The sequence below is a fragment of the Vigna unguiculata genome, chromosome 9 (assembly GCF_037176805.1).
Source record: "Vigna unguiculata cultivar grain cowpea cultivar isolate G323 ecotype 2 chromosome 9, ASM3717680v1, whole genome shotgun sequence".
Classification (NCBI taxonomy): domain Eukaryota; kingdom Viridiplantae; phylum Streptophyta; class Magnoliopsida; order Fabales; family Fabaceae; genus Vigna; species Vigna unguiculata.
This window is the reverse complement of record NC_140800.1, coordinates 45,036,202-45,264,166: the sequence shown is the minus strand read 5'-3', so window position 1 is coordinate 45,264,166 and position 227,965 is coordinate 45,036,202. Positions and strand designations below refer to the sequence as shown.

At 29.7% G+C, this 227,965-nt stretch overlaps 30 protein-coding genes, 1 long non-coding RNA gene and 1 other non-coding gene across 34 annotated transcripts; 15 read left to right on the top strand and 17 right to left on the bottom strand.

The window, feature by feature from the left end:
- Nucleotides 1-15,678: 15,678 nt before the first annotated feature.
- On the bottom strand, nucleotides 15,679-16,496 carry LOC114162738 (RING/U-box superfamily protein). Its single transcript, XM_028046701.2, has one exon. It carries the CDS (start codon nucleotides 16,133-16,135, stop codon nucleotides 15,746-15,748), a length of 390 nt encoding a protein of 129 aa, XP_027902502.1. The 5' UTR covers nucleotides 16,136-16,496; the 3' UTR covers nucleotides 15,679-15,745.
- Nucleotides 16,497-26,548: 10,052 nt separating this feature from the next.
- LOC114162222 (Thioredoxin superfamily protein) lies at nucleotides 26,549-28,874 on the top strand. Its single transcript, XM_028046038.2, has 4 exons — nucleotides 26,549-26,887; nucleotides 27,169-27,271; nucleotides 28,066-28,227; nucleotides 28,565-28,874. The coding sequence occupies exons 1-4, from the start codon at nucleotides 26,625-26,627 to the stop codon at nucleotides 28,733-28,735; spliced, it is 699 nt and encodes a 232-aa protein (XP_027901839.1). The 5' UTR covers nucleotides 26,549-26,624; the 3' UTR covers nucleotides 28,736-28,874.
- An 813-nt stretch (nucleotides 28,875-29,687) lies between these two features.
- LOC114163168 (putative 26S proteasome non-ATPase regulatory subunit 3) lies at nucleotides 29,688-32,917 on the top strand. The gene is made up of 8 exons (XM_028047304.2): nucleotides 29,688-29,909; nucleotides 30,010-30,200; nucleotides 30,489-30,626; nucleotides 30,705-30,841; nucleotides 30,934-30,988; nucleotides 31,162-31,272; nucleotides 31,493-31,732; nucleotides 32,070-32,917. Exons 1-8 carry the CDS (start codon nucleotides 29,831-29,833, stop codon nucleotides 32,580-32,582), a joined length of 1,464 nt encoding a protein of 487 aa, XP_027903105.1. The 5' UTR covers nucleotides 29,688-29,830; the 3' UTR covers nucleotides 32,583-32,917.
- Nucleotides 32,918-37,663: 4,746 nt separating this feature from the next.
- On the top strand, nucleotides 37,664-39,675 carry LOC114163169 (expansin-A11-like). Its single transcript, XM_028047305.2, has 3 exons — nucleotides 37,664-37,945; nucleotides 38,615-38,936; nucleotides 39,023-39,675. The coding sequence occupies exons 1-3, from the start codon at nucleotides 37,807-37,809 to the stop codon at nucleotides 39,327-39,329; spliced, it is 768 nt and encodes a 255-aa protein (XP_027903106.1). The 5' UTR covers nucleotides 37,664-37,806; the 3' UTR covers nucleotides 39,330-39,675.
- An 872-nt stretch (nucleotides 39,676-40,547) lies between these two features.
- On the top strand, nucleotides 40,548-42,706 carry LOC114162453 (Single hybrid motif superfamily protein). Its single transcript, XM_028046355.2, has 6 exons — nucleotides 40,548-40,880; nucleotides 40,964-41,012; nucleotides 41,112-41,238; nucleotides 41,415-41,485; nucleotides 41,618-41,690; nucleotides 42,246-42,706. The coding sequence occupies exons 1-6, from the start codon at nucleotides 40,694-40,696 to the stop codon at nucleotides 42,357-42,359; spliced, it is 621 nt and encodes a 206-aa protein (XP_027902156.1). The 5' UTR covers nucleotides 40,548-40,693; the 3' UTR covers nucleotides 42,360-42,706.
- A 2,155-nt stretch (nucleotides 42,707-44,861) lies between these two features.
- LOC114163286 (la-related protein 1C-like) lies at nucleotides 44,862-49,156 on the top strand. The gene is made up of 6 exons (XM_028047506.2): nucleotides 44,862-45,504; nucleotides 45,710-46,283; nucleotides 46,359-46,503; nucleotides 46,595-46,685; nucleotides 48,204-48,275; nucleotides 48,516-49,156. Exons 1-6 carry the CDS (start codon nucleotides 45,130-45,132, stop codon nucleotides 48,552-48,554), a joined length of 1,296 nt encoding a protein of 431 aa, XP_027903307.1. The 5' UTR covers nucleotides 44,862-45,129; the 3' UTR covers nucleotides 48,555-49,156.
- A 3,111-nt stretch (nucleotides 49,157-52,267) lies between these two features.
- On the top strand, nucleotides 52,268-54,149 carry LOC114196131 (uncharacterized). Its single transcript, XM_028086666.2, has 3 exons — nucleotides 52,268-52,712; nucleotides 52,794-52,871; nucleotides 53,840-54,149. Exons 1-3 carry the CDS (start codon nucleotides 52,362-52,364, stop codon nucleotides 53,918-53,920), a joined length of 510 nt encoding a protein of 169 aa, XP_027942467.1. The 5' UTR covers nucleotides 52,268-52,361; the 3' UTR covers nucleotides 53,921-54,149.
- Nucleotides 54,150-58,707: 4,558 nt separating this feature from the next.
- LOC114196132 (protein FD-like) lies at nucleotides 58,708-60,619 on the top strand. Its single transcript, XM_085666454.1, has 3 exons — nucleotides 58,708-59,054; nucleotides 59,144-59,220; nucleotides 60,175-60,619. Exons 1-3 carry the CDS (start codon nucleotides 58,763-58,765, stop codon nucleotides 60,250-60,252), a joined length of 447 nt encoding a protein of 148 aa, XP_085522580.1. The 5' UTR covers nucleotides 58,708-58,762; the 3' UTR covers nucleotides 60,253-60,619.
- Nucleotides 60,620-63,900: 3,281 nt separating this feature from the next.
- On the top strand, nucleotides 63,901-67,324 carry LOC114163966 (CO(2)-response secreted protease-like). Of its 2 annotated transcripts, XM_028048385.2 has the most exons (9): nucleotides 63,901-64,168; nucleotides 64,293-64,549; nucleotides 64,641-64,752; nucleotides 64,846-65,359; nucleotides 65,574-65,674; nucleotides 65,847-66,092; nucleotides 66,189-66,303; nucleotides 66,390-66,600; nucleotides 66,696-67,324. In XM_028048385.2, the coding sequence occupies exons 1-9, from the start codon at nucleotides 63,963-63,965 to the stop codon at nucleotides 67,256-67,258; spliced, it is 2,325 nt and encodes a 774-aa protein (XP_027904186.1). In that variant the 5' UTR covers nucleotides 63,901-63,962; the 3' UTR covers nucleotides 67,259-67,324. The 2 variants fall into 2 exon arrangements, with proteins under 2 accessions (XP_027904186.1, XP_085523205.1); XM_085667079.1 differs by lacking the exon at nucleotides 66,696-67,324 and having other exon boundaries at nucleotides 66,372-66,595.
- Nucleotides 64,211-65,011, bottom strand: LOC146883998 (uncharacterized). The gene is made up of 2 exons (XR_014984679.1): nucleotides 64,871-65,011; nucleotides 64,211-64,743 (listed from the first exon to the last, which is right to left on the bottom strand). It is a non-coding gene; the product is annotated as an uncharacterized LOC146883998 (long non-coding RNA).
- A 3,306-nt stretch (nucleotides 67,325-70,630) lies between the features above and the next one.
- On the top strand, nucleotides 70,631-73,984 carry ATSBT5.2 (Subtilisin-like serine endopeptidase family protein). The gene is made up of 9 exons (XM_028048652.1): nucleotides 70,631-70,871; nucleotides 70,974-71,230; nucleotides 71,407-71,518; nucleotides 71,602-72,115; nucleotides 72,283-72,383; nucleotides 72,533-72,775; nucleotides 72,875-72,989; nucleotides 73,068-73,278; nucleotides 73,375-73,984. The coding sequence occupies exons 1-9, from the start codon at nucleotides 70,687-70,689 to the stop codon at nucleotides 73,929-73,931; spliced, it is 2,295 nt and encodes a 764-aa protein (XP_027904453.1). The 5' UTR covers nucleotides 70,631-70,686; the 3' UTR covers nucleotides 73,932-73,984.
- Nucleotides 73,985-77,360: 3,376 nt separating this feature from the next.
- On the top strand, nucleotides 77,361-81,406 carry LOC114163236 (CO(2)-response secreted protease-like). Its single transcript, XM_028047416.2, has 9 exons — nucleotides 77,361-77,623; nucleotides 77,706-77,962; nucleotides 78,068-78,179; nucleotides 78,456-78,969; nucleotides 79,419-79,519; nucleotides 79,914-80,138; nucleotides 80,227-80,341; nucleotides 80,426-80,636; nucleotides 80,806-81,406. The coding sequence occupies exons 1-9, from the start codon at nucleotides 77,424-77,426 to the stop codon at nucleotides 81,357-81,359; spliced, it is 2,289 nt and encodes a 762-aa protein (XP_027903217.1). The 5' UTR covers nucleotides 77,361-77,423; the 3' UTR covers nucleotides 81,360-81,406.
- A 428-nt stretch (nucleotides 81,407-81,834) lies between these two features.
- Nucleotides 81,835-83,860, bottom strand: LOC114163237 (GDSL esterase/lipase). Of its 2 annotated transcripts, none has more exons than XM_028047419.2 (3): nucleotides 83,648-83,860; nucleotides 83,117-83,551; nucleotides 81,835-82,552 (listed from the first exon to the last, which is right to left on the bottom strand). In XM_028047419.2, the coding sequence occupies exons 1-3, from the start codon at nucleotides 83,729-83,731 to the stop codon at nucleotides 81,884-81,886; spliced, it is 1,188 nt and encodes a 395-aa protein (XP_027903220.1). In that variant the 5' UTR covers nucleotides 83,732-83,860; the 3' UTR covers nucleotides 81,835-81,883. The 2 variants fall into 2 exon arrangements, with proteins under 2 accessions (XP_027903220.1, XP_027903218.1); XM_028047417.2 differs by having other exon boundaries at nucleotides 83,117-83,575; nucleotides 83,648-83,852.
- A 1,973-nt stretch (nucleotides 83,861-85,833) lies between these two features.
- Nucleotides 85,834-87,560, bottom strand: LOC114164599 (GDSL esterase/lipase At3g14820-like). Its single transcript, XM_028049324.2, has 5 exons — nucleotides 87,271-87,560; nucleotides 86,978-87,108; nucleotides 86,620-86,853; nucleotides 86,220-86,478; nucleotides 85,834-86,147 (listed from the first exon to the last, which is right to left on the bottom strand). Exons 1-5 carry the CDS (start codon nucleotides 87,524-87,526, stop codon nucleotides 85,954-85,956), a joined length of 1,074 nt encoding a protein of 357 aa, XP_027905125.1. The 5' UTR covers nucleotides 87,527-87,560; the 3' UTR covers nucleotides 85,834-85,953.
- A 7,017-nt stretch (nucleotides 87,561-94,577) lies between these two features.
- LOC114163113 (GDSL esterase/lipase EXL3-like) lies at nucleotides 94,578-97,963 on the bottom strand. Its single transcript, XM_028047202.2, has 5 exons — nucleotides 97,601-97,963; nucleotides 95,744-95,874; nucleotides 95,431-95,664; nucleotides 95,102-95,354; nucleotides 94,578-95,019 (listed from the first exon to the last, which is right to left on the bottom strand). The coding sequence occupies exons 1-5, from the start codon at nucleotides 97,881-97,883 to the stop codon at nucleotides 94,829-94,831; spliced, it is 1,092 nt and encodes a 363-aa protein (XP_027903003.1). The 5' UTR covers nucleotides 97,884-97,963; the 3' UTR covers nucleotides 94,578-94,828.
- An 8,296-nt stretch (nucleotides 97,964-106,259) lies between these two features.
- Nucleotides 106,260-110,600, bottom strand: LOC114163115 (GDSL esterase/lipase EXL3-like). The gene is made up of 5 exons (XM_028047203.2): nucleotides 110,231-110,600; nucleotides 107,521-107,651; nucleotides 107,102-107,335; nucleotides 106,751-107,006; nucleotides 106,260-106,578 (listed from the first exon to the last, which is right to left on the bottom strand). The coding sequence occupies exons 1-5, from the start codon at nucleotides 110,484-110,486 to the stop codon at nucleotides 106,388-106,390; spliced, it is 1,068 nt and encodes a 355-aa protein (XP_027903004.1). The 5' UTR covers nucleotides 110,487-110,600; the 3' UTR covers nucleotides 106,260-106,387.
- Nucleotides 110,601-115,792: 5,192 nt separating this feature from the next.
- On the bottom strand, nucleotides 115,793-121,652 carry LOC114163112 (RING/FYVE/PHD zinc finger superfamily protein). Its single transcript, XM_028047201.2, has 10 exons — nucleotides 120,556-121,652; nucleotides 119,313-119,399; nucleotides 119,084-119,215; nucleotides 118,256-118,387; nucleotides 117,830-117,895; nucleotides 117,632-117,742; nucleotides 117,283-117,372; nucleotides 117,148-117,178; nucleotides 116,274-116,344; nucleotides 115,793-116,182 (listed from the first exon to the last, which is right to left on the bottom strand). The coding sequence occupies exons 1-10, from the start codon at nucleotides 121,435-121,437 to the stop codon at nucleotides 116,105-116,107; spliced, it is 1,680 nt and encodes a 559-aa protein (XP_027903002.1). The 5' UTR covers nucleotides 121,438-121,652; the 3' UTR covers nucleotides 115,793-116,104.
- Nucleotides 121,653-123,938: 2,286 nt separating this feature from the next.
- Nucleotides 123,939-126,827, bottom strand: LOC114162112 (uncharacterized). Its single transcript, XM_028045890.2, has 6 exons — nucleotides 126,460-126,827; nucleotides 126,043-126,177; nucleotides 125,647-125,722; nucleotides 125,296-125,390; nucleotides 124,369-124,536; nucleotides 123,939-124,278 (listed from the first exon to the last, which is right to left on the bottom strand). Exons 1-6 carry the CDS (start codon nucleotides 126,722-126,724, stop codon nucleotides 124,112-124,114), a joined length of 906 nt encoding a protein of 301 aa, XP_027901691.1. The 5' UTR covers nucleotides 126,725-126,827; the 3' UTR covers nucleotides 123,939-124,111.
- Nucleotides 126,828-127,761: 934 nt separating this feature from the next.
- On the bottom strand, nucleotides 127,762-130,020 carry LOC114163248 (rac-like GTP-binding protein RAC1). Its single transcript, XM_028047432.2, has 7 exons — nucleotides 129,652-130,020; nucleotides 129,284-129,371; nucleotides 129,082-129,191; nucleotides 128,898-128,961; nucleotides 128,334-128,398; nucleotides 128,160-128,225; nucleotides 127,762-128,069 (listed from the first exon to the last, which is right to left on the bottom strand). The coding sequence occupies exons 1-7, from the start codon at nucleotides 129,748-129,750 to the stop codon at nucleotides 127,968-127,970; spliced, it is 594 nt and encodes a 197-aa protein (XP_027903233.1). The 5' UTR covers nucleotides 129,751-130,020; the 3' UTR covers nucleotides 127,762-127,967.
- Nucleotides 130,021-132,281: 2,261 nt separating this feature from the next.
- Nucleotides 132,282-134,791, bottom strand: LOC114163247 (rac-like GTP-binding protein RAC1). Its single transcript, XM_028047431.2, has 7 exons — nucleotides 134,529-134,791; nucleotides 134,090-134,177; nucleotides 133,880-133,989; nucleotides 133,697-133,760; nucleotides 132,926-132,990; nucleotides 132,736-132,801; nucleotides 132,282-132,650 (listed from the first exon to the last, which is right to left on the bottom strand). The coding sequence occupies exons 1-7, from the start codon at nucleotides 134,625-134,627 to the stop codon at nucleotides 132,549-132,551; spliced, it is 594 nt and encodes a 197-aa protein (XP_027903232.1). The 5' UTR covers nucleotides 134,628-134,791; the 3' UTR covers nucleotides 132,282-132,548.
- Nucleotides 134,792-137,174: 2,383 nt separating this feature from the next.
- LOC114196004 (uncharacterized) lies at nucleotides 137,175-138,466 on the bottom strand. The gene has a single exon (XM_028086475.2). The coding sequence runs from the start codon at nucleotides 138,184-138,186 to the stop codon at nucleotides 137,572-137,574; it is 615 nt and encodes a 204-aa protein (XP_027942276.1). The 5' UTR covers nucleotides 138,187-138,466; the 3' UTR covers nucleotides 137,175-137,571.
- A 4,918-nt stretch (nucleotides 138,467-143,384) lies between these two features.
- LOC114162424 (ATP binding microtubule motor family protein) lies at nucleotides 143,385-152,953 on the top strand. The gene is made up of 22 exons (XM_028046305.2): nucleotides 143,385-143,896; nucleotides 143,991-144,190; nucleotides 144,880-145,003; nucleotides 145,093-145,187; nucleotides 145,992-146,127; nucleotides 146,694-146,759; nucleotides 146,870-146,932; nucleotides 147,116-147,166; nucleotides 147,313-147,395; nucleotides 147,486-147,624; nucleotides 148,443-148,485; nucleotides 148,776-148,930; nucleotides 149,059-149,247; nucleotides 149,908-150,017; nucleotides 150,134-150,206; nucleotides 150,723-150,829; nucleotides 150,924-151,002; nucleotides 151,115-151,221; nucleotides 151,313-151,388; nucleotides 152,031-152,179; nucleotides 152,298-152,376; nucleotides 152,536-152,953. Exons 1-22 carry the CDS (start codon nucleotides 143,429-143,431, stop codon nucleotides 152,641-152,643), a joined length of 2,700 nt encoding a protein of 899 aa, XP_027902106.1. The 5' UTR covers nucleotides 143,385-143,428; the 3' UTR covers nucleotides 152,644-152,953.
- A 10,777-nt stretch (nucleotides 152,954-163,730) lies between these two features.
- On the top strand, nucleotides 163,731-168,857 carry LOC114163023 (Transcription elongation factor (TFIIS) family protein). The gene is made up of 3 exons (XM_028047067.2): nucleotides 163,731-164,127; nucleotides 164,542-164,633; nucleotides 165,510-168,857. The coding sequence occupies exon 3, from the start codon at nucleotides 165,627-165,629 to the stop codon at nucleotides 168,528-168,530; it is 2,904 nt and encodes a 967-aa protein (XP_027902868.1). The 5' UTR covers nucleotides 163,731-164,127; nucleotides 164,542-164,633; nucleotides 165,510-165,626; the 3' UTR covers nucleotides 168,531-168,857.
- A 3,448-nt stretch (nucleotides 168,858-172,305) lies between these two features.
- On the bottom strand, nucleotides 172,306-173,341 carry LOC114163739 (uncharacterized). Its single transcript, XM_085666845.1, has one exon. It carries the CDS (start codon nucleotides 173,043-173,045, stop codon nucleotides 172,716-172,718), a length of 330 nt encoding a protein of 109 aa, XP_085522971.1. The 5' UTR covers nucleotides 173,046-173,341; the 3' UTR covers nucleotides 172,306-172,715.
- Nucleotides 173,342-177,398: 4,057 nt separating this feature from the next.
- TRNAL-CAA (transfer RNA leucine (anticodon CAA)) lies at nucleotides 177,399-177,482 on the top strand. Its single transcript has one exon. It is a non-coding gene; the product is annotated as a tRNA-Leu (tRNA).
- Nucleotides 177,483-179,390: 1,908 nt separating this feature from the next.
- LOC114164053 (Pathogenesis-related thaumatin superfamily protein) lies at nucleotides 179,391-181,946 on the bottom strand. Its single transcript, XM_028048528.2, has 3 exons — nucleotides 181,753-181,946; nucleotides 180,962-181,667; nucleotides 179,391-180,100 (listed from the first exon to the last, which is right to left on the bottom strand). Exons 1-3 carry the CDS (start codon nucleotides 181,808-181,810, stop codon nucleotides 179,887-179,889), a joined length of 978 nt encoding a protein of 325 aa, XP_027904329.2. The 5' UTR covers nucleotides 181,811-181,946; the 3' UTR covers nucleotides 179,391-179,886.
- Nucleotides 181,947-191,456: 9,510 nt separating this feature from the next.
- On the bottom strand, nucleotides 191,457-192,143 carry LOC114163738 (uncharacterized). The gene has a single exon (XM_028048033.1). The coding sequence runs from the start codon at nucleotides 192,141-192,143 to the stop codon at nucleotides 191,457-191,459; it is 687 nt and encodes a 228-aa protein (XP_027903834.1).
- Nucleotides 192,144-195,564: 3,421 nt separating this feature from the next.
- On the bottom strand, nucleotides 195,565-200,334 carry LOC114164234 (protein PSK SIMULATOR 2-like). The gene is made up of 13 exons (XM_028048822.2): nucleotides 200,090-200,334; nucleotides 199,710-200,003; nucleotides 199,097-199,410; nucleotides 198,911-199,003; nucleotides 198,702-198,792; nucleotides 198,300-198,393; nucleotides 197,963-198,060; nucleotides 197,741-197,810; nucleotides 196,931-197,028; nucleotides 196,735-196,851; nucleotides 196,510-196,586; nucleotides 196,353-196,397; nucleotides 195,565-196,247 (listed from the first exon to the last, which is right to left on the bottom strand). The coding sequence occupies exons 2-13, from the start codon at nucleotides 199,935-199,937 to the stop codon at nucleotides 195,755-195,757; spliced, it is 1,818 nt and encodes a 605-aa protein (XP_027904623.1). The 5' UTR covers nucleotides 199,938-200,003; nucleotides 200,090-200,334; the 3' UTR covers nucleotides 195,565-195,754.
- A 7,416-nt stretch (nucleotides 200,335-207,750) lies between these two features.
- On the top strand, nucleotides 207,751-211,109 carry TUB5 (tubulin beta-5 chain). The gene is made up of 3 exons (XM_028086905.2): nucleotides 207,751-208,291; nucleotides 209,825-210,094; nucleotides 210,189-211,109. Exons 1-3 carry the CDS (start codon nucleotides 207,892-207,894, stop codon nucleotides 210,866-210,868), a joined length of 1,350 nt encoding a protein of 449 aa, XP_027942706.1. The 5' UTR covers nucleotides 207,751-207,891; the 3' UTR covers nucleotides 210,869-211,109.
- A 6,084-nt stretch (nucleotides 211,110-217,193) lies between these two features.
- Nucleotides 217,194-218,933, bottom strand: LOC114162501 (uncharacterized). Its single transcript, XM_028046416.2, has 4 exons — nucleotides 218,486-218,933; nucleotides 218,305-218,367; nucleotides 218,030-218,104; nucleotides 217,194-217,806 (listed from the first exon to the last, which is right to left on the bottom strand). The coding sequence occupies exons 1-4, from the start codon at nucleotides 218,759-218,761 to the stop codon at nucleotides 217,453-217,455; spliced, it is 768 nt and encodes a 255-aa protein (XP_027902217.1). The 5' UTR covers nucleotides 218,762-218,933; the 3' UTR covers nucleotides 217,194-217,452.
- A 3,181-nt stretch (nucleotides 218,934-222,114) lies between these two features.
- On the bottom strand, nucleotides 222,115-224,600 carry LOC114196299 (nucleolin). The gene is made up of 4 exons (XM_028086899.2): nucleotides 224,334-224,600; nucleotides 224,097-224,204; nucleotides 223,933-224,003; nucleotides 222,115-222,723 (listed from the first exon to the last, which is right to left on the bottom strand). The coding sequence occupies exons 1-4, from the start codon at nucleotides 224,544-224,546 to the stop codon at nucleotides 222,399-222,401; spliced, it is 717 nt and encodes a 238-aa protein (XP_027942700.1). The 5' UTR covers nucleotides 224,547-224,600; the 3' UTR covers nucleotides 222,115-222,398.
- Nucleotides 224,601-226,485: 1,885 nt separating this feature from the next.
- On the top strand, nucleotides 226,486-227,336 carry LOC114163737 (uncharacterized). The gene is made up of 2 exons (XM_028048032.2): nucleotides 226,486-226,969; nucleotides 227,138-227,336. Exon 1 carries the CDS (start codon nucleotides 226,516-226,518, stop codon nucleotides 226,939-226,941), a length of 426 nt encoding a protein of 141 aa, XP_027903833.1. The 5' UTR covers nucleotides 226,486-226,515; the 3' UTR covers nucleotides 226,942-226,969; nucleotides 227,138-227,336.
- The last annotated feature ends 629 nt before the right edge of the window (nucleotides 227,337-227,965 follow it).

The window sequence follows — 227,965 nt, the reverse complement described above, 5'->3', positions numbered from 1 at the left end:
TAAAACGTGTATTTAAAAAAAGAAAGAATTTTTAAAATAAACTTTTTATAATGATAGCTGAAATGTCACAGATATTATATCAGGCTCCCATTTTTTTTTATATTTTGTACATGTAAATTGGCATATAAATAAAAGTTTACTTTCTAATTTTAATATATTTCATATACTTAACACTCCAACACTTTTTATACTTGCACTTCAAAAAAATTTGGAAGATCCGCACTGAATGTAACACTCCTAGACGCAAATATATCAGATTAATATTTTTACTAATCATCTCAGAAAAGTATATAGTGATTTATATATAATATATTTACATTTTTTTATAATATAAAACTTTAATTTATCAAGATAAATGCAATTATAAAAATACACATATAGCATATATCCACACAATTTATAATTTTCAGTTTATCTCACCGGTGACAATCCATTTACATGCATCAAATCAACACACAATTACAATCGTAACGTAAAAAGTGGCTAAGTTAACATATTTTGAGAATATATATATATATATATATATATATATATATATATATATATATATATATATATATATATATTTGTCCTGTGTAATAATGAATCCTAATCCTCTAAATTAATTAAAACAGTTTGACCTCTCTGAATTTTTAAAATTTCATTTTCGTAACAAGCTTGAATGACTAAAAAACCTCAGCAAAAAGTATTTGTTACTCAAATTAGTTATGTATAAATAAGTTCAATGCTTTCTAAGTCAAAAAATGATAAATTGAAAGTAAAAAAAAAAAAAAAAAAAAAAAAAACTTTTCATTAAATCAATTAAAAATAAGTCAGTCATTAGTTATTATAACTTGTCATAAATTACATACATATAACCATTTCAGTCATAACTGGAAAACAATTAAATAACAGATTTTCAATATCTATACACGAGCATCTTTACACGAGAATTTTTGATCTATTTAACATACAGTACAAGAAAATCATCAAATTATAATTGAATTTAACAAATAAAATAAATAATTACAATATAAACTAAATTAGATACTATTTTATAAACTACAAATTATTAATATTTAAAATTATTTTTATTATTAATAAAAAATTAATTGATTTACAAATTATAACCTAAATTAATCTTAAATATTACCTTTTTTTTAACAACTTACTACTATTAATTTTAAATTTTAATTTTGGTCTTCAAAACCAATAGTACACTTGTTATTTTATAAAATTCCTTAAAATAATTACTCTAAACCACTCAAATGATGGTTTTATTAATTTTAAATTTTAATTTTCATCTTCAAAACCAATAGTATACTTGTTATTTTATAAAATTTCTTAAAATAATATACTCTAAACCACTCAAATGATGGTTTTGTTGTAATGCAAATGTTAAAATGTTAAGTCGAACACACAAAATATAAGTCTATTTTATATGGGTATGGTGACTTTTTGGGGAGACTTAAGTCCAACCTTAAAACATCCGTCATTGACATTTTCCACTTCGTTCTACATTCTGCAACTTATTCTTATCCTTCTTTCTTCATCACTGCTGCGACTTGTGCCTTATCGATTCTTAGATTCAAAGGGAAGAAAAAAATGACAATGCAACGCGTGTCTCTTTCATGTTACAAACGTGTAAGAGAATGACCCGAGCAATGAGTTTTTCTTAATTTAACATAGAAAAAATCAGAAAAAAAAAAGTGGACAATGCACCTATGTTTAATCAACATAACGACATTGGAAATTTTTCATATAGTTATAAACTAAAGGCAAATGTCGTGTTACAAAAAAATGCTGAAACGTGGATCTGTGAAAAGGCGGTTGCACATAATTTCTTTATGAATAAACTTAGTAAATTTTTAAAGGATTCTAAATTTATCCTACATACTCGTATCATATTATTCTCATTTCATATTTATTCTTTCTAAAACGAGGTACATTATATTTAGGGTTAAATATATTTTTATCCTTAAGTGAATTTTAAAATTAGTCCATTTCAAAATTTTGAATCAATTTAATCATTTATCTTTTAAAATATGTGGATTTAGTCATTTTAATCAAATTTTGTTACGTTTATTTGATGTTTCGTACGCATTTCAATATTGTATTTGAGTTATTTATAATGTTTGACATATTTTTATTTTAATATTAAGTCGAATACTATTATGAAACGCGCTTAAAATGTCAAATAAACTTAACAAAATTTATTTAAAAAAATTAAATTCACATATTCTAAAAGATAAAAGATTAAATTGGTCCAAAATTTCAAAATAAACTAATTCTAAAATTCACTTAAAGTTACGAGAGAAAAACATATTTAACCCTATTTATATATCATCTTAATATCTAATAGGATTAGTATCTCAAATTAACTATTGAAATCCTGAAAATTAAAATGTATATTAATAATAATAATTTACTGAGGTTATTACAACATTTGGAAGTAAAACATTTTGTTTAGTTGAGCTGTCATTAACAAAACAGTTCGCATCTTGAAATCATTAGTAGGAACTTAATACATTACATATTCCAAGACCCAGCTGGTGGGAACTCATTCTCCAATCTCCAAGAACGATTTCGCGTGTCAAACTTTGCCTGTTCATGTTTAAAATTTCAAAATAATAGTATTGTAAGATTGTAATACAAAAGGAAAATTATGTTTTGAAAAAGTTTTATTAATATATTTTATTACAAATTTTTGATAAAATACCCGTAATAGTGTAATAATATTTTAATGAATGAAATAAAAATTTGATATAATTTAAAAAAAGAAAAAATGTTTGATGTGTGTTAAAAAGTAAATTTTTTAAAATAATTTGTCAAAAGATTATGATCCAATACAAAATTATGAAATAGTATATGATTAAGATGTATATGTTTCTTAAATGTATGCTGATGTACATGGTGTACGTTTAGATGTGAATGTGAGTTTAAAATTTAATAGAATATTTCTTGCAAGTGTTGTCACTTAAGAGTAATAAACACTCAAATGGTAGGTGCTTAAACAATACAGTAACCATTGAAACTGGAAAATCTTAAGAGCAAATAGTAGTGCTCTCGTGTTAGATTTTGCTCAAGTGAAAAAGGTGTGTTTAGATATATAGTTTTACTTATAAAGAGATAGCTTAAAGGATAGTATATTGACTAGTCATAATTTTACTTTTATAGATGTATTTAATGTTATATTAACACTAAAAAAATCTGTAAATAATGATAAACTTTAATAATAAAAAATGATTATTCAAATTTAGATAGTAATTAATAAATTAAAAATTATTAATAATTAAAATAATTTCAAAAAATTATAATTAGTTTATAAATTAATTACTAATATTAACTATAAAAATTTTGACTATCACAGAAATTGATCTAAAATAATATTTAAACATATCTTTTATTAATAAAATTAGTCATTATTTATAAATATGTAAAATTGTATGATTAATTCATATATATATATATATATATATATATCATTATTTTCTTTTAAATGAGTGCTAACATTAATGATATGAGAATATTCTTTTATAAAAATGAGTTTATTAAGAATTTAATTTTTAAAAATTAAACTATAGAATATTCTAGTTAATTTAAAGGTAATTGAGTACCAACCAAGTCAACTTTAGTTATTTCTTAACAACCCTAAATTTAATGAACAATATAAGGACAAGAGTGAAAGATATATACGCAGAGGCCATTTTTTCCATGCATGCAAAGTAGGGGTGATTCCCGCGATTTTGTCAATGAAATTCTGGAGAATACCGGAGGAATTAGGTGTAACGAAAAGGGCTCATTGATTTTATACAGTGATTTATATATAAAGAAACATGTTTAGCAAAAAAAAATAACATATTCCAAAGTTACATCATAAATTTATTGCTCAATTATTACTTCATCATGTTTTCATTCTTTATAAATAAGTTTGACACATAACGAGATATCGTATTAAATGTAAAACAGTATTGTTTCATTATTTATGAAATGACATATTGTTGCAATTACAAAATACATAATTGAAGAAAGTGTTAAACAATAAATATATCATATAATAAAATATATAACTTAGAAACTAAAATCAAACTTTTCGAAAAAAAGAATAAAAACATAATTTTAATGGAAAAAAGACGTTAGGGCGAGTTGGGAGCGTGATTATGATTGCGACTGTGAATGTATAGTGTGGAATTAATGAGAGGGATGGGAGAGAAGGGTGTATGCGTAGGATAATGACACGTATAAAAGTAATGGGACAAGTGTCACGTGTTGGGGTATGGAAGTTGTTGTCTTCCCTCGTAATTCGTAAATAATTGCAGTGGTTGGACCCAGGCCATAATAGTTGAAGGTCACGTGTCCTTGGAAAGGTCAAAAAGGCAAACCCGTGTTTCTTCCTTTTCCTCTTCTTCTTAGTCCTAAACTAGGTAGAGATAGATTAGGTAAATAAATGTCCGTGAACTGCAATTCCGAAGAGGGAGACTCGTGTCACACCTCATAGTAAAAGCGTCATCAGATGAGAGATCATGGTTTCTTCTGCACGCATTCTCTCTTTTCTACCTTCTCCTCTGTTTCACTTTCTTCAAGCTTCTTTCTTCTCATGGCTATCTATCATTGGCCCAGAAAACCCTTTCCAACGTTGGTTCAGCTGTCACGCATTTTCTGCTCTCTTTTCCTTTCAACTACACCAAAAGAGAAATTACTAGAACAACCATGCAATTACTCAATGAAGTTTAGTAAAAAGATTTTTATTTTTTTAATTAAGTGAATTAAAGAATTCATTTATTTATTATTATATAATTAAATATGTTTTTATTTTAAAATTTTAGATAAGTTTAGTTTTTCATTTTAGTTTAGTTTTTAATCTTTTATTATTAAATTTGAATTTATATTATTTTATATATTTTTACTTTAATGTTATGTCAAGTACTATTATGAAACGTGCTTGAAATGTTAAATAAACTTAACAAAATTTGATTAAAATGATTAAATTCACATATAATAAAAGATTAAATTGATTCAAAGTTTTAAAATAACTAATTTTAAAATTTACTAAAAATTAAAGAAAAAAACATATTTAAGTCATTATTATATTATTTCCTAATTTAAAATAAAATATATTTACTTGTTATTTATAAAATCTAATATCAGTTATTCTATTATACGAGTTCGTTCAAATAAATATATATATATATATATATATATATATATATATATATATATATATATATATATATAAAAGATGATGTGTATGAACTAGTCATTAATATACATTATCGGAGAAAGTTTGACAAGAGAGTTACAAAGGATTAAAGTGTGCCTTTAGTTTCCAAAATTAATTAAGGGTACAAAATTTATGTTGTTGTGTATGCCTTAGAGACTCTGATCGAACTTAAATCAATTCTTCAACTCATAATCTAATATATTAATAGTAGGTTTTTGTCTTTTAATTTCTTTTACATACAAATTAATACATAAATAAATGTGCTTTTTGAATTTTAGTTACGATTTGGCATTTTTAAAATTTTTGTACTTCTAACTTGAAATTCCAAAATAATGTATGTGACTGATTACTTAATGTGTGTATGTATGTATTGATTAAATGAGTATTTCTATATGCAAATTAAACAATAACATTGTCTTCAAAACTTTTAGTATTAACAACATACACAAAGTTGCAATGTTTTATAATTTTTATGTGATCTGTCATTTATATTTTATATTACTTAACATTTACATTTTTTTTTAATCGTTTAACATATGTATTTCCACGTAGCCCACTAATTACATTTTATTGTATGGTTTATTCTTTATATTTTTATATCGTCTATTTTTTTATTTATTTTTTCATAATATAATCTTTGTATTTTCATAAAGTTGACTCAACATTTTTTTAAATTATTTATTATTTGTGTCTTTATGGAGTCAATTTCTTTGTAAGTTTTAGAATTAAATATTTTTTTTCTCAAATTTCAGTCAAAATTGAAATTAATCAATTCTCAGAATTTTTGTCTAATTTAGTCTTCAAACTTTATTCATTTTAATCAATTTTTTTTAAGTTTATTTAAGAGTTTCAAACACATTTTATGATAGCATTTGAGTTATTTATACCGTTTGACACATTTTTGTTTCGATGTTAGCTAAGAAACTATCATGAACCATATATGAAACGTTGAATCAACTTAACAAAATTTGTTAAAATGACTAAATTCATGCAATTCTAAAGTTAAGAACTAAATTAGGCTAGAGTTTTGAAAAGAAACTAATTTCAATATTCAGCGAAAGTTGAGAGACAAAAACACATTTAACTATAAGTTTTATCTATATCTTTGTCTGTATTATTTGTACTTTGTAATTTTAGATAGCCTATTATTTATATTTTTGGGTATTGTTTTACATTTATACTTTTATATCATCTACTCTTTATATTTTACTAGAATTGTCTAACATTTGTATCGTAGGCCCTGTTCTCATGCGATGAAAGACTGTAGAAGCAGAATGGAGAGCGATGAATAGGAGGAAAAAGAGATATTCTTTTTTGCAGAAAGGCAACTATGGAAAAACGAATGTTAGCGGGATTAGTAGATAAATGAATCTCTCCTTTTTGAAGAAATTTGAGAGATAAGTGTGGCAAATTACCACAATGTCCTTATGAAAAAAAAAACATTTTTCAATGAAAAAATAGTTGTATCTGAATTCATTTTTGCACTTACCATTTTGTATCTGGTTACATGGTTCAGTATCCGGATACATGTTATTTTGTATCCAATTACAAATGGTTTAGTATCCGAATACATGTTATTTCTGATTACACATCACATTTGTAATATTTTAATTTATTATAATAATATATGAAAAAATAATTACAATTTATCTAAATATCATTTAATTATACTTTTTTAGCACCAAGGACAAATAGGTCATTATATATTTTCATCTATTAAATTAAATTTCTTTTACTCACGTCAGTCAAATATTTCACAAACTTTCACAAAAATCACTCTTAAATCCACTCTATTATCACTCACAAATTCATAAAAAAAAAGCAACATAAATATCACCTTCTAATCAACCCAAATCAATCCTTTCCTCCCTCTCAGTTCATCACCCCATAAGAGCACACCCTTAGGTCATTTACTCCTTACATTTTTCTATATCATTTAATGGAAAAAAAAGAATATCAATTAAAGAGATTTAATTATTGTAATTATTTATTTATGTATAAAAGATATAACTATTATTAAAAACAAAAACTCTTAACGTACATACAAATATCTATATTTATATTTTTTCAATTCACTACTAAATCTATTTTAAGTCCGTAAAACTTGTTTTATTTTTATATATAAAAATAGAATATTTAACTAATTATTTTCAAAACACGTGAAACTATTATTTATTATTTGATTTATATTTAAATTCTTTATTTTCATTGGTTCAGTGATCACATATCATTTTTGAAACAATTCTATAATAAAGTACATTATATTAAGAAAATATATAAATAACTTAGATGTATTTTTACAATAAAATAATAAAATATTTACATTAAATTTTATTATATTCATAAATTTGGATTTGTATAGCAAATACATTTAATTATTTTCAAAAGGTCCCGTCAAGCCTTTGCACGGTAAAAATATTAATATATCTACAAGAGATAGAAGAACGATAAAACTAAGACAAGAATAAATTTTATTATAATACAAATATTTATTATATTTATTTCGTTCACGTAAAAAAGAAAATAGAAGGAATAATACATATTTAGATAAGAAAAAGTTAACTGACCACACTCTTTTAACAGTCATAAATTTTAACGTATTATAATTAGTTACAGTCATACAATATATTATTCCTGCATAAAATGTAATTATTATAGCTAAATCACAAACAAACATTCATATACTCTATAATAGAGTTCTATATAAAATTGAACTAACTTCCTTATGTGATAACAAACTATTTCAGATAAACTTTAATAAATTCTGATTAACACAATAATAATAAATACCTATTTATTAAATTTTAATATTCTATGTAAAATTAAAACAACAGTTTGAGATCAACCAAACTTCAAAATTATTTTAACAAATTAAGTATGCGTATTTTATGTATTTAAACGTCCATGTAATACTACTATTCCTCTTTAATGAACTTGCTATTTTTTTTTTCTGAGTTTAAAGTTTGTGTTTATATTCATCCTTGATTGTTGGTCCTACATATTTAATTGTGTTGGAAAACTCAGATTGAACCGTGAACAAGAAAAGATAGTCAATAACTAGTCTTACGTCAACAACTAATATACACTATGTTTAGGCATTGGAAAAAAATTAAACACGTTGTTTTACACTTTAATTAAATTAAAGTGTGGTAGTACTTAACCAAGTTGAAATATTCGTATAACGCGATGAGAAATTTAAAAGTTATTTATATAATTTCCAGTTTCCTGCAATTCTTTATGAGCAAGAAAACATAGCTAGGTACAACTTCGCAAGGAAGAGAAAATAAAAAAACACAGATGTCAAACTAGTTTCCAAAAATGGAGCATAGTAGATGTATAAAATACCTACAGCTGTCAATGAAGTCAAAAACAAAATAGTGGTAGGTCCACAAACATTACTTTCTGTTACATAATAACTGAAAATGGCAACTTTAGACGTAATCTATGTTATAATTTATTAACCCTTCTATAAAATAACATTCTGGAATTTCCATTTTTGGAACTCGATGATTTTTAGAGTAATTAAAAGTAAAATGAGTTTTTGACAAAAAAAAATTAACTTTGACAAATTTTCTATAAATAAAATTAAAATAGATTAAATTTTTATTTTTTAATAAATAAAGTAATAAAGTAATATTCTTTTTACCTAAATGAAATATTTTTCAAATTTTGTTAAAATGTTATTTTCCTAATTAAAATTCCCTTGTTGAAATGTTGGTAAATCGGAGTTGAATCTTGGATTTAATGATTTTTAGAGTAATTAAAATTCCCTAGTTGAAATGCTGGTAAATTGGAGTTGAATCTTGGTTTTAACGTTGTGATGTGATGAATGTTGAAACTGTCTTGTTGTTGTTGAAATGTTTCCTACCGAATATCGAAACTATTTTCAGCTTAAAAATTTAAGAAAATAAATTTATTACTAACATTCTAAAACATGTCATTTTTAAATGAAAAAAGGTCAAGTAAATGATCTACATCATAATCAGTTATTAAAATTTATAGATTTATAAATATTTAAATAAAAAGTAATTGATTTTCAAGTATAATAACATATTTTAACAACGAAATTATTTGAAATTATAAAATTAACTTTCTTTCTAATAATCATATACCTCTTTATGAGTAACTCTTTTTAAGTGGTTTCTTATGTTTGTAATCACGAAAGCAAGGATATATAATTTGTGAATCAAATGTATAATTTCTAATTGAAAACTCCACTTATATATTCTCAAAAAAGTTACTCACTCTTTTAAACTTTAAGTAGAACTAAGTTAATTTTTCTTAAAAAGTTTTGGATATATGCTTTTTATTTACTAAAAATGTGATTGAAAGATAATATTTCATTAGCTATGATTCCATGAATATTAGTATTTTGTTACACATCTGCAAAAATGGACGTGAAATAGAAATTTAAATATCTTACACAAAAATTGTTCTTCTACAGTTAATGAATATATTTAAAATATTTGTTTAGATTAACTTTGATTATAGATTTTACGTTTTTCTATTACTCTTATTTAACATAAAAAGAGTAGTTTATTAAAAAAAAATTAAATATTTCACAAGTTTGTTTGAATTATAAGATGAGGTGTCAAGAACTAAAACATTAGTTCTTTTAGAGTTGTTGTATATAATTTTTGTGCTGTTCCAAACTACTTTTAATTTTTATTAACCTCACTGCGCTAAAATAATACATGTAAATAAATTCACCCTCATCCTTCAATGATCTATACAAGAGTCCATCATACTGAACATTTATATTAGAAGTGGATTTTAAGTTTATTTTAACCTACAAAATCGGTTTTTAATATATATCATAGTCATATTAGAGTTTATCCAAGTAAGACTTTTTGGACATTCTGTTCCACTCGCTAATGGACAAGGAGTGTGTTGGATGTCCTATATCGACTAGAAATAAGGTCAATTCACAATATATAAGTGAGATACAAACCTCACCTTACAAGTTAGTTTTGTAAGATTAAATTAGACTTAAATTTCAATTCTAACCACTTATCAGTTTAATAACCAGTTCTCAGCATTTTGCAAATTCAAACACAAAAATTATGCGGCTAAAATCTTTTGATGGAATAACCTTTGGACTGAACCTCATGAAGATCACAAGATGAAAAACATTATTATGCTCTCTGTCCAAATTGAGTATAGTTCATGAAAAATCATGTTCTTCTGCATAAAAGTTACTGATATCAGTGTCCTTCAACCCATCAACGATCCTAGAATATATATTACGGAAATAATTCTCTTACACCTGGAAGAATACGTGAACAACAACAACAATATAACAATAAAAAAAAATACATCAATATTTTTAATGTGAAAATATTCTCTAAGTCCTAAACTATGGTTAAATAACAATGAACTCATCCAAATGTGTATACAGAAATGCTCACATATATAGTTGAGCTTCTCGTTCAAATCAGAAGGGTCCTTTCCGTCGAGAACTATTCAATTGCCGCTTCATCAATGTGGTGAATCCATTCACATGTTTTACACGCAAAAGAATTTGCAAGAAAACTCTTTAAAGAAACCCCAAAAGACTTGCGATACCAAACAAGAATATTCTGCATTAAAAAATAACCATGTTATAGAAGAAAAGACGAAAAGAAAAAGGAAGAAAAGGGAACCGTTACTGCATCGTTGGTATCCGCGTGTTTAAAATAAAAAAGAGTAACCGATCGACTATAGCTTTAACTGTCACATGTCTTTTAGCATTCTTGAAATTACTCGTGATTGTGTGATTGTTTTTCCTGGTAGATTTTAGTTGAAACAAAGCCATTGTGCAAAAAAGGCGAATGATATTTGACAAATTTTAATAAACAATTACTTTTCATAAAATCCGAGAAATACGACGTAAAGAATACTGCTCATTAGATATTTTTGGAAACTATTGAATAATATCATATAACGAATCACATGAACAAATATAACTTGATTTCAATTATAGGTTTTATATATAGGTGTTGGTACCAGTGAATTAGATATTTGTACTCATCCCATGAAAATCACAAGTATCCAAGATGAAATCGATATTTACCTAAAAAATCTAAATAGAATTATGATCCATGCCTCCGTGGGAAACAAGACAATCTTGTTCATGCATATCATTTCAAAATGTTTAAATATAAGATTAAGTTTCACATTTCGTAAAATTAAAAAAATTGAAACATCATATAACGATGAAGACTAATAAATTTATTATCTTAAGATTTTTGGTTGAGAGAAATATCAACATTTTATAAAATTAAACTCAAATTTCATTGGTGTTGTATTTTTCTAATGAACATCTCTCCTTCATAGACCCGACAAAAAGGTCAAAATTCTTTGTTTAAAGAAACTAACGTATGTGCATATATAAGATTCAACCTTATAACTTCTGATGAGCAGTTGATTAATTTTTGCTTAATGTTACATACGAAAATCATTTAATTTCTTAATAAGTATATTTAAAAACTAGTACAATATCCGGTAAGAATATAATATTTAGAATTTGCTTCCCTAAAGTAACACATTTACAATAAAATATTTTTAGAACATATTATTTACAATAATCATTTAAATATATTTACTGTTTATGGTAAAAATTTGGTGATTTTTTTGAAGTCACTCATAAAAAATTTTATTTAAATACTATTCAAAATATTTATCTAAATAATATTAATCACTATTTCTGACCAAAATTCACTTCGGAATTAAATTCTGACATTCATTTTGACATATCACTAAAAAAATACAATTTTAACTTAGTTTTTATTTTTTTTAAGAACATAAAATTATGGAATTCTTTTAAGTTATTAGATTTTATAAATTTTATGCAAGTTACTAAAAATTAATATTTTTTCCTATTACCAAATTCAACAATTTATTTATCTATTTTGTAGATATTATTAATTTGTTTTTTCTAAATTAAATTTATGAATTTTCTTATCATTTTAATAAATGATATTTCTAATGTTTTAAATCATTTTGAAACAAAATTTGTCAAATAAATATAAATTTATAATATTAAATTAAGTAATTAATTTAAGTTTTCTATTTGTGCTATCAAATAATTTAAAATATTATTAATTTTAAATCACAAAAGTTTATTACACACAATAAATAATATTTTTCAGAAGTAATATACTACTTAAAATAAAATAATTACTATAAGAAAATCATTAAATATTAACTCATTTTAGAAATCAAAATAATTAGTTATTATATTAATTAGGTTAATATGAACTAAAACTTATAAGTATCTAAAATAGTCTGAATAGAAAATTGTAATTAATTTGTGAATTAAAATCTAAATTGATTTATAATATTAATTATCAATATTTGTTAACTACTTAATATTATTGATTTTAAACTAATCTATAATTTTAATTTAGAGATTAGTTTAGACACCACTAATTTCTTGATAACTAATACGTGATAGCTAATATTAAAGACTACTTTAGATTCTAATTCACAAATTAAATATAAACTTCTATTTATAATTGAGATAATTTTAGATATCAATAAAATTTTAAATTATAAAATGGTATATATATTATTTAATAGTGATTCATTATCTTTTTGTCTCAAAACGAATTACTATTTAATAATTTTCTTATACTAATGTTATTTTGTTAATATCATAACTTAATTTAATATATAATTTTACATGTTAGATAATTAATTAAATAAATTTATTAAAATCATTATAAAATTTAATAGATTTACAAAGTCTTATTGAAATTTTTGTTGCTTTTAAAAAAACATTATATTTTCATCATGAAATGTAATCATATTATTTAAATAAATGTTATGGATTATCAAAAATCCGTTATTATTTAAAAGAAATTCTATAAAAAAAAAAATGTCTTAGTTGTTAACGTTTTACATTCCTCGTATGAATCATGGCAAACCATACATGGCTGGATGAGGTCATGTTCTCGTTAAGTATTGTGTTGATGGATTTTAAAATTTAAAGAAGGATATTTTTTTCTATTTATATTTTCCAATTATCCGAAATATATGGACGAGAAGGACTGAAAATAAAATATAGGAAAGCAACATGGTTAAATTTTAATAATAGAAACCAGAAAGCAACGTTAAATAACAAAGTGAGATATTTACCAAGAGTTGCATCAAATCTTAAATGCATGGGATATTTTTTTCTATCATTTTGTCCAACGCAAATCCATATCTACTTGTTTGAAGAGTGTTGAATATTTATATTTATTTTTAAAATAGAAAATAATAAGGTTTTAATTTTTTTTTTAATTTCTATATTAGATCTCATAGATGCATTAAAAAAATGTTTCTATTGCACGAGAAGAATAGTTCTCTTAGCCCTCACATTTTTAAATACCAACTTAAAATCCAAACTCGAAATACTCAACTATAATTTTTATTTTAGTCACTATATATATATATATATATATATATATATATATATATATGAGTAAAATATTATTGTATTTCAATCCTATAAATAAAATATTTTTCTTATTTTAGTTTCTGGTATGTTATATATTCACGTAACACTTTTTCATAGTTGATGTAATAGCGATGTTATAATAATATAATCATAATTAAGTTTAATAGAAAAAGTTAATAAAAACAAAAATTAAAACTAAAATGTATATTACGATATTTAAAATATTTTAAAATATAATTTAACATAGGAAGATACTTTTGACTGAAAGAAAAAATATCTTAGAAACGTCTGGGACTACATGTTGTTTTGCACTGCATTAAGACAAGTTCTCACCCATGAATGACTAAACCACTAAACCATACACGTACGTATAATTTTTTTTATTATTATTATCATTATAGACTTCGTAATTACTTGCATCAATAAAAAATTTGAGTTAATCAATTTATCAAATATAATTTTATTAACAATATTTCTGTTTTTATATAAAACAATATTTAATAAATGAAAAGAAAAATCATGAATTCACAGCTGTTGAGACCTTTCTTTCTTTCGTTCCCAACCTCAATGTCAAAAGGTTATGAACAAACCACAACAGTAGCCACAATGCAGCTTCGGGTGGGACCCATTCCACCATTTCTTTCGCAACCCATAAACTCATGAAACTTCTCACAATCATTAATTACTCTCATTAATTCTTCTTGTTGGGAAGCGTAGCATGCAAATTATGCAAAACATTAACACTAGGAATATATTCTTTCCAATTTCCATCTAGGTAAAAAAATAATTAATATTTATACATTTTTTAAAGAATAAAGTATTATTTCTAGGCAAGTTGTATCAGTAGAAATATAAAACATTTTAGAAAATGATCGTACAAAGCTTGGAAGGCGACTTACACAAGGACAGGAATAAATATATTTTCTTTTAAAGTGTTACCGTTTACTAAAAGTTAGGACAAATTTTCATGTCTTACATTTTATTGAACGGATTATTTATGATTTTAAAGAAATTTAACTAATAAAAATATGTGTATTGAAAGAATAGGACAAAAAGTGTGTTATCATTACTTTTCTAGCTCATGAATAACCAATGACGTAGGCTAATTATGAGGTAAAATTACCTCATAAAATAAAACTTCACAAATTAGTAGAGTAAATGAAAGATATTTCTGGTGTTTATTTTTGTTTTAATATATTTGAAATCATTTATCATGTTAAAATTATGATAATAAGTTTTTGATTTCTTATGTTGAGTATAATTAATTTCTTTGAAATCAGCCGCTACACCTTAACAAAAAACTTTACTAAACTTGTTTAAAGGGACATGTTAACTGAAAAATATTGTGAAATACAATTTTAATGGTCTATCTATCTCCATTACCCGCAATAATTACACTCTTGCTTTTATTTGGAATGGTTCTTCTTTCTTACGCACTCTTTAATTATTAGCAGTTTGAAAACTCAAAACCAAGCTGAGAGCGATTGACAAAGAAATGGTTCAAATCAAATTGGATGCAAGTGCAGTTTTATTTTTAATTCAAATTGTAACATAATGTGGATAGATTATAAAACAAAACTCCAGATATTCAATTAGAAAAAAAAAATTAATAATTGAATTATATTCAAGTTTTATGAAATTGAAATGAAGCTTTCCAAGCTGGCATCAAACTGTATAGTAGTATTTTGCCGTGATAGGATCAAAATCAAAATAAAAAAAATCTACACACTCTGTGACTCCAACGGAAAAAGCAAACGAAACCGTTCAGTTCACGACCCATTCATTCATGCTTTTAACGAATCCTCACCCACCGGTCTGGGATTTACGTGATGGCGTCAATTCACCGATTTTTTTTCCGTTCCAATATTCATGACACATTTAAATTTTTTAAAACATTTTCACAAACACATTATTGTTTATCTTTTCCAAATCCAAAGGAAACATCATAAAAAAAATGAAATTATAAATTAACATGTTAACTAAAACTAAATTCACGAAAAAACCAACAAAATACGCGCATTATGAAATGAAGAAAGAAGCACCATCAACAAAGAAATTAATAATAATAATAATAATAATTCCCTTATTTATTTTGGTTGAAAGATAACAGAGGATTGAAATGTTCAACAGGGATTATGGGAAGTAAAAATCTGGGGATCGAGTTTAGTCCTACAAACAGGACAGAGAGGGTGGTTGGAGAGCCAAGTATCAGCACATTGGACATGGAAGCCATGGTTGCAACCGGGGACCAGTCTAGCCGGTTGCTCGCCCTCGATCTCGTCCAGGCAAACGGCGCATTCGGTACCCAAAACTAGTTCTTTGCCGGTGATTTTGGGGAGTTTCTCCAACTCCAGAGGAGAAAGACCCTTGTTAGCGACCTGCTTCACCGGTAGCCCATTACCGGAGGGATGGTGGCGGGTGGTGGCGTACCAAAGAAGGCACATGTAGACGATAAAAACCGCAGTCATGCCGAGGCATGGCAAGAAAAGAGCGAGAAGAACCGAATCAATCATTTTGCTTTCTCTGGCTTTGCTTTGGCGCTTTGGCCCTTTGAGTCGCTCACTCGAACCTTTGTCCGATTCCAACACCGAATTTAACTAATGCGGTGGTGGAGTTGGTAGAAGCACCCAAGGGATCGGGTGTTCACGCCAATTATCATGCATATCGCACTCTCTTCACACAGGCTTATACCCTGTTTGGAAAACAAGAAAAAAACAAGAAGACAAGAAAACAAAGATCCAATCAAAGGTTGAAGGTTGAGGTATGGCGAAGTGATGAAACCGCGAATGGTGACGGAAGAAACAAAGGAAGGAGTTATGAATGCTTTTTGTGGGTTTCTTTTGTGTGTGTGTGTGAACGATGGTGTGAGTGAATGAGTCGTGTTTATATATACCCGAGAAGAGTGGTCAGCAAGATTTTTCTTTATGGACTCTGCACAGCTGTATTTGAGTTAATATCTGCATCACCCACGTCAAATATTTAACTCACATCTCTGTTACTTTCTTTCACCCTATTTATTGTTCATATATCAAATATTCTCTTCTACATTTATTATCTCATTATTTTTATTTATTTAAATTCAAACTTATGCTAAAAACAATACATTTCAATCAATACTGCTAACATGTTTCTCATGTGTTCTACCATGACATTAAATCATAGGTCGAATTATATTTGATCTTTTTCTATTGTAATTAATATCATTCCATATGTTTAATGTTTTAACTGGCACACGTTTTCTTATATATTTATAATTTTGTTGTTAACGAATAATTTGATAGTTTACTAGTTTACGGAATCAATTTAACTAAATATGTAATGTAAATTCAATACTTCTTTGTATGCCGCATGGGATACATATTTCGTGTTATATAATTGAAATTTATAATTAATACATATTTTAAGTATGAAAATAATTATGATTGAAAAATACATTCTCTGGATATAAATAGAATATGTTAGAGACCACAACAAACTTGGTTATTGTTTCCGAACAGATTTGAAGTTTTCTTTTATGTACAGATCTCTCGGAGGTTTTTTCTTACTGTTATTTTAGATACTTATATTTCTAACTACATTTTAATGTAAAAAAAAAAAAACAATACTTTATGACAACATAAGTTGATTCATAAAAGAAAAATATAACCTACGTATTAAAAATTATAAATGTTGGACTGATAGTTTATCATTATATGACAAATTATAATTAAGCATTTATGTATTAAAGAATTAATAAAAACTTGTGTAAAATCTTTATGGTGGATCCATAATTTATCATTAAATGAAAAATTTTAACTATTGCATTGGGTGATTATGTATTGAAAATATTAAACACTTGTGTAATAGAATAGAAATGAATAACTATCACGCCACGCATAAGTAAACTATTCTTTTAAATAATTATAACTCTCAAAATATTTTTGTTACCAACGTACATACATAAACGTGTGTGTAATTTACATTACTATACATTCTTAATATTGATAATAATGTAATTACGGGTATTTTCAATATAAAGAATCATATCAATAATAACCTTTGATATATATACTATGGTAGTGAAGTAACTTGTTTTAAAATGTGTCTGAATAGGTTTAGTTAAAAAATATTAGTAAAATCTTAGCTTCTTATTATTAGGGTGTTTTTTTACATCAGTTATCTTACAAAGACTGTAAAAACTCTTTTTTTTTATAATTTTTTTGTCACATTATAACTTTATCTAGTGGAGTTAAGTTAACATTGAAGTTAGAATATATTATTTTACATTATCGTTGATAATAATTGGCCACAATACTATCATATATAGGTATCATCCATACACAACATCATGTACATTTGTTGATTATATCTTATATCATCACGTATATAAATTATAATATGTATTAAATCATTTTACATATACATACATATATCCCAAATATATATATATATATATATATATATATATATATATATATATATAAAGAAAATTAAAAACAAGTCATAACAAAAGACTTATGTTGCTTGATATATAATACTTTGTCTGAGTAACTTGTTCTTTCTCACTAAATAGGGAAAGATTTATCGCTGAACTGTAAATCATAAAAAGGGAGAAAATAGATGTAATATAATTAATTGTAAAATGAATAAAAATTACCTGATAAAGTTTTGATATTAATATACTTATTTATATCTCATGGTTAGAGTAATTTGATTATAAAACTAAATGAATACGAAAAAAACAAATTACGTTAAATCAATTATAAAAACTTTTGAAAATATACTTTCTTTATATTAATTCTATCTTATATTTTTTAACCTAAATAAATTGGGTGTTACAGCTTACCATTAAAACTAAACTAAATGTTATTACATTCGCCTTTCATAGTTTTACTTTTACAATTTAGTTGTAACTCAGTCATAAATTTGTATCATACACGGGTGTTTGATGTAGAATGAATAAGTTTTGAATAAACTAAATTAATTGAATAAATCAAAATAAATATGTCTAGTGTAGTTTTATTTGTTTTAAATTAATCATACGCTTTCAATTAAGTCATGTAAAATGTTTGTGGTTTGCATTGATACAGATTTTTGTAATTTTAAGACATGTTTTTTTACTTAAATAATCATATGGTTTACAAATCTTAACATAAACAAATTTAACACGAAGTATTTTGTAACCCAATACATAATTACAATCATAAATTCACAATAAAACAGATACATTGAAAAATCAGTTAACTCTACTACATTAATTAAAAAACACTATAAACGTAAAAATTAACTTCAAAACGATAATCCTCAAGATTTTCAACAACCCATAATTGTTTCAAATCACAAATTTTAATATTCACTTCATAAAAATAATATTAATAAAATTTATATAATTTGGTCATAATTTTTTAAAAATTGATACAATTTATATAATCAATTTTTTTTATTTCTTAAATAATTAGTTTTGATAAAGTAATTGAAATATTTTAAATTTTAGTTTTATTGTTTCGATAAAACAATTTAGTTTATATTTTAAAGTGAATTCAACTATATCTTTTAGTTTATTTTAACTTAATTCGACTTCTAATTCAATACGACTCGTCTTGACTTTTGGTTCAAGTCAGTCAACCTTCACCCCCTTGATCTTTGGTCCGACCTAACCCAACTCGACATTCAGCTTATTTCAAGTCAGTCCGACTCAACCTTTTACCGGTCTGGTCTGGTTCAACCTTTCAGTCTGGGTTGGGTCGACTCAACCTTGTATATTTGGATCGATTTTAAATTTTTTACCTATAAACTCTTTTTGTCCTAAACAATAAACAATTATATAACTTAAGAAATTTTAATTTCCTTCATTTTGTTAGTAAAGTTCAAATTTTACTAGTTTAATTATTTGAAATATCTTCTTAAAATTTATAAATTTCAATCTTTTTTAATTGTCTCATCCAAATTTATTATTTTTTAGAACACAAATTAAATTATCTAAATAAATAAATTACTCTTAAACTATATCAACGTGATAAAGTTAAATCATAAAGTTAATAACATGGTTAATAATATCTCAACCAACTTGAAATAATAATAAATTAGGATAAAATATACGTAAGAAGAAAACGACGATTGACCGTACGTGTGCGTACCTGTGGGCGAGGATGGATTTGTGGAGTAGCAACGGAAACAAAGGGAAAATAAAGATTTGCATATGATATTATTAATCTGATATATTGAGATTGAAATGAGGAGACAATCTTAAAGTGGGACCAATTTGGTTCCTCTTCAAAAAGAAACCATTTTTGTTTGGTCATCCACACCATATTGGGTCCCACTTTCTTCAATTCAATTCCTCTTCCAAACAACACACGTCGTTAATGCCTAAACCCATTCACCACCAAACACATAACACAAGGATCCCACCCTTCACACCACCCGAGGTTGCGTGTTTCGACTTTGGACTTTTCTTCCTTTCATTTTTTCACGCTACAATTCATCTACATATATTATATCTTCCAAATAATTGAGTCATTAAAATATCTTCTAAGCTTTTTTCTTAAAAAAAAACAAATTATAGGGATAACACTACAAAATTTACTAAAGATTATTTTTAAATGCATAAAAAAATAAGTAATGTATAAATTAAAGGGTTATAAACTCTTTTTTTTCTTTATTTCATCACAACTCCTTAAATTTTCTTTTAGATTATAGTCTAATTAAGAAGATGGTGAGATAATAAAATACAATATCATGTGACATCAATAAGTACAAAATATTAAGTAAGAATTTAATGTTTATCTTCTTTTCATTATGAGATTACAATAAAGGAAAGATGTTGTCAGTGTAGAGATTTAACTTTCATGAATCACACTTTGGTGTCAAAAGTATACAATGGAAGTTTTGCAAATATATGCATATATTACCACTAGAAAAGGACAGTTAGTTTTAGTATTTAATTAATTTGATAACTATTTAAATATGTGAAAAATGTGATTGCGAAAATTACATGTATGTTAGAATTAGATCTATATACTTACATGTAATTATTGAAGTGATGTAAAGTTGCGTATGTACATGTATTATTGATATTGTCGTATGTGTATCCTTGTATGATACACATGCTTATCGGTTTTCAAGAATATGTTATAGAAATGACAAATAAACTTGTTTTTGTGAATGTTGTTTGAATCCATCACTGTGAAAATGTACATATCCCCGCCATAATACTCGTCTCCGCCATATCTCCGTTCATGTTTAAATTATTACCAATAATTAAGTAACCATATATATATATATAATATTTTTTATCTTATTATAACATTTATGTAATTATATTAAAAGGATGTATGTCAATTAAAAAAAATATGTTTCACATTTGAATATTTATATCATTTTTTAATATTTTTATTTATTGTATATTTTCCTTTCACATGAAAATGTTTAATACTATCAGTTTAAATATTTAATAGCATGAACTTTTCACTTACTAGATAATATAAAAAAAATTATTTATTATTATTAATTTTTGTTTCATTTGAAGAACTTTTTATTTCGTTAAAACAATTTTCATTATTTATCAACTATTGAGTATATAAGTTGATATTAGAAAAGTTTTATTAGATCTCTAAGGTATTTTTCATCTTATCATACCCTTAATTATACATTTTTTCCTTTGTGCGATTTTTTTTAATAATCTCTCAAATTGTTTTAAAGACACACATTTGTTAATTTTTTAATATTTTTATTTGTTGTTTATTTTCATCATGTAGAATACTATTTCGATATATTTTATCTAATTATTTCTTATTTTTTAACTTATTATCAATCATACTGTAATTTTTTCACTATAATTATATAAATAAATTTTATTTATTACAATATAAAAATTTAATGTAATTGTCATGAATATTTTTTTTATCACCATCTAACATACAATAGAGTTTAAAAGATACAAGATTTATGTCAAACTTGTATTATTATGTTTATTATTTATTCTTTGCGTTATTTTGATCAAGTGATGTATTAACATTTGTATTAGTATATCAAAAAAAGATTCATTACAATTTTAAAAAATTGAAGTAAACAAATATTTAAAATATATTTTAATTTGAATATTTATTTTCTTTTTTTATTGGTATTCTAATCTGAAATGTAAACAATTATAATTTATTTCAAAGTATTCGATATCAAAAATAAATATTTGATAATATTATGTTTCTTTATCGTATTTTTTTATTATTTTATAAAAATTAATTAAAATTAATATTGAAGTAGTAAGAAAACGGGTACGAGTATGAGTACGAGATTATACTTGTTACCTGGTGGGGATGGAGATAGGATAAAAGTTTGATACCCGTTGGATTTAGGTATGAGAATGGGGATGAATTTTTTTTACAAAAATAGATATGAGATAGCGAGACACCACCATGTTGCCATCCCTACTAACCAGCACTTGACGCCATGGGTAGCTAGAGTTCTTTGACTTCAAATTTCAGTGTTATGTCAAATATTACTTAATTAACATCCGACATTATATAATAAATCAAAGAAAAAATAAGCACACCTGCTACTTAAATTGACTCTAATTGGGGTAATAGCCATTAGAAGCCAATTGTTCATACTAATACGCTCATTCACAATTATTCCACAAATCAAACATAATTTTAACATAATACATGCCATCTCCTATAACAACTTCTCATTACAAAAATCACTTAGCAACGTTCTTCACAAATTTAAATCCAATCAAGTAAAATCATGCTACTTAAATACCAAATTTTTTAAAATTTACTAATTAATATTTTTTTTTTATAATTCAACCGGTATGTAACTCTTATGTAGCATGAATTTGATTATAAGTTACAAAAATCAACCCTTATTGCTTTAGTGACTTGTAATCAAATATAGGTCAAACTATATATGCAAATAAGTGGATACAATGAACAAATATGTGGGAGCTGCTTGTTACTTTTCGTACAATTTTTAAAAAATTTACTAATCAATCTTTTTTTATCATCTAAATGATATTTCTTATGTACCACTAGAGCTGTCAAATTGGGTTGGAACCCACGAGCCAACCCGGCTCATCACAGGTTCGGACCGGGTTGGGTTAAATTTTTTTTTTAAATTTCAATACGGGTTAATTTTTGACCCGGCTCACGATGGTTGAACCTGTGGTGAGCCGGGTTGGTTCACCAACCCGCAGATAAAAGGGTTACACAAGTGTTTTTTATTAAGTTGGGCTTTACATTTAGAACATGTTAGGTTTTTTTTAGCCAACGCATAAATAACTTGTATTTTTTTATTTTTTTGTATTTGGATTGTATTAAAGTTTATTTAAATTTTAATTAAAAATATAATTTAGTTTTGACTGAAAAAATAATAAAAAATTGTATTTTTTTTAATTAAGTGAACCCATGAGACAACCCATTTTACTCACCAACCCGCGGTGGGCCGGGCCGGATTCAAATTTTTTTGGCTCGTTAAAAAGTGATCCGGGTTGGGTTGGCTCACTAAATCATCAACTCATGGTGGGTCAGGTTGGGTTACCCGTTTTAACAGCTTGATGTACCACAAATTTGATTAAAAGTCTCTAAAATCCACCCTTATTTCTTGAAGAAATAAATAAGACAAACAAACAAGATAGACAAATATTTGGGACATAATAAATAAATAAGTACCGAACAGCGACATATTAGCTTTCGTACAATTTTTTAAAATTTACTAATTAATTTTTTTTATCATTCAACTGACATGTACCTCTTATGTACCACATATTTAATTAGGCTTAAATATACATTTGGTCCCTATTTTTGGTTATTTTATTCAATTTGGTCTCTATTTTCGTTTTATGTTCAATTATGTCCTCATTTTCGTCAAATTGTGGTCAATTTGGTCATTTTCACTATCGGTGTTTAAATTGTTAACGTTTTTGAACAGTACATGCCACGTGTTAGCTCCTAATTTTTTTAAATTTTTTTTTAAATTTTTTTAAATTTTTTTAATTTTTTTTTAATTTCAAAAAAAGTGTCCACGTGTTAAGTCACAATTGTGCCACGTGTCAGTTTGTGATAATATTACTTTTTTTGTTCAATTTAGTCCCTATATTCGTTATTTTTGTTCAATTCAGTTCCTATATTCGTTATTTTTGTTTAATTTTGTCCCAAATTTTGTTAAAATAAAACCATTTAATTTTTAAAATTGACATCATTATTACTTATTTTTTAAATTTAATTATAAATTATAATATTTAATTATTAATTGAATATAATTTTTAGATTTAATTGTTAAATAGAACATAATTATTTAAATATAATTAAAATATAATTATTAAAATTTTAAAAATATATATTAACATTTGTAAAATTTACATTTAAATTTAAAATATTTAATATTTTTATTGCATTTTAGATATTAAAATCTAAAATATTTTATATGTAAATGTTAATTTTACAAATATTAGTTTATTTTTCTAAAATATTTTGAATATTTAAAATATTTTTATATATGAATTTTAAAAATATTTTAGAATATAAATATTAGAAAAAAAATTAATAATTATATTCTCATAATATTTTAAATTATTATATTGTATTTAGAAATTAAATATAAGAATTTATTCAATTTATAATTAAATTTAATAATTAATAATTGAATTTAAAAAATAATAAATTTAAAGGTCAATTTTAGAAAAGATATTAATATAATTTGTATAAAAGATATTACATTTAGTGTCAATTTGAAAAGGACAAAATTGATTTATTTTAATAAAAATTGGGACTAAATTGAATAAAAATAACGAATATAGGGACTAAATTGAACAAAAAAAATAATACTACAGAAACTGACACGTGGCACAATTGTGACTTGACACGTGGATCATTTTTTTGAAATTAAAAAAATAAAAAAAAATCAAAAAAACCAGGAGCTGTGGCATGTATTATTAAAAAACGTTAACTATTTAAACACCGTTAGTGAAAAGGACCAAATTGACCACAATTTGACGAAAATGATGACCTAATTGAACATAAAACGAAAATAGGGACCAAATTGAATAAAATCAACAAAAATAGGGACCAAATGTATATTTAAGCCATTTAATTATAAATTACAAAAATCAACCATTATTGCTTTGTAATCAAATATAGGCCAAACTAGATATGTAAATAAGTGGGGCAGGATGTATATCTTATATACCACAAATTTGATTACAAGTTTCTAAAATTAACCTTTATTTCTTACACTAGGTGGTTGCCATGAAGAAATAAATAGGAAAAATCAGATAGGCAAATACATACTCAGCTGTAAAAATACATCTATAATTTGTCATATTATAAAATACTCTTTTTATTTTAAATTACAATAAATTTTAGGTTTAACAAATTTAAATATTTTTAAATTTTTCTATGTTTTTTCTTTATTCAAATTTTTAAATTTTATTATTTAACATTTATTTTTATGTTAATTAAGTGACATAATTATTATCTTACTCTATTGTTTTATTTTATCGTCTTTACATGAAGATGTTTTTTCAAAGTAATAAAAATCATTTATGATTATATAATTTGAAATTTTTTTATATTAATGACAAACATTTATATTTTTCAACAACACGTGAAAAAAATAGAAAAATTTATTTAATATGACTTTTTTGAAAATTTTAAACTTGAAACTTAATTAAATTAAAAATTTAATTGTTATTACTAATGGTATTTTTAAAAATAATTTAATTTTAATTACATTATCATTACAATAAATATATTTTATTTTATAACAAATATTATTTCAAATAAATATTGAAAAAACAGTAATTTTTAATCACTTAAGTTCTTTTCTTGGCATTAAATATTTGTACACACACGAGAAAGGAGTACATTGACTTGACCACTCTTCCAATTATGGTTTCATTTGATTTCTGCCACTCATTCTCTTTAATTAATCACCCTTTCCGAAACGCTTCTTATTTGATTGGTTTGGTAGTGCCGCTCCCAGTCCAATACTTCTCACAAACCATACCATAAACCGGCCACATTCAATGTACCTCCTTCACAGAAGGTGTGTTTGGACTATTGTTGGACCACATATCATAAGTGATTGTATCTAGAGCAGTAATATTTTTCATAAAATACCTTATATTTAAAGTCTTGTTAAATAATTAATATATTTTAAATTTTAGAAAAGTACTTAACTGTAATATTAAATTAATTTTGACAAAATTATCATACATAAAATTTCATTTTATTTAAAAGACAATACAATTTTAATTAATAATTTTTTAATACACATATAAAATGTAAAAAATAATTAAATAATAAAATAAATATATTTTAATATTATTAAAAATTAAAATATAATTAAACATAAAAATAAAAAATAAAGTTGAAGAAGTGACAAAAAAAATATCTTTATAATTCTTGAAGAGTCTTTTAATAAAAGTTTGAGAGATACAATCTTTAATTTTTGAAAAGAAAAATTTAGAAATTTTCTTAAATTCTTCTGTGACAAAAATATTACATTTTCAAATGGAATTTTTTCCCTTTCTTTATAATATTTTTTTGTTAGTTTTTCAAATTAATTTTCTTTTTTAAAATTTTATTTTATTTTAATTTTTAACAATATTATAATACAATTATTTTATTATTTAATTATATTTTAACTGTTTATAAATATGTATTAAATAAATTATTAATTAGAAATGTATTTATTTTTTGGTATTTTAAAATAAAATTATATTTATAATAATTAAGTTAAGATTTATTTAATATTATAACTAAGTATGTATTCTTATAAAATTCAAAACATATTAATTATTTGTTGATGACTCGAGTTCTTTTAACTTTAATTAATATCTGACTTTAGGTTAAACAATTACTATATTTTCACAAGAATGACATCTTAGAAATAATATTAAGAAATTAATAAAATTTAATATAAATTAATATCTTATCCTTGTACTTGGGAGTGGAATAGTAGACATAACATAGCAACAGGGCTTGGTTTGGTTGGTTCATTGACTTGCGAAGAGCGAGAGTGAAAATGGTGCGGACTACAACACTGCTACTGGTTGCTTTTCAGGTTTTGGTTACTCTGTCGAGTGCCGGTGCCGATTACATACCGCCGTCAAGATTTGACGGCTTCGTCTACGGACAAGGGTCGTTGAATTTATTGGATACGGTTTTGATCGAAGCGTTTTATGATCCAGTGTGCCCAGACAGCAGGGATTCATGGCCCGGCCTCAAACAAGCTCTTCATCACTACGGTTCTCGGGTTTCACTTCTTCTTCACCTATTGCCTCTGCCGTAAGTCACACCCAATACTTTCTTTCGCGTGCTCTTTTTATTTTTAATATTTTCCTCCTTTGAGGAATTGACTTTTCTGCAATTGCTTACTCACTTGGAAACTGTGGTGGCTACTCGTCTTTAGATTTTACTATGAAATTGGGTTCAATTTCAGCAAAGATAAAAAAAGAACGTGATAGGTTGCTTTTTTCAACATTGTTTGTGCGGTGACCTAAACTATCTTTTCTTCTGCGTGGAATATTGATTTGGAAATTTGGTTTTTTATATTCTCCAAATCACAGATATCACGACAATGCTTTTGTTGCATCTCGTGCTTTGCACATAGCGAGTAATTTGAACGCGTCCTCGACTTTCCCCTTGCTGGAGTGGTTCTTCAAGCATCAGGTTCGTATTCAAGTTTCAAAATCAATTTGTGTCTGATGCATGCATTTGTTGAAGATGTTATCCTAGCTTTGGCCATTGTGAATTGGAATTCCAGTTTTCGTTGTGCTTTCGATTTGCTAGTTCCTTTCACGGTTTAGTGAACTTTGGGACTTTATTCTTTCCGGTCCTTGTAATTTTTTATTTTCCACACAGGTAGTTTTCTTCTGAGACAATCCTGTTCGAGAAACTTTAGAATAACATATCTGTTTTACATTCAAATGTAGTTGGGTCATATACTGCACTATTAGTGGCATTCATATTCGTTTTATGTATTAGGAATGAACTGTTCCGAGACAGTGGAAAATTTATACTCGTGTTTTTGTTTTATCCATTCAGTAGGATTGACAATTAATTTCTTTGTATTGAATTTCCCTTTTCTTTCTGTATGTTCTGTTCTAATTTCCCTTCTCTTTCTGCTTGTTCTGTTTTAATTTTCAAATATAGCCTTACGTATTGATCATATGATGATTGAGTGTTACATCTGATTCATGGAGAGATTGTAGTGGATTCGCACAATGAAAGTTAATTGTTGAGTTAGTAAATGTGACAATAATGTCATAATTGTTTAAGAAACAGTAATATGACTATTTGTAAAATCATAGTTATCTGGCTTAAAATTGTTTACATTGATGCCTCTGTGCTTTGTATTTTACGTGCTATTCTTGAGATATTAAGTGCATTTTGCATCTCGGATAATATTTCTATAAAGTTATTCAATTTTTTATTCACCAAAACTGATGCATACGCTTTAACAGGAGAGATTCTATGGGCCTAACACACGGAACTTGTCTAGGGCTTCTATTGTGGAGGAGATAGTGAAGTCTGCAACACTAGTACTTGGGAGCTCTTATTATAATGCTATAAAGAATGGCTTCAATGACACAAATACTGATTATCAGACCAGAGTTTCTTTTAAGGTACGACAAACTCTTTTATCTTTTAGGTTTCTTTCAGATTAGTTGTACTTATTAGAAGATATTTGGATTTGAAATTTTGAGTTTAAAACTAATATTGTCATCTTTTGACTCTTTAAGACTTGGAAAAACACATAAATATAGCGCACCTTTCAATCAAATTCATTTGATGTTAGTTTTACTCACCTTCCACTTACTTGTAGATATTTGCGTTTCAGATTAGAAATTCAAAACTGATATTCATATCTTAATTCTTTTGTTAATACCTGAAAAAACACGTGAATATAGATCCCATTCAATCAAATACGTATCTCATGTTTATGTTTCTTTGAAAATGCAGTATGCTACTTCGAGAGGGGTGTATGGAACACCTTTTTTCTATGTCAATGGATTCTTGTTGCCTGATACTGGAGATGCCATTGACTACAAGGCTTGGAGGAAGGTCATTGACCCATTGGTTGGTACCAAGAAGAGTATCCAGAATACAGATTCTCTTCATTTCTTCTTGTAAAAATTATATGTACATAAAGTTCAGTTGCGTGAGCACTGTATAAGTGAAGGAATCCAAAGAATGTGTATGTTAACTTATTATTACAGGTGCTAGTACCAAGAATGCAATAATGAAATAAAATGTTACAAAACATTCCTCAGTCCTGATGTATATTAAAAGATTATGTGTTAATGTATTAATCCTTATCATGTCCTAATGTATTAAAAGATATAGAATTAAAGGGGATATATTAAAACGTAATAAAACAATAAATTTTAATTTTAACGCAGTAAGGAATGTAAATAAATGAATAAATCGTGTATTAAATTATCTTCCTTTTTATGCTACCGATAATAATGACAAATGTGAAGGTGGAATCTTTTTTTTTTAGGAATTTTATTGAGTAGTTTACGAAGAAACTAAGTTCATCCATCTTTTAAAACAGGAAATGTTTCTTTTATGAATTATTATGAAACAAGCAATTTTTTTTATATGAAATCTTTAAAAATATTTTTTTTTAAAAAAATAAACGAATAAATCTATAATTTTTAGAAAAGCAACAGTTAAATATTTAACTTTTTTTGTTGTGTACTTAAATAGAAATAATTTTGTTCATATATGAAAATGTAAATACAATTTACCGCAAAATTGTAAACAAACAATTTGCAACACAGTATTTACATGGCAATATCGTTATATACCTGGGCGAAATCATAGAGGTGTTGTTGTCATGTGATTTGATAGCTTAGTTCCATCTGTAATAATGAATATTATTAACCTATTTATGCTGTTTTGGACGATTAATTCATAAAAAATAATAGAATTTGTTAGAAGAAAACAAATTATCCATTGAGAGAGAATATTGGGCTTATTACCTTGTTTTTGGAGGATCCAAAGCTTGGCAGGTATGTGTCTTTGATCGGCCCATTCACCAAGGCCCATTTTATGTCAACGAGTTTGAGTAACAGGTGAAGTGAGGTGACTGTAAGGGACATTTCCCAACTGTGCCACCAAATTGCTTCTTCTTGGGTCTTCTTCACCTTCCCTTTTCACTAGGGTTTGCATCAGATTCCCCCAATTTTTTCTTGTGTGTGCTTTCACTAGATTTTGTTCAATATGACTCAAGATCTAGAGATGAAGGATCGCTCAACGCCTTCCAACTCCGTTTCTTCACCTGCTCCGTCTACTCTGCAGCGTAAGCAATTTTTCTCTAACAACTTCCTCTGTTTCGATTTCGCAGTTCTATAAAGCCATTTCGGTTTTTTCATTTTTCTGCTTTGTGGTTTGGCTCGCAGATTTGAGGGAGATAGCTTCGCTTATCGAGACCGGTTCGTACTCGAAGGAAGTCCGTAGAATTGCTCGTGCGGTTCGCCTTACAATTGCGTTGAGGCGTAAATTAACATCGTCGATTATCTCGTCTTTTCTTGATCATGTCCTCACTCCTGGTTCTGAAGCTCATGCCAAATTGTCTGCGTATCTTCCGAAGGTGAACTTCATGATAGATTTAGTGGTTGTTCCTGTTAAAAAGGACTTGCATGTTTGTTCTTGTTAACCTAATTTGAATTATGAAGTGGGTGGGTTGTGAGTAGTCTTTTTTGGTCCATTTAATTCAAAATCTAAATTATGATGCCGACGAAGTTGATGATTCCTCTATGAAGGCATATGTTGATTTAATTTTTGCGTAATTTAATTTCTGTTTAACTGGATAGTGGATGTGGGTCAATGATGTATTTCAATGATTTTTGGAGTCATAATGTCGGCAATGATTGTGTAGGAGGATGATCACGAGATGGAAGTGGATGCCGCAACATCTGCAATTCAAACCCCAGCTAAACACTTGTTGCCCGAGCTAGAAATCTATTGTTACCTGCTTGTACTACTTTTTCTGATTGATAAAAAAAAATACAATGAGGTCAGTCCCCCCCTCTTTCAACTTTGCGAATTGACAAGTGAAACTGATTATATATTGTTGTTTCTTCTTCCTCTTTAGGCCAAAGCTTGTTCCTCAGCTAGCATTGTTTGGCTGAAGAACACTAACAGGAGAACTGTTGATGTTATTGCATCCAGACTGTATTTTTACTATTCATATAGCTATGAGCTTACGGGAGATCTTGCTGAAATCCGTGGGTGAGTTAGGTGCTATTTTATGTAATTCTCTAGAGAGGTTGAAGACTGAATTATACTTTTAAGTAATTTTAAATTTTGAAATTTGTTTACAGCAACCTCCTTGCATTGCACCGAATTGCCACCCTGCGCCATGACGAGTTGGGCCAGGTTTGTTTTCACTTTAGCTGTTTTACGTAAGGGCTTATGATCCTTACTAGAGTTCAGTAGTTGTTGTGACAATAAACTCAACCAAGCACATATTTGATAGTTATTATAGATTCTCAATTAATATGCAAAGTGTTTTATTTTAAACTTATCTGTTTACTGTTGATTCATTGCAGGAAACACTTCTTAATTTGTTACTCCGTAACTACCTTCACTACAATCTATATGATCAGGCAGAAAAGTTGAGGTCTAAGGCTCCTCGATTTGAAGCGCACTCAAACCAACAGGTAGGGTGGTTCTGTTATCCTGAGCATCTAAGTTTTGATTATTTTTTTTATTTCTTTTTAAATTTGAGTAGACAAACCTATCTATTATACAGTGCTCATCAATGTTGTGATTGTTGTTGTTATTGTTGTTTATGTAGTCTAATTTATTGTTGTCAATTTTTTTTTATCCTTTATTATTCCTTTTCCTTCACTTATCCACATTTGTGGTACACCCTTTCAGTTCTGTCGTTACCTCTTCTACCTTGGGAAAATTCGGACTATTCAATTGGAGTATACAGATGCAAAAGAGTCTCTCCTGCAGGCTGCCCGGAAAGCTCCAGTTGCTGCACGGGGGTTTCGAATTCAATGTAACAAGTGGGCTGTGATAGTTAGGTTACTGTTGGGAGAAATACCAGAGCGCACTGTTTTTATGCAGAAAGGAATGGAAAAAGCTTTAAGGCCTTACTTTGAGCTTACAAATGTAAGTCTAGATTATTATCCTAAGTTTATCATGATAATATCACTGTAGGCTGGTTCTGATATCATTATGATTTGTTGATTCGTTTTCCCTCTCTTTTTTTTTAATCATGACAAGTAAATTCTGTTAGTTGAATTATAAATTCACTCCACAAGAACTGGTTCAGTTTTACATATTCTGAACTCTATTGGTATCTCAAAACTTTATTATTTTCATATCACAATAATATTACTATATGTGTGTGTGTGTGTATATATATATATATATATATATATATATATATATTTATATTTATATTTATCTTTTCTGATATTGTGAGCTTATGTTGTAAAAATTTCAGGCTGTACGGATTGGAGACTTGGAACTGTTTAGGAATATTGCAGACAAGTTTGCCACTACTTTTAATGCAGATAGAACCCATAATTTGATTGTTCGATTGCGGCATAATGTTATCAGGACTGGTCTACGTAACATCAGCATCTCCTATTCCCGCATCTCCCTAGCTGATGTTGCTAAAAAACTGAGGTTGAACTCTCCGAATCCTATTGCTGATGCTGAGAGCATTGTATCAAAGGCTATTCGTGATGGTGCAATTGATGCTACATTGGATCATGCCAACGGGTGGATGGTGTCCAAGGAAACCGGAGATATTTACTCCACAAATGAGCCTCAGTTGGCCTTTAATTCTCGAATTGCATTCTGTCTTAACATGCACAATGAGGCAGTACGAGCACTTCGTTTTCCACCAAACACACACAAAGAGAAGGAGAGTGCTGAAAAGAGAAGAGAGAGACAACAACAGGAGCAGGAGCTGGCCAAGCATATTGCAGAGGAAGATGACGACGATTTCTGAGAAATATCTTTTTTCACCCTACCAAATGCTATCAGGGCACCTTCATGTCCAACCCTTGCTGATGTTTTTCTTTTGGAGAACCTCCATTATCCTTTCCTTCTCTAGAGGTGATTTTTTTTAATTTTCATTGTGGAAGATATCTGAAAGTCAGTTTAACACATTAAAATATGTTCTGTTTGTATTCACATCCATTAGGACTGCTTTGTTTTGTTCCTTATCCGGAGAATTATGTTTTAGGACCTGAAGAAAAAATCAATTGTTAGTTATCATATCAATTCTGTTAAGAAGTTCGGAAAACTGTTGCTCTGAAGGATGTATTAATCATATCTTTACAACCTAGTTTTCTATCATTAGCATTTTATTTTCTAGGGTCCTTGAGATGAAATCCCTCCAGTTGCGAGTAGATGGGTATTGGATTTGAACGCATTAGAGCTTTTGTTAAAACATGAGGAATTGCAAGAAAGGGAAGGAGGGGTGGCGTATAACTTTTTTCTTTGGTTGGGTATAATTTTTTCCTTTGGGTGTTACAAAGGAGATCTAAAACCTGGTGTGGAAGAGTCCGAGGGGTAGTAGACTAAGGTGTTGCGCATTAGGTAAACATTCCTTTAAAGAGCTAAGTCAAAGGTTCCCTAATCATGTGCAAATTTTAAGCCACTGCAGATTGGATTGGATGAAATTGTGAAAGGAACGCTCCATTTAATCCATGTCTTAGTCACTTCACCTTAAGTAGAAGGCCATATGTGTTTTTGCCACTTTCGCTGATCAACTTGTTTATCTATACGAACATCGTGGTTTATATTATATCATATGTGATGCTACAGTGCATAACAAAATCAAATGATTCATGTTGATCATGTGATTGAAACCTGCTGTAAAAATTGGATTGGGTCCTTTTCTCTTTTTAAATCAGTTTATTTTATTTTATTTTCTCTATCCTGTTCTGAACTTTCAGTTCGGGTAAGGACCTCCTGTTCCTTTCTCAGACATGCAAATCTTCACTACTTATCCAAAGCTATTTTCTTCTTCCTTTTCAATCTTTTAATCTTTTGTACATAACCGCAGTACAAAGTAAGATAAAAAAAAAATTGAGTAAGATTAAAAAGAATCTGGTTGTGGGGCAGAGTGGCCTTTTATTTATTTTTTACTATTTACATTTGAATTTACATCACATTTATTTTCAAGAGTAAAATGATAATTCTATAATTTTATTCTTTAAAATATACTTTTTTTTTAATTTATTATATTTTTTGCATTATACGTAACTTTCATAAATTTTTATCTCAAATATATCTTTGTGGGGCTATATTTTTTTATTTACTAGAATGTATCTTTCTGTATATTTTTTTCATAAGCCAATTCGCTTGAGTAGCCACTTTAACATACGATAGTAAATAAAGGAGACGAAGAATAGAAAAAAAATACTCGTTTAAAGAAAAAAGTGATTTAAAATAATATGGAATGTTGTTATTTTTTCATTATTTGAATGTTAAATAAATAAAGGAGAAAAGAATAGGAAAAATACTCGTTTAAAGAAAAAAGTGATTTAAAATAATACAACGGATTTTTCTCCACTTTTAAGATACACAGTTGTTATCTTCTAATTTTTATTTGTCAATATTTTTTTATATCAAACAAACAAAAGTTAAATGAAAATATGTTTTAAATAATTTTTTTTGTTATCCCTTTAATTGTAATGTTTTAATAAATTTTCAATATTTTTTATATCAAACAAATAAAAAAAGTTAAATTGAAATATATTTTAAATATTTTTTTTAGTTGTAATATTTTAATGATGAATTCTTTAAAATATATGAACTCAAACTAATTAAATATTTCAGATTATGGTAAAATATTTACCAACAAGGACTAATTAAAATATTTCAGATTTGTAATGATATTAGACCTCATTATCATTGAGGTTGAAGACATCCTATCAAAAATTCCAATCCATCAAATTTTAAAATATTCATAAATATTAACAATTTTAGTTAAGTTTTTATTAAGGAATTATTTTATTTAATAGTTGAAGTTCTTAACTTAGTTTCGGTTATTTGAATTTGTTATTAATTGGAGTAGTGCATCTTCATTATTTTTTATGTCTCTGTCTCTACATGTAAAATAATGAAATGTTTACTTAATTTCAATTTTTTCATAAACTTGAGTAATTAAAATATTTTTTTCTACAAAATATTTTTAAAAAATTATATCTTTTAATTTAATCTATGTCATTAAATAGGATAATGTAAAAGTTTAATTTTTCAGTGGGCATCAGGGTCCAACAATAGAAATGAGTTTGATTTGAGAATAAAACATAAAAAATGTTTATCTCTATGTTGTATTGTATAAGATGTAAATGTATTATACAGGACCTCCTAGATATCCTTTTTATCAATTATGTTACGATTAGATTAGAAATTTAATATATATTAATTGCATTTTTTATTGTTATATATATATATATATATATATATATATATATATATATATCATAATTTTAATTCTATTAATTAAGATATCATATATTATAATGATATATTAAATTTTATTTTTTTCTTATACTATGGAATACAAAATTCTATATATTGAACAAGAACAAGTTTCCAATAAATTAATATGAAAATTATATTTTAAATGTTTTTCATCAAACATTTATTATACATAATTTTTTCTTTGCATAATTTATACATATCTAACCGTTATTGTGTCAAGTATTTTTTATTTTATTTTTAAAAAACATGTGATAAACAATGAAGCAAACTAACATGCACATTGTTATAATTAATAATAAAATTAAATAAAAATTAAATTGAAAAATATATAAATTTTAAATACTTAATGTAATAATTTTTTAATAAAATTTTAATTTAAAATATCCAAAATTATGAAATATTTAAAACTTATTTAACTCAATTTTAAAATAAATAATAACTATTACATAAATTTTACATAACTCATCGTGATACTTTAATATTATAACAATAAATCTAATGATTTACATTAATTGGTCCACTTTAGTATGAAATGTTTACATGTGCACCCAAGAAAAAATGAAGTTGGAGGGCGTGTTTCCATCATTTGCATGGTCTTTTACAAAATCACATCTATAAGAAGATTATTATCACATTTAGAACATAATATAATAGAGTTAATTTAATGCAACCTATCATAATTTTAAGGTAATACTCTGTCCTTGTTTTATTTTAAGATTCCGACAAACAAATTTAAAAAATATAATTAATATTTTAAATTTTATAACAATTATTATGTACATTTTTTTCCCATTGTACAAATATTTATGGATATAATAGAAAATACTAATATTCCATTGACATAGTAAAATGACAATTAAAATAAAAATAATATTTATTAATTCATATATGAAAAAGTGTGTGAAAAAGATATATAGGAGTAACATTATTCTAAAATTAGTCATGGAATTGAAAGAGTTTGGTTAATAAGAATTTGTCAATTGGCCCACCATGAACTTCATGAACTTCAACGTGGCTGGCTTTGCTTGACTGTGCCACCGACCTATAAATATATATATCAAAACTAAAACTAAATCAGACCAAGTAATGATCAGCCATAGGTTTTCAATAATTCACTAAGAAAAATAATATTGGTCCGAGTTTTCTTACTTTTACATGTCGAAGTTTTATTATTATTTATTACAAACTATTTTTAAATTAATTATTTCAATTTTATTAGTTAATATACATAATTTATACTCACACGTTGTATCTGATAAAACTACAAGTTTTTAAATTGTATCTGATACTCAATTTTAAATTAGCTGGAAATTACAAGTTATAAATTAGAGACTGAAATATTTAAAACTTAAAACTGTGTGCTGGTATTAACCAATAGTTTTTCCAGTATTTGTAGGTGGTAAATGTCAATGCATATAAATCTCAAGAAATACTTTACAGGACTAAAATATTAGTTTATTTGGACTAAAATGTGCTTATCATTTTTTTTTTACTTTCACAGCTAGAATGAATAAAATAAAGGTGAATAAATTTTATAGTTCCAATATATATATATATATATATATATATATATATATATATATATTATTTGAAGATAAATATTAAGTGACATAAAACAATATATTGAGTTATATATATATTCTACAATAATTTTAAATCTATATTATAAAATGTTTTATGATTTTGTTTAATCATGCTAAAATATAACAATATAAAATGAAAAAAAAAAGTTTCTGAAAAATAATGGAAAAAAATGAATTTATGAGAATGAAAATTTAGAAAACAGTTAAAAGCAGGTTATTGGAATAACTCATTAGATATTATTTTCATCAAGCTACTTTATAGATTATCAGATTAACTTGTAAATTTAATTATCACTCAACACACTTACTGATCATATATAAAACAAAACATTCCATTTCACAAATGAGATTACATCCTTTTTAAATCTTGACACTCTATAAAGTTTCTCCTCCCACCCTATATATAACTTATTTTATTGCTTTTATATTTAAAAGTTTAATAATTTAATTTAATATATTAATACCTTTTATAGTTATTATATGAATGCCAAAACAAAATAGGGGTGCCAACAAAACATTTTTTTTACATGTCACGTTGGGTATTATCTGATCGAATATCGTCGGTGATTTGGCCTCTATTGTTGCCCTACATCACAGCCGTGACAATCTGAAGTAGTCAAAATAGAAGATGAGATTATAGTAACATAAATTATGACATTGTGAAGCATTTGCATGTGATCATCAGAGACATTTGCTCCATCGCATAAAAATGCTATCTGTCATTTTATCCACAAACAGCTACAAATCAACAAGTCAAATGAAACCAGGAACTAAAATTGGAAAAAAGTTTGTGAAGTGAAATAAAAAACACGACCAGATGGGGATGGGTGATTAAATGTTGGTGTTTTTAGATGCCTCCACAAGAAAAAGCATGTGAGCAAAGAGGGAATTGTCAGATAAGAGAACGTGGGAATAATTGAATGCATCTAGAATTGTACCTGTTCACACACATAAATTTAATAATGTAATATATGATAATTCACATGTGCCATCGTTGCCAAAGCCACTCTGGTCCCTTATTTAAAGACCACTGATTTGGTGATGAGAAATGACAATAATAAATGTTACTAAAACAAATACAAATTCTCTCACTCACTACACACTTCTCTTTCAATTCAATATCCAACATTCAGTGCGTGAGGCAAGATACTAATGGCCACCATGATGTTTGTTTTGGTCAGCTTCCTCATATTATGTTGTTTCTCAGTTAACAGTTTTGCCTTCTCACCTTCTGGATGGACCAATGCACATGCCACCTTTTATGGAGGTAGTGATGCCTCTGGGACAATGGGTGAGTCAATGTACCTCCTAACATTATCCATGTAGTTTGCTTTTTATATGTTCTATTTCCTTGTTTATAATTTTTTAAGACTCAGAGATTTTATACAAATTAGAGATAAAAACGAGTTTATTGTATGTAAATTAGTTCAAATTTTATGCCATATTTGATTCTGTAAAATTGAGTTAGGTTAAAAATTCACTTATTATACTGATATAAGAATTGTGAGTTAGAGTTTCTTTTAATGAGATTTGGTATTTTTTAGATCTATACTTCTATCTATTGTGAACTATCTATTAATGTTTAATTTCATTTTAAAAATATATATTTTTGGTGTAAAAATATAAATTAATAATATATAAGTGAATGGAAAACTTATTGTATAAATTGATCTGCAAGGTTGTATCATCATGATGATCGAGTGTTTACACCAATTATATTTGATAGAAACTCTGTTTTGACATGTTACTATATTAAGAATTTAAGTGAGTCTAAGTTTCACATTAATTAGAAATAAAAAAATTAATTATTATATAAAGATAAAAATCCATAAATTTATTACCTTTTAAGATTTTGGATTGGGAAAACATTGACACTCCTTAAAAACCTAACATACTAGACATTCCGAAAGAATCTATTTTCTTTTTTCTTTTAGTGAAAGTTTGCATGCGTGAGATGCAGGAGGAGCTTGTGGGTATGGGAATCTGTATTCAACAGGGTATGGAACTGATACAGCAGCACTAAGTACTGCGTTATTTAACGATGGCGCTTCGTGTGGGGAGTGCTACAAAATCATGTGCGATTATGAAGCAGACCCCAAATGGTGCTTGAAAGGAACATCTGTAACCATAACTGCCACAAACTTCTGCCCTCCCAATTTCGCTCTGCCAAGCAACAACGGTGGCTGGTGCAACCCTCCTCTCAAACATTTTGATATGGCTCAACCCGCATGGCAAAAGATCGGTATCTACAGAGGAGGGATCGTACCCGTTTTGTTCCAAAGGTTTCAACTTAACTCGTTATTAAGTGATCGTTTCTCGAAAGACCCGACACTTTTATTTTCATAACACTTTGATGTGTTACTTGCAGGGTTGCGTGCATGAAGAAGGGAGGGGTTAGGTTCAGTGTGAATGGGAGAGATTACTTCGAGCTTGTGCTGATCAACAATGTCGGAGGAGCTGGTTCTGTTCGATCTGTGTCCATCAAAGGCTCAAAAACTGGGTGGATGACTATGTCAAGAAATTGGGGAGCTAATTGGCAATCCAATGCGTATTTGAATGGTCAATCTCTGTCTTTCAGAGTCACGACAACCGACGGTGTCACCAAACTTTTTGAAAACGTTGTTCCATCCAATTGGGCTTTTGGCCAGAGTTTCTCTTCCAGTATTCAGTTTTAAGGCGACAATGGGTACTGAGTTGTGGGTTTTGGAGTTTCCGATGAACGAAACGGCAGAGGCGTGCCTGTTATTTTTCTGGAGCAGCCCGCCACAATTCTCTTCTGCTTTTGAATTTGGTAAATATGGTAAGATCGAACCCATCAACTTGATGCCCATAATGAAGAACCCTAAGTAGCCATTCCAATTGCCTGAGTTATTACAGAGAATCACTGTTAGTTCTAGTGTGAGACGTGTAGAATTAAACATCTTCAGAGTTTGAAGTGCTGCTGTATTCAGAGAATTTGGAAATGGGAACACTTTAATTCCCTGAAATTCTATATATGTGTTGTTGTATTGTTTTTGCTAATTTGTTCTTCAGTTTCATCTCACACTGCAATTTTTTTATTGTAAAACAAAATATTTATACGAAACTTATTATTATGTATAAAATGTTGTAATGTTTAGTTTTTGTTATAACACTATTTTTTTTATCATGTTATATATTTTTTATATTGATGCCTTAAGACTTTTATTTTCATTTACTTTTTTATCATGTTTTCTCTCCGTAATACTATCTTTATTAATGCAGATTATTGATGATTTAAGGATAAAAATATTTATGGTAAATACAATGTGATTCTCATTATCGTTGTTAACATTTATGACTTTTGTAAAATGGAAAGAAAAATTATAAACTATCTTGACGATTTAAATAAGATATTCTTTATAACAGTAATTAAATTAATTCCCATGTAAATTATTTTAATTAAAATAATTATATCAAGGTTTATTATTTTTAATAGTAATATAATTAATTTTTTTATAATAAAATAATAATGGCACAAATCATTGTTTTTTAAATTATATCAGAATAAATGTAAATAATAATAAAAAATGTTAACACGTTTTGCGATTTTAATTATTATTATTATAAATGTTATTTTTATCATAATTAATTCAATTTTGATTAAAAAAACAATTTTTATCGCACCTATTCATTAAAATTAAAACTTATACATGATATATAATTTATTCAATTTTGATTTAAAAATAAGTTATATGATAAATATTTTAGTTGGTTAAAAATAAACTTAAAAAGAAAAGTTGTATTTGTAGATAAAATAAAAAGTGGAAAGTTTTAAAAGCAACTTGGGGGTGTCAATAGTACACCCAACCAATTGAAGTGTACGAGGCCCATTAAGATTTTGGTGGCGGAACCACAGAATCTGGAATCCCATGTAATCACTTTGTTGTAATATGACGAGGTGGTTCTGTTCTGTGACCTTTGTTCCGAATTACGATATCGTTGCCCTATTTATCTAAGTCTACAAGTGCAAGGAGATTGCGCAGTACTTTTTCTCATTTAAATTTGAAAAAAAATTAAAATGTCAACCATAAACAAGAACCAGATCATCGATGAATCGAACCGTTCAGAAACCAAGGTACTGGATGAGAATAAAGAAGAAGAGGAAGAGGAAGACTTACAGAAGCTTCTTGTCCCTGACGTGCAGAATCTTCCCACCACTCCTCCTTCCGCTGTTGAATCCAACTTTGCCACTTTCTTCGCCATAGGTAATTCTATTCACACTCACATTACATTCTTATTATAAACCCTAAACCTGGGTAATTAAATATTTAGTTAATTTGAAGTTCAGATTTTACGAAACCAGCTCACGATCAGTACATTTACCGGCACGCCAATGGGTATACTATTCATTCTTTTGAGGTTGCTTCGAATTGGATTATTTTGGTATTTTCTTAAAAATATGTTCATTCTATGTAATTGTTGTTGTTACCTTAAAGCTTGTGTGTGGTTGGGTTGGCTCCTTCCCACGTCGCTTTCAAGGATGAAGGTGGAATCACAGCCGTTGATTTCAATGTTGGGAAGTCGGATCGCAGCGAGATGAAAGTCACTGGAAAGAGGAAGAAGGTATATTTTCCCAAATTTGAATTTTCACACTTTCTTGCTCTCTGTTTCTGGAAAGCAGAAGAAGAACAATGAACAATGAAACTGTTTCGTGAAATTTTGTGCGTTTCAAAATGTTTTACTTTATGAAAATAGCTTCTTATCCTTCCATTATTCAATTGGGATGTCTTTTCATGAAGAATGCACAACATTTTGAGTCCAACACTGCTCTGTGTAAAATCTCTACCAAAAATGATACCTATATTGTAAGGTAAATTCTCTATTATAAGACATTCATATGATCTACAGATTATTTTTATATCTGTTTGTGGTTGTGTGCTTATCCAGTTCCTCTTCTTTCCGAGTCTCATTACTCACTGATACATAACTTGTGATTTTTTAGATGTTGCGTCAAAGGCTCCCTCTTGGAAGTGAATCAACAATTGATCAAGCAACCAGAACTGCTTAATGTTTCGGTAAGAGTAACTATGCGCTTTTCCAACCTGATCTTTTCATTGTAGATAAACCTTTCATTGTATTGCCCCTTATATATTATATTTTACGACAAGACCAAACTGTGTTTGATTTGCCAACCTTAACCTTCTCCATTATCAAATCTGTCTATTATTGTTATCTTTTATGTTGTTCCTCGTACTTATATTGTTTATGAGAGGTGATATGGCTCATACTGAGTTCCCTGGAGGCTTCTAGTCCTCTGGTTTTTCTTTTGTCATTCACCAAAACAAATGTGTTAGACCCCTTTTATATGGTTTGCTAGAAGAGGTTTACTTTTATTGTATTGTTCTTGTCTCTGATTCTGTGTTGTTTTGATACTTATTAGGACCTTGTTTGTTATAAGATACATCCTTTTTTTCATCTTGGTTCGTACCCAGAACTGTCAAAACGATTGTTGCTACTGCTAAATACTTGTGACATTAGAGCGTTCACGACTTTGTTGCAATCTTATCCTCATGCATGCAATTATCTGTACTTCTTGTCTCTTTATGAATTTCTTTTCATCAATACATCAGGCTGACAGAGAAGGATATATTGCTATTATCATGCCAAAACCTGCCGATTGGCTCAAGGTCAAGGCTTCCCTTGTTAGCCTTCAGGAGTACAAGAAATTGAAGGAAGTTAGTTGAATGTGTAGCATACCCACCAAGAATGGTGTCATAGTGAAAGGGTTGCATGATTTCCCTGCATGATTCTTCATTAGAGGGGTTCCAAATGCCACAAACCGGATGAAATTGAAACATTGTTTAGGTGCAGAAGACAATGAGAAACGAGTTAAAATTCTTTACTAAGTTATCTTGTCTTATCTTCTGCTGAGTATTCAAAATATACTATGTTGATACTTTAGAAGTCTTTTTAGTAGATTTTAAAATTTCAAAATCACTGATCATAAGGGAGAGACATCAGGGGATAATTTGAAAGCTCGGCAGAGAAACACTACAGGAAAATTCAGCAAATAATTCAAATTCATGAGAAATAGCTTACACTCTTAACTTAATCCGTGGCATTAGTGCTTACCAAGTAGCCGGATGACTACATAAATCTCTCAGCTCCACGAGCAACCAAGATCTCATGATATTGGAGCTACTCGGCCACCTTTCATTAGGTTTTTCTGTCTTTCTTATATAACTTTTTTTTTTTAATTTTATTTCTTCTTTCAACAATTTAAATTAATACATAACAATGATGATGATGATATGACTCATGGCCACTTTTCCACCATTTTTTAATGATAATTACTGTTAAAGCACAAGGTTGAGAGATTTGAAGTATGTTGCCTAAAAGAATGTAGAACGAAAAGATGGAGAAGAACTTTTTTAAAATTTGAAATAAACAAGTCTTGAATAGTTATACCAATTATAAATAATTGAAGTTGCATGTCCGTGAATTAAAAGTCAAACCAAAATTTGTAATCCTTATACTCCAAATCGAAGAAGTATAACATATGTTCTTGGCAACAAATTTAGAACAATGGAGAAACTGAACAATAAGAATTCTTGTTACTTGATGTGAAGCATAAGCGCTTTCAGAAGAGTGGCTTCAATATATTTGGGCCTACGGACCCAATAACTGCAATTTCTCTAACCGATCCAAAATTGATAACCTTACATTTTGGATCGGCCTTTCAATGTTTTATCAATTTTCGAGTATGAAATCGGACTCTCCGAACGAATACATAGACCATATATCAAATACAGAACCACCACATAGAAAGTATTGATCCTTTGATACCATTCATGATTTTCATCCCTTTGTAGAAGAAAATATCAATAAGTCTACCTCTTGTTTAAAAAAATAAAAATAAAAGTTAAGCTAATCACAATATACTTAAAGCACAAAGCCATTAAAATAGTAAAAAAAAATATTAAGGACCATGCACAGTATGACATAAAAGGTCACGTGTCACTCAAATACTGAACTAAAAACCACAATAAAACATAACAAAGAACCTTATACTGTATCACTTAATATATATATATATATAATTTGGATAACCCTAAACATAAGTACGTAACTTTTACTACTTTCAATCATTTTAAAGACATTTAGATGACATGTAAAAACAAAACTACCAAAGTAAATCCACAAAAATGGAAAGTTGAATAAAAACATGATTTTTATACGAACACACAACATGAAAAAGGAAGAACATTTCAATATACTACTTGACACGGAACTTCGCTTTCAATAAGACAAACATATACAGATAATAATTTGGTTTGGAAATGATACGTGACTAAAGAAAATTCAGACTCGTTGACATTAATGATTAAATATAATAATAAATTTGTATATTTATTGGGAAAGTTTATTCCATATTTTTGTTTATCGTACCTTTCTACCGTGTACATTGTTTCAACAAGTTCGTCTTCTAATATTGTTTCTCTATGTTCAAGATTTAAGTTAAAAAAAACTTAAAAAAAATCCAGCATAAACCATTTAGAACAACGACATTACTAGAATGTCGAAAATAATGTTTTGCAAACAATTGTTTTAAATATACGTTGAAAAATCATTTAAACAATATAATTGTGAAAATAATATACGAGATGTCAAATTTTGTACATATTAATAACAAATCTGACAGAACATTTGATAATGTAAAATTTAGTACATAATTTTTTAATTATTTCAAAATCTACTCCTTACTGTATGCTTTGTAATTTTAATTAAAATCTTTCTTCTAATAAAATAAAAATTAGAAGGCAAAATAATTTTTACCAAACACTTGTATTAACATCTCGTGCGTAAAAATGCTAAAGATATACAAACTTACAGAAAGAGTGAGAGAGAAAACGAAACTGGATTTATTGTTTAGTTAAAAAAAAAATCACACATTACATTAATTTTACACGTAGAAAACTTAAAGATAAATAATGATGTCAAATGAGAAAAAAAAATTGTGTCAAAATATGAAAAAATAATTAGCGTTTTCTTCCTAATTGAGGGTAATACGGTAAAACGAATATTTTTTACTAACTATTAATTTAAAAATAAAACGAGAGAAGGGAATTAGGTTTCGTAACAGCTGGGCAAGTTGCTGTTGCTACACTTTGTCTCCATTACCACCGAGTCGTGAAACAGAGAAGAGAGGCGGAAGAAATCGCAGGTGCGCGCCGCCGAGACCCAAAGCGAAAGAGAAAGCGTGGTTTCTGCTGTCTGGAATTTTATCAGGCCTTCGGCGCCTTCCTCATTACACAATCACAAACCCTAACTCATTCTTTTTTTTTAATCTCATTTTCTAGGTTCTTTAATTTTTATTTTTTGAATTAATTTTCGTCGATAATCTTCACTGTTTTGTTAATTTATCCGTAGATTTACTTATCTACGTTTATGCTTACGCACTGATCATTCATCGGTCTATCTCTCTCTCTCCGAAACTGCAAACCCTAATCGGCAATGGTTACTACCACCGTTGATTCATCCTCTAATCACCACACACCTTCTGGTGCTGCCGATACCTATAGCTTCCCGCGAAAAAATCTGCCATCTCCGTGGGCCCAGGTCGTTCGCGGTGCCGACTCTGAACCTAACCATCAATCACCGCCTTCTTCTTCCTCTTCATCATCCCTCGATTCTGTTAATTCTATCGGTCCTGCTGCTGATACCGTTGATGCCGCCGTGAAACCTGTGTGGAAGAGGCCGTCTAATGACGCCGCGGAAATTGGGCCTGTAATGGGCGCAATATCTTGGCCCGCTTTATCCGAGTCCACCAAGCCCACTCCTAAATCGATATCTGATTCCGTCGATGATGAATCACTCACTCCTCCTAAGGTTTGTTTCTGTATCAAAACCTATTGTTTGGTTTATATCCACTGGAGGTTCTATTAATTTGACTGAAGGAACAAATAGAGTTATTGATATTGGTAGTTTAGGGTTCACATTGTGGTAATGTAGTTTCTCGGATGTATGCATTGTAACCAGTTAAAGGTTTTTTAGGAAGGACGCGTGTTTACTGAAAATAGTTGTCTCCTTTCAGGGTCCTGTTGTTTCAGACTCTACTCAGAAACAAGCTTCTGATAATGTGAAACCTAGTCCTGCAATAAACCATGGTATGGGTAACAGACAGAGGTCAATGAAGCGTGGAGGGGCAAATGGCAATAATGTTGGCTATGGTCCTGTTCAGAACAACTTCTCGGGTGCTTCCCCTCATTTCCCTCCACCGCCACCCTTTCCCGTGCTTCAGATGCCTCCAAGTTCATTTGCACATGGAATACCTGGGGTTCCAGTTCCTTCTCCGAGAGAACCTTACAGGAACAAAAACTGGGATACGAGGCCTCCGATTGGAGGGTTTATGCCGCCAATGAACGAGAATCGGAGTCCCTCTCGCCGGGGAAATGCTGGGCATCATCCACGTGGAGATGTATCCTATCACAACAGTTATGGCAACAGGCGCGATCAGGATCGTGGAGGTTATGCAAATAACAGAGATACTCATGTAAATCATCAGAGGATGCCTCCAAGGGGATTAATGAGGCCTCCGCCGCCTAATCCTGCTTCATTCATGGGGCCTCAGCCCATGCGACCCTTTGCAAACCCTCCTGGGTTTCCTGGTCAGTTCTTTCTTCTTTTATTTGATTATATTAGTACAACAAAACAAACCTAATGCACCATCTCTTCCTTTATAGAATTCTATTATTTCCCAACACTACAATTTGAACCCTTTGGGGGCATGCCGTTTTTAACACATGCACCTCCTCCTGCAATGTTCTTACCGGTTGCTGAAACCCCTCTCGCCAGTACAATAGTCAACCAAATTGATTATTACTTCAGGTGCTTTTTCTGTTCTTCGTTATTTATTATTGTGTTTCCCAACAAATCCTGGCTGTTGGATTTTATCTTCATTGCTGTTTTGTTTATGCAGTGATGCTAATTTAGTGAGGGATGAGTATTTAAGGTCCAACATGGATGAACAAGGATGGGTTCCAATTTCTTTGATTGCAAGCTTCCCTCGTGTAAGTTAACTCTTAGTATGTGATTCAATGTATGTTACATATGCATAAATTACAGTTTCATATCTTAAACTTATCTGTAATGGTGATTTTTTATGATCTTGGTAAATATGGTTCAATGTTTTAGACACAGTAATAATCTATTTGTTATGGATTGTTATTTACCTTTAAGGAATTTTTGGCTTTCATGGCCGATGATAATTTTTGTTACCCTAGGAGCACTTTTGGCAGTATACATCGAAGATTAATAATGGAAATGAAAAAATGAATTTACGTGTTACTTAGGAGAAAACAGTCTGTTTTTATCATGTCCATATTGACTAGCTTTTTGTTTGGTGAATTTGGCTTTGGTACTATGCTGCTTTTTAATACCTTGTTGACTGTGATATGACATCTATATCTCACAAGTGAAGATCCACCTTCCTGTGAAGTTTAATATTTTTTCAATAATCACCATTGTCAGTGCGACCTGTTGCCACAAAAATTATGGCGCTTGAAATCATAGTGAACATGAATGATGGAAAGGAACCGGTCATGACTGGTTTTGGATTTCTTAAAGCTCTGAATATTGTTTTAAAATGTGTTTATTTGTGAACAGTTTATTTAGTTATTATTAGTGTCAATTTTATTGCTCTTTTCCTGAATTTTTCATTGTCAGTATATACAATGCTATGTAGATGACCAAAATAAGTTATTGTCTCATTTTGTTGTGCAGTATATTAGCTAATTGAAAAAGCCTGCATGTAGCCTTCAACTGTCATCGGTTCTTTGATTGAATGGATGTTGAGTGGGGCAAAATTGTAGTTGTTTGATTTGATTGAGTGTAATAATTATGTGATTTGGAGCTATATTATGAGATTCGACAGAGAATAAATTTAGATTATGATTACAGTGGGATGAAAATTGTCTGGCAGTTTCCTTTCGTTAAAAACCAAATCCCATCTGGAAGCATATCTTTGTTGCTCTTGCGTTTTTTATAGTACTGATAGAATTGAAAAATGTACCTTTTCTTGCTGGCATAGATTTGATGCAGTAGAACTGAAAAATGCTTTGTCCACCTAGACTTACAGCTATGCTTGCGAAAGTTTCATGATCTCATAAACAGCTGTGAGCTAGCATGGTTGTTTGGAATGCTATTTGATCACTTATGCCCTTAAGCCAACCTCCACTACCTGCCCCGTTGGTCTGTGTGTCATTCTTAGGAATCTCACACGTTTAGTAGTTTTCACTAATGTAAATTATGATATTAGTCTATTGTTTGATTGGAAGTTTCCATGGAGTAGGTGAAGTCTACAGCTCAGCTCAGTTCAGTTATCTTTGTTTATTCTTACATTACAACTCATGTCAATGTATATATGTGCTCGCAAACATAGATAAAGAGGTTGTAGCTTTGGTGAACTTGCACAAATTTTCTACTGTTAAGATTGATCTATATGATTTGGAGTGATAGCATTAAGCTCTCATGAATGATAGGTATCCTAAATTTGTTTTTTCTCTAAATAGATATTATCTTTTGTGCAGGTTAGAAGTTTGACAAGCAACATTAAGTTGATACTGGAATCACTGAGAGCTTCCACTGTCGTCGAAGTGCAGGTGAGTTCTGATTTTCTTGTATGTTGTCACTCCTTCAGCTTTCACTGGAAACACTTTCCACGCACGTAATTTCTGTTCATTTCCATATTAGCATTTGTTATTTCTGCCCTTCCAATTTGCTGTAGGCTGACAAGTTGAGGAGGGTTAGTGAATGGACCAAATGACTTACCTTAATTCAAGGTTATTTTATTCAATTTGTTGTATTTTTGACGTGGTTTTTGCCCTTCAAATTTTCTGTAGGGTGACAAGTTGAGGAGGCGTAAAGAGTGGACCAAGTGACTTACCTCTACTCAACTTTGAGCCAACTCTGGTTCAATGTCCGCCAGCATATCCAGTTCTAATAACCTAGCATGTAATTTTGAAAAGATTACAGTAGATGAAACTATTACATATATAAAGTTAATGTTGAGCCTACCGCAAATGATGATGATGGAGATTCCCCTACTCAGTTCAAATTCCCAATTGGCGATGAGCATCAATTAAAAACTAAGCTCAGTTTATCTTCAGCATCCCAAAATACTGGGCCAATTCTATTTCTGGCCCCGTGTGACTCTTTAATTTGAAAGGGTTTTTTTGGGGGATGATAGGAGGATAGGTTGTTTGGAAGTTTGGTTCCTTTTCTACAGTGACAGGGAGATTTTGGTAGCAATTGAATGAAATAGGGAGAGAAATATAAATTCTTCGGAATTATTATTATGGTCTAAGAGAAGAAAAGAAAGTTAATGGGACAAGAAGTCAAGAATTTTGATGGAGGTAACTTGAACAAATTTTTTATTTCGGTTTGTACAACTTTATATTTGTTGCGGCTGAATTATTTTTTATTTTCTGGTGGTATATGTGGGCAAAGGATTTTTAATGAATTGAACTGAGTTGACTTGAAATCGTGGTATTATGTTGCCCTTGTTTAATTGATGTTGTTTGTTCTACTCTATCTCTTTTATATGCTCGCACAAATGGTGACAAATATTTTATATATTTGCCTTATCACACATCATTAGTGATTTATCATTTCTTGAATATCTACTAGCTAATGTTTCGTTTTTTTTATAGTTTCACCATGAACTTTGATGCAAATATTTTTCATAGTAGAAATTTAACTATGTTTGGGAGATGTTGCCAGATAAATTTACAATTATTATGTGTTTTTAAAACATGTATTTTTAGATTAATTAATATATACATCTTTTATTTTATTACAATTATTAAAAGTTAAAGGGTATTTTGCAATATAAAACAATGATTTAGTAGATATGTTATGTATGTGTGATGACTCATAATTATGCTATTATGTAATTGTGAATTATCTTCTAGAATGTAAAGATAATTTCTTATAATAACATTGGTTAATGCTAAAAGATAAATAGTTATATAACAGTAAAATTATATAACAGTAAAATTTTTAATTTTATTGTTATATGTTAATTTTTTGTAACATAAGTCAAAATATAAGTAAAATATGAACGATTGAGAATTTTTATTTCAAAACTCGAAAGCATGTAAATATCAAGAAAATTAAAGCAGGATAATTCATTTGCAAGGGTCTTATAGCACTTGGAAACTTAATGCGAAGGGGGAATTGTGAAATGTGATAACTTTTAGTGTTTAAGACAGTATTCTGAGACCGGGAAGATCATATTCATGCTCTGAAATCAAATATTTTATCAATCTCGGAACTTTTTTTTTTCAAGCCAATCTTGAAATAGATGCTGTTACTGTGTATATTTAGATATTTAAAATCAAACTATTTCAGACTATCAATTTGATTAATAAAAAACTGGTTAAATTGAAAATGTGACATTTTTCTTTAACGTCTTGGTTTCATTTGCGTAGGTTTAAAAAACTAAATCGAAGATTGAGTAACATTGAACTGCAAAATGATTAAGTTGGTATATGATATCATATTCATATTAAAATCTTTGTTATGATTTTTTATTATTAAATTTTGATAATTTTCTTTTACAAATATAGATATTACTTAAAAAACATTATCTAATTTAATAATTAAAATATCATTTTACCTCGAAGAAAGTAAAATGGGTTTAAGTTTAAAATTGGAAACAAACGGAATCCTTCGTACGCTGATAGCAGGATTAGAAACCACATTGCTCACCTTTTTAAATGTACAAATGAGAATGCAAAGTGAAAAAAGGTATGCGATAAAGCTGAAACCACGACTTTCCGTAAATTAACCACAAGTAGCCATATGCTCAGAATATTAAAATGACATTTGTGGAATATTTTAGAATATATTATAAATCATTTGTACTGAACAATTCCAAAGTGTTTCAGCTGTGGTGCATTCACACGTAAGATGATAGGTTCGCTATGTTGTCCACTAATAACAAGCATAATATCTGAGGAAAAACAAGTAAAATTCACAGTAATGTTTTAATATAAATTACACCATAAAAATATATAAATGCGCATAATTTATGCAATAGCATTTATAAATAACTATATAGATAAATGCATTCTTCTCTATACTAGAAAACAGTTACTTTTATATCTGAAGTTCTAAAATGCTGTCACATATGCAAAATACTAATCAAATATTGAAAAAATAATGTGACTAAAGTGATAATATTCACATACAGCTGAGAACTTCAATTCAATTTCATCCTACACTTTTATTTAATATTATCTTCATTTTATATATTTACTAGATAAGGTTTATCAGTTCCTGTTTGGTTATGATAGAAGAATTCACTTAAGATAAAATAATAAGATTGATTGTTTAATTGTTCGGTAGAATATAAATATATGAGAAATAAAGATAAAATATTTTGAAAATGGTTCCTTATAAATTTATTATATATAAAATAAAATTATCATATTTATTTGTTAACAACAGCTAAATGAATTAACATCATGTTCTTTTAAAAAATTAGGGATTTGATTGTATATTTTATTGATAATAAAAGATAAAATAAAGTAAAATAAACAAATAATGAAAGTTAGAGCATATTTCTAGTCTTTTTCTTCAGTCAATGTTTTCAAATCTTTTTAGACATATGCTTCCTGTTAAGACTTTTTATGGAAACCAAAAAAGCAATCAAGTAAATGAAATATCTTGGTTAATAAGATGATATAGAGAATAATATCATTATTGGTTATTATAGTAAAAGATAAGGCATTAAATAAAAACTAAGGACTCAATTTAAAAACAATTATAACCCTTGCAACTTGTTCAACCCACTTTATTTCACCCTATCCCATTCCCACCAGAATGGGCAAAGAATCAACGTTAGAAAGTTGGAGTTGACATAAAAAAATTAGTCTAAAGAAACTTTGAATAATCACATTTTTATAAAAAGGAAATTTGTACTAACACAACTTTTGTCTTAAAAGGAGTTGCTTCAGATTTTTTAAGCGCGTCAAGTTCATCAGGCTATTGTTGGAGATGAGAAAAATTATTTATTAAAATAGCTAATTATATTTTTGGTAGAAGTTAATAATTAATAAAATTGGTGGGTATGTTGTTCTTTTAATATAATAACAAAAAGTTCAATTGTTTAAATATAAAGGGATATGGATTATTTAGAAATCCATTTCAATGTGAATGAATTGAATCACAACGAACCGCACTCACCAACTTTGTCATTACTAATGAATTACTTATACATAAGTTATTAGAAATGATGTGATACAACACGAGTTCAGAAAGTGCATTAACATTTTTTGGCATTGCCCTGGGATACCCTGAACGATTATGGAATGTTTTGAAAATAAACGAGACTTTCAAACCTATTAGCTAGTTCATGACTTTTTTATCTATAGATTATTTTTTTGGCAATTACTAAAAAAGAGGAAGGGAATATCCATGTTACCGTTTCAGCTTCAATTCTCTTACAATAATACACGCTATCTCCAACAAAGAAAGAAAAATGGTGGAAAAAGAAGAAAAAAAAAAAGGGAGAAAAAAAGGATTGTGGGTTTAATGGTGTGGGACCCCTTGTCGACCCCAAATGTGGCAATACCCTTGTCATTACCAAACTCGGTAAAAAAAAGAAAGAAAGCGTTGCGAAGAAGCATGCCTCATCGCCATCCAAACCTCCACACTTTTTCTTTTCTGTGAGAGAGAAAGCGATGGCATCATCATCGCCATGTGACTATTGGCCCCATCTTTCTCATACACTCTCTTCTTCTCCTTCTCCTTCTCCTTCTTCTTCTTCACCCTCTCACACCCTTCTTCCTCCACCTCCTTCCTCCGTTGAACATGTCTGGAACGACCTCAAACTCCCCTCGCTCTCCAACTCCCCCGTTGACTTCAACCACTCTTCTTCTCATTCCTCTCTCCTCTCTCTCTCTTCCTCGCACAACCACCACTCGCTTCTCTCTGTCTCCAACGCCTCCTTCCATTCCAACCACCAAGATCATCGCCATAGCCGCATCATGAAGAATCGAGAATCCGCGGTTCGCTCCAGAGCCAGAAAACAGGTACTGTCACTCTCCTTCCTTACGAATCTTCTTAATGCTCAAAAATTCAAATCTGTTATTTTCTCTGTTTGTTTCCTGCAGGCTTATCGAAAAGGCTTGGAAGTTGAAATTGCTCGTTTGACGGAAGAGAATTCGAGACTAAGAAAAGAATTGAAAGAGGTTAGATATTTGAACATCGGATCTTAGCCCTTTCAGTAACGTAATGTAATGTCTGCTCATAAATCTTCCCTATTCTATCATCTACTACCTTTTAAGGAAAGCAATAAAGTCATACAAAATTTTTAAACTAAAAATAAAATGAATAATTGGAATCCCTACCTCAATACGCAACACACAGCATCAGCATATAATGAATTCACATTGAAAGTCTACCTTTTAGTTTATCTTGTAGGTTTTGTTTACATTTAGCAGAGGATGGAAAGTAAAAAAAGAAAAACGAACTATGGAATAAGAAGTTCAATTATTCGTATTAAAAGAGAGTGAAAATTTGTGAAATGATTTAATTGACTTGAAAGAATATATATTTTATAAAACGATTTAATTTAATTTATTATTTTATAATAATATTGTTTTTAATATGAATATTAATCCATTATATTAATACTTAATGAGTTACGTAAATTAATTATCTATGCAAACATAATAAAATAGTCATAATATAATTAATTATTTTTATATTTTTATGTTGTAAATATTTTATTATATTTTTAATCATATATTTGTTTTTAAAAATTTCTATAATATTATGTGTGAAGTTTAACTGTTAAAATTCTTTTTGGTTGTTGTATTTTTTTAACCTTTTAGAGGCTGCTTTTTCATATTTTCTTCGGCTTTCCTTTCTTGTTACTTCTTTCTACAGACGGAGACTTATATGTAATCCCGGTATAAGTTTTTTTTTTTTCTTTATTAGTAAGTATGAATTTAAAACGAGTAAGATATTTTTGGTTAAAATCGATGCGAAACGAATGGTCAAAGTAGAAAAGAGGGTTGGGTTAGTTAGATATTAATCCAACCATCTTATTTGTGGTTGAAGTTGGGTGTGTACGGAATTAATTAAAGGCAGTGGCTGATGATTCAGCAGCGATAAGAGAGTTAATGCATTCTAAATTTTTTTTTTTTTGCTACAGTTGCAGTGTTCTTTGTCTTCCTCAGAGAATACCCCTCAAAGAACCAGTGCTCCCTTTAGAACCTCGTCATCTCCATTTTGAGAACAAACCTCTGTCACTCACTCTTCATGTTTTGACGTTGTAAATGGCTTCTAATAAGTTTGTATTTTTGCCTATTTTTGTCTTCAGTTAGTATTATTTTTGCCTATTTTTGTCTTCAGAGTTTTTCTTTTTCTTTTTTATTTTATTTTCCACGTTATCATCGGTACTCATTTTTGTCTTGTAAGCACGATGCTGTTGTTTATACCATGACTAGTCTCTTTCTCTCGAATATCGTAACACGAGTTGTACTCTCTGCGTGATTGCCCTTGAATTCCCGCGCTTTTCTTTCGGGTATTTCCTATCCCTCACTTCCAATCTAAACTATTCATATCAATTTGGAGATTTAAAATAAAAGAAAAATATATTTTTAAATTAATTTTTGATTTTTTTTTTATAATTTGAGATATTATTTTCTATGTATTTTTTATTTTTTATATTTTAAAATTATTTATAAGATGTTACTTCAGATTATAAAAAAAATGTCAAAAATTTTAATGTCCAAAATAAAATTTAAAAACAATGAAACTTTTCATTTAGTTATTTTTTGGGAGGGGAATTTAAACACAAACCGCATAATTAAATTCAATTGGATTTTATGTTAAAACTAATTTGTCAACTACTCGAGTCACTCGTTATAATAAATTGGGCTTTAAATTGAATTTAAGATTTTAAGATGATCACTGAGCTAGATTTATTTATTATATTAGGCTCAATTGGGCTAAAATGACAATCTTTAGTATGTAATCAAATTTTGAATTTAAAATTTGAACTAAACTTATTGTGTATTTGGTGTAAGTACAGTAATAGTATACAATGATAGACTAAAAATATTATATTCAACTCAGACTTTTTCAAAATTTTGAAAAGAAATATAGAATGTGTGAATATATATTATAGAGAAAGTGTTAAGATTTCTTTAAAGTGCACATACAAATTAAAATCCAATCCTAGTAGTTGATCTCTATGAATTTTCTTTATAAGGTATCACTCATAATATTATCATTATGAAATAAGAATACCTTACTAGTTTAATTTATAATGCCAATCTCAATATACAATATTTCTTTTATTGTTTTAAACGTGAGAGGATTATCGTGCTTTGGACATTTCCTCCCTATTTTTAAGTTCCCATATAACGTGTGCAAAAGTTGTTGCTAGACGAATATATTATATTTGAGTACTTCTATGGTTATGAAACACCTCCGAGACCAAAAATAAAAAACAAAGAGAAATGCAATCTATAATAGAATTAAAGATATTTGAAACTAATTTATAATAGCATAGTCATTTGAAAATAATTTTAACAATATTTATTATTTATTAGATTTAATGTATCATAGTTATTAAATTATCTATACACATAAATGAGTGTAAACTTTTTAAAATAATATTATAATTACTAGCAAATATAGACGCGACAGCATATATTTTCGTTTTTTTTTATAAAAATTGAGTTAAGATTAATTAAAAATATATATTTAATTTTTAAAATAGTTATTAAATATAAAATTAAATAAATAAAATATTTATACAAAATAGAAAATTTCAAAATAATTATTAAAAAAATTAAAATAATAATTAAAGATAAATTATTTATAAAATAATAATTAAAGATAAAATTAAAATAACAAAATATGAAAAAAAATTATATCTCTTTATATATTTATTTTTATTTATATATTGTTATAGATTTTATATATCGGTAATAGAAACTTAAATAAACGGTAACTTCAACTTTTAAATTAATTTTATAAAATCGACTGATACTTAAATTTCATAAGTTTATTTTATTCTAAACACAGGCTTTTCGGGATACAACAAACGACTTCAAAAGTAACCATAACCCCAGTGTGGACAACATTAATGCTCTGAAACAAATGAAATTTTGACTTGTAATTTTGAAACCAGACAAAGATGAAACAAATGACATAAGAATGTATTGTGATGATGTTGGCCTCTTTTGAGAAACTGGGAACAGTTTGCACAAATGTAGGGATAGTGTCATTCTACTTGCATTTGCAATTGTCACAAAATAGGTGATTTAATGTTCTTGTCTTCATACCTTTTTCTTCTCTTCACCAATTTCTAAAATGAATGAAACGGCGTGCATACCAAATATTCATGGTCCTTTTATCAATTATTTACTATACACATTTTCATTCACCATTTGTTAACTTGTTTATTTTCTCATTTTTCAATATATTATGCATTCTATTTTATATTTTTATTATCGTTTCTCTATTATTTGTAAAACTTTTATCAAATCTGTGAAATAATCTAAAGAGTCCAATGTCAATTTGCCTTTTGAAATTTCAGAAATTGTACAACTTCGCATTTTTTTTTCTAGTTTGTGAGAAACATCAAAAGTATAGTTGTAGTGACAAATTTGTAGAAAAAGTTTTTCAACCCATTTCACTACATCTTGTTATTGTGATACTCATTTAAACTTAAACCTTCATTCTTTGATTACGTTTTACGTTAAGATTGGTTTTTTCATTCACATATATAATAAAATGTTGCGTTTTTGCATTTTGACTCAAACTTCTTTTTTTTTTATTCAAATGTTGAGTATTTAGGTATAAGATGTTGGTCACATAAAATGTGAAGATTTGAGGGTCAAGGATTTCAAATTGATCACAAATTTTAAGGTATGTTTTTCTTTATTTCTATTGAATTTTTTATCCATTTTTTTGTACTTTATAGTTTTATTTGAGATATTTAAAATACTTAAAAAAATTTAAAAATTTTGGTGATGTATTCTTGAATTATATATTAATTTTACATGGTTTCAATGAAAAAAATATTGACACAATTTTTTTTTTCTTTAAAACCCCACAAATTAACGTCAATTAACATTTATTACGAATGTAATTAATTTTAATTTAACGTTTTTCATTATGATACGAGACATTCGATAAATATCAAAAGCTTAAAATAACATAAGTTAATAACTCTTTTATGTTAGTGATATGATTTTTTTTTTAACTTTGTTCTTAAAAGTAATAATGGTATATGTAATATTTTCACCATTTTATTTCTATTTTTCCTACCAAACAAATGATATAGCATAGGTATAAGCCAAATAATGTTTTATCGGTTTTCTTCTACTTATCACCATCACCCACTTAAATGAAAGATGTCATTTATTAGGGGCAAAGCTAATATTTTTTGGTTAGGTGATTGTTTTTAAATGGGGTATCTAACATTCACTCTATTTTTAACGCTCTACTTCACTACCTTTCTTAATGCTAACATGTCAATTATCTTTACTGTCCTAACTCAAATATCTCCATCACATCACATTAATTGCTAACCCTATGTTTGGGTCCTGTAATATTTAGTTGATGGGATGTATTTGAAAGAAAAATGCAAAATATAAATGTAAAACAAAAAAAAGGAAAAAATATTTGACGTTACAATATTTATAATATAATTAATTATATTAAAATTATAATTAATCATATTAAACATAAAATAATTTTAACATAATTAATTATATTAAAATCGTAATAAATTATGCTAAAATCATATAATAGACAAATAAATTAATTTAGTTTTTATAAATGAATGTTTCTACATTATTAAATATTAGAATAAAAACATTATAGTAAATAGAATAAAATAGTTTCATATTTTATAATAATATATTTTTATTTTATGCATTTATGACTAATATTTTCTTTAAGATTAGAGCCTTCCAAAAAAATAAAAAAGCATGGGGTTTAAAGAAAAGATATTAGTGACACTAATCCATTGTAATTAAATGCAAATTAACACAACTAAACAAGATTCTACCGATTTCAGTGTTGTTGTTATTACTATCCTATTTACCTAACCGCTCTTATCTTGTTGTATAAGAAAGAGGCCTCAATAGTTCATGTGGTACTGTATATAAATAGTTATAAAACTGTATACGGTACTTCAATACACCAAAATACGTACACAACTCACAACTCTAGATCGACGAGCCAATACAGAGTTTATAAAAACATTTTTCTGTCATAGAAAGTACCTACATTATCGACAGAAACAGAACATCTTAGATACGTGTCAATAAATGTTTCCTGCATTTAGTCACATGTTCATGTTTACAACAATAATAATAATAATAATAACAATAATAAAAAAAAATCAACAAGCAAGACGAATCAGAATATAATAAACATACGGATAAATCATAATACAAAATATATTACTAAAACTACACAATTATAGTATCAATAGTTAGTAAACGGGTCCCAAATTTATAACAAGTTTATTTTACCAATATATATAGCATTTTACATTCAACAGTTTTCATGATACTATTGGTATTATTCAAACTGATCATGTTAAACCTAACTTCAAGTAAGAAGTAATAAGGTACAATTTAAATAGTTCAACTTATTTTTGTCCATTAAAAGTAAAGAGTTAATATAATTATTCAAAAATAAAAAGCATTTAACCTCTCACTCACTCCATAATATAAAAATATTTCTATTTATATGAATAAGTAAATTTTAAATTTAACTTAATTTTTTAAAATTAACTTAAAAATAATATTTACATTTACTTATATATTTTAAATTAATTTTATTTTTAATTGATATATACTTAACTCATCTCTTACGGTATGATATATATACTTCGAACATAAAATTTAACATTAATTAATGATTTTATAGTGGTCCGGTGACAAAAGAAAATAATATGACAATAAATATAAATCTTACAGTAATAAACTTTAAATATGATTCTGACCGTATTAATAAATGTCTATTTAAATGTTAAAAAAGTCCCTTAATACGAAAAGCTATCTAGTAGCAAGAACACTAAGTCACTGAATCAATCACCATAGTTGTGATGGCATCACCATCGGCGTGTAATTGTTGCAGAAGGAACCATGCTTCAAACTCACCATCCCCACCTCCTACACCAACTTCATCTCTTCCTCAAATCCTTTCTTCTTCTTCTTCTTCTTCTACTCGCAGCATCACCCTTCACCAGTTTTTGCCCCTTCACCCATCGCTTTTCAAAACTGAACAAATCTTGAAAACCAAAACATGCACTTCTCACTCTGCAAACTCCGAAGAACGGTTCAAGCGCCTCATCAAGAGTCGAGACTGTGCTGCTCGCTCAAGAGCCAAACAACAGGAATTAAACTATTCTCTGTTTCTCATCTTTCGCATCTTTCTATCTTTTGTTGTTTATTTCGTTAACACCCATAAACGCTGTTTCCTCAGGCTTATCAAAACCAGTTGGAAACTAAACTTGCCCTTTTAATGGAAGAAAATTCCACTCTCAGAACACAGGTAGACGAGGTCAGTTATTTCAATCTCTTTCTCTCTGTAAATAATTTTTTTTCTTTGTCAAGAATTAATTTCTTGACTTGGTCCATATAATTCTCAACCTTCCAAGTTTTGATCTTTACCTACCTCAGGTAAGATTTGTACTTTTTTTTTTCTCTTTTGAAAAATATGACACGCATTGTGTAATTATAAACTATTATCGCAAGAATACAACTAGAACCGGTTAAAATCTTGTCGTTTACCATTTTGGTCAGCTCTTGGTTGTTTGTGTGTCGTATTGATTGTTATCAGTCAGTTAAAAAAAAATGGTTATAAATTTTTAAATAAAAAATATTGTATGATACTTTGATAGTTATATTAACTATGTTTGGTTAGTTTTTAATTATGGATGTTAACATTAATATTGTGATACATGTTTTAATTTGATTTGTAATTTTAGATCTTGCAAATAGTGACATCTATTAGTAAAGTTAAGTTTTTCCGATTATATAAAATCATTAATAATATATATATATATATATATTATGTATACTTTAATATATTAAATTAAAAGAATGACAAGTTAATTATAATTTAATTGAGATCATTCAATTTTTAATAACGGACTTTCACCAAAATATAACGCAATATAAATAATGGGTTAGAATTTTCATCAAATATAGTAAAGATGATTGAATTTTCATAAAAAAAACATATTTGTTCATTGTTGGAAAAATGATTCTATTAAGAAAAGAAAAATTTAAGCGAAAGTGTCGTTGAATTTTTGTAAACTTTCTGTGTACTCTTGTCTTTTCAAACTTCTAGTTTTCATCATTGTCTCCTGTTTTCTATCTTTTCTGTTTTCATCTCCTCGGCACATACACACATGATTAGAGGGAAGAAATTTGAAACAATTTCTGCGGCTTTTAATTGCAGAGTTGAAAATTTGTGAGTTTTTTTTTGACGTTTTGGTTTGTTCTGGTACAGTTGAAAATCCGATTGAAACGTGGTGCTGCACCTCCGAAAAAGCGCAGTCTCAACAGAACCTCAACATCTCCATTTTGAGAAGCATCGCTGCAATTTGCTTGCAAAGTGGTCCAAACATTTTCTAAACTCTTCTGCTCCGACAGCGACATTTCCTTTATTGGACCCTTTCTCCGTACTACTGCGGATAAAAAAATATATTTCTGAACGACCCCCACCATTTCTTTTATTTACCCCCTTACCCCCTTACCACATTTTTCTTTTTTTAGGTTAGAACTCTGTTTCTGAAAACCCAATTCTCAGTTTCTATTACTTCCCCTTTTTTGTCCGAAAAGGATGGCCCAATGCCACTGGCCCACTGGCCCACTGGCCCACCATTGCTGTTTGATGTTTCCTACCTTTCTCTTTTTCTTACGTAAAAGGACAATCAAATCCTCCACTTTTGTCTTCTTCTGCATTTTATGATGTTATTGTTCATGGAGAAATTACATTTATCTCGGTGATTCCACAGGTAAAGAAAGAAAATGAGGTAAAAATAAGTGAAAAAAAATATTGTTTTTGTTAGAAATAAACTAATGGAAAGGCCAATAATTTTATTTGCTTTTAATAACTTTATTTATTACTATATTATATAAAAAAATGATCTGATTATGTTCACGTTTTTTATACGGAAGAGGGTGTCTTCACATGTTCTTAGATTTGGGATAAGAAACAGAATCCCATTTCCTAGGATTTTGCAGAATTAAATATCCAAGGGACATGATCATGTGGGACTTGGATCTCAAATAATTAGAACACGTGACTATGAGCTAGAACACGTGACTATGAGTTACAATGTCAGGGTTAAGGTTGAGCCTGTCAGCCAAGAAAACAAAAGGATCTTTCCCTTAAAAAAAAAAAACATGATCGTGCTGGGTACGATTCGACTCTTGTAAATGAAAAAATATAAATTTTTATTAAAAGTTGATTATCCAAAAAAATATATATATTTAGTTTTTCTAAAAAATATATATATATTTTTTAATTTTTAATTCTTCAAAATAAAAATTTATGCATGAACATTATAAATACGATTAAATTGTTAATTTTTAAAAATAACAAGATTAAAGTTATCTCAGAAATATTTTATAATTAAACGACAAAATAAAACCGATTTAAACCATCAATAGATAACCGTTAAAGTCATTTAAACCAAATGAGTAATCTGATATCATAATTGACAACTCTGTCAAGACAACAAAAGACTGCGTAATTAGTGTCGGTACAAAATTTCGCTTATCAAATTAACAGTTCGTTTATGATGTTACATTTTAGGTAAATAAAGTATTTTGAATATCTAAAAGCTAAAATAGCTTAGTTCAGAAACAAAATTACACAAACGAAATAATGGATGACATAATAACAATAAGTAAACTTCCTCTTCTTTCATGTAAGGTGAGTCTGACCCAATGTTTGAATTTATCCATATTAAATTTAAAAATATGTAATTTTTTAGAATTGATTATTCTCTTGGATAAATTTTAACTATGTTCTTAAGATTTTAGCTATTAAATGTAATTGAAATTTAATATTTACTATGATAACAAAATTATAACAAAATTGATATATTATATTATGCAGTTAAATGAATCCAATTTTACTTTTATTTACTTCAGATTTAGATTAAGTTTAAGTTAGAGGAGCCAATAAAAAAATTGGGTGAGGTGGGGCAAAATGAAGTTGTAAATTTGATATATCTCGCTGTTTGTTTGAATTATTAGTTTTGGGTGATGTGACATGATAAGACGTGTAATTATTTTCGATTTGATTTTGATTTAATATTTACAGAAAACAATGACATTTTTAGAAAGTTATAGCTGTTATCATAGTGTGAAGGGAGTGATTCAAATATTGAATTTGAACCTGTCCCTATGTCAGCGTTGAAAACAAAACCCAATATCCAAGTCACCATGGAAAAAATATAGCTCCAAAACATTACAAAATAAAACTCTTTTAATTAAAAGGAAAATGATTTTTTAGTTAAAAGGAAAATAATTTTTTAACTAAATTTTAATAATTTTTTTTATAATTTTAAGTAGTTATTTATTTATATATTTATTTATTTTTAATATTTTAAAATTATTTAAAAAATAACATCTCATGTTATAAAAAAAAAGTTGTGAAAATTTAATAGTTAAAAATATTATTGTCATTAGATAAATATCTCAAAACTACGTTGCCATAACTTTAATATCTGAAACAAAATTCATTAAAACTAACCAAGTTGCCGCAAGTGATATATTATCATTTAAAAGAGAAAAATCAAAAACTGTGTTGCCATAACTTAGATAAAAAATAAAAAAAAAGTTAGACATAATATCACAGTTTGGTTAACTGATTTCATCCAATCTAGATAAATTTAAATATTAGTAATTAATTAGTTTCTATCGAGAGTGAATGTCATTTATTAAAATAAATGCTTTATAACAAGTTGACAGTTTAATATACATGAATATTTGGATTTTAATTAATTTTTTGGTCATAAATAAAAATACTTCCCAGAGTTTGAGAAAATGGAGCATGACAAAAAATCATCGAATTGTCTGGATCGGGTGGAGTGCGTTTGTTCGAGTTTAATGGAGTTTATTTGTGATTTTCAGAAACAAACAAAAAAAAAACAATGTAAAGATTGAAGTTTTTGGGCTTGACCCAAACCATATTAGACAAACCATATTAGAAAAGAGGCAAATTCTTCCTGCACCCCATACCTTTGAAAATACCAATATTACCCTTCTGGAAGTAAATTTAGAGAATGGTGTGTTGGAGTGTTTTGAAGTTTGTAGAAGTGGTTCATGGACGGTGGTGCTGTTTCACGGTGATTCCTGGTGGTGGTTTCTATGCATTGCGAGTTTTTCGTTTACACTTCGGTTCTTTATTGCATTTAACGGATTGTATAATATAAATCCAATAAAAAATAATATTTTAACTCACTTTTAATTCATCACTTTCATCACTCTTAAATCATCTATTTTAATTTTTTGTAGTGATGTGATGATCTAAAAATAATAAGAGTGGTAGATTTAAAATGAGTCAAAAAAAATGGGTTAAAATATTATTGTCCAAATACAATTTTTATATTAAGGAATATAAAATGCCATAAAACCAGTTAAACCACCGCATGAACAGCGCCGCACCACTACCGCAATGCACATTTTGATGATGTTCTTCAACGTCCTCCCACGCTAGTAGCATGAAAATGTAGTAAATTGAGAAAAGCAAATTAATTCTGAGTGCAGGAAGAAGTTACCCAGAGAAGAAGGTTTGGAAATGAGAGCCCAGTAATATAAAAATGTATTTTTCTTACTACAATGACTAGCTTAATCATTCATTCCTCAGCTATGAGATGAATTCCCGCCGTTTGATTGCATGATCTTTGGGTCAGCTGAATCACGTGGTGTATGTTTATAATAATATTGATTGGCAAGCTGTATAGTGTGAATATAATCTCCTGTAACTTTTTGCTCCCTCCACTTGCAGATACGGTGTATGGGGTGGCGAGCACCACCATCTGCAAACTTTTCATGTAGGGCTTGCTACTACTACATATTCAAATGCCCCACTTAGCGTTGACGCGTAACTGTAGTGCGCTCTGGAATAAGAATGCAATTATTAGCTCCACAATCGCAGATGGTTTCTTTTTTTTAATACCAGAAGTAGCTTAGCACTGTTATATAACATACACATGTTTTTTGCTGCTACCAACCACGCATGCTCCTCCCATTGGCTCCTGCAATCTACGAGAGCATAGGAACATGAAAGCCAATACAATTTTCTTCCTCTTATTCTATCTTCACTTGCTGTTTCTTGCAGAATCATCATCATCATCATCATCATCTGCAGAAGCAGGGAATGGAAGTGCCAACCACACTAACCGTGATGTTTATATCGTGTATATGGGAGCCGCCAAAGATTCTCCTCGGGATGATCATGCTTATCTTCTGAATTCAGTGCTAGAGAGGTAAATCAATTAGGAAAATGATACTTTAAAAAAAACTCAAAATCAAAGGAATAATAATGTTTATACTTGTATTTCTCTGCCAAGTACCAACTCCTGAAATCAACTACATCTTGTTTATTGGAAGGAACCAGAATGCTCTCGTTCGCAACTATAGGCATGGATTTTCTGGGTTTGCAGCTCGTTTAACAAAAGAGGAGGCAAATTCAATTGCTCACAGACCTGGTGTGATCTCTGTCTTCCGGGACCCAATTCTGAAGCTCCACACAACCCGTTCTTGGGGTTTCCTTAAGGACCAAAGCCCATTACCAAAAACCCACGGCCCAAACAGGACCTCCAATTCTGCTCCCTCATCAGACGTCGTCATTGGCATTTTAGACTCAGGTTCATTATCTAAACCCTAATTATTTGATGTTATGACCAATTATATGTTTCACCAGTTAACTAATGGATACAGAAACGGAATTTTGTTCAGGTATATGGCCAGAGTCAGCAAGCTTTAGCGACAAGGGAATGGGTCCCGTTCCATCCCGTTGGAAAGGCACTTGTATGAACTCCTATAACTTCAATTCTTCAAACTGTAACAGGTAAAAAAATACTCTAAGTAAAGCTTAAATGTAAATCGCATCATCATTAACCTTGTTTATTTGGTAAATGTGATAATTTTTTATTTTGCTTAGGAAGATAATTGGAGCAAGGTATTACCGTGACCCTAATGGAGACAAAGAGTTTGAGACGCCAAGGGATATAGACGGCCACGGAACCCACGTAGCAGCCATAGCGGTGGGAGTCACCGTGCCAGGTGTCTCATACTACGGAGTGGCGGCGGGGACTGCCCGGGGTGGGTCCCCGGAGTCAAGGTTGGCGATTTACCAAGTGTGCTTCAAATACGAATGCCCTGGCTCGGCGATTCTTGCGGCGTTTGATGATTGCATTCACGATGGAGTCGATGTGATTTCGGTGTCGATTGGTGGCATCCCTGGGTTACGATCCGATTTGAAACACGACCCAATCGCCATCGGAAGTTTCCACGCCGTGGAGCGCGGCATTCTGGTGGCTGCCTCCGCGGGAAACAGCGGACCAACCTTAAACACGGTGGTGAATGACGCACCTTGGGTTTTTAGCGTTGCCGCCTCTTCGATAGACAGGGATTTTAAGTCCAACCTTGTCTTTGGTGATAGCAAAGTCATCAAGGTATTTTACTGTTATGCCTATTTCAATTTTTTTTATATTAATATCATCTTCTTAATTGTATTTGTTAATGTAATACGAATTTCATTTCTATATAAGTATTGTATAGCCTATCAATTGATTAAGAATTAAAATAATTATAGTAGAACTAAAAATGAATTTATCCCACTAAATAATCCGTTCTAAATTGTTTGGGCACATAACGGTTAAATTTCAGGGTGAAGCTCTTAATTTCTCCCCCCTTTCAAATTTACCCAAATATCCACTTGTATATGGTGAGTCTGCCAAAGCAAAGAACGCCAGGTCAGCTGACGCAAGGTATGTACACAATCTGTTCGTTAATTGGTCACATAATAACTTAGCAAATATAAAATTCCAAAATGTTTTATTTGCCAGTAGTGTGAATTAGAAAAAGAATGAGAAACACGCATTTGATCAAGTATGTGTAAAATTTTGAGACAAAATTAACTATATCAACTATGAAATGCAGGCAATGCTTCCCAGGTGCATTCGCTAAACGTCTAGTAAAAGGGAAGATTGTCATATGTGACGGTGAAGATCATTCATATAGAACTAGTTTGAAAGTTCAAGCTGTGGGGGAGGTAAGTGGAGTAGGTGTGATTCACGTTTCTGACCCTGTAGGAGGAGCAGAAAGAGAAGATTTTGGAGATTTCCCAGTAACAGAGATAAGTTCTAAAGATGCTCACATAATCTTTCAGTATGTTAATTCAACCAGGTAAGGTTGCATCGTGGACGAGCTCAATATTTAGAAACATCGTTAACTTTAGAATTCACACGCTAATCTAATTCTGTGTGCATAATTTAACTGAAGCAATCCAGTGGCAACAATTCTACCCACAGTTTCAACCCTTGATTTTAAGCCTGCACCCATCATCCCATCCTTTTCAGGAAGAGGGCCTTCAGATTTTTCCAAGAATATTCTCAAAGTAAGGCTACCTTATTGATAGATCAAGAGGGATATACATTAAGATTATTAATTTTTGATAAAAAATAGAACTTGGTTTCTTTGTAGCCTGATATTGCAGCACCAGGGGTTAACATTGTTGCAGCATGGATTGGAAATCGCACAGGAGGCGTTCCTAAACATAAAAAGCCCTCCCAATTCAATATCCTTTCGGGTACTTCAATGGCATGTCCACATGTTTCAGCACTTGCAGCTAACATCAAATCTCAAAACCCCACTTGGAGTGCTTCTGCAATCAAATCAGCAATAATGACCACTGGTTTCACCTTTCTTTCATCATAAATTTTAATCAAACCTCTGTTTTTTTAATCATTTTTCAAAACCATAATCACCCTTGTATGTTTCTCAATGTAGCAACTCAAAAGAACAATTTGAAGGGTCCCATAAGAACAGAGACAGGATCAACAGCCACACCTTATGACTATGGAGCAGGGCAAATGACACTGTATGAACCATTCCACCCAGGGCTAGTTTATGAAACCAACACAGTGGACTACTTGAACTACTTATGTTATATTGGATATAATACAACCGTGGTTAAGATTATATCAAGATTTGTTCCTAATAATTTCAGCTGCCCCAAAGATTCTAGTTCTTATCATATATCCAACATCAACTATCCTTCCATAGCAATCTCCGACCTCCAAGGGAAAAAAGTTGTAGAAGTTACTAGAACTGTGACAAATATTGGTGAAGAGAACGAAACAATTTACTCTCCTGTTATCGATGCTCCCAGTGGGATAAAGGTCAACTTGATTCCAAATAAACTTCAATTTACGAAAAATAGTAGAAAACTAAGCTACCGAGTTATCTTTTCATTCACGTCGACCATGTCGATGGACCAATTATTTGGATCAATTACTTGGAGTAATGGTAAATATGCTGTTCGAAGTCCATTTGTATTAACTAAGAGCTAAGTTAGAAGCAACTATGGATAAATGAAGCTGAATATTTGTCAATATTTAAACATTTCACTATTTTCTTATTCCATTTCAGTTTTGTTTTGTTTAAACTTACACACAAGTTGATAAACATTTAAATCAGTAGAGTTCTTTGCTCTATGCTGGGTTAGAAGTTTTTTGAATAAAATATTATTTTTTACTAAATATTACACAGGGAATCTGTAGAGATCATGTGCACTCATAACAGTTATTTTGAAATTCTTTTTAACACTCAATAACTATGTTTATTTTGTCAAAAAATACTTGGTGAAAAAGATGTTTATGTCTGACATGATATTTCAGTAACTTATAAAATAGTGTATTAATCTGCTTGACAAAAAAGATGAGCTTCTAAAGGTTTCTGGGTAAGATTTTCTTTTCTTGGAAAAAGTTACTAGCTCAAAAGCTTCTACTTTATTTTGCTATAGTAGAACTAATGTATATAGCAGTAGCACAAACGTTTTCTTTCAATGAATTCCAATGATGCTATTGTACCAGAAAAATTGCTAACTTATAGATTGTAACCGAAAAAATATCGCGGGAAGCATTTATAGTATTTCAAATCATTTTTGTTTAAGGTTAATACACCTAAGCTAAGAAACATTTAATTAATACAAGAAATTTTTGTTTATACCTTAACTAAAATATTCCCATTAATTATTTGACTGCTAGTTAAGAGAGAGAAGGAAAAATATTAACACTAAAAATATTATATGTTGAAAAGGAAATGTTCAAAGGCGAGTATAATTATAAAGTGAGGGAATGATTGACAATTTTTTTCCCGGCTATAAATTTCAAAATCAAGTTTCAAACCAAAGAAATAAATTTAAAATCGAGGGAGCAATTATAAATAAATTTTTTATGATTAGTTTTACTAGAAAAAGAAAAAGGAAAATAATGCATGTGCTGTTGAGTTTAGATCTTCTGAAAATTTTCTACAAATTACGATGTCTGTTAAAAAAATATTTTAGGTTTTATATTTCATTGTATGTATTTTTTTTATATACTTAAAATTTTAAGAAATGGAAAAGATATATATTTTGATACTAATTTTTGAAACATTTTTTTAATCTTTTAATAGTTGAGAATCAAAGTTTAGACTCTCTCAAACTCTCAATCAACAATTTAACGTATAAAACATAAAGTATAACTGCTAGTAAATAATTTTGGGACAGAGAAAGTATAATATTTACATTGGTTTATATTTTTACTTGTAAGTTCGTTAAAATATCAATATAAGGCTAATAATAATTGTTCATCAAGATAACGCCACACACACACACACACACATGTATATATATATATATATATATATATATATATATATATATATATATATATATATATATATATATATATATATATATAATTATCCGTTTTAAAATTTAGAATTCTATTAATTTAAAATAATAATAATAATTAAAAAAAATCTCAAAATTATCTTTGATTTTTATTTCTAAAATATATGAAATGATTTGAGGTATCCAAACAGTTTAGTCACAAGAAATCAATTTATGATATTTTTTATGAAAAATTTAATAAACTTCTTAGTCAAAGAAAATTTGGATGTTTTTAGTTTTTGTTCTTAATTTTTTTTTTTATTTCCTTCTCAACAATTTTTTTTCTGTCGTCATAAAAATGCTATAGAATGTCATCTGATATATATATATATATATATATATATATATATATATATATATATATATAAATTAATGAAATTGTCAAAAGAAACAGATGTTAAAAATTTATGATAAATCTTCACAAAAAATTCAGACCTCTTTCACTTGGGAGTTCAACACTAGAAAATGAGAAGCAGACAAATGAATCTCTAAATCATGGAAAAACTCTCAGCAGCAATGTTTCACCTTCTTCATATCGTAAACAAATGTGCTCTCTCTCGTCGTGACCATCATCATTGTGTTGGAGTTCTCTTAAGAGTTGAAATATTCATTGACTTGATATTGCACCCAATTGGAACATTTTGGTACTTATTAATTCGTTAATTAATCAAATAATTTGGATCACTAACTCGCTTCATTGGGTTGTGCAGAGCAATTTGAATATCAGAAGACAAAAGATCTTAAATGGCGAAAATGGAAATAATGGCGCACTACGATGATTCTGGTGACTCACTCTCACACATATACAGCAAATTAAAATAAGTGGGAATACACATCCAATTCAATCACTTGAAGAATTGAGATTTCAGAATAATTCTAAACTCAAAACCCTTTCTTTCAGTTCTTCTCTATGATGGATAAACAAGATAAGCTTTCCCCCACAAATGCCGAACTTGCCATTATTGTTTTCCAGTTTGATAATCTTTTTAATTTGTGTCAGAATCCACTCATATATTTAATTCAAACTCCATGTTCTCCATTAATCACATTTTACGCTAATTCAAAATTATCTAGTTTTTCATTGACATTATATTATGAATTAGCGAAATGTATATTTTAAAATTACATGAATCATTTAATTGTTTTTTTATATTCAATTATAAATGAATAATATTTAATAAAAATATAACTTTCAATAGAACAATTTTTTAATATAGAATGGCTAATATTGTCATATGTTGTATTATTATGAAATAAAAGTAAAAGAAAAAACAGTGTTCAAATCTAAAAAGGACCTTTATTTCCAATTTAAAATCCATGTCTGGTTTTGTCATTTGTGTATATCTATATATAATTCTGGCACACATCCATGGACATTCCGTGATAACAAGATCAAACGTGAGTTAGACATAGTGCTGGTTTTACCCATAAATTTCTTTTTCAAAATTGAAAACTTCGTTCTGGACAAGGAAGCTTTTTCACAGTCCTGGTTACTGAGTTCATTGGTTAGGTATGCTTATATATATATATATATATATATATATATATATATATATATATATATATATTAATTACTTTTATGAAAATAAATTCTATTAAAACTGATAACAAAATGAACACTAAATTAATTAGTGAGGCATTGTCCCTATACAATGACTTTGACTGATATCATACATTGTCCAGCTTTAACACTGCTAAAATACGATGATGTTGTTTATATGTAATTTTGGCATGCCACATTAAATATGTTAGGCTATACCTACACTCTTAGCAATGAAATATACGGTGGTTAGCACCAACAACAAAATTTTCCTATATGGTAACTCTATCTTCAAATGGCGCACTTTGCGTGGACACAGTGCTTGACGCGTAATTGCAGTGCGCATAAGGAATAAGCATGCGCCATAATTCACCCATTGCAGAATGCACTTTTTCTTCCACCGCAAATCAAATCACAATTGCTGATTCAGTGCTCACACACATTTAAGCACCCATCCACCCATTCCTTTATATACAATACCTTGCAAGGGTGCTTCAAGCCACACTAAGTTACAACTCATTAACATGCAAGGCAATAAACTTTTGTTGCACATATTCACTCTCTTTCTGTTTCTTGCTGCCACAACTTCATCAGCAGAAAATGATAGCAGCAGTAAACAAGTTTATATCGTATATATGGGAGCTGCGGATTCTACCAATGCTTCTCTTCGGAATGACCATGCTCAGCTTCTCAATGCAGTGCTAAGAAGGTATACGCAATTACATGTTACGTGGACTTCAATCATTTAGTTTGATTATATATGTTGCATGTTTTTTTCCCGACAAAACAATAATGTGAATATGAATTGAAGGAATGACAAGGCTTTGGTGCGGAACTACAAGCATGGTTTCTCAGGGTTCGCAGCTCGTTTATCAAAAGAGGAGGCAAATTCAATTGCTCAGAAACCTGGTGTTGTGTCTGTTTTTCCTGACCCCATTCTGAAGCTCCACACAACTCGTTCCTGGGATTTCCTACAATACCAAACTCACGTCAAAATCGACGCCAACCCAAACACGCTATCCAATTCTTCTTCCTCCTCAGACGTTATCCTTGGCATATTAGACACAGGTTATTATTAATAACCAAAACAAACTATATTATTGTCTTCGTTAGTCATTGTCGATATCACACACAACTACTTAGTATAGTATACTATACATGTATGATCTTATGACGTACTAAATATTCGAATGTTTGATGATTTAAGAAAGTATTAGTGTGAAGAAAAAAGGAGTATTTTTCAGGTATATGGCCAGAGGCGGCGAGTTTTAGTGAAGAGGGAATGGGTCCTATTCCATCGCGTTGGAAAGGCACGTGCGTGAAATCAGCAGACTTTAATGCCTCTAACTGCAACAGGTTGTACAGTGCCCTGAAACAATAATAAACATTTAAATAATTAAGTAGCGGTTAACTTACCGTTTATTTTGATTTTTGAACAGGAAACTAATTGGCGCAAGATTTTACACTGACCCTAATGGGGAAGACGGTGACAACACGCCACGGGACTCTCTTGGCCACGGGACCCACGTGGCCTCCACGGCGGTGGGAGCCGCAGTGACTAACGCATCGTACTATGGTCTGGCGGCGGGGAGCGCCAAGGGTGGGTCCCCAGAATCAAGATTGGCGGTTTACAGAGTGTGTTCTAACTTTGGGTGTAGTGGTTCCGCCATTCTCGGGGCGTTTGACGATGCCATTGCCGACGGAGTCGATGTTCTGTCCCTGTCGCTCGGTGCATCACCGGGATTTCGACCCGAGTTGACGAACGACCCGATTGCGATCGGAGCGTTCCACGCCGTGGAGCGCGGCATCGTGGTGGCGTGCTCCGCTGGGAATGATGGACCGAGCTCGAACACGGTTGTGAACGATGCGCCTTGGATTTTAACCGTCGCAGCTTCCACCATCGACCGAGATTTTCAGTCCGACGTGGTCTTGGGTGGTAACAAAACCATCGAGGTACGTGTTCAATGCATCATATTATGTTTTTTAGTTACTTAAAAATACTATTGAATAATTTTATATTTTATCACATTGTTTTACTTTGTTTTCTTATCTATATTTAAATGGGTACAGTGCGAGTAATCTAATATTGAGCCATATTTATAATTATTATGAAACTTCAGGGTAGGGGTATAAATTTCTCCCCTCTTTCGAATTCGGCTCAGTATCCATTGGTATACGGCGAGTCTTCCAAGACGAACGAGAGTAGTTTAACTGAAGCAAGGTATGCAAAATTTCCCTAGTTATTAAAAACCCGCAATTGATTCGGTGCTTAAAAGCATCAGGGTTTGGAATTAGACAGCATAAAATGAACAAAGAAATTATAAATATTGGTTTGATAATTAAAAACATTGAATCACTTTTTAAATGCAGACAATGTCACCCAGATTCATTAGATGCAAGCAAAGTGAAAGGGAAGGTTGTGCTATGTGATGGCAGAAACGATGAATACTCAACTGGTGAAATAATAGAAACGGTGAAAAACGTGGGAGGAATAGGCCTAGTTCATATTACTGACTCAAATGGAGCAATAGCCTCATATTACGGGGACTTCCCTGCAACGGTTATAAGCCCAAAAGATGGTGCCACAATACTGCAATACATCAATTCATCAAAGTATGTAACAGTGTTAGTTTCAGAAATTGTTTTTGAATCTTGTTTGAGACCAAGATTGAATACTAATTTGATTTTCTATGCATATAAAAAATATTAAAGCAACCCAGTGGCAACAATTCTACCAACAACTACAGTTCTCGATTATAAACCTGCTCCCCTTGTGCCATACTTTTCATCAAGAGGACCTTCATTTCTATCAAGCAATATTCTAAAGGTATGTGATACGAAAGAATAGAATCAAGATAAACCAATCTCAATGCTGAACACTAAACATATTGTGGTTTCTTCCTAGCCTGATATTGCAGCACCAGGAGTTAATATTCTGGCCGCATGGATTGAAAATAGCTCAGACGAAATTCCCAAAGGAAGAAAACCCTCAAAATACAACATAATCTCTGGAACTTCCATGGCATGTCCACATGTTTCAGGACTTGCTAGCACCGTCAAAGCACGCAACCCCACTTGGGGTCCCTCTGCAATCAAATCTGCCATCATGACTTCAGGTCAGCATCATGCTGTGTTCATATTACGCACCATTACTTATACTTATAACGTGCTCGCATAAGTTTTGAATCAATATTTCTAAATTATTAATGCAGCAATTCAAAGTGACAACACGAAGACAGCAATAACAACCGATTCAGGGTCAGTAGGCACACCATATGACTATGGAGCAGGGGAAATGACAACATCTGAATCATTGCAGCCAGGGCTAGTTTATGAAACCGACACCATCGACTACTTAAACTTCTTGTGCTACATTGGACTTGACGTAGCCACGGTTAAGGTTATCTCCAGAACTGTTCCTGAGAATTTCAGTTGCCCCAAGGATTCAACTTCTGATCTTGTCTCCAACATCAACTACCCTTCCATAGCAGTGAACTTCACCGGCAAAGGAAGTGTCAGTGTGCGTAGAACTGTCACAAATGTTGGTGAAGAAGATGAAACAGTGTATTCCCCGGTGGTTGAGGCTCCCAGTGGAGTAAAAGTCACATTAACTCCAAATAAGTTACAATTTACGAAAAGTAGTAAAAAACTAAGTTACCAAGTTATTTTCTCCACAACTTTGACTTCCCTCAAGGAAGATCTCTTTGGATCTATCACTTGGAGTAACGCAAAATATGTGGTTCGAAGTCCTTTCGTATTAACTAAGTGACCAAATTTCAAGTATTGTTGAATAAATGCAAGCCAAGTTTTTCGTGGTGTCTATATGCTTCAGTATTCATTATTTAGCATTCATTTGCCTTCTACTTTATACTTAAGGTTATATTTCAAACTTTTTTTTTTTTTAATTTTGATTGACGTTGATTATTAGGTTCAATGAGTTGAATACGTTAAAGTTTTCTCTATAAGAATGAATTTGTGAATTTACTCTGATGATTCCATTTAGAGAATTCTTACACAGCGGAAACTAGAATCGAAGTTTTAGGTTTATTATTTGTTTTGCTTTGAGAAGTTGAATTAGCATCTTCATCTATCGTTCTTAGTTTAAATTGGTAAAATATTGATTGCAACGGTACTTCTTAATCAAATCTCAAATAGTTTTAAAATTTAAAGCAGTTGGAAATATGAAGTTGTGGTTTTAGAATTATTTGATTTTAGCAAAGAACAATTTATGGAATGAATAAAATTTATTAATAAAGATGTATGCAAGTTTAGTTCTCAAAATATATATTCCATTATAATGTGTATAGGTAGATTTGAAATCCGAATTAACATATATATATATATATATATATATATATATATATATATATATATTTATTTATTTATTTATTTATATGTCTAAGCACTCATTCAAACAATTCGTGAACAATTATTTTCCAAACAATTAAAGTGGTTCAAGTGATAAGTCTAATTGTTCGAATAACAAAATACAACACCTAAACAATATAATAAAAATACTTTATTCAAATGATGTTTTTATATTTATACTTAGTGACTTTGAAATATTTGCTAAATCTTATTATTATTATTATTATTATTATTATTATTAATTATTATTAATTATTATTAATTATTATTATTATTATTATTTATAATTGGATCCTTAAATGATGTTTTGTCTTTATGCTAAAAATAATAAAGTGTTGATTAATTGAAATTGAGATAATGAATGGTGTGATTCCCGTGCTTTTGTTTTCTTTAAGAGGCTATTATAAGCTTTGGCTTTTCTTATGAATAAAGTAAATCCTCTGTATTTGGTTTTATGGAAAATTATCCTACCTATTATGGCTATTTATTAATAATTAATTCACTGCCATTTTTATTTATTGAATTGAGTTTGGTTAGTTGGATCAAATTTAAAAAGAAAATTAAGAAAAAAATATATAATTTCTTGAGTATTACATTAATTAAAAAATAATAATACAAGTTTTATAAAATTAATTTAATACATAACAAAAGAACACAATTTATTTATAATATAAATATGAAAATATATTTGTGTCATGAATGAGATGAATTTAATTAACTGGATTATCTGATCCGACTCTATGAACGCACTACACTTACATTATAAAACCATCTATATATTTCTGATTTAGTCTCTTAATTTTGTACAATAACGGTTCAACCAAAAGATTATATTAAAATTTTGATAGTCTAATTTAAAATATTGACTTATTTTTCCTTTTTCTGCAAATAAATAAATAATGCATATATTCTTGGTCTTGTTATTCCACCATATCAAACTCTTCAAAATATCCCACAATAAGCTTATTAAACAAATGGGTCACCAATCTTTATTACTTTTACGATGGAATTCTCTTAACACATACACTTGAAACATTGACTCGGCAACGCCATTGATATTTCACACTGAACTCATTTGGGACATTTTATTCTCTATTAATTAATTGATTAATCAATCAGCTGGAACAATAACACCAGAGTCATGTATAGTTCTGATTAATTTTTATAGCAGAAAAAAAAAATGAAAATATGCATGTGAATGCAGCATTTGAAGATTTGAGATTGAGAAACCAAACTAATAACACCTTCAAATTCTCTTAAGGAAAAAATGAATATCTGTAATATGTCTAATGCGACAACAATTTCAGCAGAAAGAAGAAACAATTCGCCGCGTAATTATTAATTCCCAATTTTATTCTCTCTTTCATCCCCTTGTCTAAACACTGCCAGTTTAATTTCTATATATTATTGATATAAGATTTTATGCCGTTAATTTCTCAAAAGTTATTTTAAGAATAAATCTTAAGTCATTATATAAGAGTTAATTATTGAAGGAAGGTTGTAAACATCCATAACATTCCATCTTTCAACTCTCTTTTCTACAAACTATATCTAATCTATTTGCATCATCACTTAGACCTATTTGTAATCATTAATATTAAGTTTAAATATATTTTGGATAAATATTACTATGTTACATCTGTTTTTTATCTTTGCGGGTACTCAATTATTCAAGTGATATACTTTTATTCATTTTGAAATAATATTTTTTAAAGCTGTATTTTTATTAAAAATAATTATAATTTACGTGTTTATACATGATTTTTCATATATATCAAAATTGATTATTCTATAACATGCCAGTAGAAAGTTTATCTCTGAAGAATTACTAGTTATTATATATCTAAATTATCTATAATATTAAAATTAAGTATTATTCTTTTTTTCCTTTTTCTTTACATTATTTAAACTTAATGTAAAATAATTTTACTTATAATATATTAATATATTTTGTAACTAATCAGTATTTACTCACAATATCTATACATATAAATATAAAATAATATTTATTTGTAATTATTTTTATTTTAATGATACTTTATAAATATATTAGTTATTATTATTATCTAAATCAAATTGAAAAATATATGTATTTTTTAAAATTTAAGCTCTCAACTGGAATTCAGGTAACTAATATCAGCTTTATCTTTGAAAACAATTATAAAAAATGTTTTTGTAAAGTGTGGAGATTAATAACCACAATAACTTTGAATAATTTATTTTATAATTTTGAAAAGTACTATAATAACTTCTAATTGAAAAATAAATAAATAAAATACGGAAACCAAAATTGATAAATCCCCGGGACAGTAATGCTATGATAGCAAAGATGAAAGGGATAGTGTGGAAGGTATGAATGCAACCATGTAAGTTAAGGAATCTTTTTCGCTCAGATGAATCACATGGCGACATGGTTGGGTTATCTACCGTGTTCATTGGGTAACCATATTTATTCATTATAAAATCCACAGAAGGGACACTTAATTTCGAAAAGAGTTGTAACTAGCGCGGTAGATTACCTTAATTCCTTCTTTATAATGAAATCTTGTCATATGGCATCACATGTTACTAACTGCATGCTACCACCAGTTTTGGAATATTAAGGTGGTTGGCACCAACACCAAAATTTTCCTCTATCAAACACTTTGCATGGACTGAGTGCTTAACGGGTAATTGCAATGCGCGTAAGGAATAAGCACACGATCATGCTACCATCGCACATTCTACTTTTTCTTCAACAGTAAATCGCAATCGCTGCTGATCAATGCTGACACAAACTCAGCACCCAATGAACTAGACCCAAGGCATTATATATATACCACGCGAGGGTGATGCAAAAGCACACCACTGAGTGCAACAACGTATGTGTTCAGAGAACACCAACTGATAAAACATGGAAAAGAACACACTTCTGTTGCATTTGTTCTGCATTCTGTTGCTGTGTTTTGGAGCGTCAAGGTCATCGGCAAGGAAAGTTAATAACCATGGTACCAACTCTAAACAGGTTTACATCGTCTATATGGGAGCTGCGGATTCAACAAATGCTTCTCTTCGGAATGACCATGCTCAGATTCTTAATTCGGTGCTGAAGAGGTACCTTAATTAATTATGTGGGCAACAAGTATTTGATTAATTTTATGATATGTTTCATATATTTAACTTAATGCGAATGAAGGGATGAGAATGCTCTGGTACGAAACTACAAGCATGGTTTCTCAGGGTTCGCAGCTCGTTTATCAAAAGAGGAGGCAGATTCAATCGCTCAGAAACCTGGTGTTGTGTCTGTTTTCCCTGACCCCATTCTGAAGCTCCACACAACTCGTTCCTGGGATTTTCTCACACACCAAACTCGTGTCAAAGTGGACACCAAACCAAACACGCTCTCCGGTTTTTCTTCTTCCTCAGACGTTATCCTTGGCGTCATAGACACAGGTTAGAACAACTAATAACAAATGATATGAAAATATAAGTACATGTTATTGTCCTGTATATGTATTTGTTAAATCATTTAATTAATAAGCTAGAGGGAATTTTCAGGGATATGGCCAGAGGATGCGAGTTTTAACGACGAGGGAATGGGTCCGATTCCGCCCCGTTGGAAAGGCACGTGCGTGACAACGCGTGACTTCAATTCCTCCAATTGTAACAGGTAGTATTAGTATACTGAAATCTCAGTCACACCATAAATTATGGTCATGAAATGAAATTGCACCTGTTATAAAAGTCACGTATTTAAATTTTAAAATTTATATAAATAAATGAAAAAACGAGTCATTGGATATGATGTTACACCGTCACCTGATAATTCTAGGAGACACACACGAGTCCACCATAAAGATTGGAAATGAAAATAAATAAAGTCAGATTTTGGTGTTATTACCAGAAAAACGATTTAGCTTTGTTTTCATTTTGGTTATTTGATTAGGAAGCTAATCGGGGCGAGGTATTATACTGATGATGAGGAGGGCGAGGGGTCCCACACGCCAAGGGATTATGATGGCCATGGGACCCACGTGGCGTCGACGGCGGTGGGTTCCGTCGTGAGAAACGTGTCGTTCTATGATCTGGCGGCGGGGGACGCAAAGGGTGGGTCCCCAGAATCTAGGTTGGCGATTTACAAAGCGTGTTTTGGCGGGGGATGTCGTGGGGAGGCCATTTTGGCGGCGTTTGACGATGCCATTGCCGACGGAGTGGATGTGCTGTCGCTGTCGCTGGGTCCGTCCCCCGGGAGCCAAAAAGAATTGCTTGACGATCCCGTTTCCATCGGCGCATTCCACGCCGTGGAGCGCGGCATTCTGGTGGTCTGCGCCGCCGGCAATTCGGGACCGGAATCGTATACGGTTGTGAACGACGCGCCTTGGATTTTTACGGTTGCAGCTTCTACCATCGACCGGGATTTCGAGTCCGACCTCGTTTTGGGTGATAACAGGACCATCAAGGTACGTTTTTCTTTCAACTTCATATCCTTCTCCTCGTTCTTCAACTGCACCTATAAAATAAATGAAAAAAATTATTAAGATAATGAAAGTTAAACTTTTTTTTTTCTGCATTAAAATTAGGTGATAATACAAAGATCACATTTTCTACTTTACACTTAGTAAACAAAAGTACACTTTCATTTTAAAATATAAAATAAGCGAGATGAATAAGTAGAAAAAGTAAAAATATATAGTTTTTTCAGTAAATGTTAAGAAAATGTATGTTTATAATTCATTTTAAAATCACGTGAAATATTCAATACATCATAGGCGTTTATAATGACTTAAAAAATCACCATTAGATATTTTTTATAAAAAATTTGAACTTTTATTTTTCTTGTTAGTATTTTGGATTAGTTGGGTGAAACTAATATAATTTTTGTTCGCGATTGATGATTATTAATCTTTAGGGTAGAGCTATAAACTTCTCTAATCTCAAAAGTTCTCCCGAGTATTCAATCATATCTGGTGAGCTTGCCAAGACAAAGAAAAGCACCGTAGCTGATGCCAGGTACGTACAGATGAAATACATAAGCAATGCCAATGGAATTTTTATATTTCTATAGATACATATTTTAGATAATTTAGTGAAATGGATTTTCTTATAAATCTTTGTTTTTTTAATTTAAAGAAACCGTGATTTAAAATAGGACTTGTCTTTCATTTTTACTGCTTCCATCAACTAAAGATTAAACTGAAATTATCTTCTAAAATGAGACTCCACTTTCTAAGTTTCTTAAACATTATGCCTCAAACGTAAAAGTAGTCAAATGCTCATAACTTATAAACTCCGAAACAATCGAGGTTCGGAATTCGACAACCTAAAAAAAGTGTATTTTGATCAGGTATATTTAAGATTCAAAACCACTCACACCGAACAAAAATAAATCATTTGTTACATGCAGAGAATGTGAGTCAGGTTCATTAGATGGAGAAAAAGTGAAAGGGAAAATAGTGGTTTGTGTTGGCCCCAGTGGCGACAGTTCGGAAATTAAGAAGTTGGGAGGAAAAGGTCTGGTTTTGATTACCGATGTATATGGGTCAATCGCAGAGAATTTCGGTGACTTCCCAGTAACAGTGATTTATCCAAAATATGGCGTCTCAATCCTCAACTATATCACATCAACCAGGTAAGAATCATAAGCAAACACTGTTGCTCAATTTTACAATTTGCTTTTATCACAGATTAGTTTAATTGTTTATCCTTACAATGCGAAGCAACCCACTGGGAACAATACTAAGCACAAAAACAGTTCTTGATTATAAGCCTGCTCCAATGGTGCCAAGCTTTTCATCAAGAGGACCTTCGACGCTTTCGAGCAATATTCTCAAGGTATATATGATTTGATGATAGGATTCACATATCATGAGGCTCAATGCTTAAACAGTGAACAAAACTTTTCTTCTTTCTCTGCAGCCTGATATTTTAGCACCAGGAGCAAACATTTTCGCTGCATGGAGTAAAAAAGCCATAGTGGGTGTTCCGAAAGGAAGAAAGCCATCACTGTACAACATTATCTCAGGGACTTCCATGGCCACTCCACATGTTTCAGGGCTTGCATGCAGTGTTAAAACACACAACCCCACTTTGAGTCCCTCTGCAATCAAATCTGCCATAATGACTTCAGGTCACCCATTTCATGAATATATATATATATATATATATATATATATATATATATATATATATATATATATATATATATATAAACAGCAGATTACATTCAATTTCCTGTGATTTCTTAAGGGTAACAATAACTCATAATGTATAATTTTCATCGTTCTATGCATATGCAGCAATTCAAAACGACAACCTCAAGATGCCCATAAGAAATGATTCGGAAGAGTTAGCCACACCTTATGACTATGGGGCAGGGGGAATAACAACATCTGAGTCGTTAAAACCAGGGCTGGTTTACGAAACTGACACCGTTGACTACTTGAACTTTTTGTGTTACGCTGGATTTAACATAAGCGAGATTAAGATCATCTCCAGATCTGCCTCTAAGAATTTCAGTTGCCCTGAGGATTCCAGTTTTGATCTCATCTCCAACATCAACTACCCTTCCATTGCAGTGAACATCACTGGCAAAGGAAATGTGAGTGTGACTAGAACTGTCACAAATGTTGGTGAAGAAGATGAAACAGTGTACTCTCTCACTGTGGACGCTCCGAGTAATGTAAAAGTCACAGTAACTCCAGATAAACTCCAATTTACAAAGAGTAGTAAAAAACTAAGCTACGAGGTTATTTTCTCAGCTTCGAAATCCTTAGAGAACGATTTGTTTGGATCCGTTACTTGGACCAACGACAAATATGCAGTTCGAATTCCTTTTGTATTGACAAAATAGTAAAACAAAAACAGGGATGAATAAATGCAATCTAAGTTCTTCATGAATGATGCCTACTCTCTAGTCGCAATTCTTATTATTTGTTTGCCCTTTAGATTGTTCAACGTTGTTTTAAACAGAGATAGAGTCACACCTTCAATCAGCGAGGAAAATTGAAGTTAAAAGCTGATATGCCTTACAAGCAAGCAAATGATATTCATTTCAAAGTTGACACCTTACTGATATAATTTATGTTATGAGTTAAAATGTATTTTAAAAAACATAAAATTAGTGGTTTAAATGTTCTGAAGATTTCATATAAAAATACTGTTTTTGCAAATTACATTTTGATGTAAAACCAAAAACTTATATATGTCCACTGTGAACAACTAATGATAAACATCATCAGTTCACTCCCAAATACATTTTGCATAAAACAAACATACTTTGAATCAAATAAATGAATATAATAGACTAACAAGTCATATACACCTGATTAAAAAAAAAGTGAGAACTCAACTCATCAAGAAAATACACTACAGTCATCAAAGGGACCAATTAGATCGAAGCATTAAAGCAGCTATTTTAGATTTCCCATCTGTTCCCAATACAACGCCTGGCTTCAAGCAAAATTTATTACCCATGTTAAATCTTAGGTAGGATTCAGCCTGAAAATGAGCCTCATTTTCTGAATTTACTATGAATCTACTGAGACTCATACCCCAGCCTAATGAATCTTCTGAATCATCAGATAAGTTTAAACCGAATTGTACAGATTGGGGATTTAATTTGTTCATCTCGAACCAACCCCCAAGTTTTCCAAAACCATCAATTTCGGACTCCGCCATCAAGGCAATAGAACCACCCGAAGTGCGTATTCCAGTTGATGACAATACTTTAGGTGGTGCTGCCTCAGAAACTTCATTTTGCTTTGACAATACTATTGGAAAGGTAAAAGCGCCAAAATTTCCTAGTCTCTTTGATGATAAAGGCATGCGATGAAATCCCAAAATAGACAGTTTTGTTCCTCTAGAAAATTGATACAGAAGTTGCCCAAAGGTGCTAGATGTATGTGGAATTTGCAGACCAGTTGCATGTTGAGCCAATGAAGCAATAATATTTGACTTTCTCACAGTTATGCCTATAGCAGTACCATTGTGCAAACGGAGAAGTGGTGGTCCAAAATAGGAAAAATCAGTAAACCCTTCTCCAACCTAAATGCAGCACTACACCTTGTCAGCATATCAATAGCCAAATTAGGAAAGGGTAGAGAAAAGATGGATATATCAGCAAACAAGCCAAAGATTCAAACAATATAGCATTTGCAGTTTAAAAGAACTATTCATAGTTCATAAATGCAAATCCAGATAAAAGGAAAGGCAGGAAAAGTAAACCATTCATAATTCATCTACGTAGACACATAACTTGACACCTGAATAACGATCCACGTGTTTTTCGGATAAGTCACATCCACAGTTAAGATGACATTTTGCTGCAAATTTTTCAAGGCTAGCCTCTGTGTTTCTAACGACTAGTATGTTGTTTTGAGGCTTTTCAATATTTTTACCCAAATGGGACAATCTGTTGAACTTGCAGTCTCTAACTATATTTAACTTCTATGGTCTGATCAGATTGTTGTTCCTTAGGTGAGAATTCAGGAATAGGCTTCATATTGAAAAACCATTCCTGGCTTTCTCGCTTCTAATTTCAAGGGAAAAGAAAATGGCAAATTAAAAGCTAGCCACCACATAAGAGAAACATACAAAAGTAAACAGAACCTGATCAAAAGAATTGGAAGCAATTGCAACATCTCTGCCCCGGGCACCTATAGGCATAACCACCAGAGAGAACCAATCATTGACATTCGCTGTAAAACTAAGCTTGGAGAGAGAAAGAGGCTTTTCATCGCAATTTTCCCTGCCTCCATGAATGGCCACAAACTCAGCAGCACCAGAACATTTCTCCCCAATTGTTGTTTCAAAAATGAACCTTGAATCAACCCCTGTTCTGATTCCACACTTATCTACAGCATCTAAGTTCTGCTGATTAACATCACTCAGCAACAACAGAGAACCCAAAAAATCGAGGTGACCTCTCACGTGAGTGAAGGACTCTTGAAAGGGCCCTCCTTTGTTGGACTGATAGAAAGAGAGGACCCGCTCAACCTTCTCTTGCCTGTCTCTGAGTTTCATAATATCAGAAAACGCTTCTCTCTGCAACCGTTTAAGGATTTCAATCTGAAATTACCATTACACATTATGAATAAATGCTAAAGAAGTTGCATAAACCCAAAACATGAGAGAGAATACCGGATTGCGGCGACGAAAAACGCCGTCAACAATTTCTTTGCCGGATTTGGTGATGGCATTGAGTTTCTCCAACACCGCTTCCATTGTTGTTATCCACGGAACTCAACCAACAAAAACCTAAGTTGTTCCGCTACAGGCATCGATAAGAGTAATGCAACACTCTAAATAATAAAACTCTTAATTGAGTATTGAACTTATTTTATTCTAAGTTTGATCCATTAATTAAAATTATAAAAGAAGTACTATTTAATTTAAAGTAAGTTAACTTATATATAGATTAAGACAGAAAGAAATAAAAAGTAAAGGTGATGCTGAAGGTCTTGAAAGGTAACTTAAATTAGTTATTATAAATAAATTTAATTTGTTAAACTCGGGCTTATTAGTATGAGAATTTTTTTATTATACTTAATTATAATAACAATTAGCTAATTCCTATATATAAATAAATAATTTCTGAGATATACATTAGCTATGTGCTATATATTTGTAGTCAGATCGTTACTAAGCGTATTATGTAAATCTTTTATTGTAAAAAAAAATTAAAATTATAAATATTAAAATAAATATAAATAATTTGTATAATTTAATTGTAGATAGTTTTGATTAAGTTTATAAATATTATTTGTTTATTTTATTTAAAAATAATTAAATTAAAAAGTGCTTAAATAAAATATAGTTAAATTTTTAAAAAAATACTTAAAGAATAAAATTAGAAAAAAAATGTCAATATAAAAAAAAAAAGTGAGAAAGAGGAAGTGTCAACTGGGTTTGCTTCCATCATCTTGAAAATGCTGATTTGTGGATAAGTCTTCCCAAAGGTTCATTGCAAGATCGAGAAGATGGAGAGAGAAAGTCACATCGGCCAAAATTACATGTATGATCCTATAAATGATAGAAGAGTGAGGTACTTTTCGGCTTCAGAAAATATTTTTAAGGAGAAAATAAGTAAACATGAAGGCAAAATCAATTATGAAAATTAGAGAATTAATTCTGTTTAAGTTTCATAATTCCAGAAGACAAAGAGGATAATAGATTTTCTCCTGTCATAATTAAACCATAATCCATTAAAATTTTGTCATAGAAATAATCAATTATTTATATATTATAACATATAAGAGAATCGATTTTTTATATAACAATAAAATATTTTCATTTAATATAATTAATATTAATTATATATTATTTTAAATTATTTTTGTGATTAAGAGAAAAATAATAATATTTTATTTTTGTCAATTAAAATATATTTTTTAAATTTATCAAACCTATCTAATCGATAATTTTTATAAAATTTTATTTTAAATCTCTTCATGTATTATAATATTTTTGTTAATCCAAACAATTCTATATTTATTTTTTTTCTTTAAATGTACTGTTTAATTTTAAATAAGCAAATATAAAAAAAAATTGAAAGGAATGGAAAACTATGACAATATAATAAAATGGGACCATTCTTATTATTAGGTGATTATTAAATCAAGTATATCACTTATACTGTTTCAAAACTTTTGCTCTTTTTTTTTTGTCATTTTTATTTCAAATAATTTTATTTACATATTTTCTTTCCAAATTTACTCATTGTCTCTCATTCAGATTTATATTCTGAATACAATTTTGTTTTTTAAATCATAAGACTATGATAAAAAAATTGATTTACAATAAAATATGAAATTTTGATATCTACGATTATATACATAATAAGTACACTGAAACATCCATCTACTCCATCCAATCCTCTTTAATGTTAAGGCATGTGATATGATTGTGCAATGATTACATCAAACTCTAACCTCAAAGTGTGAAGAGAAGTGATAATATCATTAACCAAATTGCTTACACTAAAAAGACAACATGGATTAACCAAAATGCATGATTCTGAATTTTATAATTTGTTCAATCCATCTGCCCATTAAAGTTTAACTTAAAATAGATGGTACCAACCCATTTGGATTTAACTAACAAAAGAAAATACAAAAAGAAAAAAAAAACCAATAATAGAGGATGAACAAAAATATTAGTACATTATTTTCCCAAGTGTGGTAGGCTACCTTTTAATACCAAGCAAAGTAGTTAGTAAACTTAATTTATATATTTCATAATTGTTTATTAGAATCACAAGTCATGTTCATTATCTAAAATTGAAGTTGTCATCTTGACTTGGGACCATATATGAGAAGAGATATAACTTGTAACAAATTAAGCAAAATATTTGCATTGAAACTCTAACGAAGGGACGGTTTTATCTAAAATGGAAGACAAAGAATTAAGAATTAAGGGCAATAAACAAGAATTAGGTGGGAATTCTTTCAAGAAAAGTTGTTTATATATCTGTGGAGGATTTCACCAACAAGAATCTGATACGTCCTCTGCGTGGGGTGGTAGCTGTCCCAAAACACATATTTAGAATCATCTGTGCAGGTTTCCAGATCCAACGGGTTACACAGAATTCCTGCCTCTACAGACCCTGTGCCGCAGCATCCCCTGTCAACAACTTCTAATCCTGAAATTCAACCAAAACATTTATGATTTCAACAAACCTGCATAAGTTCAAAAATAACTTTAAAATATTTACCATATTTGGTTGGATTTTGAATGATATTCAGCAAAGGATCGTAAATATGGATATACACAATCCTGGATTGAGGCCAATTTCGACGTTGTAGCTTGTGAAGCTCTGCAGAGAGTTTAGAATTGAACAGTTTTGACGCCATGTTTATTTCCTCTCCGCATTCTCTTTCTACACCTCCAAACAATGTTCGCATGAAAGGTACGCATCCTAATGGAGGTGCACCAAACACTCCTATTCTCCTTACCCCCAAACCGTACAATTCCTACCAAAAAATTCAAATATTATTTAACCTAATGATATACCTAACCCCCAAACCGTACAATTCCTACCAAAAAATTCAAATATTATTTAACCTAATGATATACCTAATCTTACGATTATCGTTCAATGAGTATGAGATTACCTTAACGAAAGAAGAGGCGTATTGAACTAACATGTCAGTGTAATTGGGAACGTCGTAATCCAGTTTTCTAATTCCAGATGCAAAATAGGTGTTGGCAATGTCGTTGCTGCTTGATACCACAAGAACTAAACTTTTGGACAAGATGAAGTTCGTTTTCGCTTCTCCAAAATTTGCTTTCAGCTTTCCTATATATTCTTTGAACTGCTCCAGTTGCTCCGATAACGGTATCACTGACTATTATACCAACGATTAAGATTTCATTCATTTTCATTAATAGAAAAAAGAAAAGAAAAATGTAATAGAACAGTACGAGAAATCAAAGAGAAAACAAAAAAATGTATATCATGAAAAATTTTACGGCAAGTTGTGCGGTGAAAGGATCATATCCTGTGCCACCCGAAGCGAAGTTGATTCCCTTCAACATATCATCAGGTTTCAAACCTGGACTCGTGTATGCTGCTAAATATTCGTTGATTCCCAATTCTTCCGCTGAATAAGCACGTTTGGTTCAGATTAATAATCCAAAATCAGAAGTGATAAATATTAGTAATGGAATTTAAACCCAAGTCAAGACCACAAAGATTTTTTTCTTGAGTTTTCGGATAAGAAGTAGAAGAAGGAAAGTGAAAGCGTTCCGTGAATGATAGTTACCAACGAAGTCAGAAGGAACCTTGCCATTGCTGAATCTTCCTGTTGGTTGGGCGCCATGGAAATCCCTTCCATAAGGAGGAAAATTGCTCTTAAACGCTGTGATTAAGTTGTTGTTAGCGCCTGTGTCCACGATCGAATCTCCGAATAAAATCAGTGCTGGAATTGTTTCGTTTCCTCGGAGCTTAACAATGGCTTCGGTGTGAAGAAAACCGAAACACAAAACACACCACACAAACACCACACTCCACAACTCCATTTTACGTTTGTGTTTGTGGTTCTTGCCTCTATTCTCTTCCAAATATATATATAGAAAGAGTAGGTCCTGCATTTATTAATCGGTTGTATAAACGCGACATGATGAGAATGGTCCTTTATTGCATTTAAATGCAATAAATAAGATTATTTTTTTAATTTTAGGGAACTCCATCACTGCTTCAAATCCAAGCTCACTCACTAACATCTACATAATCTGAATTAAATGCTTCAATTGACTTTTACACGCACACAAATCGCTTCATTATATAATAATGAATTTGTATATATTCCAAAGCTTTACATTTATTGTGCTGTTTTGTGGAATTTTATAAAGACCCCAGCATGATCTGTTGCATATGATGATGCTGGTTATTTATATATATTTTGTGGCTTACATGAATCAATCGGTATTTCCATGGTAGTGGTGCTGTTCAATTGTTCCAGCAAAGACCCAGCACCACACAAATTCAGCACGTTCGCATTAAATGCAGAAAAAACTATGTAAACCAAATTTCAAATTGGTAAATAATAATTAAATTAAACCACTGAATTCGGTTGTTTATTACTGGGCCATGTTTAATTGAAACATGTTTTAATATCCTTTCATAAGTATAAGTATAACCATACAAACAAATATGCAGTCATTTGGTTTTTGTATGGCTTACTTGCGGATTCAAGTTCTTCAAATTATCGAACGTAAGGAAACAGTAGTGGAAGAATAACAAAAAAAATCGTTTTATTATTATTTTTTTCATTATCATTTTGTTTCCTTCATCAATACTAGTGAAACAATTTTTCGTTGTCTTTTAATTTAATATATTTTAAGTAAAATAAACTTGATTACATAAATAATCCTTAACATTTTTTATTCTTATTAGTATTTTTATCACACTTTTATATCTATTGGTAATAATATATTCTACATAATATGTTTTTATGATTTATTAAGAGCTAATTTATTTTTAATCATTATTTATTTTTAAGAAATTATAAAAGAAAGAAAATTGCTAACCAGTGAGACTTTTTAAGATATAATGATTGACTTTTGATTCCATTACATTTATATTTAAATTTGAAATAATTAGTTATATTAATTAAAATAATATAAATTCTTAAATATTATACTACTGTAATTGAATTTAAAAATTAAATTCTAATTTCAATAATTATTAATGCAATTTTATTTTTTTTAAAGGATCAATAAATTTTTATATAATTATAATTGATAATTTATTATATATATATATATATATAAAGAACGGTTAAAAGATAATTGAGTAATAAAATAATATTAATGTTGTTGTATATTTTTTTTCTTTTCAACGACTTCTCTTTTATTTTAATGTTAATAAATATTAAAATATAATTAAACGTAAAAAATAAATAAAACTTAAATTAACATATAAAACAACAAACAAAAATAAAAATAACTAAGCAAACTAGTATATCAATTATAATATTCAATTCAATACTCATATAAAATAAATTTAAACATGCAAATAAATTTCAACATATCTACTCCTATAGTATAGCCACAAGGTTTATAAAAGTAGAGCTTTTCAAGATTTTGTTTCAGTCTCGCAAATATTTGTCTTTTCCACATTAGCTCGTTTGTTTGGTAGCCGCTACGAGTTTGTTCTGGATTCATGTGTTTTTTTTTTCTCTTGTTCCTTTCCTTTCTCCTTTTCTTCTATATAAAAAATAAATAAACTAATTGATATGCGAAAGAAAAACTTTTTTTTTTGTTTTGAAAAAACATTCACTTTTTAAAAGTTTAAGATTAATATAACTTCGCTAATATTAATATTTAATCTCACAAATACAAAGTAAGATTTAAATTATAAAAGAATGCAAATATATTTTGATCACATATATTAGAAACATTAATTATATACAGTTATATCAATTTATAGTTAAAGTAACATTTTATATAAACATAAAGTATAATTTGTATAAATAAATAATTACAAGAAATCTAAATGATATAAGAGTATGTTTAATTCAGAACATATATATATATATATATATATATATATATATATATATATATATATATACACGATATATAATAACACACACTTAGAATACCAATAATATCAATTACTTGTTAAAACCACTATTAAAGTGAAGATAACTGTGTATGTTGCATAATATTACGAAACTCACATGTCAACCTATATTATATAATGTAAGAGAAGGTTTTTTCATTAAAATGTATTATTTCAATTCATAAATATAAGAAATGATAGTAAGTGACTAATGGTTTTGGAAAAAATATCTGCTAATAAACTGTGTGAGTATCCAATATTATTTACCATTTTTCTTTCTTAAATTAAATTAATTGATCTCTGACCCATTTGTTGGAAAAAGAAAAACAAGAATAATTATATGGGCTAAATGAACCCAATGTAGAAGGCTAAATATGAGCAAAACGGGCTAATTGGGCCTAATGAACGCAAAGGTGTAGAAATAAAGTATGGGCTAATGCATTGTCTTTTTTACCAACACGTTCCCTTTGAAATTGTTTTTCTAAAAAAGTGCCGAAATATATATTCTGTCTCTCTCAGAACTGCAACCTCCCATGTGCGCACGTCAATTTTTTCCCTATAAACCTTTACTCTCTCACTGCTAAAAGTAATTAATTTAAAGTTTATATAATTAAATTGCTATAGTTTTGGGAAAAAAAATAGTCCAAGTTAAGAATGTGTAATATTATTAATTAAACCAAAACGTAATTCAAGTAGCTAAGATCAGCGTGCTTGAACTATTTTTTAATTTATGCAAAATAAAATGGTTTAATTTTATTTTTTAATTTTGTAGGTTTCTAATATTAAATATTCATGTTCATCTCTTTTTACTTGTATTATTTTCCAAACATATATGTTGTCCAGTAAAACAAACGTACACGTTTCTTGAAATATCAATTCCATGCTTATTTTCAGTCTAATATAAATTATCTAATTATAAATAATCCAATTAATTTTATAAAAAATTGTAATTTAAATTTTTTTTTTAATTTCTTACTCAAACAACATACAGTATTTCAAAATTTTAATGTAAAAAAATGATCTTTTTAATCTGTTAAAAATAAAATGAGTGGGAAATGAAAAAAAAAATGCAGATTAAAATCGATTGAGAAGAGAAAGCCAACCATTATTCATAGCGAAAGGAAGGTAATTTTCCAGGATGTGTTATTGGAGATAAAGACTAAAAGGATAATGTAGCACTAAATGGGAGTGCAAATAGTATTCCTCAAAATACATATAAACAATTTTTGGCCCACGTATCAACTCTCACCTATGTAAAAGTAAAATGGCCCAAAAAGACAGAATTATTATTATTACTTTGTAAACAGTGTTATTACGGTATCCATTCTTTCCCTTTACGCAAACAGAGCACAAAATCATAAGTGAAGCAAATCTTAGGAATATTTTCCCCAAAATCTTTAAGAAAGATATATAAATAAATAAAATGATTTTTCTGAGTTAAAATTAACTTTTACATGAATTATAAATACAAATTAAAAAGCATATAAAAGAGGCTTTACAATACAAACTAAATTTAACTTATAATTAAAGTTATTTTTTTACCGTACAAAATTTTGGAGAAGTTTTCCCCCAAACATTTTTTTACACATTTTGCAATTTGTTTAAAAAGAACGAGGAGTACGAGGTTATAACAGGAATACGCAATAATAGAGAGTTGAGGAATGAAAAATGGGATCCTCAAACAATAATACTTTGGTCTTTGTATTTAAAATGTAGCCAGTAGGCAAAAATACAACAAGTATACAACATTATAATAAGTCAGTAAATAAATAAAATCTACACAAATATGTTTATTCCATAATTAATTCTCATTTATTTTTAAGATAAAATCTATTGTTAGAGGTGGCTGTTCTTTCAATGAAGTGGGTGATATTCCTTCTCTATTTTTAATAAACCCCCTAAATGTGAATTTTGGTTTCGGAAATTAAATATTTTTTCAATGAAGAAACCTTTTATAAAATTAACTTTAAAATGATAATATTTATCAAGTAGATAACTATTTTAACCGCTTTAAATTTTAACTTTTTTTGATTTGTTTCTTGAAACCTAATTATTCCGTCTTACATTTATATCGCATCTACTCAGAAGCGTTGGGAGAAGGAGTTATTATATAGCATTACTAATTATAGTACCGACTTTAATCAATGCTGGATTTGATTTGATGTTGCATCAGTCGCTGGAATAATAACTGTTAGTACCCCCACCACTGTTAGATTACACTCTTTTGTTGCTGTCACCAAGGTGCTGGTGTTTTGGTTCATATGAAAACAAATCATAAATAAAATGTTTCTTTAACATACTTTACTTCTTTCAACTGGCTATTAGAAAATAAATAAAATTCGCTTCAATAATCTACTTTTGAAAGACATTAGGTGCAGTTTTTGCATACAAGTATTAATCATTGATAAATTTAAATTTATTGTCAGCGGAAGACATTGCATTAAATTGGATGTTGTAGATCAAATTTAAATTTTTTACTGGATTTTGTTATATTATTTTTTATTATGTCTTCCAATATATTAATTATTATTAATTTTAATATTTTAAAACATTTTAAAATAATATTTAAATATTAATATAGTGTATTTTTAATGCTACTTATAGATTTAATTAATGACGTTGGGACTATCTTGATTCTGTAATACTGCAATGGTTTCTGAATGAACAGGGGACAACCCATTAACATACCCTTCATCTTAGGAAAGTGTTTCACAGTCCTCCAACACACATGGTTCATGGGTCAGTAACAAGAAAATAAAGAAAGGAACAATCGAATTTAAAGTTATAATCTCCATTAGTACATAATTTTGCTCACATAAATTTGTATACTCATCCAATGAAAAAAAGCATAAAAATAATAAAATGATTCTTTAACCGAATTGGTAGTAATATTCAACCTTCAAAGTCTACTTTTGATAAAAAAATTTATTCTTAACATATTAAAAAACATATATAGATATTGAATAACCAACTACTACCGAATATATGTCAAATAAATGATTAAGTTTATTAAATCTTTGACAAACTTATTTTTAAATCATAAACCTTAGCCCTTTTAGTTAATAAAACTTTGAAAAGACCAAGTTTAGGTTTTAAATCTGAGCAGACATAAACAACTAAACTTTTAATAGTTAATTTCAAAATACTCAAAGAGATTGGTTTTACAAATATTGAATTTCTTAAAACATCATCTATAAAACATGTGACATAAAAAAATGTAAATAATATAAATATTTCATAACTATTATACGAGGTATTTCCAAATAAACGTCAAATTAAACGTTATACGAAGTCTTTGTTTGTAACATCTTTTATAATTATATATAATATATATATATATATATATATATATATATATTATCTATCTTTGTAATTACAAATATATAATATTCGCATAAGCATGAGTTAATAAAAGTATAACTCTTTTTAATGTGAACAAAAACCAAAATTTAAATTAAATATGGATTATATACAAGCATTAATTTGTTTATCTCTTAACATTTTAAAAGTTTATTATTTTAATTTGTATCCGTGAATAGTGGTACGTAAACTAAGCATACTAAACTGACATTATAATAATATTATAGCTAGGTACTAATATTATAAAATGACATATATGTGAAAGTTACGTATGCCCGAATATTCGAAATAAGGGTTAAATATAATTTTGATTTTTTAATTTTTTAAAAATTAAAATTATTAGTTGTTTTAATTTAGTCTATTAATTTAAAAGAGAAGAATTTAAACTTTTTAATTAAATTTTAATATATTTTAAATTTAACAAAATTTAATTAAAAAATTAAATCTATATATTTTTAATAGTTAGAAATTAAATTAATCCAATATTTTAAAGAATTATTGATTTTAATTTTTACTGAAAGTTAATAAATTAAAAACATATTTAATCTTTAATCTAAATTAAAAAAAAATTGTTAGAATGTTTCGATGTCAAGTAATTTATAGTTTACTATTGTTAACCTTTTAATCAATATAGATATTAGCGTGGATGTGTGTGGTGGCCAAAATCAAGTCACGTGGACCGTTTTCGTAACACAACATTAGCTATTATACCATCAAACCTTTGATTGATGAAAATTTGACGCTAATATAACTTTAGTATCAACTTTTAAATTTTAACCCCAATGTTTGAATGAATTTTGTTTTAGTAAGTGAAATGTAACAAGATATAGGTATATCTATTTCTTGCATCATATATTTGCCGATTATTTTAAATATTTTATAACAAAGTTATTAATAACATATCATTACTGGTAATCATATATAAAAATATTCTAATAAGTTGTCATAATATTAATTATAATAAATCTATAAATAATTGTTTTATCTTTATTTACATTTTTAATCCTCAAAAAAAAAAAAACTCAAGAAACATAATAATGTGCTTGTTCCTTTTTTTTTCCTATATAAATGGTACTAATATTATTCTCTCTAGTTACTTTAAATATATTAACATAACATTGTAAGGGTGATCAATAATTGCATTTTTTGTATTATTGGCTTTGGAGTTGGATGCTTAGATAATGACTTAAATAACTTATTAGAAATGAGATTTTTTTTTTCTTTTGCTGTTGAATGTTTTTTATGTCATAATCTAGTGTTGAAGAAAAAGGTTCAACATAAATATAAGTGCAAAAGAGGGAGGAGAAAGAACAAATGGTGAGAAAAGAAAGAAATAAATATACTTAAGAAAGAGAAGATGATGTGGAAAGGAGGAGGAGGATGAAGAGTGAGATAAGCATGATTTAGTTGACATTATCGGTTTATTTAAACTATAATTTATAAATATAGAAAACTAAATTGTCTTTTTCTGAAAGACAAGACACCAAATTATTAAATAGAAATTTTAATTTTTCTTTCCTAAACTAGATTAAAAGGTGTTTTGCTATTTTTTTTTTATTTGTGCATAAAATTAGATGCTGACCTTGACATGACAATTTCTTTCAATATTATTAAATAAGAGTTCATTTTTATTGAAAGTAAATGTAATCAATCAGTGTAGTAGTCTTATTTATAAAATTAAGAAATAGAAATAAATAAGGATAAATGATAGGAGTGTACGAAAAGGAAGGCCGTTCCTATCATACATGTACACTTGCACACTTAACAATCACACTCACTGCTAAAAACATGATAACGTGGATCGAACATGTTAATCTTTTAGGATCATCTGTGTGTTCTTCTAAATATTAATTAATGCTATCCATGCATGGCGCGTGAGGCGAACCTTGAAAAACTCAGAAGAAGCGACTTAAATAGTTTTGAAGGATTTGACCTACGAGCTGTTTGTATACTTTTTCAGTAGGATGATAACTGTCCCAAAACACGTATTTTGAAGCATCGGAACAAGTTGTATCCAAAGGGTTGCAGAGCACAGAAACCTCCAATTTCCCTGTGCCACAGCAACCACTGTCCATAACTTCATAGCCTGAAATATAAACCAACCAACTCAATAATCAATTGAATAATTCTACAAAAATCATTCGAAAAATGAATTGAGATTGATTTACCATAGCTTTGGTAGTTGACAATGATATCCAACAGGGGATTGTAAACGTCAATGTAAACGATCTTACTATCGGGCAATTCACCGAGAGAATCAAGTGTTCTTGAGAGTTTAGAGTTAAATAACTTGGCCGCGTAATTGTGATCTCCGGCGCACTCTCTTTCTAAGCCTCCGGCAAGTGTTCGTTGCGACGGAACGCAACCAATCGGTGGTGCACTCAGTACTCCGATTCTACGTGCTCCAAGTTCATATAATTCCTGTAATTTACAATCAGTGAGTACAAACTTCATTTTCATATGTAGATTTTGTAGGTTTGAATTAAACTTTCAGTACCTTAATGAAATCAGAAGCGGAATTGCACATGAGATCAGTGTAAGCGGGAATATCATACTGTAACTGTCGAGCGTGAACGGTAAAATAGGTGTTTGCAATGTCGTCACTTCCAGCTACCACAAGGAAAAAACTGTTGGCTATGATGAAGTTCGTTCTATCCACTCCAGCAATTTGTTTCAGCTTCTCTACGTATTCTTTGAACATTTCTAGTTGTTCGGACATTGATATCACCGACTGATGAACAGTTATCATAATTAATTACAAAGATCAATGAATCGATGTTAGAAGTGAGAATGATTTAGAGATTAAATACCGCTATTTTTGGCGTTAAAGGATCGTATCCGGAAGCACCAGAAGCAAAGCACACTCCGGTGAGAAGGTCGCTGGGCGTGAGATTTGGATCCAAATAAGCGGGTAAAAGCTTCTTGATACCCAGTTCTTCAACTGAAAACTCAATCGAGTAATTAATTAGTTGCAACGTGGAACCATGCTACGTGTTCGTTAACATGCACTCTATTTAGAGTTGAAAATGAGAGGGGTATATAAAACAAAAATAATGATATATTTGTATATAAAGAAATTAAACGAAAAATAAAAATAAGAACAAAAAAGGTACACATTTATGATTTTAGTAGTGGAAAAATTGATGGTGATAGTGTTAACTCATTTCACGCTTAACTTAAAACCTATCATATAGTACTAACCTTTTTAATATTAGATGGGCCCTCGTTTTAATGTATATAAACACGTTATTGGTTAAAAATTTATTACTTTCTCAATTGTTCTTTTAAACACTTTATTGGTTAAAGTTTCTTAAAAGTGATCTATCAATAACTTAACAGTCATATCATTTTTAGAAAAAGTAAATTTTTTTATCTATAAAAAGTATAAACGATTAACTAGTAAATATAAGTTTGGTATAACAATTTATTGAGCTTGAAAATGCGATCGTCCAAAGTATTTTTAGTGTTCGTATTGTTGATAAACCAACATCATACTTCAGTTTGTGTTAAGGTGCCTTTCATAACACTTTTTCTTTTTATGTAAAATGATGTAAAATATGACCAGAATAAATAAAATGAACTATTATGGTTATTTTTTTAATTGTACCTAACAGTATCCTTAGATAATGATCATTAATTTTTTGCGTCTTTTAAGATTATTACCATTAATTCCAAAGTTTTTTATTACGTATTCCATAACACTCGGGAATCATGCTATTAGCTATGCTTAAGTGTGAGCGTTTCACAAGACACACGCATCTCTATTTAGGTTGAATGTGTACTTTGCGATGAAGCATCATTTTCATTTATGTTACAGTAGCTTTATGGTCTTAAAGACGCTTGACATAACTCGCTACCTGTCTACTATACTATGTATCATATCATATCATCCCCTCACAGATATTTTAAGTCTTAATTTTTATTAACCTTTATATTCACAAAGTCTGCATTAGTATATAAATTATTAATGCTTTGCAACATCAAGTTCGCAATTTTCAATGGTACTTTCTTTTATGATTCTTCCATAAATTTCTCGGCAACCAATTAATAATTAAAAGTATAGTTATTATAAATACTAAAAATACACTGTCACTTTACTCTTTTGACAAAAATAACAAGCATACAAATATAAAATATTGTGTACAATTGCATGAAGATTTTCTTTTTTCAAATGTCAAATTGAAGTTGTTAAACAAAGTTTTCAAGGCAAGGGGACCATGGCATCACCATTATTAATTTAAATGCAACGAAATCAATGAATAGTGTACGAGTTACTCTCCAAGTTTACTCAACCACGAATATTTTGTACAAAAACTTTTATTCAAAAACAGATTACCAAAATTATTAAAGATTTGAAAGTAAATTATATATAATATACAAGATAAATATTCTCAGAATATAAAATTAAAAAGACAGTTTAATTAATTCTTTCCCATTTAAACTAAATTTAAAATTACAAAAACAATGTACACTAAATCTCATAAACATATTTCTCGTCAACCTATTTTCATATTTCTTATAACAAATCACTTAAAAAATAATACTTAAAATTATAAGAGAAAGTTGTAAAAAATGTAGTAATAAAAAATTATTTTTTTTAAGTTAAAAAGTTTAAAGAAAAACACAGTGGAAAGAAAAGAGAAGATGTACATATAAAGTGTAAGTACCTAACATATCCGATGGAATTTTTCCGTTGCAAAATCGACCGGTCGGAATTCCTCCGTCGAAGTCTTTACCGTAAGGAGGGAAGTTACACTTGACCAGCGTTTTAACCTTGTTGTTGTTGCCGGGGTCAATGATCGAATCTCCGAAACCTATCACTGCCGGAATTGAAACATTTGGCGGTAGTGTCACCAACCCCTTCGTTCTCAACGATAAAACTAACAGTAACATCAAACGGAGCATTAAGCTGCTTGAACAAAAGTTGAAGAACTTCGTAAACACAGCCATCAAGAACTTCCACCGATGGCTATTCTTCTTCACTACTTCCCTCCCGTGAAACAATCAAATATATAACTTCATTAATCAACGTCTATTTATACACACAACCCATCTTTCTATCTATATATCACGTCCTTTTACTTATTAATTGCACAAGCAAGACTAATTGCATCAAGCGGTTCATTATGCATTAACTTTTCAACTTTTTAATGTCAAGAAAAAAACATGGTAGGTAGGGTTACCTCCAATGCAGTTAAACCACATTTCTTAACATAATTTACACCGTTTTATGGACACAAATGATATGATGAGTGAAAGTCGTTTTTTTCTTTTGAATTTAAAATATTATAATATAGGTCAATAGAAAAATATTTAATTTTAATGCGAGATTTTTTTTTGTATAAATAATTTAAATCCATCTGAAATGATAAGATTTAGAAAAATTAATATCAACCATTTAACTAAACTTAACAGAAATTCAAATTATTTATGTGATTGCAACTTCGCTTTTGCATTGACATGTAGATAAAAAGTATTTTCAACGCGGAAAACGGCTTTTGGTCGAGAGATCAACAACACCTTTATTATCAATAATTCCGAAAACAGTAGACTAAACAGATATATAATTAAGAATGATAAAATGAGTTACGGCAGGTTCGTTGCTGATGTACATCGTATACGTTCGTATAATACGGTAGATGGAACCTTCCTTTATACACCTCGTTAATTACTTAAGGCTGAAGATAGAATGGAACCTTCCTCTGCTCCTATTATTTATATATATTTATATTTATTTATACACACATCGCTTAACACATATCCTTGATGTCTTTTCCTCTTTCTTCGGTAAGATTTAACAGTTCGGGGTTTTATCGTAACGTTGAGTAGTTATATACTCTTTTCCATGCACATTTTGAACAAAGAGTAAAGAAAAAGGAAGACAAATGGTTGATTTGAAAACAAAGTTATACTTTTAGTAACGAAATGAAAACCCATGTAAAAAAATGAAAATTATATTTTCAGATACGTGTTTATCATCTATAACTCGTATTACTTTCGTTTTCAATAAGAATTCAGCTGATTCCGAAATAACACTACGATAATTTTAGTGATGTAATATATTTTATCAGTATTGGGCCATTACTTATTTTAGTTATGCAAACGTTTTTTCAGAGGAAAACCTGTGAAAAATAAAAAAACATTTATGTTTTTCTTTACGAATAACACGGAGAGATACGGTGGGGATTTGAAGTGGAGGAAAACGAATGGGTTGTTATTGGTTGGGAATATGGTGACACGCTGCAACTGGGTCACCGAGTTTTTAATGATGAAATTTATGTCATTCTAAGGATGTGAAATGCAAACACTTCTCGTTATAAATCATCCACCTTTATAATAATATAATAATTCTCTTATTGTCTTTCTCCTGTACAAAATTTTGTTCCAAAATTGTAAGTTGTTTCAAAAAAATAATTTTACAATGTTTTCTTAAAAAGTATATTTTCGGAACCTTTGAAAAGGCTATCGTAATAATATATAACATGTAGCTATAAAAATGTTCATTGTCATGCAATTGAATCAAATTTTAGGGTTGCAAATTTAGAAACCCAAAAGACAAGTTTTTTTTTTTTTTTTTTTATGGAGAAAAGAAAAGGATAGGAGAAAGACAGCATAAATAAGAGGAGCAAGTGGACAGGAACAACAACGGGCAACGAAAGGATGGTGAAGATCACGGTTTTCAGAGGATGTTGAAGATACTATTAATAATGATTGAAAAATGCTTTCGGTGACATACCTTAACCTGACACCAACAATTAGTTGGACTGCATTTTCGATACAAAGCCGTCACTACAAAGTCAAAGGTAAAGGTCCCGACCACCTTCAAGGGGTTTCCCCCACCCAACAACACACACATCTGATGCCATTTTTCGTATTTGCTTTTCATCTCAAACTATTTGCGATTATTTTTTATATAGTGAGACTACATATGTCAAACGAAACCAACTTGGCTCACATCATTTGATTCGTTACGAGTTAAGTTGAATATGAGTGAATTTAACCTAGTTCATTTTATAGTGAATCAGAAATTTTGTAATCTGATTCAACCCACCATGGGTTAATGAATTAAGTGGGTTGATTCACTAACTCACATAAAAAAAATTATTTATGTATTTATTTTTAAGTATTCAAATATTTAAATAATTTTTTAAGCAATTCATGATATGACAATCACAATAAAATCAAGAACTGATGTCTTCATCATGCTCACCACAAATAGATGATGAATTATTTCCAAGAAAGTGTCTATATAGTTCAACAAAACATGATTAATATTATTACACATATTTATTTTTAAGTATTCAAATATTTAAATAATTTTTTAAGCAATTCATGATATGACAATCACAATAAAATCAAGAACTGATGTCTTCATCATGCTCACCACAAATAGATGATGAATTATTTCCAAGAAAGTGTCTATATAGTTCAACAAAACATGATTAATATTATTACACATTTTCTGTCATGTTATTCAACAAAATATAAATAAAAAACTACACATTTTTATCATGTTAATGTAGAAAAATTTGTTTATAGGACAATTGATTGAGTAATTTACTATAAAAATTATAGTTAAATATTAATGTCTCAAGGTATATAACTTGACAATCAAATTAATTAAACATTCAAACTACTCAAATATTATTGAGCAACATTCTAACATTTAAATATATGAAATTTTGAACCTATATAATTAGGGATAGTAAATAATTATGAAAAAAAATTATAAAAAATGTTAGTGGGTTAAATGGGTCAACTCACCCTCAACCCGACTTGAACTCATTTAACCCGTTGGTTAAGTGAGCTGGATTGAGTTCAACCCACTTTTTAAAAAAATAATCTTTTCTCAACCCAACCTGGTTCGAACCCGTGGTGAGCCGAGTTAATTTACGGATTAAAACTCATTTTGACATTTCTACTTGAAAGTTACAACTTTATAAAGATATCCTCTCTTTTATTTTTTCTTAATAAATATACTATATTTACTTAATTTATTCCCTTATAACATATACATGCTATTCAAAGTTCATTCCGATTGAATTCATTTATTTGAAGAAGAACAAATAACTAAAAGTGCGTTAAAAAATGAGAATCAGTTACTTTGGCACAAATTATAAGTACACAGATAATTTAGGACACGAAGTATTTAGAAAGAAAATTATTGATGGAGGGAGTATTTACAAGAGGGGTCATTTGGTCTTGTCAACTAAAAAACTGGACTTAATATTGTTCCTCATATATCAAATATGTGTAATTTTGAACTTTCATAAATGTGTTTAAATTAATTTGCATAAGTATTTGCAATTATGTGATTTTTTAACTCCTTGTTTGTATGTAATTAAATTGTAAAGATTTTTTTAACACATCTAGACGTTAATGTGATAATTGTATCGATCATTCAACTTACGTTCACATGACCCAATTTCACCACCTTTAGTTAGTAAGTTTTTTGATACCACGGTTGAGGGGGCACAAATAAATTAAGTGAATTGAATTGACATATGTATTAGATTAGATAGGATTATTAATAGATCTTTTTATATTTGTGAAACTTTTACCATTAAAAAGTCTTGTATGATTTATTAGAGTTCGAAAACTATTGAAACAATGTCTTTTGAAAGAGGATCACCATATATAAATATATACAATATCAATGAGATATGAGTTCAATTCACATATAAGAAATTGAGACACCACCTCCGGCCCAAAACTTTAAAATAGTGTGTTTATGGGTCTTCTAACTTATATGACATTAACTTCATCATTTCTATCCAATGTGAGATTTAGACTCACACTTAAACTCAAGAGTCTCTCTTTCAAAGAATGAGTCTCTTCTATATTGGTACACTCCCCCTCGAATAGAAGCATTACGAGTACTCCTTTTCATACCGTCATTATTGACGGGACACGCTTACCTCTAATTCTTTTCAGAAAGACTTTTTACAAACATCATTATACTCGTTTGAGTCGGTCACTAAAGCTGACAATCTTTGATATTATATTAGTATTTAAAAACCATTCAAACTAGAAGTAGATCGGTGTAATACCTCAAAAATATATTTATTTATCAACTCACTGATTTTACAATTAAAAAACTTAGTTATATAAAACTAAGTAGAAGAAAACTTATTAACAGAATAAAACAGAAAAATAATAGAAGAAACAAAAATATATAGTAAAAAACAGAAAAGAAAAACATAACTATATAATCTTATCTCTAATATAACTTTACAAAAATTTGAGAAAAGATGCAAGAAAGTTTTAACAAATTTTCATACAAAATTTCTCATATTATTACTTGTATTTTATCTAACCTAATCCACAATGGAACTTCTATTCGATAAACGAATGACATCATTCAGAACTTATTTACAGGAAGGTCACAAAAATTAATAATTTAAAACTATCTTTTGTTTATAATTTAAAACATATATTTCCACTAAACCAAACACTGCATGGGAATTAATGGGACCGACAACAATAATTAGAATGCATGCCTTGTGCTTGAAGTTGAAGCACTTACTTACCCCTAACCCATCAACATTCAATCCAAAATTTAGGTATGGTGATATGACCTTTGGTACACAACAACAATAAATTTTTGTGAGAGTATCTCACCAATAATATGGTTTACTAAAGTAAAAAAAAAAAAAAAAAACTTGCGTGTTTCAAATTTTTAATCATATGCGAACCAAATGAAATAATTGAAATCAGATAGTTTGAGTGCTTCAATTCCAAAACTAATTCATTCACCAAATGAGTCCTAAATATGTATTAAATAAATATGAGAAACTAAAAAAGGTTGAGGTAGGTGTATCATGTTCTCGTGAAGAAATGTGCAAGTTTGATTCATGCACGATGCAAGTGGGTGGGGTACCCCATTTTTTAATGCTATGTCATAATGCGTTGAAATTCATTAAATTAAAAGTACAAAAGTGTAAATTCATTATATAAAATGTAAGTTAAGTTTGAAAAGTGCTTTAACCATTTTTGAATAAATAAAATCTTCCAGCTCAAACTCGTTTAATAATTTCATGATGCTAGCAAAATCTGGAATGTGATCAACGAAGAAGATTTAGACAAATGTTGCAAACTCAAACATATTATAACTTGGTTAATTGAAACGTTATAATTAAAAGGCCTTGTTGTTCTTCAAAATCACAATCACGTGCATTTTTGGGGCCACATTGAAATTAAATTTAATATGCAGATGCCAACTAACTTTTTTAGTTGTTAGATAACAGATAAAATTTAAAAAAAGTGGGGAATATCAAATCATATCATATGCACTTAATGAACCCTAATTCCACTCGTCCAACCTTCATTGCTCCGGTAGTTGCTGCATGCCACAATACCCAATTCCCAACCGCCACAAAATCAAATACCTTAATTACATTTTTAATCTTTAATTCTCGATCAATCCAATTTCGACTTTTTAAATTTCAAAAACATTATTTTATTTCATACTATCAAAATCAGGGTTATGGATAATGCACATTTAAGCCATTCGTTTTAAATAGAAACATTTCAATTCATTTTTTTTTTCTTTTTAGTTAAATATTTTACTTTCCTTAAATGCAATTGCTCAATCTATTTTAAATTTGACTTTTCTGGCCATTAGATTTAAGTAACGTCAGATCTTGACAAATGAAGAAATAATGTTTCGGATAATTGTATTTTAAAACTTCAACCATAACACATTAATCCATAAATTATTATGGGTACAGGTGTAGTGTAGTGGGTATAATAATACCATTTGATATTTATGTAATCATCATAATTTTTTTACTCATTAAAAAATAAAATCATTTTTCTTTATTTTAATAAAATAGTTGTAGTTTTTATTTTAGTTTATACTCTTTGTCTCTCTATTTCCACACGACAAGAAAAAAAAATCTCATTTTCTTGTTTATGAATATGAATAAATTTTAACAACTTTTATTTTATTTAATGAAATTTTGCTTAAGATATTATATTATCAATTAATATTTGACTTTCAATTACAGTATCACAATATGTATTTTTGTTATACAATACATATATTTTAGGAATACCATTAATATATTAGTCAAATTTAAAGCACTTAACTAGTTTTTTTAATATATGTAAGTTTTTCTTCTTCTTCTTATGTGTGAAAACAGAGAGTATTGTAATTGATAAAAGTAATATATGTATTATTAAACTTTGTGAATGACATATCAATAATAATAAACAATATTTCTAACAGTTCGACACTTGAAATTAAATATAGATTATTTAAATTTCAAAAAATAGAAAGAAAAAAAATAAGTATCATACCTTAACAAACACTAACAAATTATATAGGTGTGATTTATTAAAATATGATTCGAGAGAGAGAGAGAGAGAGAGAGAGAGAGATGGAAAAAAAAAAACCGAGGAAGAAAAAAAAAATTCAAGCGTATAACAGAATCACAAAAAATAACTCAATTATGGAAAACCTAGATATTTGGTTTCACAAATAAATGCAATTAGGAATTGGGATGTCAAATGAAATTATTTAGTCTAAACTTGTTTGAATTTTGATTGAAACAATTATGAATATAAGTAATATTTAATTTTTGCTTAAATTGATATAAATATGGAGATGATGATGGACATTTACTACGTGTATGTCTCGTCTTTTTTATATCTATTTCTTTTAAATTTTTAAACAACTCCATTTTATTAAATAATTTAGAAAATATATATTCATTTTTCTTTCATTTTTTTTGTAGATTGTTTCTAGGATATATTTAGTATTTTTATTTTGTATCATTATTTAATAGTTCTACGTCATATTTATCGAATTATTATTTATTATTTTATATTTGATTTTGATGTGTGTATCTTTTTATATTGAATATTTGATAATTTTCTTAATTATTTAATTAATAGTAAGGATAAATATAAGATAAAAGTTTTATATTTAATTAGAAATCAAAATGAAATAGTCAACTCTCATACTCCTCCGTATTATCATTCTTAATTTCAAATGTTAACTTTTTTATAATTTATATTTACCTAATTATTGATAACTTGTTTTCGATCTAGAAACAGCTTATCATGCAATATTTTTTTTAATAAAATTATTAATTTAGTCATTATACGATAAATTGTTAATTTCTTATCTAGGCCGTATAAAAATATATAGAGAGATGTGTGCTTTCAATATTTTTGTTACTTAAAACTATTTTTTCTTTCTCGTATTACTAAATGTCTAGAATCAACAATGATATAAAAAATAAAAAATAAAAACAAAACTGAAATAATGGTTTGAAAGTGTTCAATTTCCCATAATGAACATATCACTCAAAAATAATGAAACAAACACATGTATTATATTCGTAAATCCAACACGTACGTAAGAAACAGATAGTTTAAACACATATGGATTTAATTAGTTACTCATAAAAATAAATTAATCCAAAAGATCAATATATAAATATGAGAAAAATACAAAATTTAAACAAAAATAAAAGATATGTTACAAAGCATAGAGAACGAGTGTGAGAAGACTATTTTTATAGTGTGGAAGTCTCTCTAACCCTTCAAATGGTCCTTTTATACAGTGATACAATTTGTATACGTTGAGAAATATGCTTGTGTTAAAGAAACATTATAAAATAAACTAATTTTTTTCATTCATTTATCAGAATCAATGTAAATCAATTTGCACACGAATAAACATCTACCATTATCAATTGAGACTGTTTTGTTGGAAAAAACAAATTAAATTAATAAAATAATTAGATTACCTCAACTCATATACACAACATAAAATAAACAAAAAATATTAGCACTCTATTATCTCCTCTTCCACATAAAACATACTCATAAACTTTACATTCTCATATAACACAAAAGTTAAAAACATTACATGTTCATACATACAAAACAATTTCAGACCGTACAGCAAAAAAAAAAGTAATGAAAAAGCGGATTTAACATCCAAAATTTCAAGTTTCAAGTTACTTTTGATTTAATGCTGACATTAATTTATTTCATGTATAGACCGGTAGATACTTAGTTTATACTTGTTTTCTAGACCCGCTATTTAAAAGTCATGTTTCAACCCTGGAAACTACAACATACATATTACATAACTTGTAACCAAATCGCAAACAAATCTACAATAACTCTATTTGAATTAAACTTACATACAAAAGTATGTGAGTCCAACTTAATTATTAAAACATATCATAACTCGATTAAGTTTCCATATTACCTCTGTTTGATTACCTTTATTTCCTTTCCAAGATTAATGACAAAAAATAGACAAACTTGTTTAATTAAACTGAAAGTTACTCATCAAGCTGAACCAAATTAACATAATGTGCAGAACTTCTTTTATTTTATGAGTATATCAGTATATTTAGATTAAAATGAATAATCATTATTATCATGTCTTCTTACAATATATATAAATAAATAAAAGTAATAAGAAAGTGATCTCAGACGAACTGGACCAAATATTTCTGGAGAATAGGAGGTACGAGCTTTCTGTAAACACTTTCCGAAGGATGAAAACCATCCCAAAAAACGTAGTCTCCCACATTCTGACACGTGGGGTCCAAAGAGTTGCAGAACACTGCAGTCTCTATTTTTCCCGTACCACAACATCCTCTGTCTCCCACTTTAAAACCTGCAATCATCACAAAATTATAAACTCAACTTTTCTTACATTTTTTTCACTTCACAATTTTCACTTAACACATTTGGTATAATCTGCAGCACTCTACTCAATTTATTTGCCCTCAGAAGTATCATAGTTGATTTGTTAAGAAATATATAATAGGAGTGAAAGTTGAGATTACCATAATTTTGGTAATTTAGAATGATATCAAGTAGAGGGTTGTAAACATCAAGGTAAACCATCCTGGCATTAGGCAAATTTTGATTAAGAGAATCCAATTCCTTTGCAAGTTTGATGTTGAATAACTTGGCCGCATCGTTATACTTTTCTGCACATTTTCTTAGCAATCCTCCCAAAATTGTTCTCTGAAATGGCACACACCCAATTGGTGGGGCACTCAATACTCCTATCCTCCGAGCACCTAGTTGATATATTTCCTTTCAATTATATTGACAATAATTAATGTATGTACATTTTGGCCACACAATTTATCAAAATCATATTATTGCATATATTCTTTAATTACTGATACCTTTAAGAAACTTGAAGCTGAGCTAACCATTAGGTCAGTATAAGTAGGAATATCATATTGCAGTTCTCTAGCGTGAGTCAAAAAGTAAGTGTTGGAAATGTCGTTGCTGCCTTCCACCACAAGGACAATGCTATTGGCTAGGATGAAGTTGGTTCTCTCCTCCCCGACAAGTTTTTCGAGCTTTCTTATGTAGTCTTTGAACATGTCTATTTGACCGGACAATGATATAGCTGTCTGGTATTAAAACAGGAATAAAAAGTTCGTTAAAGAGAATCTGACTTTAAAGTTAACTCAATTCACAATAACATTTGTATCTTGTAATATTCTATGTAAGTCGACGAGACTTTCATCAAAGGTAGAACATGTTAAACCAAAATTTAGGAGGTGAAGGAGAAGAATGAAAGTGAAAATATCCTTACCGCCATTTTAGCAGTGAGAGGATCGTAGCCTGAACCACCGGATGCAAAACAAACACCAGTGAGTAGATCATTAGGTTGGAGATTTGGATCGAAATATGGTGGTAGAAGATCTTTAATGCCTAGTTCTTCAGCTGATCGTATAACAATAACAAATATTGTTACTCTTCTTCCCAAATACATCAATAAGTTCAATTGTTTCAAATTCGGGAACTTTAAATACTACACTAGATTTTAAATTATATATAAATGAATTTCTTTTATTATCCGTGTATGTTTTTCAAAAACTATTTTTATGGAAATCAGAAACCAACACAAAACCATGTACAGCACTGTAGCACTGTAAGAGAACGAAAATGTTAACTTTAAAAACATTTTGTTCTGTTCCGATATTTTTTTATCCTTGTAAAATTTAATAAAAGTTATTTTTTTTAATCGATAATGGAAAAAAATTAATTACTAGTATTTGTAAATAAAAATTAAATTCAATAACAAACTGTAACGTGCCAAAAACATTAAGATTATGAAAATACGAAAGATAGTGGATGATTTACTTATTAAAACGCTGATTTAAAACACACGTATACTTTTTACTTTAAATTACAAAAATATAATATTTTCTTATCATTTTTCTAATTTCAAATTTAAATAAAAGAATGTTAGAACATAGTTAAATTAAATTAAATAATAATTTTATTAGAGCACGAAATAATATATTTTTAGCGTAAGAAATCTTCTATATTTGAATCTCACACGTAATGCAGATAAACGTCTATTCAGTAAAAAGTAATGATATTTTAATTTATTTTAACTCACCACTCCGAACATTTTTCAGTTATTTATTTTTTAATCTTTTTTAAGTGGTGTAATGTGATAATTTTTCTAAAATAACACGTGATATAGGTAGTGTCTATTTAAATTATAATTAATGGTTAATTATGTGTTAGGATCTTCCAAGTGTATTTTGTTTTACAAGAATGACTCGGGTATTTATTTATGTCTTATAATTATAGTTTTACTTAAAAATTTACTAGCTAGAAATGAGGGTTTTTCCCATCATTCATATACAAATCATTAAATCATTGTAGTTGGATTTATTCATAAGTATATAAATATGATTCTAATTAATTTACAATTTATTGTCCTTGGATTTATTAAAACCTATTTAATTTTGATTTTTTTTTCTTTCCAATAGATCGAATAAAAAATATGCTTCAACTATTGACATAACAATACAAATCATATCAACTCAATAGTCAACAAAGAATTTTATTATAACTAAATGTTTCATTATATAATGCTAAAAGAGGAAATTCAATATAATAGTAATTGGAATTAAGAAATGAAAAAAATACAAATAAATAAAAATTAATATTATAATTACATAATAGTAATTTCATTTATATCATAAATCTATATGTTTTTATACTATTTTATATTTATCAACTACTATATAAATTACTTTATGAAATTCTTAGAATCCAATAGGTTAGTTTATCAATTCAGAATTTATATGCTTGGAATTTATCAGTTACCAGCTAGTTAATCAACTACCAACTAACTTATCAATTGCTTTTACCAAACTCTAAAGAGTATAAAAATTTAGTTAAAAAGAGAGTTTTTCTTTGGTATTATTATTATTATTATTATTTTTATTCATTCCTATATATGCTTTTTATCATTTAATAGATGTTAGTAGCATTTGATTATTGAATTCAATTGTTAATAATAAAATGCAAATATATTTTTCTACCCTCGGAATTTGTTTTTCCTATAATGGATAACCATTATATTTGGTGTTTTCATTGACTTATTACGAAGAATAATCGTCTGAAAGAGCTCACCTCATACGTGTGGGAGCTTTCGTTCGCCTTAAACACCTTTTGAACTTGCAATACTAAGAGTGTAATGAGATATCAGATTATTGAATCTGCGTTGAACAAATTGATGAAACAATGCACACAACAAGGGACTCAAACTCTGGTATCATCTATCAACCATTTCAAATACGAAATTTTAAATTGGATTTTTCTAAATTCACGATATTAATGCACTTCATGGATATTTAAGGGCAACAAATTTTTTAGTTGCTACCAAACTTCATATGAACAATGTTTAGTCATTGTTGCAAAGAGCTTAAACTAAGAAAATTATGTATTATATTGATTCGTTCAATTATAAGATGGCGTTTCTTAAAAATCTTGAATTAGAATTCAGATCTTTAAAATCTTGTCTAACTCCTACCGGATCAACTATATATTTCCTAAATGTTAGTGAAAGAGTTGAAGACCAAATCTTTTTTATCTTTTTAACTTTATCATTAACTCAATTTTATATCTCTTATCTCATTATTCTATTTGAAATAAAAGTAATGCATACGACGGTATAAATATGTCATTAATTAATTAGTTATCCAACTTTAAAAGATATATAAATTCAATTGTATAACGGTATAAATACGAAGTAAATATTAAATTACTTTTTTTAAGAGAAAAAATACTAAATTTACGATTTTAAAACAAGACAATGATATTTTAACTATTTTTTTTTTAACCCACATAATCAATTATCATTAAAATTACTTCATATTATTAAAAAGAATCCTAATAAATTATTTAATGATAATTAAAATAATAAATTAAAAATAAATTAAAAAAATAAGTTAAAATATTATTATAGTTTAAAATAAACAGAGAAGGAAAGAATAATGTACCTATAAGGTCGGAAGGAACCTTTCCGTTACCAAATCGACCGGTTGGAATGCCTCCTTGGAAGTCTCTACCATAGGGAGGGAAATTGCATTTCGCAAGCGTTTGCGTTATGTTGTTGTTGTTGCCAGTGTCCATTATCGAATCTCCGAACACCAACACTGCAGGAACCGTAAAATTTGGTGGAAGTTGCACTGCACCAATCGTTTTGCACAAAATCATCATCAACAACAACGGTAACATGAGTGAAGAAGAATCCATGGCGCTGCTACTTCTTCATCACTTCATCACTTCAACTGCATTTAAATAACTCTACTCACACTGCCACACCAACAACAAAACCAGTGTCACGCAACTATGTCCTCTCAGTTTAAACTCATTCATTGCACGCAAGAAATTTTTGCATCTAACTTCTGACTGCACGGACCATTCATTTATGATCTCTCTCTACTTTTTTTTTTCTTTCTATTTACATATTTATTTATGCTAATAACACCACTACAGCTTCAAACATTCCCATAAATTAAATACATTCCTCTCGTCAAAATCATGCTAATTAACACTTTACTTTAACTAACTCATTATTATCAATTTCATGTGTTTGCTCTGTCCATTCATCACAGGTTCATTAAATAATAAGCTGGTGTCACGGAAAGTCACGGAAAGAACTTCACTTAAGATTTTACTTAAAAGTACTTATGCATTCAAAATCAATAATCAAAAGAGTACTTTTTTCACACGACATGTTACTTCACCAGGCTTTTCTCAGCCTCATCTTTTCCACTTCGAATATAAAACAACTAAAAGGGTTCAAAAGGTTTGGTTAGTATTTTAATTCTTATATTTAACTTTTTTATTTGTTTTGATATATTTAAAATTATTGTACTCTTTTCCGTTAGATTTAATTTAACGCTGTTGAAAGGTAATTATGTATTATTTTAATATAAATAATTAATAATTGAGTCTCTATTTTAAATATATATATATATATATATAATATAATAAATTTAATTAAATATAAAAAATATTAGGACAAAAATGGATCATAAAATTAAATATAGATATCAACTTACTAATTAATATTTTTAATAACGTAATATATTGTCAAATATATTAGCATCAACTTAATGAAGGAGACCACGTGAAACCAAATTACTAGCTAAGCCTCTATTTTTGTATTTCTTACTTCATTATAGAAAAAACTATGAAAAAAAAAGAATTAAAGAAGTGGTTTTTCTAATCTTTACTATAATTTCTTGTTTTTTATTTTAATTAATTATAAATTTTTAAAATATTTACAGACTTATGAAAATTTAACTAAGCATATTTTCCGATCACAAGATTCTCATGAGTTATCTTTTATAAATATGAAATCTTAAATTGAAAGAAATGTTACGTTTCTCATACATAATTGTGTATTTTGTATATTATAATTATTTAAATATTTTCAATTGTATAGGGTAAGGTATCATACGCTTTAGTATACATATATGTTATGAACTATTTTAAAGGAATAAGTATATTTTATGTAATTTTGTATCAAATATTGTATGCAAATAACATCTTTATTTAATTACAAATATAAGTTTAATCTATTTTTTACTTTTCTCCCTTCTTGACTCGTAAAAGATAAAATATTACATCAAATCAAAGTTTGTAGATAAATGATATTGCATTATATCTATTGTGTGGCTATGAAATTATCTAGTTTTGGTCAAATTTTTAAGGTAAAAATAAGAAATTAACTAAAAGTATGCGAAAAATTGTGGAGCAATGAAATATTAAAATTAGTAATATAAAATGTTCTGACACTGGGATGCCCTACTCATTAGGGCAAACTGTACAGTAAGAATCGTAAAAATTTAACAGCACAGACAGAGACCCATACTGCCAAAACATTACTGACTCACACTTTGCAGTGCTGTTTCACTGCAATTTTATTTCATTCATTACCCTAAAACTAATATATATATATATATATATATATATATATATATATATATATATATATATATATATATAATTGTTACAACCCCACGTAATTTTGTTTATTATGAGTGATTTGAATTTACAAGAATAAAAATATGCATTGACATCTTCTAAAATAAATAAAAAATAGCAATTTAACAGTTATTTAATGATATAATGAAACAAATTGAATTTACTAAAAGAAATAAATAAGCTTAAAAGAAAATTTTGGACTCCATATTTATATCATATACCTATTCATCAACTCCCCCACCGAATCCTATACAGCATCTCTTTCATTCAAACTTTCAATTCCACCAATTTTGCATTCAATAACTCATGTCTCTTATGTCCTCCTTTTGTTCTCTGTTACAGTGTCTCTTTCATAAACTATGCGAAAAAATTAAATTGGAAATTAACTTTTTTTCTTTTACAACAAAATAAATAAATATCGTCTTGTCTCTAAAATGAATAAAAGAGTCTGAAGAAAAATACTAATTTTGAAACGTACATATAATATGTAATAGAAAAATAATATAACATGATTTTTTTTAGGTACAATAAGTTATCCCAAATGTACATATATTTGAGAGGTTGAGTTTATGTACATATATTTTCATATATACGAGGGTTATAGTATATATAGTATTCGAGAGATTGCAGTTTTATATATATAACATTAGTTTTACACGTATAAACATATAAGACATTTGACATTATTTTTATCTCAAAATTTTAAGACAATGAGATTATTGATTTTTTATCTTATATAATGATTAATTTTATCTTTTCGAAAGATTTTAATTCGCAGTTGGATTATTTCCGATACATAGTTCATATATGATTTAAAAATTATTCATTTTAATTTTAATTTATTTATAAGTTTATGTGGACTATGTCACCTACTGATTGAAGAAATATTAATTTCCTTATCTGTTCGTCCAACTGTATATTACCGTAATGAAGAGAGTAGTTATGTTTGTTTTGGGCCAAAAGTTTGGAGTGGGCCAAGTGATCGAAACGGAAAAGGTGTACGTTATTTTTGTTGTGCTATTTTCTATAATTGGTGAATAGCTTTCAATCATTCTTGCTTTGTCTTGTAATAAAAAACATTTGAATGTACTCTCATATAAGGGTGATTGAATTAGGTAAAGTTTAAGTAAATAAACTACCCATCCAAAAACTATTGGGTTTGATTGTTTCAAATTTTTTCATTTTTTATTATACTTAATGTGACTCAATTTTGTTTTTTTTTTTACAAAAAAATGTAATTTTAAAATATTATTTCGTTATATTTTTTAGAATAATTTTTAAAAATAAACTATTTATCTAATATTTCAAAATTTTCAGTATTATAATATTTAAAATTACATATCTAACTGACAAAATATTAAAATAAATTCAATCGTATTGTTATTTATATTATTTAGTAATTTCAATCCAATTTTGTGGGCAAAAATATTGAATTTAAAACACAACAAAAACCTAATCAATCTATTTAGATTGAATCGGGTCATATTAAATATCAAACTATCTGACCTAACAGAAAGTCCTCTAACAATTTTTCCATCATTATTATATTTCTGTGATGTTCATTTAACAATCTTAACATTTTCATTTCATTTGAAAAATGTACTTTTAAAAAGTGCAGAATAGTCGTCACCATATTTTTATTTTACTTGAGAAAATTTGATAAATCATGTTCACTTTCAAATGAATTTAAAAGAAAAGAAAATTCATGTTTGAAACCTGAACTTCTTTGTAAGTTAAAAGAATAGAAGTGATATTAAAACACAATTTATTGGTAATAAATCTCTGTTTCCAAAAAGTACTGACATATTTACATTTTTTTAAATATATTAGTCTTGTAAATAAATAAAAAATAAATTACACCACTTTTTGAGAGAAAAACCTAAATATAACATCAACTGAGATAGTGTTGCAAATACATGGCAGAAGGAATTTAAGTTGATGAAATAGGTGGCGTATCACTGCACATGGCATAACAGTACATCAAAATTCCAATAATCTACGCGAGCTCATTTATATTTCTGACAAAAATCTCATGCAAATGTGATGTGAGGCAAACACATATCGTTTCACATGCGATTCTACAATTTATTTAATTTTTATAACTTCTATAGGATTGTAATTTGATTTTTTAATATTTAAACTTTTTTAAATTTAATTTTAATTGAATTGAGTTTTTATTTTTCTAAAAATATTCAAATATTTAATTTAGTTCTTATTTATTTTTTTTTAAATAATTCAATCTGACCATTCTTGTTAAGCTTGTTGTTAGTTGGAAAAGTATTATATATCAAAAGTTTAAATCTGTTAGGGTTATTTTTATGATTTTAACATATGATACCTTTTAAGGAACAAATGATTAAAATTTTAACAAGTGACACTTTATAAATATGAAAAAATTTAAATAAAAAGAATATATTGAAACTTACTTACAAACACGTATAGATGTTACAACGTATTATCATGTGATTTCAACAAACTCAGTCAACTTATTTACCCAAAACAAAACAATTTTAGGTCTAAATTTTATGAATAAATATGCTTTTAATTTTTGAATTTTCATTGAAATTGAATTTTATCGTGTTTCAAACTGTGAATCACTTTTATATTTAAATTCTTAATCAATAAATGTATTCATTGTAATCGAATAATATTAAAGATTTTTTTAGATGGCAAACAATATTGTTAAGGATGTAAAGAATAAAATCGTTTTTTGTTGAAGTGTTGGATGGCAATAATAGCCCAATAAGTGAATAACCCAACCACTCTGCTTTTGGTTATTTTGATTTCCCGAAATATCCCTATTTCCTCTCAAATCATATCCCTAACTTTTTCTGCATATTGTTCAAATATTTCTTTTATTATATATTTCTGATCACTACAGAAACAAATTTCCTTAATTTATTCTTTCATTACTAAAGTAAAACTTGACACTACAAAAGCTACTACTACTACAAATTAAAATTAAAATATAAATTCAAAAACACAGGCCTGTAAGATGTTTCGCCCCTAAATAATAAAGCCTTCTTGAGAATCCCAAAAATAATGGTGCTATAGTCGTTGATTCACCACCGCCAAGGGATATATTTTTGTAATCAGTTACGTAAATAACTACATTTTCATCACATCAATGATATAAAATCTAATTTTATTTACTTCAGTGTGTTAAGGTATAACGACTGCTTTATACTTTTTTTAAAAACATCCTACATTTATTTGGCCGTACATCCAAACCATTTTAAACCACAGATTGTAACACGTAGTAGTAGTTAATACGAGGAAAAACATGATAAGGATATAATGTAATTGAGGATAAACTTATCCTTTAAATGTAATTGGATATAATGTAACATCGGGAATGGAATGAAACTAAGGGAAGATTTGTGAAAAAAAATCCACACCCTATTTCTATTAAAGTTGTGATTCCACTTAATCAGAAATATAAAAGATATTGATGAAAAAGGCAAGAAATTCGGCTAACACCACAATTTATCGGGTGAATTGATCTTAATATTCCAGACAATGTTAACCTTCTGATCTTTAGTGGTCTTTTAAATATCACTCAGAGCTGAACCAACGAATAAACCAGAATGAATTCACCATACATACCTATACATTTATGTATACGTTCAGCGTCTATTTTATACAAGGGGACAAATAAATTGGAGAGAAGTACTCTAAAAAAGCACACCAAGTTGAAGCACAAAAAGAAGAAAAAAAAAAGATGAACGTAAAATTAGGTAATGCAACAAACCCAATGATTATAGTAAAAAGGAAAGCGCAGTAATTATTAACGTGAAATAGATAGGTCCGTGAAACAATTGAATTTTAAACATGACAAGCATATAGACACCTTCATCCGCACTAATGTTTATCTGAACTCAATGAGCACTCACAAGAAATGGGTGCTGGCACACTCCACATTCAATGGTCTCTGAACCCGAGCTGGGCACCTGAACCTGCAATAACGTCCAAAATAGCGCCATATAAAGATGATGTAATGATGTGCATATATGAGAAAAGATAGGGCAATTATCACTAGATTCAAACCTGCAGGTGGACAGTGCAAATAGGACATGCAACTTCCTTCATCCGCCTTGCAGATCCATCAGACTTGGAACCTACAAACCAGACCACTTAACAGCTCAAGAGATAATTTTTAAGAATCACAACAACAAAAATTACAGTTCTTAAACTAAATTGTCCACACGAAACATTGTTGAAAGTCTACGTCAATTAACTTTTATCATTCCATTTAATGTAAATATTCTGCTTTTATTACAAGTAATCAGAAGTAGAAATAGATTATTTTGTAATCAGGAAACTGTTTGATCTCTTTCCAATATACGATTTGCAAATTCGTTATTTCCTTTTCACATGGACTTTTCAGATTACAAGACCAGGCTGATCACAAAGGGATTACCTGAAGCTTATGGAATTGGAAATTGACTATGGGAAAACTTTTGCTCAAGTATCTAAAATCAATTCTATAAGAAACACTTCGATCAGGTAGGAGACATTCTCACCACAGATCAGGTAGCAGGCATTCTAAGCAAGGGGATAGCTAAGAAACACTTTGATTACATGATTGGCAAGCTGCCCATGTAAAACATGTTCAAGCCAGCTGAGGGTGACTGTTGAAAGTCTACATTACTTATCTTTTATCTCTCCATTTATCGATGACATTCTGTTTTTATTACAAGTAATCAGGTTGAAAGGAAACAATTATCTCTCATAATTACGGGATTTGCAAATTCGTTATTTATTTTTTCACATGCCATTACAACGCCCTACTTTTTAGCCCCCTTTTTTTCTAGGAGCTGGTTTGCATTATTTTTTTCAATTAAGCGCAAAATATCACCTTCCTAAGTTTAATTACACAATTGACTAACTCAAACTACCAAAATTGAACACATTACAGTACCTGATGTCTTTCGATTTCTCTCCAGCTCCTCCTGCAAGGACATACCAACATATTACTCACGTAATTCATAGAATTATAGCCTTCCACTGGCAATAAAAACAACACAACAAATGTTTTATTGTCCCAATCATTTACCTGAAGTTTCCTGGCAAGATCCTCATGACTCTGCAAGGTAGGTTTACTTGATGACTCCCTGGCACTAGTTAGCCGCTGAGAAACTTCTACCTATACAAGAATGGAACTATATTTAACTTAACAACATCACTTCTTAAATTTCAACTGTTCAGGCACTAATTTAATTGACAACGAAGAGTAACAGAAAAGAGGTATGGGGTAGGCCCATTGACAGTATGGGGATAGGGGTAAAGTTCCTACTTGGATAACCCATTTAATAGCACTACAATGTCAGCAGATACAAAGAAAGAACGTATTCCAAAACAGTATCCATATGTTTATTATCTCTAACAAGAAATGTAACACATACCATGCACCGATCACAAACTCGAACAGGCTGTGCATTCTCATCAGCAGTTAGAGCAATTCTACCATGTGTACATTTGTCACAGAAAATGTCACCACAGTTCCTACAGTGGTGCTGTTAGAAGCACAGAGGATCATGTGATTAGTAACAGAGCAAACAAAATAGAAAACATTGGTTGAGAAACAAAACAGGAAATTCAACCTTGCGAATAAAGGCCCCAAAATCAGTGCCACATGCTGTACATTTTGTTACAGCCTCATCTGGAACCTACACAAAAATAAAACCTGGTAAGCAGCTCCAGTTTTGAGCAAACATTAACAAAGATCACAATCCAACAGAAGCAAGTTAATATGTTTGGTCAATTAATTTTCATTAAAATTAAATCAACTTCGCAAAACTTTGAAGAAGTGAAAAAAATAAAATTTAAAAATAAAGTCGACTAAAATACCAATTGAAGCAAGAAAACATGTTCAAACAATCACAACCCTCTACTAGCAGAGCACTGCCTCCTTGGAAAAATGAAAACTGTTTGAAAGAAAACATTTCTTCTAAAACCTTAGAATCCTATTTTCAAGACAGGAAGAGATACAATAACACGGAAACCAAAAGAATGCATTTAATCTTTACCCAATGATCCTTCTCTTCATTGGCAGGTTTAATCAGATTCATCCAATCGCCAAAACCTTTCTTTCTTTCTTGAGTCTGTTCATTTGTTTTCACAGGTTCAGAAGGCCTTCTGCTTCCACCCATTTCCTTGAACTGCATTATGAAAAAGAAAACAAGGGCAATCAAGACATAAAGAAAAAACAGATCCCACTATTTAAAACAATTTAATTGTTGAGAAGGAGCTAAAACCCCCAAGATCAGCTAGTTAACAATAGATTAATTGCCAACAATCAAAATCACAGATAGCAGCGTTCAGTAGCTGACTCCAAAACTGCTAACTGAGATAGTGGACAGGAAGATAACATGATTACAAAATTTCTACAAAATGCTAAAATAAGTTCAACAAGGAGGCTGCTTCCTAGTTTCATTCAATACAAATCAGTTTGTTCTCGCTGCTATGTTATCAGCACTGTCAAGGTACCCAGGGGATGAAAAGTACGATAAGCTAATGTTTATCACGCAGTTTAGAAACTGCTTGGGCCATCTATATCTTTCTATTATCGTTCATCTACCTTTCACATATAAGCCCTAATTTATTTTTTCAGAAATTACTACAGTAGGGCACATATAACTCAGCCTGTTCTCTGACCGTCACTTCTGGACATATCAAACGGTAACTCAAACTATGCAAGCAATTTTAAATTAAAACAAAACTATATGTCCAGGTAACCTTTTAAAGGAAGGAGCCAGCGTCTTCCCACAATTTTTTTTGAAAGAAGACATGTTCTAGCCAAATTTATCATAAAAAATGAACAATTGTTGAAAGAGAAAGTTGAAAATATTGAATACCTGTATTGTTGCAGCAGTCACTGTATCCAAGAGTGTGTTAGTGGTATAACTGTTAGATTGCAATCTGATTCTCCTTGGCTCAATATCCACAGGGCTTTTTGACCAAAATGCAAAGGTGGACGAATCGACTCTCTGCATTTTACAATTAGCAAAATATTATAATGAAATTGACATGCAAAACTAATTTCATGGATGTATTGAAGTTTTCTTAAGAAATGAAGAAGCTCACATCACATCTTGTTATATTCTCAAGGGGATAAATCCTCAATGTCCGGCTGGTATTTGGATCCAGCATACGAATTCCATCCAGACCAATCTGAGCAGACAAAGGTTGACAGAGTTCAGGTCAGCAGCAATAAGCTAGTGTGATAACATTTTTTACGAACACATAAAAGCAGGAATTGAACATTTAAGTTAAAGTCCTCTAATAAATTTGCAGAAGCAGTCAGTAAAAAGGAGCAGCATTTTGGATACATAGGCATGACAAAGATTTGTGATCAGTACAATGAAAGAACAAATAATCTACAATGAGAAAGAGAGAGGGTATCATATTCAAACGAGAAGGAAGTAATCCTTTGGCAAAGTATATAACAGCAAACCCTTTCGGCCAGAAATTATTACTTTTGGGTCAAGGTCATAAACTAGATGATCCAGACCCTTAATTAGCCTAATTACAAAACAGATTAAGCACCTCTAAACATGGTTATCAAACTCTCGAGTTAACTCTTAAACCCTTACGAATGTATGATTTTATGTCATAAACCCTATTTTGAATAAATTCAGATAAACCCTTTAAGCTCTCGAGTCACAAAAAGAGGTCAACGAATTTGAAATTAATGCAATTTGGGCACTTCATTGATCCTGAAGTGATAGTATTTTATTACGATACGAACTATTTGAAGAAATTAGCTCCATTTTGAAATGTTTCACTTAAGAATTTGTTTTTATGAATTGATATATGATCTGACCATTAATGTAAAGTTTAATTTTATTTACATTAATGTACTATCACGGTAATCTTAGTCAACTTTACGGAAAATTCCACAAATATTCCGTATCCCCACAGCTATGAACCGTGGACACGTAAAATAATAGTAATTACCACATTTTGCAATTGTTATTTCAAATTCCATAAAAAAAAAAAACACAAAATACTATAACAATTAGATAAATGATACCGTTCAATTAACCAAAGCTAACTTTCAAAATATTGAAGCTATCTTTAAAAAAATATGCAAAATGCTATCCCAAAATCCCATGTTCTGTGGCACATGCCTGCCCCTAGTCCCAAGCCTGACTAATGTTTACAATAACAGAACAAAGGAAACAATTTAGTTAGCCTGTTTGATTAAAGTTAATTACACTTTCACTGCGCATTGAACATGAACAAGTCTGATTTAGTCCGGCCAACATGTGATATTGAAGCAAAAACACACAACCATAACATATGACTCTAGCTGCAATTTTCATACCTGACAGAGAACATCCATGGTGCTCTGACCCCCACTTTCCGCCAATAGCTTGACCCGAAACTTTTGCACGCCACCGCCTTTCACGTCTTCATGGGTATCAACCTTGGGCACCGCTTTCACAATCTTACCCCCGCCAGAAGATTCCTTATGCGAGGGGAAACTGATAGACCTGCCGTAATCATCAAACGACGCCCAAGTCGATGATTTCGGCGCTGTGCCACGCGCCCCATAGGGTTCCACTTTCCCTCCCTGATAAGCATACACCCCATCCCCGTAGCCATCATCACTGCCGCCGCCGCCGCCTTCGTACCTCGAATTACCACCGCTCTTTCCATAATAATCGGATCCCAACTCAGAACGGCTCCGATTGAAGCTGCCTCCGTACCTGTCGTCTAAATATCCGGCGCCGTGATCAGGCCTCGCGGGAGGCTCGTAGGCGGGTGGTTCGTAGGTCGGAATAGGCGGAACGGAAGAGCCTCCGGTGTAGCTGTAGGGAGCAGGGTTGTATAGGGAGGGAGCGGGATTGGGGTTGGGAGGGGCGTAATTGGGATGCGTTTGATGCTGATCATATGGTGGGAAATAGGGCTGTTGCTGTGGTTGTTGGTAGGAAGGGTTTGATTCGAAGGGCGAATTGAAAGTAGGGTTGGAGGAAGAGGGAGGGAAAGAAGGAGGAGCAGTGGGTGGAATAGGATCGGGATTTTGAGGGTAGGAAGGATGATAGTTGGTGTAATCGGAAGGAGCGTAATTGGGGGTGAAGGGAGGTGCAGAAGCGTAGAGGTTGTTGGGGTTGGGATCGGAAGGGTTGGGATTGGGGTTGGGGATGGGGTTTTGGGGATGAGAAAATTGATAATACGGAGCGGAGGTGAAATCTCCTTGCTGCATCTTTTAACTGCAGCTGGTTGAATTGGGATTAGGGTTCTTGAGGAGCGTGTGGTGGAAGATGGCGATGATTGATTAAATTGATCGATTCCGAAGACTCTCTGAGAAGGGTTTGGGAAAGGAGAATCTGTGAAAGTGTTTTGAATGAATGCTGTGGAAGTAACTTGGGTGCTGCGCAATGTCCTTCACTGGGCTCAGGGAAAGAGAAAGAGAGGAATACTGTAAATAAATAGTGGAACTAATTATTGGGCCAACTCCATGGGTTTGTTGCTGACTACAAAATTAAAATATACAATATCATTAGGCGTTGGCATTTATAATTTTCTGGTATAATAAGATAAAATTTCTAACTAGAATGTGTGAAATATGTAAATAATAAAGATTAAAATTAAATTTCCTTTTATGAAATATGTCAATATATTATATCTGTATTTTGTTTTCTAATTCTATTAATCTGTTAAAATTAAAATAAATTCAAGGAAATAAATTTATTTATTATCCTATAAATTATTAGCTTTATTGTTTTGTGAGAAAGAAGATTACAACTTCGACTTTTAACAAAAAAAAAAAATGTATCTTTATGTGGTGGAAAAAACCTGCTACTAAAAAAGAAGGTTGCTAACATTCTTTGTCCCAATTTAGCTTGGTCACATGAAAGAGGTAAAAGGAAGGTTGCCAACATTATATGTCCCAATTTAGCTTACATGACAAGTAACGAGCTCATGAAAGATAATACCAAAACTGGAACAAAAATTTGTTCATAGTATGGCCGAACCATAGTACAAAAAACATGCACACAATTTCAGAGTGTTATCATAGAAAACATATGTAAAATAATAAAAACTAAAAAAAGACAACTAACTTGAAAAAATAATAATTTAAAAGATAAAATTAGTAAGGTAATTATCTTAATTTAAAAATAATTATTTACTAGGATATAAAATTAGAAAATAAATATATAGACCAAAAAAAAAATTAATTACTTGTATATAATGATATAGATAGGAGTAATTGGTCCAATCTTACTAAAGAAAAATATAATCTGTCTAACCTTTTTATGTGAGTCGATAGTGTATTGATTATTGAAGTATTTAGGCTCAATATTTTGATTAAGAATCAATGGAAATATTAACGACTTATCATGTCATCTGTAGATCTTGCAATATTTGAGGTAACAAAATAAACCACTCAATAGGTGTAAAATGCACACTGTATTATGAACCAAACACTCAACTCCGAAAGTTCTTGTTTAAAATCCTAAAAATCTTATAACGGCTATTTTGAGTGAAAAAAAAAAAAACAATTTTACCATTTATGATTTAAACAAAATAAAAATTATATATTTCATCGTCTATTATTTCCCATTTATCTCTCTATTTATTATATTTTCCTCTATGAATACATGTTGTATCTCTTCTATTTATCTTTCTTACTTTTCTGTTTCAAAAACTCCAATTTTATAGTTAAAATCCTGGATGTCAAGATTAGGATGTCAATTAAGACGGGTAAAATATAAGTAGCAGCTCTATGGTACCATACCTGCTAGATAAATATCCGTCTCGTATCCATACCTATATTCATGCGCGTATCCATTATACAGATTCTCGCATATATTTTTAATATCCACAAATATTTGTGGGTATTTACAAAAAAATAATTTAATATTTAACAATATATTTTAACTATAAATTGAAATAAAAATACAATACAAAATATTCATAAATTTCAAACAAATTGCAAATAACCTATTTAAATAGTACTGAATGACAATTTATAAAAAAAAAATTAAGATTTTTCAAAATCAATTGATAAAAAATAACTCATCCAAAATCAATGTGTTAATGTTTTAATCACATTTTTTAATTTAAATTAAAATATAACAAGTACATGTATCCACGGATACTATGATAATATCTAATCCATAAATAGGTATTATTCATAGATAATTATTTTTTTAAAATTTAAGTGACAAAATCAAATTATTAGTGAGATAAATATTAATAATGAAATTTGATTACATATACTTTTATGTTTTATTAATCATGAAAGCAATTTTTAAAATTTGATTTCATATAAATATTAATCACGTACTATGAATCATTGACACTTCTATCTATATCTTAGTTAAACTTTTTATTATATAGTACCTCACTCAAATTGTAATTAAAGAAAAACTATTATATATTTTAATTATACGATACATATAAACCTTAACATAGTGCTTAGAGCTTAACTTCACCAACCTATGTCCTGCTCGTAAGCTCTATTATTTTTAGGTTCGGAGGCAGAATTTTTTCCCCTCCAATTAAAACCTCAAAATATGTAGTTTACTTAAGGTAGTCAGTGGTTTGTTCTCTCACTCTTCATAACAATACTCGAGTGTAGATCATCATGATCCTTACTCCTTAAGCTATAATAGAAGAAAACGTCAATTTTTACAGTCCAATAATTGCATGATTAAACAAGATGAAGCAAAAAGAGATACTGTTGCGCTTGTCTCAGCGTCAGATAAACATTTATTGTATATATATATACCCAGATTTACCAGAACAGTATGTGATCACAAATCACTGCATCCACAGGATAAATTATAAGTGTTTGTCGTGTTTACTAACACTCAACAAACTTAGTAAAATAAAACTCAATTCATTTCTTCGTATGGGATTGCTTAACCTTTCTAGCTGTGCTCACTCACCCTACAAGACTGTCCTACTGCACCATCCATTTCAGAAAACCATTTCCCAATCCTGGTGTGCTCTACCATATCTCTACCTGACTGGAGATGGCCGATGGGTCTCAGAACACCAAACACAGCAAGATCTGCTAAATTAGGATCCAACCCACCTGCAGAAATCAAGAATATATAAGAGCTTGTTGAGTACTCGTGGTAACTTACATACCCAACATTTTTTTAACCAAGTTAGTTGAACATACCAAGAAATTTACGGCCGTTCAAAGCATCAACCCATTGTTCGGCAGCTCCATACAGTGCTGCTCGCTCATCAGTGATGTTGTGTCTCTTCTTCAATTTCTTTGACACAAAATACATAGCTGCAGCCCCACCATACTTTGCCACTAACCTCTCAGAAAAACTGAAATTTCCTGCATGTAGAAGGAAACATAAAATTGTTTACAAAGCATCACACGGTAGACTTGAGGATAAAAAGAAATTAAGGTTAAATAGGAGAGCGAGAAGGAAAGTTAGCAACAGTGAGGTGGAGGAATAATTAAAATAATAATGCTTGAAAGGTTTGATAAGCATTGGCTTACAAAAGGCATACAACTAGTGTATATTTTAATAACAATTGAATTAAAGTTTCCCCTCCCTCCCTCCATTGGTGTGCCTCAATTAAGTGTCACTATTTACAGCCATGCGGGTACAATTTAACAAGGAATACTTAAATTTGAAGAAGAAAAATAGTTTGATGGATCAAGAGGTCTGTTTACTGTCATGCATTAATAGGTTCAGGTTACTATCCATTCCATTGTACGTATTTTATGGTCACTGCAGAATAATCAAATAAGCATCAAGTAACTGAAAATAACAAAGAATTATCGGGATCCAATAATGACTTTCCTCCATATGCAGAAAATGAGACCGAAGAGCACCGATTGCAAGAAATATAAAAAATTATGGTAAAATGAAATATGTTCAGTATTTGTCAATCATTGTTTTTTGGAGAAAATGAAATATGGCTTAAAGGGTTACAGAGCAGCACAATGTCAGCCAGAAAAACATTATCAGCCTATATTTCATCTGTTAGATGTAACCAACGATAAACAACACATATCATGTTTGCTAATATGTTAAACTATCCTTTTTTGTGTTTTGAAATAGACAGACTTTTAGTCAAATCTTACCTTGGGTGGTGATATAATTAAATGATTCAAGAGCTTCAGGAACACTTCGATATATATTTGGTGACAAGACATGCACCAAGTGATTATCCACCCACCTATATAACATGTAACAGCATAATGTTCATATTTATGGAAGCAGTTGGTTATAGATACAGGTACTTAATCTTGCATCAAATATTACAAAAAAAGACAACCAATAGCTACAATGCAATAAAACAGTACTCCTAATAATGGGGCATCAGAGGTGTGACCATGTGTTACCAAAGAACTGAGATAACAATGCAACCATGTAGTTCAGAGTAAAAAATAAATCTAGAATAAATAATCAGAGAAGCACGATAACAAACATACTCTCGCCACTTCTTCTCTTCTTCCGCATGTAGATCATAATCTGGATGTATCCTTTTGATCAACTTATCAATTATGTCTGCCAAAAAAGGAAGGCGAGTTTAGTTACAATACAACCACGTTTGCTAAGAGTTTCTGTTGTAGCAACATGAGGTATCTGAAACTTCTTTCTTTCTTTTGCACTTAATTAATCTCCCTAACACCAGATTGACCCGTTTTAGAATAAAGTAATGTCCACAATAGCGAATTTATGTAATGGGGATTGAACCTCAGTTCTTAGTTACGAGACTGGAGAGTCGAATCACTCGTCTCAACTACTGTTGGTTTTATTGGTTTTACTAAAATGCATAGAACACAGCATAATAAATGAAAGCATTAATAATAGAGTTACTTAAGAACCTGAAGAATCAACCATCTGTTCACCGTCAACAGTGAGGATGGGCACTTTCTTGTAATCGGACCACTTGATTTCCTTCTTGTTGATGGGATTCACCTCAACCACTTTGAACGGAATATCGTAATAGTCCAGAAACGCTGCAAAACCAAAGCAATGAAATAGTAAATTAAGTTCTGAAATTTCAAGCGCTTAATAATTAGAAGCTTAAATATGTTTTTAGCCTCTGTAATACGAAATTGACAAAATTGGAATTCCTTCTTGTCTCAAAATAGCTTAGTCTTCAAACTTTAATAACAAATTTAATTCTGTTGGAATGAAATTACTATATTCATTCTTAAAATTTGAAGAGATAATAAAATCGTATTTAACCCTAACTAAAAAGATTAGAGAAATAGAGAATTATTAAAAGGGGAATTCACCTGCAACCTTATTGCAGAATGGACAGGCCTGGTACTGAAAGAGGACAAGTTCTTTGGGGTTGAAAGCCTTGGTCTGGGCGTCATGGGCCAGAGAGGTGGCAGAAGAAGAAAAGTATCTAAACCCAGTAACAGAAGGATTGTTGCCTCTCACGGTGACCGTGTCATGGGGAACCACTCGGTGAAGGGTGGCGGTAGCACCGGAGCAGGTGGTGAAATTCCTTCTCATGGCTCTGCTTAGAAACATTGCTCTGTTCAGCCCTCTCATCTTCTACCCAAATCACCGTCACACACAGACAACTTCTTTTACAACCACCAGATATCGTACAACTTCAGGGTTTAGGGTTTTACTTCTTCCTACAGCATAAAAGAATTATTTTTTATACTATAACTGGAGTTTTTTTTTTTCGGGATATAGATACACTCCCTCTCGTCTAATCTTGTCAATCGTCACCATTAACTACACTCTTTTTAATATTTAATTTTTTTAAAATTGTAAAATCATAATTAAATTTGTACTATTTAATATATATATATATATATATATATATATATATATATATATAGATACACGTTATTATTAGAATCCTTACCAAATTAGGTTGCTGTCTTTTAATTAAGAATGTAATCCTATTTTAGGATAGTTTTTTTATTCTACAATGACGTATGGTAACATTAAATTGAAATATTATTACCTATATAGCTTAAAATGATGCCAATTGACCAAATTCGACATAATCTTAATGTAGGAGTAACACTTACACGTTACATTATAAATCAAGTAGATATCACAATAAATAATAACCTTTAAAAACATTAATTAAAAAGTCAACAATAATAATATCACGGGGGTTTATAATTAAATAACCGTATAAAGTATTTATATATTTAATATAACAGATAAAGTTTTAATAAATATAACAAAATCAAAATACTAAGATTCGAAATAGTAATAAAATATAAATTTAATTAATTCAATAATTAAATTTCATATTATTATTAATAACATTAAGTATACAAAATATCAATTACATAATTTATGAAAAATTATATATATATATATATATATATATATATATTAGTTAAAATAAAATTTTGAATTGATTAAATATATATTCTATAAAATATTAAAAATATGTGTAATATTTAAGTCTACTCTCCTTCTCTATAACAATGCTCTGGATTCGACTCTTTTATCGTACAACTACTTAAAATGGCATACCGAATAAACAAAAATAAAAATGAATTGAATGCTAAGTAGAAACCTTAAACACCTTTTGTTTACCAAAAAATCAGAAAAAGACGAAAGGAAATTGACAGTTATATAATTAAGTTGATTGTGGTTACAAAATATGAAATGAGGAATGATCCAAACAATACAAGTTCAAACTGTACATAGCCTCCTGCTTGCTTCAAAGGGAGGACAAGGAACAAAACAATACAAATTGATGAGATGCAGCAGTAAGAGTTGGTCAGACAGTCACTGCCTAATATTAATTTCTGATTCTCGATCATAATATGGAGCAAGCTTTTTGTGCCTTCCTCTTCTTTTTCTTTTGCTTTGGTGGTTGGAGAACCACCTTGATGGCAGCGTCAAAGACAGCTTTCACATTCTGTCATCCCAAGAGTACATCACAATCTGTGTATAAAGACAGAAAAATTCGCTACATAATATTTTAGCAAAAGATAGATAGAAAATGCACCTGTTGTGTTTTTGAACTACACTCAATGTAAGCTGGAGCACCAATCAGTTTTTTCAATTCTTCTCCCTTCAACCAAAGTGAAAACAAATATCAACGGGCGGATCAATCTAATTTCTGAATCAAGAACTCAACTCCCCCTCTACGGGGATTAGGAAAATTTGTTACATATCTTACCTGGGCTGTAGTGATTGGAACAGCACCAGGGTGATCCATAAAAAAATGCTTATCTTCCCGAAGATCTGCAGACAAATCATGCATTTTTAGTTGCCAAATCATTCCAACTCTAGAAATGAATTGGCCAAAACTGTTAAAAGCAGCATTCACCACAGGTAAAAATTTAACTGTGAATCAATATCATAGCAAGAGGAGAAGTTGGCACGTTTGTTATGTTCCATCAATAAAAAAATTACACAAAAGTCTTATGAACACTGTACTGATTGCCTTTTCTTCACAGAGATCAAATCAAATTAGAATTCACACAAAAACATTTCATACTCTTAGTCGTTACAAGAATAAAGAAACTCAGAAGCAAATGTCACCAAAAAATGCAACAAATTAGAATATACATGATGTGATTGGGTAATAGATAAAGTGATACGATGCGTCCCTTGACGTTGAGAAAGGAAAACTATCAGAGCCTTTAAATAACCAAAGCTAAGCAGGAAGCTCTAACAGTAACATGATCACATAGTGGTTAAACAATAGCCTATAACTAAGGGTGTGTGGTTAAATGCTTACCTAACTTGGTTCCGACGAGAATTATTGGAACGCCAGGGGCGTAATGCCTTAGTTCAGGGATCCACTGACAGAAAAAATAAGAAGAACAACTTCATCGGCTACAGCTATATCATAATAAGTGCACAAATTGGTTTTAATGAAACCATCTTAACTGAATTTTTGACATGAAAGAAAAGAAACAAACCTTCTTAGCAATATTTTCATAGCTAGCCTTGCTAATGAGAGAAAAGGCAAGTATAAAAACGTCAGCTCCTCGGTAGCTCAAGGGTCTTAATCTATTATAATCCTCCTGACCTATACCAAACAATATGTTAAATCACAATAAACAAACACTATGCAGAAAACAATACTAAATTCTACATAAACTGAATTAGTAGCCATGTTACCAGCTGTATCCCACAAACCCAGATTTACGGTGCTTCCATCCACAACAACATTAGCACTGAAATTGTCAAACACGGTGGGCACGTAGTCCTGTCATCATGATATGAGAAACGGTGAAATCAGAAAGCCATAGCATAACTCATCGAAGAAGAAAACCAAAATCAATTGGAACAAAGACCATCTGTTATAAAGATGACAGTATAGTGAATCTGCATATCAAAAAAGTAGGTGACCAAGTCAAACTCTACTTGGAAACTCCAAAACAACGGTGCTTACAAATCCACCGCATATAACTCCAATTTGAATTTCAAATATTTACAATTCAGAGAGAGAGAGAGAGAGCGAAAGAGCAAAGTAGAAAGAAATAAACCGTGGGGAAAGTGTTGCTGGTGTAGGAGATCAACAAGCAGGTTTTGCCGACAGCACCGTCACCAACGGTGACGCACTTTATGAATCTGGACGCACTCATTTTCAGATGAATGGTGTACGCAGACAAGAATGTGTCTGAACTTGAAACACCGAAACCGAGGTCAGTGTAGCATGAACCCTAATCGTTATATGCAATTGCAGACACAAACGTAGAGGGAAAATTATATTGAATTGAATTGAACTTTGCAGAATCAAATTCAAAAGAAATAAAGAAGAAAAGAGAAGGGGGTAAAGAAAAGGTTGGAAACACGGACTCTAACTACTGTGATTGAGCCACACAACAGCACAAAAGGACCATTTGGCAGTTAGTATTTGAAAATTGAAATCGAACATTATTACACTTTCATATTAAAAGAAAAAAAAAAAAACTCAAATTTGAGAACCGGATAGTTTGCAAGGGAAAATTATGTTTTAAAAAGTTAAGATTTCAACGTACAATATTTGCATACTTTGTTTTCGTATAAATGAAATATAGCAATAATGTAAGAATTTTAGCATATCAATTATTACATTTCAATCGACATTAGTTGAAGCAACCTCGTATAAGCAAAAGTGGTATTTGCAAATTATTTGCATAAGTTGAAACATTATTTTGTTTTTTTAATGAAATATGAAGAATATAGGCTCGCCCACTATTATTCTCCCCCCTTCTATTTTTCAAAAGCTGGTATAAAGAAAGTCATAAAGGAACAGTCTAGAAATATAAAGAAATATAAAAGCACAAAGAAAAAGAGTAACTTTCCGTCTTGTATTTCTCTTGAGTTACAAGGATGAAAACGCAGAGAAATTTGAATTTAGAGATTTTTGTGGTTTATGATTTCTAAATATTTTAATTTGAGTTTCATTCATATAAAAACTGCATACATTCAAACAGAACTAATTATTTTAAAAAAGAATTTAGTCCAATAAAAGTTTAATTATAATTTATTATTAAACTATTTTTTTTTTTACGGTGAACCTCCAATATTGTATTGACAAATGAAATTTCTCAATTTGTAGATGATTTTAGGAGTAAAAAACACGATTGATAGAAAAACATATTTAAGAGTATAAGCATGTTTGAAGTTGTTTAACTCTGTTCATCTGTTTTCGTATAAGCATCAATGAAAAGAAAAATGTACATATTAATGTTATTTCTCCTCTCTTTTCGTGAATTCTTGGACATTTGGTGTGTACCAAATATATATATATATATATATATATATATATATATATATATATATATATATATATATATATATATATATAAACGTCTCTTGTCGTGTTTATTTCAGAGTGAATGATACTGCAGTGGTCCTCCTGTAAGTTCACATTATTTTAATGGCGTCCAACGAGTTATTGAAGATGAAATTTTAATTTTAATTGGACGTCATTAAAAACCAAATAAATTTTTCTGCTGAATTCTTGTCAGAGAAATACATGGTTGTATATATTTCTATCAACTTGCACAAAAAGTGACGTATTGGACAAGGAAAACGGGAAATTTGTATTCCCAAAGCAAATACAGCTACATCAAATTAATTACAAGGCTTTGCTTGGGGTGTGTTTGTCTGAAAAATAAATGTTTACTTTACATAAGTAAAATGTAAAATAAAGAAAAATATTGACTGTACCCTTTTAATGCATCAAATTTAAAATAAGTTTACTTTTTTTACCGTTCAAACTTAAAACTACTTTTTGCAATTCGTGTATATTTTAACAGATCATGTTAATATATATATATATATATATATATATATATATATATATATATATGTCTTATTTCTAAACAGAAGTCAAAATAAACAGTTTTAATAAACATATACATAACATGTTTGATGATAAGAAGACAGGATTAAAATACATTATTATTTACATAACTTGCAGTTCAATAGTCATGCAACAAAGAAATGAAAACATTTTTTTTTTCAAATGTCAGAATTAAGAAAAAAGAGTACAAACATTTGATATTGCACACACTATTTTAGAATAAATTATATAATAACAATCTAAGAAAAATTCACTATACGTTATCAAATGTTATACAATTCTAAAAAAATTAGGTTTGTATGCCATTATGCCTTAATGTAACTTTTTAGGGTGATAATTTAACTCTTAGAATTAAAAAAGGAGTGGCTTAAGTTAAATATCCATCAAGTTCCAAGAAGCTCCCTATTTTAAGACGAGTCTTTGAGCTAAGAAAATAACTTAAAGTTTAGTTTGAATTTGAAACTGAATCCCCTGTAGTTGACTAGTAACCTCTACCCCTTTATTCGAATACAAAATCAAGAAATTTCAAAAGTTAAGATCTGTGCGGTTAAAAAAGTCACGTCAGGCTCTGGATCCACATATGCAACAACACGTAGAACTAAGTAAATATTTAAATGGAACATCCCATGGTCTAAAATGGAATTTTATCCTTCAATCAGAACCACATCCATAAGTGTTAAAACGTAAAATGTGCGACAACTGTCCAAAACCATTAAATAAATCCAAAGAAGACATCACAAGGGCCATATGAATATCACCTCATTCACAAAGCAAGCAGTATTTTAGAAGGCTACTAACATACAATAATAGTAATAACAGTAGTAGAAGGAAATAGGTCGGCACTGAGTTATGTAATTGAGCTAGTTGTAATTACAGAGTATGAAACGAGACAAGCCAGTAATCATGTGATTATAAAGGCCTAATAAGTCAGTCCAAACTATACACAGTTTCCTGCTCTCAGCTACAGAGGATAGGGATCAAAACGAGACAAACCAATGAGGGGCAGCACTAGAGGTTGGCCGAATAGTCACTACCACCTACTCATTTCTGATTCTTAATCACAATGTTCAGCAAGCCTCTGATTCTTAATCACAATATTGAGCAAGACTTCTGTGCCTTTCTCTTTTTTTTCTTTTGCTTTGGTGGTTGAAGAACCACTTTGATGGCAGCGTCAAACACAGCTTTCACATTCTGGTATTAAGGGTACATCAGCACTCGTGATATACACAACATGAAAACAAAAAATCACTGCATGTGTTAAGTGACAGAACCGCACCTGTTGTGTTTTTGAACTACACTCGATGTAGGCAGGAGCACCAATTAGTTTTCTTAATTCTTCTCCCTTCAACCAAATTCACAACAAATATCAAAGTCAAGATCCATGTAACTTCTGAATGAAGAACTCGTAACTTCCCCTCTAGCAACAGAAAGGGGGAGGGGCTAAGAAAATTTATGGTACTTTGTACCTGTGCTGTAGTTATTGGCACTGCACCAGGGTGGTCCATAAAAAATTGCTTATCTTCCCGAAGATCTGCACAGACAAGATTATGGGTTTACATTAATAAACAATTCAACATTGATGGTGTTGAATTTGCCGAAAACTGTTTTTAAGCAGTATTGACCATAGAAAAAGAATTGATAGTGAACTATGTCCTGGTGAAGAAAAGAAATTGCTACTTTTGTCATGCACAATCTAGATACAAGTCTTGTGAACTATGTCCTACATCTACTTTCTTCTAACAAAAACAGATCAGACTAGGATTTTCTCAACTCCGTAGATTGATTCAAACTCCATAGTTCTTTCTTTTTCATTTCAGCAGCAAGCGTTCAGCATTGAGAAATGAGAACATGTTATTTTTGGTAGACATTATATACAAACTTCTGAAAGCATTACACCAGGGCCAGGGCATTAATAACCCCTTAGGAAAAAGAAATAATAACCACTTATGAAAATGAGAAAAGCAATGTGTCTAAGACGCTGCTTAAACCATTTGATACTCTAGGTTGGTGTGTGCACGAAAGAAATTAAGAACCAAGTGACCTCAAAGAAAAACAAAATATGACGAAAACAGAACAGCTTTGATAGGATAAGGCAGTAAACTGATGTGAAGAAGTGGAGTTTGAAGTCAAGAAAACCCTTTCAGTAACCAAAGCTAAGCAGGTAGCCCTAACAGAACCATCTGCATTGGTTAACCTAGGACAATATGATTGAACGAATGAAAGTCGTGAAGACTTACCTAACTTCGTTCCAACGAGAATTATGGGAACACCGGGGGCGTAGTGCCTTAGTTCAGGGATCCACTGCGAGAAGAAATAAAAGAGAACAGCAACCTCATCAGTTATATCATACTAAGTGCAGAAATCGATTCAAATGATGACCCTCCTGATTGAACTTTGCACATAAAAGTAAAGAAATAAACCTTCTTGGCAATGTTCTCATAGCTAGCCTTGCTTATGAGAGAAAAAGCAAGTATAAAAACATCAGCTCCTCGATAGCTCAAGGGTCTTAGTCTATTATAATCCTCCTGACCTGCAAATCAAAGAAAACATGTTAAACCACAACAAACAAACACTCCGCCGAAAAAGAAAAACACCCAATTCAATATAAACTGAATCAGTTGCCATGTTACCAGCAGTATCCCACAATCCCAGGTTTACCGTGCTTCCATCCACAACAACATTAGCACTGAAATTGTCAAAAACGGTAGGCACGTAGTCCTGTAATCATGATATGAGAAACGGTGAAACCTGAAGGCATTACACAACTCGTTGAAGAAGAAAACCAAAATCAATTGGAAAGGTTAAGCACTAAAGAGAACAAAGAGCATCTGTTAGTGAGAGTAATATCGAAGCACACGATTGGTTAATTAAGATGCTTAAAAATAACAACAACGACGACAGTGTAGTGAATCTCCATATTAGGAAAGTTGGAAACCAAGTCAAAGTCCACCTGGAAACTCCAAATTAACAGTGCTTACAGTTCCACCGCATATATCTGTAATTTCAACAGCAAAAGAGCTACAATTGAGAAGAGGAAGAGGTAAAAGGGCAAAGAAGAAAGAAAGAAACCGTGGGGAAAGTGTTGCTGGTGTAGGAAATCAACAAGCAGGTTTTGCCGACAGCGCCGTCTCCGACGGTGACGCACTTTATGAACCTGGACGCACTCATTTTCAGATCAAGGATCTGCACAAACAACAATGGCTCCAACGAACTTGAAACCCCTAACGAGTTGTTGCAGGTGCAGAGAGAGAGAGAGGGAAATGAAATGAAATGAAATTGAAATGAAATTCAAAAGAAAGGGTTAGACTTGCTGACTGTGACTGACCCAGAGACAACCTTTTGCCAGCTATCTATAATTCATGTGACCATTAGGTCCTCCATCTCTTCATACCCTATTCTTTTCACTTAATTAAATCACAACAAAATTATTATAACTTATAATACAAAATAATTTAGTTTTATTTATTCCATCAATGTATTACTTTGATTAAAAAATAATAATTTCAAAGTTAAAAAATTACTTTGTTCTCCATTCTGAAAACAGGTGAGGGAAGAATTTTTCACTGCTCCTTCCTCCTAAAGAATCTTCAGACACTTTGCTCTCTCACATGCTTGAGCCATCAAAGAAAATTGTGTAAACTATTAGTTTAAACCCTTTGATACTTTGACAATAAATCTGATAGCCATTATAATGTTATCTATGACAAATCGTATATTTTATTTTCAATATCCTTTTTCTATTTTAAAATGTCAAAGTAAAATTTCAAATCAACAAAAGGCACAAACGCAACGTTAGTTGGACACACCTCATTCATTACAAAAGAAAAAACATTATTGGACAGGCGAATGATGGTCTGGATTTCACGTCGTTCATTCATAATTTAAATTTTAAAGTTACTCTTTCGTTTTTCTTTATTATTTTCACGCGTCAAAACTAGTTTACCACACAGATAAATGAGCTTTACTTTTTGTAATTAAAAAGTTAAGAATCCTTGAGACCTATGTTCTGATCGTTTTAATCATTCCAGACAGGGTTTATTTTTTATTTTTCTTTAGTTTTTATATTTTAATTTAATTGGTGTTCTATCTTTTAGCTAATTAAAAAAAAGTTTTTGTGCAGTAGCCATATACAGTACTTACTAGTTCATACTAAGATTTTTTTGTCTAATTGCATACCAAACCTTGATCGAAACTACTGTATATGCATGAGATTTTGTTGGGATTGATGTGAAGAATGTTGAAGAAGGAACGAGATTAACTTTTAACAAACCTTCGTCTCTGGAACAAACACAGTGGCCATTGTTGTTTTCTTCCTCAATGGCTTTTGTCTTGCCTTCCAACTAAATAGTGCACTCAGATAAGATCGGTAATTTCCTAGACTCAATTCCTAATTCCTAATTACTAAAAATACATTATTTATATATATATATATATATATATATATATATATATATAATTTGTACTAAAACAAAGTTCTGCATGTACTTTTTCCTTGGGCTGATTTCATTAAAATGACAGTGAATTTTGGTGCATTTATTGAACAATTATTAATTTGTCATGAAATTGGGATAAATGAGTAAATTTCATATACCAAGTGAGTGCTCAACCACCACAAAAACAACACCCGAGGTGTTGAGAAGAAACATCTCATGCATGCAATCATAATAATGAAAATGTGATTTTTTATTACCAAAATTACTTGGCATATCTGTTGGTAAAATGCTTAAATTGTGTTAAAAATACAGCAAAACTCATGGTTATTTATTCATTTTGATATTAATGTAATTTTCTTTTATGTGTTTCTTATGCATTTAAGGTGATATTCTCTCTCTATTATATATATTTTGGAACTATCTTTTTTAAGTTGAGTTAACTTTTCACTGCAAGAAAATCAATGGACATTACAACATATTTCTCCATCTGCAATAATGTCTGTCTGATCATGATTAACCAACACCAGTGGTTTATTCTTATTTTTAACTAATTTATTATTATAATAATTACAATAATTTTATACAAAATAAATTTTTAAGCAATATAATTGTGTATTATCTTCATCTCAATATATATATAGAGAGAGAATAATAATAGTTAAATATTAATATTTATATATTTTTTAGTAATATATACAAACTTTATATTAATACAATTTTTTTAAAGGTGACTAAGGTAAAGAAAAAAAAAAGAATTCAACTGTATCAATTATAAACTTAGAATTAAATTATCGGTATAAAATTTTACTAATATTTATGTAAAATTAGGCTAATTAAGAATTTGAAAAAAAAAATCAGACATCAAAACATGCAAAGAGTCTCATCTTTTGATTGTAAATAATTTTTTTCTAAAAATATTAAATCATACACGGAAAAATCGTACCCTTCCCAGATCTCACCACACCTTGCATTCAACCAATTTATGATATATATATATATATATATATATATATATATATATATATATATATATATATATATATATATATATATAATAAAGTCCCTCAATGCTGCTTATACAAAGCCTACTCTAACTGTTTAACAAGAAGATTACACGTTAATTTTAGTCATATTTCCCATTCTTAATCATTGCAATCAACACAGATTGTTCTGGCAAGAAGTTCATCATCTTCCAATTTTTCCTTCTCTATGAAGAAAAAACTTTCCAAATTCATATACACCGTGCAACTAAAAACGAGAAGAAAAAAGATGCAAATGGAAATTAAATAGAGAAGAATAATAATAATAACCTGATCATTTAAGTACACTATATGGAACTGACATTTTAACCCAAGCGGATGTTGCGTACAAAAGTTTACATCCAAAGAACTACCAAGCATGTGCATCCCATTCCAAAAAAACATAGGCGATGCACAACTTCAACTAACACAACAAAACAAAAAACAAAGCAAAGCAAAGCATATTCACCAACACCCCAATCAGCAATTTACCCTCGCCGATCTTTTTATTTACACATAATAACACTGTAGTAAGATAATAGTAGGTGCAAGCATCAAGTAACGTGACCCAACAAACTAAGCATATTCAAGATCATGTTACACACGATCGATCACGCAACCGGGAGAGAGGTAGAGAGACAGAAAGAGAGGTTTACAACGTCATCGGAGGCGTAGAAGTCGCCGGAGATTGTTGGTTGCTCCGTCGTCAACGCCACCACCACCGGCAGCGGCTTCCGCTTTGCAACCGAGTTTCGATCTGAGAGAAAAGTTGGGCAGCGGCAAACTACTGGGTGGCGGAGCCAAATTAAAAACGGCGGCCGAAACGACGTCGTTGACGTTTCCCATCCCCGGGAGCAGTCTGGGAAGGTCCTTGGGATCCGGTCCCCAGGGGTTTTGAGAGGCCACAATAAGAAACTGCGTCCCCGATCTCTTCTTCGCTTCCTCTCGCTTCGTTGGCTTCGATTTCTTCGGCGTCAGAGACTTGTCTCTGCTTCGAATGCCTCCGGAAGCGTGAGGAAGAGGAAGCAGAGGTGGTTGCTGTTGTTGTTGCAGTGGTTGCGCGTGGCGGTGGTGATTGAAGAGAGAAGAAGCTGAGAGCGGTTGAGAGTAGGAGAATGACATGGCGCGTGAAGGAGGAGGGTTCAAGAGACCTGCATAGGCGTCAAAATTCTCAGAGCGTTTATAAGAACTGAAATTACCTCCTCCGTTTTTCTTCTTCGGGGTTTTGATTCTGGTATTCTTGTTGGGAGCCTGAGGCGTCAAAACGGCGTCCATTCAGATTTAACGGATCAAACAAAACGACACCGAATTCGGATCAAACAGTTAATAGAGAAAATAAAAGAAGTTAAACAGGCGTTGATCTTCTTCAAAACAAACGGATCAGTTGCCTTTGAATTAGTTTACTGGAACTTGATCTCTTAAAATCAGATCAGGAACAACTTTATGATATAGTTATCATAGTTATCATAAACCATAAAATAAATATATGAACATATAAGAGACCCTGGCTTTTAGAAGAGATGGGTCTGAGCCACTCAGCGATTATAAACACGCTCCTATGCCTTTAATATATGGCAACACCAACTGCTCAAAACTTTTTTTTTTTTGCAGTGAAAGTTGGTGATAGGATATTTGTAATTATTTTAATAATTATTATTTTGTTTGGTGACGATTTCTCCTATATTAGTGAGAACCGTTGCGGTAATCAAATACAGTGGAATGGTTTGAAGGGCGGCAACCGCCGGGGCGTTGAGGACCGTTGGATTCCGTCTTTGTAAATATATATAGCCGTTGGGTGAAGAAAGCGATGTTGATAACTTCATCAGGGTTTTCCAAATTGATCCGAGACAGAGAACAGAGGAGAAATCCGAGCCATACACGTGGCTAATATTGTGGGCCGGGCCTTTTGATATTTGTTTATTGCCCCGTGACCTCATGTACCGGGAATAACTCTGTGCTTCCCAATCTCTTCTCTGAAGAAAAAAAAACAAAAAACTAAACTGCTTCGAGTTGGCTATTGTATCGCTATCTTGCTATATATATATTTTTATTTAAATATGTTTATGAAAATTTTAGTTATAATTATTGTGAGATATTTTGCCTTTTAGATCTCTAATATTTTAAAGTTGTCTCCTTTTAATCTTTACGATTTAATTTACAAGCATGTTTTTGTAAGTAAATCCCTAGCGAGTGTTTTGGTTGTCTAATCATAGGAAGCACGTTTTTTTTTTTACATGATATTATTTGTGTCGAAATTTCATTGAATAAAATAAAGCATTAATTAATGAGATCAATTAAAAAAATATAAGAAAGTAGAAATAATTAAGGCGCCTAAACATCCCAAATCATTTTGGGACCCAACGGCAGCAACAACAACATCATCACTGTTCCTCTTTCATGTTACATTATATCTTAAAAGATGTTAAAATTTGTAGTCAGCCATGCTATGTGGAGACAAAGCTCTGGAAAACAGATTCCATGCCAAAACCTTAACGATTTGTTTTGAACACCTGTTAGAACTCGATTGGTCCAGAGCAAGATTCGAATATCTTTGAAAATTTCAGCCACCTTTATCGTTAATAAAAGGCAACTTCAGAAACCTACAACACAAACCTTTAATTGTAAAATTATTATTAATTAATTTATTATTGTTATTATTATATATTAAAATCCATAAATTCATACTCAATTTGATCAATTCAGCTCATCTAATTTGCTATTTTGAAATTTATATCTAACTATTCGATTTATTGAATTAGTTAAATTTTAATTGTTCAGGTTCTAGCTTAATTTGGGTGGGTTATTCCATCTGGATCAAATCCTTTTCTTAAACGAACAACCATTTTTTTATTGGTTTATTTATAGTAATGAATGAAAAAAATAAATGTGTGCGGTTTTTTATGATATGATGTATGGTTTTACAGTTTACCATTAAATATCAACCAAACAAGTACACGAAAAATAAATGTGGATAGCATTGTAGAAAGTTTTAAAAATTCAACCACACGTATGTCTATAATTATTGCAAATTATATGTATACAGATCTAAAATTCAATATTTCAACTGTTTTATTTTTTGAGCATTTTTCCTCAACGACAAAACTCTAGTTCAACAATTATTTGTTTTCTAGTATATCAACTTATACAAAACATTTAATTTATTAACAAAATACTAAATGCAAAAAAAAAATGTAATAAAAGAGTTATTGTACCTTGAATCATGAAATTATAAACAAAGAACACGTGATTTTTGAGGCATTCGTGTCCTCTACTTATAAGGAAGTTAGAAAGACATGCACCCAAAAGCACTTTGTGAACCAATGTGATATATTGAAGATAATTACTGAAATAACTCTTTTAAAACCACAAGTAAAATGCATAAATGTGAATTAAAATTAAAATACAAAAATAATATAGTCTTGAAATTATTTATTCAAAGAGACAATATAAATATATTTATGATTTCATAGAATCATCATGCAGCAAACCAAAATTATTATTTAATAAATTAAGCGCTACATAGACAGTATAGATCTATGCCGTGAATTATTTTTCACTTATTCTTTAATTACAGTGATGTTTTTTCTAAAATAAAAATATACCACTTTTATTGCTACATACCACCTTCATGGTTTATAGAGTATCATTACACACTTTTTGTTCGATTTTTTTATTATATAGTGGGTCTCTTATATAACTATATATCTATTAACTTGTCTACTAATAAGGTTATATAGTTCGACTACGTTCTCTTTAAAAAGTAAACAAATAAATAAAAAATAGTGAAGTTAGTAATAAATTGGGTTAATGTAACTAGTTACATAAATTGTGAAAATAACCATAATAAAATTCATTAAACATATTATAGTTGATGACTGAGGTAGCAAAAGTATAATTTGGTGCAAGTGGGTCGCAAAAGAATGACGTGAGTTCACCGACCAATGATTAGATTTTCCAAGTCTACCCAACAGCCAGCAAAGACTCATTCATTTTTTCTTAATATTTTGCAACAATTAATATTAATTAAGTATTTAATCTACAAAATAATACTGACTAATTTTTAATATATATGATTTTATTTAGATTTACACAATAATAATTATATATTAATTATATTTTTAAGAATTATTATATATTTTTTAGATAATATCAACATTTATTTAGATGCATCAGTTTGATAGTCGTTTTTAAAAATATATCAGTTGGGTACCAAAATGACACATCTAAATATATATGAATTGGATACCTAAGTGATAAATCTAAATGAAAGTTAGTATCATCAAATTAATTAAACCTATTTTTTTTATTTTTTAATATATATGTATCAGTGTTAAGGTTACTTTCATTTATAAAATATTTGGGATAAAGTTTTCTGAAAAATGAACTTAAAAGAGGAAAAACAGGTCAATGAAAAACGTTTGTGACTGTATCTTAAAATAGAAACAATGATATAATATATAGTTTTAATAAAAGACTATTTTTTTTTCAGAATAAGGAATCTTGATTTTCTTCTTGGTCGGTTACTTGACTCGTGGCATCGTTGTCACCCGGCACACACTTTGAGTTTAGGTTAAGTCATTCTATAATTTTTTTTGGAAAACAGTTTTTTAGTTAATAGAAAAATACCAGCTATTTCTTAAATTCATGACCTAACTTTTCTTAAGACAAGTTCAATGTACTCGTACTAACAATTTCTTCAAATTTAAGCAATAAATTTATAGAAAAAAAAATCCAATTTTCTCGTTCCTAATGGTCCAGTTTCCCTCATTTAGCACGTTCCATCGGATAATAAAAAATTGAGAAATAAAAATCATGTTTATACTTGATACTCTTATATTCATATATGTTTGATTTAGTTTTCTGTTTCAATGCTAACCAAACAATTTTGTCTATTCTTAAACATGCATGAATTTGATTTAATTGTTATTATAAAGTTCTGAATCACAGTTTTCTTCATAACTTCATATTTAAAAGTTTAACACATAATAATAATAATAATAAAAAAAAAAACAACTCCGTGTGCCAATGCATCCAATTAATCACTATTACATGTATTACTACATAATAGTCTATTTATAAATATATACTTGAAATACGTTACAATAATTTTCATTAATTATTTTTTTTTCACATTATTAACTTTTTATTTAAGTATTAATAAACACATTTTGACCAAACACAATGACAAGTAAATTATATCTTTTCGAGTCAAAATATTAAATATAAAAAAAAAAAACCGCTGTTCCTCTTGACTAGTTTTACATAACAAACTACCTTCAAATGTTTTCTTAAAAGAATTGATAATACAAATATTTGAAAAATAATGTCTGTTTACAGATTTAATCCATATGAAAATATTACTATTTTCACGTGACAAATAAATATTTTAATTATTTAGACACAAAATTTCATTATTACGTGAAAATATTGTAATTTTTTAAACATGAAAATAGATAATGTTTGAACTAACTTTTTACGACTTGTTTTTAAAAATGCTACTCTTTAAACTAATCCCTCCTCCCCCATCCCTGTTTTACATAAAATATACATTTTCAATTCTATTTAATCCATTTTACCCTTAAAAGGTAGAAAGTTAAACAAAATACTTAAATTAAATTCATTGAAGGTGCAAAATAGAGTGAAGGAAAATAATAAAAGAATGCTACGTGCCTTGCTATTATTTATCTTTTGGGGTGAAGAGGCCTTTAAAACTTGAAACATCCCAAAGTTAAGTATTTCTTCCTGCACCTCCATGCTATACTTTTTCTCCACTTCCACCTCTCTAACCCATCTTCTCCATCCATCTCAACCTCATCTTTTTCTTCCACGTTTACCTACACCCCTTCTTCTTCTTCTCCATCTATTATTTGTTATTTTTATTATTATTACATGATAACAAAATCCCCATAATAGATTATATAGTCGTATAATGTAATAACATACTTAATTATTTATGTGTTTAACTTTCCACACACTTTTTTGTTTTTAAATTGGAACAGAAAATAAACACGTATAAGCACATCCACAATTACAGCATTTCTATTAACGCCAATGTAAAATGTATTAGTTTATGTACAAAATTAATATTTATAAATAGGATTAGTTAATTTTTTACAGTCCCTCATATTTAATACAAGAACACTTTTTGTATGTCATATCTAAATTATAACTTTAAAATCCGAGTGTTTTAAATTTGTTTCCATAATGAAAAACGCTGATATTATATCAAATTTAAAAATTTCTTTTTAAGAATAAAAACTATTTTCATCTTAAATATACGTCTTAATTTAAGATTTTTTTTAGAAAAATACTAAATTGAATGTTTTATATAAGCTTTTGAAAGTTTTATAAAAGTTTTTTGTATTCAAATAAAATTGTAATAAATTTTAAAAAATGGTGTGACAATTAGAGTTTTGAATTTTGAATTTTCAGTATGAACTAAATCATAAGTTTAAAAAGTGCCTACTTTTTTAATCCCCAAACTTCCGCTCTTTTTCGAGTTCAACGGACCAATACGATGGATTCGAACACTTCGCCACCGTGCCCCGGCACCATCACCGTTCGTCGGAACCCTCCCCGGAGAGCTCGCGCCACTCCCAAAATGACGCCGAAAAGCTTCGACTTACCCGAAATATCGGCATTTCCAAACGACGGCGTTTTGCCGGCACAAACGCCACAAAAGCCCTCAACGTCACCGGAGAACGAAAACCTAAAGGTTTTCCTCCGAGTTCGACCCCTTTCCTCTTCGCCCATTCAGGCACCCCGCGTGAGAGGTAAGAGCGCGTGGCCTCAGAACCCCGTAAAGAAAAACGTGCCCCCGGCGGGGGCTAAAATTTCGAAGAGCAAGACCTCCAGCACGTGTATAACGGTCAACGACTCGCAGTCAGTGACGTTATCAACTCCCGTTAGCTGGCATGAATCGAAGCGAATCAAATCGGAGACTTACGGAGGCTTCTCGCACGTTTTCTCTTCGGATTCAACTCAGGTAGTGATGTTCTCCCCATTTTCAGTTTTTCGTCATTCACGTTTGCTCTTCTTCTTTTCCTTAGCTAACAATAGCGGTGTGATGGAGAATTTAGTTTCAAGTGTATGAGAGAATGGTGAAACCTTTGGTGGATGAGTTTCTTGGGGGTAAAAGTGGAATGCTTGCTGCATTGGGACCTAGTGGGTCTGGGAAGACTCACACCGTGTTTGGAACCCCTAGGGATCCTGGAATGGTACCTCTTGCACTACGCCATATTTTTGAGGACGCTGAGCCACATGTCAAACAACCATCTAGGTACTGTGCATTAATTCCGATTTATTTGTTACGTATAAACTTAAGTTAAGCAGAGTATCAATGTTCGATTATGAGTTAGGATATAGCATGCCTTGTATTTGATTACAATTACAATTAATTGATGTCAAACGTGATATTTGAGAGCAATAGATATCTAATTGCTGTAGGATAAAATCGAACGCAGATTCACGATCCACATATCAACTGAAGTTACTTTGAATAAGTTCTATTCTTTCCCATTCTAAACCTACGTCCAAACCTATGAACACCAAATCAAACACGCACCAAGTTCCTGTTTGGTTTTATATCGAGTTATCCAAATTACATTGAAATGTTAGCTAATGAGATATAATGCAAATGATCACATGTTTGATTGTGTCCAGAAATATTTGAGTAGAAGCAACTTTAACTGACTTCTGTATTGGATAAGAAGATTTTATAATTCGTTTCTCTGAATTTGGTTTTACTCGTGCATAAATTGCTTCACTTCAAAATCAGTTTCATTCAAAATCAAATTTGCAGATACTGAGCCACACACACTAAGCTTAGCACAACATTCTTATCACGGTGAACATAAACATGGTAGTACGGTGTCAAGATTTAGAGTTTGAAAAACACTCTGCAACTTTGGTTCAGTTTGTTGTTTGATTGAATGAAATGTCAATTTTCTGCCATTGTGTAATTTGCAGAACCTTTTACATGTCAATATTTGAGATATGTTCTGAACGGGGTAAAGCAGAGAAACTGTTTGATTTGTTATCAGATGGAGGTGAAATAAGCATGCAACAATCTTCTGTGAAGGGATTGAAAGAGGTATAAAGCTACATCTGTGTATTTGCTTTTCCCAGTTGTGTGTAAGATGACTGATGTTGATTTTATGTTTGTTGTGATTGTCTGAACAGGTTCCCATCTCTAATACGGAACAGGCAGAGTCCTTGATTGCACAAGCAACACTTAGACGCGCTACTGCAATGACAAACACTAACAGTCAGTCGAGGTAGGATGTTGCATAGGGATGTAGGAATGTCTCATCTTTCTCTAAAAGAATATAAAAATAAACAAAACGAATGCTAATAACACCTCTTCGAATGTTCTTTGTATCACAAGTTAAAATGTACTAAAAACCACAACGTCACAAGTGAAACTCATTAAATATGAAGTTAGACCTATATAGTTTTTGTGGTTTCTAATGATAGGAGAGTGTTTCAAATTATATTATAGGGACTTGGGTATTAGGGGTGTGACAATGTTGCTTAGTGTGGTACTTAAATCTTGAAATTTTCTTATCTAATGAACTAATTTTCTTGGATTGAAGTCCTCTCTTGTACCTAAGTCCTAATAATGGGTGCTTTATTTAGGTTTGGACTACGAAAAGGGTTATTATAGGCTGATTTAAGGTGTAAAATAGATAATTGTATATGTGTGAAGCCATCAAAAAGAGATAAGAATTATCATTGGGTTAGTTTGATAGAGTGAAAGCTGCGAGAGCTCAACTTTCATGGGCAATGCTATGATAGAGATGTCAATTTTCAGGGGTTGATTATCCCTGAAGTTTTACTTGAATTCAATTAGTTCCTATCGTTGACCTTTTAGGATGGTAAACCATAGTTGGTTTCATCCAGAAATTGGAAGAAAAGAAAAGGATTGACCATGAAGTGCAACTGAGTATTTATTCCGAATAAATGAGCTGGAAGTAGGTGGTAAGTTTTGTTATACAGATAATGACTTGCTAGTAGCTTTGGGATTATGCAACAAATAATGTAATATTAAGGTTTTTATTTCTTCTCTTTTGTACTTGCAGCCGCTCACAGTGCATTATTAACATTTGTGATGCTCCCCCAAAATGTAAAGGGGTGGTCAATCCTAAGTCAAACAGTGCTGTTTTGACAATCATTGACCTTGCTGGGGCTGAAAGAGAAAAAAGAACGGGGAATCAGGTTCTTTTCGTTTTTTCCTTACTGTTATGAGTAAATAGGCTTGATTTGGGGGTATTGTGTTGTTTTCATTTTTGGAATATAATATGAATGATCTCTTACATGTCATATCATTACCCTCTTTGTTGTCTTTTGTATAACAGATTTATTATCTTTTGTAGCCGTTAGCTTAGAGAAATTACCGAGCCTTCATATTCTATGAACCATGACTTTTGTGCTCCAATAAGAAATTGCTCTTGATTTCTATGAATTTTACTTCGGAGGTTTCACAATGTTTGAAAAGTATAAGCATTTACTAATTGCTAGAGTGAAATTCTTCAGTGTCTGGATAAACTTTAATATTTTAATATCTAATAGAAAGGCAAAGCCTCTTAATTATAATATATTTGTGTGCAATTTCAAATAACCAGTATGTCATCATTTCTTAAATCCAATTTGCACGTTTTACTAGGATTTTTTAGTGGGGTGAGTTGATCCTTGCGTGAATCTGCATCTTGCCTGGAATAATATGGGTTGGTTGCTATTGTATTTTTTTTACTCCATCTGAACCTTTTTCTGTGATGTTGTAGGGGGCAAGATTGCATGAAAGCAATTTTATCAACAACACATTAATGGTGTTTGGCTTATGCTTAAGAGTATGTTGCCTATACTTCTAGCCAAGAATCCAATTTGGAAAAAAATGAATATATTTTCTCTTCTGCCTTTACATTCCTCTTACTTTATGAATTATTTTTTCTGTTTTAAGTCACTATTGGAGCACCAAAAAAATCGCAAGAAACCATTGCAGAAGCACTTCCAGAGCTCCATGGTATTTTTTTTAATAATGTAATTTTTATTTTTTTTATGTACTTTGTTTGTCATTTGCAAATTTTATATCAACAAAAATTGGCTAAAAGCTTATTCACTTTATCTGCTTAGGAATGTCTTTTAGTCAATGAAATGAGGAAGAGTTACTACTTAACGAATTTTACTTTGTTTAACGTTATTGCAGTTAACCAGGTACCTGCGAGATTATTTGGAGGGCAAGAAGCGCATGTCCTTGGTATGTATATACTTTTTTCAAACTTCATTCTCCAAGCTTATCAAAGTTATACTTACCCATATGGGGTTTTCCTTTCATGAGAATCATATTCAAAATCATCAATTTTACTAATCCCTTTTGTTAAATTTTACTTCTTATTTCCATAGATTTTAACCGCAAAACCTGGAGAAGAAGATTTCCTTGATACTTCTTACCTACTGAGACAAGCTTCTCCTTACATGCAGATCAAGTGAAGCTCTTCATTTTCATTGCATGATCTTACTTGGATTTCATGTTTTCCTCTTATTGATTTCTAAGTATCTATATTCGTTTCTGTTAGGTACAATGAAGTTGAACAATCAAATATAGTTCCCAAAAAAAGGCATTACCAAGGTTCGTCAATAATGGATGATTCAAAACTATCTCCTTTATCAGAAAATTTGAAGAGAATGAGACTTGTTAGTGAACATACCGAGCAGGTTTTCTTCTACATCCTAGCTTGAATCCGTGTTTAAAATAGAAAAGCTTGTTGAGATTGTCATAAAAATTGCATTTGAATATGTTGCACGTACATATAAGAAATGGTATATGAATAGGTAGCATAAACATTCTTTTATAGTGGATGACATTGACATTGACCTCTTAGCATAAGCAATTTTTCTATTTGAATAGGTAGCGAGGTTTTATGAACTTGGGTATTACAAGCCAATTTAATTTACATCTATAAATGATCAGAAATCTGAATGAAAAATATTCAGGATTTTGTTAACGTGAATTTTTAGAATTAAGAATGTGTATGTAGTGAAGACAAAAAAAAAGGTGAATCAGATGTTAATTCAAGAAAAGGAGAATTGGGACTTGGCATATGGGAACATATGGTGGAGGGTCATTGTTTAACATTTAGATATACTTGGTGGTTTAACATGAATAAATTAACATTGTGCATAGAGAGGCTTAAATAGATTACACAAAGGTCAGAGAACTCCATCTTTGTGTTAAGTACATTGAGTTTGTGTGAAAGTAAATAGTTCTTAGCATGGTGTGCTCATGACTAATTATGATAAACTTTGCTCTTGACTGTTGATATACCCTGTATACTTTGTGTGTGCTTCACTTTCACCAATTTTGAAATCTGTTAATGATCATCGTCTTCTCATTTATTTGTATGAACACATGTTTGTTGTTAGGATGTTCCATTTGTGGAACCATCTTAATTGTAGATTGTGGACTGAATAAACTTTTTGTTTTTATTTCAGTTTTACTTACTAATCCAATTTAAGTTTTTCTTTTCCCTCAGAATGATAAAAACATTGCCGAAGAAAGGGAGAACATTACAGAAGGTAGTACAGGACATCTAAAAACTGTGTTAAATTTATCTCTTCTGTTTTTTCCCTTAACGGGAGGCTACGCAACAAGGTCAAGGATAGCATGCATAACCCAATGCCTTTCCTTATAAATATCAATTTGAACATTGGACCTTCAAGAAGAAGGACCCAATGTTCAAACATTGGTGTGAGATTTAATTTATTGCATTCTAAAACTAGGCAGTTCTTGCATTGTTCTAATTTAGAAATTTTCGATCCTTTGGTCTGGTAATTATTGCCTGGGTCCTGACCTTGATTTTGTGCAGACTCTTCGGCACTCGGCAAATTAGATGCCAATAGTTCTGTCTCTTTGAAGTCAGAGTTTGATAGTCAAGTCCCGAGTGAAAGAAGCCACATTATTATGCAGAATTTTGCAAAAGTTATATGGAATGTTCTGAAGCAATATAATTCCAAGCTGAAGGTAATAAGAAAAAGGAAGCACGTTAAGATGTCATTAATTTGTTTTCTCTTTCATTAGAGTGCTGTGACTGTGGTGTTTGTTGGCAATCCATGTATCTGCGCATAATGTATTTATTTTTTCATAATCAGGTTGCAGAAATGGAAATAGAAAATCTCAAAGAAAGCATTGCGAATGAAAAGACAAAATACTCGGAGATAGAAACACAATTGAACGAGTTTAAGGCAAATTGTACTTGCTGCAAAGTAGATAATATAAAAAGTGATCCTGAAGATTGTTCGTCAGTTAGTCTGGTTCAACCACATAATTCAGAGCAAGAGGTTGAGTACAGTTTTCCTGAATTCCTGCTTCCTTGTATGAAGATTAGTGAGGTTTTCATATATGCAATTTCATTGCTCGTTCACCTTAAATATGTTCGTCAAGAGCTGATATTCTGGATGGGGTGCAAGGTCACTGTATCAAATAACTGCTGAGCATAAGGGGAAACTAGGCTGTCAGCTCTGGAAATTAGTTGTATTTTAACTTCACTATATGCAATAATTATTTTTTATTAGTATTTGGTAACTACTTAGCGCAAGTGCCAATCTGCTTGAACTATATTTGTTGATTCATTCCTGATTTTGCTGTTTCAATAATAAATTTAGTCTGAGAATGGGTTGATTTGACATGAAATGATTTCATGTAGTGGAAACCTATGTTACCTTGAACGTAATAATTGGCTAACCTGTTTTTCTGGCTCTTACTTCCTTCTCACATGTGGTTATTGCTAGGTAATGGTTTAATGTTTTGTTAGCGGGTTAATAGGCTTCGCTTGATTAAATTAACACAATTATACTACTAAAATCATCCCATCTAATATGTGAATACTTTGTGCATATTATATGAAATGAATCACCCGCTAGCTTTTTTCTTCACCAAAAATATGTACAAACTTTAGTCAGATTGCAATGTTATATGTAATTGGTTTCCATTCTTTCCAGGAAACGTTTCATGCAGAGTCGTCATTTGTGGCTAGAGTTGACCAGTGTGATGAAGATGGGCTCGTGCTCAGTACTTCCTGTACGCAGTTATGTTCTGAAAACTCAGATAGGTTAGTATTGTTGTGAACAGTGTAGTCGTTCAAATGTAACTCCCGGTTATCTTTATTGGGTTTGGAGTTTCGACAAATATTCTTATTCCTAAATTCTACCTGGTATAATAATACAGGGAGACTTTTTCCTTGACAAAACCTGAGCATCATAGTGCTTCGGAGGTTGATGATGGGAGCAAGATACTTAGTGTGAGTTGACTTTTCCATTTGTTTAATACGTGCATGTGTCTATTTCCTTGTTTTAATTTATTGAAGGAGAAGTGAACTGTTGATTTGCTTGTATTATTGTCTCCATATGTCGGGTTCGATAGTTAAATGATGAACTGTGCTTTTGCTCGAGAATGATCCTCCATATTGTTAAGGAATTGAAGTTGACGTAAAATAAATCATATCAGCTGCAAGATAAGTTAGCTTGAATTCATAAACTAACATGTTTCCCAAATCCTACTTTCCTCTATCATATAGTTTTTGGTTTTCGTTTTAATGTCTTGTTTTTAGTTAAATTAGGCTTCAGCAGATCAGAAAAAACTGTTATACTGCTTGGTGTACCTCATCTGGTGTTTGAATTAACTTAGCTATCATACTTTGTGTATTTATTTGGGGAGAAGGTTCATCCGCAGTTCTTTCTTGCAACTTTGTGCAAGCTGTATTTTTTTTGGTGAAGTTATCATGTATGCATTTAATTTGATTGTTCATTCTTTCTAGGAACCATCTGATGCGCAGTCATCGTCTGAGGCTAGACTTGACCAGTCCGATGAACAGCCTACACTGGGCACTTCCTGTACACAGCCAGATGCCAACATGTCAGATAGGTTCGTATAATGAAGAATGATGAGCCCACGCATTTTTTCTTGGCTTTGAACTAGTACACTGATTCCTTAATTCTTGCTTGTTGTAATGTTATAGGAAAATTTCGACCTCCTTATTAAAAGCTGAGGACCATAATAATGCTTTGGAGGTTGAGGCTGTGCGCAAGAGATCAAGTGTAAGTTGACATTCTGTACGTTAAATGAGTCAATTCGCTTAACTTTACAATTTATTTAGAGGATCACCCATTAGTTGTTTCTTGAAAATATTTGGTTGTCCATTCTTTCTAGGAATCATTTGATTCGCAGTCATTGTCTGAGGTTAGACTTGACCTGTCAGATGAAGAGCTTACACTTGGTACTTCCTGTAGACAGTTAGATTGTGAAAAGTCGGATAGGTTAGTATTATGAAGAATGATTGGTTCATTTTTTTTTTCTTGGCTGTGGAACTAATTTACTCATTATTTCTTGCTTGTTTTGACGTTACAGGGAAATTTCTATCTCCTTGTCAAAAGCAGAGGATCATAATGCTTTGGAGATTGAGGCTGTTCGCAAAATACCAAGTGTAAGTTGAAATTCTTTTATGTTAATGCGTACGAGTCAAAATTTTATACGTTGCTTCATTGAAGGATGGATTGTGCCTTAACCGAGTTCAAATTTTTCCAGTTCAACGGTGAACTAGGGTTCAGAATGAGTGTGCATATAGTTCAGGAAATTAGGTTGACATGAAATAAACTCAGCTAGTGAGAAAGCTCGGTTAGCTTGATCTCTTAATATATTGTTAATAACTAACTACTCGGTTATTTGAAGGATTGGAAACGCACTAGTTTAACTCAACAAGGATCAAACAACGAATTAGTTTGTCACAAAGGTGTGGTTATCATAGTTTAAATGCTAATTAAAGGTTCATGAATATTTTTATATATTTACCAAAAAACCTAGATTTTTATAAGTGATATTTTTTATCTGGAATCTAAATAATGATTATAAGGGAAATGGAAATTGGGTGGGGATGGCGGGATTAAATGTGTTTCTATTGTTCGTCCAATTATAGCTTTCTAATTGAATTTTTGAGTGATAAGTCAACCTTTGAAATGATAGGTTTCAGTCAATTTGGTGTCAGAAATTACAAAAAAATTGCATTGTTCATATTAATTGAACATGAAAATCATACATGACATTTGTTTCCCTTTTTTTTGGCCTTTAGGAATTATTCGTTTCGTCATCATCGACAGAAGATGACAAGTTGGATCCTTTGTCTCCCAAAGATGCTTCATCTACTAAAACAGACAACCTTGTGGATCCACTTGGTAAGATTGGTGTCGATATCTCTCGCAAACCTCCTAAGCCAAAAAGGTCAGTGGTGTACTTCTGGTACAAGAGTATCGAGTGGTGTTTAACATTTTAACATTGAACATTTTTTTCCACAGCATTAACGAAGTTTTCATTTTTTTTTTCTGGTTGTCGAAATCAGGACACTTATGCCTTCCTCTTCCATGCTATCAAGGGACTTGAGTACCTTTGATCTGTGTGACGAATCTGAGAAATTAAAGGTACCATATTCAATTTAATATTTGAATTTGTCAATTCAGTTTCAAATAAAGCGCACACGCACGAAATTACAAGCCTTTATCCAACACTATTATGTTAAAAGAGTCCCAGAAAGGACAGTGAATTAGGAGTAAACACACAACACTGTTGTGCATTTGCAGGGGAATCGGGGCACGAGGAAGTTATCTGCACATGAACCTCAGAGATCAAATGGAAGCATCTCTCTGCTCCACTTGCTGCACGTTAGAAAAAACAATCTTCATCGCTAGCTTAGCGATTTAACCCTTTTTTGTTTCTAAGGAAAAAAGTAAGGGATAGATATGTCAAAGTTAGTTTTTTGCTAGAAAATCTTGTTTTTCTTGTCATCACAATTCACAACCTTCGGTTTTAAGTTACACTGCACAGGGTAACGTGTATATGTTGTGTATATTCAGGTCAAAGTTGTCTGAGAACAAAGATATAAGGAATACCAACTTTTATTTTACCTATAGTAATATTACAGAATGTAATGCTACTATGAACATATTAATTAATTTAAAATCTTAAAATATAAATATATTTGCTCAGTATATGTAAAAACTGTTCAAATGTAATTGTGCAAGAGGTTTGGAATCGATCTAACTTGTTACGATTAAATATTTGATCTTTTTTTTCTTTCATTATTTCTCCTGACAATATTTGATTTACTACTTAAAAAAGTTATACTACCTATTGACTAGCTCATGGTTTTTTTGTTTGCTGAGTTGAAAGACGGTTTCTAAACCGTTACCATTAATTTTTCTTTTCAATTTATTAAGGGTGTGTTTTTATGTGGGTGATAATTTGAGGGAGAGGGAGATGATCGATCTGAGTTGATTAAAAGGTGATATTTATGTTGTTCTTTTTTATGGATTTGAGGATGATAGCGGAATAGATTTGAGAATGATTTTTGTGAAAGTTTGTGAAAAAATTGACTGACATGACTAAAAAAATTAAATTTAATAGATGAAAATGTATAATGATCTAATTATCTTTGGTGTTAAAAAAGTATAATAAAATGATATTTATATAAGTTGTAATTAGTTTTTCATATTTTATTATTATAAATAAAAATATTATAGATATATATTAATTGAAAAAAAATTAAAATATATTTGATTTAGAAAATTAAATATTTTAATTAAAAATAAATAAACATTTCTAACCATACTATTAATAAAAGGTCGATTCCAAGCATGACAAACGCATATTAGTGAATGAATGGAGTAGATTCCACAAAACAAAACAAAAATTATAAGGGTTAATGCATGCATGGCTGATGAGTGAAATGGAATAGATTCCAAAAAAAAAAGAACCGGTTAAATTGGAAGCTTCAATGGGTTGAAATCAGATCCAGAAAAAAGTTAACAGGTTTCACTGCGAAAACAACCACAAAAGGGTGATCATGTAAATGGTCTTGATCACTCTCTAATCTCTGCACCTCAGAGGGGTGAGAGCGCTCAAATAAAGTATAAATCACAAATTAACAATTTTCACATAAAACTTATTCAAGGAAACTTTAAAGCGAAATTTATTTATTTATTTGTTTAATAAAATAAATAGTTAAATAACTTATTTTTATTTAAAATAAAAAAATATTCTCAAAATAATGATTAAAAATATATTATTTTTACAAAATTATATATAAAGATGTAAATGCATGTATACAGTAGATGCGTTTTGGTGGTATTAATTAATAAAGGTTCCTTTTTTAAGGAGACAGTAAACGGTGCATTACTTTGTTTGTGGAAACAGACATTAGAATGATGATAACTTCTTCCTGCACCTCCATACATTTTGTCCTTATCTTCTTCCTCCTCCACCTAAGTCTATGTAAGAGCCATCAGGTTCAAAAGTTTTTCAAATTTAATTTTCTTGATGAAAAATACCTAGTTTGAATGTAAAAGAAAGATCAATAGCTATGCATTTTTGCTGAATGATACCAGTTTTGGATCCTCCTCGTGTAACTTTAGTGCCTTCTCTCTGGTTGTTTTATTCATAAATTATTTATTTCTGTAAATCTGACTCACCGTTAATAAAATCTTATTTCTAATTAGTGTTTTTATCAAATATATTCTCCATCTTCTTAAAATTTCTTATATTTTTTATATCTTCCCAAACAATAAACGTGTTTGGGCTAGGATAAGGTCGAACTTTAATAACTTTTAATATTCAGATAATTACCCATTTAATATATTATGGTAAGTGAATAATCAATTAAATATTAATCATGATTAATAAATGTTAATAATGATATATTATATATTTTTAACTTTTGAAGAGCTAAGAAAATAAAAATTTCAGAAAGATTAAGAATATATTTTATCCTAATTTTTCCATCTACAAAAATAGGCAAGAGAAACAGATTCAGAGAAACAATGCTTGTATTATTACTGAAAGAGACATTCAGAAAACCCACAATTTTTGTCCTCATCTTAACGCACATCAAAATAATCCATTTACAATTTTTACTGATTACCCTTCATAAGTTCTCTTTTTAGGGGAAAAAAATTAAAAACATAAAAATCACTTTTACTGTCCGTACTTCTATAAATATGCAGTTTTAATTCCTTTAAAATTTTGATTTTTATATTTAGTCATACAAATTTTTAAAATTAAAAAATTTTGTCCATGATTAATATGTAAGTAAGTTGTTAATGGAGAATGTTGAAATTTTTACCTGACATGAGATATTTGGATAAGAAATTTTAAAATAAAATAAATATTATAATATAATAATAATAATTGAACTCTTTAAAATTAGACAATTTATATTTTATTTAGAAATCTTAGAGATTTACATTTTTTTATACTCTTAAATTCATATATATTTTTTTCTCACTTTGACTTTAGTTGGAATTGTTAATTTGATTATCTATTAGTTTTAGTTATTAACACTTATTTAACGTTTAATTTTTTTTACATTTGATGATAATTAAAATATTTTAACTAAATAAAAAGTAAAAAGTTAACGAATTTAAATATATTATTCAAATAGAACGTTTATAAAACAAGATAGATTTGAATTCGTGAATGTTTAAAAGCGGTGAAACTTTAGCACGTTTTAAACAAAACTTAAAGTGTATATTAAGAATGGACTCGACTTGTTCAAGTTTAGAAATCTAAAATATCGAATGCGTATAAGATTCAAACTTGTATATGCACAAAACCATGATAAAAAAACTGAATTTACACTAAAATAAACCTTAGAAAGTTATGTGTATATTTTTTTCAAGTTTTAAAACACTTTTGTACAAGTTCTTCAAAAATTAATCCAGTGCTTTTGTCAGTGTTTTCTTTTTGTTGCCTCTATTATATTAATTGTGGGGAATTTGTTTTTTCATTATTTATGTCTTATTGGTAATATGTCATTGTTGTTGGTTTTATCAAGAAAAATTAGAGAATAGGTCAACATTAGATCTTCCTCTAGGAGACCACACCACTAAGTTTTATGTTTTAAAATTCAAACTAAACCAAATACTACCTTTTGTATACTATAATTTGAATAATTATTTTTTAATTCAATTTTTTTAATTCAATTTTAATTTATTATTTTAATCACTATTATATATTTATTTATATTCTTTGTAGTGATGTAATGTGATAATCTAATGATAATTAAAATAATAAATTAAAATTGAGAGTCAAAAATAATAAATTAAAGTATCATTATTCCTATAATTTTTGTCGTACATTATTCTTGAAATCATTTCTCGAAAAAGAAAAAAAAAAACTAAATTGATGTTTTTCGAGGAAATAAGTTGGATAGTTTTTGACGAGCATTTATTAATGGAAAAAAAATGATTTGTTAATAAAAGGTTGGTGATATGAATATGATTGTGTGAAGTGAGTGAAGAAAGGAAGATGCGATGCATAGAATGGGTGAGAGAGACGTGAAGGTGACGTTTCCTTCTCAGTTTGTTTTCTGCTTCCTCTCTTCCAAAACTCCTTGCTTCATATAATCCTTCAAATAAAAAGACAAAATATACCATCATTTTTTGTTTTTTTCTCTTTCTTTATCCATGCATTTATATATCTTATCTTATTTTAATCATTACCATTTTACATTAATTTAATTGTTTTTTAGAGTCCAAATTTGTTATTGATGATTTTTTTACTTTTTTTTAACTGATCATCAAAAGTACATTGTTATCTTTTTAATATATTTTAAAACACGTTAAAATTAGTAATAATTAATGTTTAAAAAAATACAATAAAAACATAACACCAAAAATTCTAACAGAAAGTTCAAATTATTTTTTAGAAACAACACAATCTTTTAGAAACAACACAATGATCCATTCAATTTATTAAGATTAAGTTAAATATGAGTAAATTTAATTTGATTTGTAATTTTGATTTGACTCATCACATATCATTGTTAATATATTATAAATTAATTTATTTTGAATTTGTTTAACTCATGCATTAAATGAGTTATATTTAGTTTAATTTATATTTAAATAAACATTTTTTCAATCAAATGTTGATTTATGGTATGTTCTTCGTGTTTTTTTTTTTATTAAAATTTTCACATAAAAATAGCTATACCATGAGCCTATTCATACAAACACAAATTTCTTGGATAATAGCGTGCGGTATAATTAAAGAAAAAATAACATATTATTATAGTTAAATTAAAACATTAAATCATCTTTTTTTTTTATTATTATTATTATGAATATTTGTTCTATTTTATTTTTAGACTTTTAATTAAATTTTGATTTCAAGGGTTTAAATGTAATGTTGATGACGGAAGGACAATGTGGATATGGAAAATAACAAGTTTTTAGTTTTAATAATGAATAAATTTGTATCGTTTAAAATCTTTTTTCATTTTTTTTATTGTGAACCATTCATTAAAAATGTATACTTTCTCATGTTTTATTTTCATTAAAAACTATTAAAGTGCTTTTGAAATTCGGTTTAAATTGAGGAAAAAAATTAATCAATTATGTTGAATATAGTGATTTGGTTGATTAAATATATTTATAAAGATTGACAACCTCAAGAATAATTTATTATTTTGACTTATGATTTTAAATTGAGATAATATTATTTATAAATAGTTTATTATACGGGTAAAATTGTAATATTCTCAAAATTAATCTATGCTATAAATTCATCATCAAAGGATTTGTACAAGATAACGAGCTAAAATACACCGTATACATATACAAATATTTATATAATGTAGTTAAAATAAAATAAAAATGATATATTTATATTATCTTTCAAACATTATAATTATATATATATATATTAAAAGATGCATTACAATTAATAAGTTACAACAATTCATTCTCATTTAAGGTTCAACCTACAACAATCATATAAATCAAAGATGGGTCTATACATCAAAATATTCAACAAGCACAATATTAATTAATGCTTCCAAGGATATTTATTGACTACGTCCCACTAAAGAGTAATATATGATCAAATACTCAACTTAGATTTACAAACAAATCTAAGTGAAAAAGATTAGGATAAGTCCTCCTTCATTATCTCTATATAAGTGTCAATACCATAATATTTAAATGAAACAACAAATCACATATTATCCATGATATGTGACCACAAATTCACATAATTCTCATTAATTTTGAAAATCATATTTATATGATTCACAAATTTCATCAATCCTAATAAACATTATTATATAATATAACTCATTTAAATAAAAACATAAATCAATCATTAATGGAAATTAATATTTAATTTGCATTTATAAAATCGTTCACACTCAATGAGTTAAAAGAAATTAACTTTGTTTAACTTAAGTGAAAATTTAATAGAATTTGGGCTTAAGATGCAATGTTATTTTTGTTTAAGTGAAACAATATAAAAAATTGATTTTCAACTATATTTTAACTTAAGTGATTTTCAACTTAAGAATTGATTTTCAACTATATTTTAACTATAAGCTAAAATATGGTAGAAAGTAAGATTTGGAACTATATTTTTGTTTTAGCAAAAGTGTTTTGCTTAAGTAAAAAAATATCATTAATCAATATCTACAACTAGATTAAAGCATATTTTAAGAGTAATTCCAAAGGCATCCTAATAATACAACTTTTAAGCAATTCACATGATTACACCCAAGTCATAATTTGTTCAAACATAATTATTTACTCGTTCAAATTCAGTATTGGTTTCCTTAACTCGTATGTTTATATGCATATTAATTTTATAGACTACTCATTCAAATTCGTTTGTTTTAGCGAACGTGTTTCGCTTAAGTAAAAATATCATAAATCAATCTTTATATCTAGATCAAAGCATGTTTTAAGAGTAATTTCAAAAGCATCTTAATAATATAACTTTTAAGCAATTTAAATGATTAAACTCATTCATAATTTGGTCAAACATAATTATTTACTCATTCAAATTCAATATTGGTTCTTTAAGTCATATGTTTATATACATATTAATTCTATAAATTATCATAAGGAAAGGTATGAAAAAACAATCTTCTTGTATAAACCATAATGAAAGTTATATTCAAGTAAAATACATAATTAACATGCATAATATGGTCTCTAAATAAACAATTAATAACAATATATAATTCAAAAACATTTGAATAATGGCTAACCAAACAAAACTCTAAAAACAAAATTCAATGACATTCAAGTCCAAACAATTAAACTTCTAAAATATTTATCGTAATTTTTTTCTGAAAGACATAAATTGTTCTCATTACCCATAGTTCAAGCATGAGTTAAATCAAAATTTAGGACCTACAGTGAGATAAGTTGAGAAATTAGTTTATTTTTATTTTATTTTTCAAAATACTAAGATTGGTGACAAAATCACAACAAAGATAAAAGACAAATAATCTATAGAGTAAATATAAGCTTTCAGTGATTGGTTAAAATTGATCCTTATGTTGTCTTATGTTGTCAAATATGAGGACATGTGATCATATTATAAAATAGATGAGGTATGAAAGAGAAAAACTACAAAATAAATAGAAGAGAGGAAAGAAAGGGTAAAGAAGAAAGAAGATGGAGGAAGAAAGGGAATATGACAAAAAAGCTCAAAATATTTTGCATGCATGTATTAAATTTAGTTTTTTAAAATGATTGCTTATATTTTTTGTGATAAATTTTCTTATTGTGCATACGTATATAAGATATCTCCCTATTATCCCTATTAAACTGTAAATTTCAACGCGAAATAAAATTTGAACTTTTTTTTATTTAATTTAAGAATATTTTCAAATTTTAATGCTGTGACGACAATTTTTTTTTAATTATTATTATTATTTCCTATAATATACTAATAAAATTTAAAAGCAAAATTATACATAAATATTCAAATATATATATAATACTATATGCATCTTATATTTGCACTGTTTAGTACATCTTATATTTCCTATACTATAAGGGGAAAAAATATTATTTATTTACAGTTTTTTCCTTATATACTGGCTTTCAAACAGGTGGAGGGAAAATGTTATGGATAGGGTTCACTTAGACTGTTGGGGGTAAATAAAAGGTAACTCCGATTTGTCCTTCGATGACAATCGACGCATTCGGAGCAGAGAGAAAAGTAATGGTAGAGTTTCCCGTTCCCTGAAATGTTACAGAATTGTTTACTGCATTGGTTTGCCATGCGTTTCCCGGAAAAACAACAACAATGTCGGCGAATAAGGGATCAGGCATGTTTGGAGCAGCCATCTATGATAATGTTATAAAATTTTGTTTTTCACACACAATCATAAAATAGGGAAGTGAGACAGATATCACATAAAAAAAAACTACAGCGTATCATAATAAAATAAAGTGAAATGAAAATTCTCCCAAATTTATAAAACTGGATTTTATTATACTTTATAAAGATATTGATTAATTTTTGTAGTGACTAGTCAGGATAAATGAGCTCATGGCTAACAAAATAACTCAAGAACATCTCATCTTGAGTAATACTAACTCGTTTAAATCCTCAAGGTCATACCTCCAACTATAATAATCAAATCTTTATTTATCATAATTTTTTTTTTCAATATTAAACCATATAAATAAATAAATAAATAGATAGGATCAATGAATAATTAAAATAGATATAAATAAATAAAAAGGGTCAATACATAACTAGAGATAAATATAAATAAGTAAATGAGAGTAAATATAAATTGAATAAATAGGATTAGTGCACAACTAGAGATGAATATAAATAAATAAATAGGAATGGAAACTAAATATAAATTAGAATGAGGTTAGGGACACCTCACTTAAGGTAAATATAGAGATAAAAATAATTATGAATAGATAAAAAAAATAATTAAAGTAAAAAGATAAAATGATAGATGTCTCATTTCCTTACCTCAAAGATTGAAAAAGATAAATGCACGTTTCTCCTTTTTATACACTCAGATTGTAGCACTCTTTTTTTTTAACGCATTCGTTGTTTTCTTTTTGTATATCTTTCACTTCTTTGCTTCCTTTCACTCTCAGTGTCTTTTGTTTTTTGTCTTTTTACAGCTTTGAATCTCCATTATCTATAGCCATCTAAATCTATACATACATATATAGATATAATTTTGCATTCAATTGCTCTTAGATTTTATTCTGATTTGGGTTATCTTCATTTATCCGAAACTCCCAACATTTAATGTTCTGACATTATGTACTTAAGGTTTATCCAACAGCGTTCAACGTGATTAGCCAAGCATGAGTGTTATTACTATATTCCTTGCATTCTGCATCCAAAGAAATACAACTCACATATAATATATTTATATTATAACACACGACGACGCATGGCTCTTTTAATATATATATATATATATATATATATATAAATTTTCTTTATTATTTATTTTATTTTTATTATTTTTTTTTAGAAAAAAAATTATCTTAATTTCTTTATCCTTTATATTTTTTTCATTTTAAATGTTTATTATCATCGTTATAGTATTACTTATTAATTATTATTATTACTATTCTATATATACACATATATTACTATCATTATTTCTAATAAAATAAAACATTTCTAAATAATGTGATATTAATAGATTGTATTATAAAATTTATGGATGTTACAAATGCCAATATTTTTATTAAGATATGATATATTTTTTAAAATACAAGTAAATTTTAGCTATATTTTTTTTTATATAATGATACATAAAGAATTAAGTGAGAACATTATAAAAAACTAATGGTTTGAATACGTTTTTAGTCCATGAACATTTACGTAGTCGAAATTCATTCTTGTCTAAATTTCGATAGAATTTGGTCCACATATTTTACAAGATAAATGAATTCGTAACTTAACTACCAATTAATTTGAATTGAACTTTTTTGATGTGTGAAATTACATTTTAGATTTATGTTTGAATTGTTCAGACCGTGTTTAACATATTCAAATTAAAATGTTAATATGGGATATTATTTAACACGAAAAAAGTTAAAAAGAACATATTAAAAAAATACATTTATTAATTTTTAAAGTTTAAAAACAAAAATTGTAAAATTTTCAAATACAAACAAATTTTAATTTTGGGTCCAAATTTATTACTAGTAATATATTTAAACTAAAACTAATTTATTTAATTGATGGATTATGTTTACGATCAATCAATTATTTTCTAACCGCATATCTATCAATTATCTATTTGTTTTGAAATTGATTTCATATACATAATAGTCATAATAATATAATATTACGTAATTTAATATTTAACTCATTAAATTCAGATTCTATAAATATTTTTTTGGTAGATTTAATATCCAAATTTCTCATTTAGAATAAGTAATTTTTCCAAATTTGTATTAGTTTTTTTAAAGAATTAAAAATACTCAGTTACTATAAATCTTTTTTATCGAAGATCCACCACTCATTAATTAAATTTCTTAAACTAAGAGAAAAGTCAAGAAAGGAGGAAATATTATCAGAATTCAAATATAATAACTACGCCCTCATTAATTTTGTAAGATTAAAAACGGATTTTGATGGAGTAAACTTACCTTATTTATTTTGAACAAATATTTAAGGAGAGATCGGATTTAATTTAATTACACATAAATGTGGAAGCATCAAAAGATACGTATTTTGAAAAAAAATATTCGCCTCAAATACAGAAAATTAATAAATCAATAAATAAATAATTATATTTATTATACTAGCAGATATATATTCACTTAATAATAAAGTTACTGTTATTATTATTTTAATTGTTATTATTATGTTGATTATGAAATTAAATATAAATAACTTTTATAATTTTTTTGTAAATAATTTTTAATTATTTTATAGGTAATTTGATAATTAAAAAAATGGTTAAATTTAAAAAAATAGTTAAACTAAAAAGATATTAAATTGAAAAATTAGTAAAATGATAAAATAATAATTTTAATTTTAAAAAATGTTTAAAGAGTAAATTTGGAAAACAAATATAAACATGAAAATTCTTTATATATAACTATATATATATAAATATATATATATATATATATATATATATATATATATATATATATATATATATATATATATATATAATTACTGATCATAGGATTATAAATTATCATGAAAAAGATAAGGTTGTGGATTCAATCCTACTAATAATTTGAAGATAAAAGATTAATTTAGTGGATTAGAAAAAAAGGATGAGAGATTGTAAATTTAACTTCCTTTAATAAATATTAATAACTAATATCAACAATAATTTACATTTTTAAAATAATTATTTTTCACTTTCGAAGGCTGGTAATTTTTTTTCACTTTCTTCATCACTTTCATTTTTTTCTTCTTAGTAATGAACAATTATTTTAAATTTCTATTTCACATTGTTCATCAACATAAGCTTAGATCGTTCAAATTATTGCAATTGAATTATATAACCTACAAATAATTACAATATCAGATAGTGACTGGGATTGTTGACATTAGTCTATTTTAATTTATTTTTCAGTTTAAGATTCAATTGAAATTTATTTTTCTAGATTTGAAAAAAATAAATTCTTAATCTCTAAAATAAATTTGACGTGAACTAAAATGATTTTTAAATATTTTCAACATCTAAAATTATACTTTTGAAATTATGAATAAATGAAATATTTTTGAAATTAAGCAAATATTCCAGATTTCAGTAACTGAATTTGTTTTATTTTTCGAAATCAATAATTTCCAAAAATTTTGCTATGTCAATAATTAAAATGATAGAATCATAGAATCATAGCACTTTTAATTTGGGTTGGGTAATTAACACGGTGCGGAGCGGTATCATAATATACGGGTCGGGTAGAAAGAAAATAAAGCGAGTACGGGTCGGAGTGTGGAATGGGAACCCAGAAAAGATTGAAATTGAAGAGAATGGCATGAGTGTTGTGTTGTGGTGGGGAGTGGCCCCATTAACCCGGAACAGCCTCTGGCGTCGCACGTGTTGATGCCCAACCTACGAACTAAAATCGACCAGAAATTTCAGAAATCTGTGAAACAAAAACCAATAAAAAATCCTAAGAACCAAAAACGTTTTCTCTTATTCTCTTCTCACCTGTGCTTCTGTGCTTTCAATGACAAAAACGCATACAAACAAACACACACGCACCCTCACTTTTTAGTTTCTTAACACAGCAACAACGCAGAGCAGGCACCACCATAAAAACGAAACGCTTTCTCTTATTCTCTTCCTTTCTCGCGCAACATTCATGAATTGGTGAAAGCTGCCACTCCTTTCAGCCTTAGCCGCAGCTAGGGTTTTAATTTCACTCTCCCAGGTTCTCATTCTCTTCCCTTCCCTTTTTCCCTCTCACTTCTTTTCCCCTTATTTCTCTTAATCCCTTTCCCTCTGTAAGGTGTGTCCGCGTTTTCACCGTGTTACGCTGGGTATCCACTCTTGGATTCATCTCTTTTGATACAACTAGTTTGGGCGAGGAAGCTGTAGAGTATTTGTTTTTTGTTTTAGGGTTTTTCTATATCTTATATCAATTTTTAGGGTTTTGGATACTGTCGCTCTTTTTTAAAATAAAAAAAAATATATGTATAAGCTACTGCTGTTGGAAATTAAGGATTAGTGTTCTGTTATGTGCTTGTAGGGTTCATGCATAATCATTAATTTATACCTTGGGTATTTAATTTGCTTGCATTGTGTGTGTGGGATTGTAATTTTTTTTCTTAATTCGGCGTTTCAGGGATTGAGTAAAATCTGTTCACTGATCGTGATTGGAGGTTTACAATTCATTTTTTGACAGTTGCAACTTGTTACCAGCCGTCAGAGCGACTGGTAATCTTATTTACATTTACGTTTTGCTATTTCTTTTTTAATTTTGAATCCTCAACATAACACTTTTGTTTTCAATTCCAATACCTTTATCTGTACCCTGTTTGATAGTAATTGCTACCAGGTTTGTTTGATTTGTTTAAAATACTTCTCAGAAAAGCAGAAGCTATACTCAACCCTCGGCAGATTTTAAAAAATATCTACGAAAAATATTTTGTTCAAAAAATTTGATTACGGTGCAATGCATATTTTATGTTTTACTACAATAATAATTATTGAAATTGATTTTTGTACGTTTATTTAGGGAGTGATCAGTGTGGTTATGAACTATCATTTTTTTATGCCTGGGCTTTGTGAAGACAACCCTGGGTTTAGAAGAGTTTTAAAAAGTTACATTCAATTTCTTTCTGTGTGTATGTTAGCGTGCTGCAGCTGACATTTTGTTATAGCACAAGCTTGTGCCTGTCAAGTCGGTCCTTAGATTGAAAAAATGCTGCTTATATGTTTCTTGAGAAAATTAAAATCTATAATGATTTGGACAATGGTATATGAAGCGGTTCTTTTACATGTAACTTGATATTCCTGTGACATGATTTGGATATTTTATTTGTCTTTTCATAAACAAATCAATTATGATATATCCTACCTTCTACGGAACTGTCGATTCTTTTATTTATGGTAACAGTGATATAAAATCTATGACATGCACTATGAATAGGGTCAGTCGCAAAATTAGTCTCAAGACTGAAAATGTCGGGTGTATTTATTATTTTACCAACTGTTGCGGTAAACTTGGGGCTTAATTTATGTCTGATCTGTTTCTTGGTAGGAATCTATAAGTCCTCAAAATGAATATTTTCTCTATTACTGTTTTTGCAGTGGATGCTTGTGAACTTTTTTTTCCAGAAATTCTATTGGAAATTCTTAATGGGAGGAACAGTTCTGGCACCCCAAAAGGATGACCTTGATGCTCTGAGGATGATTATGTGAAGCAGTATGACTCTTGAAGATTTCTTTACCTTGACCGAGATGAAAGATGGGCTCACAGCACCTTCTCGGGTGCAGGAGCTGGTCTCTGTGATGCAGAAAGAAAAAAGTTGCGATGTTAAAAATTCTGCTGATGCGACTAGGCAGTGGGCTGCTGTTGCAAGCACCATTGCCGCTACAGAGAATAAAGATTGCCTTGATCTTTTTATTCAATTGGATGGACTTTGCTTCATCAACGGATGGTTAAAGGATGCCCAAAAATTTGAGGTTGATGCAAAAGACAGTTTTGTTGAAGAATCAATTACTGCAATGTTACGTGCAGTTGAAAAGCTTCATCTAGACTGTGAGATGTCAATTTCATCTGGAATTCGCATCACTGTAAGTAATCTTCTTGGCCATCATAGCGCTAAGGTTCAGGATAGAGCAAGGACATTGTTTGACAGCTGGAAGGGAGCTGAAAATGTTGATACTGAATCTCATGATGTGGAGCTTGCTAAGGTTGACTGTGCAACCAATGAGATTGTCAAGGAGGAAAGCCAGCCATCTGCTGTGGATGAAGCTGGCAATGATAATGATAGTGCATCAGGACTAAATGGAACTGTAAACTGTCTATCGAAAAGCTCAGATAATTTGGAATGTGATGGTGTCAAAGAGGGATCAGTAAACCATTGTGCTGGTGTTCCATCTTCTGCTCAAGTAGCACCGCCTCTATGCCCTGCAGACGTGATCACTTCGGTTGAAGGACAGTCAAGTATGGTTCAGTTAACTGACTTGGCTAAAGTGGAAAAGCAGGAGCAAAACGTTAATGTCCCTCCAGAAAAACTTGGAGCACCAGAGATCTGTTCTGTGTCCTCGGAACCGGTGCCCGAGTCTGTTTCCTGTGAAGCAAAAGCACCAGAATCTGTTAAAGGACCAGCTTTGGAGCAAAATGTTGAACACAATGAGGATGAGGCTTGTCATAACTTGCCTATTTCTACTAGTATGAAGACACCTGCATCTGATAGGGAGAGTGGGGAGGATGATGCTGGAACTGTAACTGGCTTTACTCAAGTTTCCAGAGCTGTAGAGAATGACAATGACTGTTCTAATGCATTGCAAGATACATTGGTCAGTGACAGTAAATTGGGAAAGACTGAGGTGTCAGGTATGTCTGTCTGTGGAGCTGGATATGTCTCACCATCGAAGGAAGGGAAGGGTCATGTTGATAACAACAAAGTTACATCTATTGGTTCTGATTCTTGTAAACCCGAAATAGATTTCAGAAGGTCTAACATAGTTGACAAGAGAGGTTCTGGCAATGAACTTGACTGTGGCATTGTCGATCCTTTAGAATTTGCTCGTCAAGTTGCTCAGGAAGTTAATAGAGAAGTCAGCAGTTCTTCCGAAAAGTTCTCATATGGCAGAACCAGGCAACCAGGCAGTCCAGATTCTGTAAGAAAAGAGGAGGAGCTCACTCCTGTCCCACCTGAGGAGGTTTCCTCCAGACACAGCCTTGCTACTGAGGCATGTTCAATGGAGGGGCGTGCAAGTATTCTTGACAACACTGAGGCGGAGCCTGAATGCAGACCTGATGTGGTGTGCTTGGAGGTGACTGAAGCAGCTCAAGATTCAGGAGGTAATTCAGAGAAACGACCTTGTGGCTTTGATCTCAATGAAGTTGGTTCTGACGATATGGATGTTTGTGTAAATACTACATCGACCTCCATACCTGTTGTCTCTGCTTCAAGGCCTACGCCAACTCCTGGGTTGCCTGGTGCCCCTTTGCAGTTTGAGGGAACACTTGGTTGGAAAGGATCAGCTGCCACCAGTGCCTTTCGCCCTGCATCTCCTCGTAAATATTGTGATAGTGAGAGGAATCTTTCGGATACGAACATTGACACTTCAAGGCCGAGGCAGGAGTGGCTTGATATTGATCTAAACGTTGCTGAGGGTGAAGAAGGAAACGCAAAACCTATTGCTGAATCTTCAGGCAGGCGTTCTGAGCAATCAACTGTTGAATTTAGTTCTAAAAGTTCAAGCATGCTTGGATTTGATTTGAACAGTACTGGTGATGATGGTCACGGCCAACCTTCAGATCACAGGATGGAGGGACAACTCTTTCTTGGAAGAAATGGCTATTGGAGCCCATCACCTACATCATCATCATCATCAATGCAGCCATATGTTAGAAACATTGATTTGAATGACAGGCCATGCCTTCAAACTGATTTGGTAGACCTGGGGTCCTGTAAGTCTTCTCATATTATCAATGGATATGATTGTTCTAAATCACCAGATGCTCCTGTTATCTCTCTTTTGGGCGCCAAGGTAGAAGTTGGTAAAAAAGAACGTGTTCCTCAATCCTTTTTGCCGAATGGAAATGCTGTTGAACCTGCAATAGATCTTTCGATGTCAAGGACCGGTGGCACTATAGGGATGGCCCCTGCTGCATCCTTCAATCAATCATCTGTTTTTGGGTATAATGGAGTGACATCAGCATCAGCAGCACCCACAATGCCTTTTTCATCAGCCATGTACGGGTCAGGTGGCACAGTTCCATATATGGTGGACTCGAGAGGAGCTCCAGCTGTTCCACAAGTGGGTGGACCTTCATTAAATATACTTTCATCATCTTACTCTCAGCCACCACCGTTCTTTATGAACATGACGGGTACACAACTCGGTCTGAATGGATTTGGGCCTTCACGTCCTAATTTTGACCTGAACTCTGGTTTCATGATTGAGGGTGGGAATAGAGAGACATTTGCAGCCAGGCAATTTTTCTTTCCTGGTCAGGGAAGGGCTGTGGAGGAGCAAGTAAGAACCATGCCGCAGCCATCAAGTTCGGTGGTTGGTGGGAAACGAAAGGAACCAGATAGTAGTTGGGAACCCTATCCGTATAGCTACAAACATTCGCAACCTCCATGGAAGTAGCCTATTACACCTCTTCTGAATTGTTCATAAACACACACCTTTCCAATTAATGCTTTATTACCCGAAATTATCCTCAAGAGCACTGGCAACCTTTAGCGACTGAAGATCTCAAATTCAATAAATGCTGGGGGAAGATGGATGTAGTATGATTCAAACTATTAATGGTTAAAGGGGGCAGAAATTGGGTTTTCTTATTGTTATTTTTTTCTTTTTTCTTCCGTTGTTTATCATTTACTATAGCTTCATAGAAAGGCATTACAAAGCACAGAAAGTCTTGGTGCGTTTAGCTGTATTTTTTCTTTCGTATGTCAAAGAAATTTATAGGCATATAGTATCATGTCTCGTTTTCTGGGTGGTGCTTTATTATGTTACCACTATTTGGTTAGGTTTCATTATGAAGTTAATAACCTGAAAAAAAGAAAGAAAGAAAGGTAGAAGTCGCCGACTTAGAATGGCCTCAGTTCAATATCTCTGTTTGCATAATACTTTATTAATTCTGTTGAATTTTTGAATTTATTATTATACGAGGATTCATGGCGAGTCCTCTTCTACTGGACAAATCAGGTTCATTGATTTCCCTTTTAAGTCTACATGGATCTTCAATGGCATTTTCTGTTACAGATTGGTTAACTCAGTCATTTAGAATTTTGAACCGAGTCGATTCAACCCACCCTCCTTTTCAATTCGTTGTGTATTCTAGCGCATGGTACAATATTCACAACCTTGGTGATGGCAACTGGTGCTGGTGTCTGTTGTTAATCGATCCATGTTCAGTTAGTGTAAGCCTCTATTCTTACATTTTCAAATTTCGATACTGGTACCGCCCTAAAAAAAAAAAATCTTTAAAATGACTTAAACAGGTATTTTACTTTCTTAAATTTGAATTAGGTTTGATCGTGGTTCTTCAAATTCTTTAGTTTCTTCAATTTGAAAAGAAATAGTGATAATCTCTTTATTCAAGCAAAACTTTATACATCGGAACATGTGATTGGGTGATTAAGTGTCTGTGAAGTTTTTAACACAATGAGACAGAGTAAAATAAATATCTTTTAAATTTATAAGGATTGTAAGAGAGAACACCATGAATTTGAGAGATGAAAAATAATTTTACTTTAAAAAATTTCATTTTATTTTAAATTATATACAATTAGCATTTAAAACGTTGTCCTTCTCAAGTGGTTCACTGGTAGGTTAGTGAGTGATATATTTATATAGTTTATTTAAGTTGTCTTGACTCAACCTATCTTTAAAACAACCTAGCATTAAATATGGACACTTTTCTAAACAAGAATTCAAATTTTGATTTATCACATCCTAAATGATTAACCTTTGGTGTATTATCCACCGCCTTGTTTTTTTTTTTGTTTTTTTTTTCTATATTCTATCTAGAGCCACCGTAATTTGGAACACAGGGTGGAAGAAAAAGCTTGGCTTCAGTTTATGTCACTGAGCTTCAGAAAAAAACGTTAATAGAAGAAGTGCACAAGAGAATTCTTTTTAGCATTACCTTCATGATGCAAATCACTTCTTTCACTTTTATGTCTTCCATTAGAGTTCTCTTATAATTAATTAATTAATAATAATAATAATCATGATGATGACTATAATAATACAGCAGAAGGTAAAAGAAAACCAATAGTTAAAAGAGACAAAGTTATTTGTATGATTGTTTGTAACAATTACTTTTTGATCTCGCGGTAATTTTTTTTAGGAGAAGAAAATAAAATTATTTTTAAGTTAGGGAGACAAGAAAGTAGAAATATTTTAATTCTCATATTTTATGCATTATTGAGTTGAAAACAAGTTTTAAGCAAACATGACATTGGATTATCTCCTTAGATATTTTCTTATATTTTATAAACAAAATCTTATTGAAATATGAGGATGTATTATGATAAAAAATAATTGATTTAAAATCAGGATGTTATATAATACATTAAGAGTGAAGAATAAAAAAGATTTAACTTTAATAATTTAATTCATTTTTAAATTATAAAAGGTTAAACTATTAATAAAAAAAAAACTATATGTACACGAGCATTATAAGAATTTATAATTACAATAAAACTTGTAAAGCAGTCTTAAAAATATATAACTAATGAAGCTTACTTAAGTTAAATTAATATTTTATAAAACAGTTCGATAGCACCTTGCATTCAAAATACCCATAAACTCCTGTTCTAAGTAATTCAATCAATTCATTTAGAAAAGAAAAGAAAAACAAGCTTGAAGATATGAAAAATTACAGATACAAAGTGATTAAATTTTACTCTTTTAAAATGAAAAAAAAAAACTTCAAATATTAATAACACTTACTATTATTAATTAAAAACGTCAATGCTTGAGTTGCATTTATATATACACATCGATTGTTGATTTAAAAGAAAATAGTGAGAGGTATACTTTATTCCTTTGATTTGAAACAATGTGGTAACCATCCTAATCACAGCTAGGGACTACCAATCCTAGCCTTCACAAGACTTTAAAAGAGAATAATTGCAGGATTTTTTTATTCAAAGCAAAGCTTCATTAAACTCGAGCTTATAACTCCATTTACCTAAGGCTTCATTTGATGAAAATGAAACAAAAAAAGAGAGCAGAATAGAGAAGAAAAAAAAATCTTAATTACTCATTTTTTCTTATATTTATTTAGATTTTTATTTATTTTAGTTTTTATATATAATTCTGACTCAATTAGTTTTTTATTTTTATAAAAAAAAAACTCAATGTGACCTATTTTATTAAATTGTCGTCAAGACAATTTAAAAATGTATTAGGTCAAAATTTATGATCTCATCTGATTTTGATTTGTGAATCTTCAAAATAGAATAGGGCTCAAATTATACCATATTTAAATTGTATTAATGTTAATTTAATGAAAAATATCATATTGCCTTCTTTTTAGAACTCAATTTAAAAAAATATAAAAATGAAAATGAATAAAAATTTAAATATAAAAACTAAATTATTAATTAAAAGATAATCATAAAAAAATTTATTTAGTTGAAAATAGAGCGATTGTTTATTAATAATATATTTCTTACTTATTTATTATTACTGTTATTATTAAAATAAATAATATTAAAAAATAACCCATAGTGAAACATGTTACACAGATGATTAATGCGTCTGCTCTTCATATCTTTGCCCTGCTCAGAATCTTCAATTACCGCATTTTCTTTTTTTACTCTGTATCAGACCAACTTGTCTCTCTTCTTTCTTTTACTTTCTATTTTGTAAACAGTAAGCTTTAGTGCCTCTTCATCCATCACTAATTTCCTTAGTTGCCTCATCCAGATCTTCCAAACAATTGCATCACTTTTTCTTTTCTTATCTTATTGCCAAATGCTTCTTCTCAGTCACGCCACTAATATGGTTATTTATTTTTAACTTTATAAGAGTATATTTAGACGAATTTATAAAAAAAAAAAATTAAAAACAAGAATACAAAACCAATTTAATAATCATGAAAATATTAATTTAATTCAAATCAGCTGAATTTAATGTAAATCAAAATAAGAATTAAAGGAGAAATTCGCCGACAGGGGTAACACTAATTTATATAGGTTAAAAATCAGTGAAAAGGGAAACAAAGAATCGTTATGCATGGACAGGAATCAAAAAGTGATGCAAATATAAATGAAATTAAGTATATAGTTTATTTAAAATCTTAAAATCTTACATTTTCTCTTCTTACATGTCAATTTTAAATGCATAAATCTTAAAATAAAATTAATTGATTGATGTATGCATGTAGAGGGGTGGGACAGTGAAGGGACTAACAAAATTGAGCTTAGTTGATAAGAATGAATGATGTTGGTATCTCACATGAAAGGATGAATTCTCCACACCTAACATACCTGACACACTGAACTTTCTAGTCCTCACCATGCTTCTCTGCTATACTATACTATATACACCAATTCAATTCATGCTGGTCCCTTCTTCCACCTCACCACTAAAATATCCATGCCCAAACACAAAACTAATTTCAATAATTCTTATATCAACTATTATTACAACAAAAACACACACTCTGTACAACTTACAAACAGAGAGAAAAGGATAAATTCAGAGAGTTCTTTTTCACTTACCAAATTATTATTATTATTATTACGAGGAGGATTATATATTTATTAAGTAAAAAAGAAAAAGAAAAAGAAGGTGTTATTATGATGATTACAATCACAAAGGGGCTAAGGGAAGCTGACGAGGAAGTCTGAGACGGACCTGAGAAGCCGGCGATCGGGGCGCCACGCCGTGCCAGCAGATACCTCCCTTGCACACCTCCCGGCTGTCACCGTGGTGCCGGTGAAAGGCGCACGTTGCTTTGCGCGACACGTCCCACGTGAGCGTGGTGAGGAGGATGAGAATGACAGCGGCGGTGGAGACGACCACGAGATAACCGCCGTTGAAGCTGCGGCCGCAGATAAAGGCGTAGGCCTCGAAAGAGGCCATTAGCGCAAGGAAGATGGTGGTGAGGTTCCGCGCCACCACATCAGATATGGCCATCATGAAGAAGAGGAGATGAATGGAAGTAGAAAGGATTTGATGATGAAGATTTTGAATTGAAACCCCTCTTACTCTCTTTTATTTGCCGAAACGGGTCCCTCAATCGCTCTCGGTTTTGCAGCGGTGCCCAATGGAACTCCTACGTGTGCTTCATTTTTTCAACACCAATCATAACCCTCCACGTCTCTTCTTCTCAATTTCTTCCTTCCTCATACTGTTGTAACCTTCATATCGGGAATTTATTGAGGAGTGAGTGTGAGTGTTATATTCGGCATGTGTGTACTCGCTTTAACACGAATGAATCAAGTACACACAGACCTTCTTTAAACTAGCTAGGTAAGAGGTCATAAATAACATCTTTCTCCACCTTTTATTTAACACATTTACCTATTAAAATATTTACCTATTAAAATCGTTAAAAATTTAAATATGAGTCTAAATCTTACATTAATTAAAAATAAAAAAATATAATATTATGTAAAATTAAAGATTAAGGACGAGTCTAAATCTTACATTAATTAAAAAAAAATTATAACATTATGTAAAAAAAAGACTTATAAACTTATAGTCTTACAATTTTAAATTTTTTAGGTTAAAAATGATATCAATATTTTATGTGATTGAACTTTAATAAAACTCCATCTATAAAACATAACAAAAATTACACTGATTTTTCAAAATTTTATTTTATTATTCTCAATTTAATCTCTATTTAAAAGTAATTCACATAATATTTTATATTATGGTGATTACTAAGAGTAATATCGAAGAACACTGCACTGTACCTTTTGAACACTGCACTTTGATCAGATTTCTCACTTCCCTAAGGGGGCATGCATCTGTAACGTCTTGAGAAGCCACGTAAAAAGTTATGGACACTTTCTTTCTTATCTTTAATGATGGTTAGTTTGGTTTGGGTTACTTTTTTAGACGGGAATTTATAATTCCGAGCATTTGACCGCTGTTAAAGGCTTTTTTAGCGACACTCAACACCACACTATGAATCTCACCCAATCATTACACAAAAATACAGCTATCACTCCAAACCTATTATTACTACTTCTTCTCCAACCTCCTCTTTCCCAGTTTTCGATCAGGGAGAAAGTACGTTGGACGATCAATTTTTTTTCGTATAATTACGAATTTAGTCTCCCAAAATTTTTTAATTTATTTAATTTGGTTTTCAAATTTTTAAAATGTTTAATTTGATATTCTTATTTTATAAAATGGATCAATTTAGTATTATACTTATACCTGATCAATACTATTTCAGTACGGAACCAAACAATCTCAAGAATCCTTTATGTCGAATCTCCTCCTGTTCTTTCCTGGACTCCTCCTGAGTCTCCCTGACTCTGCACTCCGGGAGTGAGGGTACCTGCAGGCACTCCGACGCTCAAGTCAGAAAGTGATTCGATATGAGGCGTAATTGGTTCAGTGAGAAAAACGTACCTTTATCTGTTCACTAGATCTTAATTTATACTAATTTCTTAATGGACCTGTTATTATTATTGGTGGGCCGTTTGTATTCAAGGATCGATTTTTTCCTTTTCCGACTGAGGTTGCACGCATTGGTTTTTTCCTTATTGGCTGAGATTGTTCGTCTGTATCTTTGTTAAAGATCATCTCTTTCCATTCTGAGATTTGTTCGTCGTCTGTACTTTTGTCAAAGATCAGCTCTTTCCTTGTTGGGATTTGGCCGTCTGTACTTCTCAAATATCAACTCCTTCCTTTTCGGGGTTTGTCTGTCTGTACTTTGCCAAATATCAACTCCTTCCTTGTTGGATAAGATTGTACGCTGCTCCTCTGTGCCATAATCCCATATTCTATTTGTCACATCATTGGGCTGGGATGTACACGACCAAAAGGGGTCGGGCTGGCCATCACACTTATTGGGTCCTCTGTGTTGTGTTGGAGAAAAGGTGAAAAGCAGGTACCCCATTGACTGAGCCACAACGAATGTGCCTCATACTTGGACCGGGGTGATCCCGGCCATTTCTGTCTTATTGGGCCGGGATGTACCCGGCCATACACCAACAATACTGAATATACTTGATCAAAGGCACATCAACATAGAGACTAAAACAATGTTAATTACACTCAACAAACAAACCAATCCCATTAACAATTTCACCCTTGTTTCTATTGCAGAGTGACAACTCACGCGTATACAAACGGCGTTAACCGGAATATAACGAAAAATACTAAATTAAACCACTTTAAAAAATTAAGAGTACCAAATTGAACCATCCAAAAATTCAGAACCAGATTGAACATTCCAAAAATTCAAGGACTAATTATACCTTCTTTTTTTTACTAATATTTTACTCAATCCATTTTCTTCTCTACTTAAAAGAACTAACCGATTTTGTTTTAGCCAAATAACATTTTAAAATATTAAAAAAAAGAAATCCTTTTTGATCTGATTTTTTAATTTCCGTCAAAATAACTATTTTTTTTAAAAGAATCAAAATAATTGTTTTTTCAACAAATCAATGTCTCATTAATTCTATATGACTGAATCTTAGATACATTCATTGTCAATGATAACTCTTATATAAGTAGTAATAATGTGTAAAACGATAGATTAATAATCTTCTTGATTTGTAGAAAAAACAAAAAGTGAAGTTGTTTGACAACCAAATAGTATGGACGTGAGTTTGATTACACTTATTTTTGTTTTATTATAGACCACTTTAATTTTAGGTTGGTATGATTTCTAAACTCAATTATTATGAGGTTATATTACATGTTTATAGTCTCAGTGAAAGATTTATATACATTTTTTATTTAATATGATATTCACATGTCTAATTTTATTGAGTCTTCTTGAAACCTTTGTGAGGTGAAACTGTATCACAATTAGAGTTTAACTATATTAAAACTTTATTGTTTACTGGAAAAAAAAAAATTTAACTATAAATGTTTGTGTCATGGAAACATCTAAAACTACAAATCATAACTGAAATTAAATGTTAATTAAAGAATTACACTCATATGACTAGCGTGAGTGCAAGTGAACTATTTTAGGTGTTAATTCTTTACACAATTATTTACGTTAAACTCATTCTATGATAACTACTTAATCTGAAAGTTAATTTTCATTTTCGGATTTTACAATCCTAGAAAGTTTCTTTTAGGTGGTGCTGACAGAAATTTATGGAGGTGCAGAAAGGACCTGGCTTGTTCTAAATAGAAGCATAGCAGGCGTAACTTTGAAGCCCAACAAGAAAGTGAAAGAATTGGATTGAATTTAAGTTCACTAAAATAAATAAATGTATGTTGTATTGTACTCAAATTAATACGAAGTGATTAATTAACAAAATACGTATCTGAGTGACTGCTTCCAATAACATGTGAAGTCACTGAAAACGAATTAATTCAGTGATGCTCTATTACTTATACTAAAATCAATAAATATATGTCAAGAAACCACCTAACAGAAAACATAAATGCTACCTAATTTACCAATTAAGTTTAATATTTTTTTGTTAAAAAAAAATCAGATGAAAAAGACCTAACCATTCAAATAATTATATGTTGAATCAATTTTTTTTTTTCGCGTGTTAGAGTGCTTGAAGAATTCTGATTTTTGTTTTATTTGACATCGCTTCAGTTACTCTTTTATAATTACATATTTATGTGTTTTCTAATCTTTAATTGATTGATAATTGATTTTTGATAGTAGCTTTATTACAACAGTTAAATTAATAATTAACCGTAATCATCTTAATCAAACATTTGCAGGCATGCTATCATGAAGTTCAGTTATAGAGATCAATTTAAAAGTACTTCCAAATTTATTTAGCTCTTAAATAATAATATGTATGTTTACTGTGTGGGAGGGAGGGGAAAAAATGTAAAATAGAAAACTGTACAATTATTATTAATCAATATATATATATATATATATATTATATTATATATATATATATATATATATATATATATATATATATATATATAGAGACTTACAATAGATAATTATTAATTTGCTTAAAGATGGTACCTCCATTTAACAAATATTTACTTTTTATTTTTATTTTTCACATCTATTTTCATCGGATTATGTAATTAAACACATCAATTATTTATCTTTTTCTTGTTTTTATATCTGTATGTATCTATATCCTACAGGTTGAACCAATAATTTTTTTATAACTTTTTCATAAAATAATAAAGGATTCTGGACGTGATCTAAAATTAATTCCATACAATACCCACTCTTAACATATTTGAAATATCTATTATATACAAAATAAAAGAAATAAGACGCAGAATATGTTTTTAAATTCAATGAATAAAATATTGATATGCATCTAATTATACAGATTGGAAATAACGTTTAATAAAAAAGTCAGGATGGCCGAGTGGTCTAAGGCGCCAGACTCAAGTTCTGGTCCTCTATCGAGGGCGTGGGTTCAAATCCCACTTCTGACACTTTATTTTGCTCTACTTTGTAGATTTCAAATTAGGCCCATGGGTTTGTAAGGTGATGTCTCTATCGTTGTTGTTCCGTACAATAATTTAGGCCCAAGTTGACACTGAATCAAAAGTATTAAGAGGCCTCGCCCAATTTCTCCAAATGAGATATTGTTCACCTCCATATACCTCCTTATGTTTCTTCATGCACACCCATATAAAAAAGAAACTTTCCAATCTGTGATTTTTACATTGTACAATTTAAAAGTCAAAACTAACTTCAGAGTAGTGACAGAAATGTGGTAATATGTTTAGCAATTTTTTTTTTCAACTTTAGTTAGGTTGAATTCCACTTAATTTCTTAATAAAAATCCGAGTGCAGTATTATTAAGAGTAGGGTGGATTGCAATGTTGAACACCTATTTTCTCATAGGAAAATTCAAGACAGTTTCTTTCTCCCCTACCATAAATTTCTTCTTGCACCTCGCACAAAATAAGCTTATCATTTTATCTTCCGAAAATAAAAAACGACTTTCAGTTCTTTTTAAATTCATATCACCTAATGCAAAAAGGATAAAACATAAATGTCTTTTTTATGTAAAGATGTAGGGAGAAAATCACCATATAATGATACAATAAATCCAAAAACACATGCAATTTTTGCCCCCAAAAACAGAATGCACCATTTTAACAAGAAAACCCAATTATGACCATTTGTATAATCCCTTTGGATGTATGATATGCCAATTTCAACCACTAAATTGAGTGTGCCAAAAGTCAAACCATTTCATTATATTAGTTAAAAGTTTTATTAGTTACATAAATAAAGAGCCTTCATATTTTGGCAATCCGTAACAAAAAAAAAACCATTTGATAACTAATTATATTAACACTTTAGTTAAGTTTTTTTTTTTAATTGAAACATGTATGATTATAGTATTAAAATAAAGTTTCAGGTGGGTGTTTATTTAATAAAAGATGTATAGATATAATTTTTCATAAATAAAATAAGACAATAATTGAAAAGAAAAACTAACGAGAAAATTAATCGCACTTTCAACAGATATACTAATTTTTTCATATTAAAAAAATGTAAAAGTGTCTTGCTTTATATATTTTACAGAAAGAATTATAGTTTTTTCTTGCATATTCTGCAGACGGCAGAAACAAATTGAATAATGGTGTTTACTAAAACAATAAAGGATAATATAAACTATTCAATGCTTGCTATATATGTCTTTGTTATGAAGTCCCAATGCTTAACTACTGATAGTAGGTGTAAATTATGAAAAATAAATAAAATATTTGGTAGTCCCTATGAAGTTGAAATATAAAAAGGGATAAGATGTAGAAGAAGCACCAACCACAGGACAATGAATTGGGTGATCCAAAAATCCGATGACAGAATCAAATTGTTTCAGATATCAGATTCATAAACGCTTGTTCCAGAAGATTGCAAGATTACGTCACTGAAGGCCAAACCAAACTGTGGCCACTACCACACCACTTTCTTCTTAATGGATTCAAGGAAATTTGTATAAAGGTTGCTCAATAAATAGACTGTGGGTCAGATCAGGCCAAGTAGTATTTATTTATTTTTAAATATTTTCACCTAATGAAGATTTAAAACCTTGTAATATTTTAAACATATATTAGTATATGATATTTGAAATAGATTTTAATAATAATATATTATATTTAATAAAGTAGATTCGTCACACTTAATTTTCTTTGAATAATGTCAGTCCCGACAATTTTAGTTAATTTTATCTTATTGAAATCACTCAAAATCATTTCGGACAAGAGCCTTTGGGTATCTTGGTACCATTTATATTATTTTTGTTTTATATACTTCTATACATACACTTGGCATGAAATGAAATTATTGATAAGGAAAGAGAGAGGAACAACGTTGAGAAGTGAAAGTTCAGAAAACATCAGCAATTAATTTTGTGACGCTAGTAGCATAGTGAAAGTAGAACTGTAAATGAATGCATAGCCCAGAACGCAAAGAATTATGCAGTATATATACCTATTAAACTAAACAAGAAAGCTACAAAGGAAAAAGATAAATGAAATGTCCCACTCCCTATTTATCTATCTTCACCATTTACCAACAATAACCATAGCTACAACATCGGATTCTTCTTTTCGGCACAAGAAAACAAAACAGTTGTAACTTGTAAGGTGGTGGAGTTCCATCAATGGAGGTATTTAAAATGACCCGCATGCTTGTGAGTTGTGATCATGGTTGGTGCTTGTGGACCCTGCTGAACTCACGTGGGCCACGAGGACATAGTAAACCAGACAAGTGATGGATAGGATCCCAACACTTTTCTAGGCATAAAAACATGGGTTGATGATGGGTGTAATGTTTAGAAAAGTGTAATGTTTAGAGAAATGGTGAAGGAGGAAGTAGTTACTATAAGTGGCACAAGAGCCAAAGAGCAATGGTGATACTGACAAAACCAGCAATGGCTTGAGATTCCTTCACATGTGTACCTGCTGACCATGATAATTCACTTTGATCCATGGCACCTCCTACATACACCATTGTGCCATTGTTAAGTTGCGGCGACCCAGAAGAAGAACCACTGCTATCTGATCTCGGGTTTTGCCCCTGCCACGATTTCTGACTGCAAATCCAGAATAAGGATTATAAGATAAACAAACTTGTGCACATTAGTTCGAAGATAAAAAGTGAAAATGAGAAAGGGATCAACATGTGATTCCAAACATTATTGAGTACCAGTTGTCGTTTATTTAATTGTGAACTAGATAACAGGACTGCCTTATTTTGTGTTCTGCCAAAAGATGAGTGATCATCATGTACATTAAATTAAGTGATATCATCCTAAATTCAACTCATTGAGATTCGACTTTCATCAAAGTATGGTCCCCTGCCTCTCAACTCAATGTTTAATTATTTTAAACACTTAAAGGTATGTCACCATTATTGTACTAGTAATTCTTTCTAACATGTTATGGTACCTGCTTAGTGCTGAGTAGATTGTCTGAAATATGGTTATAGTTTTCATTATCATAACTCCTACTTCCGACAAATGAAGTGATATTTCAACCAAATGTTAACTTCAAGTGGACAAGAAGAGTAAGATTTCATTATCTTTTAATTTGGAGTTTCCAGAGATAAATTAAGTATATGTACTCCGTACTATTTGATGTCACATACTATACCTAAACATATTTCTAAATCACATAACTTACATATTTTAATTCTAATTCAATATAAAAAGGATTTATTAATTAATATTATATATAGTAAATAGCTTCTCCTTCTTTATTAGTCTACCGAAACGCTCATCTCCCTATGACTGTACAAAAACACAGCTACTTTGTCGTTTTCCAAGTGAAAAGTAGTAACACAGAATAAATAATAGAAACACAGCAGAAAATGCGTGAAACACCACCCAACACAACGTTCATATTTCACGTGAAAGACGAAATTACCCTTGTGTGAAAAGCAAGATTAAAATTACCTGGGGTTATCATTAGGGGAAGGGCAGAAAGTGATGGTGTAATCCGCAGAGGGTGCACATGTAAAAGTGCTGGTCTTGTCATCATACGCGTAGCTGTACGCGCGTGGGCAAGCGCTCTTGAAAATCTGCGAATATGCCGTAGGCTTGCAACTGTTGGGAGACCCATACGCGCCTTTGCAGCAATACTGCGGGGACCCGAACGCCTGACACGCACTCCTACACGCCATGCTCTGTTTTCCATCCACGCTTGTAACCCTAAGCTCCGAAGGGCACGTGCCGTTGAGGTCCCCAACGCACCCCGTGCTGGTGCAGTTATCACCGGAGCCACCACGAGGAGTCACCAGCATCGGAACGTTGTAACCGTCCACTAGGCTCACGTCGAAGAAATCAAGACCTCTGTCACCGTTGAGTGTGAACTCGGCCAAGGTCGCTGGCGGCGAGGCACCGTTGCCCGCACATTCGATCGTGCCGGAGCCACAATCGCCCGTGAGGCAGGAGAATTTTCCAGCGGAGTCTTGCGTGCAGAGAGTGCGGCCCCATAAACGGCCACCCCAAGAGGTTGGAGCGGTGATGGTTTTGGCCTCTCCGGTTTGTAGAAGGAAACCGGTTGTTGGAAGCGCCGCGATTCCTGCGTTTGAGAGAATGCCTGGCCACACTGAATAGTCGCATTTGTTAACCACGGTGAAGGTTGTGGTTGATACTGCACCTGCACCAGCACCAAAATTTGTTACAGTTTAATTTCATAGTTTCCGTTGCCTAGTTACTTGTGAATTTGTTGGTGAGTTATTTACCTGATGCTAATAGATGAAGTGTTAGTAAAAATTGAAGTGATAGTTTGAGCTGATCCATGATAAGAGAATTGAATCTTGGGCGTGGTTAGATACTCTAAAAATTAAAGAACGAAATAATAAAAAATAAGAAGTTATGAAAATGCTTCTACTCTGGTATTTCTGAAATGAAAGTCGGAAGGAACGAGGATGGGGATATTTATATGGGAATAATGCTGAGTTTATAGAATTTGTTTTGTAAAATGATCAAAATGAATTATGATTATTAAAAGACAAAAACGTACAGAAAATGTTTCATCGTTCCCTCCAAACAAATGATTTTACTTGGATTTTCTTTCGGTGGACCCATCGCCTTCTGGGGAGCACTAACGTTGTAAAAGGTAAACATGGCTGAGTAAGAATGTTTCGTAACATGTATTTTCCTTATAATTACATTACAAACATTTCCTCCTAAAATAATTACAAAAACGTGTACATTTTCAGTTGAGTGTTAGAATTTAGAACGAAATTAGCATGTTTACATACACTTTTTTTCTGTGAATTTTCAAGTAAAGTTGTGATGTTATTTATACGTTTTTAACCTTCTATATGACCGTTTTAGCTCCTGAAGACGTGTTTCCAAACACACTTCAATTATAGTAGACTAGGAAATTGATGAGTAAAATAATGAATTATTTAAAACAAAAAAATCACATTCCTCGGTTTTTCCATTATAGAAAATCAATCTTAGGTGAGAATAATCACATTAATATGTGTTATATATATAATCTATATTATTAATTATTATTAATAAAGAGTTTTTATTCATTTAATTTCCTGATCATTATCGTTGACGGTCATGAGAAAAAAATAAGGTTTGTTTTACTTTGATAGTTGAAAATAGTAAAATATTGAAACGGTAATGGACAGAACAAATATTAGAATAACGTTGTAAATTCATTTTAAATTGTTCCCAGAAGAGATTGTGATTGTGGACAGTCAATTCTAACAATATATCATACCAACGCTTGTTGATCTTAGAAGGAAGTTTATTTTTAAAATTTGAATTTTGTAAATAAAAATATTAACAGTATATCAACTACACCTCCTGTAATAATAAATTCATTTCATTCAATTCAAAATTCAAAATACACTTGTTACATTTTATAGGATTCATCAGAATACCTGTCCAAATCGTCGTAAAATGAAAGAGAAATTATCTTTGACATAATTTTTGTTTTAGTTTCTAAAAGAATGAAAAATTATTAAAAACATTCTTTTAAATAAAAAACAATTTGAATTTGAGATACAAATACTAGTAACATTTTCAGTTCACTGTCTAAATAAATAATGAGAGTTCTTTTATCATTTTTTTTTATGCGTATTCATTGCTAATTTACACTTGGTTTGTACTAATTAGCTTATATTAATATGCTGTCTAATTCAACTCAATCACGTCATAAGAGTTGAGAGGAAGAAATGTGGCAGCCACGATACAATTACCACAAGCTTCAAGGACAAGAAAGTATATGGATTTTAAGCTTTCGTTTTTAAATAAGATCATTCAAGTTTATTAAATTATATATTTTTTAAAATTAAATATTTAATTATCATTTAATACAAATTTTGTTTTAATATTAAATAATATTTAATAAGTTAAAAAGTATAGTTTAATAAGTTATTTTTTAATAATAGTCCACAAATTGTTTAAATGACCTTCATAAATATATTTTTTTGGGTATAAGGTGATGTTAGTTTTTTATAATTTATATTGATATTAAATTATATTTTTTAACATTGTTTGTCAGGATTTTTTTTTTTTACATTAATTTAAAAGTTGACTTAATTAACGTGTGTTTGGATTGAAGACGAACAACAAGAAGAGATCCATGAAAAAAAAAAATGGTCAGAGCACTTTATCTCCCTTCTCTTTTTTCTGAAGGTTCTTTATTTGATCATATAAAGTAATCTACCTTTTTAATAATAAAAAGATAAAATATAAAGTATATTAGTCAATAAGACAAGAATGACCTCATCTTGTCACATTCTGCATCCAATTAGCTCCACAAATTTCTGTATTCTTTTAATTTCAGAAGTTTTCATGCGTTTAAAAGCTCACTGGACATTTTACATGCGGGAACCAACATGCACTACTTTCTTTTTAGAACAGTACTTTTTTGTATTCTATTTTTCAAATAGTTAATTAATAATTTGTTTTATCTCTTTTTCTCATGAAATACGTTGTATTTATTTCTGGTTAATTTACATTTTAAAAGTAAGAATTAATGTATACCATAAAATATATTTCAACTAAAACCTTTCTTTTCAATTTCACAATTTAACCAAATTTAGTAGAAAAATAATATATCATTTTAACAAATTAGTTCATTTGATTGTGTTTCATATATTATCGAGTCCAATTGGATCAAATGCAAACTTAAAACAATTAACTCTATAAAATACTTAACATTAAATAAGGATACACATGAGTATTTGAAGGTTTCGTAGAGGCTATGTTCACTTCAAAATATTGATTTGAGGATGAGTGAGAACATCAATATGAGTGGATTAGAGAATAAAATGTATGTTATTATTATTTTTTTAAATATTTGAGTTTGAAAGTAAGTAGACTTAGAGGTAAAGTTTTTGAGTTATTTGAATGATATGATAGGTAAAAAGTAAAGTTTTAATATATTAAAATGTAAAATTAAAATTTTGTCCTTATAATTAAAATTAATATATTTTTATTTTTATTAACATTAATATAATAATTATTATTAATATTACTTTTATTATTATTATTATTTAATATTATTATTAAATTTGGATTAAATATATTTTTGTTTTCATGGGATTGGTTCCAACCAAACCGAACCAATTCCTTTGTATTCATAAAATTGTCGCTCGATGTTAAATAAAGGGTAAACTGGTCTTTCATTACATAATCTCTCAAATATGTTTTGATTAGGTTAGATGATAAAATTGGTACATCTCACAAATTATTGTTTTCACTCGCTCTAGAATCAAGGCTAACGAATGTAATAATCATCTCATATTCCATCTTACCATTTCCTTTGAAACATTAAATTATCTTAAGCAAAGAGAGCATAAAAGTTATAAATTTATTTTTCTTCTCAAAAAGTAAATCACTAATATACTTTTTTCTTCTTCATTTGATCTTACACAATTTTAAGCAGGGGTAGTAAAGTGGGCGGATTTGGCTTACTGGTACACAGGTCCATAGTAAAAAGCATTGGGGCAGGGGGCTTCTCCCTGCACCCCCAACCCTTTCTCCTGTACCCCCAAAACTTTATATATTTCCAGTTTTGCCCATAGTAAAAAGGTAACGAAGAAAGAGAAAACACAGTAAAATCTCCTGCATCCCAATCAAAACTACCCTGACGCTCTGCACCCCAAAACAAACCCATATAAAACGGAATACACATTCCGTTTCTTTTTTGTTGAAACGGATTGTGAAATCCGGTGGAGGATGAAACAGAATACACATTTCGTTTCTTCTTTTTTTTTTTGATTTTTACAGAAACGGATTATGAAATCCGCGGCTTTAGGGCAGGTCTAGATTTGTTATGCATAACTTCAATTATAATTTCTTAAATTAACCTTATTTATATTATTTTTGTTTCAAAATTTTAATTAAATTTGTTGACATTTATAAAATACTGATAACCTTTAATTTATTTTCATTCTCTCAATGTTTCACTTAATTGTTTTTTCATAGTAATGATTCACTTTAAATATCAATCTGTCATTACTGAATGTTTAAATCAAATTTCAAAAAGGTGATGTTTCCTTTTATGTTATTTCAAACTACTAGTGATAGGAACAGAAACTCTTTGTTCCACGTGATCACACTAAAGTTTTTTTTTTGTTTTTTTTTTATATATTATATTACTTCTCCCTCAGTTCTGATCACTCCTTTCTTCTGCCCTCACACTTTATAAAAGCATTTTTTAAATATAATAAAAATTCTTTTGGGATGAGCAATATCTCAGAAATTACAATAACAGGTAAATTATCTGTGAAAAATATATTTTTTATTTTGTGAAACATGCTATGAATATAATCAACTTCTTTGTTTAACAGAAACGGATTGTGGAATCCGTGGAGGGCGCATGAAACGGAATATACATTCCGTTTCGTTTTTTTTTTTTTGATTTTTTCAGAAACGGATTATGGAATTCGTGTGGGAGGATGCTGAAACGGATTTTAGAATCCGTTTTGGCTTTTTTTTGTTGGTTTTTCGTGAAATCCGTTTTAGCTCCATTTATTTGAAATCTTTTTGTTGCATGTGTGTCTATATATGATTAACTTTAAAGTGGTCCGTCACTAATTTTAAGGAGTAAATCCAACAAACATTTCTTTCGAGTCTGAGTCTAGCATGGAAAATTTAGAAACCAACATTAGGTTTATGCCTTCATTGAATTAAAACACCAAAAACAAATGTCATTGTAAGAAACTATATTATTAAATTAAGAAAGGTGACTTACAGCATCCCCACAACCAGCTACGAACATGAGTCATGTATATATATATATATATATATATATATATATATATATATATATATATATTTACCACAGAGTAAGTTTTAAAAGTAATGGGGTGGGGTGTAATTTTGTTATGAATGAGAAAAAGCAAAGTTTATGGGAAACGGAATACAGATTCCGTTTCATAACATTGTGAAACGGATTCTGTAATCCGTTTCCTAAAAAAAATTGCAATTTTTTTTAGGAAACGGATTACAGAATCCGTTTCACAATGTTATGAAACGGAATTTGTATTCCGTTTCAAAAAAAATTGCAATTTTTTTTATGAAACGGATTACAGAATCCGTTTCACAATGTTATGAAACGGAATCTGTATTCCGTTTCCCATATATTTTGACTTTTTTCGCGGCACAACTTTTGTAATCCGTTTGGTAAAAGTTTGAAACGCATGCCACAATCCGTTTCATAAAAGATTTCGTGATATAGTTTATGAAACGGAAAACAACGTTTCAAATCACAAACAGAAAAAAAGATTAAAGCTCTCAGGGACCACAGACCACAAAAAATGAAACTGAGCAAAATTTTAAATGAAAGCAGAGTGAGATGGAGAAGAAACGGGAGAAGAAGAAATAGTAATAATAACGTTTTGGGGGTGCAGGGACCTTGGCGACGCAGTAAATGAAATTTACTGTGTCCCTACCCACTTTCACCCACTCTCACTCGTATGTTAAAAAAGAGTATAACGGTCAATTTTGGGGGTACAGAAGAACTGTTGGAGGTGCAGGGAGAAGGCCCCTTGGGGCATGTTGAGGTTTTTGAGCTCACGAGCCCGCATAAGTTTGATCCACAACACACGTAGATCAGCGATGGGACGAGGCGGGCTGATTCGCTAGTACGCATAAAACTAAACCCAGAATTTTTTTAGCATTATGATACTTTGACAAATTTTTTTTTGACAAAGTTGGTTTTTCAACACACCAAACCTTTTTGTTCTCTCTCAAAGTTACATCAAATATTTCTTTCATCCATTGAAGTGTCCCTACTTGTCGATTGTCAAAAGTTTGTCAACAAAATTTTGTTAAAAAATAATTTTCCTTTTTTTAATTTTCTTTTTTTCCGGTTCACATGGACACAATAGCTCATTTCTCATTTTTTTTTTCTAGCGTATTCTCCAAAAATCATGTATTGGAGCGCATTTATTCCTTATATTCCTGTATGGATAATTGGTTTGCCATAGACATTTAAGAATGTCAGTTTCGTGAAATGCAACAAAAATATGTAGATAAAAATGCTCATTTTAATTTTAAATATCGATAAATACTTGTTTCATTTTGTGTACAAGGAGGAAAAATATTTTGAAATTCAAGTTTATAAATATTCTGCACAGGAAACAAATCATGTAACTAAAATGTGGATCAATTAGCATTTTGTGTAAGATGGGCGAATCGAGATATTAAACTAATTTTTCGTATATGGAACGGTCAAACTAGTTCATATTTTGCATACTACATACAAGACATGTTAAGTTGTGTTCCAAAACCGTGTTAATATGTTCTGAGAAACACATCTTTTAGTAACAACGTGAAAAATAGTAACTTTTGCATTAGCGTTGTCTTTGATATAAAAAATATTCTAAACTCATAAAACACGCCAGATATGCAGTTTTAACTTACTATTTATGAATTACATTGACTCCAATAAATTTTCGTGTGATTGCACACTCCATCTCAACAGCTTGTGTGATCTTTTTTTACAGTCCTATAACCCTGCATTTGCTATAATCTCAAACCAAAGTCGTGGTATTGGATTTTGTTTTTTTTCAAGACAATTATGGTCTCTTCTAATTTCTATGTAACATCTACTACTAAGTACAAATTATTTAAAAGTTACGATAGCCATAAATCACTTGATAACTTGTAAAAATCACTTTATTGAAAAATAAATATATCTATACCTGTGTTCTACGCATTTATTATGTTAAATATTAATTAAATATTTTTTTTATGAAAAAGATAAAAATAACAACAAATAAAACATAATGTAAATTTCAATTAGGAGCATGTAACATCTGGATAAACGGATGGATTTTTTGACGAGATTCAGTTGAAATGATGCATCATTGGTAAGGCTCAAATCCAATTCACATAAACTGATACTACCTCCAAACGAAAACAGTGTTATAGGTTTATGAGTCTTGTACCTTATATTTTTTTCAAATTTTTCATTTTTATTTTTGGGATTTACAATCACTTAAATTCTCATTAATCTCTAACTCTTCTTTAAAGAGTAGTTCCTTCTATATTGGTAAACTCTCAAACATTTGGATAAATTGATAAATCTTTCTTACGAGATTCAGTTGAATGACACATCACCAAAAATCCAATCACATAAAGAATTGACAGTACTTCCGTTGCAAAATAAGATTGTGGATTATGAGTCTTATACATTATATTTTTCTCAAATTTTTCATTTCTATCATTAAGACTTAGACTCATTTAGATTCTTAGCAACCTAACCTCCTTTCAAAGGTGAGTTATTTTCACATTAATACACTTCCTCTTATACATTAACATTTTCAACCCCGAGTACCACAATAACGATCTTCGTATACTTTTGTTTTATCACAAGGGATACTCTTATCTCAAATCCTTGTTAGTAAAACTTTTGATGCAAAAGAATCTTCACATCTAAGATTCTTCACTCATATTATTGTTAGAGTTAACCACCAAAACAAAGCATGACCTCTGTGAAAATACTAATGGGTGAAGAATCATATTAGCCTTGTTTAGATAAAGTCAATCCAGATATCCCTCACCATGTCAGGACTGGTTCATTTAATATTCCTCTACTTGTAAAGATTAGTTACAGTATGGTGAGATGTGCCTTGTTCTAGGTCTGTATATAATCACTTTTAGATAAAATCGCTGCTGATTAAGTTTCATTTACATCAAAATAGCGGTCTTCGTCCACTTCACTTCTCTGATTATTGTTTATATATATACACTTGTTTTTCAGCATAAAAAATACAACTATATTTTATTTTATTTTAGTGAGTATTAGCGAATCTTTAATTTTAAATAATTATTAAAGTTCAAAATGAAATAAGAGATGCGTGAAAAAGAAACGACTTGTAAGGGCTAGTATAGGAATGAGCTGGAAACAGAAGCCGAGAGTGAATGAAAATAAGCGAATAATGCCGAAGCTTTCGTCATAGATTCTTACACTTTTTTTGTGCTTATTCACATAATCCAATTAGAAGGGACACGTTTGGTTTGTAAAATACCATCAATCGATCGAAGACGAATCGAAGTGATAAGAATGTTTAAGCAACTCCCATTTTCTCGCATGCTTCCAACGCTGTGAATGACATGAAGATGATGCATAAAGAAGTTGGTATTTATGCTAATAATAATTTACACAAAGATTGGGATTTCATAACAGCAAGCTTTTGTAGTGTGCAGTAGTGACAAATTCATCATTTTTCTATATTTTCTATTAACATTATTAACGACGGCAATATGCAATGAAAAATGCCATACAATTAAATATTGTGGATTACCCAACTTGCACTCTTATATAATTATAAATAGTTTTCATTGTATTTTTTATCCTAACTTTAAACAAATTCTGTAATTTTAGTCTTTTAAATTATTAAAATTTTTGTACACAATTTGTTTTCTTAATTTAGAGTTATTTCTAAGGAGATCTTTTAGCCGTTCCAAAATGAATGCAAAATGCATGGAAGAAGCTCATAGGCCCAAATCGGTGTTGGCCCATTTCTGTCGCTAAAATGGGTTGCTCTCATGACTGGAAAGTCGGCCTTTATATGCATACTATGTCTTCCAAAGTCCATTATATAAAATATGTAAATAAAATGTTTACTTAATACTAATTTTATATAAAATAACTAATATCGCGTATCTTCGACTAAGAAAATAATTAAAATAGGTTAATTATAATTTAAGTTATTTTTATTAAAAAAATATGATTCACTTTTAGATAAAAACCATTGACATTGACACATATTTTAAATAAAAAAAATTATCTCCCATTATCAATACTTCGTAATTATACTTGATTGTAAAAAAAATATTTGACATGCCATATATTTATACTACGTAAACAATTAATAACATATATTAAGAAAACGTGGACCGGAATTTAAACGTGTACATACAATGACAAGGAGGATCGAAAGTACTATAAATGTTTTCGGAATGGTTTAAATATAAAGTTGACAAATTTGATAAGTTAACAAATCAAGTTCGCAAAAATAACTGAACGTATCATCTCCTATTTTTTCGTTTATTTTTATTATAATATTATTTATATAATAATAGAAAATAATTAAATAGAATTAAAATATATTGATGTAATTTTTTATAATACAAAGCTAAATATTTAATAGATGAGTATTTATGATATAAAATAAATTAATTAAAATTAATGATATGAGAGAATGCAACTATTAGGTTTCAATCAATAACATCAACTATAATTATTAGGATTGAGATTCAACATATTAAAAGAAATTGGTTATTGTTAACTGATATATTTTATAGCCGGAATGCAACAATCATATTTCCATTAATAGTATGAAAACAGTTAACGTAGACTTCACAGAATTAAAAGAAAATAATTATTTTTAATTGACATATTCTACGTATCGTGAGTCACATAATTATTATATTTTGATATAATTATGTTTTAAGTATCTGATTTTGATAACTATCAATTCAGTTTCTCATAAACTTTTGTGATTTTTTAATATTCAATAAATTTAATTTTTTAAAATTTAGTGGTCGCTATAAATTTATCTTCTTAACTGTGTTAATTAGATAATGTGACTGTTGATTAAATAACGTGTGTTATTATCTTATCATGATACATTCCGTTATCGCTACATATATTTTTATTATTTTAATATTTTGGAATTTATAATTTTAATTTCTTTCTTTTCCATTTAATTTTTTTTCATCTTAACACGTTATAGGGATAACACCCATCCTAATCTATATACTATAATTCAGAGAAAAGTTTCCAGCAACAAATAAAGTAGAATCATTCACATTAAAAAATACTCCAAATAAACAATTCATCCAACCAGGGCAAATATTTGCGGAATAATTTATATATTAAATTTTAAATATTTGAAGTAAAATGTATAAGTACTAAAAATAAAACAAATATAATAAACAAAGGTATTTGGTATAAAATAAATCAAATAGGCATAGGATAACGACATAAAGGACAAGTGTGACTTCTGTGTAGCCATTGTACAATACACTGATGATGAAAAACATGATCACAAGGCATCGACGATAACTTCACACTTTCTTCATCCTCTTTGAAAGGAAAATTTTCCATGCAAATGCCGCACTTTTCGATTTTCATCCTCAAAATAGATGAATTTGTGAACGTCTTGAGGGAATTAATGGCTTCTTCAGACGCTGGAATCTGGGTTGTATTTTGTTCAATCTCTTCTTCTTCCTCTGCGCTTTCTCCATCTTGAAGTACATCCACTATGATGTCTAAATTGAGAGGCAATTCATGGCGTTCTGAATCTACAGACTCCGAATCACAGCAAAATTCTAAAATTTCGACACTCATGTTAACAATGGTTTCTGATGTAAGATCAACCATTTCTGGGACGAAGTAATGAGAACAGCGTGGATCGGATGTCAAGCTCCTTACGAAATCTTCATTGTTTAAGATGAAATTCTCACAGCTAATAGGTATTGAACTTTTTAATAAAGTTGATGTTTCAATACCATGAGAATAATGTATAAATTGAACACTGATAGTTACATCAATCCTTAACATGTCACTGAATTTGACCTTCGCTCCATCTTCTTCAGTTTGCACGTGACAGTGACATTGAAATATAATTCCTTCTACATCTGCCATCTTGAATGATGAACATGTACACATGTATCAGGTTATGTGTATTTATACTAAGGTTGAGATAGAATCTCTTTATTTGGTAACAAATGCATAAAAACAGAAATAGATTATCTTTAAGATTTCTATATCTTTTATTAAATCAATTTTATTTTAATTTTTTTTAAGTATTGATTCATTTTATTAAGATTGAGCTATCTTTTGAAGGAATGATTAAGATTCCAATAATTTTAATATTTAAATTATATTTATGAGAAAGATAAAAAAGAAAAAAATGCGACCTTTTTTCCTTTTTGCTAACGTACATGATTTTTTTTTTGTTAATTTTTGTAATTGCATGTCATAAATAAATTGAAATTTGGAGAATTATCATAAAAATTTGGAAAATCTGTGTTTATATTAATTGAGACTCTTGAAATTTTTTCATTGATAGTGTATAATCAATTTAAATTCACACACACAGAGTATAATAAACTTGAATTATGCGAACATATGTAGAAACATAATCATATATTATTAAGATATTACTTTTTTATATATTGGTGATTTTTTTTTATTACCTAGGATTTTCTAAATAAAGTACGTTGTTCACTTTAAAAGATTGTGATTCCTTAGACATTTTTTTCCAAGGTATATTTTTATTTAAATATCATACTTTATTAAATAATTATTTAAATAGCACAATTGATTCTAAAAATTATTAACAAAATTTAAATTTATAAATTTTGAAATAATTTAATTTGGTAAGTCTTGTAAGACCTAAAAATTATAATAATTAAAAAATATATATTTTAAGTAAAAAATAAAAAAAATTATTGATTTCATTTAGAAGATTTATTTTATTTAAAAGATTATTATAAAAGATAGATGTTTTATTAATTTAAAATATTTGTTTAATTTAAAGATTTTCTAAGATATAAAAGAGTTTTAATAATTACTTTATTTAAAAAAATTATTTCATTTAAAAGATAATATTCAGATAAATAATATATCAATTAAGAAGATATTAAACAAAATCAATTTGAAATAAAGTATATACGGGTGTATATACTGAATTATATTCTATGAAATAAGAATATAAGAATATATGTAAACGATTTATTTGTTAATATTTCGTTGAATCTCTCAGAAGATAATTGTATTCTTGGATTGAGAGTTTCAGTATAATAAGTGAGTTGAATAGTGACAAGCAATAAAAATCTAAAAACATGTAGAATACGAGTGATTTTGAAGCATTTTGGAAGAAAACATGTAGTAGAGGCATAAAGTAAAAAAGAAGGTTCAGGGTTTAGTTTAAATATTTGAGTATTCAGAGCTAATTATCTTGCTTTCTTGTTTTTGTGTTCTCTTGTTTTATATTTTTCTTTTTTTGCTTGAATGAGTTGAAAGTTTAGATTTTTTTTATTTATTTTAGTTCATGGATGACTAGAATACTATGTGTGGTGTTAAAGTGATTGATGTTTTGTGTGTGAGCAACCCTCTTTGAACACTAGTATCATGTGGATCCAATAAGTCTATGTGTGAGCATGGGTGGACCCTATAAGTCTATGAGTGGATTGTGTCAATCTTTGTGTGAGCATAAGTGAACTCCGTCACTCCGTGTGAGCAATAGTGAACTGTGTAAATCTATGTGTAAGCATGAGTGGTGAACTACGTCACTATCTATATGACTACTATGACTAACAATCTTTGTGTGAGTGGCAGGACTCGTAATCCTATGTGGGTTGAGATATCTTATAAACTTTGTAAAAGTGAGTGGTTGTGAACTATGTATGAACAAATCGTGGATATTCAGAGTGAATGAAAGACTGAAAATTTTGTGAGAGTAATAATTGATAGTTTCACATAAACAAGGTATTTGGTAACTTTGTATGATGTAGTGGAGATTTTTGATGAAATTGTGATTTTGTGTAAGTATAAAACCTTGTATTGAGACGATGTTGATAATACATGTATCATAATGAGTGTTACATGGACAGTTCTTTGGAGAATAATTTTCATTAATTATTTTTAGACAAATAAGTTCTTTTCATTTGTAAACATTTTGAAGAATAATTTTTCTTAGTTGTTTTTAGTATTAAAAATTTTGTAAAGATGACATATAGTTTATACTTTTTGTTACAAAATGTTATTAATTGTTGTGTCACGTTATTATAAAATCAAAGACACACCCAAATTATAACACTTAGAATGAAGTCCTGCTTATAAGTTATAATTTTTGTAGTTTTTAGCCTCGTAATAAAGGTAAATCTAACGTTTGAAAATTTTCATAAAAGTAAAAATAAAAAGATAAAATTTTAAAAATAGTGGAAAACATATTATATAATTTAATTTATTGATTCATGAATAATAAATATGATAATTAAAATATTTATAAATATAATAATATTTTTTTAAAATAATTATTCAAAGAAAATTAATAATTTATAAAAACGGTTTTTGTAAAGATTTCTATTCACTGTTTTTATTCATATTATTGTTGAAAAAATTGTATTCATAGTTATTTAATAAATTTTAAATTGTATAAATAAAAAAATTGAAAATTAGTTTAGAATATTTTTAATATGGAATTTATTTTAACATTTTAACATTTAATTTACTTTATATATTTTTTAATTCAATACAAAACTAAATAATCATTTCTCTAAATATTTCTTTTTCTAACAGATTAAATTTTCACATTTTTTAATTTTCAGTTAATTGGTTTTTAAAATGATTAATTTTCTAAACAATTATTTTTAAGTTATAATATTTTTTAAATAATTCTTTCTTAATATAAGTAGTTTTCTAAATTATTATATTATTAATGATTTATTTTTCTAAAATATTCTTCAATATAAGTACTCTTCTAAACTTTAATTTTTAAAATATATATTTTTCAAGACAATATTTTTTTAAAAAAATTTAAAAATTTCTCTCTCTTCATTTTTAAATAGAAAATAACATTTGAAAACAACTTTTAAATCTTCTTTAATCTAGATAGATAATATAATAGGTGTTAGATTGAGGATGTGTCACCAAGCAACTTAAGCAAGTTAATCTTAACTTTTGTAATTGCGTACAACTTATGTTATGTCCCACAACATGCAAAATTGATAGAGAAAACTGAATTGATTTCCATACGATTTGATTGATGATCCATCAGGAAATGTAGAGGATAAGAGGAGTGGGTGGTGGTTCTCATCTTATACCAGCAAGTGGTTAGGACAACCTTGGGCACTTTCCCTTTTACCAATCTGATTCTTGTGCAAATCCAAAATAATGTGAAATATTTTTGTTCAATTATTAAGGCTGCATTCTAAATACTTTTGTCACAGATCAGAATCTATAGGCACCAAACAGTGAAACTGCAGCAATTTACTGACAAAAAAGTATTAAAGGAATTCAATTATTTTCCAACGAACTTTGAAAGCACAAAAATAATAAATTGAACAATAGAAGGAATTCAACTACTTCCCTCACCCGCTGTACAAAATTAATGAGTAAAAAATAAAGATCTGGTGTTAGTTGTTTATATAGATATATACATAACTAGAACTATATAGAATGAATGATGAGTATTATCTATAAGAATGGACTAGCAAGAATTTCAGCAGAAAAATAGAGTGATCAGCGACTCAACCCATCAACCCATCCATAATATCCAAAACGTTATAGTTTTGGTGGTTTATGACAACTCTTGTACCGAAGATTTCCTTGGCAGGTGAACTCCCAGCACTTTTGGTCCCATGTAAATCCTTCATTTGTCGTTTCTTAGCCAAACCAAGATCCTCGCTTTTGCTGAGTCCTGAGTTGTTTCTCCTAGCAATAACCTCCTCCAATAATCTCCTATCCTCTTGGGAAATTTGGCTTCCCAATTGCTTGTTGCCACTGTCCACGGAAAGAATTAAAAATTGTCGCATCTTAGACTGAAGTTCAAGTACCTTGGGAGGAGACCGCATAGGCATGGGTCTCAAGGTGTTTTGCTTAGATTTTATAAAGCTAATCAAATGGTGAAGCCATGCCAACAATTCAATTATGTAAACATCTATCTTCCTCTTGTCGGCATAATAAAGTGTCTGCAGACGAATCAGGTTACTTTCTCTGGAGGTGTTATCATCGAAGTCATTACTGCAATATCAGAGGAAGACTAATTGTGAACTTTTCTTCTAACTGCATATGTAAACACAACAGTAATTGCCAACAAATATTAAGATATCCAAGTTTACACCAAACCTTGTGTTTGCCCATTCACCAACCCATCCGAAACCTTGATGTGCTCTGTCATGTACATAAACAATTAGCATATTTTCACAAAAGGAAATAAGACCAACACGAAGAAGAGAAAAATGAAAGTATAAGCTAATCCAAACAAATATATCACACATCTTACTTGACAGTATTTGTGGCAGCCGGTACAAGCCACTGAAGAATCTTCTCCATTTCTGCCTTGATCTGAGTGATGGAGAGCTACAGAACATTTATGTCAATTAACATAATCCAAAACAAAATAAAACTGTTTCCTTTAAGTCAATGTGATTACTCGCATAAAAAATTGGCACCATAAAACGGACTATAAAACGGAAGGTCACGGATATTCAGCGTAGGGAGAGTATACCTCTTTCATGTCAGCAATGGTTTGCAACTGAGATGGAAGAGCAGTCTTAATATTGTTGGGCAAACCATGATACAATGTGTCTCTCATGTTTGGAGGAAGTGCTGTGGGACGAGATGCCTAGTATAAACAATTGTTATTTTATCAAAATTATTTCTATTTGTAAGGTCATTACAATCTTGTTCAGCATGATACTTACAATCATATTTATTTGATTGATGATGTTAGCATAGTGCAGCGCAAGACCAGCTCCTCCTAGTCTTTCATGACCTTCACAGTAATTGGTTGTGATTGTACCTGCCACGAATCCACGATTTCACGTGTCTTATTATTATGACCAGGCAACAAGATATAGATCTACACAATAGAAAAGACAAAAATAAAAGGTAGATTTCCACAAGTCAATACATGACTGAAACACAAATATTAAAAATGATGATGCAATTCACTTGATTGTATTGTAGTTTTCCCAAATGCTTTTTCTCAGAAAGTCAATCCAAGCGGAACCGATGATTTAGGAGGAGAACAATTGTAATGTCATTAGTTTATTAGAGTCACATAACGTTTGCTGTAAGGGATGCATAACATGATTCCATATTGATCTTCAGCATTAAGAATATACACTAGACTATATGAAGTGTTTCATTTCAAGAGTTTATTTTCTTTGTAATGCAGATATGCATTTAATTTCGGCCTATAAAAAAAAAAATTGTCTTCAATTTCAAGTGGCTCAACCACAAAGAAAAAGGCAGCTGGTTATTTCCAATCACATCTGAATAAAAAACAAGAGCATAGAAAACATTGGAAAATTTCATCTACGATCTGCTTAGTTCAAAAAATTAGAATGCCTTCGATTTGATTTTTTTTTTCTCGTAACAGGATTAAATGAAAAGTTCAGACTTCAAACCCTTAGTTAATTCCTAGGCTCCTAGTGCAAAAAGAGATGCATATCTTCTAGCTATATAAGGTACAACATTGATTTGTATCCTTAAGAGATAAAATCTCATACCATGGTTTCCCAGGAGCTCATAAATTGCTTGATTTATATAGGTAACAATATCAACGAGCTTTTCAACTATCTGCAATAGCCAAATTGAGTTCCAACAAAGTAAGTCTGTTGTTATGAATCCGCAGCTATAAAACATTCACTTCAAAGAAGTAAACATGAGTAAATACGAAATTCAAAAATAGTAGATGCAAATCAGGAACAGTTCGTTGAGTGAAAATATACCTCTTCCAAAGTTCTGGACCAAAGAGACTTCTTCTTCAAGCTCCTCACAAGCTTTCTTTGGTGCTTTAGCTCACTTTGAAACATCGTGATACTCTCCCCTACGATTTTAAAGAGAATGTAGCTGTCAATGATCGGTTAACTTCAGCAGAATTACATTTTGAAGCGTGCTGCAGATAGTATGTACGTCGAACTGAAAATCCAAACTGGGGTCACCCGAAGCTAAACCCACCAATAATAAGAATATATTTCAGCCGAAAACAAAAATATATCCTCCGCTAGAAGTATTATTTATTTATTTGGAAAGACTTGAGGAAAACTATATTATGAAATTTCTAACCTTTTAGAGGAAGATTTAAGGACTCCATTTCCTTAATCTTTTGCAGATAATCTTGTTCAAAACGTTCATAAGCATTCAATTCATGGTATAATTCCTACACAACAAGGAGAAAATCCGTAAGGAAGAAACTGCTAAAAAAAAATCAATTGAAACTCTAACCATAACAAATAAACATCTTAGAAAGCACATCCGAATTAGGAAACAAATAGTGTGAACAAATATAAATAAACACGGTAGTATGCATCAAAACTGCACAAAGGTCATACCAAAGCTCCATGAATCAAAATCATGCAAGCATAAATCCAAGAAACCAAAATGATAAAGACCGCTTTACTGAGTCATCAATTCACTGATAAAATTAAAAAATATTTAGAACATTATTTAAAATGACAATGAGCTTACAGCGGTATTCCGAACTAGATTGGTAAACTCCTGCATTGTCTTTTCTGCCTCTGCCTGATATTGTTTGTCATCCAGAACATCCAAGTCTAGTCTGATAATTTTTTTAGTCAAAGGTTTGAATGTGAAATTTGTGTGATTGTAATCAGCCAAGAAATCAATCAAGACATGTTAGCTTAATCTTGTCAATAACAATGTACATGGAAACTCACCGTGAAAAATATCTGTCTAGGTTGTGCCACTGCGGATCTTTACACATATTTCCAAATCTAGCTACTTCCCGTGAGAAGACATTGAGTTCTCCCCTACAAGTTCCCCAGAAAAATCATAAACAAAAAGCATAAACAAAATAACCAGCAATGAAAAACAAAAATTCTATTATTTGAACAAGCTAGAACCTTTTGTCCGCCTCAGCAAGAGTTATTAACTCCTTCATGTCAGTCGAGACTAACAGTTGAACCCCCTCCGACTGTAAAACATCCTTTTTAAGAATCTGGATATTTTCTTCAGAAAGCGATTGAAACAAAATTGCTCCTTTGGTTATTGTATTAGCTACTTCAAATGCCAGTATTGATATTTTTTTCCCTCTGGAAGTCACGCCAGAGACAAACCCACTACTAGTATTTAACTTTGGCATGCCACTTCCAATTGTGTCCAAAACTCCCACCGCCCTCTCGCCAGCTTTTCCGAGAAAAGAACCCCTCTGGCTCACCTATGAAAAAAATGACGTCAATCATGAACCATTAAGATTCCAATTTAGAAGATCCCTAACATACCATCAAATGCATCCATAACTACAGAGGCGTGACCCTAACATATTAAACTATTCACACCTGGCGGCCATTCAGAAATTGCAGGCACTAATGTAACTCCCCTCAACATCCAACTATAGAATAACAGGAAAGCCCTCATTCCAACCAATCAATTTCCACATAAACAGTCCTAAGGATACGCATATTTTCAAACCTTTTAAGAACATAGAAAAACGATGCAAGCTGCGCAAAAACAGACCTGTTTTCCTCCAGTTGACGTAGGAGTCGATAACCCAAGTTCAAAGGAAAGCCCAGAGTCGTGCCTCTTTTGCTTTCTACCTTGACCAGTATCAGACCTGGAATCTGAAATAGCATCTCCACGATTCACAAAGCTATTTTCCTTCTTAAGCTTCCCAGAAAACTCGAAGCTCTTCCCTCCAAGTTCAGCATTTCTCTCCACCATGCCAGCCGAACAAACCGCTCCCATTATCGCTGTCCTCAACAATGACCAGGAAAAGAAATGCAACAGAACGGAGGAAACGAAAACCTAACGCTGCGAAAAAAAAAAAGAATAAAGAGCGTAACTGAAGTTGAAGAAACGAGGATTGTTGGATTGGTAGCTTCAGAAGGGAAGCGTACCTATTTACAGAGAGTGTTGAGAATGGAGAAGAAGATTGAGATTAGAAAAGAAGGGGATGGGAATGGCGAGAGAAGGTATAAAAAGGGGAAAGTGGCCGCGAATTTACGACTCTGGAGTTTGACTAAAACCTGGAAAGATAGAGATGAAGGAAAGACATTAGTTCTTGTTGGTGTCATTCATTCATTTATTCATATGGTTGAAATATTTGAACGAATCATAAATAAAATAGTAAAAGTAAGCAATTAATGAAAAGAGGAAACGCGCAAATGGAATGAAGGGTTTGACTCTAGGGAAAAGGAGGCGACGTGGCACTCCCACAATCAATGCCAGCGACGACTATTTCCCTTTCTTCCCATCAAACACCTAAACGTGAAAACACAGCAAATCCAAGTCGCGCCCACCATGTGGACCACCACCACGCTAATTTACACTCCCGTGTCTTAACAACACTTTAATCCCTTTTTACATATTAATTCATTCTAAATACATTACTAATTCAACAGTATCAATTACTTAATTTCATCATTTTTTTTTTCAAAACATGATACGATAATTGGTGTTTCTAATAGCAGCCAAGATTTTAAATTAAATGTAGCGATTCGTACTTAAAGGAATGTTCCATGGGTTGGTGGATGCATGAAAATGCTTTAACATTGAGCTTGATGACAATAAAGAAACAAATAGCCTTCTCAATGGCAATGGGTTTTGGATAACACTTCATACACTTTTTATTTTATATACAAGGAGAATTTTAATTTATTTGATCACGGATCATGTATCATGAAATTGTCAATATTTATACTTGTTTTAATCTTGTATCTAAAACTCGACTGCAGCAAGTTATGAGTGTCTCAATTTCTTTTTCAAATACTAAACTAAACTATCAATTTTCATTTTCACAACCCAACAAATAATACTTGTTTTCTCACGGGTTTGATAGCAGTAAATAAATGCAGATACTTACATCAACTACAAATCATCATTATTTGCATTTTATGGTCTAATGAGTTATCACTAACACCAAATTAACTTATCATGTCGATGAATTTACTTCTGATCAGAAAACATCAGACATAAACAAAATGTATGGTAATATGTTCGTAAATAATCGGTTAAAATTTACGTTTGATCATTTTCTCATTCATTCGTACGGAATTTAATTTGTCACTTACAAAAAAAATATATATGAAAACAAATAAATATTATTATATTGACATGACTTTTAAGTTAAATCTAACAAAATTGTTTTGAATTGACATTATTTCTTTCCTTTAAAGTTGGAACACAACCTTGTTCAACCTCAATCTTTTTAAAACATTCCATTGTTTTTTTAATTTTGAAAACAAAATTTCTTTGATGGATAAAACAAGCCATCACAAGTTTTTAATATTTGCAATTAAGTAGAAAACAAATGTAATGAGATAAAAAAATTAAATCTCTCATTCTCAAAACCAAGCAAATTTAGGAAATTTGAAGATTAGTTTTTTTTTTCTTTTTTTCCTTTGCAACAATAAACATGTGTTTATTGATTATATATATATAGAGAGAGAGAAAAATTAAAAAAAAAATCCGGAGAGACATGCTTTAATCTCTTAGTTAATGAAATAATCAATACAGTTAATTGCCTTTTCCTTAAATCAAATAGATTTGTTTTTAAATTTACACAACAAATATATATTTTTATTACTTTTAAATGAAAAATATATTAATCATTGATATCTATTCAGATAAGGAAAAAAATATACAAATATAGAAATTTAATAAAATAACTAATAGAATTTTGCACCTTTCTCCAAAAGACAAATTTTTTAAAATTGTACAACACAAATTCAGGTTTTCTTTTTCTTTTTTCTAACAAATATATATATTGATTAATAATGTCTCGATATATAAGCAAAACAATCATAAAAAGACAGCTAACATTCAGGGGAATCGAGAGACTTAGTTTTCCACCGACAAAAAAGCTATCGAATGAATCAAAATTTTCACTCCTTCTCAAAATGAATAATTTTCTTAAGAAATTGAACTGCAATAACAGATTTTGTATATTTTTAAAAATAAGTATATTAACTAGTCATAATTAGCTACAGAAGTCAAATAATTTTTTGGAGAGAACATGTGATATTTTGATAGATAAAAGGGGTTTTAATTATATATATATATATATATATATATATATATATATATATATATATATTCTAATATTTTAGTTTTTATAAGAATACTTATCATTTTTAAAACGGTTGGACATATTAGAGATTAACCTATGTTTATATAAATTCTACATTAAACAAATCAAACGGAAATTTGTTTAGTTCAATTTAAATTTAAGATTTCTTTTTGGTCAGTTTTCTTTACACCTTCATAACTTCATTCGACATATCGTATACTAGGAAAATTCAATTTAGCTTCTAATTTAGAATCTTCATTTTGAATTTCTATATTTCATAATTTAAAATATAGTTTTTAACATAATACAATTTAAAAAAAAAAGTAAAAGAGAGAAACAAACTGGTGGAGAAAGAATCTATTTTTTTTAACCTTAACTGGATATGGTTATCGTGAATCCAATCTTGCATTGTCTTTTTTTACAATAATAAGCTAAGTCATCAGTAAATGACATTGAGGGAGATGACAACCATGCACATGATCTTGATCTACAAAATAAATAAAAACAGAGGATGAGTCTCCATTTTTCTTAAACTTTTAATTTTTAGACTCACATGGTACTAGCTAAAATAAATAAATAAAAACAATAATGTGATGATGTGGACCCATGTCGTATCTTTCTTTGGGGAATAAAATATCGGTTTCAGTCAAAACTAATTAATATGAGACAAATTTTGAAGTATCTATACATTATCTTTTTTTCTTACCTTTTTTAATCCGAGATGCTAAATAAAATAAAAAAATGAATTTGAGTGATTGAAAAAATAAATTATCCCAAGCTTTAAATAAATAGCATATTTGGTAAAAAATAACACTAAGATGGTAAATAAAATATAATTAAGGTTGTTGCATCTACTATGAATGTTCCGTCAATGAAAAGCAAGGCGTTAACGTATCATTAGTTATAATAAATGTGTTATGCTCTTTACAATAAATGAAAGATTACATCTGCAAAGGTACGGATAGTTGCATGCATGGTAACTTAATTTTTATAAGTTTATATTGATATTGAACTTAATTTTTGTCAATACATATATTACCATGATTACAATAGTTATACACACTTATAACAACGGTAAACTAATGTTGTAACATTCAGCATTAACAAAATATATATGTATAACAACTCGATTCAATCCGCACATATATTATTTAGTTGTTAATATTTTTTCTAACATTCAATGTTATGAAAAGTTTTATATGATTTATGTTCCACCAAACATTAATAAAAACATTTGAAGCTTCATTCTCAGTTCTTTTATTTCAAGGTAGTACATAAAATTATATGTATACATATGTTCATAATATTTATCAATTTTAAAATATATTAGTTCAATCATATAAAAGTCACTTGAATGATAGACAGAATTTCTCAACAAGAATAATGAAATTTTGCTTCTCAAAATTTTAATTATTTATTATAATGTATAGTTTAGCAGCTGTCTAGCTTTAGCGAATAATATAATTCTAGCTGCGTGATATAAAATAAAAGTTATTTTATTTATTGTTTTACTTCTAATCACAATTCTCTCGACTGAACAAAGCACGTGTCTGAGTGAAACAACTATAAAGAAATTTTATTATTTTATTATTTTAGTCTTGTTTTTCTTAAGTGATAAGTTTGCATAATAAATTTGTTTCCGCAAAGTTATACCATGAACACAATTTCACATCAACTAACTTATACAATAACTCAAATCTTTAAAAAAAAAAAACACTTACAAAATCTCAATTATAAAACTATAAATTATGAGATCATATATTTATGATATTATAAAATTAAAAGATTATAATATTATAAAATTATAAAACTGTAGTTTCATAAATTCATAAAAATATAAAAATATAAAATAATATATCCGAGACAACTAAGTAAAATAATAAAATTATATAATCCAATTAACCACCACATCATCGAATTTAAATAAAAAATAAACAACGAAAACTCAATTGATTTTTTTAATTTTCAATAAACCATGAAAATTTTTTATGACCGAAATTTTCTAAATTAACATAAGCAACCAAACTCTCCAAAAATCTTACCAAATTATAAATTATTTATTTTACTAATTATAATGTTTTTAATAAATTGAAATCAACAACAATTAATACAACATTAATAATGTAAATTTCAAAAAAAATATAATTTAAATATTTTCGCTCATGTGGAAACTACTCGTCTGGGTGAAATCATCAGAATTTCGAGTTGTCTCAACATGCAAGCCACACAATTCATGCCCAATACGAATTCTACCACATACAATTGTTCACACTCATCAGTCAACATCCAATTCATGCAATTCTAACCTATATCAATGATTTGTTCGCAAAAATATGATGATAGGTTAGTTTCCCTTGCCTTAATTGATCACCAAACCACTATTATGGCTTCTCATAGTGAGGCACTCCAATTTACAACCTAAGAGACTGAAATGAAGGTTCATACAGTAAGGATAGGGCCCTAATTTCTGTTTGGCTCGAAAATAACTTCCAGAATTCGAAATTGATGAGACGTGAGAAGAAATTTCTACTTACTTTGAGAGGATGGAGGTTTAGCTAGGAGGGAGGTATCAACTGACCCTTCTGATTTGTTTGCTGAAAATCAAGAAGAAGGATGGGTCAGTATGAATGTTGAACTCTGGTTGAGAGAAAGAGAGGGACCAGTGCAGAGTAAAGGAGAGTTGGGTATGTGGGGTGTTTTTCAGTGAGTGTGAAGTGGTAGAGAAGAGAGAAATAAAATGGGGTTTTACACTAAACTCTAAAAATTAACACATTCCACTTAACTCTAGAAAATGGCATGCAAATTATGAAAGTCATACAAACGAAAACTAAGAGTGTGAGTGAACAAAACAAAAAAAAACTTACTAAAAAATACAATCGAATGGGTTCAAAGTGTTGTGTTCTCTATTATCTCCTAGATTGCAAATTTAAAAAAAAAATTGAGAAATTATTTAAAAATCTTAAAAAAGACAAAGAAAAATAGAAAAAAAAATGTTATTTTTATTAATAAAACTAAATCATTAAACTTTAATATATATATATATATATATAATTTATTTATTTCATCACATATTTTTATATGATTTCTTAAAAAATATACTAGACAACCATAAATTTATTTATTATCTTAATTTTAGATTATAAACATTTTATAATTATGAATAGTTATTATTATGTTAACCATAAAATTAAAATTCCATAAAATATGCCCACAACATGCACGTATTGATGTTTTTAGAAATATCCTGTATCATGTCACAGTACACGTAACATCCAAAAGCGAAATTAGTCTATAATTTAATAACTAAAAAACACTTCAGTAGAATAAAAAAAAAAAAAAACATATACCACATGGATAAATATATCCGGAGAGGGTGAGGGGTCATTTTTTTTTCCCTCTAATTTAGAGGTATTTCCTTTGTTTGTCCTTGTATTCAATTTTTCATTTATTTCTAACATTAACTGCACCTTTATCACTTATAATTCATTTCTAAACTGAACTTTAATTCAAAATTATTTCTCTAGCTAAATTAAAGTTTAGATTAGGTGATTGAAGTACACAATTTAATAAAACAACTAAAGTTGTGTATATATATCATTCAAAATTTTCATTTATATATACAAGATATTTATCTGCATTTTTTTAAATTATATTTAAATTATAAATCAGTTGTAGTAAAATTCAAACAAAACTATTTAATCCTCCAATTAAATAAAAATCTTTAAGAAGTTAATTTAATCTTATTCATTCTTTATTCAATCTCTTTTCACTTTTTCGAGTGAATAACTATTTTTTTAATCAATTATTTATTCTTCATCCATTAAAATAAAAAAAATTATTAAATTAAACATTATAATTAATAGTAACATTACTTTTTTTATTTAAAAAATGTAAAGTACAAGACAATGAATGTCAATTGATATTATTAGGAACAAAAGATGTGTGTAACGACCACTCTTGTACCAATTGATTGTAAGTTTATAACTAATATCTAATGTCAAAATTTGTTATTTAAGAATGTGACAATGAAAATAACTAGTAAAAACATGTCTAATAATTACATAATAATACATTTTTGTCTAAAAATATAAGTTTTATTTACACAATGAAATATTTGCACTTATATTGTTTTGTAACATTTTACCTTTAACATTTAGTTTTGTCAAAAACTTATAATTCAATAAACTGGTTTATCATATGAGAACTTATTGATTAAGAGTATATTAATTATATCGTATGCCAACTTATAAATATACTTTATAGTGAGTTTTTTTTTTTCTTATAATGATTTTTGTCATTGTTTGGTTACTTTGCATTATACCTCTAGTTGGGAGTAACTTAATATAATAAGTTGTGGAACTTTAACTTTAGGAAAATTTATTTTAAGACAAGGAAAGCTAGCAAAAATTTAGAGTACTATTATTTTTAATTTATGTAGGTAATGATATATATATATATATATATATATATATATATATATATATATATATATATATATATTCAATTGTAATTCTTAAAACAATTTGTTATGACAATTTTTAAAACCAAGTTATTTTGTTCTACAATTAATATACTCTAATAATCTTAGGTTAGATTTTGTTTAGGCGTTTTCATAAATTTAAAAATTAACTGTAATTTATTTATTCAAATATAATAGTTACAGGTTTATCTCAGCAATACCTTTAATAATACTTACATAACATAAATATTATGTTTTTAATATATCATGTATTTATAAAATCAGGTGTTAAATGTACATATAGAAAGATGTAACTATTGTGAACTAATTTAAAAAAAAAATGCTAATGCATTCTCAATACCAACATATGTTATAATTAATTATTAAATAACATGTTATTAAGTAGCGAAGTGTATGTTTGGTTACTTCCTAGATGTTTGGTTACTTCCTAGAATCCATTATATGTATCATAAATCATATTGTAAATTTGAAATTTCCGGAAGGAGTTATCTTTTAAAAGGTAGATACTGTAAGAATAGTGAATCAGTTAAGTTAAACTAGACAACGTCTAAATACAAAATTGAAAAATTAGAAAATGAATTATGTAACTAAATTCTTACAAAAACAACATAATTGGACCTAAAACAGTAAAATATATATATTTTTATGCAGAGATAATTAACATTATAATAATAGAATTACGGGTACTTGACAGACGATGAATTTAAGTTTGTATTGTTTTAATTTTGAAAGAAAAAAAAAAACTAAAGAGAAAATTATGATTGGGTGTTGCAATGGATTTGATCTGAATAGAAAATGCACCGAATATAGGCAATGATGGATGGGTAAGAACGTAAATGAAGAATGAGAGAGTGGGGTCTGAGGGATAACGTGAACGAAGTTATGCGCTGGTATGGTTGGTAGCGGTAACATGGCTGTCACCCTTGAAGAATGAACGGCACAGGATACCTCACTCGAAAACAAAATATCCCGCCCTCCATTATTACCATCTTAACCTCCGAATATCCCTCTCTTCTCTCTCCCCAATTCCATAAATGACTGCACTCTCCTGAACGCATCGCACTGCATTTGGGTTCCTTTCCCTCCCACCGCCAAACAAAACTCCAAACCCTAAATCTCTCTCTTCCTTTCTTCCTCCCTTCGTCGGAAACATGAGAGAGATCTTGCACGTTCAGGGAGGCCAATGTGGCAACCAAATCGGTTCCAAATTCTGGGAGGTCATCTGCGACGAGCACGGCATAGATCCCACCGGAAAGTACAACGGTCTTGGAAACTCCGACATCCAACTCGAAAGAATCAATGTCTATTACAATGAGGCATCTGGCGGAAGGTACGTTCCTAGAGCTGTTCTTATGGATCTCGAACCTGGGACCATGGACAGCATCAGATCTGGCCCCTACGGCAAGATCTTCCGCCCTGATAACTTTGTCTTCGGACAGTCCGGTGCTGGTAACAATTGGGCCAAAGGTCATTACACAGAAGGCGCTGAGTTGATCGACTCCGTTCTCGATGTTGTTCGTAAAGAGGCTGAAAACTGTGATTGCTTGCAAGGTATGTTTTAATACACCTATTTCTTCGCTTTCCATTTCAAACGTTCACATATGTAATCTCTGCATTTGTCATCTTTTGATTGGAGTGGGTTAACTTTTCTCTGTCTTTCTATTTTCTAATGCCTTAATACCTGAACAAGGATGGATCTTCAGATCTGTATAGTTTCCGTATTGACGCCTGCCTCTCTCTCTCTTCTATTGCCGTGTATTGCAATTGTTTCGAACTTCCTTTGTCATTTAGAGTAGACGGTCATGGACTGGATCTATGTGTTTCTTTCAGTCTCATGGATGTCGAAGACTTAGATCTGAATGGTAACAGATTTTGAACATTATGATAAATGGAGCATAAGATCCAGATTCATTTTAAATTCTAATGGAAGAATGAGTTTACTGAAATCTTTTATGTATGTGGTTCTATGAGATCCAATGTTCAAGTTGAACTCAACCTGCATAAAAAGCTGCTGTTAGTTTTTGCTCCATTGTTGTATATCTGGTGACTATGTTTAGGAACTGGTCATGTTTGGTTTTGGCATGATAGTGGACCCTATATATTGAATCTTAGATACAAATTGAACATGGACCGGCATCTACTCTTCCCTTTCCTGGTTACTTGGATAGTGCTACATTCACTGCCCTTGCACAATGTTTAATTTTTTTAGATCTATCATAATCAAAAAATAATATAGTAGATCTGGAGTTGTATCACTGTATCAAGAATCAGGATTTTTTTTATGCCATATTTCTACTTCAATAATTGCTTTCTCAAATCTTAATTATTTATTTTATTTTATCTTTCTTGTTGACATTATGCAATTGTATTGCTTGTTTTTGGGAGAATATGACTGGGCTGAGCTGTTAAATATGACCCCTGTTGTCTTCAATGACGACAGGTAGGGACCATCTTAACTTTCTCTATTTTATAATTAATTAAATAGAACTTTATGAAATCTGGTTATTTTTCTACTTACATTGTGGTTGGGATGATATTTGACTATTTCTTAATATAATAATAATAGTAACATTGATGATAATCCAACATTGATACTCTCTATCTGTACTTTCTCAATCAAGCAACTGTCTAAATTGTTATTTTGATGTATAAATGTAATTTTTCTCATTATCTTTCGCTGGTTCTCAAACACTGCACATAGTACATGAAAGTATGTATTCAAATTGGATTTTAATTCTGGGAATAAGTTACTGCAGTATATTAATTTACCCCTTGCACCTGAATTCATAGATTGAAATGGAAAACAACTTCATACTAGCAATGCAGATTCATGAAACAAGTTTTGTTTAATTTTGTTCAGCTATGAGTTATTACATAGCAAACTCATAATATTAATCCAGGAGAGCATGACCCACAACAGAATGTGGTTGGTATGCTTTCATCGTCTTGTAATGGGGTTTCAATTACATTTGAATTTTATTGAAATGCTTAAATGTCGAATGTCATTTGTCTCATACTTGGCCGCTGCTGCTGGGAATCAGAGTTCGTTTCACTAATGCTATATGGCTAATTTAATTTCCTCAGGTTTTCAAGTGTGCCACTCTCTTGGAGGAGGCACAGGTTCCGGCATGGGAACACTTTTGATATCAAAGATTAGGGAGGAATACCCAGACCGAATGATGCTCACTTTCTCTGTTTTCCCATCTCCCAAGGTTTCTGACACAGTTGTGGAGCCGTACAATGCCACTTTATCTGTACACCAACTGGTTGAAAATGCAGACGAGTGCATGGTTCTTGACAATGAGGCTCTTTATGACATTTGCTTTAGGACATTGAAACTCAGCACTCCTAGCTGTGAGTATTGTCTTGTAGTGACACATTTGTTCTCAGATTAGGCATAGAAATAAATATAAGTTTTACTGATTTATCTCCTCATGGTGTATTGCAGTTGGCGATCTCAACCATCTTATTTCTGCAACCATGAGTGGGGTTACATGTTGTCTTAGGTTCCCTGGACAACTGAACTCTGACCTCAGGAAGCTGGCTGTGAATCTGATTCCATTTCCCCGTCTTCACTTCTTTATGGTGGGGTTTGCACCTCTCACTTCTCGTGGGTCTCAGCAGTATGTCTCCCTTACGGTCCCAGAGCTGACTCAGCAGATGTGGGATGCCAAAAATATGATGTGTGCTGCTGATCCTAGGCATGGCCGATACCTGACTGCATCTGCTATGTTCAGGGGAAAGATGAGCACCAAAGAGGTAGATGAACAGATGATCAATGTGCAGAACAAGAACTCGTCGTACTTTGTTGAATGGATTCCCAACAATGTGAAGTCCAGTGTGTGTGATATTCCTCCCAAGAATTTAAAGATGTCATCCACTTTTATTGGGAACTCAACATCAATTCAGGAGATGTTTAGGAGGGTGAGTGAGCAGTTCACTGCTATGTACAGGCGCAAGGCCTTTTTGCATTGGTACACTGGGGAAGGAATGGACGAGATGGAGTTCACAGAGGCAGAGAGCAATATGAATGATTTGGTGGCAGAGTACCAGCAGTACCAAGATGCAACTGCAGATGAGGAAGAAGACTTTGATGAAGAAGGTGAGGAGGAGCAGTATGATCATTAGCTGGATCAAACTTAGGCTATGCCTAATGGTAACTACCAATGCATCATCTACCTTTGCTGCTATTCGTGTATCTACAACCTATGAACTTTCACTTTCATTCCCATTTATCCGTTCTTACATTTTGCCAATTTCGTTGTTAAATGTACTGCTTTTGAATTGTTTGGAATGTGCGCGGTGGGACAATAGTCGATTATTCTATCTGTTTATCCAAAAGCTTCAAGTCACTATTAATTATTTTTTATTTCAGTGCCTATTTCTACTTAATTTATAACAATTTAATTCAAATATGTCGACAACAAGTTTATTTTGCATTGGCCCGCAATCATGGTATGATTGGCTTTTGTAATTTTTTTAATGTCATACTTTGGACCACATTAAACTGATTATGTTTAAATGTTACTAATTTTGAAAACTCGTTATTGTTACCGTAAATAACAGATTAAAAAAAACACCAGACATGAATTTTAATGTAGAACAACTTTTGGTTTATAGTTTGTGTTGCATAAGTTATATAAAAGATAAAAAAATTTATTTGAAGTAGAATATTAATTTTACTTCGACGCATTTCTAAGTGAATGTTAAAAGGATGCTGAAACGGCCTCTCTAACGTCAATTAGTGGATAATAAAATTTTAGTAGGTGGTGAAATAACAATTATTGTCTGTCTTAACTCTACACATTACCAAAACATAAGTTAACTTTTCTTTTATCACTTGTATTTTGTCTTTTCCTTTTTCCGAGAGTGTTTGGTGCAGAAAAGGAGTAAGGAGTAATATTCTATTCTATCATTTACTCCATTAATCATTCTTCAATCATCATCAGTTATTATTGTTCAGAAAGTAACCTCCTCTTTTTAGACTTCAAAGTCTTCGGAAAAACACTTTAGGAATAGGTCTAGTTGTTTCTTACTCTCGTGACCAAAGTAAAAATTATGAGATCATTGTAATTGATTCTCAACAACAAAAAATATAAAAATCTAAGTAAACTGTATTATAATAATTTTTTTAATCATTAAATAGCAATATTTTCTATTATAATAAAAATTTCTTAAAAAAATAAAATAAAATAAATTTAAATTTAAAAGTATATTGATACACATGAATAAGTTATGTTTTACAACAAAAGAAATTATAACAAATTTATATCATTTAATAAGAAGTTATCTTTAATTTATAGAGAGCAATATAAAATATTTTAATATTTTATTTCAATGTATTTATTGCAATAATAAAATATTTTACAAATCATGAAAATTGTTGGATTGAGACGAGCATTACAATAATAAAATATTTTCAATCACAAACCAATTTAGGTCGACATTATTTTAATGATGTAAGTGTATCAGAATAATGTGAGTACGAGTACAAATTAATATATCAACTTTTAATTTCAACTATATCTATTTAGATGAATTCAATAATATAGATTAATTTTACTGTAACTATACAAGTCATACAACATAAAAAAAAAATAGTTATATATTTTTTTGCATTGTTAAAGAAGGTGGTGCATTTGATTTGTAGTCAAATTATTTTATACATTATCACATATATGCATAAAAAAAATCCAAAATTCAAAATTTCGTCATCAAAACAAATAGCAGTGGACTATGGAGTAGTATCATGGCCCATGCATTTTGTCTTCTGGCACCTCCGTATATATTTTTCTTAACCTCGGTATATTTCTTTCTGAACTTTAATATATTTCTTCTTGTACACTCATAAATTGTGTAATATAAAATGAAAATTTTGTATTCCGAGTACAGTCTGAAATGTTTCTTTCTTATATATATATTTAAAACATACAATCCAAAATATAATTTTTTATATTTTAGAGTACATAATTCAAAATATAATTTTTATATTTCAAACTATATAATTCAAAATTTATTTATATTCTTGACAATACAATTCAAAATGATTTTTTTATTTTATATTTCAAAATATTTTATAAAACATAAAAATTTATATTTGAAATATAAAATTTTATGGAATGTGGGCTGAAATTACTAAAGTAGATGAAGAATTGATTTTCTAATAAGCTTCTTTTATGGATTAAACCGTAAAAGAAATTTAGTTACAGGTTGATTTTTTGTTTTTTTAAAAAGCTTGCACACACTTTCCAAGAAAAAACAAAAACAGTTAGAAGAAATTAGCCTTTATGAATAACATTTTGACAAATTATTACATCCAACCATTATCACTGTACTAAAATTTATTAGGGAGTACTATTCATTCATATTTTTTAATAATAAGCATAATTTATTCGTGTCTGAAAACAAGATAGTTAAAATAGTTAAAATTATGAAAGATTTATATATATATATATATATATATATATATTAATTAAGTTTGGAGAACCAAAATAATATTTAAAATTTAGATGTTTTATAATTATTACTAATACAACCAAAAAATATATATAATATACAATTTAATTATAATTAATAATTTTTTGTGCTTTTAGATTATTGAACCCATAATTAAATCAAAACATATATTATTAAAAAAAAACATTTCCTGTTAATTTTGTTTTGAAATTATTTTCATAAAAAATATTTATAAATTTTGTTTTGAAAAGTAATTTGTAGAAAATTGTTATCAATATTTTAGTAAAATAGTTAGGGTTTCATAAAGTAAAACTTGTAAAAAATATTTACAAAATTCATAATTTTGTAAAAAATAATTATCTATAAAAGAATTAATAGTCAATTAAAAATCTTAAAAAAAATGTAAAAAGAAAATATTTTCTTGAAGAATTTAATAAAAAGATTACAGGAAAAATATCATGAAATATAAAGAATTTTAGTAGTTATCAATTTTCCGTTATATATTTTTTTCAATATAAATAATTATATTATGTACAAAAAATTTATCTTCTATTTTATTTCATAATTTTGTTTAATTAAAATAATTTTTTTTGTTTAAGTAGGACGTACTTCTTATTCTTATTAAAAATTCTATAGTTCAAAGATGATTAGTAAATTTTTTAAATTTGAATAATTAAGAGTATTGATAATAAAATTTTGAAGTAAAAATTTTAAATTAATTTTTAGTTGAATATGATATTAGCAATTAAATTATAACATTAGTAATCAATAGTAAATGAATGAGTAAGTAAAAAGGTAATAATTTTTTTTATCTTTTTAAATTTATTAAATAATTAAATTTTACCTATAATTATTTTTTTTTAAATTATAAATATAATATAAATTTTACTAATTAATCTATATGAAAAAAATCAGGAGGGGAGCATGCCTCCGACGTCGTAGAATATATATATATATATATATATATATATATATATATATATATATATATATAAATCAAATACACATTCATAAAAATAATTTATTTTCATAAATACTTAATCAAATTTAAGTTTATAAAATTTATCAATTTATCAATATTTTATTAAACTTAATTCATCTGATATAAATTATTTAAATTAAATTAAAAACTAGAAAGAAAAATAATGAAATAACAAAAGCATCTTCTCTACGTCACCTTAGGTGTAACCTTTAACCAAATATGCTAGATGTTTTTTTTTAATGCAAAGTAACAAACACTTTTTATTTTATTGATTTTGAGTGAAAGTATAAATTAATCCAGTTTTAACCTTTACGATTTATCTAATAAAATATAAAAATACAATGAAATTATACAGGTAAAATAAATGTTTTGTGTATTCAAAATTTGTGACGAAAAAAAAAGAAGAATAAAATTTAAATTATATTAATATGTAATTGAGTAGTATTATTATGTTACAATTTTGTATTAATTTTTAATTAAAAAATAAATTTTAATAATAATTGTATTAGTTTTTAATTTGTTGAAATGTGATGACAACACGCATATCAATGAAATTTTTTAATTATGTTAATTTTTCGGTAAGTTTAGGTTTAATTTAAGTTTTTATTTGGTGAGAAGAGTAAACAAGTAATACGACATAAAATTAAAAAAAAAATGTAAACTTATTTAATTTTTACTAGAATTTTACTATTTTTTATTATGCATAGAATTTAACTTGTGAATACTATAAAAAAATATATGATGTTATGATTTAAATATTTTGAGTATTTGTGTAAAAGTATAATTTTTATCATATATTTGATATGGTTTCTATATTTTGTATTCTTTTATGATAATAAATTTGATATGGTTTCTATATTTTGTATTCTTTTATGATAATAAATTATTGATAAATTTTAAAATCTTAATTTCGTTGAGATATCAAAGTTTATTATGATACTTAATATGACCCGAAGTTGTTTGTATTTAATAAAGTAATAATCTAAACTTACCATTAAAATAAAAAAAATTAAAAAAGAAAAATATCAAAATATAGTTTAATATTTCTATAAGTTAAATTACTTTGTACTCAAATTACAATAAAATTTTGAAAGATTATACTAGACAACTTCTATTAATTAAATTACACAACCTAATTTTAAATTTTAAAAAATTTTATTTTGTTTAATATTCTTATATAAAAAAGCTACATTTTATATACAGGGCAATGAGTGAAAGTCCGAAAGGTATATAATGACACATTTTTCAGAATGAGATTGAATATTGTGTTGCAGTAAGATATAATTTAATATTTAAGAGAAATAAATTATCCAATGCAAATCATAATTATATTGTTAGATAATGTTTAATATTGTCTTATTATTTGCACCCGTAAATAAATTTATCACCATAGAAATATATTTTATTTTATTTTATTTTTAATTTAACGTGCAACCATTCTTGTATGATATTAGCAAAAACTTCAGGTAACATTTTTTCTTAAAGGATTTCACTGTTACACATGACAGCTAACAATCCCCTCCCAAATCTGATATTTTTCTTTCAAGATAGACAAAACTCAAAGTGTGTTATAAATAATATTTGAAGCTTTTGCAGAATTCAAAAATTTAAAAATGTCAGTTGGTTGAAGTGAATTTCATCATGTCTAAATAATTAAATTAATCTGACAGAACTTCTAACATCTTAATTTCTTCTAAAAAATTTACCAAGAGAATAATTTTATTGTAAATTATTTCAAAATTTCTGTAAAAATGAATTGCCATTTAAAATTTGTCATCCAAACATTTTTTTGTCTGTATTCTTTAGATGACTAGGGTAAGCACGTAAACAGAGGCGTTATGCATAATATTTTTTAAAATATATATAAATTATTTAAATTAAAAAATTATTTTTTATAATTATAGATATATAATCATAGATAAAATAATTTTAATATTTAAAATAAAAAATATTATAAAAAATTTGTGTAAATAATAATTATTAAAATATTTAAATTTGAAAAGTATTACCAAAATAATAAAAGAAAATAATTATTTTATAATAAATAATTATTTGAAGTAAAAAAATAATTACTAAAATGATAAGAGTAAAAAATATTAAAGTAATATTATATAAATAATTTTTTATTAGGTATAATTATTTAAATTAAAAAAAAAAGTTACTAAATAATAAAATAAAAAAATATTTTTTTTATTATAAATAATTATTTAAATTTAAAAATTAGTAATTAAGAGGGTGAAATTAGAAAAACAAAATGGAGAAGAGGTGTATCTGTTTATAGTTATAGATTTTAGATTATTTGAGATGTGATTCACCGAAAATGAGGAGCATAGGCTAAAGAAGATATCAATACAATCTACAAATAAACTGGGGTTTTCCTTGGTCTAGAGTAGGAAAAAAAAAACAAAATCCATGCATAAGCCCAAAAGACAGGCCCAATCTAAAACAGGTACAAGACTGAAACAAACCCTAACTAAAAACACAACAAGGCGGCGCGTGACTTAGATTTTTATTTATTTAAAAAAAAATTAAATTGAATCTTATTTTACTCAGAGGGTAGAGTTACTGAAGTGCATCAACCTTATCCCACGTGCGTTGATACTCATAGTCTTGCACGGTCTAAAGACAAAAAAAATATAGTTAAACAGCACACAAACATGCACCATTATCTCATACTAATCGATTCCTTTCTGCACAAGCTAATATTTGGTTCATTTTTAAGAAATTCCATTTATGAGAGATCGAGGCCGATAAAAAAAAATAATTAAAAACACAACATTGTCATCATCATTATTTTCATGCATTCATTTATGACTAGTAATTAAAATCTTTAAAAACTAAACGTAATCGTATAATTATAGAAAAAAAAAACATCTAATGAGACATAAACAAAAATATTTATATTTAAAAGTAGATAGTTTGAAAAAATAACTAGAAGACACAGTGACCAGTGAGTAGGTAATGCTAAATGCTACACCGTTGCATCGATTGGTGCTTTTAAATTGCCTTAAACTCTGAATCAGAAACGTTATTATCATTATCATCATTCACGAAACAAAAATCCGACAAAATCTGAGAGAGCTTCCCTGATATATATACATTATGTTCTGTGAACAGAACACACTTTAAATTCCTTAGGAATAATACCAACACTAATGCTAAAGAGTGAGAGAAAGAATAGGAAGAAGAATTCTATGTGTATGAAAATAAAGGATTTGGTTAATATAATGATAGTAATAATATTATAATTATTATGATTATTATATCATCATCATCATCTACAAGAGTAACGGGGTTTACTAATTCCTATTGAATTCTTGAACCTGTAAATGTGAAGCCTATTCTGACGGGCCTGAGCTGCCATGGCCCTACTCAGATTCCTGTTAGCCACATTCACACTCATATCCAACGGTTCACAAAACTCCAAACCCATGGACTCTTCCAGTGGTAGGTTCAGATCGGGAATTCCAATTGGGCCCACATCGTTACTACTCGAGGATGCTACTCCCGACGACGCCGTTGCGACTCCGCACGCCGACTGATTCAAGATCAACGGTGGATGATGCGCCACACCGGAGAACTGCGGTTGCTTGTGTTCTACAACACCTTGCATTGGGCCATGACTTAGCTGTAAAAAAAAAATAGCAATTCAATAATCAATAAATCAATAAATCTAAATAAAGAAGTGGACCCACCATCAGAAAAACAAAAGATAAAGCAACATAAATATAACTAGAACGAGAAATACCCAACAAAAAAGAAAAAAAAAAAAAAAGAGATAAACCCAAAAAGAAAAGAAAAGAAAATTGGCATACTAGTGGGAGTAGTAGCAGTAGCGGCAGTAATAATACCTCTTGTTTTCTTGCTTTCAACTTCAAATTGTAGTCTTTCAACTTGTCAAAGTAACACTGGACGTTCTTAATCTCCTGCAAGGAATTTTTCACAGATCAACGACGGTTAAGCAAGATTTCTTCTTTCCTTTTCAAAATTTCACTCTTCTATTTAAGACGGTCCAAATCCAAACACCGGAAACTCGGGAAACAACCCGTGTTACCGGGTTACTCGCTAAACCCCATCTCTTACAATCGATTAAATTCAAACAGAGGAAGAAAGAGAGAGAAGTTACCCCGGAGAGTAAATCGTTGTCTTTGCTCAAATCCTGTATAATCTTCACACAGTGTTCTCTCTTCTGCGAGTTTTCAAGTAAACCCACAAATTACGAGGACGAAAGAAGAGACGCAGAAGAAAAAACATAGATTTGAAAGATTAAAGATAAAAGATAAAAGATAAAAGGAAAAGGAAAATACCCTTTTGAGAGAAACGTTTCGTCTGAAGAGAGAGGTTGGGTTTTCATCGGATTCACTGGGAGAGAAGGAGAGAGGGGTTGCGGGGCTCGAAGCTTCCTCTGCTTTCGGATTAGCACTAATCACAGATCTCTTTTTCTTCCGACCCCACGACTGTGGAAGGATTCCGCGGACGCACCCGAATTCCAATATAAAACTTCGGAGCTTCACGAGGATTTCCGCTACTTCGTTCTCCCTCGTACTGTACGATGAGACACTGGACCCAGTCCTCTGTTTCATCCTCGTAATCTTTCTCCACTGGTTCTACTAATCTCCGTTTGGCGTTCCTCTAAATTTGAATTCCCATTGCAGAGAACAAAGAGGATGAGCGAAACAGATAGAGTAAGAAGGATGAAGAAGAGATAGGAGAGAGAGAGAGAGAGAGAGTTTGTGTTTTTGTGTTGGTAGGAAGAAAGAGGCTCCTTCTGCGTCTGCTTAATAAAAAGAGAATTTGGAAATCCACAGCACGCGCTGAAGGTTGACACGTGTCGTGTGTGGAAGAATTGAGGTGACTAGGGTTTATGGTTGCTTTGAGTGATTTTTTGGTCGCGCTCTTTTTTGCAATCCGATAGGATTCATTGGTCGTGCCATTCATTCAACCAAACCAGAGACTTATCACTTTTTCTTATGCAGATCGTTACCACACTATTCATATTATTTCTTTTAATACTTTTTTTTTTTACCAGATTTTATGTATGTTTAAATATTCTTTTAAAAATATTTGATATTGTTTCAAGTAAGCAGCTTATAAGTTATTAGAGTGTATTTCAAAGAAAGCAAGTGGCCTGTTAAATACAATAATTAGTTGTTTTTGTTAATTTACGTGTTATTTTTTAAATAGATAAAAAAAAATAACAATGAAATATCCAAATATTAAAAAGTAAAAGATTACTGCTAAAATATAAATTTCTGTCGAATCTCCTTATAATATTTAGAACATTTTTTATTGAATGTTTTAAATAGGTGTAGAAAATAAAATCTTATGGGATACATACGATACTTTCTAAAATAGAGAATGATATTACTTTTTATCAATTAGATTCTTAATGTTATTTTTCATTCTCGTTGTTGGTCATGTAAAAGAAATAAAAACTCATTGGATTATAAGTTACAATGCATAATAGATTTTGACATTTATAATAATTATTTAAAAACTAATATCTAAAGAAATTTTAGTTTAATAATAAGGATTTAAATACACCTATGTTGACTAATAATACTATCATACGTGTCAATTTTGTTGGACATAATTAAAATGTATCTTAACTGCTATACCACTGTTTTATTTTTCCTTTTTTTAATTATTAAGTTACGTTAAACTTTTATAAATATTTATTTTTTATTCTTTTAAATGAGTCGGAGCTATCTTAAATCATCTTAGTTATGTAATCTGATTTAATAAAATACATTATCATATGAAAAAAACTGTTAGTTATCTTCAAATTATATTTCTGAAAATATATTTGGGAAATTTAAATATGAATTATTGGTGTACGTATATTATGCAAAACGACAAAGTATTCTTGTAATTTTATATGGTTTAATTTGATTCTATTGTTCATGTTTTAGTTTTTACTTGTTCGTACAACTTTTACCCTCTTTTATTATGGTATTTGTATATAGGAATTTATAATATTTTCAAACATTTAAATTCATTATACACAAAATTTATATATTTCCATAAATATACTACATTTAAAATAAAAGAAATTACTGCCAAAATATCTCAAAATATAAATACATGACAATTTTTCAACAGATTCGGTGATAGTATTATTCCTCGAACATAATAACAGTTTAAAAATATAATAGTGCAATGTATTGAACAAGTAACATAATAAGATATAAACTAATTCAAATTCATAAATGTATAATAATCTATAATACATGGATAATACAGGAACATGATACATGTATCGAATATGACACTTATCTTATATTTATTTTAAAAATAACAAGATACGACATGTGATATATGTATATTGAAAAATATACAAAAATTCTTAAAATCATGATAAATATATTATTATTATTTTTGTGAATCCAAACTAAAATTATATATACTAAGCACTGTTAAAATAAGGGTTAAATATGTTTTTGGTCCTTTAATTTTTAATGAATTTTGGAATTAATATAATTCAAAATTTTGGACCAATTTAATCATTCATTTATCAAAATACGTGAATTTAGTCATTTTAATCAAATTTTGTTAAGTTTAATTCATATATTCTAAAATTCTTATATTTAATAAGAAAAGTAAACTAATATTTATAACAATTAGAAATATTCTATTTAACAATTCAATATAAGTATTATATTCAATTTATAATTAAATTTAAAAAATAATTAATAAAAATGTCAATTTTAAAAAGTATTAGTATAATTTTTATAAAAGGTATTAAATTTAAGATAAATTTTAAAGGAAAAAAATTTATTCATTTTAATAAAATTAGGATTAAATTGAACAAAAATAACGAATATAAAGACTAAATTGAACACAAAAAATAAAACAACTACAAACTAACACGTGACATTAACATGTGACACAATTATGACTTGTCACATGATCAATTTTTATAAAATTTAAAAAGTTAAAAAATTTTAAAAATTAAAAAAAAAAAGGAATTGACATGTGACATGTACAGTTTAAAAAACGTTAATTACTTAAACACTGTTAGTAAAAATAACTAAATTAACCAAAATTTAACAAAAATGAAAACCTAAATGAACACAAAAAAAAAAGACCAAATTAAATAAAAACAATAAAAATAAAAACAAAATATATATTTAAACCTATAAAGTATTAGCGTTACTTATCGTGCCACGGGACTTGACATGTGAAAAAGAAAAATTACAAATTGATGCAGAACAATACTAATAACAAAATTTGTAAGATACTAATGAAACTAACTTAATTAAGTCAACTTTTTTTAAAATTATAAATCAATTAAAACAAAAATTTAGATAGCATAAATCAAAATTGAGACCAAATAAATAATTAAATAATTTGTTTAAGTTTAACACTTTTGTCCACGGCATAGATAAGAATTTAACTACATGTCTAATCAATAAAAAAAATGTTTTACAATTCAGATTAAATCCACTTTTTGTCCTTTCAATCATGAAATGTACTTTAATTACTCGTAAACATGTATATAAAATGTATGATGACAAATCCACTATCTATTATGTCATAAGAAAAAAAAAACACTAGTTGAAAATGGAAACGATTTGGCTAGGTAAAGTTTAAAAAACAATGCCAAATCGATGATCAATAACTTATGTATGGCTTGCAGTAGCTACCTCAACAAAATTAAATTTGCAAATGTAACTTACAAGATTCTGATTCCTGCAACCTTCCCCATCCTTATACTCCTTATAATAAGCTCTCATCTCCGATAAAATCCCACAATCCTTAAACTCAATCTCCTTGCACAAGAGTCTATTTTTCTCTAAGATGCATGCCCTCTGAGAACAAAAAAATCATGAATATCTCAAAGTTACACATCAAAAAGAAATCATCAATCCTCGATTCCTCTGCTGATGAAACCGCATGCGTGCAAGTGAATGATAAAGGAAAAACAGGAAAGAGATACAAAAATAAAAAAGCAAAAACAATTAGAAGTGAAGGAATAGTTTTCCACCAGCTATTCACCATAGTTTTGCATAAGAACAATCCTTTTCTCTTAATTTACCCCCTCATCTTTCTCTTCCTCATCCTATCCAAATCCACAAAGAAAAAGTAATACATCAGACAAGACATACACGTGTGTCAGAGTGAAAGTTCAGATGTGAGTATTGAAGCATACTGTGGTTAACATTTCAAAAGTTAAATAACATCATATCAAAATAAAAATGTTGTTACGGATGGGCATAATTAAGCCATTTTTCTCCTCTTTGCTGCGGCTATAATAACTTCATCATCAGAATCAGTGACATCGTCATCTTCTGAGCTGAGAGCCTTAGACTTCCTCTTGTTAGACTGCTTCGCCGTGGGGTTCGTAGTGCTCTTTTTAAGAGAAGACAAAGGGGAAGTTGGGTTTTTCTTCTTAACAGTCACAGACTTGGTGCTACTCTTGGTGCTACTCTTCGCAGCCGATACCACCTTAACTGGAGAAGACAGCTTCTGCGGGAATTTCTTTTGTTTCTTCTCGAATACTTTTTTTGCAATTTCCTTAGGAAGCAACCCCGATTCCATCAGCCTGAAATTATGCGCAGTCATGGTCATGATAAATAAACAGTCTATATTCTTCATTAACTATGGAATGCATGCTTTATTGCTTGAAAGATAAACCGCAGATATAGATTTTTCTTATTTAAACAATGATTGCATTTTGAAACATGCTTAATGTAAAGTTTCAATAGTATGTGTCGCTTGTTGCTTAAGGTTTGTCACAACATGTTGAGGAGTGATTTAATGAGTGATCATAAACATGGGAAGTGGGGAAATACACATCTATTGTCAAAACTATTAACTATAAATAAAAAACTGATGTCACATCTACCACTTTAATCACTCTGATCTGATATAAAATGTATGAGTGTTGGCAACTGCTAGGTGCTACATACCCTTGGGATATAGGAGGGGACTCAGTTGAGCCAACATATCCTCCTTTTTTTCCCCTTCACTCTTATTTCTGTTTTCAAGTTGAGAATCAGAATTTGTCCATCTCCCTCAACATTTGAGAGGGATGAAAAATGGGTCAATCTCCACATAGGGGAGGAAAAACAGGGGGGCCTCCAGATCTGCCTTGAAAATGGTTTCTCGTTTGCCCAAACAATTTAATATGTTACCAAGACTCACTTGAGGTGTTATGAAAGCTGTGAAATTACTATTGAGCCAAATGCCCACCTCTTAACAGAATTGGTTTCATTCAACTGCGTTCAAGGTTACACATGAAACAGCATTCTACCACCCGTACAAAGTCCACTTCATTGGCAAAGATCTTTAGCCTGATATTATATCCCTAACAAATGAAAACTATCCACAGGGCATTTAGCCAACTGAGACCCTAAAATATTCATTAGTTTAAGCGTTTGAAAAGTTGCTCTTTATTCCAGTTACATGTGTCAAGATTTTTTAGCTAAAAGCATGCTAACTGTTCTTTCATCGCTGCATTCATTATTAACTCAAAAAACAAGCATAATTAGTTTATTCACAGTGAGAGCTTCACGGGCTCTTTCGGTGTTTTTGCTGGAGCCAAATGAGTATTTCAGCTAAATTATTAAATTCTACAAATATTGTTATAAGGGTTAAATTTTTTTTTGTAAGAGCTAACAAAGTCCTAATGGGGCAGAAAACAATAACAAAGCAATTCTACCTCCCTTGATAAATCACAACCTAGTTCCTTCCCTTCTTCATTCTCCAAAGTAAAGTTCCAGATGAAAAGAAGAAAAAAAAAAAAACTCACCAGATTTGTGACATTTCGCTCTGGGGAATTTGCTCGTATAAACTCTCGTAGAAAATTCGAAGAGGATCTTTCTGAAACATAGGAAGAATTACAACCCTGTTACTCAATTCAAAACTTTACATGACCCTAAACAAAAACGAGGGCAAAGAGAAGCATTCGGATACCTCCTCGGGTGGATCACGTTTCTGGCCAGGTAAATCATAAACCTTTTTCGCTCTCTTCTTCTCCTGCTCCTTTTCTTTCTCCTTTGTCTTCTTCTTTTTATTCACTTCCTACAATTTTAAACCCAAACAAATGAAGTAAAAACACAGTCAACTCCATATCATACCATAAACCTTTGAAAACAAATAAAATAATAAAAATGAAAAAGCAGAACTCAAAAACAAAAATGTAAGAGAAACCTTGGAGTTGGAGGTCCTTCTGGCGAGGGGAAGGTCGTCGTCGTCGTCGATTTCCTTCTTCACTTTAAGTTCCTTCTTTATGGGCACAGCTTTAGGTTTCTTCTTCATGGATTCGGGCTCTTCTTTCTTAACTTTTGCGACCATTTTGGAAACGGAACTCTTGTTGTTGGACTCCTCCTCTTTCTTCACCGGCTTAGAGTCATCCGAAGTCATTTCTCTGGAAAATCAACTTCAATCTGCAGTAAGGGGAAAATTCACATCGGGGTTATGAATACCAAAACTTTGTGTTTTGGACAGGCAAGATAGGCCTGGGCCCAAACAAGGTCCATATTACGTTTTTGTTCAACCCAACTTTCAAACATGGAGAATATTAGAAATATGATTACTTGGTTCCTTTTGTATTTACTAACAAAAACACAGTCTCAATATACTTTCGCATATTTTAAATTTCATATAAATTTAAGTTAAGATTATTAAAAATATATAATTAATTTTTAAATAGTTGTTAAATATAAATTTAAACAAATAACATATGTACATTAAATAAATTTTCAAAGTATTATAATGTTTTTTAGAATTTAAAGATAAAATATTTATAAAATAATTTATTTTTAAAATGATTATTAAAAATAAAAATGAGATAACAAGATATGAATATAAAAGAGAATATTTTTTTTTTATATATTACTATAGATTAAATAAATATTTTTAGGAAATATTGATGGACAACATATATGTATATTAGTTCTGATATTTATAAAATAGACAACGATATTATAATGAGTGGATACTTGTTACTTGTTAATATATTCATCACTAAATTTTATTTAAATATTTTAAAAATAAGTAATTAAAATGAAATTATTAATTGAAAAATATTAATTATTAAAAAATTCTTTAAAATCGATTTTATAAAGTTGAAATTATTTTATCTTATGTATAAGTTTTTTATTCATTATATTTTTTTAAATAATTGATTATCTAATTTTTAAAGAAAAAATCACGAGTGTCCTATATTTTGATAAATATCACATCCAAATTTTAATGGAAAGTACACATTAAGTCCTTATTAAAAAAAAGATTTTCAATTAATTTTATTTTTAACTAGGAACTTAATTAAATAAAAAGATATAGAGACTAAAAATACATAAATATAGAAACTAAATTATTAAATAAGCCACCTTTTTATTATAAAAGAAAATTAATATAATTTGTTTCTATTTTGAAGTTTAATGAGTTACCATTTTTATATATCATTACTGTATTAAAGGTATTATCATTTTTGAAATTCTGAGAGTCCACTAAATTTTTGTTCTTGTAAGACATTTAAAAGAATTTTTGTTCTTTAAGACATTTAAGAGGTTAAGATAAAAAAATATATTTGTATTACTATTGGTCTTAACTCTTATTGAAGAAAAAGTTCAGATTGAAATGTTTAGTGATACTCTAAATTTGTGATTTTTTTTTGCGTGAAATCTTACAAAAGAAATTCACAAAAAAAAAGAAGTTTGCATGTAATTATTATATGTTGGACTATAATATTTGACAAACCTTTTATTTATAAAATTTTATTTTCAAAATATATATATATATATATATATATATATATATTAAATGACAAACAATTTGGTGACAAAGTTAATAAAATTTCTAAATAAAAGTAACTTTTTATTTTTTAATAAAAATTACAAAAATAAAATAATAAAATTTTAGAATTTTTTTTATAAAAATGGTTATTTATGAAATAAATAAAAGTTTGTCAAATATCATTTTCCATATAAAACATTTTTCTTCTCTTTGTAAATCATATTAAACTTTTTTTTTCATCAATTGAAATCCCGCCGCCGCCGCATATACATTGTGAACAATTTAAAGTTTAGCGTCATTTGTTAAAAAATAATTTTCAATTATATGTTATATTTTGATGAGACGATGAAGCATCGGTAGCCCAAACATGAGAATTTGTCCCTCCATTCCATATAAAAAGCTTTGGGTGGAAAAGCAACAAAGAATATATTCATGCAGTTCACCGCCCTCCAGTGGCTTTTCCTTTGGTATCAATCCCAAAGAGAAGACCTTAGAATTTATGCTAAAGCCAACACACAAATAATACACCAAATTCTGTGCTCTTCTGCACTATAAATAGTAGCCACCACACACTGCAGAAGTGAGAGAAACTAAAATGGTGTGGCCGTTGAAGGAGAGAAGGGGTCCAGCATGGAAGCAGGGGTGGACAACAAACACTTTGTGCTCTTTATCTGCGCCACCTCTGCAACTCCTCGCCATAGTTGCCATAGTCATGTTTTTGTTATTTGTTCCGTCTTACGTTAACTTCAAGTCCACCGTGCACACCGCCACTGTCGGTTTCCACCTCTTCCTCTTGCTGTTGCCCCTTTTCTTGATTGTCGTTGCCTACGCCATCTCTAAACATGGATCGCGCCTTGTGCTTCCGGCGCCGCCACCATTCTTGGGTGGCATACGACTGAGAACAGACGGCGGGGGGTTTCCCTGGGGCGTGGCGGCGTTGGTGGTGTTGCTTTTGGTTTTGGCCTCTTACCTCTCCAATTTCAGGTCCATGTGGTCACCTCTCATTTGGACACCCTACTAGATGCTGCAACTATCGTATCGTGTGTAATGTAAGTCATCGCCAATTTTGTGTACCAGTTCAAAATATATATTTTACTTTTGTTTTTGAGTTAGATAACTTTGTATCTTAAATTTTTCAAGAAAATTATGAAATTAAAAGGAGAGGGTTTCTGTTTCTACTTATTATTTTTTTTAATAAATAAATAATTCTCCATCAGGTTACACAGGATGTAATAGCCAGATCCTTTACATGCAATAGTGTCTGAGGTTTTCAGATTCCAAACACGTCATTAATTCCGAAAGTAGAAGAAACACTGTTACTGAAATGAAGTATGCGAGAAAAATATTATATACAATCATTCCTACCATCACAATCTCTTAGCAAATCAAATAAATGATATCATACTCTTCTGTCTCTCTCCCTCTCTCACACACACATATGTATATGTTTTCTTTTTCTAAATATATCAATACTTCTAATTATTTTTTTTGGGGGGTTTTTTCATTAAATAAGACCACTTTGATATGAATATGAGCAAGATTTACGAGTTGTTACATTTTGTATTAAAAATATGCCCCTTTTAACTAAATTAATGTTCTTAGGAATTTCTTTTATTTCAATTGCATTTTTTTAGGAAGCGTGTCCAAAAGAAAACTGAGTTTTCAATATTTAATTTATCTTTTAAAAAAAAAATACATGAAACAATATATTTTTTTCCAACTTTTCTGAAAAGACATGGTCACGAGAGATGAGGATAGATCGATTGAAATAAAAATTATGTTATTCCTATTAAATCATTTAATAGGATAAAAAAGGAATATTTTAATAAAAAGAAACATTAGTATTTACTTTTTTAAAATTTATACAATTATTCTCAATGATATTTAAATAATCAAAGTTTAATTACTTATAAGAATAAAATAAAAATTATAATTTTCAGAGTTGATTTTTTTTGATATGGAAACATTTGTCTAGCACAAAAGGAAATATCTTTCAAATCATACTAAAACAAAACATAGTTAAAAGGTAATATAGTGAATAAAGT

Coding starts and splice junctions, on each gene's coding strand:
- LOC114196132 (XM_085666454.1), top strand. CDS start 58,763: ATGGCATCACCATCGGCGTGTAATTGTTGCAGAAGGAACCATGCTTCA. Junction 59,055..59,143: donor CTCAAGAGCCAAACAACAGG/AATTAAACTATT, acceptor TGTTTCCTCAGG/CTTATCAAAACCAGTTGGAA. Junction 59,221..60,174: donor TCAGAACACAGGTAGACGAG/GTCAGTTATTTC, acceptor GTTCTGGTACAG/TTGAAAATCCGATTGAAACG.
- LOC114163113 (XM_028047202.2), bottom strand. CDS start 97,883: ATGGCTGTGTTTACGAAGTTCTTCAACTTTTGTTCAAGCAGCTTAATG. Junction 95,875..97,600: donor AATTCCATCGGATATGTTAG/GTACTTACACTT, acceptor TTGAGTTTTCAG/TTGAAGAACTGGGTATCAAG. Junction 95,020..95,101: donor TGTCAACTACCAAAGCTATG/GTAAATCAATCT, acceptor TTTATATTTCAG/GCTATGAAGTTATGGACAGT.
- LOC114162738 (XM_028046701.2), bottom strand. CDS start 16,135: ATGATTGATTCGGTTCTTCTCGCTCTTTTCTTGCCATGCCTCGGCATG.
- LOC114163739 (XM_085666845.1), bottom strand. CDS start 173,045: ATGATGGCCATATCTGATGTGGTGGCGCGGAACCTCACCACCATCTTC.
- LOC114162424 (XM_028046305.2), top strand. CDS start 143,429: ATGGATTCGAACACTTCGCCACCGTGCCCCGGCACCATCACCGTTCGT. Junction 150,830..150,923: donor GATGCCAACATGTCAGATAG/GTTCGTATAATG, acceptor GTAATGTTATAG/GAAAATTTCGACCTCCTTAT. Junction 152,180..152,297: donor AAACCTCCTAAGCCAAAAAG/GTCAGTGGTGTA, acceptor TGTCGAAATCAG/GACACTTATGCCTTCCTCTT.
- LOC114196299 (XM_028086899.2), bottom strand. CDS start 224,546: ATGACTTCGGATGACTCTAAGCCGGTGAAGAAAGAGGAGGAGTCCAAC. Junction 224,205..224,333: donor GAAGGACCTCCAACTCCAAG/GTTTCTCTTACA, acceptor TTAAAATTGTAG/GAAGTGAATAAAAAGAAGAA. Junction 224,004..224,096: donor AACGTGATCCACCCGAGGAG/GTATCCGAATGC, acceptor CCTATGTTTCAG/AAAGATCCTCTTCGAATTTT.
- LOC114164053 (XM_028048528.2), bottom strand. CDS start 181,810: ATGGATCAGCTCAAACTATCACTTCAATTTTTACTAACACTTCATCTA. Junction 181,668..181,752: donor ACTTCATCTATTAGCATCAG/GTAAATAACTCA, acceptor GTGCTGGTGCAG/GTGCAGTATCAACCACAACC. Junction 180,101..180,961: donor TCCCCTAATGATAACCCCAG/GTAATTTTAATC, acceptor CTGGATTTGCAG/TCAGAAATCGTGGCAGGGGC.
- LOC114164599 (XM_028049324.2), bottom strand. CDS start 87,526: ATGGAGTTGTGGAGTGTGGTGTTTGTGTGGTGTGTTTTGTGTTTCGGT. Junction 87,109..87,270: donor GGTTCCTTCTGACTTCGTTG/GTAACTATCATT, acceptor GTGCTTATTCAG/CGGAAGAATTGGGAATCAAC. Junction 86,479..86,619: donor ACGCCTCTTCTTTCGTTAAG/GTAATCTCATAC, acceptor ATTTTTTGGTAG/GAATTGTACGGTTTGGGGGT.
- LOC114163286 (XM_028047506.2), top strand. CDS start 45,130: ATGGTTACTACCACCGTTGATTCATCCTCTAATCACCACACACCTTCT. Junction 46,284..46,358: donor AAACCCTCCTGGGTTTCCTG/GTCAGTTCTTTC, acceptor CTTCCTTTATAG/AATTCTATTATTTCCCAACA. Junction 46,504..46,594: donor CAAATTGATTATTACTTCAG/GTGCTTTTTCTG, acceptor TTGTTTATGCAG/TGATGCTAATTTAGTGAGGG.
- LOC114163237 (XM_028047417.2), bottom strand. CDS start 83,731: ATGGAAGCGGTGTTGGAGAAACTCAATGCCATCACCAAATCCGGCAAA. Junction 83,576..83,647: donor TTTTTCGTCGCCGCAATCCG/GTATTCTCTCTC, acceptor TGGTAATTTCAG/ATTGAAATCCTTAAACGGTT. Junction 82,553..83,116: donor CTTCCAATTCTTTTGATCAG/GTTCTGTTTACT, acceptor TGCTGCATTTAG/GTTGGAGAAGGGTTTACTGA.
- LOC114162453 (XM_028046355.2), top strand. CDS start 40,694: ATGTCAACCATAAACAAGAACCAGATCATCGATGAATCGAACCGTTCA. Junction 40,881..40,963: donor TGCCACTTTCTTCGCCATAG/GTAATTCTATTC, acceptor TTTGAAGTTCAG/ATTTTACGAAACCAGCTCAC. Junction 41,013..41,111: donor ATTTACCGGCACGCCAATGG/GTATACTATTCA, acceptor GTTACCTTAAAG/CTTGTGTGTGGTTGGGTTGG.
- LOC114196004 (XM_028086475.2), bottom strand. CDS start 138,186: ATGGACGCCGTTTTGACGCCTCAGGCTCCCAACAAGAATACCAGAATC.
- TUB5 (XM_028086905.2), top strand. CDS start 207,892: ATGAGAGAGATCTTGCACGTTCAGGGAGGCCAATGTGGCAACCAAATC. Junction 208,292..209,824: donor AAACTGTGATTGCTTGCAAG/GTATGTTTTAAT, acceptor TAATTTCCTCAG/GTTTTCAAGTGTGCCACTCT. Junction 210,095..210,188: donor GAAACTCAGCACTCCTAGCT/GTGAGTATTGTC, acceptor GGTGTATTGCAG/TTGGCGATCTCAACCATCTT.
- LOC114162501 (XM_028046416.2), bottom strand. CDS start 218,761: ATGAAACAGAGGACTGGGTCCAGTGTCTCATCGTACAGTACGAGGGAG. Junction 218,368..218,485: donor GAAACGTTTCTCTCAAAAGG/GTATTTTCCTTT, acceptor GAAAACTCGCAG/AAGAGAGAACACTGTGTGAA. Junction 217,807..218,029: donor TGAAAGCAAGAAAACAAGAG/GTATTATTACTG, acceptor TTTTTTTTACAG/CTAAGTCATGGCCCAATGCA.
- LOC114164234 (XM_028048822.2), bottom strand. CDS start 199,937: ATGGGAGCGGTTTGTTCGGCTGGCATGGTGGAGAGAAATGCTGAACTT. Junction 199,411..199,709: donor CGTCAACTGGAGGAAAACAG/GTCTGTTTTTGC, acceptor TTTTTTTCATAG/GTGAGCCAGAGGGGTTCTTT. Junction 197,811..197,962: donor GGTCCAGAACTTTGGAAGAG/GTATATTTTCAC, acceptor TGGCTATTGCAG/ATAGTTGAAAAGCTCGTTGA.
- LOC114163169 (XM_028047305.2), top strand. CDS start 37,807: ATGGCCACCATGATGTTTGTTTTGGTCAGCTTCCTCATATTATGTTGT. Junction 37,946..38,614: donor TGATGCCTCTGGGACAATGG/GTGAGTCAATGT, acceptor CGTGAGATGCAG/GAGGAGCTTGTGGGTATGGG. Junction 38,937..39,022: donor GTACCCGTTTTGTTCCAAAG/GTTTCAACTTAA, acceptor TGTTACTTGCAG/GGTTGCGTGCATGAAGAAGG.
- ATSBT5.2 (XM_028048652.1), top strand. CDS start 70,687: ATGCAAGGCAATAAACTTTTGTTGCACATATTCACTCTCTTTCTGTTT. Junction 70,872..70,973: donor CTCAATGCAGTGCTAAGAAG/GTATACGCAATT, acceptor TATGAATTGAAG/GAATGACAAGGCTTTGGTGC. Junction 71,519..71,601: donor AATGCCTCTAACTGCAACAG/GTTGTACAGTGC, acceptor ATTTTTGAACAG/GAAACTAATTGGCGCAAGAT.
- LOC114163966 (XM_028048385.2), top strand. CDS start 63,963: ATGAAAGCCAATACAATTTTCTTCCTCTTATTCTATCTTCACTTGCTG. Junction 64,550..64,640: donor CATTGGCATTTTAGACTCAG/GTTCATTATCTA, acceptor AATTTTGTTCAG/GTATATGGCCAGAGTCAGCA. Junction 66,601..66,695: donor ATCAGCAATAATGACCACTG/GTTTCACCTTTC, acceptor TTCTCAATGTAG/CAACTCAAAAGAACAATTTG.
- LOC114162112 (XM_028045890.2), bottom strand. CDS start 126,724: ATGAGAGGGCTGAACAGAGCAATGTTTCTAAGCAGAGCCATGAGAAGG. Junction 125,391..125,646: donor GAAGAGAAGAAGTGGCGAGA/GTATGTTTGTTA, acceptor CATGTTATATAG/GTGGGTGGATAATCACTTGG. Junction 124,279..124,368: donor GAACGGCCGTAAATTTCTTG/GTATGTTCAACT, acceptor TGATTTCTGCAG/GTGGGTTGGATCCTAATTTA.
- LOC114163168 (XM_028047304.2), top strand. CDS start 29,831: ATGACTCAAGATCTAGAGATGAAGGATCGCTCAACGCCTTCCAACTCC. Junction 30,201..30,488: donor TGTCTGCGTATCTTCCGAAG/GTGAACTTCATG, acceptor ATGATTGTGTAG/GAGGATGATCACGAGATGGA. Junction 30,842..30,933: donor GATCTTGCTGAAATCCGTGG/GTGAGTTAGGTG, acceptor ATTTGTTTACAG/CAACCTCCTTGCATTGCACC.
- LOC114162222 (XM_028046038.2), top strand. CDS start 26,625: ATGGTGCGGACTACAACACTGCTACTGGTTGCTTTTCAGGTTTTGGTT. Junction 26,888..27,168: donor CTTCACCTATTGCCTCTGCC/GTAAGTCACACC, acceptor TCCAAATCACAG/ATATCACGACAATGCTTTTG. Junction 28,228..28,564: donor AGACCAGAGTTTCTTTTAAG/GTACGACAAACT, acceptor TTGAAAATGCAG/TATGCTACTTCGAGAGGGGT.
- LOC114196131 (XM_028086666.2), top strand. CDS start 52,362: ATGGCATCATCATCGCCATGTGACTATTGGCCCCATCTTTCTCATACA. Junction 52,713..52,793: donor GCTCCAGAGCCAGAAAACAG/GTACTGTCACTC, acceptor TGTTTCCTGCAG/GCTTATCGAAAAGGCTTGGA. Junction 52,872..53,839: donor TAAGAAAAGAATTGAAAGAG/GTTAGATATTTG, acceptor TTTTTGCTACAG/TTGCAGTGTTCTTTGTCTTC.
- LOC114163112 (XM_028047201.2), bottom strand. CDS start 121,437: ATGCAGCAAGGAGATTTCACCTCCGCTCCGTATTATCAATTTTCTCAT. Junction 119,400..120,555: donor CCATGGATGTTCTCTGTCAG/GTATGAAAATTG, acceptor TTGTCTGCTCAG/ATTGGTCTGGATGGAATTCG. Junction 116,345..117,147: donor GAGAAATCGAAAGACATCAG/GTACTGTAATGT, acceptor TCTGGTTTGTAG/GTTCCAAGTCTGATGGATCT.
- LOC114163115 (XM_028047203.2), bottom strand. CDS start 110,486: ATGGATTCTTCTTCACTCATGTTACCGTTGTTGTTGATGATGATTTTG. Junction 107,007..107,101: donor CAGCTTCAAGTTTCTTAAAG/GTATCAGTAATT, acceptor TATAATTGAAAG/GAAATATATCAACTAGGTGC. Junction 106,579..106,750: donor TCTAAATTACCAAAATTATG/GTAATCTCAACT, acceptor TGATGATTGCAG/GTTTTAAAGTGGGAGACAGA.
- LOC114163737 (XM_028048032.2), top strand. CDS start 226,516: ATGGTGTGGCCGTTGAAGGAGAGAAGGGGTCCAGCATGGAAGCAGGGG.
- LOC114163738 (XM_028048033.1), bottom strand. CDS start 192,143: ATGGCAGATGTAGAAGGAATTATATTTCAATGTCACTGTCACGTGCAA.
- LOC114163247 (XM_028047431.2), bottom strand. CDS start 134,627: ATGAGTGCGTCCAGGTTCATAAAGTGCGTCACCGTCGGAGACGGCGCT. Junction 133,990..134,089: donor GGGATTGTGGGATACTGCTG/GTAACATGGCAA, acceptor TTTGATTTGCAG/GTCAGGAGGATTATAATAGA. Junction 132,802..132,925: donor TGCCAATAACTACAGCACAG/GTACAAAGTACC, acceptor ATTTGGTTGAAG/GGAGAAGAATTAAGAAAACT.
- LOC114163236 (XM_028047416.2), top strand. CDS start 77,424: ATGGAAAAGAACACACTTCTGTTGCATTTGTTCTGCATTCTGTTGCTG. Junction 77,963..78,067: donor CCTTGGCGTCATAGACACAG/GTTAGAACAACT, acceptor GGGAATTTTCAG/GGATATGGCCAGAGGATGCG. Junction 79,520..79,913: donor AGCACCGTAGCTGATGCCAG/GTACGTACAGAT, acceptor TGTTACATGCAG/AGAATGTGAGTCAGGTTCAT.
- LOC114163023 (XM_028047067.2), top strand. CDS start 165,627: ATGACTCTTGAAGATTTCTTTACCTTGACCGAGATGAAAGATGGGCTC.
- LOC114163248 (XM_028047432.2), bottom strand. CDS start 129,750: ATGAGTGCGTCCAGATTCATAAAGTGCGTCACCGTTGGTGACGGTGCT. Junction 128,399..128,897: donor TCTCGTCGGAACCAAGTTAG/GTAAGCATTTAA, acceptor ATTTGTCTGCAG/ATCTTCGGGAAGATAAGCAT. Junction 128,226..128,333: donor TTCCAATCACTACAGCCCAG/GTAAGATATGTA, acceptor CTTTGGTTGAAG/GGAGAAGAATTGAAAAAACT.